The sequence below is a fragment of the Pelecanus crispus genome, chromosome 3 (genome assembly GCF_030463565.1).
Source record: "Pelecanus crispus isolate bPelCri1 chromosome 3, bPelCri1.pri, whole genome shotgun sequence".
NCBI lineage: Eukaryota > Metazoa > Chordata > Aves > Pelecaniformes > Pelecanidae > Pelecanus > Pelecanus crispus.
Window position 1 is genome coordinate 88,602,343 of NC_134645.1, and position 288,358 is coordinate 88,890,700.

The window sequence follows — 288,358 nt, forward strand, 5'->3', positions numbered from 1 at the left end:
CAGGGAAGGATTCAAACAGTGTGCCTGTGTATTATCTTTCTACAGGGCTATGTGGACCATTGCAATTACAAATCTTTTTACCTCACTATATAGAACAAGGAGCTCCAGAACAAATGATCATAGAATCATAGAATCGTTTAGGTTGGAAAAGACCTTTAAGATCGTCCAGTCCAGCCATTAACCTAACATTGCCAAGTCCACCACTAAAGCGGTTAAGGGTAGAGTAACATTTTCATGTTTCCTGACTTGGTGGCTGGATTATTTATAATGAAAGTAAAAACAAGAACTCATAAAGATTGGAAAGGATCTCTAAGATCATCAGTCCAATCATCAACCCAACACCACCATGCCCACTAAACTGTGTCCCAAAGTGCCACGTCTACCTGTTCTTTGAATGCTTCCAGGGATGGTGACTCCACCGCCTCTCTGGGCAGCCTGTTCCAATGCTTGACTACCCTTTCCATGAAGAAATTTTTCCTAATATCCAACCTAAACCTCCCCTGGCGCAGCTTGAGCCCATTTCCTATCATCCTATCACTTGTTGCTTGGGAGAAGAGACCAACACCCACCTCACTACAACCTCCTTTCAGGCAGTTGTAGAGAGCAATAAGGTCTCCCCTCAGCCTCCTCTTCTCCACACTAAACAATCCCAGTTCCCTCAGCTGCTCCTCATAAGGCCTGTGCTCCAGACTCTTCACCAGCTTTGTTGCCCTTCTCTGAACACGCTCCAGCAATTGAATGTCTTTCTTGTACTGAGGGACCCAAAACTGGACACAATATTCCAGGTGCGGCCTCACCAGCGCCGAGTACAGGGGGACAATCACCTCCCTGCTCCTGCTGGCCACACTATTCCTGATACAAGCCAGGATGCTGTTGGCCTTCTTGGCCACCTGGACACACTGCTGGCTCATGTTAAGCCGGCTGTCTACCAGCACCCCCAGGTCCTTTTCAGCCAGGCAGCTTTCCAGCCACTCTTCCCTTAGCCTGTAGCATTGCATGGGGTTGTTGTGACCGAAGTGCAGGACCCGGCACTTGGCCTTGTTCAACCTCATACAGTTGGCCTCGGCCCATCTGTCCAGCCTGTCCAGGTCCCTCTGCAGGGCCATCCTACCCTCGAGCAATCAACACTCCCACCCAGTTTTGTGTCATCTGCAAATTTACTGAGGACACACTCAACCCCCTCATCCAGATCATTGATAAAGATATTAAACCAGACTGGCCCCAAAACTGAGCCCTGGGGAACACCGCTCATGACCGGTTGCCAACTGGACTTAATTCCATTTACCACAACTCTCTGGGCTCGGCCACCCAACCAGTTTTTTACCCAGTGAAGACTACGCCCGTCCAAGCCATGAGCTGCCAGCTTCCCAAGGAGAATATTGTGGGAGACCATGTCAAAGGCTTTGCTAAAGTCCAGGTAAATGATGTCCACAGCCTTTCCATCATCTACCAGGCGGGTCACCTGGTCATAGAAGGAGATGAGGTTGGTCAAGCACACTGGCCTTTCATGAACCCATGCTGGCTGGACCTGGTCCCCTGGTTGACCTGCACATGCCTGTTGAGCATACTCAAGATGAACTGCTCCATAATCTTTCCCAGCACCAAGGTCAGGCTGACAGGCCTGTAGTTCCCTGGGTCCTCCTTCCGGACCTTCTTGTAGATGGGCATCACATTGGCAAGTCTCCAGTCATCAGGGACCTCCCCTGTTAACCAGGACTGCTGATAGATGATGGAGAGTGGCTTGGCGAGCTCCTCTGCCAGCTCCCTCAGTATTCTCGGGTAGATCCCATCTGGCCCCATAGACCTGTGAGCATCCAGGTGGTGTAGCAAGTCATTAACTGCTTCCTCGTATGTCCTTCTATGAGGACTCAATTCTGCTCCCCGTCCATGTCTTCCAGCTCAGGGGGCTGAGTACCCTGGGGATAAGTGGTCTGGCTATTAAAGACAGAGGCAAAGAAGGCATTAGGAACCTCAGCCTTTTCCTCATCCTTAGTGACAGTGTTCCCCCCCACATGCAGCAAAGGATGGAGATTCTTGTTGGGTCTCCTTTTATTGTTGGTGTACTTATAAAAACATTTCTTATTATCTTTTACAACAGTAGCTGGGCTTTTGCCTTTCTAATTTCCTCCCTGCAGGACCTAACAAGATCCCTGTACTCTTCCTGAGTTGCCTGCCCCTTCTTCCAAAGGTGGCAGACTCTCCTTTTTTCCCTGAGGCCCAGCAAAATCTCCCTGTTCAGCCAGGCCTGTCATCTTCCCCACCAGTTGGTCTTAGGGCACATGGGGACAGCCCGCTCCTGCGCCCTTAAGACTTCCTTCTTGAAGAAGGCCCAGACTTCCTGGACCCCTTTGCCCTTCAGAACTGCCTTCCAAGGGACTTCCCCAACCAGCATCCTGAACAGGCCAAAGTCTGCCCTCCAGAAGTCCATCGTAACAGTTTTGCTGCCCCTCCTCTTTACATCACCAAGAATCGAGAACTCTATCATATCATGGTCGCTAAGCCCAAGATGGCCTCCGACCACGACATCTCCCACGAGTCCTTCTCTGTTTGTAAACATCAGGTAGGCTCGCTTACTAGCTGCATCAGAAAGTTATCCTCCACACACTCTAGGAACTTTTGAGACTGTTGCCTCTCTGCTGTGTTGTATTTCCAGCAGATGTCTGGCAAGTTGACGTCCCCCACGAGAACAAGGGCTAGTGATTGTGAGATTTGTGCCAGCCGCTTGTAGAACTTTTCATCTACCTCTTCATCCTGGTTGGGTGGTCTATAGCAGACTCTCAACAGGACATCTGCCTTGTTGGCCTTCCCCCTCATCCTTACCTATAAGCACTCAACCTTATCATCACCACTGTTGAGCTCTGTACAATCAAAACCCTCCCTAACATACAGAGCCACCCCACCGTTTCTCCTTCCTTGCCTATCCCTTCTGAAGAGCTTATAGCCGTCCAGTGCAGCACTCCAGTCGAGAGTCATCCCACCGTGTTTCTGTGATGGTGACTAAGTCGTAGCTATCTTGCTGCACAAGAGCTTCCAGCTCCAACTGTTTGTTGCCCATGCTGTGTGCATTGGTGTAGATGCACTTGAGATGGGATATCAATTTTGCCCCCATGTTGCCATGCCTCCCCTGGGCTCCTCACTAGTGATCCTGTTTATTTCCCCTTCCCCCTTCAAACCTAGTTTAAAGCCCTCTCAATGAGTCCTGCCAACTCATGGGTGAGAACCCTTTTCCCCTTTGGAGACAGCTGATCTCCATCTGTCACCAGCAAGCCTAGTGCCATGTAAACCTCCCCATGATCAAAAAAACCAAAATTCCACTGGTGGCACCAGCCTCTGAGACACCTGTTAATCAGGTGAGTTTTCCCATTCCTTTCAGCATTTTTTCCTGCCATTGACGGGATTGAGGAAAACACTACCTGTGCTACCAATCCTGCAACCAAATGCCCCAGTGCCCTGAAGTCCGTTTTGACTGCTTTAGGACTTCTCTCAGCAATCTCATCACTGCCAACCTGTACAACCAGCAACGGGTAATAGTCATGTGGTCTATTGCAATGAAAAATAATGGATGTAAGCTCACTTCTTTTATCTTGCATCTGTTTTGAACACTATTCCACTAATACCGAAAATTATCTCATATGTTTTTAGCTGTCTACCAATTAGTTATCTATTGTTAGTCAATTGTTCGGATCCCTTTCTAGTCAACAAAGGAAAATATATTCTCAGAGGACCTTCCCTTTCTCATTGTCTTTTTCTCTTTCTCTCTTTCCCTCCTCCCCTCTTTACTGTTTTTCTCTCTTTCTTTTCTTTCTTCCTTTCTACCTTTCTCTCTGTCTTATTTGGGACAGCTTTCTGCAAACATTGTGTATTGAACTGGCTCCAGAGGGATCTGATGAACGCTATAGCTAGGTGCCATTGCTGAGTGAGAAGTGAAGAAAAATGGGTATGTATGTGTCAGTGGTGTGGAGCTGTCAAGATTCCACTGATAGGTACCCAACAGAAACTAATGATATCACTGTCTAAGTAAAAGCTACCGTTTTTATCCTTAAATACTTACTGAATACTTCCCCAAAACACAACATACCCCACCATGGTCTCTCCTCATTAACCAGGAAAGCCCATTCATTGTTTTTCTCTAATAGTTTCATTATGTTTTGTCTTTTTTTTTCCATGCTGTCCTCTGCATATAACATTCTCCCTAGACTGGAAACTTGCTATCATAGACAGTTCACTAGGTGGCACATGGGAAAGTCTTGCACACATAATTATATGTTTTAATTAGTACTAAAGGGATTTATATGTATAAATACCACTTACTTTTGGAAGTCAGTTTAATGCAAAGCTGGAAGGTTACTGAACTTCTCCTCTATTAAAACAAATTAACTATTTCAAGAACAAAAGGAAGAAATGTTTTCCTTTAATGCTAACAATTTTTACCTCTTGGTTACATTCCCTAATCCAATAATCTGTACTAAAGTAATGATTCTATGAGGAAGAAAGGGACTCAGCTTCTCTCAAGAACAGGTTATATTTTTGCATTTCTTACCAATGATGAATGATTTCTTTATATCCATTTAAAAAAAGCTGTGGAAAAGTCTTATTTACTAAGCGAATAAACATGTACTTGGAAAATCCTCATGCTCCCTTAGAATTGTTATGACTTATTTATTGCAATCAGAAACATAATTTATTGCTTATACTATTTAGAGCTCATGATATGGTAGAAGGAGACAAAAGCAAGTTCACAGAAACATCAATGTATTCCGAATACAATGGCAGTCTTGTGTACCATAGACTAACAGAAAAGATTGATTAGTTATAGGATACCGTTTGAAATCTTGTTTGCTCTGCATGGAAAAGCAAAATAATAATAGAAAGAAAAATATAATTGTAAGCAACATATGTGATGACTGATAGGGAGCAATTTAGTTCTTCAGTGATATGTGATCACTCATTTGGAGGGAATGTTAAAATTCCCAAAGGAAAAAGAATTCTCGTATCTTTTATGGTTGTTTTTTTAAAGTTAAAAATTGAATATTAATTAGAAACATAAGTATGTTTAGTAACTGGTAAATTTAGATGCTTAACAGCATTTTTATGAGCAATCTGAATAGAGGAAAATATTTATATGATTTAGGAATAAAACTTACAAACCTCCTCTTACAAGTTTCTGAAAGAAAACAAGTCCTTTCATGACTGATTATACCTTGAGATCTCTTAATGAGCAGCTACTGAAAGCAATTTATTTTACAAGCTAACCTTTTTGTATGTATCCCATAATCTACAAAAGGAAATGCTTGGATATATCACAAAAAGATCCAATCTACCAAACTGTAGAAGAATTGTTAACTTTAATCACTGTACTCACATACACAAACATTTGCAAGATCAACACTCAATTTAGTATTTAAAACTACAAGGACTGAAGCTATATGATTTTCAAACACTAATTACTTTTCTATTTACAACTGTGGAATCCACATGCAATATTTTCTCAATTAATGTGGATAGCTTATTACACTGGAAAAAAAAAAAAAAAAAGAAATTTATTTGAAATGTCTTTCTCTTCTTAAAAGAAATATGAAGGAATTCAGCCCTGGAATTTCACTGAGCTTAATAGATAAGTGACATGGTTAAATCACACCTGTCATTTTATAGATGAAAGGATTTGCCAGGATGTGAATTGCAACTATAAATCTTATATATATGAATAGGATACTAGACAGTCTCAGGTTCATTTTTCTAAGCCATGATTTGTTGACAGTAATGGCCCTGGTAATTAGCAGCAAGTTTTTATAATATTTAAGCGGCAAACTTCGAGGGTCACTGCTTTTAAATCAAACCTCAGGGTTATTTGAGTTACCTTGTGTTGAGGAATCAGAAGGCCGGCACCTCATAAATGCCTTTGTATTCTTAACTGGTATTGACAGGACTCTGTTGCAGCATTACATGACTTCTGATTTATTTTCTATGGGAAATGTAGTACTCACTGTGGAAATATTGCAATACTGGAAATTCTCAGAGGGTGGCTTTATTGTATTAATAGAGCAATACAAATAGAATTTAAATTGTCTATTGTTCCATAACCTATAAAAGAGGAGCCTGAAAGGGTATGAAATGTTTCTTTATACCAAATGCAGAAGAAAGCTTATTTTTATGACTACAATCTGACACCTAGATCCTGCATTATGAAAGCTACCTTTATAGCAGATCAGCACCAAGTCAGGCAATAAGAACTTTTTTCCTTCAATGTTCCATATGCCAGGAACTGCTTCCTCCTACGCAGTCTTCTCATAGGGGCCTAGGTTCATCCACCTTAGCCTCAGAGAGAAAACAGCCATTTCCAGGATGAAATAAATCACTCTTTGAAGGTGCCTCTCCCCACACTGGCTATAAAGGGAGCCTGGACTTATTTTATAAAAGGGTAAAGTAGGGTGAGAGGACTTTAAGCAAGAATAGAAAGACTGCCAGGCTTAGACTGAATCTTTATCTAACTGACATTGCTGTTCCCAACACTACATGCCAATAAGACCTATAAAATCTTTGGAGTAACTATGTTCCAGATTACCACCAAAGAGGTGAATCTTGCTGAACTTCTGCTGCCCTACCCTTACCTACATGTGTAGGTGGCAGAGACCCTCTTGCCATATGGAAGAATGGAGTCATTGGAGACCTCCTGGACCACAGTCAGAGGGTATGCGTGGGCCCATACTGCCTGATGTCTGACACACAGCATTCCCCATCCTCTGCTCCAGAAAATGAGGGACACCTTGAATCCCTCGATTCCTTCCTTCCTCAGGCAAGCCTTGCAGGAGGGTGGCCTTCAGGCACACATGACTCTTGGCTACGCTGGTCCCCTTATTGGCTTTCTGCCCTTCCAGACAGCACGAGCACACCACAGCCCCACATGAGCAGGTCTCATGATGTGTAGCTGCTCTGTCACTGTCTCAGTGCTGTGAAAACACTTCGTCATACACGTAATCTTTTCACTCTGTTTCCTTGCTTTTGTGTCCCATCTAGGCACTAATTAATAGGCTCTTTAACTATCAAGAGGGTAAGATATGCCTGTGGGGCAGCATGTTGCACATTTCACGGTGAATGAATGGAAAATTGTCCACATGTGGATGTGTTCATGGACATGGAGCAGCTCTTGACATACCCTGCATTTCCTGCAGCGAGAGGGACACCATGGCGCGAATGTGTACCACGTACACCAGCTGCAGTCCCTCTTCCACCTCCTCAAGAACCCTTATTGAAGTTACCTTTTTCTTCTTTTCCTTTTATTTATACCTGTGAGGCTTGAGGCCCTGTCATGCCCCAGCACCTCCTCATCACCTTCCTGCTGGCCCTGGCCATTCCTGGCACCAGGAAAAGGAAGTTGCACAGGGAAAGGGGACAACTGCAGACTCTATTTTCTGTTGTTTTGTCCTGTCACATCTCCATGCATTGCATCAGTGGGCAGTGCCCATCTGCTCCTTGGATGATACTTCCAAGGAGCAATGAGTGCTTTTGGGGGACTCTGCTTGGTGTCTCCTGCTGTTTCCCTGCCCTTATGTTTGTGATCTTTTAATTTTCTATTTATTATTTACACTACACTCATTTTGCTCACTCTAGGATTTTTTTTCTCTGTCTTGCCTTTGGGAACAGGATGTCTAGGCATGAACCTGTCCATAAGAAAAAGAACCAATAGGAGCACCAGCTGCTAATTTATGTTAAGGGAAGAACATAAGAATAAGGTATACATAATCTTTCTTCTGGTGCTTTTTTCCTCTTTTCTTCCCACATTGCCTCTTCTACCTGCTAGCTGGATTCTGGCAGTTATCAGTTAGGGATTTTCAGATTTAACATTTATGTTAACAGGTTTAAAACTCTCAGGTGACCTCTTCATCATTAATTTGTTTTAACCCCATTTTGACCAACCCTACACTTCACTTCTACAAATATATATAGCAAAAAGTAATACAGTGTAATAATACTTTGTGTGAAAAACAATCAGTCTTCCTTTTCTTTGCTTTATACTTGCTATTTGCTCATTTCATTGGATTGTCCCTAACTGCTGCATTGTGAGACATGGTGAATAATAGTTCCTGATTTACTTTTGCTATACAGTGTATGATTTTATAGTCCTCCTTTACATATCTTTCGTTATATACCATCCTTGGCTCCCATAATTTGTCTTCCAAATGAGCAGTTTAAAAGTATTTAGTTTATTGCATGTGGTACTGATAGCTTGGATGGCACATTTCTTTTTCTTTTTTTTTTTTCCCAGATGGGATAATGCTATAAATGAATGTGGTATTCATTTTGGAGTCTCATTAATTTTTGCAATATTTGATGTTTCTTGTTTTTTTTCTTCCCTTCTCTGAATAATTAGCCCCTTCTCATTCTAGCCTTCTCCCGAATCATCTCAATCACTGTTAATTCCTTGATTAATGAGAAGAGAGATGACCTTTGCATATAATCACTGTCCTATTAGTAGTGGTGGGCTAACTCTCTTATGTAATTGTGGTAAAATTATAAACAAAAGAATTCTGTGCCACTGATATATACTTATTTGCCTTTCAAGGCATTACCAAAAATCTTTTTTACTATCTTGTTGGTATTTTCTCTTCTTCCATTCACTCCTTTATAGTCTTGTTTCATATGTTATCTTAGTTGCCTCTATTTACTTATGGCCATATTTTGCACATTTGCGCATAGTGAGTACTTGTACTGAGTAAAATGTAACTTCTCAGTCCTACTAATTTACTTCATTGGAGCATACATGACAACATTCAAATAATGATATGATTTGGTCCCTATATTGTAAGTTGATGGACTCAAGGAAAATATCTTACTCTATTTTTGTTAAGTATTATATCAGTTTTCAGAACTGTAAAGACATAATAAACAGTACATTTTTTAAAAAATGCATCATTTTATAAATAGAAATAAAGGCCAATAGAATCATTAGTCCTTATCCTGACAGTCTGAAGAAAACTGCTTAAAACAAAACAGTGATTTCTTTCTCTCACAAGCCAAAAATTCATGAAGCAGTATGCTGCATCTCCTGAAAGAGTTTAGGAACGGTTGCTTTCCTCTGGGGCATTGCAACTTCATACCACTTTCTTCCTCTGAGCTGTGCCTAAGTGGAATAATTGAACCCATCATTTGCAGTTACACTAGCGGGAATATAATTATAAAGATTCTCACTCCTAAAACACGTCTTTTTTTCATTTGATTTAGGCACTTAGGAGTCTAATTCCTATTGACTTTCAAATGTGATTTAGCCTCTTGTGCCAGATTTGTAAAGGTATTTAGGTTCCTAATTCCTGTAATCAATGGAAGATAGTAGCCTTTAAAAATCTGGCCCTGAGGTGCATAATTTCTATTGACTTTCCTAAGTGTCTAAGCCACTTTCAAACTTCTGAGTCATGCAGGTGTTTTTGAAAAGTCACTAGTAGTGCCTACCAGAACATTGTCTCCAGTCACTGGGAGGGTAGTAACTGCAGTTACATTGTGAATACTCGTAGCCTTTTATGGAGGGAGCTGACACTGCCTGCAGTTGGAGAAATGGCACAGAAATAAGTGATTCATTGATTGGATGAAATTGCTATATAAGGCACAACTCCCACAGACTTATCTCGCTCACATACCATGATCACCATTATTGCTATTGCAGCTAATGGCATTCATGTAAGCAGCAACTTTTACCCTTGTCTATACAGGAAACAGAAGTGGACTTTTAAGGCATCAGTCATATTTCGCTCTGGTAAATTTAGTTCTTTGTCAGCAGTTTATTCTATGCAAAGTGTTAGTTATTATTCTCTCTGAATGCTCAGTTAAAACACAACTAAATCTTTCTGAGTAGAGATCCAGATTAAAACAAAGAATATAAAAAGGCATTTGCTAATTAAATTTATTCCATTTTGCAGCTGATGGAAGTATAAAGCATAGGCCCTGAGTGTGTGTATGTGTGTCTCTTTAGAAAAGTGTGGGCAGAACACTTGTTTTCCATGAACTGCGGACCATATGCTAGTTTTAGTGTATGTACTTCCACTGATGTCAAATGGATTTTCTGATTCATATCTGAAGATGTCTGTGGGTCTCTATATGCAAATAAGAATAGACATTGTCCATTTTTTATATAAATTATGCCCAGATTGAGTCAGCATGTTTTGAAGCCATGTGTCTCTTCAGGCATTGATGTATAGCAATATAGCATATTAACATATATAGCATTGTATTCCATAACAATATGTGGGAAGGGTCTATACAGAGAGGCAGTGTGGATAGAAGGTCAGGCTATAAGGCATAGTAGGCTTAAACTGATTCTGTGTTAAACATTCTATAATAAATGTGGCTCTGAAAACTGAACAAAAATTTTGTGATTCAGACACATATTTCTCTTTTCTCAAATGAATAAAAAACAACCAAACAAACAAAATTCCATGCACACATGCACCAGAAAACAGCTGTGATTTTTATAATGAAATTTTGCAGGCAATTAGTCTGGAATATAGAATAATCAGTTTAAGTAATTTAAATTGGGCAAGATGCTGTGGTTTTAAAGCAACTACTGCACATTCTCAGAAGTTACTTGCCATTGGGATGTTTACTTTGAATTGAGTACTGCAGGTTCATAATATGCAATCTGTACTATTATTACAACACAGGGTGTCCATGTTCAAAGGAGCCATTACCTTAATGCTGCAAAGTGAAAAGTAGTGATTGCTTTTCATACATATAAAACACAAAAGATACTGATGTTGGATAAGTGTTCAGTGAGCTTGCTTTGTAACTGCAGTAGGAGCTGCAGATCCCCTATAGCTATTTTAAATTATTGTGGATACACATTCACACTAGATGTAATAATGACCCTTGGGAAGAGCATGAAAAAATATAACTCCATATTATAGAAAATAGCAACATTGAAGAAGCCTGCAAATCCAATGCCTTGTAACAGAACATCCTTATGTCTATTTTTAATTTCTGTGATAAAAGCGATAAAATAAACAATAAATAATTACTCTAAAATCACATTGTCAGGTATGCTACATTTCCAACACAAGACAGAGAATACAAAATACACAATTTATTTTAATGGGCTGTTTTCATAGTTAACTTTTCTGATTGTAATAGGGCTGCCATATGTCCAGGTTTTTCCTGACATGTCCTCTTTTTCCTCCAGGAAATGGTGTCCAGGTGGAATTCAAGTATCTTGGACATTTTTTTGAGAATTCCAGATGCTTGGCAGCTCAGTTGGAGAAGCAGCACAGACATATCGGCTACATATGGGCAGGTCAATGCATCCGATTCTATGCACACATGCAGGCCATCTGTATAGCTCAGGTGCAGCAAGCCCAGCGCTTTCTGGTTGTATTTCTTCTGGGAAATCCTGCAGAGAAAGAAGGTAAACCTATAAATTACTCAGGCTGAAAGTGTACCTCTATTTATACTAAGTTAGAGAACTTCAGAATGAAGGACTCAGTCCCATGCAATGCTCTGGACTATTGCCATACTATGGAGCTCTTCACCAAATAAAGATGAAATCATCATCTCCTGCAGTGTTGTCTCTGCAGCCCTGTTGAGGTGCTTACGAAAAGATGAAGAGTGTAGTGCAGGGCCAAAAAAGTTGACCTGTGTGAAGCAATGGATGGCCTTTTAAAGCCATCACATCACAAAGACACAGCTCAGATAGCACCGTATATCAGACACAGCTGAAGGCATACCCTTAACTGGTAATTCACTGTTCAGCTGCTTCACTGTACGAAGGTATTATGGCAAAGACCGAATACAATATACTACTGTTCAAGACCACTTCAGTACTCGTCACAACAATGTGAGACAATTCTTTATAAAATATAGCATCTTCTGCCCCAAAGAGATCTAAATCAGGTTATATATAAAGTTAAGAATCTATTCACCACTGACACCCTGTCCCAAATCTAGTCTGAACTTTAACATTCCTGACTGTAGTGGGTTAACACCAGCTTAACACAACTTTTTTAACTTAGTGATTTAATAATGCATGGGGTCTTCAGCTCCAAAATTAGTAACAGATGGTGAGGCGGGATTCATTCCCAGTCCCGAGGAGCACTTTGTTATACTTACTTTGCTCCAAAAGTGTTTGAGAATGCAGCCCAGAAATATAGGTATGCAGATTGTTTCTCATGGGGAAAGCCTGGTTTGTGCAGAATCCCTTTAAAAGTTGCTGTGCCTCAGTGTTTTCTAATATGTAAATCTAAGCTCAATAAAGTTACGGATGAAAATTAAAGAGAGGTATTCAAGAAATGTTATATACTCCAATATTTCTAGCTACTTCCGTGTCAGTAGCATACATTCTCAGTGTAACCACAGCACTCCAAGAAATGTTTTAGCACATTGCTGTGAATAAATCTTTTTCTTAAGAATTACCTGGCTGTGTGTTATATATAAATGAGTGGGAAGTAAAAGCTAGCATTTTTATTTTTTTTCCTCTTTTTGTAGAATTTCTCCAAAAATACCTCATGGTACCATACAAAAAAATTGTTACAACCCAAGAGAATATTTTAAGGTAATCTGTGTTTGAAGAACAAAATAAACATATATACATAATTTTGAACCAGTATCTGTACAGAATATAATTTGATAAAATACAGGATGACTTCCTACCTACCCTTATTTCCACTATCCTGTCTCAGAAGCAGCCCCTTTCTTCTCTTTACCTTTTGAATCATAGGTACCCTCCAATCCCATAAACCTATCATTCATTTTTATTCCTTCCTGTTATCCACAAGCTCTCAATTCCATTTTGATTTTCTCCTAATGGCATAAGTATTAATCTTTCCACTAAAAAAAAAAGTCGATCTCACTTTCTTCTGCTTTTGAGTTAATTGATCACTGTTTATAAAACCTTTCTTATTTTTTCCCTCTAACCTAAACTCTCTATTTTCCAGCTTTTCCTCTTATGTACAGTGAAACAATTCTTACCACATTTCTAATTACTCTTTTTTGCCAGACCCTGTTCTATCTTAATCTGTCAGCTGTGTTTGATATTACTGACCTTTCCTAAAATCTGGTCTCACTTAGCTTCTGTGATGCTTTCCTGGATGCTCTCCTGCTTCTAATGACTGTCCTTTCAGTACATTCATCAAACAACAAACCTCAGTGTGGTGGATCTACACACTGTGTTCTAGATTACCTTCTCTCTCTTTTTCATTCTCTCTCTACAGGTAATTTTATCTTCAGATGAAAACTGATTTTATTCTTTCTCTGCTATGACAAATCACAGTTCCACTTTGGGCAAACCTGTCTTCTCCTGTATAAATCAAAATACTGTTTCATCTCTCACACATTCTTGAAGATATCCAGTCATCAGCTCAGATTCCAAATGGCTAAAATAGGATCTTGTTCTTCCTCCTAAAGACTTCCTCCATTTTTTCCTTTCTGTTGAAAAATCAACCAAAGACCTATCTGTCAATCAGAACTATCACCTAGCCATCACAGACACCAGTATGAACAATTAAAGCTGAGAAGTCATTTAGACTTCCTTAATGATTAATGAAGATTAATAGAAACTTTTAGGCCAATTTAGACTTTTCTCTAGATCTTCATTTCCAGACTGTGTCTAAATCTTTTGAAGTATCTCTTGGTTGCAGCCTTTTCTATCCTTTCTATTTCAGCCGGTTCCTGTCATCTGGCCTTTCAGTTGGCATAACATCCTTCTCCCAGGACCTAAGACAGGTAATCTTTCTCTTTCAATACATTCAAAGTGGTTCTGTAAAGGTCTTTTTGATAGCTTGGCACTTTGACTAACCTAACCCATCCCTTTGTGTCTTTCTCTTGGCTTTTCCTTCTTTCTTGCACTGAACTCTGGCTACCTGCTTTCACATTCAAGGAAGGGCCTTTCATGGCTTATCTTAGCCATTTTCATTCTGCTAAATGCAGTTGTTTAGTTTTTCTATCAGGTCCTTAATGTTTTTTTCTCTTTTTTTTTTTTTTTTTACTCACATTTGGAAAGGTATCCTTGTGAACATCTGCAATCCTAATTCACTATCTTGCTTTAAATCTTAAAACTCTCCTTTTCCCTGATGCTTTCCAAACACTTCCCAACTCTCCAGCTGCTAGTGCTGAGCCAACTGCCTACAATGCTGACCAATATGCCTTATTGTTTCCTTATTTTCCTATTGTAAAAATCTGAGCTTGAACATTTTTCCTAATGGTGAGTTCAGTTGTTCAAAGTGGTCAAAAGTTCATAAAACAGTATACTCACTGTTTGAGGAAAGTGGTATGAAAGTGGGGGATAATTTATTCAAATGACAAGGAATTTTGATAAAGCTCAGCACCTATGTGAAGATTGGGCTTATTAAATACAAAAAAAATATGAGACTGAAAAATCAATGAACCAAAACTAATATTACAACAAAGGTCTAAATATTGAATGAAATAGTCTGGGATAGTATACTCCATCTGTAACCTCACTTCTCAAAGGTTTGAAAAGAAAATCTTTTCCTGTCAAAGGGACTCAGTAGTGAGTCTGGAAAAAAAAAAGATACTATTACTGTTGTTGTTGTTATTTTTATTATTATCGTAATTGTCATCAAGATCCTTCCACTAAGCACTCATGATCAGCAGGATGTCGACACCAAGCACACCTGACCAGTGGTCCACACGGTAACAAGCACAGGAAGAGAGATATTAATCCTCTTCCATTCCTTCAGCATATTTCTGTTTTCCTCAGATTCTTCTTATTGCTGTCCTTCCTTTTCTCACAGTCCACACTTTTCAATCCTGAGAGCAATCACAATGGCAGCAGAGGTGGAACAGCCCAAATGTTTCAGCCTGGCCTCAGCAAGAACAATGAAGGAGATAGACCTGGCCAGATTGGTCACACGACATCCCACATTAGCTAATGAGAGTCTAGAGCAGAAACTGTGATATTAGAACTGACCGACACTCTTGAAAACATCTTGTGAAGACAGACCTCTGACAGATCTATTACACCCCACTTTTACCATCCCATCTCTATTTTCCTTTGTGTCTTTTTAAAACAGGAAATAGGAATTATTACACTGATTAATTAAAAATTCACTAGCAGAGGTAGTACTATGTTTTCCACCATGAGAGAACGAGGTTACATTTAATTTGCTGAAGGTATTCACCCCAGAGAGCAATTTCTGACCTGCAAGCCAAGTCATACAGGGTTCCTCACATCCACCCAGCTCAAAGCTAGCTTCCTCTAGAGTAGACTAGTCTTGATCACATGGTGTAACATTTAGCCTGAATTTCCTGTGGGTCCTATTTGGTCTACCTCAGAATGAACAGTGGAAAAGGCCATTACTTTCTTCTTCTTTTTTTGGTGTGTGGTTGGGTTATTTTTTGTTGTTTGGAGTTTTTCATTTTGGTTTTTTTTCTGGCTCAAAGAGCTTTAAATAATATAAAGGTCTTATTGCCCTGGTGATTTTTGTAATATAAATCAAAACTGTGTTAGGTCTTTCCTGAACATTAACTGTTTGTTAGTGACTGGATTATGTTAACATACTTGATTTTCTGAGCCCATTCATTCCTTTAAAATGAAAACAATTACTCCAGTGCGTAGTATTTGCTGTTCTTTGGTTCTAGACTAAAGACCATATAGGTCTTTGAGGCACAGACTTTCACTTATGATCATGCAGTAACTTACCGTGGAGGTCCTGCTCCACAATAATAATAATTGTTACAAATAGCGGTTAATGCTAGTATCTGGGCTTGTTTATTCTGCTGCAGGATTAATGTTACTGGCATTGTAGGAACAACTTTCAATTACAATCAGAGCCTGTGTGTTCTGTTCTTTACAAACAGCCTCAAACCTCACCACAGAGAGCCAACGCCTTCTTCCCTGATGGAAAGGTCCCTCCATCTCTCCCCAACAGGCAGAGACATATATACAAAGCCAAGGCTACAAAGAAACTAGCTGAAATAACTCTCTTGAGCTAAGCAGCCCCAGGTTAAGGAACAGGTGTTTCCAGGAATTAAGAATTGGGGAATGGAGAAAGAGGTAAGTTCATTCCCATGAAGAGATCTTGCCCCAGGCAGTCCTGTAACTCACTGTTGAAGGCTTTCTCAGGGACTAGCCATCTGTCTACGGTTGACCTATACACTGAGTAAGTCAGTCTGCCACAGAGCCATGTCTGTAGCCATTGAGGGCTCGCTGTACAACCCAAAATATATTGCTGCATCTGACTCTTCTGATTTCTTTTCCATAGAAAAAGTGAAATTTTAGTTTCCAGATCACTTTGAGGCCAAATAATAGAAAAGACCATCGTTATTTTATACATTGCCATCGGCAGATAAATCTATTAAGCAACTCTTGAACACATGATTATGTTGTTATGTTTATTATGTAACCTTATTTTATAGCATTGGGGATAATGTCAGATAGTTTGTATAGTTAATTTAGTGACAGTACAATCAAATTTCAGAGACAAATTAACACTTACTTTGTCCTAGAAGCACAAATATTTCTTTTAGGGCACTTGGTAGTGTTTTCGTCTTAGTGTATTCATTGTCCTAGGAGAATGTAAGTTCTCCACTCACTTAAAGCTGTGTTTTTCTATGGCTTCTTTTTTTTTTTTTTTAAATTGTTGCCCACTGTATAAATAATTAGCTAATAATTAGCTAATCACTAGGCCACAGAGAAAAAATGAAAGTAAGTCTAGGACCTGCTAGAAGATGAGACACCCCAGCAGGGATTCATATCACCCAACCTTGGCCTACTTCCATAAAGACTAGTTTTAGGTAATAATCTAAACTTCCTTTACCATCAGCAGAGAAAGTTTCATAGCTCAAACAAATCCTCAGGTCTTAAGACTGCTTTTCTGACCTGACATTGACTACAAAAGGATCCTAGAAGAAGGTTTAAGCAAAATGACTACTGTTTAGCTGTCTAAAACTAAGCTCCATAAAACTTGCTTTAACATTTTAGCTTGTGCGTTGATGATAATTTCAGTGCTATAGACAAAACAGAAAAGCTGTAATGTGGGAGACTGAGGAAGAGCAATGGATTGCCAATATCCACAGAGTTTGTGTTTCTGCTTCAATTCAAAGAGATAATACATCAAAACCTTGGCCTCCCAGGTCCCAGAGAGGGCTTCAGCAGTAGGGTTACCAGAAGCAAGTATCACCACTTCTGCCATAAGGGGACTTTTGATTATCTAAATGGTGCTCACACCAAAAAATATTTGTGTCAGGAATGCTGAACTGAACTATTACAGTGTCCCTTTTTTCTTTTTTTTTTTTTTTTTTTTTTCTTTTTGCTTCAGCAAAAACTATTTGTTAAACTTAATCCATGTTAAAATGTTCTCCAATGCCCTAAGGTTTTACTTTTTGTTAGAAAAATGAAACACTATTTTCCACTTTCACCTAGCTCTGAAAATAAGTGTGCCAAATATAGCTGAAAGAGGACCAAAAATACGTTCTGTCTTGGAGACTTTCTACTGTCCAAGTGAAGATGTGGAGATAATATCTAAGATTGTATCTCTCTTCCCCTTCCCTTAGCAAAAATTATTTCCCCTTAGTCTGATGCAAACTGGTGGCATTTTGGCAGTTTGTATTCTTTCTTACCTTTTGAACCATAGGAGCTCTTAAACCCCTTTGATTCCCTTGTCTCTTGTCCATGAAAGAGCTTTAATTATTCCCTATGACTTCTTCCTTGGGCAAAAGACTTACTGGTGGCATACCTGATAGATGGACTAAAATTCTGGACAGTGCTAATAGAAAACTTAATCTGAACACAAGTCAGTTTAATCATCCTCAGGAGAAGCAGACCATGCTTTGAGCCCTGCTCAGTGACCATTAGCTCAGCAATCCCAAATTTGGAATATCTTCTAAACAGTAGGCCTCCATCTTAATGTTCTCATGATCCTGCCATAATCCATCACAGCTAATTATATTAACTTTCTCAATTTCATGCCATATGCTTCACTATTTCTGTAAGAGAAGTCAAGATTTCCAAAGGACAGCCTCTTATTTAAGGTTGAGTGTACTCAAATTATTTTTTTTTTATTTTATGATTGTATCCCACTTAGCTTGTCCATTTAATGATATAGTCACATTACCATCAACAGGTAACAAGAAAACTATTTTTGTCTGGCTTTTTCTTTGTCCTCCTGTTGTAAAACTCAGTTAAACAGTGTTTTCCCTTTCATAGCGGAGAAACCTGCCCAATGACACGGCTGAAGTTAAAACTAGTTGAAAGGCAGTGCAAGTTTTTGTTGGGATCTGGCTGGAAATCATTGCTTAGTGGAAGGCAAAAGTGTTCCTACTTTTTCCACAAACACTTTACAAGGCAAGGAACTTTAAAGAGGAATGACAGCAAAAACTATTGGAAGATTAATGAGGATCCCTGCAGCCTGGTCTTTTATGGATCACCAGCTTTTCTTTCATCAGCTATATTTACTCAGCAAGTAAATCTACTGCTAAAAAATATGAAAAGCTCTTCCACAAGCCTGCTTAAAGGTAAGAGACCCTAAACAAAAGAGTTAACAGCATTCTACCAACAAAGAAAGTCCTGAGGGCGGGGAGGGGAGGAAATACCCTTAGGGAAACCTTCATTTTGCCTGTCAATTAGTCATTTTGCTATTCACTGCCATGCAGCTCCTGAACTATCTTTTCTCACAAATGAAAAGAAAGCAACACAGGGTGGTTAATCATATTACTGCATTGATCTTTTATTAAGTAATATGCTGAACCTCTTGGATTGTTATTAAAACTAAAATGCATTTATGGCATACAGAATGTATATCTAGCCTTTTGGATGAAAGTGTCTCCTGGCACTGTCACATACTAATGAGGGGAGTTGAACCTAGCAAACTTTACATTTATCAGGGGAAACAAAATTGTGTGTATTACACATTTTTAATGACTTGTCTCAGTCCTGATGTTAACTCACAATAAATTACATTTGTAACTTATTACAGCAAATGCAATTTGTAATGATACAAAATAATCCATGGAAATAGCATTCTACTGACAGAATTTTCTCATGCGTTTTTGCTATATTCTTGATGACATGGTGGTGATTCACACCCTATTAAAAATGATCATTCAAAACAGACCACTCCTATTTCAGGCCAAAAGCTGTTTCCTGTGCTCTGCTCATCAGCAGTGAGGCTCCCCAACATGAGGAATCCTCTCTAACCACTGAGGATCAAGACCAGCAGGTAAATGAAGCTCCTACCAAAATTTTAGCAGAAAGCTAGTCCCTTTGCTACGTCTTTTCTAAGAAACTAAACAGGTCCAGGGCATGGCTTTAAGCAGGGAGCTGTGATCATCTATACTCTGTCCCATATCCACACCCGTAATTGCCAGTGAGGGGTCTGAGACGGGGCTGCACTAGCTCAGGCTATGCTGGGGCTCAGTCTGGGTGACAAAGTGGTCAGGACTGTTTGCAGGAGTCAGTAAGGACACCTTCTAGGAGGGAGGAGATGCAAACCATGTTGTGCCACTTGATTTCAGGAGTAAAGAATAGGCCATGGCCTGTTTTATTTATTAGTGTGGATGTTGCTTTTGTTTGTTTTCTGCCATACCTAGAAGTTACATATATATTTGGTGATGTTGCCTCACTTTTTAAATCACCTTTATACCTATTTAGCCATTCTTTTCGCAGTATTTTCCCCATAATAATGCTCAATATATAATTAGAGTTGGTTAGGTTTTTTTTTTAAATAAATCTTCTTTATAAAAATTAATAAATAAGCAAATAAACAGTTTCCACCTAAGGTATTTCTCTGGAAAAAAATCTGATTTTATTTTTCTCATTTCTCTTGGAAAGAAAATAAAATCACACCACCATCAAAACACTTCAGTATATAAAAGTATTTTCATTTTTACTTTTGAGTTTTCCTACAGAAAATATGAGAAAACCAAAAATGTGGAAATTTCAGCACAAAGTAAAGCTTTGTCTTTATGCACAACCATCAGCCAGCTGCCTTAGGAAACAGAAAATCCTGCAGAGTACCAGCTTCCCTACAAATATACCACCATAAGATAGGGAAGCTATGTTTGTGTTTAGGTCCCATGGTCTCTTTCAGAGATATGTTACTATGATACTAGCAGAAAATCAGACAATGTGAGGTAATCGACCCAGCAGATTTATACCGTAACATTTTCAGTTACATTGTGTGGCTGGTGAGACGCATGGGAAAGCTGTGGTGATTTAAACATTTTTTGTTGTTCAAAACGTGCAACAACCAGAGAATCTTCTGTATTTTCTTCAAAGGCACAGCAGAGCTTCTCTCTCTCTCTCTTTTATTTTTTTTTTTTTAAACTGTCTTCAGCCTGTACTGTGCAGCACTGTATCCATACATATGCACAAGTGTGCATACAGGAGAAGAGTGGCAAATCAGGCACAGCCTGCTGTGCATCAAAGTCAGCTGAAACCATACATTCTCACAAGTTGGTACCATGCTTTCCTATCATCCCCTTCCTAACATACCGTATAGGGCTGTTTCCATTCCAGTTATGCTCCTAACTTTAGTCCTATTCATAGGCAAGAAATCCTTTAACAAAGGTTCATCGATGCTTTCAGTTTGAGGCAGTGAGCCTGAGAAATAATGCAGGCAAAGGTTCAAACAAACACAACTCAGCAGCTACTCCTACAACCCGGCTGGGGGCAACACAGTCAAATGTGGTCAAGTCTGCTGAAACTCCAGGGTCTTGTAATTTTCTCTGTATGTCTCTAAGAAAGAAGCAATTTCTCCATCAATATTTTGGGTGGGCTTATGTTTCCATCCCCAAAGACTTACTCTCACAGACACCAGGTACTGGGCCAGCCCTGACAACTTGCATGTTACTACTGTGTAATATACAGCTTCAGTCAAGCTAGGCTAATCAAAAAAGAGTAATTCAAATGCAATATATTCAAATGAACTCTGCAGTGAAAGAATGAGCCAAATGACCTTTTTGATAACATTTGTGTGTGAGTCATGAAGTGACTGCAATGCTTAGGAGGAACGTTGCTCAGTAATTCCTCTTCATTTCCGCTCATTAGACTATTGGTTAACAATACTCCACAAATATTTAGGTATGTTTTGACTAACGAATCACTGACTGCTTTTGTTAAAGTATGGATGGGTCAATAATTTTCAGGCCAGAAGTGACGCATGTGAACCTCACCTGTGTTATGAAGTTAGTTCTATTAGTCAATATTGTCAGTAAGTGGCTGGTCACCTAAGTCCCACAGTATTGTTTCGAGTCCATGACAGACACAGTTGAAATAACAGAATAAAAGGAAATAATCCTCTTTTTATGAATACTTAAATGTGTTAAAATATATGTAACTTTTGAAATCAGTAAAGATCTGCACAAATAACCTTTATGTTTTTTACATATTGCATCTTCCAGTCTCAGAAATCACCAGCAATCACAAGTTAGCGTACATTTACCTGTGAATGAAAATTTATTGGTTGACCACTCTACTTCTGGTTACCCCCCAAAACACAGAAGAGACCCACTGCATACTGCAGACAGGCCTGTAATCCAATTCTAACTTTTACAGATGCTCAGTAAGTTTATTTTCTTAATAAGATACCACTATTTAAATGCCTGGAAAATAAAAGAATACTTGCTAAAGAAAATTCTATTAAATGCTTATGGGTCTCTTCACTTAACCCATTTCCCCTTATTACCATTTTATTTGCTTTCACCCCTTTTCAATTTAGTTTCTGTATTCTCAGATGATAACATCATATTTTAGTTTCTACTGTCCTCAGCATGGCCAATGTTGTATAAAGACAATCAAACAGCAAATGAGAAAAAATTAAAACAACATAACTACTCTCCACCTGCAGAGAAACTGACATATTAAGTAACTTACTCCTGAACAAAACAGAAAGTTTTATTTTCTATTTCATTACAATACCTTAATCCTCAGCTGTCCAAATGAACCAAGTTATCAGCTTAGTCTTTAGCTCTCACAAATACTGTTTCCTAAATAAAGTAAAACACATCATACATTTTGTTCTTCTGAAGAACAAAACCAAGCAAGTTTGTAATTTTCAGCACAACAATAATAATGCCATCAATAATTATGTCATTGTATTTTTAATATCTTCCTTCAGTGAGCATTCTTTTTTTTTTTTTTTTTTTTTTTTTTTAACTACCTATTCAAATCTAGTTTCTTGGTAATTCAGCTTGAATTTTGGCTCTAGGATTCCTGTTTCTTATCAGCCAGCCAAGTTTGCCATGCAAGAGGAAGTGAGGGGTGTCTTTATAGAATCATAGAATCATTTAGGTTGGAAAAGACCTTTAAGATCATCCAGTCCAACCATTAACCTACACTACCAAGTCTACTCTAAGCCAATCAAGGGTAGTGGAACTTTAGTGGAAGCATGTGCCATATTGTCGCATACACAAATCACATGGGCCAGCCTCTTATTCAGTCACTGAAAGGACTGTCAGTACTGACTTGCAGTAGTTGGTAGGTTCATTTGCTAGGTTGCAGGCAGTGATCTTTAGTGTGTGCCTATTCCAAGGCTATTACTATGAAAAGAACACTATTTTTCAGCAGTAGTGGATGAAAGACTATATTATTCTTCTCTTATGAAAGCACACCCAGGACAGCCAGAGGAATACTGTAGCTCTCCTGAAACAGTGTCTTTACCTGCTAATATAGCAGGAATTTGTTAAGATATATGATGTGCAGATATCAGCCTATGTCTATGCACTGGTCATTCAAGGCTACCAGCTTTACAGGTAACAAGAACTTTGTCAGCTTGAAGGTCTGGCCCTCTGAAGCTGGATTCTCCCATTTGCTACTGGCAAACTTCACCTTGATTGCAGATTTCAGTTCAGTCCAAACACAACTCTAGCTGTCTTGTCAGTTTGAATGGCCTCAAAGTCTGTATCTGTATTAGTAAATAAAACAGCATTAGGGAATGTTGTCAAACACTGATTATTTGTGCTGTTGGAGAAGAAACTAGTCAGGCCAGCTAACACTTTTTTAAACAATTCCTGGGCATGGACAGCTGCAATTGCCCATGGGCAACCTGGATGTGGCTGCCTGATCTGGTGGTTCAGCCAGCTGAGGAGTGGAATACACAATCTCCTCTACCAGATGACCAGTGCCAGACAACAGTCAAAGATGGGACTTACCAAGAGATACTTGGCCAAAGTGGCTAAAAAACACTGCCAGATCCCAGAAAACTGGAATCTCCTTATTGTGTTCTCCATATGTTGTGGGTAGTCCTGTCTCACAGGTAGGGAACAGTAGCAAAGGACTACTGCATCACCTCTAGCATCCTTGACTAATGAGTATGTATGTACTCAGGGGTCTCACAACATAGTTCTGATCGTCCTCAAAATGCCCTTAAGGAATTCTCACCATCTCTGTCAGAGGCTTCAAAAGCCTAACAGGACATCTACCTTCCTGAGCTATAATACTGAGGAACCACAGCACTTCTGAGCTTTATGCTTGTTGGACTTTGTAGCAATACTTATTTTTCACCCTATGGAATAGCTTCAACTTTCAAAAGGAGCACAGATGAAAAAGGTTAATTTAATCAAACCGTCAAGAACTACTAACTTTAGCTCAGATCATCAGTTCTGCAGAAATTATAGAGACTCTGCTTCAAAGTCCTATGTGATCCTGGTGACAGAACATATTCTGGGCTAGCATAAATTTGGGTGAGCTGGAAAGCAGGTGTTAAATCCCTGATTAGTAATAAAATTGGAAGAAGTAACCCAAAGGAGTTAGAAGGCTGAGGGAAGAATTTAAACAGCCCTGTCACAAGCTGAACTTACACTAAAATGGGTGGTCCTTTCAGGGACAAAAGAAAAAAAACCAAAAGCAAATTAGACCCTTTATGCCATTGAATCATAGTTCTCCTGATCTATTAAATTGTGTCCTCTTTTAAAGTTACACAAACAAACAAATAAGTCATCCCAAACATCCCACTTCTGGGCCCTTTGCAGCCTTCCAACCCAAAAAGGTGAAACAGATTTTCTTAAAGTTTTGTGAGGAAAATGCGATCCTATAGTGAACAGTGTGAACACCAAATTTCATCCAGACTTAATTTTTATACCCCATTTATAAATCTTTGAAATATAGGTTTGTAATGGAAATACTGACAGACCTTTAGCAATAGTGCTGCTATAATAAGATTTGTCATTTATGATTAATTGAGGACAGCCTTAAAACATCTTTTCTAAAAGCATCTTCTTTCCATCTGCTTGATTTCCCATAGAGCTATATCATAAAAATAAGCTCCATAATTTTGTCAAGTGCCAGAGACATTCTGCTTATTTACCCTTAATGATAATCCAAGCTTCTGACATGTAATAATTTCCTGTGTGTCACTTCAATCAAACTGATTTTACTGAAAACCTACAAAAGCAGGATCTAGGAATCTGCAGTGTTTTTAATAATGTATTTTAAATTGCTATATTGTTTTTAGATCTGTAAAATACAAATGGATTTAAAATAGATGGGTGCCCAATTACATGATTGAACACAAGGAACACAAAATGAAAAATATTGGTTAGCTGAAGACTATTTAAAAAAAATGTTTCATTCTAAATGTTTCACTTAGTGTATTAATAGCACTTTGTGAATGTATTTTGTTTACTCTAGTGTAATTGAATTTGCTTGTTAATCTGTTTCCAAAAGGTGTTTAGAGATACAGCTGTACAAGCAAACGGAATCTTACAAAAATGAATATTGATGAAGATCCAGATTTCCTTATTCCCAAAGGAATGTTAAAATTTTACTCTAAATCTTTAAAAAGATTTTTTTTATCTTGCTTCTTGCATATATTAGTGATGTGGGCTGCTTATTAATCAATGTTTAACAATGTAATTACAGCTGGTTTTAGTCTTACCAGATAACACAGATTAATAAATGAACTGCAACTAGTGAAGTGTGTAGAAGGGGTAATGAATTCCTTCCATCGGCACATTTATTTATTAGTAATAAACAAAGAGTATGATGAATTAGAAGAATTTATAGACATTCTGAATATTGCAATGAAATTTCCAGATGAAAGCATTTAATCATGAAGTTTTCATTCATTTATTTCACTTTGCGTGCTGTACTGTGCTGGGATTTGCTTTTCTGAGCTGCATTAAGCAGTCCACTGAAAGCTAGATTTCCAGAGTTTTATATCAGTTTATATTGACTCAGCTCATATTGCTACACACCAATTTTACCTGTCACTGAAGGTGGTGTAACTTTGATGTGAACTAATTAAATTCTTTCCATATAGCAAAACAACTTAATGCAGCTGAGCAAAGCACTGCCGAATTAGCCCTGTCTCTACACTGGCCGTAACTCTGTGGAATTCCTTTGGAGAAAAATATGCAGTTACAGGTAGAAAGAAGCAGTTATAGAAGTAGCCCGATTAATGTGACCTAACAGTTAAGTGGGTTTATCGCACATATCTGCATGCTAGAGAGACATAACAGTTAAAATCATAAGCAAATGTGATTTTAAAATAATTTTGTTATTTTAGCCTCCTTATGAACTCTTCTGGCTTCCCATCATTTGGATACAGACAGACACCTTTTGAAATCAAAGTTACACCTTTCTGAGTGTATCGGGTTTGTGTGACAAGGTTTTGGTAGTGGAGGGGCTACAGGGGTGGCTTCTGTGAGAAGCTGCTAGAAGATTCCCCTATGTCTGACAGAACTAATTCCAGCTGACTCCAAGACAGACCCACCTCTGGCCAAGGCCTAGCCCATCAGTGACTGTGGTAGTGCCTCTGGGATAACATATTTAAGAAGGGGGGAAAAAAACGCAGCGGGTGGATGTGTCTGAAGGAGGCTGTGACCCTGTGGGAAGCCCACATTGGAGCAGGCTCCTGGCAGGACCTGTGGACCCATGGAGAGAGAGGAGCCCACGCTGGAGCAGGTTTGCTGGCAGGACTTGTGACCCCGTGGGGGACCCACGCTGGAGCAGTCTGCTCCTGAAGGGCTGCACCCCATGGACAGGACCTATGCTGGAGCAGTTTGTGAAGAACTGCAGCCCATGGGAAGGACCCACAGTGGAGAAGTTCATGGAGGACTGTCTCCCGTGGGAGGGACCCCACGCTGGAGCAGGGGAAGAGTGTGAGGAGTGTTTCCCCTGAGGAGGAAGGAGAGGCAGAGATGACGTGATGAACTGACCACAACCCCCATTCCCCGTCCCTCTGTGCCACTCGGGGGGAGGAGGTAGAGAAAAATCAGGAGTGAAGTTGAGCCCGGAAAGAAGGGAGGGGTGGCAGGAAGGTGGTTTAAGATTTGGTTTTATGTCTCATTACTCTAGTCAGTTTTGATTGGTAATAAATTAAACTGATTTTCCCCAAATTGAGTCTGTTTTGCCCATGACGGTAATTGCTGAGTGATCTCCCTGTCCTCCTCTTGACCCATGAGCTTTTTCATTATATTTTCTCTCCCCTGTCCAGTTGAGAAGAGGAGTGATAGAGCGGCTTTGGTGGGCACTTGGCATCCAGCCAGGGTCAACCCACCACACTGAGAACTGAATAATTCCCTATGAATAGCAAAACTGAAGGTGAGAAAAGAAGATGAGGCATAGATAACACACCATAGTTGATGGTATCATCAGAAACTACACCAAACAGTAACAAAAGTATTAGGTGACTATCACAGTCTACTGTCCTGGTTTGGGCTGGGATAGAGTTAATTTTCTTCCTAGTAGCAGGCATAGTGCTGTGGTTTGGACTTAGTAGGAGAAGAATGTTGATAACACTCTGAGGTTTTAGTTGTTGCTGAGTACTGCTTCTGCTAGTCAAGGACTTTTCAGCTTCCCATGCTCTGCCAGGTGCACAAGAAACTGGGAGGGGGCACAGCCGGAATAGTTGATCCAAACTGGCCAAGGGGCTATTCCATACCATATGACATCATGCTCAGTATATAAACTGGGGGGGGGGGGGGGGGGGGGGGGGGGCGGGGGTTGGCCGGGGAGCAGCGATCACTGCTCGGGAACTGTCTGGGTATCGGTCGGCGGGTGGTGAGCAATTGCATTGTGCATCACTTGCTTTGTATATTATTATTATTATTATTATTATTATTATTATTATTTTACCATTACTATTTTACTTTATTTCAATTATTAAACTGCTCTTATCTCAATCCAGGAGTGTTTTTTTTTACTCTTACTCCTCTGATTCTCTCTCCCATCCCATCGGGGCAGGGGGAGTGAGCGAGTGGCTGCGTGGTGCTTAGTTGCTGGCTGGGGCTAAACGACGACAATCCACAGTGATAACTTGGTACATCCCTCTGCACAGCTGTTGTAATATAATAATAATAATAATAATAATAATAATAATAATAATAATAATAATAGTATACAAAGCAAGTGATGCACAATGCAATTGCTCACCACCCACTGACCGATACCCAGACAGTCCCTGAGCAGTGATCGCTGTTCCCCGGCCAACCCCCCCCAGTTTATATACTGACCATGACATCATATGGTATGGAATAGCCCTTTGGTCAGTTTGGGTCAGCTGTCCTGGCTGTGCCCCCTCGCAGTTTCTTGTGCACCTGGCAGAGCCTGGGAAGCTGAAAAGTCCTTGACTAAGCATAAGCAGTACTTAGCAACAACTAAAACCTCAGAGTGTTATCAACATTGTACTCCTACTAAATCCAAAACACAGCACTATGCTAGCTGCTAGGAAGAAAATTAACTCTATCCCAGCTGAAACCAGGACAACAGCACAGCAGCCTCCCCTTTTTGTGGCTTTACTCCTCTTACTCCCCGTCCTTGAGCTGTCCCTCTCCTCAGTTCAGCAGGAAAGAGGTGGAGACAAGCTGTACTCTGCATCTTCCCTCACTCCTCTTGTTTCTCCAGCACAGTCTTGAAACAGAGCCAGAACAGTGAGCAAATGGAGTCATGTAGACCTGCCATGCCCTTAGGTGAGAGAGGGTGCTTCCTGGGGACAGGCGGGTACTATATCTCAATGAGGATGTGCAGAGGAAAGCAGTTCTAACATCTGGAATCCCACTGTAGGTTACTGTCTCAACGGCATGCCAGATTTCCTCAGCAACAAGTCCCAGCCTCCTAGTAAAATTGGAGTGGTGGGAAGCTAATGGGAGAAGAGGTGGAGAGAGCACTCTCCATTGCCACAAAACCCTGCAGAATTCTTGTTCAAAATAAAATCTAATATTATCCAGATACTTGATATTGTAGGGTTTTTTTTTAATACCTATATAAACACAATTTGAAAGATTTAAATGGTATAACTCATGGTAGAGTAGAAATCTTAACAAGTGCATAAAGACATTAACTCCAGGGGCTCACATCAGGTAAGTCTCAGGCTCAGAGTGCTTAGTAATCAGAAGCATGTGCAGAGGACTACTAGAAGAGCTAAGAATCTACCGTGCTTTGACCAACATCCAGCCCTGTTACCCATGTGCATCTAAATCCTGCACTGACTTCTATGAGAACTGCATAGATGGAAGAATTGCAGCAGTGACTCTCAAAGTGACACAGTGACAGGAGCATATCCAGGGGGAATCTGAGGGCATGTCTAAAGGGAATTTGCAAGCAGAAATCACTGGGACTGTACAAGCTATGCTTAAAAATATTCATAGATTTCAGTAGGTTAGAATATGCTGTAATGAATTATGTAACTGGGATGAATTCTTGCCAAAAAGCCCCAACTAGCATAATGTTGTTGCAATTATGTCAATTCACAAGAGATAAGGGACTGGCCCTCTGTACACAGTATTGCATGCATGAAACTATATTATCTCTACATTCCATTTATCTATGACTATTGAATTTATGAGGAAACTACGTATGTAGACACGTACATACGCATATTTGACAAATAAATGTACTGAAAAGTCTCAGTCTGAACAGATACAGTACAGTACTTGTTTTGAAAGAAAAGTACCTTAAATTAATCTCCTAGTGAATCTGAATTCAGATGAAGCTCTTGCCAGCTGACAGCAGTTACTCACAGGTACAGTAGAGGCAGTGCGGACTTAAAGCTATGTACTGATTTCAGCTGGAAGGAATGTGACAGACTATGTTATTTTGCTGAGCCTGGTGAAGCACCTAAAATCTAGCTTAATTATGCTACAGCTGGTTATATGCAAGGCACATTATATGGCAGGACAAAGGGACTGGAATAGCATTAAAGTCCTACAGTCACTCTTTCTCTCTGAGAGAGGAAAGCCTTTGCATAGGCGTTCTAGAAGACAGCCTTCAAAGCACCATCTTGCAAATGACAGCAAGGGGCAAAGCTAGGGGCAAGCTGGGGGAAGGAAGAGTGGGTTGGGACAGGCCTCCAGAAGGCAGAGACTGAAACTGGTCCTGCAGTGCACCAGGCAGCCTTAGGAGCGTGCCATAATTTTACAGGCCCCCAGAGCACTTTTGGATACACTGAGGACATTTTCAGGTTACCAAATCAGAAGGACACGAAGGTAACTTAATGCTCTCTCAGCCTGCCATGCCCCTTGACTGTAAATTGTAAGAGGCTCGTTATGGTTTTGTTGGGATTTTTGTGTAGCAACATTAATTGAGAACTTTGTGCCCATTTGGGGGAAAAATAAACTCCCACTACCCATATGGGATGACTAGGAAGATATATGTTAACACTGAAGAAGGAAAAAGTAGCATAGAGTTTTTCTCCTAGAATTCAGGAAGCTGGTTTCCACTGAAATGTCCTTGGCAGATGCCCTGATCTGGAAGACTACCTTTTTTTTTTTTTTTTTTCCTAACACTGGAAGCTCAATTAGGTAAGTTGTTTTCTTACTGTGGGGCTTACTACTGTAATAGAGCAATTACAGAAATTTGCCCAGTAGTTTGTGTACTAACAAAATATGTGAAAAAAATACAAAATCATATTACCTCACAGACAGCATAGATCTGGGTTTTTTGTTCTTAAGGTTCAGTCTGCCAGCTATACTAATTCATGCAATGTTATTTGAATATTTGCTTATATTTGAAAATGGGATAAAGAACAAAATTAAAAGGGAAATAGAAGATGCTGTTGAATCATGTATTACAGTTGCCTTTTATTTTAAAGTTTTGGATCATGTTACTAAAAAGGGAAAAAATAAAATTTCAAATAAAATGATAGAAGATAGTCTGTTGAGTCTCCCCAAAGATGACTGTTAAGAGCTAAATAATTACAGAGTGCGAGGTAGACATCTGTCAAGAATTACAGTCTGTCTATGAGATGGAAAATAAAGTGCATTAACAAATAAATGGTTGATTTCATCATAAAAACAAGCAAATTACAGGATGCTTCAAGATATGTACTATGAATAGCACAGTTTAATATATTTATTACCTATTGTAGAAGTTGTAGACAGTGATGTGGCAAAAATTTATTCAGGTTAGCCAGGATTAGGAAAGTTATGCAGTGGATTAGAAACCCTACCTCTAAGCAACTGGGTGATGCAATGACAGATGAATTACTGTAGACAGCTGCCATGTTATTCACTAGAAAGAAGAAGAGAAGAAAAAAAAAAAAGAACTATTCAATCACATTGATGGGCTTTAAATTTATTGCAGTCATTTAAGAGAAAGACCTAGACATCACTGGCAACACTACAGCTCAGTGATAACTATTTATTGTGCCGTCATGGGGAAGAAAACCCAAACAAACAAAATCAAAAAAACCAACCTCAGACAAAAAACAAACAAAACCCCTCAAAACCCCTACAACAACAAAAAATCTGAAAAAAACCAAAGTGATTGTCTTGAAAAAAATTGATGTACAAAAACTCACCCCCCACTGCAGCAGTTAAATCTGCTTATTGCTTACAGTTCAAATCACCTCCTCAAGAAAACCATGTACAAAAGGACAAATAAAGGATTTCCTGAAATGAAGTGTTTTCCATCTGAAGGAGCTTTAAAGATACTTAGTGTTTACCTAAGAGTGTCACTCTCATTCAGCTTGAGTAGCACCTAACTCTCACCTAGATCAATGGAACAGCTTACAAGAGGAAAACATTATCTGAACAGAGGCTTTAGACAGGAGACAACTAAGAAATTACTTGGTAAATGTATGTGAAATAATAATAATAATTGAAAGAAAAGAACCCGCTCAGTGGTGACCAGGGTGAAATTATCCATTTTGTGGTGCACATTATCATGGGGACAGAGATAGCTAATCTGGTTGCATGAGGGACAGGGGGTCCAGAGGCAGTGTTGTAATACTGTGGTTTATTTCTCACTCTGTATTTACTGAACCAGGCAGGCGTTAGCTTGCCCTTTAGGGTCAAATATAGCAAAACCTTTTTTCTTCATTATACAGTCTTGTAGCTTAATTTTACAGAGGATTTGCATCATCCCTGCATTTGTATTACAAGATTTTTACTCTAGATAAACCAGTTGACTATATAAAGGCAGTTTGTTAGGTACTTCTATTAACCTTTGTCACACTACAGTAAATACTAAAGAAATCACATCCTGAAACTACAGTTGGCAAATTCAAGCCAAAAGTAAATGTGTTCTCAATAAAGCATTACTTACCTGTGAAACTCACTGTCACATGAACTTCCACATTTGAAGGAGATAAAATAAAGTATATAAGGTCTTGTGATTTAATATGGCTGCTAAGCATCAACTATCTCAGGATAAACAAAACCTCCACAAACTGGTACATGTATTACTTGTCAGAAATCTGGTTTACCTGCAGTGGATAATAAGAGATCAGTTTTGGAGGGAGGTACATCTGCAGGCCAAGATAGAAGTGGCAATATATGTACATGGAAACTTGACAGAGTATGAGAATATGTGAAAGATGGCAAAGAGGGAAATCTGCAGAGGGTTGTACTGCTGAGGGATGGAATTCTTAAATTATTCTACTTCAAGGAACACCTTCTCCCATACACCTTGGCAGCTTTCCTGTCAGTAGTCATGCTCCACATCACTACGCTTCCTGGATCTAGAGGTGAAAGCACTGGAACTCCTGCCATTGCAATCTGTAGTTTATCTTTCAGAACTAAATAAAGGTTATTGCATCTGTTCTTTTATCCTCCCCCCTCCTATCTCCTAACACAGAAGGGAGATTAAGAGATTTTTAAACTTTTTTCCCCCTTCCGTGCTCTTTCACAGAACCATAAGGAAATTGAGAGATTGAGACTGACTGTAAGAGGAGGTAATATATGGAAACAGGAAATCTACTGAGTCTGATTTTTCACCTCAGCTGGGCTGAAAGAAGAATCTAGGACTGTCACAGATGGAAGTGACCAGATGTCACTTGTACTGAGGAAGAACAGGAAGATACTAACCTTACTGGAGCATATTGCTAGTTTGTCTACTGCTTACAACTAATTAACTAAAGTAAGAATTAACTAAAATAAGAATTAACTACCTTTATGATCAGAATCTTCTGTGCACAATTTTTAGTATGACAAACATCCTAGGAAAATTGAAAATTTGAATCTTATAGAATATTGAAGTCAACAATGTGCTTATGCACGTGGTTACTTCTTGTTGCACCTGGGCACAAAGGCATTCCTTTAATTCATAGGTAAGCAATCAAAATTATCTCCTTTCAGAATCTCTCCAGATACTGTTACAGGATGATGGTACTGGCTTGCCCTGCTTGGGCTTCCCAGAGGAAGTTCCACAGCACAATGAGATACACTAACAGACTCTGAAGAGTGATCAATACAGACACAGTATATTCTCCAAAGGCTCTTGTTCCTCAGTAAAACAGTTTTCAAATTCAGATTTATCAGTGGAAGCAGTCTTACAGGACCCAGATGCAGCATAATTTTGGACCCCATACAACTCTTTGCTACTGTTCCTTGGGAAAGGCAGAGGCATTTCATGTTCACACATGTATTTAACATGAATTTAATTTGTGTTTTTCTATAGAATGTATTTAATATCCATTAAATGGTAAAATGATACACAGTCTTATCTCTATTTCTGGAAAGTGCTTTTCAAGTGTATTGAAAAATCAGAGATTTGAAAAACAGAATCTAAGTATCTGTTTAGCACAGTATATAACTTAAGTCCCCCAAGAGGAAATTTGACAGTGAATTATTACCATTCTGGTGTATGTGAAGACTTTAAAGTGTGAGTTTTATAGCACTATTTTTGATTTGTGCTAACTAAAATAGTTAAGCAAACAAACAAACTGAAATTTCAATTACGGAAAGGAGTTTTTATATGAGCATGCTTTTCAAACAAGCCAGTCCCAACCCTGTACAATTTCATAATGAATCAGTAATATTTATTTAATGTATTGCCTTCTTTACTATAATAGAGCTACTCTGACTTATAAATCCACCAGAAGGTCTGAAATTGACACCGTGTGGAAAATTCATCTCTAGTCTAGGTTTGGAATGTAAGTGCCATTACATCTGGAAGACTAAATGCAAAGTCTCATATAGTGATTTATTACACACATATTACTTAAAAGTCAAATGTTATGAACCCACTGCATTTTTATATTAAAAATTCTACAAAAATTTGACAAAAATGTGTACCACATATTTCATAGAAAATCTTGTGCACAAGTAAAGGATTGCTTAGGGATTGCTTAGATTATGACCACAAATGACCAAATTTAGGGTTTAAAACATCTTCTTCTATTACTTAAGCCTAATTTCTATTTCTACTACTGTAAAACACAGTTCAAATGTTTTTGGTCAAAAGCAGTTTTAAGAATCATTCTTGAGTGGACAGAAACAACACTCAGTACCATTTTCATAAACTATGTCTGAGGCTAACCTTCAACACCTTTTTGAAGCTATTGAAATTTTGCTTCAACCCTGCACAGAGTAGCCAAGAAAGAATGTTTGAATCCTGCAGAAAGGGAATTTGTGAAAACAGAAGTTTATAACTTTTTCAAACCATGCTCATTTCCTTATGTATGCTTGTATAGCATTAGAATTCATCCCATATTTCTTGTATCACAATTTCAGATTGAGTTACGTGGTGGGGATAGAGTTAGCCAATTTCAAGGAGAAAATTCTTTAAATATTTCTCCAAAGTCTGCTTAGACGATTGCAATTCAATATAGGGAAGCTCAGCTAGTATCAGTATAGGGAAGCTTGGTAATATCAATATCATATCTAACTACGCACAAGTTTAAATAAAAGGCAGAATCTGGCCTACAGATTTTGAGTAAGAAAAAAGGACAAAACAGAATAAAGCAGAAAAACATTAATCTCTTTGATTACATTGTTCTGTTCCAGTTAAGCATTTACTTTGATGGTGTCTGAATTGTAACACATTGAGTGAATGAAGTTCCTAGTTGCTTTTTTTTTCCTTGCCTTTTTTTTTTTTTCCTTCTCTCAGAGATTTTGATACTAAACCTGAGAGTTGTGATGCATTTAGCTTGAGTATTTGGTGCAGTTGTAATATTTCTCTTCTCTGCTTTTGTTCGCAGAAGATCCAGTGCTCAGCTGGATGAGATGCAACACAGGCTGTGCATCCTACAGAATACAATGAAGTATTAGAAAACACCACAAAGAAGCAGAGGAAAAGGAAAAAAAATCAAATTCATTATAAAGGATTTCAAATTCTGAATCCATTTCACAAAGATTTAATGTGTAAGAAGCACAATTAAAAAAAAAAAAAAAAAACAAACCAAAACCAAACCACTACACTGTAATATATCTTCTCAATGCATATGGATTGTTTTGGTGTAACTGTGTAACATGCATGACTGTTTCAAGGAAGCAGTACATATAATATGTCATCTTTAGCTCAATTTACAATTATCAGGAAGACAGGACATTTGAAATGAGTTGATCAGGAAGATTTTTAAATTTCTTGTTTAATTTCTTTGTACACAGTCATGTGCCCATATATCCTTTGCACGGTTAATATATTTACATAATTTTAAGTATCCTTATATGTGTACAGATGCAATACACATATTATACACATACAATATTAGATCGTACAATATAGTACAATATAGCCTGTATAAATGCAGGTGATAATGAAAATAAGTGTCTGGCCTAATACTGTATGTAGGACATGGATATGTCTCATTACCACTTGAGCCTTTCTCCTGTCAATTTGTTAATTTGGTAAGTTCCTGCGTTTTTATGAACATAGTAATTCAAAGTCTCAATACAAATCACTTTGTTTTTTAAAATACATTCCGTAGGTTAAAAATTGCCTTTTTGGGTTGATGGTGTTGTAGTGAAATTCCTGCACTTTATGCTAGGAAATCATAGAGGACTAACTACATTAAGGACTTCCTACATCTGCTTTAATCACTGTTACAACATATGCCACACGAAAACTAACTTCACCTATGAAAGCTTGCAAGGAAGTTACAAAATATCTGCATGCAAGTATTTAAAACAAAATAGTCTTTTTAAAGGAAGATAAGCAAACTCACTGTTTGGTACAGCTCCTCGTTCTGAGTACGCACGTATGAGGATGGGAATGACAGATGAGAGAGGACGAAAGAATCAAGAGCGCGTACTTTGCCTACACTCATCATGGTATCGAGAGTATCAAAGGAGCATTCTGCATGAAATGCAAAAAGTGTCATATTCTAAGCCAGGAGTATTAATTATTCAGCAAGTGAAAGGAATACAGTGCATTTTTGAGGCTACCTCCACACTGTTCTCAGAAGTAACGAGGAGACCCCGGGGAAAGTGCTTAAAGCAAGGAGCGTGGTGTCTGTTTATCTGACAAGGCTGGGCGTATCACTATTATTATTTTTTACTTCTAATTTTGCTTTATCTACCTAAAGATCACATACACAACGTCCCGTCCGTCCCCCCCAATTTAAATTTCCGTTTATGGCGTAACATTTTCTGTATCAGCGTCCCCATTTGCGCAAGGATTGTTTCAGATCCTGGCATAATCTTGCCACCGGGTTGCAATGACACCCCCGGCGCTTCGCTGCCTTCACCTGCTTCCAAGACAATAATCACTTTATGCCGTTTACATCGCGTTTCTGCCCCGCGGAAGGACGCGGGGACGCGCTTTCAACAGGAGCTGTACAAACCCCGCTCCGCGCCGCGCACCACCAGCGCGGGGAGGATGCGCAGGGCAGGCTTAGAGGCCGGGGCCGGGCGGGGGCTCCGCGGGGGGCGCGGAGCGGGGAGCGCAGCCGGGGCCGCCGCCTCCCGCCGCGGGGGCTGCGCGGCGCCGGTGCCGGTGCGGGCCCCGCCGCGGCCGGGGAGAGGAGCGCTGCCCCCGAGGCCGCCGCAGACGCGGCGCCCGTCGCCCCCAGCCTGCGCTCGGCAGCCTCGCTCAGGGGAGGGTGAGTTTTTGCGGCGCGCTGTTGTTTCGCTCCTGGAAGGAGCAAGGGCGGGTTTGGGGAAGGGAAAACGGCAGGGTGGGGGGCATCATGGATCCCCGGGAAAAGCACTCCCGGCCCGCAGGGTGAGCGCTGCCAAGAGAGATTCGGCAAGTTCCTCTCTCCCTCGGGTTTTTCTTTTTTTTTTTTTTTTCCCTCCCCCTCCTATTTAAATTGTCTCCTTGTTAGCGGATTACTCTCGCTTCAGGTTACCCCCGACGGGGAGGGGGGAAGCAACCGTCCCTTCCCCCCCCAAAAATAAGATCTAGATTGTCGTTAACCTGTTCTTCCTACTTGGGGAACATCGGAGAGGCAGGACGGAAAACCCAAATAAAACAAAGGGAAGGGAGCCCAAGTGATGTCAGCCCTGAGGAACTTGACTTTTGGCAGAGGAGCGTCTGGGGGCACCATCCCGCAGCTCCTGCCCAAGTTTCCCTTTCGGTGGCAGCAGCCCAGGTGCGCGCTCAACCTCCCCGGAGGCAGCGCCGGGACCCGCTGGCGGCGGCGGCTCGGGCCGGGGCTGGGGCTGGGGCCGGGCCCCGGCCGGGACGCCCCCCGCTCCCTAGCGCGGCAGCCGCGGCACAGGGCGAGCACACGGAGCCCCGGGGGCGGGCGGGCCGACCGCCCCGCTCGCTCGGAGGACAAGCGACCGGCGGCCTCCAGGCGTGCGGGGCAGCCCCCCGGTGCCGGCCGGGCCCGGCGCCCCGCTGCCGGCTCGGCCCCTCCGTCCCGCCGCCCTCACCCCGCGCACAGCCCGCGGCTCCCCGGCACCGGCGGCAACCCGACACCGCCGCACGCTCATTGGGCGGCAACGCCGACCCCGCCCCCTCGGCCGTGACGACTCAGGCGCCGGCTCGGCCCGCCGGGCGCCGAGAATCGCTGCTGTTTGGCCGACGGCGGCTGTCAGTCAGATTGAGGGACGGGCCGCCCTGCGCTGCGGTCCCGCCCCCTCGCCCTGATTGATATTATCGGAGCGCGGAGCGGGCGGCCGGGCTGCAGTCGGGGCTGGCGGGCGGCCGGCCCGGTGCGGGAGCCGGGCAGCGGCGCGGAGGAGGAGGAGGAGGAGGTGGAGAAGGAGGAGGAGGAGGAGGAGGAGGAGGAGGAGGAGGAGAAGAAGAAAGAGAAAGCGGAGAAAGGCAGCCAGGAGGGAGGGAGCGCCGAGCCAGAGACTAGCAGAGCAAATTCTCCACCGTCCTCTAGCACCCACCAAGCGGCGGCAGCGGCAGTGTCTAGAAATATATAGCTAGAAATATAAAATCACCCCGCTCCTGCACCATGGTTTTCCAAAGTAGGCTCCCTTCTTGGATTATCTTGTGCTCCGTCTGGCTGTTCCGGTTTGCACACACGGGGGAGGCACAGGCTGCAAAAGAAGGTAAGGTGATGCGGCAAACAAAAGTTTGGGCTTATTTATTGCTTTTGTACACCAAGTCTGTGTAGTGGCTTAGCGGAGGACCTGCCTGCCCCTGCGAGCTGCTTGTCAGCCCCCCCTTAAAACAAGAACAACAAAAAAGACATTTTTTTTTTTTTTTAGTTGAGGTGGGAGGGAGGAAAAAGCAAGCCATTCACTGGGGGTGTCCGTGTGTATGTGTGAGAGACCGGGACAACTGCCTTTGCTCTCAGGAATGAGGTTTGCGAGGCATTTGCACGTGATGAAAAGGCACGGGGCTGGGGAGGCAGCCCCCGGCCCGGGGGTCCGTGCAGCGGAGCCTCACCCTCCTGGGGCCGCCGTAATCCTGCCGGCGATGCGCGGGGAGGGCGGGCTACCTCGCCGCTCCCCGGGCGAGGGCTGCAGGGGCTGGGGGCCCAGTTTCAGGGCTCGGGACGTTTCGGGGGACGGCTTGGGGCTGAGGCTGCGGGGCAGCTCCGCGCCTCTGCCCATCGGGGGCCTGCAGCGCTCCGGCCCCGCGGGGCTGTGCACAGACCGTGGGAAGGAGCATCGGGGTGCAGTTTTGCGCCTCCCGGCCGTGTAGGTTGGGCATGCATTTAGAGGGTTCGTACAGCCTGGCGTCGCGTCTCTGCAACGTGTGTGCACTCCCCCGGCATCGCTGGAGAGAGGCAGAGGCTTAGGGATGGATGTTTTACACCATCTGCGTATCACAACGGGGCTTTCCGATTCCAATCAATCCAACACCGGTATCTGTGTAAGGCGAATCCCGGACATTTGTTTCCCCCGCACACAAGGAGAAAACAGGCAGTTTTATATCAGAGACTGATGGAGGTGTATAAAATCAATTCACAAAGTCCATCTGGGATTCTGTTTCCTCGCGCTGAGAAAATCCGAAATGATTTAAAGGAGCGCCCTGCTCCCGTTTGACAACCAAAGGCGAAGGTCCGTCTCCATCTCCGAGGGTGGGGGACGACAGGGAAGGGGGAGTCAGGGGCTTTTTCGGTGTCTCCGCATATGTATGCGTTTGGGGGCTTCCCCCCCCCCCCCCCCAGCTGGATACGTCCATATTTTTCATCAAACCGTTGGCATGCAGTAAAATACCATTTCGAGCCTGTAACTGGAGCTTAAAAAAAAAAATCCCTCAATGAAAATGTCCTCTGCCCTTAATAGAAGGCGGCGGTGGCGAGGTTAGAGAGGGAAAGAGGAGAGAGCCTGCCTTTAGCAGCATTTCGAAAGTTTATTCGGAGGGGCTGTAAAGCACCGAGAACCCCCCACAGCGGGAGTACTAACGCGTGGCCGTGGGGTGGAGGGCGGAGAAGGGCCGGGCAGGCAGGGAGGGTGCGGGCTGCCTGCCCCGCTCTGCCCCGCGGATCGCGCCGCGATCGGGGCTGCGCCGGTGCCTCCCGGCTGTAGTCTGCCTCGTGTTTGTGCGTGTAATACGTGTATGGGTGTGTATATATATGCATCTATACATCTAAGTGTGTGTGTATAATGTGTGTATGCTCGGGGAAAATTAACCAAGCCAAAGGAGGGTCAGGAGGGGGCGAGCGGCAGACGGGGATTGATAGCGGCTACCTGCTGCAAGCGCAGAAAACTCCCGCGGAAGAAAGAGCGAGGGGGGAAGGAAGGGGGGAAGAAAAAAAAAAAAAAAAAAAAAAAGTAACTTTGCAGCTTCACTCCCGGCCTCGCCGAAGGGCCGGTGGCGGCAGCAGCCCCGCGTGGTTTCCCACCGCTCCCCGCAGGGTACGGAAGAGGAATGGGGAGCGAGAGGCGGAAAAGTTTTCCGAGTTTCCTTTCAATAGCTAAATAAAAGCCGCGGTGAGACGCTGGAGGGTCCGCCTGGCCCTCCAAGCGAGGGGTGACCGCGTTACCTGCGGAGCCCTCTGCCAGCGCCGCGGCCCCGACCCTCGGGGCGGGCGCAGACGCGGGGGCGCCGCGGACGGTCGCCCCGGAGGGGAGGTCCTATCCCCCATCCCCGTAGCTACGAGACCTCGGGGCTCCATTCCGGGGCTGCCGTCCCGGGCGCTCCCTCCCAAAACCGGCGGCTGCCGGACTCGGGGGGGGGGGGGGGGGGGTGTGGCGGGGGCGCCGGCGGTACCGGTGCTCCGCAGCTGCACGGCCGCCGAGCCCCGCTCCTCAGCGCGGAGGCGCTGCCGCCTGCGCGCAGCCCCGCGCAGCGCCCGGGGGGGGGGGGGGTGCGCGGGGGCGAGAGGCCGCGGAGCCCCGCGGAGCCCCTTCCCCGCGCCTCGCCCGCCGCTGCTGCGCCTCCTTGCGCTCTGTGTCCCGCCGCGCCGCGGAGAGGGGCTCCATCGCACCCCCCCCCCCCTGCGCGGAGCGCGGCCCGCTGCGCCCCCGCGGAGGGACGGCGGCCGGGGTCTCGGTGTGCTCCGCGCACGGGAGGCTGCGCATCCCCGGGAGGCTCCCGGCGGGATGCGGGGAGCGCGGCGCCGTCCTCCCGCATCCCTTCCCAGCCCTGTACAACGAGCCCTGACGGCCACAGAGCTCCCGGGCTGGGAGCAGCGCGCCAGCCGCCGGCCCGGAAAGCTCTTCCCCCCAGGAACTTTCGGTGCCACACGGAAACGCCACCTTGTCTTTGCAAGGGGTGTTTGCAGAGCAGGGCTTTATGTTTGTTTATTTGCTTGTTGCCTTTTCTTTCTGGGATGTGCCCACCCGTCGCTATGTGATGGAGAATCACCTCCAAATAAAACGCATAATGACTTGCAGCCATGGGACGTTGTGCTGATAGTGAAATGGTTAAATTTTTCGTGGCACCTTTTTTTCCAGGCCCATTATAAATGTTCTTGTTTAACAAACCACTGCATACACAACCTGCTTTTCTATAGAATGTGTTACAAAGTAAAGCCCCTTGAATCCAAGCTTAATGAAATAAGCAGATAATCTTTCTAGAGAGAGACTATCAAACTTCCGTAACAAGTAGCTCCACTTTATTACTGAAATATAGGGTCGGAAGCTACTGTTATGCGTTCAGCTAATGTTCCAGATATTACCGTATGAACCTTTAAATAACTTTTTTAGTCATCTCATCTTTCTAGTAATTCACTGAAATTTTGTGTTAAATTCTACTAGGAGAAAGGGCCAGAGCCAAAATTACAACGATTTCAAAAGGCCTGACAAAAGTTGCTTCAAGTTACAGCCTTAAATCATGCATTGAAATATCAGTACTTAAATGCTGTGTATAAAGTTACAAATAGCTTTATAGCTAAAAATATACTGGATAGATTTAAATTAGAAATGTTACTTTTTATTTAATCAAATAGAAGTACGAAGTTAAACGTGCAGCTCTGAAGATGGAATCTTCAAAGTCTACCAAACTTAGACATACGGTTGATCGTTTTACAACTTTGGCTGTTTAAAAGAAGATATTACAGCAAATAATTTCACTTTTTTTTTGTGTTTGTTTTTGGACATCATAGATTAACATACATACCATTTGAAAGTCTTATAGACACTTACAATAATAGGCTAAGAAAGAAGCTTATAGCTATAATTGAAATGTAAGACATATCTAGAAATGTACTTTTGGAGGTAACAGAATATCAGTAATATAACCTCCAATATGTACTGTAAAATATGTAAGAGTTGGTTTATTAGGCTGTGATTAACCACTTTTGGAGACAGGGTTACAATTAGCTGAAAATAATTGCAGTGCTACTAGAACTGATGTCTTTTTGTATAGAAGTGTCACTGGAGTATAATGACATGAAGATTTTAGTAAGTCATTACCATAAAGTGAATTGGTCTGAATTTGTGTATGTAGTATTTTGTATTTGCAAAGTGTGAGGTAATTGCAGAGTCTTTTATTTTCTGTATTCCTGGTTTTCATTTGTTTATAGAATTACTGCTTTATCACCTAAGGGACATATTTTTTTCTTTCAAACTCAGAAAGACCATTGCTTTTGCAGTGCAACTCCTGGTAAGGTGTAGACTAGTCCTGTCTAAATCAGTCTGGAAAAAATGTTGAAATGTTGGTAGGTATTTGTTTGTTTTAAGCTCATTGTAACAACCAGCATATGGGAAATGTCTTTCTTATGACAAAGGAGGTAAAGGGAGCGTGCATCTTAATGACTGATTAGTAACAACTTAAAGTACTAAAAAAAAAAAAAATACACTTTGATTTAAGCAATAGAATTGTTAAGATTAATGTATATCTGCGTATATGTAGATCGTATATAATCATTTAATCATCTATGTACAAGTAAATGCATAGTTGTGGTAGCAGATTTTTTTTTGTAGTAATATGACAAAAATATTAATTTGTACAAAAAAATTATTCTTTTTATCACTTTTTTAATTCAGACTTTGTTCTTTGGTTTTATATTCCCACTTAAGATATTTAACAAACAGTGAAATTTCTTCTTTTTATTTTTTCTTTTTAAGTAATATTGCTGGACTCTAAAGCACAACAGACAGAGTTGGAATGGATTTCCTCTCCTCCCAATGGGGTAAGTACTCCAGGCAAAAATTAAGACAAGTAGTTATTTTACCAAAGCAATAGAAAGACTTGTTTTAAACTAGCTCCTCCTCATATTTCTCTCAGTAATTGTACCAAGTGTTTACGGCTTTTTCATTTTTAGAATGGAAAGAAGTGTACTTCAGGTTACAGCGTACAACTGTACAAGCTAATTAAGAGTCTCTTTAGAAACTCACCTAAATGTTCTCAGTAGCTTTATGTTTTGTAGTGTAATCCTTTGTGCTGTACCAGCAAGCTCTGTATATTTATAACATGATATTTTAAATCACTTTTTATTCTTCCTTTAGAAACAGCAGACTTACTTCTGTGTGGAAACTTTCTAAAAATATGTTTTTCATTTTCTGTATAATGGGTGATCATAAATTTGTTTACAATGTTTTCTTTGTAATTGAATAGAACAGATTGAAGTGCTCTAGAATAAAAACATTTATACTGCAGATGTGTTTGAAATGACATTCCAAACTTGAAACATCCCCAAGTCTTGAGGAGTTTGATATCTGGAACTAGGCATGAATTATGTGGTTAAGGCCACCTCCAGCTTGCTTACAAATTCATCTCATGGTGCTCCATGAAATGTACCATTGTAAAGTACATCATTATAAAAAATGAGAAGTTTAGAAACATTGGTGTTATTGTCTTATTTATTATATATGCAAAGTTGAGAAATGCTGCTTTCAGTCTGAATTAGGAGTGGTATAAAACCCCTTCTTCCTCAAGCCTTGAGGAAGAGCATTTTCAGAAAGATATAATGGTATATTGTCCTATCTTAGCTCAGTGCTACCTTAACTCAGTCTGACAAATTGTAAATTATATAGACAGTTCTTACTCATGGAAGCAGTCTTGCTGAATCCATTGCAACTCCTTGCATGAACAAGGACTTGGGGGATCAGGCTCTTAATCTTCAGCGCATTAAGAAATCTGGAGCCAGAAAAGCGTGAAGTGTGAGTGGGGATATAAAAGTGTAACAAATCCTTTAAATAAGAAGAATGAAAATCTGAAAGTGTCTTTCTTTAAAAGCAAGATTGTAAAATCAATACAAGCATAAACTGGAAACGAATCTTAAGGACTTCAGAAAGAATGTAACACGAGCTCAACGCGTATGATGGCTAATAACCTCGGCATTAGTATTTTGCACTGATTCAAGCCTTTACCAGAGGTGTTTGAAAGATTAGCTTGGTGGCAATTGTATTAGGATAACCTGTAGATAATGAAAGACATGTCAACACATGTTACATGTCAGCATACTTCAAGATGAAAGTAGAGTGAAATTGAACCATTAGTAAAAGGCGACTTTTAGAGATAGAAGCCAATTTCAATCAGGAATTAAAAGTGAATCAAAACTAATGACCGGATTCGTATGCATGAGAATGTTCAGAAATAGTTGCCTGTATGCTATCATGAAAGTACCGTTTTAATAATGTAATTCTGAAAATAAATATTCTTCTATTTTTAATTACTGAATTTTCTACTATGCAATAAAGACTTCATGGGAATAAACACAGAAAATCTTCTACTACTGCATCATCACAGTGCAGAATATATCAGCCAGACACTCATTAAATGCCTCATTCAACTGCAAATGTTACATCTAACAGTGATCTCAAACATTGTTAAGATAACTAAGAAGTTAAAATACCATATATTGAAACCAACAGAACAGGACACATTCAAATAGAATTGCATGTGTATCACCATATGTTGCAGCAGGACAAAGAAAAGTTGAATTTTCTTGCTGTAAAAGCTATCACGGAACTGATCACTTGAGAAAGACTTTAATGAAACTTGACCTCGGATGGCATAGGTGAAAACATACCCTGACGTACTGATTTTTTTTTTTTTTTTTTTTTTCCCCCTGCAGAGAAGTAGGTACACCTCCATTGGACTACTTGAAATAATAGCTCTGTGATTACAGAATTGAATCACATGTCATATTTCCTTAATTTTTTAGGAAACCATATCCCATGGCTTTGGGAAAATATGGAAAGCTAGACTTCAGTGTTTAATGCTAGGGCTAACGTAAAGTAGGACGACTTCTTATCTTAATTTAGTGTTTTGCATTGTATTCCTTGACTGTAGCATAAGACTCTCTCTAATACTAGCTAGGCTCATGTAGTGGGCTTTGGACTCCAAGAAGGTTCGTTTCTGTTGTATTACAAAACCCAGTTAGATTTAAATGCATTCTGTTTGTACGTTGTTTTTTTGTTTTGCCCTTTTTTTGGGGGGGAGGGATGTGTTTTGATGGAGCAATCGACATCAAAACCCAAAGAGTTAGAGTCTATTTTGTGTTGCATTAGAGTTACTTTCACTTCAGAGCTATGATATGTTGTCTAGCTGGAATATCTCATTGCAGAATCTGGCTTGGTGTTTTGAGGGAGGACTGCTTATACAAGATAAAAAATAAACCAAACAAAAACCCCAAACCAACCCAAAATAAAAAAAACCCCAACACTACTTCATGTGAAATGGAGAATATAATAATCAGTAAAATTTTAGGCTTCCTGCCTTTTTTGTTATCTTTGTGTTTTTTTGGGGGTGGGTTGTGTTTTCTTTTTTTTGTTCATTTTGCCTTTTTTGTTTGCTTGTTTTTCAATGTGGCAGAGCCAAAAGCCTCAGTTCAGGGCCCTTTTTTTTTCTTTCCTTGTTAACACTAGTTCTTATAGAGGGGAAAAAAAAAATCTTACTCATTCAGGTCTAATAAATCTATTATGAGGATAGACTTTCTTCTGTTCTGAGATTAATACAGTTCCAGATATGCAATCAGTTCAGTTAAGTAGATGAGCATTTAATAATATATTTCAACAGTTTAATACCATATGCATATATAATACCATACATACCACATCTATATTAACTGTAGGTCTTTGAAATGCGCTTTGATATTTGCAAATTCTGTGCATTTCAGCGTCTGCAGCTGTGATATATTTTGTGGTGATAACTTCCAGCATCAGTTCAGCCACATCTGCTTTTTCTTGGAGCAGTAGACCAACATTAAAATGATCTCATTTGCTGTCAAATAGGCTTGCAAAGTACCGTATACTGCATGGCTCCTAGTCTGGGAAACCAATGCCTTCCACGCTTGGTTACCGGTATAAGGAATGTCAGTGGGTGCTCCATCCTGCAGAGGTGCTGAGTATGCTAGTCCCACAAAGCACTTAAGCACATGCTTACCATTAAGCTCATAAGTACTGTCATTGATCTTAAGCGTGAGCTTAAGTGCATTATTGACACAGGGCCAGAGGGCTAAGTGCCATACGGAGAAGTCATGGTTGCCTGTATCATTGGGTGAGGAGAGCTCAACAAAAATACCTAATTTATTACAGCTGCGGTTTCTGCAGTGAAATAAATGTTACAAGATGTGAAAAAAGGTGAGAGACAGATATTGTTTGGGTTCCACCTGGGCAGATCCGCCTGGTTGATTTCAGTGGAAGGTTTGTCATTGCTGGAGGTGCAAATTCCCACGCCACCAAAGGCGATTAAAGACTATGGGGCTGTTACAGGCTTACCAGTGTGTTACATAGTTGCTAGCCTAAAGAGGGAACAACAACAAAACCCAGGCTTTGAACCAGTGAACTTTCAGTCATGTGGGTTGTTCTTAATTATGTATGTAATCTCATGGTTCATTTGAACTCCCAACTAAATGCAGTTTGCTCCTTTTATCATGGATGCAGGCACTGAACAAAATATGAGGTGAGGAGCTCCTGCTTACCTTCTTTGGTTTGTAAGTAGAGCAGAAGGTGCACTGAATAAAAAGTGGACAACCAAAATGTTTTCTTGTTTTCAGATTTTTAATTCTGTCCATTTTCTCTTGCCCTCTCTCTCTATGCCACTTTCATCATATAGGACTGAAAATTGTACAACTCACAAGTTTCCCATGCTTTCTGTACAACTGAAACTTTAGCTGGAAGTTTTATGTACACAAGTTTTATGTACTGTAACACTAGGCAATTTCAGTTTCTAAGACTTTACTGATTTTAGGTTGCTCTGGAAGGGAAGCTGCCTCCCTCCTTTTAGTCGTTGCTTACCCAAAACTGTCATGACCTTAATGAAATGTGGGAGAGCCCAGTGTGTAATCAGAACTTGGTTGAACAGCCTTCTCTGAAGCTTCCCCTTTACAACTGTGCCAATGATATGACAATGATTTTTAGACGTTATTTATGTGTGGAAAAGATGTGGAGGGTGAGCAAGCCTGCAGCTGCATTAATATGTATTTTCTTCATTTGGGTGCTTAGGAGTATTTTAACAATAACGTACTTTTTATGAAGCCATACTGTAGAAAAGGAGGAAACTTGAGTTGCGTGAAGCCTTTTAAAACACACAATAGTTGCATCTGGCAGTGTACTTGTTTTGTATTACTAACTGTTTGTTATTGTTTTAGTGGGAAGAAATTAGTGGACTGGATGAAAACTACACTCCTATACGAACATACCAGGTATGCCAGGTGATGGAATCAAACCAAAACAACTGGCTTCGGACTAACTGGATTGCAAAAAGCAATGCACAAAGGATTTTTGTAGAACTCAAATTCACTCTGAGGGATTGTAACAGTCTTCCTGGAGTTCTGGGGACTTGTAAAGAAACTTTTAACTTGTATTATTATGAAACAGACTACGACACTGGCAGGAATATCCGAGAAAACCAGTATGTAAAAATAGACACTATTGCAGCAGATGAAAGTTTTACCCAGGGTGACCTTGGGGAGAGAAAAATGAAACTTAACACAGAGGTGAGAGAAATTGGACCTTTGTCCAAAAAAGGATTCTATCTTGCATTTCAGGATGTAGGGGCCTGTATTGCTTTGGTCTCTGTCAAAGTCTACTACAAGAAGTGCTGGTCCATCATTGAGAACTTAGCTATTTTTCCTGACACAGTGACTGGCTCAGAGTTTTCCTCTTTAGTTGAAGTACGAGGAACTTGCGTCAGCAGTGCAGAGGAGGAGGCGGAGAACTCACCGAAGATGCACTGCAGCGCAGAGGGAGAATGGTTAGTGCCTATTGGAAAATGTATCTGCAAAGCAGGATACCAGCAAAAAGGAGACACGTGTGAGCGTAAGTAAACATGCAACTTGTTGTAATATGTACATTATAGGTCATGTTCTACCAACTTTTTTTTTTTTTTTTCCCAAGAGAAAGATGTCATCAGTCTGTTTTTAAAGTTTTTGGATCCTCAATCTGTGAACTTCACACTGGCTAATCCAAAAGCAATCAGTGCTTCTGGATAAGGAAATCAGCAGTTGCATACTGCATTTCAAAAATTAAACAAGGAAATTTAAAGTTGTATGAAGTATAAATATAGATTCAGGATTAACATCTTAAACTGGATAAGGTTATGTTCCTTGTACCTCTTGCTGAGCAGGTCATACCTATTACAGAACATTGTGTTAATAATCTCAGATATGAGAAGTTAAACAATTTGTTCTTTCACATGGTCTGTGACAGAATTATAAGGAAACAAAAACCGAGGAAGAATGAGGTGTGGTTAGTAATGGGAGGAATACACATGCAATAAAAACTTCCTTAGAGGTTTGTCATAAGTGCATACAAATTCAGACAAAAGAGTATCATTTGAGATCTTTCAAACAGAATATCAAGTTTTCAGAATACAGTATGTTTTTCCTTCTACAATATCTTTTTGCATAAAACTAACTCTAAACTTTTGGCTTACGGGGGTATCATGGTGATTAGTTTAAAAAACTAGCAAATCAGAAACTACTTAGTTGTACTTTCTAATTCAGACTCATTCATTTACCCATATTCTTAGAATACTACTTACTCTTAGCATTGCTGTCACTGGGGCTACATGTGTAAGACACTTCTGCTTAGCGTGAGAAAGGATATTTCATTGTCTTTGCTTACAGTAAAATCAAGAGAATAGGCAGTTTGTTTGAAGACAGGTATTTTCATGGACATTTAACACAAGGTCTATCGTTTTTGTCATCAGATGACACAAGGAGTTATATATTACTATATTTTTACTGTAAGATAGGCAGACATTTGTTGGTGAGAAATGTTGTAAGTAAAAAACTGGAAAAAAAACCCACAAATCTGTGAAGAGGAGAAACGTACAGAATCTCAAAACCACAGCTGGCAGCAGTCACTGAGTCTGAGATGTCTGTGTGAGGACTTCAAAATCCTCTACAGAGGATTATGAGTGCCATGAAAGAAAAATAAGTTTATCTGATTATTAATAATTTGTTCTTAGGAAAAAAAACCCAAACCCCGGATTGTGTTCTTGACGAGTTTTTATGAGGAAATTTGGTACAAGGTGAAGTGAGTGGAATTGATCTGATGCCTTGCACAAATCTTTCATTGTTCTGCTGGGGAGGGATGAGGGCTCATCCGCTGTGGAGGGTGATCTCATTAGGAGTAATCGTAATATGAAAAACTGTCCCTACGAAACCATTCAGTAGACTGTATTAAAGTTCTGTTAAAAGTATTAAGTGCTGTGTCCTATAGAAGCCTGTTTTGAGGTTTCTGAATGTTTTTTTGGAGTGACAGACTTTTTTCCATTTCTTAGTTAACTTGCTCTTGATTACAGACCTAGTCACGGTTGATTGGTTAATATACTAATTTTTTTTGACTTTCAATAAAGGAGAGAAAGTATTCAAAAAAGAAAGTAGTGTATGTTGGGATGTGGGTGGGGAACAGGAGCTGAGTGAGCGTGGTGGGGGATGAATAGAGAAGAAAATGGTGTTTGGTAACTGGAATTCAATAACCTGTTTATTAAACAGGCTTCTTAATTTCTAACCATGCTGATGTTGACAAAAGAATTAAAAGATAACTTGTACTTGAGTATAGTAGTGTGCTCATTTGCAAGAACACTTCCCATTTTTGGCTTGCTTCCAAAGCAATCGCTAAGAGAATATGCTACTCTGGAAACAGTCCAGAGGATCATTTATGGTATTTTTCCTCTTTTCTTTCAGTAATCCTGTTAAGAGTTTCAAAACAAACTCTGGCTCCATATTGAGGCAAGTTAATGTATTTGAGAGGGAAAAGGTGGGAGGCAGGCACTCGCCGAACGCGCGCCGTTGGCAGCTCGGAGTCAGAGCGATCTGGGTGACTGTGGCGCACAATAGTAATCGCCGTCTGTGGTACTTGTTAGCCGTGTCTGCGCTTGAGGATGTTATTAAGTATGATCAACTATGTAGTGACCGATAATACAGCTGGCACACTGATACTGTGTCTGGTTTTTGTGACAGATATTGAGGGAAACTTATCTGAACATTGACACTAATGCAACTGGCTATCTGTTACTGTCAAGCTGCGTAACAGATCAAGCAGAAGCAAGCTCGTGTGTGCTTCCTTAACCCAGAGCTTTTATAGCCCTGTCTGAGGGCTCACTTCTGCAAATACTTTGTACCTGGCAGGCTGTGCGACTTCTTTGGGACTACTCATGGCAGAAAGCATTGTGCTCTGTCAGGATGGGCAGAAGTCTGTGATTCCTCTGTCACACTTGCTAAAGCTCAGCTGTATTAACACAATAGGAAGGTCTTTTAAAGATACAGAATAATACCTGATCTGGCTGTGTTGTAGCAAAGGTAGGAGTAGATGGCCACATTGTAGTTCCAAATTCGGCCTGTAACTCAGTGGGGATTTTCATTTGTGTTACGCTAGCTTGGTTGGCCAGTTCTGATTGAAGAATGTGTTCCTTTTGCATACAGCTTCTCTCCTGTGTGTGAAATTTATTGAGTTCAGATACTAAAACAATTGAACTTTGATTTATACACAACTCTGCACTGGATGTGTTGCCAGAAGATTTTTTTTTGTTGCATGAATGTAGGTAACTGGTAATGCTGGGAGGGATAAGGAAGAAAACAATCATGAGCAGTGAAACACATAACCTGGAAAATGAGCTCCCATGTGTTCCATCTTCAGTGCTTGATCTTTCAAACCGAATTAATCTTTTTTTTTTTTTTTTTTTTGGATGTACACTGATTACTTCTCACTATAGGTGTGCCAAGGAGTCCATGCCACATCAGTGATCTATCATGATAACACACACACATAAGAAAGCCAAATTCCAGAGAGCTCACAATTGTCATTTAAATCAAAATCTTAAACCTGGGTGAAATAAACATGAGAAAACTAGATGAGCCTCTGAACAGTGAATTGCAGATTCTTCTGCTTAAGTGCAAGGACACTACCTCCTCAGTGTTGATCTTATGTCTGCTGGTGTATAGCACTAGGCTTAGGTGTGGAAGTTGTACATTTTAAAGGATTGTCTTGAAAGCTGCCTAGCAAAGGTACCAGAAAGGTACTTAGAAATATTCAGTTCTTCCAACTTCATGTATTGCATCTGTTCTGGAAAAAAAAAAAAAACAAACCAAAACAAAAAAAACCCAACCAAAAACCAACCACAAAACCCTAATAAAATTCTCACTAACTGTAGTGGACTCCCAATAGGTCTAACTTACATTTTTTTTCTCACAGTGGAGTCCAGTCGATATGTTGTGCGTGCAAGGACCACACTGCAATCAGTGATTGGTACTTGAAGGAGAAAATAATTCTTTTAGAACTTCAAGTGTAATGTATTTTCCATCTGTTTTGTGTTAGCTGGGGGTGGGGAGGGAGAGAATTAAATTTATTCAATCGGAGCAGTAGAGTGTTGTTTCAGAAGGTAGGAAGCATCTCTTAATATGACTGAACTGAGAAATTGCATAGATGATTTGGCATCAAGTCAAAAAATTCAGAATTCTAGGGTGCACTTTACTGTTAAACATTTTATAATACCATATGCATTAACAGTTGTTTTATTGGCCCGAGAATGAGGAGGGAATTATAGTTATTTGTACATTTTGTCTTGGTGAGGTAAAAAGGGAGCTACAGGCTTTTCTTTCTAAACTTTTTCATGTGATGTACATGTGCCAGACTGCAAGCTCTATCTGTTCCTTCCTTCTTTCTTCTTGGGACAAACTTTTATCGCTTGACTCTGTGAAACATTACTTGATAACAGATCCAGAAACCAAATTTTCCTTATGCTTGGCAGATCTGTGGTAAAGTATGTGTGGCTGTGGTTTTTTGTTTCATCTTTTGGTTTTGTTTTTTAATATTACTCCACTTAGCAGCTGATGTGCTACAAGTTTACTGGTAGAGGGCAATGAATTAAGGGGGAAATGTGAATAAGTTGTCATTAAAAAAATGTTACCATGTTTCTAAAAAGCCCAAGTTGTGCATATTGTGAATTGGGTGTAGAGTTTAGCCCAGGCAGTGTGTCCCAAAAACTGTGGGTGACCTGCAGCTTGAGTAACCTATGTTGACGTTCTTGCATTTTTCAACTTGAAAATGTTTTGCTTTGTGGAGAAGCGGCAAAATGGTAGAAAACTTTCTCAATGGCATTTATATCATCAGGAGTCTAAATGTTTCCTTTTTGAAGAAGAGTTACCTTTCTTCCATTTGCCCCAAAAATTACTCTACGGAAGAGAAAGTAAGTATTCTCAGTAAATTGAACCAGATCAGGGAATGAGGATATCTCTGAGTCTTGTAATTTTCTCTGAAGTCAGTGGAAGTTCAACAGGAAAGTATCTACCTCCTTCCGTTTTTATCCCCTAACATATTAAATAATTTTTCTCTCCCTTTTTAAAGAAAGGTCAGTGTGATCTGATATCAGGTCCTAGATACAACTGCATAGGTACTATTGGATTTAAAAAAAAAAAAAATCATTTAAGTATCCTTCCAAAGGATCCTAACAGGGCTCAGAAAAATATACCAGATACTTTTAAGGTGAAAGTAAAACCTTCTAGCTAGGTGGGCAAGAATACTGAAGGTGTTTCTACTATGAAATGCAGAGCTGTGATTTCTGCTTCCAGCCTCCGTTGGAGTTTCTAGAAAGTTGAATGTCTTGGCTTTCTTTCACCCTGGAGTGTTCTGACTGCCCTTCTTGTCAGAGAGATGTGGTAGAAAAATACATTTTCTGCTATATCTTTATTTCAGAACAGTCTAGTGTTCATAAAGAGGATGATTTTCATAAATTTGTCAGTCTCCCAAAGTCATTCGGATTTCTTTGACCTACTTTGTTCATGTCCTTCAGCCTTTTAGATGTGTCAACACAGAGAAGAGAAGGCAAGAGGAGCTGTCTACGGTTAAACACATCCTTTTTGAAAAGTGGTTTCCAAATTAAATCATACAAAATGGTTTGTGTTTTTGGTGGTCAGGGCTAGCCATCACCTGAAGGAACTCGTGCCTTCATGCTTCGTAGCATTTGTTTGTGGGTTGCCTTTTGGCCCTAAGATACAAATTTTTTTTGGCATTGTTCCTTTCCCTGAAGTTTCTGAATTAGTTTGACTAGTATGATTATAGGCCATCATAGTTTTGGTGATACAGCATCCTCTCTCAAGTGTGCAATGAAGATACGTGAGAAGTAAGGTGATGTTAAGTTGAAATGATCAAGTGGCGGGGGCAGTTGAAACTGCCTAGTTCTCATCCATAATGCCATCAGAGTGATTCCTAAAATGAATTAACTGCAGAGCTACTGATGGGTTTAGTTTCCAATGAACTAGTTGTTTTGCTTCAGAAGAGCTGACAGGAGTGAAATAGCACATGCAGGTGGGAAATCAGGAACCCCGATCCTAGAAGTGAAACTGTTGGATAATGCAGTTGAATGTACAGCTCTTTCCCTTCTCCAACCTCTCTTCTTCACCCTCCACATCCATCCCCGCACCCCCTCCCCCGCCCCACTCTGTTCCTCTTCCCAGATACTGTTGTCTCCAGGAATTAATTTTATTTTTGCATTTTGCTAGAACTTTGCTGAATATCAGTTCCTTAAACTAAATTTGTTGTGTTTTGCTTTTTTTTTTTTTTTTGTCAGATTCACTGCTGTGCACAGATTTTGAAAACCAAACAAAGCCAGCAATGAAATCTAACAGAATCTTACTAATTTCTCCTTTAGTTACAGAGGAAACACTAAAGCTGTCTTTTTTACGGGTCTGGGATGCCACTGCTGAATTAGCTATAGTTGCTCAACAGCTGGGCTGTTAACTCCTTAGCCATAAAGTCTATCTTCTGTTTGTTCTAAATGAAGCTTTAGTTGGTATTTAGAAATGGAATCGCATCATGTCAAGTCTGTTGCCCAAAACCATACATCTTGCTTCTGAAACAAACTTTTCTGCCCAGAAATCTTTTGTGAAAGGTGCAATAGGCATGTAATAGTTTTGTTACAATTATCTAAGTATAAAAGATTTTCCTAGATGAAAAAGCAACTGACTTGCTTAGAAATTCTGAGGGTTTTTTTGTCCAGGGTTTCTGTTAACCTCTGAGAGTTAAGCCACTAAAATATATTTAAATAGTCTTTCATTTCTGAGTACAAATGGGAGAAATGACACATATAATCCTTGTTAGGGGAATCTCAAGTGTACATGCATTCCATTAAATATGACTGTTAAGTTTTTCTGAAAAAAAACAAACAAACAAACCAACCCCAACCCCCCTACCAGAAAACAAGGTTCCAGGAACTGAAAAAAGAAGAGTTAGTAGGTTACGGAGAAACTTAAAATAGTGATCATTTAATGGAAGAACTGATCATAGAAAAGAGAGGAACATTTAATAAATGTTAACTAATCTACTTTATGTATCTGTAAGACATCTATTATATGGATGGTGAAATGCTGTTCAAAGTTGTTCAAGCAAACTGTGCAGTTCAAGGTAGAAATTGTTCTCTGAAAACAAATAACCTTAAGCAAAGGAGTGAAGTGGAGGTTCTCATTTGAGAAGTGGGACAAATATAGAGAGATATCCATGTTTGTTACTTAAGTTGAAAGAAAATAAATGTTATGTGAACAAAATGTTTGCTTAACTAGATTAGCTTTTGAATTTTGCTGCATCCCAGGCTTCCTTTGTTATCATGAAAATATTTGCCCCCCGCACCCTAGCAGTTCATATAAGTTCATTAAGCAATATTAAATCTTTAAGAATATCTGTCTCTTTTTACTTGGGAAACTGCCGAGGTGGTTTTCTTTTCTCTTTAGGTGGGTTTTCAGTTATTATCATGCTTATTACCACTTGAACTACAGTGTAAAAATTACCTGTTCCTTCTTGACTTCTTAGTATCAAATCTCGGTGTTTTTCCTGTACTGTGCAAACTCTGTCTGCAATGCTAATTTAGTTATTAAAAACAATAAGCTGTACACAGCTTGTGAATTAACACTTTTTAAATTGGAAACAAGTAAAACATTTTTAATTAATACCTATAAAAGCAAAATAGATCTTTCGAAGTGTACTCAATATGTATACTTTGTTTACATCACGATTGTGTTGGGTTTTTTTCCCTCCATAGAAATACTACAAATACTACTTTGTTAATAAAAACTTAAGGCTGGAACCAAATTAAGAATAAAACAAGTTGTAAGGGGTTTCCTTAAAAGAATTAGAAAAGTATGTTCAGGGAGCTTATTAAAAGCCAAATATGGTTCACATGACAGGGAAAATATGCAAATATTTTCTACTGTAAGCCTTCACAGAATGTTGTGGCATAAAGCAGGAAAAGAAAACAAAAAAAAAAGAAAAAATAAGCAAGTTCACTGTTTAATTCAGCATTACCCATCTTTAATTTAATAAAAAGTAACCTCTCTTTACAGGATGATGTATCTAATTTCTTGTATAACCTTGCAGTATTGAGAAAACAGCAGCAATAGCAAATATATTTAAGACATTTTTATGAACCGCCTTCAACTTAGAGAAGCTTTTATCCCTGCGCACTTCCTAATCTTTCTGTTGCATGTATCTGTCACAGTGAGTTCTCTTGTCCCTCATATTAATGAAAAATATGTAATATGTGAAAGTGAATAGTATCCTATTTAACAGTTCACAGAAGAAACTTTTTCTGCGGGAATCTCATATTTAATTTCCCGTGCTCAGACATATCAGCAGTAGTCCAGTGTTTTCACCAGAGTGTCACTGTTGAAGGATTATTCTTGTGTACTTTTCCGTTAATGGCTGTTTCTGACTTCATCAAGTCTCCCTAATAAATACAACATGACAATGTATCAGAGAGTGTCTGTTCAGTATTTAATGCTTTTTTTCCTCACCTCTATTTTTCTCCATTAAGAAGAGATTTTCCTTTTAGGAAAAATTATCTTTTAGAAGTTATATGTATTTTAGGGAATTTGGCTTAACAAATTTATAACTATAATTCAGAGTAGCAAAGGGGACCAAGGATAAAATTTGTGTGAGATAAGAATTAGTCTCAATTATTATACTTCTAGAGTCCTGATCCTGTCAATGCATGTACCTATATATGCATGTACCTGTAGAGCTTTATTTAGCTGGGTGGCCCCACTGCCTGTCCTAAGGAGGGTAAAGTTGTTCACATCTGTAAGAAACATCAGGGTTTTTTTACCCAAGGTAAATCGATACTTTAACTTCTTAATTTTTATGGTTTGGATTAGTTGCATGTAACCCTTGGCAAGACATGGCTCTCCTGCAATAATAATATCAAACATTTTTCTAATAAAAGTCTAATTAACTGTAATTATTAGTATTTTCTGACACCTGACATACCTCAAAAGTGTGTGACTGATGGATAAAAAGGAAATACAGATTAAGAAATATAATTACTGCTATTATTTCACAATGTATTTAATATACATAAATGCAAAGATTATTTCATGCTGTAACTGTGAAATAAGTTAAGGGTCCAATTTTGAGAAGCTGGTGCAAGTCTAGAGCCCTGGCTTGCAGGTTGGCTACTGATTTTTTTTGTTTTGAGCAAAAAAATTTCTGATAGTATGTATTACCATAAATAAAGATGCTGTAGAAAGTGTAAAAATGGGGCTCCTACTTTTCAGTAAAGGAGTTTGTGACTATTTTAATAATGCGGAAAACTGTCTGTAGGACTGCAGGCTGAGGCATCATCCCTAGAACTTAATGGCAAGAATCCCATTAAGTAGATGACAGTAACATCATGTATTAATATTTTCCTACTGAGGAATGTGTTAAAGTTTTAAGTAACTATAAGCATATACATAAACCTAAAGCTTTTACGTTGATGAAACATATTTAAATGCATGTTTGATTAGGTATGCTTTTCTGAATTGTAGGTATTGTGTTGAATAAATGTGTACAGAGAAGCGAATATAAATGGGACTCAGAAATTCCACTGATGGTACATGAGATATATATAATCCCTAGCATGATTAATGGATATAAATTGTTATTATTCTTTCCTCATGTTTAGTGTATGTGAAATATCACCCAGCCTAGATGACTGGTGTTCATTTTTCCAGTAGATTGAACACAACGGATTGAACTAGGGTGGCCTTTGAAAGTGATACCTGGAGTTCTTCTGGCAGGTGACTAATGCGGGGGGCCTCAAGTAGCCATATGCATGTGACCTGCTGTATGTTGCCTTCACCTTACTGGATATGTCCTCATGATGTGACTAAATTACAAGTGCCCCCTGATGCTTGATAGAGCTTATTTTTCTCAAATGACCATGTATATGCCTTTGTTCTAGTCTTATGAAATAGTGTACATGTGCATATTTCTGTATAGAAGTCTAAATCCCTGTGTAGGAGAGGGGCAGGATGTCAGAGTTCTCCATCCACTTCTGATGGACCATCAAGGAAAAACTCAGGAGTTGTCTGGAGCTTGGATTAATGACCTCAAAAGTTGGCACTGCCTGTGGCCTCCAACCCTCCAAATCCTTCAGTTTCTCAGCTTATTAGCCAGTCTTAATTTATGAGTAGTAAGCATAGTATTCTTCAAACTTCCTGAACGTACCATCTTTTTCTACATAAACTATTGTATGGGTAGATTTTGAGAACAAATGATACATTTAATGAATGTCTATGTGGTATTTATTTGACTCAATCCATTTGTGTCCACAGAGGGACGTAGTTGGTGTCAAGAATCTCATTAAATCTCTAATTTAAAATCTTGGAGCCCTTGCTTAGCTACCATGAGAATGCTTGAAGAATATTGACAACTGAGATTCCATAAGTAAAATTTATTGTATTCCTAAAAGTTTGGCAGATTGTATGCCAAACAGCTCAGCCCTGTTGGTGCTGGAACAAATTACGTGTTCAACAATTTGTCTGTGGGACATGGTCTGAGTGGGCAACGTGTGGTTGTGATCACTGATCATATTTACATGATCTAATTCAATTCAAGTTTTCCAGACTTAGGTCTATTATTTTTGTTGCTGAGGAGAATTTGAACTCAGATCTCTTGCTTCAAATAGGGCATGCCCATTAACCAACATGCAGTCACTGTTAGAAGGTTTTATTAGCCCCTGCTGAAACTTGCTCTTCCCATAGTCTAGCAGTTAGAACCATTGATACAGAATGATGGGTTCCAGTCTCTTAGGTTCTGAACTTTCTTCTATATATGTATTTATTTAATATATAAAACATGCACACACGTGTGCACACACACATATACATATAAAAAATATAAAACATTTAATCTTGGATGTTTGAGCTCTCGTGTTTCAAAATGTTTTTCATAGTTTTCATATTTCACATTCAAAATGTTTAAAATTTTTGTCTTAATTTATTTGCGTTATATATACTGTATATATTTCTGAGGTGAATGATAGAACTGGAGAAAATGTTCTACTGATTTTTCATTTGTTTATAAGGATGATTTGTTTATATGTCAAAGCAAATGAAGACATATTGATCTTTTTTCTTTCTTCTTTTAAACTGTATAGTTTTGTTTGAAGCCTTAAATATCAAATAAGAGAATGTAATTAGAAAGAAAAAGATTGCATGAAACAGATTTTTAAATTTTTTTTTATGATTGTCTTTGGCATTTCTTTTTTAATGGCTGAATAGAGATAATTTTGGAATGTAATTGGAATCCTGTTGAAGAGAGGGTATTTTTACTTGATTTTGTTGTCTTGGATCAGGCCCACGATACAATCTTTTAGCTAAAATCAGACATTGAACCTTGGATGTTTGATTTTTTCACGTTTCATAATGACAACATATTTTTCCTTGATCAATTTATTTGCACAGTAAATAAATTAGATAACTCTCAATTTTTATTTTTGTCCAATTTATTGAAAAGTTTTGTTCTGTACCAGTAGCTCTTCAGTAAAAATTAACATTCATTATTTTCTTTCTTGAGTATAGTATAATGGTGACATTGGTTTGTGCTGGTTGTGTAAGGACAACATGTTTATACAGACAAGTGGACAACTTTCAAAATGTGGGCAGTTTTATTGGCACTAACTAGAAAAAGAAGCACTGATAAAGTCCCCACAAATAATGCCTAAAGGAAATGTACATTTTTTTAACTGTTAGCAAATACCAAGGCTCCACATTGTCACCTAATTATCTCACCTATGGAAGTCTCAGCCAGGTTTAATCTGCAGCCTGCTGCTGGGAAGTGTGAAAGTATCATGTGCTTAAAATCATAAGCAGGGTTGAAAATCATGTCCACCAGTGCAGATTAAAGGGAATAGTCGATCTGTGACAGTCTCTGCTGTTCATTTTCACTTATTAGTTGCATATCACTTAATTTTCTGATTAAAAGGGGGAATTCTTTAACTTTATGATGTGTATGCTTGTCTGTCTGCTTTAGTTTGTCAATTGAAATAAACCTCTATTTGACTTATTATTAAAAAAGTCTTGTCAGTGGAATTGCTAGTGAATAATGCCAGTAAACAAGGGAGAGAAATACCATCTTTTTAAAACACACTTTTTCTTTTTCCTGAGTGAGTGCAACAGAGGAGGAGACGACGACATGCCTACTTTTGATCTTTTATCTTAAAGATTTTCTGTCATGTGTAGAGCTACACAGTCACTGTATTGTGTATTACCCTTGTAAAAATCATGTATCTAGGAGTATAAGATTCAAAATTGCATGACACAAGAAGAGATGAATGTTTTTCAGAAAATAAAATGCATGTTGATAGTACAAAAGATGTGCAATCTTTAGGTGGAGAATTTTCTCTCTCCTTAATACAAGGACTAAATGAAAATACAATCCCTGTTCTCACAGAATGAGCCCCATTTTTTAAATTCTACTATTTAAAGATATTTTGTGTATTTAAGCAGTGACAAGGGCATTCATTATTAATTAACATTCAGGAGATAACTGACTGTCAGTTGCCAGTCAAAGTGGAGCTTGGAAGAACGTTGACATTGATTGATGGACGTGTTCTGGGACTATGCAGAAACAGGCTGCTCAGGTCATCTGAACACATAAAAACATTACAGATCGGCTCTATGTACACAAAAAGGTCTTTTGCTTGGGCTGTCCTTCTTTCTAAAGGGAGGATATCCTTCCATGTATCCCAGATTCACTTGATTTGTAAGTTAAACCTTAGCTTTCTAGCACCATGGTCATCAGTTACGAAGAGTCTAGTTTGGTCTAGTAAATATGGATAGCGTGCAATCGTGCTGTTTCTAGCTATGAGTGGCTGAGGTGCTTAAGCATTCAGATTGAAACAATATTATTGGATGTTGCTTTATAAAGTGCTATATGTACTTGCCTAATGGGTATATACTAATGTAATTTCTTCTTTAGGAAAATCCCCAAACCCTAATTTATATTACACTGAAATGCAGAGATGAAAGAGGCTTTTCAATCTTGCAGTCCCTACAATCTCTTCAGAAGTGAGTTTTAGATATCTGCAGTCATACTAGTTGTCTCAATTTCCCTGAGTCCGTAGTGCATTTATATTCAGTGAAATGAAGATCCAGCTCGTGGCACCCTCACACCTCCTTTTCAAGGAGGATGTAACAAGCCCTTTGTGTGTCACATACAAATTACACTTTCCCTAGGCTGGGTAGCCTATGATCCATGGGAACAGTGGCTCAGCTCCTCCTGCTTCTTGTGGTGGGCACCTGATCATACAACAGTGGTAGTAGTTAGCTAAAGAAACACAGTATGGTGGTTTATGGACAGTATAGCCCATACAGAGAGATGATACTTTCCTGTATACATAAATAACCTGGTCACCTTCACTGCATGATGAGCACCTGCTTCACAGGTACTTATTTCTTATAATTTTTCTTCATTTTCATTTTCAGAATATGCTTCCAAATAGATCATGGTTGACTTGGGTTTGTTAACTAAAAGAGACGGAGGGCTGTTCATTAAGGTGGTAGAAAAGGAGAATATCTTCTGACTGGAGCCTTTTTCCTGTGATTATCCATGGGGGAAAACTCCTGTGCTGTATTACACATCTCTGTAGGTTAACAAATGGATCCGTCTTGTCCTCTTTAAAATTCCCATAGCTATCTCTTTTGGGAGACACTAGAGTTCCACCCAGTCCAGATGGAAGTAGCGTGCTGCTGGGGATCCTTTGCCAATCTTCATCCCTGATAGCGGTTTCTGAAACATATTGGGGAAATCTGTTGAGAGCTGTCATCATTTCATGCTTACGTGCCAGTTCTCCCTCTCTCTGTTCCTTCCAAGTACCTGCAACTGGAGTTCCTTAACGCTTCCTTCGGGGCTGGCAGGGTGCGCTGAAGAGGCAGAGCTCTCTGCTTTTACCCAGTGGAAGAGGGGACCACAAACATTTTTGTTGCAACACTGCTTATTTTCCCTTGGGTAAAATCTTGCTTGCTTTATTCATAAAAAAAAAAAAAAAGAAAGAAAAATAATTAGTCCCTTGGGACTACTTGTGAGAGTAAGAAAAACAGGAACTGGCCCCATGTCATAACCATCTGTTATTAACACAAAGAGCAAGGGCCCAGTCTTGCAGCCCTTGCTAAAAGCAGTTTGTTTAATAGGAGTTACTACAAATATGAAAAATGTGTGTTTTCCTCATTACTGTGGCAATATTCCCTACAAGTAGTTTAAAAAAAAAAGAAAAAAAAAGTAGTCATCATGAGTCTTGGTGTACAATGGCACAATTGCGTTATTTTATATTGTGGTAAGCTGTATGCAATAAACATGTCATTCCAAGAAATATATGTATTGCTGTATTTTCAAAAAATCACTTCAGCTACTTTCACGCATATTTTTCCATAGTACATCTTTTCATTTTATGGCTGAATTATGACGGAGTTTTCTTTTCTACTGTTTTTATGACTGAGGTAAAATTCCTTTTTGATCACAACTAGTTTGAAAATGGTGTCATTTTTCCCTCCCCCCCAGCAGAAAATGTTTGCCTTTTTACTTGATGACCCCCAACTTCCCCAACCCCCCATGGCACAGAGGTAGTTTTGGTGGCTGATATTTCCATTCACCTTTATAGGCTGGACTGCCAGGTTGGATTACATTTTTTTTTTTCTCCCACTTTTCTGACCTCCCCTGTATTTGGCATTTCTACCATAATATTTGAGAGAATTACTCCGTAATATTTACCACAAAACCCATATCTCTGTAAAAAATCAGTTTTGGTGCTCCCCCCACCCCCCCACACCCCCCATTTTTTTTTTTTTTTGTCAGCTTTTATATGAGTGGGTTTTAGATCATCTTTAGTTCTGAGAATTGTGCCAGCCCCTGCTAGATAACTTGAGCCATGGGTTTTAATAGGGGTGTTTAATCCGTGTTCTTTTGCTTCTGGCTATAAACCTATGTTAGGCATAGCAAGGATTGTTACAATCCTGTTGATTGCACCTCAGTGGGAGACCAGTCCTTTGGCTAGCTATACTGAGTTTAAGGGTGGCTTTGCACAATCAGTCTGGCACAGAGCACATGCAGCGCAGCCCAGAATCTGGGAAAATATATAAATTATGATAGGAGGCTGGGTGTTTCCATGGTGTATGCAGAAAGACAGGAATTGCTGTATTGGATCAAACAAGTGGCTTGTCACATCCATTACTCTTTTGCCAGCAATGTCCAGTAGCAGATGTTTAAAAAAAAAAAAAAAAAAAGAGACAATCAGTTTTGCTTTTCTTCAACCCCAAAGCATTCTATACAGCTCTCTTACATTTCCTTTATATCCTTTCTCTAGTCATTCTGTGATTCAAATGTTAAAAGATGTCTGATTGTTTTCTTTCCTTGTAATAGATATGTTCTAATCTGTTTAAGCTCCTAATGTATTTTTTGTGATTTTTATTAAGTTTGTGGCCTCGGATTTAAATAGAATAGAAATTCTACAGAAGTTTACATTATTAGCTACTCAAGCCTTATTAATTATAAAATGCGTACTTTGAACTTGGCTGAAAATCCCCTTGAGAATCTACCGTAGAACTGTACACAATAACAACACTAAATGATTTCTGTGCATTTAGAAGTGTTTATTTCAAATAGTTTGACTGGGAAAATGAATTCATTGTTTGTGAAGCATGTGTAGGATAAATGTACTGGCATTTTATTACAGCAGTGTTACAGCAACTTCTTTTTCTGCATTTATAGACACCTCGAGCCATCGAAGGGTTAAACTCCCCCAGGCAAGCAGCATATCACTTTCCTTAAAATGCCATTGGGAAACTGAGATAAATGGTGAAGCGTTTTCTGTGTTGACATGATGTTCGCCTGTCCGATTGCATCCTTCCTAACAGACAGCAGAGAAGCAATTACAAAAAAAGACATCTGTGCCAAGGTTTGGCTAGCCAGCGAGGGCAAGCTCTTGTGTTTAAGAGGTAGAGAATCCAATCGATGAAAATGTCTGGGCCTGTTAGCACCAATAAAGCTGAAGGCCACTGGGAAGCTCAGAGAGGGTCTTTTGTAGCAGAGATAGAAAAGAGGCCGAAGTTGTGACACTTGGGGAGGAATAGGGTCAGCTAGTGCGATCATCCATCTTCCTCAATGGCAGCTTTCTGTCAGTTTTTAACCCTGCTCAGCAGAGGAGCTAAACCTCTATTGTTGGCACCAGCCAATTCTCAGCCAAGTGTAAATGAAGTTAATATTCACTGACCTTATGCATAGCCAATGAAGGCCCTTGATGTCATCCTGGAAATAATGTTATCTGACACTTCAAAAAGCAGATGTTGGCAGGTTGGTTGTGTTTTTTTGCTGAGCCAGTATGCAAAGACGCATTGTTTAGCCACCTTGCATTTGAACTGATTTCCATAATAACCACAAATAGGCCTTTTTGACCTTAAATTGACATAGTTATGGTTTTAGTTTGCATATCATTATATGCTGCTCACAAAGCCTGGCTAACCTGCACTAAATGATCTGGGAGAAGTAGCTCGGTTCACTTAGATAAGAAATATATGGGTCAGTGAGCAAATTTTATTCATGCTGCTAAAACAGTGAGTAATTAAAATAGTTTAAATAGTTTAAAGCAGACATTTTTAGAACACAGTGAAGAACAGCATTTATTTTGCAACATACCTTCATGAAAGGAAATATATCACAGAAGTAGAAAAAAATATTGTTTTCATGGGTATGGTTTTTATTTTGAAAGGCCAATTACAAGCACTGGTTGAGGTCTTCCTTTGTTTCCAGTAATATTTTATCATGGTGAAACATGATTATTCTACTATTGTTTTAATTACAGAAAGTTAAACAGTTTAAACCTATGAAGGTTCCATTTTGCCAGAAGTTTATCTAACGCAGAAGCGTACTGATGATAACTACATATTTATATAGGGCATTTCATCCAGATAGATCCCGAAACCTTCCACAGACTTTTATGAACAGAACACATCTGCACTCCTCTTGTGTAAAAGCCAATGTCAAACATCTGTTGTAACTCTGGGGTGACACACTATGGCTCTATTTAAGACACAGTGGTGTTTCTCAGCAGCCCGTGGTTCTGATTTGAGGAAGCACATAAGTCTGTACCACGCATGGGAGGTGAAAAGTAGTTTGATTTGGGTTTTTTTCTTGTAAATTAGCTGTAATTCTGGCTCACGTGTGCTTACCTTATGCGAGATGAACATAATGTCTTATGGCAATAAAGTGCAGATGCAGGATGAGTAGTCATTATTAATCAAAATTTTCAGTTGTATCCAGCAATGAACTTCACACAACCATATTTTTCCCCGCTGTGTACAGAACACAGCAGCAGGTAATAGAAAACTAGAAAACTCTCTATTATGACACAGTATTGGTTTAAAAAATACGTTTGAATGATGATTGTGGTATAGTTAGCACCTTTCAGGCTGCAATCCATACCTGTCCTTTTGAAAAAAGAACTCAAAGTGCTTTTTTTTTGTTGTTGTCAAAGAATGAGTTAATGGCTGAACTGAGAAAGCCTGATCACCAGAGTTGCTTGGGAGGCAATTATCTGACAAGCTGGCAAAGATGAGAAATACCAGAACAGATCTGCTTCTAATTTAAATCACTCAGATCTGTTCTTAAGATAAACAGTCCTAGGATTTTTGGAAACTATTTTATTGATTGTGTTCTTCCCATCAGTTGTGTTTGTTTGTACCTGTTAAAGATGTGAACATGTTTCCTGTAGTAACTGATTTACTTAGCAACTCATCAGCTAGAGATTTCTCTGTTGCCTTTGCCTGATATTAACTCACATCAGATGGGATTCAAAAAAAAAAAAAAAAGAGAGAGAAATAAATTCACTAGGTTTCTGGATGAAATTTTAAGAAATAAGTGATTGATTTTGTTTGAAGTACAGCACCACATTTCATTAGCTTATGATTATTTGTGTGCTGGCTGTGACATATGACGGCTCAGTCATATAGCTCAGAAGATTAAAAGGCTACTTTTAGTTTGGACTGATTTTAATGGGGTGTCTGATAGGACTAATTTGTCCAGATACATTAACTCAGATTTCTGTCGTCCCCCCCCCCTCAATCCCATATTCAGTCCATTCTACAACGATTCTGAAATTACCTGAAGTTAGAAGAAAATTTCTGGAATAACAGAATTACAGCCAGCTACTGAACAGTGTGAAAAGAGCGATGAGCCAGAGAGCATTGAAAGCAATGAGGCACCTTAGTGGGCCCTTAACAAGCCCTAAGTCTGCTAAGCAGGCAAATTAATTTGTTTAAGACTTTACAAAGACCCATTTCTTCTGTAAGTTATATTGAGTAATAACCAAATTGAGTCACATTTTAATTTTACTACACTGCTTTAAATCAATTCATTTTCGGCTCAGTTTTGATAGTCTGGCCCTTTGTCAGGCTTTTTCCTATGAAAAATGTAGAAGGCCAAAAACCCCCACCAAACTGACCCAATTCTGCCCTCTCCTCCAGAAGAAATGGATACCAAAGTACAGAAGTTTATTTCCCATTTCTGGGATGAGACTGTGAAAGAGAAATTTGCCTTTGTGAATTAAGCCATGGGCAGATTGATTCATTTCATCCTGTCAGTATTGAATATTGTTCCTGTTTTAGTTGAAAGTTTGCAAAATGCTAGCTTTCCATGGGTAGGCCGCTGAGGAAGTGATCCAAAAATAATGTAAATTGAAAGTGTTTGGTTTAATGTACTTCCCTGTTTGTTTGTGGGTTGTTTTTTGGGTTTTTGGGGTTTTTTTTTTCCTTTAAACAAAACAGAACAAACCAAAAGATGCTTTGGACTAAATGTCAGCAGAAGATTCATTAGGGAGGTAGTGACACAGCTAGCTGCGAGTTGTGGGGCGGTGGGGAGGCGGCTGATGGTGTCCCTCTTGCTGTCTGAAGGCAGGAATAAGCCTGGCAGTACCAACAGCTGGTTTGCTGGCGACATTGTCACTGCGTCTGGCTGCTCTCGTGGAGGAAACCTGACAGGCGCTGGGAATCTGATGGTCTTGCTTGGAGTTAGGTTGATTTTGCTCCTGATGAATCTCATCTGTAAGGGGTGAGGTTTTCAACAGCAGATTTTTTTGGCCAGTTCTGTTGTTTAGAATAATAGATAATTTTCAGCTCTGGACTCTGGGCCTCTGCAGAAATAATCTGAATGGATCCGAGTTCGTTCTGTATTGCTTTGTCAGCATAGCTGTGATTTTCTTTGACCGTTACATCAGTGGGAATTAGGTATGAAAAATTGCTTTGTTCTCTGGAGTTTCTAGAAAAGGTCTTTGAAGCTGTAGTGTGAAATCTCTAGCACATCTGCAGAAGATTTATACTAATAAAGACTAAAGAGCAAAACTGTGTTGGAGAAAATAGTGTTGGAAGAAAAAATCACAAAAAATCAATTGTATGAGGAGACAGGATATTTAGTACTGAGTCATCTTCCCTAATCAGTAGAAAAATGAATTATATGACTAATAAAGAATCACCTCAAAGAGAACAGTTAAACCATGTACCATTTTGTTGGACAGATCGGAAATACTGTAAATAACCTACGAGTAGTGAAATATGTGATTTTACAACAAACAAAATTTGCCATATGGGGAAAAAAAGTCTCAATTAAATGTACCACTTTATTCTTTTGTACACTAACAAGGCTATCCATTTGGCTTTTTTTTTTTTTTTTTTTTTAAAGACAGTAATATAATTTACTCCACCCACACAAAGCATTGAACTGCTTAAAGCACCTGCTGTCAAACTGAAGCCTGGGGATATATTCTTGAGGAGAGGAAAGGGTATGCTGATGAGGAGGGACTGTGGACAGGTGAGAAGATGCAATATGGGGGCACGATTTTGGGCAGGGGCTGAGCTTGGGAATGGAGATGTTTCTTAGCCTATACCCTGTGCTTCAGAGTGCCAGGCAGTAGATGTGTCAACAGGAGAACACAAGTATAAAGCAGGAGTTTTCATCACTGTGGTAGGCATATCATTTAATGGTTTGCATGCGACAGCAAAGTGGTGTCTGAATGCTGTGCAAATAGCCAGTGTCTCAGCCAGCGTGTGGTGCGTGGCTGGGAGCTGCCATCGCTAATGACACAGGATCATGCAGGCATCCTTGGTTTGCACGAGTTCTTTACTTAGGGCTTTGCCTTTGTTTCATAAAGTCAATAATGCAAATGAACAAGAATAAAGGTGAGGCCTGACCTTGTCCCCTTGAAGTGACCGGGAGATGGCTTTGTCTTTCATAAGAGCTAAGGCCTACTTCCTCCTTTTGTTTTATTTTTTTCATAACAGTTTTCAAAGTGCCTTTCACACACACACACACATGCCCCCTCCACCCCCCTCCCCATTTTAATAGATTAAATTTCAGTGATAAATGTTGTGGAAATACCTTTCATAAATAATAAAGAGAGAAGGGCTCATTTGTAACTGTGGCCATATTCTTATTTAGTGGAGAAGAATAAGGTGTGTTCTTCCTCTTCACTGCTGTGTGCTGCTCCTCTTTCTTCTTGAATGGCAGCAGGTGTGACAAAGGTTAGGTTTTTGCATTACCCATACAAAAAGCTTTACTCTGTTTTTTCCACATAGCAAGAGAGGCAGGAACTGTGTAATATCACTGTAGGGAAAAAAAAAAGTTAACAATTTAAATTTGTGATGTGGACTTAAGGTGACTGAGCTCTGTGCTTCTTGTTAAGCAAGTCGGAATGTCTCTTTTCTCTCTCCACCATCCTTATGCAAAACTATTGCATCCCCATGCAAAACTGGAAATTAAAAGATGAGTTCAGTAGAAGAAGGGTTCTGAATCTGAGCATTTACTGCCTCTTTTTTTTATCTTTTTAACCTTGAGACAGGCTTGCATAGCTCATGTAGCTGAAATTAATTGGGTCCCCACTTTTTACAAGGGCATGTAGTGATAGGACAAGGGATAATGACTTTAAACTGAAGGAGGGTAGATTTAGGTGAGATATAAGGAAGAAATCCTTCACTATGAGGGTGGTGAGGCACTGGAACTGGTTGCCCAGAGAAGCTGTGGATGCCCCATCCCAGGAAGCATTCAAGGCCAGGCTGGATGGGGCTTTGAGCAACCTGGTCTAGTGGAAGGTGTCCCTGCCCATGGCAGGGGGGTTGGAACTACATGAGCTTTAAGGTCCCTTCCAACCCAAACCATTCTGTGATTCCGTAAAAATTAACACTCTCTGAAATCATCGTTATTCTTTAATGTCTGTGTATGCATCTGTTCAGTCTCTGAAATGTAGTTGGGTCATCTTTTCAACCTATTTTCCACAACTGCAAGGACTAGAAGCCATTTTTTTTCTCAAGCTGGAGTTTAGGTGGTTGTTCGGAAACAACAATAACAACAAAACCATGTGATTCTTGGAACTGGAATTTAAAATAGATTATTAACTTTAGGATTAAGAATTAAAAAGTAATTAAGAATTGGCAACTTTATATGCTCAAACATATTTGATTCTGAAGTCCACATGTAAAACCTGCAGTTAAAACAACTGCAAAGTTCTTTTTTCATGTTTGGTCAGACCAGTTTGGGATTCTTTTGCTGTTTTTTTAAAATATGCTTTTAGTCCTGTTGAATCAATGTATCTTGAAAGGGTAAACCAAGGATCCTAGTTCATCTCATACACCAGTGACAGGACTGCTTAGGAAGCTGTGATACCATAATCATGACTTTGAGTAGTTTTTACCTGTATAAAACCATCATAGGCAAAGGGTCTCAAAGTATAGGAGAATGCGTATTTGTTGCATAGGTGTAATTGGGGACATAATTTAACTTGAGGGAACACTGTTACCACTGATGAGGAATGGGGAGGAGAGAAGCCTGCTGGGACTTTGAAAGTCCATAAGTAAAGACTGAATTTGTGTGGCTGATGAATAGCAAAAACATCCTGTTTCTTGCAAACTAAGTATATTTGCTGCAGAATTTACCGAGCAGACCATAAGCATGGACTGCTGTCTCTCTCTTATGTGACTGTTTCTAGAGGCCCTTTTGGAATGAAATCTTGCTACAACCTGTGTGTGGAAAATACCCGCAATGGCCAGACTGCAGAGGACTTTGAGCACAAGGCCTGGCTCTTTCACAGCTCCTTGCGTGCAGCGCATCAGGGAGCACAGGTCTTGCATTCCAATGTCTGTGTAATTGGAGTCTCCCTGTGGGCAAAATTTAGGTTAAGAGCAAGGAAATACCCTTCTACGCTGAGCAGCAGCAGGTTTCTAGTCAGGGCACACCTGTTCTTCCATGCTGAAGAGTGCAGGATAAAACAGGAATTGTTGGTGGAGAACAAGCATGTCAAGGGGAATCTAGGCTTAAAAGCGATTTAAACTAAACAGGAGCAAGTCTTATTCTGTTTGCATGGATTTAATCGGGAACAACTGTGTATGAAGACTGCAGTGATCCTCAGCTTGCAAATCAGATGTTTAGCTATGAGCTGCCACGTCTGGTCTCTTTACCACTGACTGCTAAATGGGAATAAATTGTTGGATATGCAATACCAATCTCATTATTTCAGAACTATATTCTACTGCATTTTCTACTTTGCATGTAATTTTTTACTTCCACTTAAGTAATGCACAGTGCTCTCAGTATACAGCCCTGGAATTTTACAGCCTTGCTGCTGCTGCTTATTTGTGTTGTGACATCTAACCTTCCTGGAATGATGAACTCCTGCTCTGCTGTATTAACTAAAATGCTCTATCCTGGTGTTATTCCATCATTCACCGAATTCCTTTGCAACACTGGGGGGAAATAGAGAGGGTAACTTTTAATTCTGTGCTAAAAAATAAAGTGCAGGGATTCACTAAAGTTATGTTGGACAATAAAATAAGTCTGAATTTGCCTTATTGTGCGAAGTGCCTCTTGCCAGCTCTTGTGTTATCACGAGCTTTATGCCTACTTGCTGCTGTACAGTATCAGCTCCTGCAGAAATGCATTTCAGTTTCCTTTTCTTGAATTTTTTAAAGGGTAGGCTGTCAAACACTTCTGGTGTTTGACAAATGCTGTGTAGTGAAGGATACTTAAATAAGATAATAAGTGATAAGGCATAATCAAAAAAGGAAAATGGAAATGATCATATTTTAAAGTCTCCAGTGCAAATAAGTAGATTGACTTCCTGTTGTTAACCTTTCTGTATGCTTGTTGTTCATTAGGCAGGGAGTTTAAAGTTTTTTGTTGACATGTGTTTTTCAGATGTGGGCAATTTGTCTGGGGCTGTGTGAGAGTCCAAAGTGATTTGCTTGCTCCAGAGGAAGAAAGTAATGTGTTCTAGGGAGTATTTTAGGACTAAGAGAATGTCTTTCTATTTTTGTCACAAAGCTATCACCTACAGTGCACTTCAGTCCTGAAGGGGATCATCTCGATGGAGGAAAAAATGGTTGTTCTTTTATTAATAAAACACAGTGTATTATGTTTGTGTCTGTCCTTGCTGCTGCACAGAGGCATCCCATTTAAAGTCATTAAAATCTCATTGTTACATTTATTCTCACCACAATGCACTAATAGCATTCAAAGCCATTAGTAGCTGGCTATTGTGCATTTGCAAAAAGTTGCAGTGCTAGGTCAGCACACATGCTACTTTTCTGTGATAAATGAGCAATATTAACATATCAGGCCAGAAACAGATTGAAAATATTTATAGCGTCAGCTTTCTGTCTTACATTTCACTTATGTTTTTTTTTCTTGCTACAATTCTGAGGTAGGTGCTAATTAGTGTATCATATGGGTATAGTAATTTTACATTATTATTTTCAATTTGAAATCATGATTAAACATAGTTTCACAAACTTGCAAAATGAAGCAATGTAGTAAAAGATAACACTCTAACATGATCAAAAGTTTCATACGTCTCCTTGCTGCCTCAGTAAGCACAAAGAGTTAATATATCTCACATCACATTGCTATACATTCAGGACAAAACACAACGATGTGTAAGTCAGGGACAAACAAAATAATTTTCTGCCAATTTGTAGAATGATCCATTTTAATTTGGCCACTGGGACAATGAATAAGTTCCTGAAATCATAAGCTTTGTGTGGAAAACATCCCTTTCTACAAAATATTCCAATGTATGCATGTTTTTCTGCCCCCACAGCTTATTTGCATGAGATAGGTTCATCCCTGTTTCCATGAAAATGAATGCCAAACCTCCTGCTGAATTTATTTGTCAAATGTTGCATAAAAACTGGATGCCATGTTCTGTTCAACTATTCCCACTGGGTTTTCATTGGCGGAAGTTAAAAGGTGAAATTTTGGCCTTGCTGAGGTGAATGGCATGAATCTTAGTTTAATTGGACCAGGATCTGACCCAAAGTATTCTGCTTATTATCTTGTATTCATTTCCATGACAGCTAATTGTGATGTCACAAAGCAGAAGCACCATGGGTAAGACAGACATAAAGAGTAGGTACTTTTCTAAGCAACACAGATAATGATTTTTTTCAAACATATCCTGTAATAAAAGGAAATAAACGGTGGAAAATCAATGATGTTTAAAGGTATTTCACTACTTGCTATTAGAAAGAGTTGGTATTTTTATTAGGTAGTGGTGAAAATGAAAAGGAAGATTATAAATTCCGTCATGATTTTTAGCATAATTGTAATGAATATCTACATGCACCACTTTGCTATTCTAAATTTTGACCTGAACAATGTGCAGGACACTGACCGATACAGGATCAAGGTGTCTCTATTTTGAATCCAAAAATTTTGATTCCAGTGTTATCCACTGTCACAGGAGAAGTGAACTTAATCAGACGTGACTTGACTTTACATCTGTGCAGGAGGTTATCTCTTGTAAAAGGGTAGACTTGTGAATGAAACCTTTGTCTTCAGCTTCCTTGTAATCCTGCAGTACAGTTGAGCATGTTAGCTCAGTTGGAATAATGTGCTGATTTTCTAAAGATGAAACAGAATTTTAACCCCTTTCCTCTTTTTAAGTTCTCAATTCTGTACTTCCTTAGATTTCACACTACCTGCCTTGGTTTTAGCATCTCTGATTTCAGTCTGTCACCTTCTCTGGCTAAATATAAAAAATGATACCCTCCTCTCCTTGAAGGAGAATATTCAAGAAATGCAATCCTGGAGAGTGCTGTTTTGTAGCAGCAGGGATTCTTTTTTCCTGTCATTTTCTTAATTCAGTCTCTGTTTCAAATCTTTATCAGCACCTGTCCTTTTAAGGAAACAGATTAAAATGTCTGCGGGTAAATGGAGGATTGATTTGGTGTGAACGTACAGCTTCTGTGCTTTTACAATACATGCAGTTATGAATAGGGATACCACATGCTTTAACGTTCTTATTGACTCTAACTGCTTTGCTTCCTTGCCTTTGTGCATGCTGATTTTAGTTCTCCTTGCACCATATTAGGCATATATTAAATGTCTATTTGAAAAGAAATTACGTATTCGTTTTTAGAAAAGGGAGCATGCGAGGCTGTTGTATAAAATGTTGGAACATCCAGTCAGTGCTGGAGAGGGGTTATCTGTTAGGAAACTATGGAGCTATACAAGGAGTAAATACTAAAGATATTTGGTTTAATAAAATGATAACAATATTCTGAAATATTACAGAATATATTGCTGTAGCTCAAATATATTGATGACTGTCTGACTAGGTTAGAGATAAAAGCAGTAGACATGCATTTGCTGTGTTTGCTCTCATTTAATTTCATCACAGTGAGTCACATAGGCATCAAGATTTATATGCGTCTGATAAGTAGTCGGGATAGAGAGTGCTAATGATGGTTGTAATGCTTTTTAGAATTCTATTTCTTCTGACTTTGGTTGACATTGTGACTCTAAATACTGCAGACTCTGTAAATTAGAAAGTGGAAGACAGAGGAGGGGAGAAACTGCTTCAGAATTCATACCATATTCATCGATATTTAGTCATCCATAGGTTGATTTTTTTTTTTTGCCTGTGTGTCTGGACAGGCAGAATGCATGGTGCTCCTCAGGGAATATTTATCAGATTGGAGTGTGCATTTATCAGGAGAAATTCAGGGAAAGAAAGACATGAAACAAGCTGAGGTTTTTTTGTACATACAAGGAACTTATAGCATTTATCCTTCAATTCAAAGAAAATTCTTTTTGTCAGTGATCAGTGCAGAATGGAGAGAATTGGCTGAGTCTTACTGATTCACATGGGACAACTGTCTCTAGCACAATCTGTTTATGCTGATGGCCCTAGTACTGACACGACAGATGCTTGGAAAGCTGCTGTCTCTACTGCCTCTTTCTTAAAGGAAAGTTGCAATGAGTCTTACTCTGGTTGAAAAAAAGACCCACAGTAAAAACAAGGCAGTCTTTTACAGCCTGATCCTATGGGATCTCTCTTGCCATCATGTGCATGGTCTTAACTATAGGTATTGTGGCTTGAAGGTCTTCAGATCTTTAAGTGACTGTGGTGTTGATTAATAGGAGAATTTGGAATATTGTGAAGTGTTTACACATCTCTTACCATCTTCATTTATATGACTTGGGTGTCTGCTGCTGTTGTAGCAGTGGTCCTTAGAGGAACTGCTTTTCCAGGACATGAACAAAGACAGGAGTGACAATATTGCAGCCAGAAAAAACATGGCAAAAATAGCTATGGGCAATTTCCACAGCTCTTAATAAGTAGCAAGAGCAAGTATAGCACACAAAATCAATAAAAGTCCCTTTTCTGTCCACCCTCTTACCTCCACAACCCTCTCCTGAAATCCACAAGAAAAAAGATGCGGGAATAAAGTGTTTATCTTCAATGTGCCCGTCTGTTAGGTATATCCTATGGCTGACAGCAAGGCTCTTTTCCACTTTATCATTTCATGCTTGTTTTTGTGGAGGTGAAGAAAAGAGAGTCAGTTCTTCCATTTAATTCTATCGGCTGTTAGAAGTATTCTCTGTCCTAGTGATATTTTCCTTTGAGCAGTTTAAATTCTTCTGAAATTGCACAGATTTTACTGAAACCTGTCGTTGCTGTTTAGTGTATTAATGCCTACGTGTTTCAACCAGACTCGAGAATAGGAATCAGTTGATTCTGAGCTGCTGCTGTCTGTACACTGAATGGGAATCTATGCCCCTTTGCTCCTATTGTTCATTATTTAACCAGAGAAGATAGAGAAAACAAGAGAAATGAAGTGAGTTGGCTATGGTCACAAAGCTGTTAAGTGCCAACGTAGGGAATGGATCCCAAACACCAATTTTGACTTAGTACCCTTGTTACTGAGCAATGTTACTTCTTAATAATTTTCTTCTATGAAGAAGACTGCCTAGCCTGCAAAAGTGGCCAAATACCTATTGTAGTTAACGGAGTAGTAGAATGAAATCTCAAAATGAAATAAAATCAGGTGTGGATTTGGTCCTCTTCCACTTCTACTTTACACATCTGCTTAGAACAGAACACAGGCCATAAAACCTAAATTTTCAGGCTGTACCATACCTCATCATGACTAATGAAAATTGAAACAGAGTAGGGTATCCATGTTTCTGCAGCTCTTCCTATGAAATCTACTTCTAGTTTGATGGTTACCATTGCAAAGAGAAGGATAAAAAAATGGACTTTAGGCTAACAGACATTTGAATACATTAATTTTGAAGAAAAGTTAGTATTTTGAGTTTTGCTCCTATTTAAACACATGCAACCAGCTGAAACAATTTATGAAAAGGGCGACTAAGCTTCTCTTTTTAAATACTTTTCATAATCTGACATAACGACATATATTGTTGTTGACTCAGTCTCTTCAGAGTAAGGGCCTATGATGAAGACAGACCCAGTGAAAAACTATGTTATGTTCCCTAGTGAGGGAATAGTCATTTAAAATTGGTAGACAGGTTCAGTGTACTCAGTGCCAGGAAGTCAGGCTGAAGAAGACAGGGCAGTAAGATGCTGGAAAGCCTGGAAGAACCATATACTGATATAAAAATGAGAAGCTAGAAGAGATAAGATGAATTATCATGATGATGAGTTACTGTGGTCATCTTCTTTCAAGGAATAGGTACTTCAATGGAAAATTTACCCAAGTTCATTGAAAATGTAAAATAATTTTATTTAAAGAAATAGAGAATAAAGAAGGTGACTGCAGTTTTAATCTGGTTTTGATGCAAAGAGAAAATTAAGGAAGTAATGAAGATGTATTTGTTGCCAAATGTTATGTTAGTCTTTTATGCAGAAAATTTGCCTTTTCTATCCCACTGAAGTATTTAAGCATGGCTACAGCCTTAATAAAGTAAACCTAAAACCACAGAATTAAGGTAAATCTCCAGAACTTTAGGAACTAAAAGCAGCAGAAGTTTGCATCACCTGTTTGACCTTCGTGAGAACAGCAGTGCAATCAATCTTCTAAGTTTAACAGAACTGGTATAAAACTTGAGTAGGAGACATAAATTTTGCTGCATATGCAAAGAGCTGCATGTAAATGGACTATATACCTGTCTAATCTTTAGCTGAACAATATAGACTGAGATAATACCAAAAGTCAATCCCTTCCTCAAGTTTTGTGTTACTGGATTTGATTTATTAGTAAAACCACATAAACCCTACCTAATCTTCTTGCATTCTGAGTCTGTCTGAGGTTTTTCTTCGTCCCCTGTTCTCTTCTGGTTTTCTCATCTAAAAGAGGTGCTTCACTTTTTTATATTGGTAGGAACTAGTCATCTACCAGCATGACTTGGCATCTGTTGTCTTCATTCTTAAGGCTGTGAGATTTTTTGGGGGGGTTGGGGTTATTTTGTTTTGTTTTTTTTAAGCAGGGCAGAACACATGAATGCTTATTTCTACGCAAAACTTAAGTCTGCCAACGTGTTACAGAGTGTTACAAAGAGTATTTTATTTTCATATGTCAGTGGATGTAAATAAAAATGCTGTGTGCTTAAGCACTGTCAGGAACAATTTATATTAACTTTTAGGACAATTACTACACGATTGATTAGACTATGGGCTTTGCTGCCAAAGGATGTTGTATAAACATCATCATGGAAAAGGTCAAGAATCTGTATTTCTAAATTGTACAGCAGTAGCCCTTAATTCTGCAAACCAGCTATGTCTGACAAAAAATTTTATAGCAGCTTCACTGCAAATAAAAAGCAGAGGCTGTAAGTGAATTCAATATTTAAAAAAAAAAAAAAAAGAAAAAAAAGGAAAAAAAAAACAATCAGTACAGTGAGCCTAGCATTACCTATTTTCACATTAAATTCCATTTCTTTTTCCAGTAGCTCCCATTTTCAGACTTTGATGAAACAGTTTTTTTGATTGATAAACCACAATACATACTATGCTCAGGACTGAAGGAGGATGAGTGAAAATCCAACATTAAGTATGGTCTGAACCTCTGGAACTACTGGAAAAGCTTAAGTGCAGAGGACAGATGGGAGCATATATTGGGTTAAATCCATCCAGAGGTACTTGTTGGAAACCTTACTGGTTGAAAACCAGTATGCCTGCAGTGATGATATACATTTGGGCTCATTCTTGCAAATATGTATAATAAAGTCATCCTGTGTGATACTGATGTCAAATATGTGGGTACACATAGTCAAAACATCTCCCTGCATTTGAGGAAGATTCCAATGAGCTTTGCATTCCTTTTACATCTTAGAGCTCCTTGCTCTGAACAGCACTTTGTTTTATTTTGACAAAATTATGAGCAATTATCAAATATCTTAAAAGCTGCAGGTTAAATGCAGAATAGAGTTTCAACCACCTATGGGCCTTATAGGACAAGGAAACAAAAAGGGCACAAAAATGCACAAAAGTGCCTTATTAATTCAACATGAGAATTAGTGGCTGGGAAAAGATGGGTTGGCACCCTTTGTAGTGCAGGAAGTAGAATGTTAATTAGGGATTCCCAGATTCTCCAGAAGAGTGCATAATTAATGCTTGCTGTAGCTTCATGCATATAGTGGCAAAAAGCCCAATATATGGCTTTTGCATCTGCTATTTTCGTGATGTCATATGTTAGTTTGTTTTAAAGTTTGAAGAAAGATGAGATACAGAAAAAGGGTTTTTTTTTCTTCTTTTAAAAATCAATGTGTACTCGATAAAGTCTTTAATAATTCAGCCTTCTGCAGTCACTAATGACTAAAAATGTTTACTTGTTTCTTGCCTTCACCCAAACTATTTGCTACTCCTACCATTCATTTCTGGACACATACTAAGCCAGTAGAGAGGGTTTTATCATTGAAATTTGAATGCTTGTGAAGCGTGAACATATGTACACACATGCTCACAAACATAGACATGCTCACCTTGTTTGTGTAGAATTAAGATTCTTCAAATGTGTGTTCTATCTATACTGTTGCTGTAATGCAGTAAATTGGCAGCTAACATTTGCATTTGTACCAAATTACTTTTCATCATCTTCCACATAAATGTCATAATAGCCTAACATAACCATAAACAACTTAACTTCATCACTATTTTATTTTGAATTTAGATAACTAGTTACAGTACACCAGTTCTCCACTGTAAGGCTCAGATATGCCAGCCTCAGCTTGATATCTCATTCCATGTAGGCATATATTACTCAGTTCAGTCACTGAGACTTGGTGTGACAAGCTATAAAAAGCTCTACAACGCTATGTGTATGGATCTATTTGGTACTTGATAGAGGCAGATCTGATAGAGAATTGTGGATAATCTACTGTTCTCATTTCTCATCACTACCCACCCATCATAGGATGCTAGCTAAACTGCTTGCATATGAAAACAGGAGATATTTTATGAGGCTATGGGTGCCATTTGAGGATTACTGGTAATTCTTACGACTGGATGCTTTATATGCTGGCATGCCAGAACAAGTAACTGAAAACAGGATTTATTTTGAAGCTGTCACCTAGAGAGCCATTCCACTGACCATTTGCAAGAGGCTGGGGTTGGGTTCATAAACATTGTTTGTCTGGTCTTGTTTGAGGTGGAGTATAGTATACAAGACATTTGTATGGGCTGGTAGATGTGACACAGGGGTCACAGAAGACCTATACACTTTTGGACCATTAGCTGAGGACCTGGCAGGGTAGCCTTTCTCAGACTGGACTAGGTAATTGAATTTAGGCAGCTCAGAATTGAGCCCTGGGTCTCCATAGGCTCCAATGAGAACACATTGCACATGTAAGCACTAACATATTGACACTGAAATGTCGGTGGTGTAGTCTTGGGAGAAATCACATCCTGAATATTTAATCTGTGGCCTGTTGTCAGGTAGGCAGTGGAGATCAAGGGATTAATTTGGACAACTTCTTCTCTAAAAATATTCCCTCTCTGTGTCACATTGCTGCAGTTTCTGTTGATATTTCCCTCCCAACAACCCCTTTATTCCTGCTGAAGTCCTCAAGACAGACTCAGGATGCCCAGGTCCCAATCTGACTTTGTATTTAAATCCAGTGTCAGAGCTGGCCAACCTTTTTCCTTTGTGTAGCTTTCCTGTTACTGTCTCAGAGGAGACCCATTTGAGATCAGTCGGTCTGCTGGACTACTGTGCTTGCTGGTGATAAGGAGCTGGGTTGTGTAATGGAAATTTGTCTGGCTGAGCAATTAGAAAAAGTTGGGAAGAGAAGGGGAGGAACTGCGCCCTGAGTGAGGACTACATGCCTGTTTTGTTCACTGTTGCTCAGCCCCATTCCTTGAGTCCTAGTGGACCTCCAGAGCCACTCTAATCTCTGAATTTGTTCCATCTTTGTTTTTGTTATAAAATTAACTTCAATTAAAGTTTAATTATGTTTATGTTTTTATAATTCAGAAAAAAAAGTTAACATTTAATGCAGAAAATTGCAAGAATGGGGAAGACGGACAGTTGTACTAAAGGACCAGTATGATTTTGTGAATGTTGCAAAACTGAAGACTGAAATGTATTAGAGGCAAGGAAGATATCAGAGAATACTTTCTATCAGTGACAGTATCTGCTGTCCCCTGGGCCATTGCCATGACTTTCACTCCTTCTTGAGATAAGTTTTATTTCTTCCTTGGTAGTCCATTCTTTTGAGAATGAATGAATGATTTTTGAATAGAGCTGCCTAGTTGAAAGCCTTAAATTCTACCCTAAGTGGAAAACTGAATTCTGCCGTGGGCTGTGGGGGCACTTCTCTAACATGGACAGTATTTATTCTGGGAGCTGAATACACGTTATGCAAGGACAAACGGGGCTCTGTTGCCTGTTACTGAACTTTATATAAATTTGCTTTTTCTCCCCCCACTTCTGGAAATCAGCTTCTATTTTCATTGTTTTCCTTTTTTTCTGTTTTCTTTTTTTTTTTTTTTTTTGTGACTATAATAACTTGCTTCCTTCATTGTTTCTCTTTCAGTATCTTGCTCTTTTTCAAAGAATTGTGCAGTTTCTTGAGCACCAAGGAACCAACATCTATAAATTTGTCTTTCTAACAAGCTACACAGAGCTGTTTGAAGAATTACTTGCACAGAAAAAAATTCATTTGAGTTACAAATTGTTCACAATTAGGACGCCAAGTCAGTTCTACATCTGTTAGATAATTTATGTAGTGATTCGTCAATCAAAGCCAACAATTAAAGCTTTTCCAGATAAAGAATTCATGTTTTCACCTCATGATGGTGTCACTAGCAAGGAGCAAGGAACAATAGGAGTGAGTCTGTAAAGCAAACCAGTTAGTCCTGAAGACTTGATGTCCACACTAAATAAATTTCTGGGGGGTTTATTTGAGGTAGGTCTAGTCTGATCCAGTTGTGGTTGGAGTGCATTAGTTTCACTCTTGGAGCACATCTTCTGGTTATTTTCTTCTGAAAGCAAACCAATTCCCGTGATCTGAGATTACTCTGAAGTGAACCAAAACATGGTGCACAGGGATGACTGGGAAACCACTTCAAAAGTGCACTCTGGAGCCAAAAAAAAGTACTAATGTGGATGCATTCATGTTATATTAGCATTCATTCTAGGCCCTTTCAGTCTTTAAAAGTTGAAACCCAAGACACATATAAATAATGGTAATAAAAACCACAAATAGGAATTCTAAGTTTTCATACCATCTAACTTTTGTAAATGCATTGGAATATCAGTATTCTTGGAAATACACCTGACAGCTGGTGAGATGCAATGGAGATTGTTCATGTGTCTATACTGCAGTCTGTGCTATGGCATACCTGAGCTGTAATGGTTGGTGTTTATAACATGCTATTTACTCAGCTTCTTGGGCTTTTGAAAGCCACACAGTGTTGTCTGCTCCTGTGGCTTTACTGTCAGCATTACCCAGATTCAGTGTTGGTGTGGCTGTATCTGTGCAAGCTACAGCTATGTAAGGAATTGCGTGGAAACATGCACTATGTATACTTTCTTATAAGAAATAAAACATACTTGAACATTCAGGTAAATAGTCACTTGGATGAACTCTGGTAGTTTATGAAAATAATTTGGTAAATTCAGGAAAGAAAAGTTTGTCAGGGGATACTAAGCAAAGAGATGGAGATGGCTGATAGCTCACGATTGCTGGCTCCAGGTTGTTGGATTCAGGTCCCCTCTGCCTCTGCCCTGCTCCTTCTTTCCTTTTGTAAGCATCTGGCATAGGTCATGGCCAGAAACAAGCCAGTAGTCTAGGTGGACCTTTGATCTTCCTCATTTGCCTTGTCTTTATTGCATCATTCAGGTCATCCATTGTCCAAGACACACATTACTTCAGTGGGTTTGAATCAAGCCCTCAGGGCTGTGATTGCTCAGCTGAGTAATGCCACTAAGTTTTCAGAAATTTGCAGAGATCTATGATTGCACACAGTTCCAGTTAACCTGGGCACTGTATGTGCACAGAGCTCTTCTCTTAGGGGGTTTAAAGGATTAAATGTAATAGTAATGTACACTGAAACAGAAAGTGTGATAATCTTAGTTAAAGAGCTTGATTAGGTGGCAGAAGCAGCACGGAAGTTCACAGCGTTTTCAATGAAAAAAATCTTTTGTATGGTTAGGTGAATATCCTCTTGTCTTCTGTAACAAAAAGAAAGTTCATGTTTTAAGACTACTCCATGCTGGCTCCATAAAGCTTCCTCGGGTGTCTAGCTCCTTTGTTTTGCAGTGCCATTTAATCACTTGAAGAAAATGCTGGTTGTATCATACACTCTTCAACCATGCACATTATCCCTTAATTATATACAACTAAGCCCCTCTTGACTATAAGACATGTTGTTTGCTCAAACTCACTTACAAATCCATTTTCTTATCAGTTCTTTGCTGAACATTTACACAACGGGGTACTGTTTAAATATGAAAATAGACCTTTTTAAAAAAAATATTTGACCCACCCACCTGGCCTCCATCTGTGATTGTTCTGTCTCTGCAATCTGTTGTCTGCTTTTCCTCAGTGTGTTCTTTATCTTTTTGGATGGCTGCTATCTTTGAGCGGCTTTATTGTCCCTCCCTATTTTCTCTGTGCTTAGTAGAAAGTGACATTTCCAAATCATAAGGATCAGCCAGGCAGATTTGATACACTCTCTGCTATAAGACATGCTTCTGCTCAGAGTATGCAATTAGTAAAGACAACTTCATTTCACAGTATCACAACTCATGCTGTACTATTTGGAATTAAAACATTGTGTGAATCTGGGAAATTTTCTCTTAAAAACTTGTAGCAGATAAATCTGTCAGAGTTAGCGATGTTTTTTCTTACCAAAGACTTACTGAAGCAAACCCAGAAAAAGTTTCTCTATGTTTTATTCCAGTTCAATTTCATATCAGTGAATTACTATGGTAATGCTTTTCCTTTTTATTTTTTATTTTTATATTAAAAGGGAGCTGTGTGTTTGTAATCTCTTAATAAACTGATACTCTAATCTTTAGATAAAGAGGTTAAATCTGCTTTTATTTTGAAAGATTGTAGTTAAATACTTAGACAGTTTAAGTGTACTGATAAAATTTTTGTTGTCTTCAGTGAACCTGGAAGTGAATCCCTTCATAAAGAAATTAGTGTATTTTTTGTTTCCTTTCTGGAAATATTTCTATTTCTTCCCATTCCAAGCCAAATGTAACTGTGAAGAACTGTTGCTTTTTTGCATTAAAGTTCCTCCAAAAGCACTGCAATGGATTGATAGGCATGAGCATATTTTTCTGAGTAAGTAGGACAATCAACATTAAACATAAGAATATCTGAGACCAGGATATGCAACTAAAATTATTTTTAGATTCTGTAGCACTGTTATGCAGAAGTGGAGTCATTTTGCTCTTGTGGTTTCTTAGAAGCTAGTCTTTTATTTGGATGGATTTGCCTGTATAATGATGGCCTTGAGGAATTTGTTGCAGAAACCTGTGAAAAATTTCTTCTGGATTGAGGCCTGGACTGGTAATGGTAGGTCATTGTGCAAAGGAAACAAAAACATGTTATTAAGTTATTTTAATTTCATTTCAGTTGGAAACCTTATAGAGATGCCTGCTTCTGTTCTATTTTATGAGTAAGACCTCCAGATTTATTTCTTGCCAGCCAATTGTTAAACACTATTACAGTTAAATAAAATTAAGCATTCACATCAGGTTGATTGTCTCAAAGCTTCAGGAAGTCTGCACCAACAGATCTATTTGCACCACTTCCTTTACAGAGAACTTTGTCCTTGAACCACATGATCTAAGACTCCCCCAGACGACCTCCATTATTTCACAGGGGACGAAACAATTTCATGAAAGGATTTTGGATTATCTGAGGCCTTCATAGGAAACTCTCCCATTATATTTGTATCTGGACAGTTGTCATAAGGAAGGATTTTGGGGCATCAGGAGGAAGCCATCTGTGTGAAGAGGGAATCTATGGCATAAAGATAGACAGAATGAGTAAACCTAGTACTGTTCTCTCCACGGAAGTACAAGAAGCTACTCAGCTTATATTTTCATTAACTTTACATTTTATTAATGCATCAGTTAAGCATTGCTGCTGAAAGGAGTGGTTCCATCATTTCTCAGCCCCCTGCTCCTGTACTGTGTCTTCACAGACATTTAGTGGCTGTAGAGTGAATGGGATTGAGGAACCAATAAAACTAACAGCACAAAGTTAGTTTTCCAGTAGTATGTCAAAAGGTTTTGTAAATAAGGCTTTAGTGACATGTGAATGATCGTGCCTGTATAATAAAACATTTCTTATGTCTTGCAGAAGTAGATTGCTGTTGGGGAACACCTTTGTCAGCATAGGCGTATCTGCATTGTATTTTGGACATCAGTGTTGAGCCTTTGAACAAAACCAGACTGGCTAAGTGTCCAGGCTTTTAGAGTCAAGTGTTAGGTGAACTTCATGGCATCCTGGGAAGGAAAACTTGGCCTGGTATCCTCCAGCTGGCCCGAGCCAACACTGTCCCACCCATGCTTGTCCATGGTTGGGGTCAGGCAGGCAGGTCAATGTATGGACTCTCCTGGAAAGTCTCAGAGGGACAGATCCAGTCTGTAGGCAGCCTGAGAAGTGCCTAGCTGCAGGCACCTGCTCTTCCTGGGGCAATGTAAGCTGCCTGTCCCCCACAGCCATAGGACTTGTCCATTGACGAATGGCTCTGAAAGATGAAAGGCAAGTTGGAAACTTCAATCTGCATACCTAGTTCTCTTTGGCTGGCAGATCTGGCTGACGTGTCTATGATAGACCAAAACTTACCCCTATTTCCACCTTTCCTCTGATCATAATTTAGAAGCAACTCCATGAGAAAAGCTATCACTAGTCTTCCCTTCACCAGTTCATGTTTCTTCTCCTGGAAGTTTCTTGGTGTTGCTCCCAGGAAGGGACAAAAGAGGCAGCCAGGGAGTGAGAGGGGTTTTGCAGATATTTGGAAACTGTTTTTGTTGGGTTTGGTGAAAAACACAGTAACTTCCTGATCAAAGGACTGTGACAGCCAGACTGGCAAGACTATGCCATTCATTTGGCAAGGGAGATGAGAGCCTTTGGTGTACTTAAGAGGCATTAGAGATGCTCATGTCAGGGGACACATCCACTGCTCCGTATAAAAGGTTGTCGTCTCATAGTTGTGTTGCAGCAGTGCTGTGTAGTGAGGTTGCTATTCAGAGTGAAAGTCTTATTTGTTTGATTTGAGGTAATGAAGATTCTAAAATAATGCAGTTTCTTAAAAATATCAGTAAAAGAGGAAAAAATAACAGGTCCTACCTAGTGACTAGTACTTTCAGATTCCACTGTACATTTCTACCTCTAGTATCACAGAATCATAGAATCATTTAGATTGGACCTTTAAGATCATTGAGTCCAACTGTAAACCTAACACTGCCAAGTCCATGACTAAACCATGTCCCTAAGCACCACATCTACACATCTTTTAAATGCCTCCAGGGATGCTGACTCAACCATTTCCCTGGGCAGCCTGTTCCAATGCTTGACAACCCTTTATGTGAAGAAATTTTTCCTAATATCCAATCTAAACCTCCCCTGATGCAACTTAAGCCCATTTCCTCTCATCCTTACCTGGGAGAAGAGACCAACACCCACCTCACTACAACCTCCTTTCAGGTAGTTGTAGAGAGAAGGTCTCCCCTCAGCCTCCTCCTCTGCAGGCTAAACAACCCCAGTTCCCTCAGCTGCTCCTCATAAGACCTGTACTCTAGACCCTTCACCAGCTTCGTTGCCCTTCTTTGGACATGCTCCAGCACCTCAATGTCCTTCTTGTAGTGAGATGCCCAAAACTGAACACAGTATTCAAAGTCAAAGGGTTTTTTTTCATTAAATCCAAAGGCCTTTGCTACATTGGAATGTCAGGTAAGAAGACCATGGGAATCTTGTTGTTTTTAAATTAAAAGGTATTTTTTCAAATTATTTTTATATTTTCTAAATGATTTATCAATGACAAGATTTTACTGTATTTTTATTTAGAAAACAAGCAAACCCAAGCCCCCACCCCCCACCCCCCCAATGTTATTTTCATTGCTGCTTGGAATTTTTTGCTGTATTTTGTTCTTTGTAGAAAACAATAGGAAACGTTCCCTAAGACATGTTGGCAATCACAAAGCCCGAATATGCCTCAAACACCTCAAAGGGTTCATTTGTGTATGGATGGATATGGTATGGCTGTACAGGACATCTATGATGTCAGAGGATTTGAGTCATGGCATTGCCACTGTCAAAGTCCCTACTAAACTCAGCAAGCTGAATTTATTATTGAAGTGGCAGCACTGTCTAAGGCAAGCTAGCTACATTATAGACTATAAGGAATTTTTTGGTGCTTCATTGTTTGAGCTATGCCCCAAGAATAGGGAAGAAAATAGTTAAAGAAAAAGTTCATGAAAACAGTCTATTGTATTAACTTCATCACCAATATTTTTTTCCTTTTCTTACAGCTGTTAGAGTTGCATTTTGTACACGTTTTTTAAAAAAAAAAAGGCAAAGACATTAATACAAGAATGTGACAAATTTAGCATAAATTTTTCATACATCTGTTTAGAAAAAAAAGCACCACTTATACACTGTAGTTTGCATAGCCAATTTCATTGCAGCAATGTCTGTTGTCTGCTGATGCATCTAAGGGATGTGTTATTTTGTTCAGTTAGACAATCATACAACTTTCCTATCAGAACATCATAACTTCCATAACATAAGTTAGTTGGTGGTCTTAGATTTGATGAATTCTTAGTCACTGTAGTTTTAACAGATTTTTTAGTAAAAATTAAAAGAAGTTCATAATTAAATACTACTAAGTCGGTAGAAGAGGAAAAAACAAAAACCAAACCCCAACGATGCAGGAGCTATGAGCAAATCAAGTGTATTTTTCCATTAATTCTCCAACCGGTTCAGAATCTTCTGAGGAAGACAGACAAAATTTCTACTGCTGACAAAATGTCAGGCGTGGATTCATTTTTTTGTGATGAACCTACACTATGTCCTGCAAAGTGTGGAGCATTTGCTCCCAATCTGGCTAATCAGTTGAGCTGTCACTCAACTCTGCACAGAACTGATTCGAGCACCTTGCAAACCTAATCTTGAGGGAAGGGTATGGTGGAAGAAAAGGGAAAAAAAAAAGGGAAAAAAAAGGAAAAGAATGAACAGGAAAGTCAGAATATCTTTTCTCTTTTCATTTCTCTAACCCGTCTTTCACTTTTGAACTCTCTTCAGTAATAGAGTTGCATCTGTCTGCCTTTTTGTGTCTTTGTATCTCACATGTTAATTTCCCCCAAATTTTCATGGTGGCTTTACATTTGTGGTTCCCAAGAAAGTTAATGAGAGACACATGCCCAAGTCCTCGCAAACTCTGAAAATGTAGAGAAACTTTATATCATAGCCTCAATGCACAACTTTTAACTTACCCAGTTAATTAATTCTGCTCAGACTATGCTAGAGTTTCTTTAATTGCCATTTAAATGCAGTCTTTTATGTACTTATTCAGAATCATTAGATTCAAAGTAATTTTGCTGTTACAGTATAGTGGGATATGTTCTTCAACCTGATTACCTCGTCCTTGTGTATAAATTAGCCAGGAAAACACCAGAGTATTTCTTTGTGCCTGTGTTTCTTTGCAACTAGGTAAGTTAAAAAGGCACACATGATGACATACTCAGGGGAGACTTTTTAAGCGTATTTGTAGAGAGGGAAAGGTTTCACTTCATTCGGTGGAAGAATCGGAATAAGTTACTATTACTTAGCAAGCATTCTATTTCTGAATCTTATTTGTGTGAACAGCAGTATGTGAATATCTCTCAAAAGACATTAGCAGGACTTTGGACAACAAGGGCATATGAGGCTTGGGAAATGAATACGAGGTCTGAGAGTTTCCTGACAGGCAACAGCAAACATTCGGTGGATGATGGTATGCAGCCACGGGACAGCCCTATTTAGATATGTCATTCACACTGTAGCTGAGGCACCATTAAGGGTCTTGAGTTTACTCTGGCTAAACCATACAACATAATTCCTTGGCTGAAACATGAATAATCTTTAGATGCTATTGCAGTTTAAAAATCAAGCTAAAATAAACATCTTTTTCAGCTAGACATTTATCATTGCATAGTAGTTAGACAAATAAAATACTACAGTCTAAGCTCCTTATAAAACAATATATATTAGGTGCCAGAGAAGGCATAACAGATGCCATCTCTCACTATAAAAGTAATTTACAGTTTCAAACATAGTCATGACTTGAACGTACACAAATTATTGCAAAAGGGGATCAGAGGTTATAAAGTCTCCTTTTGTTACTGGATTTCTTATGTCTAATATTTCACATTGAAATCCACATTTGGGAATTATTTTATAATGGTCTGCTTTCAGTTTATCTAAACTCTTCAGATATGTTGGCTAAAAAGTGCCTGTGGCTGATGTTGTCTTCTACTAGCCAAGTACCTTCTAAGAGAACAATGCCCCCAGAATTTTTTCAAAATTTTATTTTTGATACTGTGGAAGATTAAACGTTTTGTATTTCTGGTGTCTCCCATGCCAAATTTTCATATGTTTGTAGCAGGTTAATACAGAAGGGGGTTGACAAATCTTGCTATAATCACTACCCCATGTTGTTTTCATCCTCCTTGTCTGCTGCTCATTTTTGTTGTGAAAAACCCTAATATATCAGTGACAGGAGGTCTGGATTTGTGGCTGACTGTTATAATTACTCCCACTGAGGCACTGTCAATAGGATTAAAATAAAGATCCTGGACCTGTCCATCGTAGATGAGGTCAGAAACACTAGCTGTGGGAGTACTGTGTCTGCAAGCTGTGCTTTCAGTCCTGAGTTATGGAACCATAGACATTAATATGAAGCAAATATTTGAAAGCTCCAGTGGAGAAAGACCAACCTTTTTCTGCATTAGCTAAAATATCCATCTGTAATAAATACTCTAACAGCATTCATCTATGTCCTGACCATACATATACGTATGTTAATTTTCAAATGTATCAGAGCCCCAGAGAGTTTCAATTACAGAACAATCCATGTTGCATTTTATAATTAATGAAGTCTTTGCAGTTGCATAACTTAATCCAGGAAACATCTGCACAAACTCCTTGTGTATACATAATTTCTGTGAAAAGGGGGTCAGCTGAATTGTCTTTAATATTCACAGGCTTGGGGAGGGTAGAAAGGTAGGGAGTTGATTAAGATACGCAAAACAAATCACAAGAATGGAGGCTTATGTCCACACAGTTATAAAACAAGTTCTAGCCACTGCCTGTAGAAAAAAATATAATGTATAGGATCACTTTAACATGCAGTCAGCTTGCTTTATTCAAGTGAAGAGGAGGGAGGAACCCAGGGGAAAACCTGAGCTCTCCCAAGGTGGGCAGTCATTTTGCCATGGTTCTCAGTGGGACCAGGCTGTTACCCCAAGTTCGTAAGTACTATGCCGTTGTTGAAACTCTGTGATTACTCCTTTGCCATCCTTTGACACTGACTTTGAAAAAATATTTTTTTTTTAAACATTAGCTTAATCCTTTTCAGTGTGCATGAAACTATACATGTATGGCACTAAAACCTACTCACGGCAGCAAACAGGGAATGGTGAGCAAAGCAGAAAAGACAGACAAGCTCTCCTGCTCTGCTAGCACAGTATGTCATCTTTATTTTTCTCCCCTCACACCAGTCTACTTTTTATAATGGGATCAAACAGTAATTAGTGCAGTCATCTCCTTGCAACTCATTATGCTTCATTATTTTCATATAAACTCAAAAATTATTATCAAAAGCCATGTTCAATCAAGTGTCTAACGTGCTGAAACAATTGTATGCCCTTTCAGTCTTAAGCTGATGTGACACCTGGAAGCTTTGCACTTCTACAAACGGAGATTTCTTTTTATAATTCATTTTTATTATTGTAGTAGCAAATAATTTTCTTGATTAATATGCCACTGTCCTACAACTGTTTACTCTTTCTCCTTTGGTTACATAAACATTGGTTGTTACACATGTCACTCATAACCCTTACCGTATTTCCATCATCCCTTCCAGTTTGTTTCCTAGCTCTCCTGAAGCAAAGTGAATCTCCATAGTGTTTATAGTGAAAAGGTTACATAAAAATTAACAGTACTTAACACATCCTTTTTTTCCTTTTTCCTGTCCCACAAGCGGGACTCCAGACTGCTGTTTGCTGTTTTCTACATCTGCTTTCATTCCCCTTCCCGAGTTTCTTGGAATTTTTTTTTTTATAAATATGAAAAGAAAAGTATACATTATTTGATCTCTACCAGGCCACTAAGGCATGTGATGAGCTCACAGCAGAGAAGCTGCTATTTTTCTACATAAGCCGCAGTCAGCACCTCTAGTTATGACAGCTAATGCCTCGTTGTGCCACATATGTGGCATCATAGTTCTTAGGAGTGTGTGTTAATTCCTCGGTATTTACTTGTGGCTTTGCAATATTCCATTATTTACAGTATTTGTATAGGCCCTTAAATAATACCAAACACAATGGCTCAAAAAGTTTGCAATTGCACTGACTGCAGTGCTAAACATGTATTCGAGCGAGTACCGTGCGCTGACGCTGCAATGTTGCCCAACCGTGTACCAGACCCTACTGTCACGATACGGCCTTGTTATGGCTGAGTGCTACTGGATGTACAAGAAGAAAGCAACTTAGTCCAAGCCAAGAAAGACTGCTAGTGTCATCTTCAGCAGGGTCTTTCATCATATGCAGACAGAATAGTGTACCTCTTTATCTAGGGCTTCAAGGCAAGGAAGTTTAAATATGAAACGACAGTGCCCTGCTCAGTTTCAAACCACAGCTCCACGGCGTGAGGAGGCTCTCTCCTCCAAGGGCCGTTCACATCGTCTTTGTACTTCACAGTGGAACTCTGCCAGCTTCCCAAAGGAAACCTCTTTGCTTCGCAGAGGAGGTGGGAAGATTTTCTCTGAGGAGCAGCCACGGCTATAGCAGACAAGTAAGCAAATCCAAGGTGCTGGGTAGCCCAGCGGCGGGGTCACTGGATGCCAGTACCTAACAGAGGCTAAGTTACTAAGCAAAGATTGTGCCTTTGCTGAAGCATAGCTTTCTTCTATATTTATTGTTGATTTTGTACTATGTGGGGAAAGAATTAGTAACTAATTTTTGCATTATCTAGATTAGGCTGGTAGGTGTTGTTCTGTGTCTTTGTGCTGTCAGTAAAGTTGACTGCTCTTGGTTTGAAACCTTTTTCTGGAACGTATAAGACTTTGGAGCAGCTGTTTGAACAAAATGTGAACTTCATCTGGGAAGAGCTGTTCTATTAAATTAGCAGCTGTAAATGACACACCACAGTGAATGGAAGTAAATCTATTTTGTGCTGGCTTTCTTCCCTTTCCCCTTCACCCCCCCATCTTTCCCAGTACCCCAGAAGCCCTTCAGTAACAAAAATACTCCTGGATCTTAACATACTTCAGGAAGATCAAATGAGTTCACATTCTACTTAAATCAACAATCATGAGGACTGTGGCTACAACATCAGAGTGCTGCCTCGCTAGTTATACCCCCTCTGCATATCTCCTGTTGCTTGAGTTCTGTACCTTGATTTACAATGTAGGCTCCCTTTATAGGGAAGCAGTGCTGCTGCTGAGGTCTCCTGCACTAATGAATTGAAATATTAACATGGATGTGATCAAATGCAATGTGAGTTGCCTCAAGCTTTGCCATGAGACACTTTTGTGGAACAGTAGCTGTATTTATCACCTTTAGATTTACCTGTACAGAGCTCCGAGTAATGTTTGGCTAATGTATTTTCTTTTTTTTACAATTAACATCTTTTAATGTTGCTTAAGGAGGTAGTGGCAGTGGGGATTTTATACCACCTGTCCCTGTGATCTTAAAAATATTACATAAATAACTAAATTGGATCAAAATAGGTGGATTTAAAATAGTGTAGAACAAAACAATGTATTTAAATTACTTGTAATATAAAGAAATTCACTATGGCAATTGGGCAAGATAGGACAAAAGCGGGGGGAAAAGGGAGTCAAAAAAGTATTTTTGAATGGTTCTTTCCCATCTGTGATCTGCAATCGCTCACTGGCAAGTTATCACACCCTCATAAGTGGTCCATGCAACCCCCTGTCTTGGTAGTTTTCAGCTGTAAGTTTCTTGGCAAGGACAACAATAATATGTTAAAAACAGGTAAAGATTCATAACTCCCCAATTTTTGAGCAGTAAAAGTATTCCACTGCTAGGCTGAAAAAACCAAATTTTTGTGACAAATTTAAATTTATGAAGAAAATTGGGAAAATAATTTAGTTGTATTCCTCCAATGAGTACTTTTAATTATGATGTGTACCGCTGTGTACCCTCCTTTCTAAAGAACTATAAAGTTTTTAAAAATCCTTTTTAAAAGCACTCTTTTCATACTGTTAAAAATTTCAATTCTGGAATATTCTGCCCCTTATGTTTATGGAGTGTGTAAGTTGAAGGGATGGTTACTAAATGTCGTCACAGGCCTCTTATTGGGAAAAAAGCTAATGGAATTGTAGCATGGTACGAATGCCTGAACCTGCTGCCTTTGGAATGCTGTGCAGGAGAATAAATGGCTTTCAGTCATGTAAACTAGTCACAGACATTCAGATCCTTTGAACTCTAATAAGAAATGCACACTTACTTTAAATAGTAAGTAACCAAGCATATAAATGTCTTGATCAAGTCATCAGAAAAAAAAAGAAAAGGGGTTTTATGTTTACATTTTGTTATTTCTGTCTGAAATCTCTATTTTACCCTCTGCGTCTTTGCTTTGTAATGTTCCCTGCTGAGAAGGACAGACTGGAGACACAGTAGGGATCTTTGCCTTTTAAGTTGCTCTTTGCTTTGCAGAGGACTGCATGCTGGAAGACCTGGTTTATTTGTCCAATGTTTCGCTTGGTATGAGAGGAACATGACTATTTAAGAAAAGCAGGAAACTATTATTTGGTAATTTTAGCTACATTTCCATTGCAACTACTGAAGGAGCAGACACAAGTTTAAATATGTCTTAAGGTACACGCTTACAAATGAGTTCAGCTTTTGTGCTCTTTGTCTTTGGTCAGGAAATTCCGAAACAATCTTGAACGAACGTGTAAAAGGATAATTCTGAGTTAAATTTGCCACAACTATGAATTCATGGGTCATGTTTATCCAAAGGGTTTCTCCAAAATGCTTCCTGTCTTCTTTTGTAAATAGCATATATAACAGCTACTGTGGTAGAACCAAACTACAGCATGTTTTACAAGCATGGCTAGATTTTCTTCTAATGCAAACTCATGCCCCTTTGTCAAAGTCAAAGGATACATGCTTTGCATGCTAATTTTCTTTGCCAGGTAATTTAGCTTCCATCCACTGGTTTTTTTCATCATGACAAATTCTAAATGTTATGGTGTTTTTTGTCCTTTAGGCATGTTTTTCTTTAGAAAGTTAGTATATTGATACAGAGTAACAGAGGGGCAGAATTTCCCATTATTTTATACTGGTATGATCCACTGTTGTTTTACCTAATTCATCAACTTTAATCTACTGTTACCTTAAGTATTACCACCATTTTTTTCTCTCAGTTGCATAAAATTAATCAGATTAATAAGAATCATGTCGCTGTAGCTACACTGTGAGTCCAGTCCAAAGGCTATTAAAGTCAGACACTCATTGACTTCAGTGAGATTTGGATAAAGCTCATTGTTTTCATGCTCTTTCCATGACTGAAGTACCAGACAACTGAAATAACTGTTCTAAATATCAGTGTCTTTGGATACTTTGCATTTCTGTTCTGAGAAAATATCCAAGCAAATATGAATATAACCAAAGTAAATTCTCTCTCTCTGAATTCAGAATGACTATTTAACTAGCTTTAATATTTTGATACCCAATACTACGTTTCACCCGCTGTCCCTTTTCTTTGCATATGGGTGATGGCTTAAGAAGGTTAGACTGTCTGGTTGGAAAAAAAAAGAATAAAATAGTGTGGTTGAAAAAACCTCTGCTTTATTAGAAAGTTCTGGAGGACTTCTGTGTTCTGTTTTTCATGTTGACAGTATTTGTAAGTTTGCCCATAACCTCAGTGCTGAAATGGAGTCTTAATCTGTTTCCAGTTTTAGCGTTGTCTGATCCCCACTTCCTTCTTCCTCCTCCCTTACAGATCTCATAGTTTATCCATTCTTAAGCTGGCTGTCTAGGTTGCAGTTCTCTGCTTTTAAGAGTCATTATAGGTGTGTTTTATGGGTGTTTTTGCTCTGGGAACTGTGGCAATAGCTGATAAAAGAATTTCTAAACATCAGTTTTGGAACACAGCGCGTTTTTTACTTCCATGGGTTCACAGTGGGCAAACCAAAGCATGAAATGATCTTATATGCTTATTTCCAGCTATCTAACTTTTAACTGTCCCCTGAAAGTTTTAGTAAATTCTTTTTTTTCCCTAGTTGTCTGTCCCTGTGAAACTGGAAAAACCAATTGTGCAGCTTACGCTGTCTGCCCTCCTCCTCTTTCTGCTTGTTCCTACCAGCGTCATCTGTCCAACAAGTGTTCACGCCTCATTCTTTCCTGAGGATCAGGGTTCACCAGTGGGTTACAGCTTCTCTGGGTTTCTCTGATCAGGGAAGAGTAGCCTTTGCTCCATTAATTCCAAATCAACTATTTCAGATACCAGAAACACTTCAGTGGCCTTCAAGCAGAGCTTCTCCAGACTGTTTTTCCCTTGTTTAGGCCTGTTGCAGGCATCCAGCTGTTTCCCACCATTATTGTACTCTTCTTTGGTGAAAAACAGATGCTTGTTACATTTCTGTGTCCCTCTGTGTTAAAATATTGTGCTGCCAACTGCTGAGGTATTTGTGGTGTATGCTTGTACTCATAAAAATGCCACAAAATCATTAACAGCACCAACTGCAGAAAAAGAAATTATGATTTCTTTTGGCTTGTGCCAACATAACAGAATGGATGGTTTAGACATTAACAGGAATGTGTACCTCATGTGACAGGGACAGAAAAAAGATCAGAATAGTCCATGTAAATCTAAACCTTAATTTGTTTTGTTCTGCTTTAGCTTGTGGCCGTGGGTTCTACAAATCCTCCTCACAAGATCTGCAGTGCTCCCGCTGCCCTACTCACAGCTTCTCTGACAAGGAAGGATCTTCAAGATGCGATTGTGAAGATAGCTATTATAGAGCACCTTCTGATCCACCATATGTCGCATGCACAAGTGAGTCAGTCATGAATTTAATAGTAAAGGCTGTTGCTTAACCAACCAGGTGCAGCCACTTGTAGCTAGTAGTTTTGGTTGGCTTTTCCTATATTTGAAAAGTACATTTACAACAGTAAATGAAATTGAAAGGCAGAGGGGAAAAAATTTGACAGTGAATATAGAATCAGCATAATATAATTTTCATGTTTGCTTGATATAACATTGGAAGAAGTTGCATGTGTGGTAGGCGTGTAACATTATAATATATAGAATACAGGCATAGTTCTCCCGTGGCCGTAGAACTGTTGTAGATAATGTGCTTTATGTGATATAATACCAAAATGAGTAACATGAAAAATGAAAAGAAACCTGTGTGGATCTGAGCTTTGACTGAACTGTAAATGGATCTGGCTTAACCTTCTAACTGCAAATATCCACAGTTTGGTGGTTCAAATAGTGGAAGTCTCCTAAATCCAAAGCAGCACCAAATATCTCTGTAAATCATATCAGAGCTGATAACAAAGGACTAGATGCAGTTGGTGCGGTAAGTTTAGAAGAGAAGAACAAATCCTAGTTTAGAAGAGAAGAACAAATCCCATACTTGGGAAAACTATAAAAGACAACCTTTAAGGTACATTAACCAATCCTTTTAATTGTGCAGAACAGAAATGGCTAAAGTCAGTTGCAGTAAATATACAGACAATTGTTATTCTGATGCCTTAATGGAAAATAAATAAAGATCTTGTCAAGTGAGTTCAAGGAAGCTTTTATGCAGCTTGTAGTAAAAATAATGAAATGTTTATGTGAAGAGAAATGATTCAACTATTTTCTGTCTCAGTAATTAAAATGCTAGCTACATGTCCCACCATGGTTCTGTGCAATTACCCTGGACTTTTTTGTGTGTTACATAGGACCTCCATCTGCACCACAGAACCTCATTTTCAATATCAACCAGACTACCGTGAGTTTGGAGTGGAGTCCTCCTGCTGACAATGGGGGAAGAAATGATGTAACCTACCGCATTTTGTGCAAGAGGTGCAGCTGGGAGCAGGGCGAATGTGTTCCCTGTGGGAGTAACATTGGATATATGCCCCAGCAAACTGGATTAGTAGATAACTATGTCACTGTCATGGACCTGCTAGCTCATGCTAACTACACGTTTGAAGTTGAAGCTGTGAATGGGGTTTCTGACTTGAGTCGTTCCCAGAGGCTTTTTGCAGCTGTCAGTATTACCACCGGTCAAGCAGGTAAGTTTTCATCACTTATGAATCTCAGCATTGTGAGACTGAGAGAAATTGGGAACATGCAAACTACAGATGCAGTAAATCAGGAGCACGTTTGGTGTGTTCTGGCTCATTAATCTTTTCACCTTGCCAACTAGCTAATTTGAGTTTATACTATTTCATGATAACCTGTCCTGTTTCTTGCCCTGAGGACTGCTTTCAGAAAGCATTCATGAAAGACTTAAAGAAGATATACTGTTTTATTATTAAATAGATTTTCTTAACTCTGCAGCTTATTTTCTTCTTCTTATGCCATTGTAGGTCATTCCCTAGTATTTGAAGAAAAAAAAGTAGATGTGACAGTGCTGTTGCAGGCTTCCTTTCTGAATTTTTTAAAGCCATATGGGAGTCCTAGGTCACTGGAAGATGATTTGGATATCTCATGGTGTTTTCAGAGTTCATGTTTTCCCTCAGGATAATGTTTCTAATTTATCTTATATTTCCAGATATTTGATTATGAGATTCAGTGACAATGTGATGATTATTCTTTGTTTCTTCTGCTTATCATAATCTGACAGGTGAAATGTCAGGAAAAATAAAATCAAACTAGCATATCACCCCAGGGAAAAAAAAGGGCTTTAGTTGTCTGCATGCTGAGTGAAAAAAAAAGAATTCTCAGATTTAGGTTTCTGAAATGACGAGTTGCTTGATAAAAATTATAGGCCTTTGAATGTACAATAGTACACTGTGGGCTTTAAGAGAGGATAGTAAAACTAACCTTCTATACATTGAAAAAAAGATCTTAAACTGAACATTAATTGCAAGATCTGGCTTCTGAAAAAATGCCTTAAAAGAAAATATGAAGTGAATAACTGATGCTTGCCGTTAAGAACAGCTAGCCAATGTTTTGAAGGATACTTCATACTTACATCGTGGAGGAAATCTTAATGACTGTGATCAGGCTATTCTTTTTTAGTGCAGCAGAAATGGTCCCCTACAGTAATGCTTTGAACTGAGGACAAACTCACTGTACAGGGACAATGAAAAAATAGGAAATACTGTAGTTATTTTGCACTTTAAAGATGGTCATCTCACAAAAAAAAAGGACAAGAAATTTACTTCAAAACCTTCCCTCCCTCCCCCCAAACCTAGGATGGTTTATATAGTTGTTAAAGTTAGGCTGGAATATTTATGGGATATTTAATTTCCCCATAGTGCTTTTCTGGATACCAAATGCACATTTTAAAATATTTTGGAACCATCCCTGTGACTGAAAGGATTGGTCTCTGTGCTCGTTCAGTTCTTGGAGTGTATGACGAGCTTCTGAGCATAGAGGACTTACCCTGAAACTAATTTTGTACCACAGATTGTATTATTTTGGCACCTTGATTTTTCAGCTTTAAAATAATTCTCTATAATTATTCAAATGTGCACAGGTGGACACTGTTCTGCTCTCTGTAGATGTCCGTGCAGAACTACCATATGAAGAAGAGGGTTTGGACTTTTTCCTATTCAGCTAAATCAAATTGGCTTTACTTTATGTGCTTTGATGGTTCAGTGGCATGCAGGGTAAAGGAAGACAGTGCAATTTGGTAGCTAGTATCACATCTCAGGAAGATGAAAAAGCCTTAATCAGAAGTTTGTTGTGTTACCCCAAGATAATTCTTTATAGTTAATTCTCTTGTGTTCTCATAGTCATAGATTTATAGGGTTTTTCAGGCCAGAATACATAATATGGTTATCCTGTGTTATAAGTAATACAAGCTATATGATTTTATGAAATGATCCTCACCTCAAGCCCAGAGATGTTAGTGAAACTATAGCTTGCATATATATTAGAGACAACATCTAGACCTAGTGATTTCAAGTAATGGAAAAACCTTCATCCTCCTAGATGAGTTTTGTAAAAACATGCAGCAGGAAGCAGGAGACCTGACTCTGTTCCTTCCCCGCTCTCCAGTTTGCTGTGGGATTATGCACAGGCGAGCATTTCCCAGTGCTACAGAATCTGACACTGTCACTGTTGAGAGAAAGGGTACTCATACAACCGAGGCTTTGTCTGTTTAGTACTTCTGAATATCAGGATTTAAAGGCCTCCAGTTGGGCATCTAAAAGGAATATACATATGAAATAGATTTTGGAGGAAAAAAAAAAAAAGGCTTTAAACTCTCTCTTGCAGTTTTCTCTGTCTGTAACATGAAGGTAACCCTTACCTTTCCTTACCAAGCTCTTCAAGATTTTCTGATTAAAAATGCCATATAAATGCATTTTTTCACCTGAATTGCAAAATTCATGTTAAACAAAGTACAGTCTTTCAGAACAAATGGATTCACCAAAAGGGAAGACCTCTTTTACATTATTTTTGCAACAGCATGTTTTGGAACATAATACTGATTTCTTTGGTTTCTCAAGGAGGAAAATATTTTAGGTGGAACAGATTGATGACTATAATTGAACAGAAAGAGACTGGTTGCTCAAAGGAAACTGTTATGCTTCTGTGCTCCTATTTTATTTTACCATGGAGAGAAAGAAAATGTTGGATTTATTTATAGCCAAGTAAACTAGGATTCATGCAGCTCTCATTTGTTACTGTGTGACTGTTCTATACTTTTGGCAAAAATGACTTTTTCTATGCCCATGTTGCTTTTTATGTGTGTAAATGTGTCTAACTAAACCTTCTTCACATGTTGTTATGCTAGCACAATAGGTGGCTGTATGTAATTACTGGGTTCACCAGTTGCACAGAGGCTTGCAGTGAGATTTTCCCTTTGTAGTTCTGGTTTAATTGAATTGGTCCTTTGTGGCCATATTCACAAAATTCAAATCAGTGTGTAATGATAACAGGAAATTATTGATAAAAGAATGGGGTTATGGAATATATTCAGTGTTTCTTCACCCACATATAACAAGCTTCTGATGAGACAAAGAGAGCATGTCACAGAAAAGAACTAGGTGGTTGATAAAAAACTATTTATATTTGTGGAAATAATACAATAAAATGACTGCAAGTGGGTAGGTAGCATTTCACATTGCTCACATATATACATGTGACACATCGCTATTCATTCCTTGTGTTAAAAAGACTTTGTAACTAGGCTATCAGTTGTCATATGGCATACTTTTATGCTGCAGCCAAGAACCATGAGGCTTTTTGTTTTGCTTTGTTTTGTTTTTTGACAAAAGCATGAAAGAACTGAGCTGGAATCAGAGGTAAAAGATTAAGTGCACTAAGTCCCTCAGGAGTAAACGATCTTGTTTCATATCTTGCCTATGCAGCATCATATAAAGAATACAGGATGTCATTCCAATATTGCAAGCTGATCTATGTGAACCTCTGCATCCTTGTAGAATTCAGATTTAAATGTGACTAAGCCCCAGTTACAATAGGTGAATGTACTGAAGAGCTGCAGCTGGCAAACAGCTGACAAACACTACCCTTGCAAGCTTATTGAATGGTTGTTTACCAAAGATAAAATTTACCACTTCCTGTCATGGTTTAACACCAGCCAGCAACTAAGCACCACACAGCCACTTGCTCACTCCCCGCCCTGGTGGGATGGGGGAGAGAATCAGAAAAGTAAAAGTTAGAAAACTCATGGTTTGAGATAAAGACTGTTTAATAAATAAAGTAAAAACCCCACATGCAAGCAAAGCAAAACAAGGAATTCATTCATTACTTCCCATCGGCAGGCAGGTGTTCAGCCATCTTCAAGAAAACAGGGCTCCATCAACGCCTAACGGTTACTTGGGAAGACAAAACACCATCACTCTGAACAGCCCCTGCTTCCTTCTTCTTCCCCCATGTTTATATGCTGAGCATGATGTCATATGGTATGGAATATCCCTTTAGTCTGTTGGGGTCAGCTGTCCCTGCTGTGTCCCTTCCCAACTTCTTGTGCAGGCCCAGCCTGCTCGCTGGTGGGGTGGGGTGAGAAGCAGAAAAGGCCTTGACTCTGTGTAAGCACTGCTCAGCAATAATAAAAGCATCCCTGTGTTATCAACACTGTTTTCAGCACCAATCGAAAACATAGCCCCATATTAGCTACTATGAAGAAAATTAACTCTATCCCAGCCAAAACCAGCCCACTTCCCTAGTAAGATACTCACCTTTCAGTAGTACTTGTACTTCCTTTTGATCCATCAAATTCCTTTCAAAATTTTACATTTTTTCTATACAACACTCAAAAGGCTAACGGAATTGGGTAGGTTTCACGGCAGATGAATATTTCTCAGATTTTGGCATTTATGCACTCTCAAACATTTGAAAAAACATGTGTTTCAGTAAAAATTGTATAATTTTTCTACTCACACTTTTGCAAAGGTAGTGTGTTTTTAAAATGATCTTTCTACATCCCCTCCTCTGAAATTTATCTGAATGGACAATGGACTGGTCTCTGATAAAGGGTGATATTCACCCAGCATAGCCTGACTTTGAGAAAACTTAAGATAAGTTGGATGAATCCCAACATTTATCAGGGTTTGAGAAAATTTAAGTATCTGTCCTGAGCCAGTTTGAGTTGTCTTTATAGTTATTGGAAAGAAAAAGTCATATCCAAGGGGACACGCATCATATCTTATTACCATAACCAAATGTGACAAACAAAAGTTAAAATGTAATGCCAATACTTATTCCTAAATGTAGTCTCTGTTCTTATGCAGGGAGTACTTGCTAATGCTTGCTGCTTTTTCACAGCAAGAGAAAGGTGCCCCACAGCACTCTTAGGTCATGCTGTGCCTTCAGATGTGCTTAATGCTGACAACTTGAAGTGGTTAAGAAACCCTGATTCAGTTCCATAATCAAGGCTTACTCTTGAAAAATGTTTTTTAGTAACAATTTATTTTGTATATGTTGATTTGCTTTTCCTTTTTTTTTACATCTTAGAGTTCAATTTTCAGACCTTTTCCTAAAAAAACCAAAATCGCAAAATGCAGTTTAAAAAGAAAAAAGGGAACTGAATTTTTCAAAGTTGTATTATCCCATCAACTTGAACAGAAAAAACATTACATGCTATAAAATCATGACTATTAGCAGCAGCACCGTTGATTTACACGACAAGAAGAAGTGATTGAATGTATAAAGGAAACAAGCCATCCCTTCTGTCGAGCTGTGTGATGGGTTCTGTGTTTCTTAGGTATTTCTGAAGTCTTTCTAAACAGGGGAGACGCTTTGCATTCTACCCTACTCTACATTCTCCTTTTGTTGTTGCTCATCATTCTTCTCTTTGCATTTTCCCCAGCTCTCAATTATCTCTACTCATTTTTTAAAGTCTCCTCTTTCATACTCTCTGCACTATTGACCATCTATTTGTTTCCTGTTCCCTGTCAGTCTCACTTAAGCCTGACTTTCCTTCAGCAATGAGCTGTCCCCCAGCAGAAGCGCAATCAAGAAGATTTATGTCTGTGGCTTTCCCAGTCATTTTGACCTCACCATTCTAGTCCTATTCTCACTTCTCTCCTTTTCCCAGACCATTTTGGTGTCTTCCCGTTCTCCTGCCAAATTGCTTTAATCTACCTTCATCTACGCCTTGCATCTAATGTTCACTTCTGGTGATACATGACAGCTTATTACAAATAGCTTCAGTGTTCAACTTAGCATTGCTTCTATGTTTTCCCATTTCAATGGACTTCCTTTAGCTTCAGGTTTCATTTGATATTTCCTGCTCGTGACTCTGCTTTTTGAGCTATGCTTCATCTTTTAGCCTTCAACTGTAAATCAGCTTTCCCACATTGATATGGCTACATCTGTTTTTTTTTTTTTTCTTTTTACCAAACGTGTTCCACCTGTTGAGCTGGGAGAATTATTTTATATAAAAAGTCACTTTTCAAAACTAATATACCCTAACCGCTTTCATTAAGTTGTGGTTTTTAGAAACATATATGATATGATTGTACTTCGGGTTACCATTTTGCTTAGTTTATGTAATGGAAGATACAAAGATGTTAGTGCTTATTCTTAAAAATATTTAAGATGTATTTTAATCTGTTTTAACTTTTTTCTAGACCAGTAGGCAGACAGCATAGTTCTGTAAGTGTTCTGCACTACATGGCCACCAACTGAAAAGGGTAAAACTAGAATAGAAATTAATTACATGTGATAGTTACTATTCTTCTAGATTTTATATGTCTTTTCAGTAGATTCAAAAAATGGATTGGGTTATTTCTGTAGAATTAAGACTCCCTATTGTTCTGCAATCACATTACCCTGGACTAATATCACAGATCTTTTGACAGGAGGTGGTAGCTGAATTTATGCCTGAATTAAACTGATGGATAAAAAGTTGATAAGAATTCCAGTCTCTGTATAGCAAATACAATCAGATCAGGGAAAGCAGTTTGTTCATTCACTGATTGTATCAGGTCATATTTAATGTAGCAAAATCCACAAGGTTATAGGGATACTGTAGAATTGCTAGGTTGGGGCATTATTGTAAGATTGCTAAATGTTAATTTTTTTTTAGGATTTTCACAAAGAAGGAATCATCTATATAGGATATAATATGGTATGGCATATATGATATTTGACAGTTTTGACAATATTTTATATAAATATACAGAATATATATATAAAAATTTGAAATGACGAACAATATGTTTTATAAAACTTACCACAGAATAGCCAATGGATAGTAATTCATTTTTTCTAATACTTAGTTCTAATTTGTTCTAATATTTTTCACTGAAAGATAAGAGAGAAAGCAAGAAAGCAGATGTTAGCTGTGTTGCTTAGGGTCTGATCCTGCACCGCTGAAGTCAATGGAAGTTTTGTCATTGACTTCAATAGGAGCAGGATTTGAACCTTATGCTCTATCAGAACACACAGGAACCAAAGCAATGGGCACTCTGTCATCCTGAAAGGAAACTCTAACTTCTTATCACATTTGTTTGTAGCAGGTTTTTGCACATCAGTTTGTGGCTGAATGACATTTGATTTTTTTTTTTTTTTTTTAGTATACTGAAAATATGGGGTTTTTTTACAAGTGGTTATCAACTCTTGCCTGTCCAGCTTTACCATAAAAGCTTTTTAGAAATAGATGTAATCGTTTTTGCTAAGAAGCTAAGTTTTTCTAGTAGAAACTATGTGAATTTTACAATATTTAGAAATAAAAATAGTGGGAAGCTGCACTCTGGTGTAGCTACACAAAGACAAAGTAAAGCTTCAGCTTCACAGAACCAAAGCTCTGAATTAGAAATGGTCAGATTAAGCTTCTCTGTATGTTAAATGTTTGGTAGCAACCTGCTAAGAGAAACATGACAGCTGCAGGGCTGTTAACTTGCCTATGCACTGAGCTATTGAAATAGCAGGTTATGTCACCACAGTCAAATGTACACTACTAAAGCATAATTTCACCAGCTATGCAACAAATAACTATGTACTTGAGGAAGAAAATGAGCGATATAAACTACAGTTTAGCCAAAGAAAGGAGAGATTGGTTTGCTGATGTGACACAAAAGACTAGGAGCCACTTTTTCTTCTAATGTTTCAAACATGGGCCAGACATCTCCTCGATGTTTATGAGTTACACCAACTGTCTTCTTAAAAGTAGTTATGAAAATTTAATCCTGGCCTTGAAAGGAAAATATGTGTGCTAACATCATGTTTCCTATGACCTGTTCCAGAAAGGTTTGTAAATTAAAAGAGCTCTACTTGTGACACCTGCTGGGTGGGTTTTTAGCCCCTCATAAATATGCTTGGCTTCTTCTTTCACTTCATCCATACTTAGATTATTTCTCATGGCCATAAGTCCTTTTGACCAGAGTAGAAACTAAATAGTACTCTTTGAGCTTTATATGGTATAGTCCCCTTTGGGGACTCTTGTACATACCTCTGTGATGACCTGGCCAACCTCAAAGACTTTCAAGGTACCTGAAGTACAAAGACAAGAAATTACTTGATATATTTATATATGGTGATATACAGTCTAGTGTAGCTAATTAACTCATTGGCAAAGAAAGAACAATTCCATAGGCCTTTGATTTTGGCAGCAGGACTGTATCTTGTCATGGTTTAGCCCCAGCCAGCAACTAAGCACCACACAGCTGCTCGCTCACTCCCCCTATCCCGATGGGATGGGGGAGAGAATCGGAGGAGTAAGAATGAGAAACACTCCTGGGTTGAGATAAGAGCAGTTCAGTAATTGAAAGAAAGTAAAATAGTAATGATAATAATAACAATATAATAATGATAATAATAATAATAATAGAAAAGCAAGTGATGCACAATGCAATTGCTCACCACCTGCCGACCGATAGCCAGACAATTCCTGAGCAGTGATCACTGCTCCCCAGCCAACCCCCCCCAGTTTATATACTGAGCATGATGCCATATGGTATGGAATAGCCCTTTGGTCAGTTTGGATCAGCTATTCTGGCTGTGCTCCCTCCCAGTTTCTTTTGTACCTGGCAGAGCATGGGAAGCTGAAAAGTCCTTGACTAGCATAAGCAGTAATTAGCAACAACTTCTCCTACTAAATCCAAAACACAGCACTATGCCTGCTACTAGGAAGAAAATTAACTCTATTCCAGCTGAAACCAGGACAATCTCCAGATCTTCTTTCTGCTTCCTGTGAGCTGTAATATGGTAGCTGGATGCAGGATCTAGATAAGTGCTGAACACTATCTGTAGGATCTCATGAACTCAATGTTATTTGTTTGGTATATTGGCCATGTATCATTCTCTTTCCAAAATAATGTCATGATGATGATTATGAAATGTAGGCAAATATTTGTCTGGAAACTTTAGAATTGCCGTAGGAAATTGTTTTAGGTGAAACACTGTCATGGCTATATTGAGACCTAAGAGTAAAAGAGAAACAGAGTGGGGAAACTGGCAAAAAGGAAGGCCTGTTCTGATTCTGTCATAAAATTTCTCAATGATATCTTTCATTTGTTCAGCTGAGCTTCCTGTTTCTTATTTGTAGCTAATAACAACACATAGCTGGCCTCATAAAAGCACAAGGAAGATTTGGGTTTCAGTGTTTACAAAACAGGTTTGCACTCTTCAGTGAACAAATCTGTGAAATATTGGTATCGGTAGGACAGAATAATGCATAGTGTTTGAACTAACCTAGCCAAAACCCACTGTGCTCATGAGTTCTGAGATCTTACTTCAGTACAAAGTAATTTATTAAGAAATTTCTTTTGTGTTTCATTTCTTTGTTATTTTGCCTAGAAAGATCAAAATTTAAAAAAAAGAGTATGATCATATTTGTAATAAGATTAGAAGTTTTGTCCCTGAATTTCCTAATAATTGATGGTTTGTTTCAGTCGTTTTGAAGAATTAAGTACTGTTATCATTGGAACAACCAAAACCCTCTAAGTGCACCATGCTTTTTCGTTGAGAAACGAGCATCACTACTGAAAGGTGTTATTTCAAGTGCATAAGTGCCACCAAATGTGAAATCCTTATTGAGGTTGTATGCAGTAAATTTCAAAATTATTTAACTGTAACATCTCTATAGAGTGAAGCATTTGATGACAGCATGGCGTGGAGCCAGCCTACTGCAATGACTCCTGTGGAAATCTTTAAAAGAGAAAAGATAGCTTATACAGGGAGAGCTAAAAAAGTTTCTCCATTAAGCTTAAATGATAGACTAGCTAAATGTGCAACTTCTAGATCGAGAGATTGCTCACACTAGTTCTTATTTAATAGCTGGGAGACCTTCATGGTGAGTCCATCACAGCTAGTGTAGTTAGCATGCCAAAAATGCACTGCAGGAAGGGTTGAAGAATGTTTTGAATCAAGAGCTTTCTTAAAGCAAGTTTCAAGTCCACCACTTAGGGATGAAGTTCAATCTCATAATTAACAAAGACGTGCCATGTAGATTTCTCCAGCATTTTAAGACAGTATATTTCTAGTTTGCTTTATTATATGTATTCTCATTAGAAATAGTCAGAGATTCTGCTGCTGGTTTTTTGGAACAGATCATATTTTATTCAGTTACTTATTTTTTATTTGCTGCATGTGCCAGCAAGCCTGCTTTTTTAGTAGGAAAAATGGAGTTTTTGCTAAATGGGCCCTCAGGTGAAAAATACAATTCTTCCTTCTGGCCTATGGCCTTCCGGAAGTTTGGGGAGTATTAATGACCCAAGAATGAATGGTTCACTTCTGGCAGGTAAGGCAAAGATAACTGAGATGTGTTGGAAAGTCAGGGCAAAACAAAGGTCTGTGAAGAGCTGGGCTTGATCTTTCTGATGCTACTGGGGTAATAAGAAGGGGAGACATCTTGCCTAATAGCAGTAGCCATTGTTAACTTACCCCCTATGACAGCTCCATGGGTGGCAGCAGATTTTTCAGGTGCTGGAAAAGTCTGGGTAATTAGTAAGTCTGGACAATTTTTGCCATCTCTGGCACATTGCTACCCTATGTAGTTTCTTCTGCTTTGCATGTGATAGAACCAGCCCTGACTCCATAGGGCATATTCCTAACTGAACAGTTATATCTACTACTCTTTAGTGTATGAATTGTTTTGTACAGTTTGTCATTTCTGTAGTCTGTCTCCATTATAGTCAAAATATATCATTGGATCTATTTCTAGATGAAATTCTCAGGGCAATTTACTGAGGAAGCCATGGTTGAAGGCTGCAAATTGACAACAATAAAAGTGTTATCCCAAGCTCAATAGTTAATGTTAAGATAGGAGATGCTGATTATCTTTTTCTTTGCTTCGTTAGTGATGAATGGAAGCAAATTTGATGCAGACAGCAATCTGGTGGAATGATGCAGAGCTATCTATGAAAACATCTGTACTAATCCACCAATGCAGTAAATTATAGCTACAAGCAAAAGACATTGATCCAAGAGGATCATTAACAGCTTTAACCAACTGATCCAAGTAATAGGGTGAATGAGAGAACATTATCAAGATCTGATTTTTACAGCTGTCAACTACAATTGCTAAAACATGGTTACCACTTTCTCTCAATTTCAGCCATTTTATGACTTAAGTTTAGTATATCCTATTGTGGGCAGCCAAAAGGATCAATTAAGTGGTAAAATACACAGGAAAAAATTGCCCGGCTATCATGCACTCCATTTACCAGGAGGTCAGTCACAAAGGGAGAGATAATTGCTGCAAGCCAGCAAAATTAATCAGGGATGAGCCAGAAAGGATGATGTATGTTCTGTGACAAAGTATGTGACAGAGATGTACGCATAAACCTGTAGCTGCTTGCCTTGTTGAGGACACAAGGACAAGAGAAGGAGACCTGTGAAAAACAATTAGCATGGCTTCAGAGTGAGCAATTCTTAATTATCCATAACGTGTCGACATCAGATAATTACTGTCCCAATTTTTACAATATTTGGTCATTAACTACAGTAGAAAAGGGAAGATCAAGAACAGAGCCATTTGTCTGAGCTGTTACATAATGGTGTCTGCATGCGAACATAAGTCAACTAAATCATGCTCATGATAATGACACAGAAATCTTCTTATTGTAGGTCCAATATAAATGTCCTAAATTCAAGCTTATAACAAGCTGCATTTTATGTTTCCGTAAGGTAGGTTGTTTGTGATAGCAACCCACAAAATAACCAGGCTTTAATGGCAGCTGTAGTTTAAACTTGCTGCTTTTTCGTCTGTACTTTTAAATCCTTTAGGATAAGCTACACAGCAAGCAACATAGGTCATGTGACTCAGGCCATCTTAGTATTAATGCTAATTAACAAAAGTTTATTTTTACTTCATTTTTCTAAACATACAAGGCTATGTGAGTGTGCTAAATGTGTATCTCCTTAACCAATTTTCTTCCAGCTCTTTTGTCCTCTGTCAAGTTTTTGACTAGTTTTAACTATGTTTGAAAGAGAGTTAGAAATCTTAAACTCCTACATGAAGTCAACAGGCCAATGAAAAGCTGTACCTTACTGAAAGAGCTAAATCATATATCAGACACAAGAGAACACACATGTGCAGAAACACAGAAAACTGTAAGAAAAAATATTCACAGAACTGCTGGTATTTTTCTAACCTTAATGAAAGAAATCTTAGAAGTGCAGAATGGGATGTTTCATATCTTTCTTCCATCTGGTTTCTGCTATATACAGGCCCAGAGAAAGGAAAAGAGGGAGAGATGTGCACACGCATGCACGCACACACACACATGCATACATGTAGCTTAATCTCTTTCTAATCTTGCTTTCTTCTAGCCTGTTAGTGTAATTTTCAGCATTTTTAAGCCATATCTCACTTCCTCTGAAGTGAGCTTAAGATTCTAGGGACAAGGTCCTGTCACTGTGATTCTTAGCTTTTCTTTTTAAAGATGATCCTCCTAAACTTTTACCTGCATTTCAACAGCTTGTTGTACACAGTTATCCATTGAATCCAGGGTTACCTCTTCACATCTATGCGTTTACAGCAACAGACCCTTCAGTTTCTGTATCTCCCATCTCATACGTGCTGATGGATCTATTTAACATCTCTCCTTTTGACCTTTTCTGTCTGTCTGTCATGTAAGGATTTCTCTTTTCCGAGTACCCCATTTCCTAATGCATGATGGAGCACTCTTTTTTTTCTGTAGCACGCAAGCTCCTTTCAGGCAGTAGTGGCTGAGTCAGCATGGCAGATTCAGAGCTAGTAAACTCTGATGCTTATGTGGAGAAATGCCATTTACTTTGCTAAGGAGTCTATTTAAGTTCATAGAGCATCTCTAATCATGGCTGTGAAATGAGGAATTGGATGTTAATATTTCAGAGCCAATACTCTAAATGATCTGTCTCTGTGGACCTCCTGTGGAATTATTCCAAATATTCCCTTGTGTAGCTGAGATCAAAATTTCACCCTTAGTTCTAATTTTTTTTGTCTTGCAGCTTAACTGGTAATGAAGTGGGAAAAGTGTCATTGCTCTTTATATTGTGTAGAGTTAATCACATGAAGCATTTTAGGGCTAAACGTTCTACTCTGATGTTGGCATTAAACATTAGCATTTAAGTCTTTGGTGGATATTTATGTTGTTGTAGTCAGTGGAGATTGATAGATTTCTTTAGGGAGTGATTTGGAACAGGAGCCAAATTTAGGAATTGTGCATTGATTCGTCCTTAATTATGGAGGAAGCTTTAGATTACCTCCTTATTTAGCCACTTAAATTAACTGCCAGAAGTTGATGACATGGATGTCCTCTTCCTCTCACCCCCATATATGCAAATGTTAATTTCTGCCACAATGTTAACATTAAATATTTACATGCTTCTATTTATTTTCAAGAAAATACTAAACAACCAAGCAAATTTAAAAACAATTTCTTGTCTTCAGGATTTTAAAACTCTGGAGAAATAATTTGCTAGTCCTATTAGTAATTCATGTTATTAAGACTCTTTGAAGCCTTTTACCACTGACTGAATTAACTAAGGTGCTTATTGAGGATATGCACATACAGGTGTGTCTTAAAAATAGGGATATTTCACTTGATTGCAGTTTACGTCATTAAAGTTAAAAATGTTTTAAAAATGTAAAATATTTATTGTATGCTTTCTTTTTATTTTAATGCTAGTTAAGAGTCTCCATTAGGAGGGCTGCAGGTGCCTTATAGTTTATCTTGCCTACAACAATGCAGTGATGACCAGTCATCAGTGTTATATACTTTTGTGTAAACAATAAATTAACTCAGCCATGCAGCAGCACAGAACAATTCCAAACAGATAACCTTCAATGAGCAATAAATAGAGCAAGTGAACTCCTTCACCACCCTCCTGAGAGCCATTTCTCAACCTTTGCCCTAGCAGGCACCCCAGGCTCTCAGAATATTATCACATTCATGATGCTTTGGAGAGTAATTTCTAGATGCTGAAGAGGAAACTACCCTTCACACCTCTGCTGACTACAGCAGGGGTAAAGGATGGTGTTGATCTCTCAGGCAGACAAGTCTCATCCCATTTAGCAATCTATAGATCTAAATCAATAGCTCAAACTCCACTTGGATACTAGCGGACAGGCGGTAGGACTCTAAAGCGAATGTGTGTTCCCTGTTTAGCAAAGCTATGCCTACCCGAAAGGTATCAGGGTCCAGCCTCTGTTCCTGGCATGTCAGGGCTCACACTTGCAAAGTTAAACTTCTTTATATCCCAAAATAGTATGCCCACACTGAGACTACCACAACTATGCCCAGCTGTCTAACCATGGTAATGAATTAATGGTATGGGCAAGCATGTGTTCATACTCCATCCTCAACTCTACCACAGTTTACTGTACTAGATTAAGTATATTAATTTTTCTGAGCTATATTTATAGATTAGAAGTTCTGTAAAACTTGACTTTTTTTGAAATATTTTAATAGGCTAATCTCAGACTGATAAAACTATGCACAAAACCAGCACAACTCCTTTTCTGGGAGAAATGCCACAGTTGCCAACTGCAGTGAAGTTCGTAAACTAGTATCATGCCTCTTTTTGTCACACAATCATATAAATTTATGTGAATATAGAATACTCCCCTGGACTGGGAACAGTCATGGCCGGTGTCATAAATTCTGTTTTGAAAAAGGGTTATGCTTTCCATTGGGCACACAGAAAGGGCTTCAGTTTGTAGTTCATATTTTTGAAGTTTACATCACTTTTCAGTGCTCACTTAAATTTTCATTTCCTGTAGTCACTATGAAGCCTAGGGAAGGGAAAAACATTCAGAAGATGCAGAAAACAGTTTTGAAGTTTTTTATAAAACATGCAGAACTGTTGTTTCAAAATGTGGGAAAACCTTAAGTATATTTTTGGGAGAAGAAATTAAGTAAAGGATTTAAAAAAAAAAAAAATCTGCTTGCCTGTTTGTGCTCTGATTCAAAGTCAGTGATAAGTTTTCCTTTAACCCTGGTAGGTATCTAAACCCTTAAAAATGGCTATTTACTAAAGCGTGGCACAAAGTTGCTTTCCATTTAACTTGCATTGAATAGTCAGAATTATCCTAATATCACAACTTAGAGAGTTAACACACATAAAAAGAAACCTTGAGAGAAGGTGGCAATTATTAAACTATCCATTTGCATACATTTTAATAATCAGATGTTATATCCAAAATAAGGTCGTTTTGAAATTTCTTGTAGAAAACTGGGATCTGGGAAATGTTTATCCATGTAAATAGCTCAATTTTTTTCAAGTAGGGAATAAATACTTAGGAATTTGCATAAGCTAGCTGTAAAAAATGTCTCGATCCTGGGGTTTTTTTCTGTGTTCAGAAATGCATTTAGTCGAATGTTTTGAACTTTATCAGTACATTTCAAGGGGAGCTTTGGTGTAAAAGGAGTGTAGTTTGACCCCTGTAGGTGTAGAAAGTAAGAGTCAGTGATCTCCATTAGACTTCATATCCCACTGGGTAGTATCAGTTGCCCTTTTGTTATTGTAAGCCCATTTCTCTTACTTTTACTGTTTAAATAAATATATTGAAGCTAAAGAGTTAATGACAAATTCAGGAAGTCTTGCCTTAACTGTGATGAAGTGAGACGCATTTTGTGCCATTCAATGTACACAATTTATAACCCCGTTTGATTACCGCAGCATGTCCTCCGCCTATAAGGATTGCACCCGGGGGACTAGTCAACTTATTAATTCATCACTTGCTGCCTTTCACGGTTGCAATACCCCTTTATGGCATACAAGCGGAGAGATCTAGTAGTCTGAAGGCTGCCAGTGGACTGGTTCCACTCTAGCTGACCCTTTGTCTGCAGGCACAATGCTGATAACTTTTCTCCATGTTCCTCTTTCTGGGAGGCTGTTACCCTCCTGCCTTTTGTCTTATGGTAGGAACAAGCAGCCACAGTTACCGCGAGTTCCAGGGAGGAACGGCCTTCCACAAGTTAACCGGTAGCTTTTTTAAGTGCCTTTTGATTTATCTGTCACCTGATCCATCAGCAATGAATAATTTTCATGGAAGGTGCACTTTAATTACCTTCCCATTTGACTAGCATTATCATGCCCTATCTAGGTAATTAATCTCACGAAGTATCCAATTTCAGTCTTTATTGCTGGCAGGCAGGCCTTCTGAATTATATGTGCTTGAATGGGCATTGGGTCTGTTGTTAAACCAAATAGGCCATGAAACAAATTTTGGGTCCCTCTTTTTTTTTTTTTTTTTTTTTTTTTTTTTTGGTAACGTGTCTGTAAAGTTATTGTGGTCTACTTGCTTTGGTTGACATAGTTGAGATTTGTACAACGCAAAGCAGGAAAGGGCAATGGTAGAAAATAGTGGCTGATACAAAAATAATTAAAATAGCACAGATAAAAGTCAATCTGTCTCTGAAGAAATAGTTACGAAGTTGTGAAACTAGGTACTGAAAATAATATTTTTTTGCTCTTGAATAATGTATAGATTTTAGAGTAGGAACTCTGTATACCGAAGAGTTACTTTGTAGAGCTGGTGCATTCAGAGGATAAATTACAAGTCCTCCTCTCCATATCAGATTAGGGCTTTGCAGTTGTGTTAAGTTTTGTGTTTCATTGCTCTGTGGGTGAAAGATAGACCTTTAAATATGTACTGTTGAACCAGCAGATTAAATAACATGGTAATAAATTTGTAGGAGAGGTTATTCTTTTTTCTTATGACTGTCGTTAAAAATGGTGAAGAGTTAAGGTATTTAGAAAGCTGAACAAAAATGCTGTCTCAGTGGGTAAAAATAAATAATAGCATAGTGCGAATCTTTCATTCAGTTGCCTGCACTTTTAGACACACTATGTCTATTTTGGAAATTCCTTTGTAATTTTTCTGAAAGTGTTTTTTCTTTTCTGTTTCCTCTCAATTCCTTTCTCATTCCCCCCAAAAAAATTCTAACAGGTTAAATTTTACAAAGGTTTTGACAGAAACATCTTACCTCAGATGTAGCTGAGAATTCTTTAAGAATTTTCACAAGTCCATTTCCTGGAAATAAATTTACTCACTTTATCACGGAAGCTGATAAGAATGTGTGTGTTAGTTAAGTTTAATGTTTTGAGGACAGAACAGATTTGTTAGATTAGAAAAAAATTTTTTAAAAGGAATTAAGAAAGTATGAAGATTTGTGAAGGAAATGATGAAATTTTAAGATCATAGGATTTTTCTTTGTTGTCATAATTTTTAAGTTAGCCAAAGCAGGCTGTTTGATACTCTTAACTAAACATGCTTGAAATAAGCAGACAGTTTTACAAAGACACAATTGGACTTGTAACACTGTTTTTTCTTAACTTTTTGCAGGACTTCTTTAATATAACAATTTGGTTATCTGCTAGAAAATTATTTTCTTATTTAATGGAGGTACATTTTTTTTTTAATCAGAAGTTCTCCATACACAAAAAAAAAATGGTATAATTGTGGTTTATGCTTAGAATAATTTTAAGGGAAAAAATCTGAAAATATTTAACTGGATGAAAAGTGGAAGCAACTATATTTAACCATTTAACTCTCACTTCTACCACTTTGAACTTCAGAAAATGGAAACAATGAGCAGCATGGAGATTGATCCTGGAATGCAGAATCTTTCACCTTCAGGTCACCAATTCAAATTCAGTCAACCCAACCAGTGACCAAAAATTGTTACCATATGAAAGTTGTTTGTGAACTGTGTGGAATTTAAATGATGATCTCAGTTCATTTTCTTTTTCATAATCATCATCATAAGCAGTGCTTCTGGCAGTCGTCCAAAAGAGAAGGTAAGATTAAAGGAGCGTGACCTAGTAAACTTTTCACTCCTGCCCATGATCCCTTCAGGTGAACATAGTGGCTGGAGAATTTTAGGTTGCTGATGTGAATTGTACTTATTCTCTGGATAAAGAGAACTACTTTAGTAGTTTCTTCTTTAAATATCATACTTTAATTAATTTGAGTCTTTAGAGGCAGATACTGACCCAGTGTGCTAGACTGCCAGTCTCATGGGTGCTCCTGCGGCTTGAAATGCATTCAAACCGAAACCATTCATTGAATATAAAAAGAAAACAATTGACTTCCTTTTATTTTTAAGCAGCTTTACCAAATGATAAACTGATCTCTTCAGTTTTGATTGCAGTTTGCCAGGAAAGAACATATTTTGGTACTTACCGAATGGCTCCTGCCATATATTCAGACATATATTGCTAGTATAGTAGCTGTTTTCAGTCACAGGAATATAAAAAGCCTTGAACAAAACCTGTAAAGGACTTTATTAAAGTATGGTCATTTTCAGAGCATGAAGGATCTTTGCCAGCTGCCAAGCTGCTGAGCTTATCTTTGCTGCTGACTTTGAAGAGAAATGTAATATTTGGTCTGAAAAGTATTTGTGTTCCCAAGTTTCACAGCTGATATTGAGACAAGATACAGGGTGCTTAATTAAGCTTTCTCAAACTCTGTTGCTTTAAGAACTTTCTTTAGAATGGTGGTAGAGAAAAAAAACATGTAAAAACCAGCCATTTTGAAAGGTCATTTAAGGTACTGTACAGCAGCTCTTGTCTGTTAAGAAGAGAATGGTCTACTGATTCAGGCACTGAACGGGGGCTCTGGAGATTCATGATAAATTACATAGTCATTCCCATAGGCATCTTGTGTTACTTTGGATAAATGACTTAATCTCTCCATGACACTGTTCTTCATGAGAAGAATGAGGATAATAGGACTTCTTTGCATCAAAGGAGCATTGTGAAGAAAAATCCATTAGTGACTGTGAGGCATTTAGATACTGTTTGCTAGTGGCTATATAAGTACTAAGATAGTTAAAGTTATCTATCTTCCTGTTTTGTTTTGGGTGTTGTTTTTTTTTTTCCTTTTCTTGTTAAAATGTATAATAGAATTAAGCCCTTGTTTTCATGTTAATCTAGAGCTGTTGGTTGTCTTTGTTCAGTAATGGCCAAATTCTTCTTGAGCAGAATTCCTGTAAACCTCCCTTAACAGACATTTTTATCCCTCTATATTTTCTCAGAGAACTGTAATGCCAGAGAGATTGTAAACAGGACTAGTCCAGTATATCACCAGCTTTTTAAGAAAGCTTGGGTCTCCTGCAGCTCTGCTGGATGCACTGGGTAACTGCCAGTGTTGCATATAAAAGAGAAACAAATCTCACCAGGAATCTCCAAGCTCTCAGCCAGTGAGCAGGTAGCAGGGTTAGCCCTTAAGGATGTTTTAATAATATATTTGGTTATTAAAAAAAATCCTGAGATTGTGACCTTTTTGAAATAGTTTGTTCTTGCTGGAACTTTGCTTTTAATCACTAATCATTGTGACATTTTTTGGCAACCTAGCCCTGTGGATCTTTCTGCAGTGTTCTAGGTAAGTCTCTCATGGGACAAAGCAGGTCTTTAATACAGCAGTTTTTAAACTGTAACACTGATGCATTCCTCCATTCCCTAATTGCACCTGGGAAGATCTGGTTCTTGTTTCAGTTAATAAGGTGTTCACCCAGTACTCTGAAATAACAAGATTGGTCACATTAAAATGCGTTTTCATGGCTCATGTTTTTTCTCACCCCACCACTCCAAATGAGAGGAATAATTTTATGGAGACCAGCACCATTACTCTTTATCTTTTGTGTGGAATGATCTTAGGCTTGTTTTATATTGGAAGTATTCTAAAACTTAGGTGTCACCTTTCTGCCACATTACAACATCATTAAAGCTCAAGAGGTTGTTCAGACATATGGGCATAAGTTTTTTTAGCTTCTGTTCTAATGGCTCCAGGGCAGGTAATTTTAAATCTGATGGTCTTACAAGATCACACAAAAGTAGGTGTAAAGAACAACAGAGGATACTAAACTTTGGGGACTAATTTTGTTATTTTTATTTTGATTTGAAATATAGTTTAAGTCATTTATAGTCCAGACATAAAACCGCAGACCTTCAGCAAGTTCAGACCATTAATAAGGAGGTAATCACAGAATCAGTTTTAGGTACAAATACTAAGGACAATTTCCCACAGCTCCAGATGATGGTGAGCAAAGGCAGAACGACCAGGCCTTGGCCTCCTGGTTCCTCTTTGACACTTTCTCAAAGCCACCACCCTTCCTCATACATTTGCAGTGTGATGCTGTGATTGCTTTGCTGCCTTCTTGTTCCACATTACATTCTGTTGACCCAGCCATAAAGGAAGAGACAAGCTCAAATGCTCGGCTGAAGCTTTGAGCATAACCCTTTTGGGTCCTGTGATGAAAGGAATCCCACACAGTGTTATATTCCCCTGTTCTGGCCAAGCACTACCATTTTGCTTTTCTTCATGATCAAGTAACTTAAATGATTCTCACTAGGGGAAAACAAGGATCTTCAGAATGCCATTTCTTTATTTATCTTGATTTTGAAAACTTTGGGTAAAAGACTGAAGGGAAGGTAAAATGTGTACTACTGAAGAAAAAAGTCAACTGATAAACTATTTTAAAAGCATCTTATAGATTCCTGTTGAGGTGAAGGAAATTTCACACATTTGGACAATGGGCTAATAACATCTATGATTGTCATGGTTTAACCCTGGCCAGCAATGAAGCACCACACAGCTGCTCACTCACTCCTCCCCTGCCCCAGTGGGATGGGGGAGAGAATCAGAAGAGTAAAAGTGAGAAAACTCATGGGTTGAGATAAGAACAGTTTAATAATTGAAATAAAATAAAATAGTAGTAATAGTAATAATACTAAAAGAAGTAGTAGTAGTAGTAGTAGTAGTAGTAATAATAATAATAATAATAATAATAATAATAATAATAATAATAATATACAAAGCAAGAGATGCATGATGCAATTGCTCACCACCTGCCAAACGATGCCCAGCCAGTCCCCAAGCAGCGGTCTCTGCCTGCCCTGGCCAAGTCCCCCTAGCTTATATGCTGAGCATGACGTCATATGGTATGGAGTGTCCCTTTGGTCAGTTTGGGTCAGCTGTCCTGGCTATGCTCTCTCCCAGCTTCTTGTGCACCTGGCAGAGCATGGGAAGCCAAAATGTCCTTGACTAGCGTAAGCAGTACTTAGCAACAACTAAAACATCAGTGTTAAATCATGCTAAATCCAAAACACAGTACTATACCAGCTACTAGGAAGAAAATTAACTCTATCCCAGCCAAAACCAGGACAATGATATAGCTGGGTTTGTAATGGTACAACCCCAAATGTGTTTTAAGAATAGATGAAGCTCTTAAATGAATACCTTGTCTACATTCCAGGGGTTTGTAGACAACTTTGCACCGTCCTGTCACCATGGGAATAAGGAGTCCTTGCACATGTATGTCCTAACCTGAAGTTTCACTGGTGTTTTTTTAGTCCTCTTTCCTTTCCCTTCTCAAGCCTCTCTTCTTACCCCTTCTCTTTGCCTTCTTTCTTGTCTCAGTGACAGTGTTGTTCTGTGAAATAAGAGTGCATTACCAGTGTTGCTGGAATTTTACAGTTACTTAAGTTATTAATATTACTCAGAAATTGAAACATCGCAGTCCAGTTGCAGGTCAAATTCCAAAGGTTTTCAAAATTATTGCAGTTATAAATGAGGGTTTTAGCTGACACCTCTATCAATTAATATAGTTCATGTTCTTGTAAAGCAGTTAAGAGTTGTAGGAAATAAGGAGTTATATCTTCCCCATGGTTTTTGAAACACAGAGAATATAACTTACCAGTCCAGTAAGTACCACATTTTCTAAAATTTTTACTACTGTAGTGAGAAAAGCCATTATTTTTTAAAAAGAAAACAGGAATTGTGCCCTCTTTGTCTTTTCCTCTTGAGCACAAAAATGTATTCAGTTGAATGGAATGCCATAATGCACTCCTAAACTGTCAGATTTCTAAATATGAGACATACATCATGACAGTGCAGAACAATGTATTTTGTACCAAAGTAGTTCTATTAGAGCAGGTGAAAATATGTTAATCCTACCTCGATCATCAGGGACCCATATGAATTTGCATTACTCTTTTAACCTTGAAGTGAGTAGGTGATATAATTTTTGAATTTTTTAAGAAAAATCTGTTCAACTACAAACAATATTTTTTGTTTGACAATATTATTAATGACTTCATAGACATCAGTAATTATTATCTGCACATATGCAAAATATTAAAAATCTCAGAGAATCTTTTGTTATACCTTTTTTTCTTTTTCCCCAAGGGATTTCTCTGAGGGTTTTCATTTTTTGCATATAATTTGTACCCATTTTGAGTTACAATGCTAATTGTTTTATTGTAGTCTATAAAGTCGGGACATAAAATTGCTCACGGTATCTGTTGCCCACAGATTGCACTGAAATGCAGGCTAGTGCTGGAAAATCTGGCCACAGATCTGTTATACAGATTTATAGATTAATGTATTGAGTTGTCTCAAATGTAATTTCATAGTAGGAACACCTGAAACTAGCATTCTAAAATTTATTTTAACCTTTCAGGAAATTATGCTGTTAGGTGACCAGTGCTAATTGTATTATTAAATCCATTTGGGGGGAGGTGTATGAAGAAAAAAAAAAAAAAAAAAAAGTAGTAAGGTAAGGTTATTACAAGTGTTACAGTGGATAAAATACTTAATTTTTTGTTGGAGTTTGTAAATTTAAAGCACTATCAGAGACATCTCTTACTGCAAAATATGAAAGTAGTTAGATTTTGGTAACTGGTTGTGAATGAAATGAAAACCACTCTTATGTCCTCATCACATGAAACATCTTGGGGAATTTTGATTTGGTGTTTTTGTTTGTTTTTGTCATGAACATACATATAACAGTAAAGCTCAAGATAAATATGGCTGTGGTACAGACTTAATACAGTGTAATATCTGCAGAGATTAACTGTGATAAAAAATTAAACAGAAGAGGCTCGGACTCCTATAAGAGTTGAAAGCAAATTCTTCACTTTTGTGGCATGAGATGCTGTATTGTTTTATCACTTTGTTGTCTTCAACTATCTTAAAAAAATAAAGCAGTTTGAAACTAGAAGATTGGTAATAGCCGTATGCTTAATAACAATGAACTGCAGATCAGCTTTTAAAAATAGGCATGAAACCACTTATACTTTAGATTTAGTTTCAAAAAATTAAGTTTGGTTTCTTATTATGAGTAATTTATATTTTAGAGTTTAACAAAATTATTTGCTTCTGAAAAGTCCAAGAGTGGCCACTTGGAAAATAAAACTTATTCTTCAGTATGAGTAAAATAGTCTTTAGTATGAGTACAATGTGGATTCCATCAAAGATGACCCTCATTGTATTGCTTCAGCACCATGATCACATGTAAGCCTGGAGAAACCTCAAACAGGTAGTTTAATTCTACATTAAAAAGTGCTAGTTAGCTCCATTATACAGATGAAAAAGAAAAGATACAAAGTCCTTGAAAGGACCTGAGTGCTGGGTCCTGCATTCATAGTCCAGACACCAGTGTTAAGAAAGCAAGAGAACAGTTTCCTCTTATTCTCAACTGTGGTTCCACAGATCTCATGTAAAGGAAATGATGGGATAGTGTGGTTTATAGCACAGAGGAGAACAGGAATATTTTATCAGTACCCCATTATTAGGAGGGATCAAGAATAGTACAAAATTTCACCCTCTGCTTGCAGAAAGTCAGGTGCTTCAGGAGAAGGGTTCAGGAGAAACGTGCTGGAAGAAAAGCTCTTGGACCTGGTTAGCTGAAAACATAGCTCCTTCCCTTCTGCCTTTAATTTGTCACTGGAGTGTATATGGGATTGAGAGCCAGAAAACCTGGAAGGAGGTGAGTGTGACAGTATACATGGTTTTTTTTTTGAGAAAAGAAGAGGCTCAGACTTCTGTTAAAATGGGGTGCTATGGATCAGAAATGCTGCTCTGCCGTTATGCTGTAGCCTGTGAAATGGGAGAATCAGGTTCAGTTCCCTTACTTAACTGATGAGTTTGACTGTGCTTCTTCCATATCTATAGGAATATCCTAATTTTTATGGCACAGAGTCATGTTTATGTGTAGTGCCTAATTTTCTTCCTCGCCTATTGCCTTTCTTTTACATGACAGAGATGCAACAGGAATGACAGAGAGACACTCCTTACTGCTGCAAATTTCACCAGTATTCAGACATACACTGGGAGGCAATGTGGGGAAAAAAATCACAAATTAAATGCCAGCTTAATGGAATGACTAGTACTGATGTGAAAACAAATGGCTGCTTTTGTAACATGACTGGAAATTATAAGTTTTCTAGCCATCAGACTAGTGAGATTCTGGAGCAGCCTTTTGATGAGAGTAGTGGGAGGCATAATCTGATTTTAAGACGGAGCTTGGTCATTCCTTTGGAAGGAATGACATCACGTGGTTGCCTGAGATGGCAGGTGACTGGATACACTAATCCCAAAGTACCCTTCCATTCCTACCTTCTTAATTAGGAAAATATATTTTCTTATGTTCTCTGGTTTCTCAGAAATATTTCACCTGTAATTTGATGGTGGTATTTTTTATTGCTTAAGAGAGGTTGAACATAGAAAAGAAAAATCTTTGTTGAGATTGCAGAAGTCTGGTAATTGATATGTGAACTGGAGATGATGAAATAGCTGCATGTAGGGTAAGAAACAAGGAGGACACTGTTCACATTGAAACGGCTGGAAGGGATGTATAAACAATATGGCAGTTTGTATAGCTGTTTTAATACTGATGTCAAGTCTGATAAAGCATAGACTAAGTGTTGTTTCATTGGATAGCGTAAATTTAGAAGGCGAGCAAAGACTTATCCCCAGTTTGTTTACTTTTAAATGAATGTTCCATTTGTTAACCTTTTAGGATCTGTAAATTATGTATCATTGATACTAAAAATACATTTGACTGTATTCTGATTTCACCATTTTTTAATCAAAACACTTTTTTTGTATTTGTGGGAGGACAAATCATGTTGTTATGTTTTAGTCAGTAAAAGGAGTACTCCAAAATATTGCTTTACATTGGTACTACAGTTAAATGAGTTCAAATCAGATATTTTTTTTTTAAATCATGCCATTAGTGGTTCAAACCCAGAAGACAAATTTATGATCCTTAATAGTAACTGATTCTTATGATGTATTTTAAACAAGTTTTGCTGTACTTTGTGTTGCACGAAAACTAGATGCTAAAAGGCTTTTCTGCTACAAATAATAACAGTATAATCTTATGTAGTAAGTTGAAGAGACTCTTTGGAAGATTGTGCATATCCTAGCTTTGTTAATGGTACATATCTAATATCTGAAAAGCTTCTGCTTTCATATGTTGTGCTGCTAATGACTCAGCACCTTACTGGCAGTGAAACAAAAAGCGTGTCATTCATAATCAAGGTGCTAAAATGAGGTTTTGAATCCCATTATAAGGAGATACTTTGCAACGGGTCATTAACTTGCTTTATGGCATGAAACCCCTGGAGGAGGGTCTGTGAGGTTACAGATTATAAGTAATGACATAATTGCCTGATGGTGTAGAAATACGACCAAGGTTTTAAAATGCAGTTTCTCTGAATGCTTCAGGTGCTGGATGCCCACTGACTAATGCCCGTGGCCTGATTTTCAGTAGTGATTACTGTGTGGAACTGTTCCTTTCAAAGGCTTAGGAAGGAAGATGTGGTGATAGGACACCAGTTCACCTTGCACTGAGTTGCTCAGTCAGGCTTCAGGGACACAACAAAACAGACACCTGCCAGACTCCTTGGCAGGAGTATTTACTGCGTAACTGAAGTGCTACTGGACTTGTAGGCAATTAGCATCTCTGAAAACCATTATTTGAGTTACAAAAACAAAGGAACTGAAAAGTAGAGGCTACTTCTGAAAAATTTGGGCATTGGTATGAACTGCTTATCTAATTTTTTTTTTTTTAATTATATATCATTATTTGAAGCTTAGATAGGAAAGAAAATGGATTTCTCCATAGCTGATCATGGTTAATTTATCAAAAAAGGTAGAGCTCTGAAAGGAATTGCTTTTTAAAACATTGTGGGTTTTCAAACCATTTGTCTTCCTTTAACAGATTGATCTGTCATTCTTGAAAGATCAGCAAAATCCCACAAAGACATAGTAGGTTTTGTACAGCTTTTGAACACCATAAAATTGATTCTTTTATGTGTGTGAGAGTGTGTACCTTTATATGGGTTTTAATAACCTGCATTCATCTAGTTACCACTCTTGTTTAACCTTAAAGTAACAACCTAGACATTTTCCAGGACGTATTCTCCGTTGTTTAGTTCACTGTGTGTTGTTATTTAGTTTGTTAGTTAGTTGGCAAGGTTAAATTACATGAATATTTGACTCATGGTCACTGTAGCTATACCTTTTTAAGCTGTTTCTCTTCACCTATCAGACTGAGTAGGGTTATACTGGAAAGTATTATTACTTGAATGGGTTATCTGCAGTGAGAATGCAGATGTTGAAAGAAGTGCTAAGGATGATCAGAAGACAGTTCTTTCTCACCGTATTATGCCAAACTCATTGTCCCTTGTGGGAAAAAGAATTTTGCAATTGGATTTGTTGCTTTTCAAATGATATAAAAAAACCCGAAGTCCTGTCAGCTGTAGCCTTGGCACAATTTGCAAGAGGAGAGGTGTTAACCTTAGTGTCCTGAGCAAATTCCAGTTTGAGTAATTATGTCTCACATCCCTGTCATTCCCCCTGTAGCTTAGTTGGATTAGCTATTCATTTCCTGTCCCAAACCTTTGTGTAGCGTTTCCATGTGCTCTATAACAGTTTCCACATTTCACCCTAGAGCTAACTGTAATCATCTTTCTTTGTCTGTCCCCACATACAGACACAGAATAATTGTGAAACTCTTTGCAGGCTCATAGAGAAGCTAGCCAAAGGCCAACTGCATTAACTAAATTAAGATAAAATTCTAGATCCAGCACAATCTGAATTTAAACCAGGGCATGAAATGGCTTTAGTGGCACGTGTAATAGGTAATCTGCTCCTGTCAGTGGAGAGAGGACAGACATCTATTCTCATCACTTTAGACATATCTGAATCATTTAACACGGTTGATCATGAGATAGTACTTTCTTGCTTGAGAGAGGTAGCAGTACCCAAAGTAATACACTAAAATGGTTGGCATTCTTCCCAGACAAACACAGCCAATAAGTAGTCAGGGCAGACCGCCTTTCTGTTCTTCATTCTAGTGTCCTTCAAGAATCAGTTTTATTGCTAGCTCTTTTTGGCATCTATACTCAGCTACTGTGTGAACAGGTTGGATGGTATGCTCAAGAAATATGCAGATCATATACATTTCTTTTTGTACTTTGAGACCTGTAACCATTCCAGTTCCACTGTAGTGGCAACTGATTGCAAGAAAACAACATAGTGATGAAGAATAGTTGGTTGAAACTGAACCCAGGTGAGGCAGAGACTGTACTAGCAAGAAGAAAATGACAGGTCAGTGAGATTCCAGGCCCAGTATAGTAGCTTCTGGTGAAAGTTATACATCATTTTCTGATCAGTGCATTCCATAATGTAGGAGTAGTTCTGTATTCTGTGTTGACACTAAAGCTGCCACAGAGTGACATCTGGTAAATAAAACTGTCCATCTTTCCTCTTTGCATAAGAGAGTCTACCTCATCCTGCTGGATGTTGAATTGGCTGCAGTTATTCATGCATTTACTGCTTCTCTCTTGGATGATAGCAACATAGTATACCTGAGCGTAAAGCTCTTACTGGGTAGAGAAAGTTATCTAATCAAAAGGTTGCACCAAGTCAGACTACCATGAGCACATCAGACTGCCTTACATTGGCTTTTCAGAGAATTAGGCTTAACTTCATTCTCCACTCTTATCTTCAAGACTCTCTGGCCTGGGCCCAGATATCTAAAAGGCTATCTCAAGCCCCAGTGCTTGATAGCTTCGCTGCTGGAAGTTCTCCAGTAGATTTCTTCACAGTAAATATAAGGCTTATCTGTAGGAGAGAGCATACAGCAGTACAGTTTGCATCAAAGCCTCTGAGTTAATTCCCAAGGAATCTGATGACTATCGAAATATTGCCTTATTTCTCTGTGTGATGCAAATTTCTTGGACTTGCCTCTATCTTGATACAGTTACACAGAAACAGTCGTGGTAAAACAAAAAGGCACTTACCAGCTTACATGTTCAGTTACTCTTTCTTCTACTCCTTGAGAATGGATGAAGAAATATATTTATATGCTTCTGTGTTTGTAAAGATCCCTGGCTTTATAAACTAGTACAGCTCAAAGGACTACAATGAAAATATGCCAAATTATAACAGATTAATATATAGATGGGAAATCATTATTACGAGGACTTGCTGGATTATATGGCTCATCAGCTTTTCTTCTAAAGCAGCTGCTAGACTACTTTTTGTTCTGTTGTAAATCACAGACATAGATAACTGCAACATCTACGCTGAAGCTAAATACTAAAATAATGAAATAAATGTTATGACATACAGGGTTCTTTTTTAGTATTATTACTTCCTGTTAGCCAGTAGACAGAGATGCTGGCTGCTGAACAATAGAAACCCCAATTTATTTGTGTACAATTCTGGATATTGACCTTATTTTTAAAATTCTTCATAATTTTCTTTATTTTACAAAAACATCCTCCACACTGTTATATTTCAGAATACAGAAGATAGTAAAGTGGGTTACGTACATGTGCCTCTGCACATAACTTCATAATATTTAGCTTATTTCTGGAACTCATGTCTCGCAATTTGGTTTATTATTGAGATTCTTTGTAATGTTCCTTGAGTCAAAAATGTGAAGGGAAAGAAAGACAGATATTTATTTTTCACAGTTTAATTTTGTTTTGTTAGATACAACAGCACTAAGTATTAGATTGCAATGTGTTCATTAGTAAAAACTGTTAAGTAATAAATTTATTCAATATAATATAATACATTTTTCTAGCCCAAACTCCTTTTCTACTGATACATTTTTATTCATGCAGAGAGACAAGGCATTGCTGAGTGAACCAGAAAGGATAAAATGTACAAACTTAAATCTTAATGGAGAATTTAGATACCTTTCTCATGACTGTTTTGTGTTATTTAATTTCAGCAGTTGGAAAAACTTTCTGGGTTTCTTATGTACTAGACTTTGGTTGTAAGAATAAACTCAGAAGGAAATAATGAGAAAGTTGTATCAGAAAGGCTCAGAAGTCTCTGATGTGGAGTCTAAACTGTTAATGGCTTGCCACATCTACTTAAAGCACATTCCTGGGTGACATTTTTTTAGTTCGAATAAATTATTAGATATAGCAAGATTTTCTCTTCATTTTTATAAGGAACATATGTAACAGAAAAGAAGAAGATGTAATACCCAAAATACAATTTAACTTTCTAAAATAGAAATGTATTCAGTTGTCAAAGAGTACTTCGGAGCTAAATGGGTCTGATGTCTCTTTAGTATGAAAATTTTGGCATTACTCCATTCAATTTAATAAAATTACTCTTGGCTTTCATTAACATAAGTTACAGAAGCATCACACTTTTTCATCTCTCTTGAGTTTCCATTAAGATGTCTTTGAATTTTAAACCATGGTATATAGTCTATACATTATTTTACTGTTTTCTTTCTTCTTATGTCACTGCAACTGTTTAGAAGACCTAACTGGAGTGGGGAGTTGTTTGCTTTTTGCTTTTAAGATAACACTGTACAAAACAAATGCCAGTCTGAATCAGCTGGTCTTTCAAGTTAAATGGATTTGTATCCATTATTTTCAAATTGTTGTTTATGGAGGTGTAAGATTATCTCAAGACTCTGGCATGTGCAGTCAAGGGCTCTCAGAAGGAGCAATTTACAGGCCTTCAGCAGGTATAGCTGGAAAAAAAAATACTTGAGCTTCTTCTGGCTAGGACTAGCCATCTTCTGCTCAGCCATTGTGCTATCCCTGTTCCACAACAGCTGCTCAGGCTTGCACGGTGACCGAATCGGGGCTGCCCCACACCTTCTGTCAGGTTCCCAGCAGGGGAGTGGAAAGTGAAAAGCACTTGCTTAGTGCAATTTAAACCTTGAGCCTTGTTCAGACTTGGTATATTAGGGTTATTGCCCTAGCACAGTGGCAGGTACTCTTCCTAGTGCCCTCTCATTACCACACCGAACTTTCTATCATGATTTTGACAGTTTAAGCAAGAGCCACGTTCAGTGTTGCTTTGCCTTTTCCTGAGGACTTTTATTTCTTTGCTTAAGAAGATCTGAATGTTCAAATGCAAAAAGAGGAGATTACCAGTAGTGGGCTAGACCTCTATCTGACACAAAGGCATGTACACAGCTGTCACTTCAGAGTGTGTTGTACCTGTGGAAGTCAATTCAGACTGGTAGTACATCTAGGACTCCGACAGAATGTTGGCTTCTCTGCTCCTACAGGTATCTCTGCTCACAAAAAGGGGCATCTTTTGTTTTCTTAAAAGGCTCTGAAATACTGCAGCTATCATACCAGTTTACTGAAGTACCAATGTCAACTCTGGGTTTGCAGCTGCAGTGCTTTGGGAGCAGGCTGACAAACACACCAGCCTTGCCTGCCTCCGGGGTGGGGCAGAGGGACCGGGAGCTATTTACAGCTGCTGCTGCACATCGGTCAGGTCGCACAGTCACGTAGGCATTTGTAGGGGCTCTGCAAGAGTCAAAGTGAGGGTTTATCAGCTCTGGATTTCTGTTTTATTTTTCTGTTCTTTTTGCACCAAATTCCTTCCATTGGATTTTGTGGGTTTGAGGCAGACTATAAATAGGTAGTTTTGTTTCTTCTAAATATATTCATCAGAGGAACAGAAAAGTGAAGGGCCACCTGGAGTTAAGATTTTAATATTTCAGTTGTTACAAACCAACTCTAAAAACAATATTTTTTTTTCCCTGGCAGATTTGGTGTGAAAATGTTTAGTTGAGCAGATGGAGCCACAGCTGGTAGTGTACATGTTTATCGGGATAGTTGGCATTTAGCTGCATCCAAAACTGTTGTCAGGCTCAAAGATGCTAAAAAGCAAGAATGACTGCAAGCTGAGATGGTACTTCATCAGATCAGCTAGAAGCAAATTTCTTTACGTTTTGGTAGTTTGGCCTCATACGAATAATTTTAATCCAGCAGGAAGTTAAACTTTTAAAACTAAAATTAAAAAATATGTCAAAATAGGTAAACATTTGGTATTACTATGCTTTAATAAATAGCCTGAGGAGTGCAGAACATAACCCAGAATGTATTGATGTTTAAGGCCTAGTTAGCAAATAACACACATCTGCTGATGTTTAATTATCATGTATGCTTTGCTGGCAGATTTCAGAATCTGTATAGTTCATATTTACCAGCATAGTCTCTTGTTTCACACATGAGAACATTCAGCTGGAAGTTTGAGAGAGGAGAGGGCACATGAATAGTAGTGAGGAACCAAAGAAACAAAACAGATATGTGAGGCTGATAATGATTTTACTGTTGTGTCTAATGCACACAATGAGGTTCGACGTCCCATTGTGCTAGGCACTGTACAAACAGTGGGAGAGAGTCCCTTTGCCAGGGAGTCTAAAGGAAGAAGTCAGATTCAGATACTGAAAACTTCATTTCAAACAAGGATTTCAGCTTAAAGCTCCTTAGGACAATCTTAATATGAGCAAGTGACAGAAGTGTACTCTTTCCGTGGCCCAGGCCATGCAGCAGTCTTATGACAATGTAGGATATTACTCTGTTTAGGTTAGTAAGATTGCATACATTTAGATCAGGGTTGAATTTGGACCCTGGTTTTCAACTGTGTTTCTGGGAGTAGTTTTTTAAAAGGATGAACAGTTTCATAATTATTTTTTTCTTCCCCATATGATTATTTTTCCCAGTACAATTGTTGCCCCTGTGCAACTGTTTCTCAAATATCATAGATGCATCTTAGACTCTGAAGAAAAACGGAATGTGTTTCTCTCATCTCCATAATACACAGCATTCGATAGCACTGGCGCAGTAGAGATCTGTTCCAGTGGCATTCCAATACAGATGGGGTAACATACAGGAAGTGAGATTTATTTAAGTATATGTCTATCCTGTAGGCAGCAAAGAATTTTTGCCTCATTTTTGGCATGTGATGTTCTGAAGCAGACTCCTTTGTTTGTTGTCATTGCACAGGTAGCAGAGAAAAGTATCTCTCCGGGCACATAAAATGGCTGCATTATAAATGACAGTCTAAAGGGAACAAAACTACTTTACTAGATGACCAGTGATGCCTGTCACCTCTTTGCCGGTGGGTTGTGAATACACAGTGTACTAAAATGTAACGGTGTCTTCAATAGCAAAATAACAGCATGCGGCATTGTGCAAACTCTGAGCAATTCCGCTTACCTTAGGGCATCCTTGGAGTCTGCTATAATACAGAAAGTCCCCCTCAGCTATCATATCCTGGAGCCCTTTCCAATTTCCATCATAATCCAGCCTCGGAAACATGAAAAAGTGCCAGAAAGGCATCCTGATCCTACATTTTAGTTAAACAGAATTTGAGTGCCATGTTTCTTCCTTGTTGGAAAGTTGCATAATAAAATAATTATGTAGCAGCATTTAAAGATGTTTCAATCATAGACTGTACCTGAAAAAAAAACTAATCGAGCATTCAAATTGACGTCCCATTTTAAAGCACAGTGATGTCCATTTTTAACACACATATGCACTCATGCACTCCAGTGCACTCACCCAATGTCAGGGCAATAGCATAAAATGAAGTTATAATTATGTAATCTTAATGATGATGAAATAATAGTACTTTATGAGATAAACAGCCATGGTGTTTTATAAGGCAATGGGCTTGTTACACATATTTGGCTCTTGCTAATTTCACAGGATGGAAAATACAGTTTCTGTAATATAGCGTGTGGAGGCATGTGGAACCCCTTACAAATGGGATTATCTCCTAGCTATATCCAGATACTTTTGGGGACAGACATATGAGTCAGTAAGATTATTCTTATCTCAACTTTTAGCTTTTCATCATAGAATCATAGAATCATAGAATGGTTTGGGTTGGAAGGGACCTTAAAGCTCGTGTAGTTCCAACCCCCCTGCCATGGGCAGGGACACCTTCCACTAGACCAGGTTGCTCAAAGCCCCATCCAACCTGGCCTTGAATGCTTCCTGGGATGGGGCATCCACAGCTTCTCTGGGCAACCAGTTCCAGTGTTTCACCACCCTCATAGTGAAGAATTTCTTCCTTATGTCTAATCTAAATCTATCCTCTTTCAATTTAAAGCCATTACCCCTTGTCCTATCATTACAAGCCCTTGTAAAAAGTCCCTCTCCATCTTTCTTGTAGGGCCCCCTTAGGTACTGGAAGGCTGCTATAAGGTGTCCCTGGAGCCTTCTCTTCTCCAGGCTGAACAATCCCAACTCTCTCAGACTGTCTTCATAAAAGAGGCGCTCCAGCCATCTGACCATCTTCATTGCCCTCCTCTGGACCAGCTCCAACAGCTCCATGTCCTTCTTATGTTGGGGGCCCCAGAGCTGAACACAGTACTCCAGGTGGAGTCTCACAAGAGTGGAGCAGAGTGGGAGAATTACCTCCCTCAACCTGCTGGCCATACTTCTTTTGATGCAGCCCAGGATACGGTTGGCTTTCTAGGCTGCAAGCCCACATTGCCGGGTCATGTTGAGGTTCTCATCAACCAACACCCCCTGGTCCTTCTCCTCAGGGCTGCTCTCAATGCATTCTCCACTCAGCCTGTATTTGTGCTTGGGATTGCCCTGACCCACGTGCAGGACCTTGCAATTGGCCTTGTTGAACTTCATGAGGTTCACACGGGCCCACCTCTCAAGTCTGTCAAGGTCCCTCTGGATGGCATCCTGTCCCTCCAGCATGTTAACTGTGCCACACAGCTTGGTGTCATCAACAAACTTGATGAAGGTGCATTCAATCCCACTGTCCATGTTGCCAACAAAGATGTTAAACAGCACTGGTCCCAATACTGACACCTGAGGAACATCACTTGTCACTGGTCTCCACTTGGACATGGAGCCATTCACCACAACTCTTTGAGTGCCACCATCCAGCCAATTCCTTATCCACTGAGTGGTCCATCTGTCAAATCCATGACTCCCCAATTTAGAGACAAGGATGTCATATGGGACAGTGTCAAATGCTTTGCACACGTCCAGGTAGATGCTGTCCCAGGGCTTTACTAATCTTGTTGGACCACACTGGCTCCAGAGCACTAAGCATTACAAGAAGTATGCAAACTTTGGTCAAAAAATATTTTTAGACTTGCATTTATGCAGCTTACTATATTATAGATAAATCTGATAACCAGAAAGGATATCCCACTTTTTTCTTTCCATTATTTTTCAGTTTCAGCTTTATGTTGATTTTTCAAGAATATATAACCATCGTAGCACCTAATTATGAAAATTATATTAGATGAGCTCTAATTATAATGAAAATTTAGGGGATGTGTTCTTACCTTGTGTAATGAACTTGACAAAAACCCTTTGTACACTGGTGGCTGCACTCTTTGAAAAAGCTAATATAATTGGTCTTCATCCCTGGGGTATAGCATAGAAATATAAAGCTCATCTTTTGGAACCCCTTTTTCAATGGGGAAAATGATAACATACATACATTTTTACTAAAATTAATATATACTTTTACTAAAATTTCACTATACTAAAAACATACTTGCTCTTAATTTCTAGTGAAATCCAGCATTTAATAAGCCAGTATTTTTTAAGGGCAGGTGTGAAAAAAAAGGAATTTTATAGTTTCACCTGCATCTCTTTAATTTATTTTCATGGCAGCTCATGGCATACATCAAACTGAAATTTAGCAGCTGGACTTTGCACTAAATCGAGATGCAGTTTTCACTAACAACTGGTGGTGAATATTAAAGTATAAATAGATATGAAAATAGATATCTGAGATTTAGGACCATATCTTTCTTCATGCAAGTTTTTGTATACAGTATGCCAGCAGGATTTAACATTTTCAGTAAGGTATTAAAACCAGAAATGTATTCCAAAATAGTGGATAACAGAGACAATAAGAATTACATAAATTAGGCAAATGGTCATGTTACACTTGGGTTCTATAGATAGGTGGAAATATTGGACTGCTAGTGAGAAAAACAGACTAGAGTGGTGGAAGATTCAGTTGTTATAAACAGAGAAACAATAAAAGTCATTGCATAATCTGTCTGTTATGTTTAGGAGCTGAAAATTAAAATTTAAAGTAGCAATGCATAAATAAATGAGTATGAATGTGTTCTGAGGAAGAAAATGCTTTACATAAAAAATATTATTGCAAGGGATGGTGTAGTCCTAGTGAAGACATAGCAATTTATTTTACTTTTATAAATGTATACTGACATACTTGACTTACCATTGCTATGGGGACATTAATGATACAACAATAGGCTATACCTGGAAAAAAACAGTGAAAGTCAGTGGATAAAGAAAACCACTCTGCTAATTAAAAGTCTTAATGTGTATCTGAACATGTTGCCAATAAAATAGAGACTGCATATTTTTCTCCTGTTGCTTGAACCTTGAGACACTGTTTTTTCCATATTATCTGCTTTCTTCAAAACAACCAGAATTTCAGTGTACTTCTTTTGAATGCAGGAGATACAGGCAAGTGTAAATTAAGTTACTGAGAATGGCTGCCTTCACATTTTCACTGGCTTATAAAGGCAAGAGTGTGGCTGGTTTGCAGTGTGTTTGCTTGTGTTTTGGGAAGCCAAAGTCATAGATAGTTTTAGTAAATTTCATCTTTCATATTATGGTTTCATTTGTTTATTAGAGGTTTTTTTAATTCTTCATCACTTCTCTCTGTTTACCAAATCAAAACAACTTGTTTATGTCCTTTTATATATTGCGAAGAATAGACATCAATAACATAAAAATGGAAATCTTTGCTGTGTTTATTTTTGTTGTACAGAAAGATTAAGTTGTTTTAAAGATATTTGAAATTAGTGTTCCTATGTCTTTTTTCTTCATTCCTGGTTCTGGTCATTCATTTTAGACTAATGAATGTTGATGTTCTCATAGTAAGTTTATTGGACTGGATTTCAAACACAGTATCTCTTACTGTTGATGAACATGTCAGCACAGTCAGTTGTAACGTAAAGTATATCCGTCTACATAAAATGGAAGGTTAATTGTTGTTTGAGTAAGTTGAGACAAAATTGAAGTAAGCTGCTTCTGCACCCTGGTTAGTATAGTTTGCTTTGCTTTGATAAACAAAGATTTTTATAATAGTAAACAGCCTTTTCACAACCTACCAATCGTGGCATGATGGATTCATTCATTTGCAGTTTCTGGAGGCAGCTGCTCCTATCTAATGCTGCTGCAATTAGAAAATCAGTCTCTTAAAATATAATGAATTTAATAAATCTCATGCTTTCAGATTTATGTATTTATTATCTACTAGTCATGATAGAACCTGTAGCTAATATAGTTTTTTTGAAAGCTAAATAATAATAAATAAATCAGAAGGATGTCTTGTATTACAAAGCAGGTCTTTTTCATGGTTGTCTTCTCTAGGAGAAGAAAAATTGCTGGTGAGTGTAGAGAAGCAAGGATAATCTCACTGCCTCACACACTGCTGCTAAATACAAATAGCAGTAATAATCTTATCTTTGCAGAAATGTTCTTATTAAATAGACAGAGTTGGGTCAGTGAATGACCTTTTTGTTTCATGCAATAATTACATTATGTTTTCACAGAGATATGCCTTGTAGGGTTCATGTCCTAAGTATAGGAAAATCCCTAGGAAAATATGATGTACTAATTATTTTCTAATCTTCATATGCATCATAAACAAAGGTAAGAATTATTATCCAATGTTGCAGTAGAAATTTCTGATGGAGAGATATCAAGTGTTACTGAAGAATTGAAAGGAAATCATTGTTAGAGTGTAGAAAAGAATCCAAACAACTGAACTCCAAGTTCTGTTCCTTATTCATTTAATCATACTGATTACTTAACATGACCTTTGTGGCTAATTTGTTATGTAATTACTTTTTCTTATGGCATTGTCTGGTTAAACTACACACATAGACTGCATTCACCTAAACTGTTAGAAACAGGAAGGCAGCCTGGCTGATATATGGTTCATATTTTGGGTAGACACCTGGAAATGCTGTACACTTCCTTTCAGCAAAAATCCCTTCATCTCTATTGTTATTTTCCTTTCTTAATTTTATTCTCTATCTATTTTCTCACCAGTTCTGAATAGTCTATCTATTTTATCCTTCAAATAGTGGATCAAGAGCTACCCGGCAGCCAAGACCAGGCCAAGATCAGGAAGAAAAAAGTTACGTGCACAGCCAAAGCAGCATTATCCCCTCTATCACTGCATTGATGTTGGCAGATGTTTGTTCTACACATAGGGCAGACTCTCCAAGGGAAACTCTTAGAGCTTGAACAGACTTCAGGAGCATCCTGGTCACTTCAGCTCTGCAGCTGCCATGCTGTGCAGAAAAAAGGAACTATAATTTGCTTGGATATATTCCACCTCTCTGCACCACTGGAAAAGCCTGTGTTGCAATAACCCAAGGCAGTAAGAAGAGGAAAGGAGTGAGACTGCTTTCACTTCTTTGGGATGTGTTACTTTAAACTTGCCTTCAGCAGAACTATGTCTATCAGTGGGTTGTCCAGAAAGCAGCTTTGTAAGAATACTTCTGTTTGGGCTATATCACATATCACAGGGGTTTGGGTCTTGTAAAGAAGATAGAGTTCAGATTTTGCATTATACTGCTTCCTTTACTTCCTTCCCCTCCCGTTGTCACTTCTACCTCCTACCCCTTCACCACAGCACTTTTATTGTCAGGCTTCCCACTCAACATTTCTTTCCTACCTAAAAGATTGTTTATTGACTCCTCCCTAAACATTTTAAGGATGTTAGCTATATGCATTTTGCCTCACCTAGGTGAGGAGAAATGAAAATACCTAGCTTCTTTAGCAAGAGAAAGGCAGATAGGAAATGCTCATAAATTAACAATACATGCGTCTCATTCTAGAAACAATCTTCCAGTCAAAGAAGCAGCAAACACTCTGATATTTTGCATCTTGATATCCTGACCGCATAATGTTATCTACAATGTAGTTAACAGATCATTAAGCTTTATGACCCAGAGATCTCATTCCAGTCATAGAAGTACGATGACTTGTCAGGTAACATTTATTTACTGACTCCTATAATTTCCAAAAATTCAACAACATATTACCAAACAGAGGAAGGACAGAAAGGACCTAGGAAGTATATCAGGAAAACAGACATGTCTCCAGATTGTCTTTGCCTGTTCCATTAGAGATGGAGAACTTCCCAAATCAGAATATGTAAATCAAGCTGTGACTCTACATGGAAGTGGCATTTCTTAAAATGTTTATCCATTGTGATCAGAAACACCAATATTGCCTGGATTTTAAAGGACATAAAAAAAAAGTAGGGTAAAATAAATCTATTTTTAATTCAGTTGTGTAGCATTTCAAAGGAAATAGTTTATGATAAAGAACTAACCAAAGATCAATAAGCATGTTATTGGTCAGGCTATGTGAACATGATAGCAAGAAAAGCAAATTCATGCCTTCCGCCAAAAAGAATATAAAATGCTCACTGTTGAAACTATATGGTTGCAATAGAAGCTTCTGAGGCTTCTTTTTGAACAATTCCTGATCTAAAGGAAGGTTTCTCAAGAAATAAAAGAGAGGGTGGAGAAACTCAGAGTCCTGGTGTGTTAAAGTCTTGTATCAGCAGCAATCAGGAGATAATATAGTTTTGGTTGTTTTGAAGCAGTATCTGGTTCACCATCTTTTGAGCAGTCATTTTAGCTTCTCAGGAGTTCCATCCTCTATAAGAAATTTAACTTGGATATCCAATGTTTCCTTTGTTTTTTTGATGCACTGTTTCAGCCCTTGCACTTGAGCTTTGTCCCATAAGTAACCACAGTTGCAGTTGTCATCTTCTGTCCATGTTCATTTTGGCTGAGTATACAAGTGTTGCTACTCTTTTAGGGCTCTGAGGTATGATCTCAGCTACTCCTCAGTCTAAGTTCTCCAGCTAAAATACTTGCTCCTTCCAAAGTGGCAGACAAGTTCCTTTCCAGAGATGGAAAACGAGCATTTGATATGAGCTTCCTCATTCTTTCTTCCTCTATCCCTGTTTAGTTTTAGGATGGAGAAAGAATCTCGTGTCAGTTTAAGAGAGAAGACGGCTAAAGAAAGGCAAAACCAAATTAATAATAATAATGAGAAATAAACACAACCCCGGAATGAGTGTCAGATAGTTTGCAAGAGATAGTTACCAGATAGTTTACAAGAGAATAAGAAAGGGAATCTGAGCAGAATGGACAGTCCTTAGCTGGCAGAGGAAACCAGGGCTTGCCAGGGGAAATAGATTCACAGAGGGAAGGTAGTACATATGCCTCAAGGGTCATTTTCACATAGATTTAAACTTCAGATAACACCATCAATTTACATTTGGTATGACGTAATAAAAAAAGACAAGTTTAAGGAATACCTCTGTTAAAGGATTCTATTTCCTCTAAACCCAAACTAAAATAAACTCAATATATCTGTATTCTTATAAGGAGGATCTTAAATGTTCCTTGGTTTTTGTCCCCCTTTCCAGCATCAGAGTAGTATATTTAATAGTCTTTTTCTGTGTTCTCAAATTCTTTTCTTCATTTAAAGTGTATTTACTCCCTAGATAATTTTTATTGGCCATCACAGCAAAATAACTTTATTCCCAACAATATCCCAAGAACATTATGCTCAAATATCAGAGGGCTCCAGTCACAATAAGGAAGCTTTTTCTGATGTGCAACCACCCATCCTTCCTATACAAATGTAGCAATTTAAGGGTTGAAACAACATGATTGCTTCTTCAAATGTTTGCATTATGTGCAGCTTTTTGAAATAATAGTGCATAAATTTTTAACAATTTTGGTTTTGGTGTAGTATCTGTACCTACATTATGAGAAGAGAGACTGAGTGGTCCTCATTTGTAGAAGAGCTTGGTGGAGGAAGACAAGGAATGTGCACTTTCTGCTGCAAATGAGTTATGCATTTCATGGAGTGCCACAGAGAGCTTACATACGGCTGTCACTTTATGCAATTATCTGGACTTTTTAAATGTCTCTGTGGTTCTTCTTTGTTCCATTCACATTTCTTGTAATGAAAAAAAAACTTGTTTGGGATGTTGCAGCTATGACCAATCCATGTTTCCTGAGGCTAAAGAGGGAATGATAGTCAAAGTCAAGAGAAGTTTAACAAATTTTTATCTCATTCCTCATAACATTCTGGGGACATTGAGGAGGAGGGGTGAAGAACAGTTAATTAGAAGTGAATAATCAGATCTGTGTAAGTGTTTAGTTAGTTCAGCTTGTGACTCATGTCTTCTGTGTGCAAACAACTGAAGGCTCATCTTGCGAGAGGTGACCTGGTATTTTAATAGTTGAGCTTTTTCCTGGGAGAAGCACAGAACAAAGGATTTTGACAATTGAATTCCTTCTTGAATATCTTCTATTCCCCTCAAGAAGAAAGATGAGAGAATTTAAAGATTGGTCTGAATCTTTAAATGAACTCAGTCAAGCAGTTCTCAGGGGTGGTAGCCCTGTTATTTCTAGACAGGGTCTTCTTACATGCCATGTATACTGAATTAATAAAACCATAGTCTGCTACTTCAGGAATGTTCCTGTGTCTGTACTTATTCCCTTCTGAGTCTGAATGTCAGTTCTGACTTTTGGTTTCTTCAGGTTACTCAGAATAAAAACCGACAAAACAATGACTGCAGAAGGGTAATTTCACATTATAAAAGTTCACACTGTTGATTTAATAAAACTAGCTGGGTACAATATTTTAACTATTGAATTAAACCTGAAACATTACTGACACTGACAGTAACAATCATGGGCCTTATTATGATATCAGGACTTTGTTGCATACCTTGTCAGGGACAAAACATGTCATGCTGCCAGAATCTATTGGCTACACCATGGCACAGAGGTCAGCTGCTGCAGTTTTGATTAGAGTTTAAAAAAAAGCTAAACCCCTCAAAATTACCAGTCATATCCTCTGGGAGGTTTTCATAAGAACTTACACAACACATTCCACATTTTCTTAAAGGATATTTTCAAATTATATTTAAAGTATTGTTCTTGATGCAATTTCACATCTAAAAAATCTGCATAGTTAAGGAAAAGGAAATGAAGAAGAGAATTAATTTGATCACACATTTGTGGAGTGTAAACCCAGAAATCCCAAAGGTATGCTTAAGATACAAGACTAACCCATAAGATTTTCATGGCATGGATCTGTCCTTATAACTGATACTTATGTTGATGAGCATTTATATATCTGTATACATCCCCTTGTGGCTATTATAAAAGAAGCTTTCTTAGTGTAACTTCAACTGAACGGAATGAAAATAGGTTTGATTTAAACCAAGACAATTCTTTATAAGCCTCAGTGGTTTAAGACCAGTTTTGGTTTTGGAGTTGTTTTTTCTTTGGTGGTGGTGGTTTTGTGTCTTTAAATATATTGAGGCACCTTGAGAACATGTAGAGATGAAGTTTTCAAAATAATTAAAAAGCTGACTGTGAGAGGAGGAACAGTCCACTATTCTGATATACATAATTTGAAGCATCTAGGACCTCATACAGACAGATATTAAGACCTGAAATGGATAAATATGCATCTTGTCTATGAATCATTGATAATATATAAGGTTCTTGTAGAATTGACTGTGTCTACAGAATAGATCTTGCCAAAAGAACAGTTGTATGCCCAGGTTATATAGGAAATTACACAGAATCTCTCATTTCTTAGGCAGGATTTATAAATGTGACATTATTTAATGAAAAGTTAATAGTCATCTTAGTAGGATTTTTGGTTTGGCCTAATCCTTTCTTCCCAATAATTGTATGGAAAAACGCCTCCAAGACTCCACTCTTCTTCCTTCCAAGGCCCGAGGCTTGAAAGGGAGAGCTAAGGAAAGCCAAACCACATGAAAGTTCACCTTGAAGTTAATATGGTAACAGGTGTGTTCATTTCTAGATGGATTCATTCCATACTATTCCCTCTGCAGCGTGTATGAGACTGATGAGACATGAAGCAAACTGCAAGAAATGGACTCTGAAAGGAAGAATGCAGCAGAGCCCAGAAATGCCAGGCAGAGGTCTTTCCACCAAGAGCTCTGACATCCATGTATAAACCCCGAGTAACTTAACTGAGAATTTGCCTGAGCACAGTTTGCCTAATGTTTATTACACATAGTTAAAATACAGCTTTTAATCCTTTGCCTGCAAAGGATACAAATATAAAGGACAAACATATCTGCTTTGTGTTCATTCATCTTAAATGTAGTGAGAGTATGGGAATGTAGTGGAACAGATTTAAAGCAGGCAGTTGACTATGGGGGAGTTATTTAGTTTGGACCTAATCCCACAAAATACCCATTTTTAACAAAACAGGTAAGCAGAAGTCATCATATTCTTAAATCTCATTGACTTTAATTGGCTGAACATTTAAGCACAGGCTTTCAGAATTTACAGAACTGAAGCTTGTGAAGGTATTCACTGACAGATGGGCTGGTTAAAAATATGTTTACCTTTCCTGCCTATTTCTTTCATCAGATTAAACAATTTCAGAATTAGAAAATGAAAACACGTGTTTAGAATTGGATAACTTCTAAATATGTGATTTATTTTCTATCAGTGCTATCCTTCAGGAAGAAAATGGCAAAAAAGAAAAAAACATCAAAAGCAGAAAACTCTTTTTCTGGCTTTTCTTTTCTGGCTGTGTGACTCCGTTCAGGTAAATGATTGATTCACGGTAACTCAGAATCAAATCTAGTTTAACCCAGAGTTGTGTTAGGGTGAATTTGGCTATAAAGTATCACTCATTCCTGGAAACAGGAGTAGCAAAGCAGTGATTCAACATACAATCTCTGTGGTAATTTGTATTAGAATTAGCATTTCAGCAAAGTAACAAGGTTTATGGAGAAAAAGGGTGGTTAGGTGTTTGTTTATTTATTTATTTGTCCATTTATTTTTTGCCCACACTAATCTGGGAGAGGCGGTAAGTGTAAATCATCCTTCTCTTTGTGTATTCACTCTCAATTCTTTTGTTGAAATACAGAGCTAAAGCTGCTTTTTGGAGCAGCCCGTACTTTAGCATATTGAAGACTTTCAGAAATTAAAGCTTTTCAAAATGTAATCTCTTCCAGGAGGCAGGGAGGGAAAGAATCTTGCCAGACGTTCATCTTGTTAAAGAATGACTGAATGATTTATAAAGTAACATTCAAACTCATTTCATTGTTGAGGCTGGAGCAGATCACATCCTGATTTTATTGTAGATTGGGTGAGATTAATCTGCAGGCCAGCATTTCCCAGCTACGAGCTTTGCTGATTCCACCTCTCTCTTCTTTCATCTCTCTTCCCCCTCTTCCATTGCCCCTTTCCCCTTCCCCTTCCTCCTTCCCTTCCCGCCCATATATATATATTTTTTTTTTTTCTATTCAGCTTCAAAACAAACTGGATTAATTTTCATTTAGTTTGAAGGGGTAATGGAAGTCACATTTTTCTTTCTAAAGCTTCCTGCTAATAAAGGGCAGTTCTTGGATAGGTCTTTCTTTGGGTTTATTCAAAGCTCTCACACTTGCCAGAGCAGGTGATGAAGAGTGTATGTGAGTTCGGTTCAGTGAGCCATTGAGAAATAGGTTGTAGTTTTCAGGAGCAATAAAGGTTTGGTGTGGGTAGACCCTGAGATGGAGCTTTGAGTTCTCATATGGCACATCACTCATTAGTGATTAAGCCTCAAAGGCTTCAGAACAGTGACTATTTCATGGAAGATAAAGAATATATTGTATACTTGCACCCCTTCAACTTTTTTTATGCCTTCAATCCTGTTTTCTTGTCTCTCTCTTAAAACAATGTCTTTAGAAAGCTTCTCTCCCACTTTGTCTGTTTTTGCTGTCTGAAGTGAGATCCTACACCCCCCAAAAAATCCTCTTCAACTTTCATGAGTAAAAATGCTGAAATTTAAGAGCTACCAAAAGGTTTTAAATATTTTCATATGAATACGAAGAATCGTTATCCTCTTAAAAAAAAAAAAAAGCGTTCTACTTCCCATCTGTCAAAGTGCATAAACCTGCTTTCCAGAAAGCATATCCCTGATGGTAGACACCAGAAAACTAGTAAGAAACTAAGTATATCTTTTTATAGCAGTAATTGTACAATGTTTGCTAGAGTTGACTAGCATGACATCTCATTTGCACTTATAACCTGGATGTGCCTAGCAAAACTTAATAAAGTTTACATATTTAATGTTACTGCAGATATTTTAATTTTGATACCTTGACACATACAGATTTCCTTCTCTTTTAAGTCTTGCTTGTAAAATTGGAAGTTCAGAGAAATCCTGAAATTTATCATATTTGAAGCGTCTAAGTAAAGTGAGGATGCAATAATGCATTTGTATTTGCATTTGTATTGTAAAAGACTTGGTCTTGTTTTCCCAATGTTGTGCTGTACCCTAGATGTCATCCTGAGGTAAGGAGTAGGAGTGATCATTTAATCCTCTTCGTGTTCCCATGCAAACAACTGTATTCTGGTCTAAGAGGACACATACCTTTGATAAGTGTATTACCAGAAGAAGGCTGGAAACAGGAGCATGGTCCACTTGGCAGCTTAGGATCTGGGGCTCCTCTTCCTGTCCCTTGTTTGCACGTGGAGACAGGCAGATCACTGAACTGCAGCACGCTCAAAAGGCTGATTAAGCATTCCTGTTCTTCATTGTGCTCCTCTTTTCCACTTGTCTATGCTATGGAGTCAAAACAAAGCATTTGTGCAGAAGTTTTGGCAGATGTAAAAATCCAAATCTTTCACCCCAGCCTCAAAGCCTGGAAGGAGAGAGGGAGATGATGATCCACAGAGAGGTGTCGGAGCCGCAGTGCTTCTGAAGAGGACTGCTGGGGCATTTCCAGATTTCTTTTTGTTTAAAACTGTGCCGACACTTGAAATCTAGCAAATGTGAAGAGAATTCGTAAACCGATAGCACGCAGCGCTTCCCTTGTTAGTGGTTAATTATTATGCATCTTTCCTTGCACCATATGGTGGACTTTTGTTTGCTTTAAAATACCTCTCCTTTCAACAACTCTGCAGATCAGAAAGTAAAGCTCATTAGCTAATGAACGCTATCATTTTTGCTTGTGATTTATATTGTTTTATATAATTTTACATACAGTTGACTCATTGTCAAGTATAACCAGATCCGGTTAGTGAAAATTAGGGTTTATTTTTAATATTTCTCTAAAAAAAAAAAAAATGTGTTTTGTTTTTTTTTTTTTCTTTTTCTATACTCTCTGTACTAACGAGAAAGGTTTTGTTTCTGTACCTAACTGCTGTATTTACTTTTATGTATGAGCATGGACTTATATACTCCTCAAATGACAATAGCTTAAATCACTTGTTGCTGCAGGATCAATGCCAAGCAGCTCCAAGTAAAACTGGTTTTATGAAGCCAAAGCTGCCTTAAATGCATTTAGTTTCATGATAATCCTAGCCTAGATGTGGGTACAGATAGAACCAAAATTAAGTAAAGTCAATTAGACTTATAGTTGCTTAAGCATTTCTATTCCAGCTCTTAAATTTTGGCTGAAATTTTTCAGACTAATGAAACTTCTCCTTTTTTGCTTATTAGTTTGTGGAAGAAGAAAACTGGACTTCTGAAATAAAATATTAATCTTTTGTATTAAGTGAATAGTGAAAGGGTGGAATGTTTTTTTATGACATATATATATATGCATATGTATTTGAACCACACCAGCAGCAAAATAACCAAGAATAGTGAGTTGAAATTTTGGCAAAGAAATAGCTATTATTGATTTTTTTTTTTAAATATTGTGATGAAATTCAGTTTTGATCTGGCATAAGCACAAGTCTTTGGACAGTACACATTTTGCATGCACCTTTTATGGAGGTATGACTTATTGAGTTTTATGTAGATGTTCATGAACATTCATGTTGATGAATTCTGGCAAACACAGGATAATGGAAATTTTTAAATATTGCACATATGTTACCATGCCCTTTATATTGTTTATATAATATTAAACACACTTGAGGAGCTACTGGAAACAATCATTACTGTAAAATTAAAATATTTATTCCATTGCTATTGCCATTACCATGTACTACTAGTAATATCGCTGTCCGGATATACCACTGGCATTATTGATTATTAAAGGTAGAATAAGAAGGGAATTCTGCCAGTCCATTATAAATATTCAGAGAAATGGAATATGAATTCTCGTAGCGTACTTGTGGTATACAGTTTTGGAAAGCATGCTTTTATTGGAACTAGCTTTAAATTATTTTTTTATCCCATTTGCTGCTCCATTTTTATATTTTTCTAGATATTTTTATACTTTTTCTGCTTGTGATGCATCTTTTCCTGGCTTATTGTTCAAAGAATTTTTAGTCCAAAATCTGTGATAAGACCTGTTACACTGAACATTATTTGTGATGTCACAAATCAACTTTATGATTTTTCTGCAGGACTGAGTCCTGCTAACCAAGATGGAAATAGATGTAGCCTATCTTGATTCATACAGCTATTTCTGATAAAGGAAGAGAATGGCAAGGAGTGATGTATAAAGCAAGGAAAAGTAGACATAATTCTGTTATTTTTCTGCTATGAATGTGCCTTATTAAATCTGTGGAATCACTGGATTTTTCAGTTTATTTTTGGAAGTATACTTAAAATTATCCCTCATCTGCAGAGCCATATAAAACTTTGCTACCAAACTAGCTGAAAGACAGTGTCATTATCAGGGTTTTTTTTTGCATACTGTTTTTTCTTTTCTTTTCTTTGAGAATAGTGTTGAAAGGCTCCCATCAGACTTCAGACTGACTACATTAGTCATTAGATACACATATAAAAATGCGTTCTCTAACCCAAAAAGCTTTTACTCTGAGTAACAATGGCATGCTTTGCCAAGGACAAGGTGAAATGCTAATGTCCTGTTTACCACTCATTCCAACGTACTGCATGGTGAAGTAGACAAATGGCCTTACTCTGAAGGACAGCTTTATGATTCTAATTTCTGGAACTTCCTGAGTAATTAGGACATGCTCATTTATTATGCCAATTTACAATGATTCTGTCTGGAAAACAATACGGATTCTTCAAATTTCTTTCCACCATTTTAGATGAAAATCTTTATCTGCTGGTTCAACACAGATTTCCCATGTCTTCTTTCCTAAATCTCTGCCATAGACAATTTTTTTATTAGGCATGACAGAGAAAACATTACACAGCTGTTGAACTTTAGATTAGGAAAAGCAGTCAAAAGTTAGTTGAGTGTCTGCAGGTTTATTTGAGGTGGATTTGATGTATGTCTTATGTGAAATTTCTGTGACTTGGAAAAGTTTAATCCAGCACATTTTTGTCATCTAGAGTTGTTAAAATATCACTTCTCTGGAAGAGTGATGAAGTACACATTTAACCAGACTTCAGGTTAAAAACCTTACAGTAAAACCCAGCCAAATATATTTGTGCTTTCAAAACAAGCCATTATGCTAGTCATTTTTGTTTGTTGTGTTTTTTTAAAGAAAAAGTTGGGATATTAGAAATAATTCTAATATCAAAATAGTAGAAATAATTACCAGGGGAATATTCTTATGACAATGAGAACTTTGTTGAAAACAGATATATTGCAAAGGATTGAATGGTATTCTTGCTTTTTTTTTTTTTTTTTTTTGGGGGGGGGGCAGGCAGGCAGACACAGGAGCTAAACGCAAATAAATAAGTAAGTAAATAAAACAAAGAAATAAAGAAATTATTAATAGAGATTTTTGTCAATGTATTTGTAACTAGGTTATTCATTATAGTATTTTAAAGATATATTATTCATTACATATATTATATATGCATTATATATTCCAAGTTATAGAGACAATAATATAATATACATTAGAATAAATATTCATTGCTATATGATTATCTTCTATAGTGCTGATTTTTCAATCTTAGTATTATAAATAATTTGACTTATATTAGTGCAGAATTTTCTTTTCAAAGAATACCCTAGTGTTTCAATTTATACATATGTAACAGGTGTGTGCCTTATTAACCAGACACGCTGAGTTACTTCTAAAGAGGTTAAAGTTATATTACTGTGGGTTTTTAAAATTTTTATTCATATTGTAATGAAGAAAAACAAATCTTACGTGTAGCATCAGGACATGTGAACTTAAATTCTAGTCTGAATTAGTCATTCAAGTCAGTTGTATAACAGGGGGCTTAATTTTGTTCACTGTGCAGAAAAGCAAAACAATTTACAGATTTAATACATAAATAGAAATTAAGTTCTAGCATTCTCTGGCACCCTACTGATTCGTGCTAGCTATAAAACTAACCTTATATCCCCATGGCAAAGGTCTATATTAAAAAAAAAAAAAGAGCAGAAATAGTATCCCTTAAGTTGTCACTTTTAAACTAAAATGATGGTAGCCACTTTTTATTCTGCCTCGGAAAGTTTTTTCTGTATCAGGTGGCCAGATCTCAAGAGCAAGATTCATTTTTGGTAATACAGAGAGTTGTAATGACTGTAACTAAGGGGAGGTATTTCATACCCAGCTGTGATATGGAAGTGTCAGGGCATCTCACCCACCCACTCGCTGACTCCTGAGGTACTCCAGCTCCTCAGGCTCAGTGTCCACTCGCCCTTTCCTTTGCAGAGCAATTCTCATAGGCAGTGCTAGTAGTTGCTAAAACATGTCGTAAGTTTTCTCCGCAATGCAGGACTTGTAGTGATTTTGCTATGAGTTGGCTTTAACCTGCAAAAGGAAGTAGGAAGACTACATGGGTGTAATTAACAAGTAAAAACCGGGCACTTAATATTCAGCATTGTGGAAGCTAAAATCATACAAGCAGAAAATGTCAGAACGACATTTCCGAGACAGCTTCCTTTGAGTGGCAGAAGCATTTTCTCCTCGAGCTGTGGCCAAGCGCTAGATATACAGAGGAGAAACCTATTTGGAAGAGAGATACAGCAAGCTCACTATCTTGTGTTCCTGCATTTTGTTAGCATATATCGCTAGAATGATGTTTACACTTGAACAGCCCGGGCTTTTAGCAGGAACAGCACTGTGAATTGAGTGCCCTGAATTCTCCTCTCAGCTTGTTTTAGAAAGGGATGCCACCATTTCCACACTTAAGAATGAAGGACTAAGGAAATAAAAAAAATTGAGAAGGTAAACGCTGTTAATTCCAGTCTGAAATATTTTTTTGTTAGGCTGTTGTGGAGTGTTTTGTTTTGCTTTGTTTTATCCCATGTGCTAGCTTTGCTGACATTTGTGGCAAGCTTTGGCCAACTGAGATTGGAATTGCACAGTAGATCATATTTTGATTAAAAACCTGCTTTTCTGGACTCCCCTGGGACAATATATCTGTATAAGTTCAGTCACATACACTTTCTAGATAAGGACTCAGGCCTAGTTTTAATCCTTTTCAGTTTAACACTGAACCAGAAGTCTGTATGCTAGTGATAAAGTTTAGGTTTTTTTTTTTAAACTCTCCTAAATCCAACAGCAAGACATAGGCATGTTAGATCAGAATGTGTCTTTACTCTAAGGAGTCTTGTAGAATGTATTTTTAACTTTGGTGTGCCACTTAGTGCCTAAAATTGCATGATGATGAACCTGGGTCTTCTGTCACTGTTAGAGAATGAGGCACCCAGACACCTTCCACTCACTGGTGCAGATGCTGGTGCTTAAGGTACTTCAGTTCCTCAGCTCCATTTTAGATGGAAATCTATAACATAACCTGTATTGCAAAACTCAGGCTTGCCTTTACATGGGCATACTACTTTTTTTTTTTTTTTTTTTTTTTTGTCACGGAAACATAACGTAGTGATTCATTTTATTATCAGCATCACTTTGATGGATTTTGTATGTTTGTTTGTTTCCTGATATTTATTTTTTTGGTGGGTTTGGGGATGACAATTATCCCAGCAAATTCAGTTCACTATTTCTCATGAATAAAAGAATGTTAAAATGAAAACTTACAGTATTTTCCCAAGAATATCTCTATGTATAATCAGAGATCTGTATCTAGCTCAAGAAAGAATAATATTCTCTCAGGATACAAAGATTCATTAATTGGCAAAAATCAATGTCCTGGCAATATAAAAGTCCAACAGCATTTATAAACATGCTGCCATTGCCTCAATAAAGATGTGATAATTAGAGGGTCATCAGTTTAATACTTTTTTGTTTTGTTTATGTCATTAATGCACAAGTCATTTGTAGTATTGATTGTTTCTGGTGAGCATAATTATTTAACTGGTGAGCAGTTAAAACAAAGCAGGTGTATTAGCTTCTATTCACGGCTGATGTTGCAATGAATCAGATAGGCCAGAAAATAAATAAAGCAACCAAACAAAAAAGTGCTAGGTGATATGTCTTGAATGAAAGCCCATAGCCCAGCCTTCATTGTGCAGAGAGTTTGAGTTAAAAAGCCATATTGTGATAGATACATAGGTGAGGTTGTTGTTTACCTCAGGGCTGTGAAAGAATGCAAACAGTACAATAAACTTAGAAAGTTAAAAAGAAAGATGGAAACACCAAGTCAGTAAATAAAAGTATATGTCTAAGAGAGAAATAGTTTTACAGAGTGCATTAAATAAACCATTGTTAAGGCCAGCAATTTCCAAAGAACTAATGGGAAAAAAAAATCTTTTGAGAATTTGGAAAAAAGTGAAAAAAGACACATAAGTTTTATTTAGAAGAAAACCGTGTTTGAATACTATGACAAAAAGTCATGAAGAAAAAGAATGAGGACAAAAATTAATTTCATTAAGATCTCTGTTTTATTCTAGTAATTTAATTTTCTTTTCTTCTATTAAAAAAAAAAAATCTGTGATTTAACACAAGGCTTGATGATTCCAGTGATTAAAAGACATGATTTGTTTTTCTAGCCCTTGGCAGCATTCTGCTCTTGGGGCCTCTCTCTCAAGTGGTACACACCATCTACCTTCCAGTCCCTTGGGGGATACAGGCTAGTAGTATAGATGTTATCTACTGGCTAGATTTAGGTCATTGTGCAAAAAATGAGAGGGATGGAGAGTCATACTGTGTCCTATTTATTATTTTAACTTGAATTCACCATTTACAATTAAAAGGATGAAAGATGATCATAGGATGTAAAAAAGCCCAATTTGGACAATCTCTATTCAAACATAGTTGTCTCTTAAATGAGACACTCAACACCAGTACATCCCTGTTTTACTTACGTAACTTTTAATCCTTTTCTTCATCTGCCATGGGCAAAGATGACAGAAAAGTCTTCTGTAGTAAGATTTTCTGTACTAAAAACTTAGTTAGGTAAGTTTCAGTTAAGTTACAGTTAAGTAAAAGTTTTCTGTAGTAATATTAGAGGAGACCTAGAAGTATAATTTCCTGAGATTGCTCTAAATTCTGTGTAAATTTGGGTCACCTCTCATACCCATCCTTCAAGTGGCTTGGTATAGCCTTCCTTACAATGACTCTATTTTGCTATATTTAAGAAGTTTGTCTTTTCCATGCTCTTTGATTCTTCTACAGTAGTGTCCTTGTTTCAGCTGGGATAGAGTTAATTTTCTTCCTAGTAACAGGCACAGTGCTGTGTTTTGGATTTAGTAGGAGAATAATGTTGATAACACACTGATGGTTTAGTTGCTGCTAGGTAGTACTGACACTAGTCAAGGACTTTTCAGCTTCCCATGCTCTGCCAGGTGCACAAGAAACTGGGAGGGGGCACAGCCAGAATAGTTGATCCAAACCGACCAAAGGGCTATTCCATACCATATGGCATCATGCTCAGTATATAAACTGGGGGGGGTTGGCTGGGGAGCAGTGATCACTGCTCGGGAACTGTCTGGGTATTGGTCGGAGAGTGGTGAGCAATTGCATTGTGCATCACTTGCTTTGTATATTATCATTATTATTATTATATTGTTATTATTATTATCATTACTATTTTACTTTATTTCAATTATTAAACTGTTCTTACCTCAACCCAGGAGTGTTTCTCACTCTTACTCCTCCGATTCTCTCCCCCATCCCACCGGGCCAGAGTGAGCGAGCGGCTGCGTGGTGCTTAGTTGCTGGCTGGGGCTAAACCACAACAAGTAGAGACACAGAAAATCTTTGTCCTCATTTCATATTGCAAATTCTGTGAAATTTGGGCTTCATTAAGCTCTACCATTTTGTTATTCAATCTCCACAACTTTATTTTAAATCTTTGAGTGCATTTAAGTGCATGAAACATAATATAAATGATAGGTGAGTTAATACTAGAAACACTTTGTCATTATTTTTACTTTTTAATTTAGACAAAACAAGAGAAGGTGAAATGAAGACAGGAAGACTATAGAGAAGAAAATTCAGATCAGTTGTCTTATCGGTAAATAATAGGAAAGAGATAGTAGGATAACAGATACATAAGAGGAAGGCTGACCTTTCTTCTTCTCATCTGCATTACTTTGGAAAGAAAAAGAGAGGCTTTCCTGTTTCAGCAATTTCCATTCAGAAAAGACTGTGCCTCTATCCAGGAAAAGTTGATGCAGGCCAGTGGATCTGAATCTACCTCATAAATTTGCTTCTCAAATGAAATTATTCTCTTCCAAAGTCCTGATTCCTGGCAAAGGGAATTTGCTGTGGAGACAAAGGAAAGAAGGGAGACTTACTCTCAGTCCCAGAATGACTGGGGCAAAGGATGCTGTTTAAGCAAAAATAGCATTCCTGCAAATCTGCCACTGTCTGGATAACCAGTGACAATCTGGAAATCTATATCTAGAGCAAATGGTAACACTGTTGATCCATCTTTCACTCTGCTGATTAATAGCCGAATTAAGAGAATAGTGTATTCCATTTGTTATAACCTGAGTGTTGCAGTGCCATGTTACAAAGTGCCAGTGGTTAGACTATTCTTCATTTCAGCTTAAAAATAATACCACTGGATTTTTAAAAACATTAAGTGCTCCTGTCACCATTTTATTTTTATTTGTATTTTCTGCCTTTGAGCTTTATTCTTTTAGGTGTACCATTAAAAATTAGTCACCTGTTAAAGTGCTGAAGGCTTTAGGTACCTAGATGATTCTTTGAAAAGAACCAAAGAACACCTGCAATGTCTTAAGGTAATAACCGTCAAACTGTCAGAGACAAAAGTAACAAGCAAAAATATTTGCAACAAAAGAAAGAAGACAGCCGTTGGAAAGGGAAGCAAAATATAAAGCAGGTTGTAAAAGCAGTTAATGCTAAACATGTGACGTTTATGCCAATAAAATGAGTCGGATAGATATGCTTCAAGTGAAATACTGTATTTTGAGCTGCCTAATGTCACCAGCGCCTGCAGGGACAGTTTGCTAACTCTCCATGAACACACAGCCAGCTCTTCAAAGTAATTTTCATTATGCAACAGTGGAGCTTTAAAGACATCCTCCCTTATTGATCTTGGTTTTGCATGATTCAACTTGTTAAGAACAAGATAAAGTTCCTCTGATAATCATTGATATTCTATAGGTAAGGAGAATTTCTTTAGTCTAACATTTTTATTGTCATTGTTTGTATCTATGCAGACAGCTTAACCTGCTGTGAGACTCTGGTAAGTCGTTAAAATGGCTTTTTTTTTTTTTTTTTTAACAGTTAAGCTTCCTTTAAACTCTAGCCAACTGCTTGCATTCCTGACCTTCTGGAAGTACTGAGCCAATACTCAAGAACAGTCATGGCACTTCACTTGCTGTTATACAGTCAGGCCCAGGACGGAATTTTTGCAGATTTTGCTTTCTTCATGTTAAAGTCAATGAGGCAGATGCAGGCATCTGATTTCTCAGAAAGAAAGCACTGATTGAAAATCCCCACACCCTTCCCTTCCCTTCCCTTCCCTTCCCTTCCCTTCCCTTCCCTTCCCTTCCCTTCCCTTCCCTTCCCTTCCCTTCCCTTCCCTTCCCTTCCCTTCCCTTCCCTTCCCTTCCCTTCCCTTCCCTTCCCTTCCCTTCCCTTCCCTTCCCTTCCCTTCCCTTCCCTTCCCTTCCCTTCCCTTCCCTTCCCTTCCCTTCCCTTCCCTTCCCTTCCCTTCCCCCCCTTTTTGTGCCATATTCCCTGAGCTATGGACTAGTATGAAAACTAAAGGAAAGGAGCAAATAGTTTAAGTTCACACTAATTGAATCCATCTCATGCAAAAATTCTGCATATTTTGATTTTCTTTCTTGGTTTGTGTTTTTTTAGGGGGGTGGGAGCGTTGAGACCTAGCTTGTTATTAAATGTATATACATATAGAAATGTATTCTAAGTATTTTAAAATGCCATTTTGATGATGTCTTTTATTTTTTAAAATTCTTTTGCCAGCAGCTTACCACAGAGTTGAAAAGGGGAGGAGAAGTAGATACTTGACACTAGAGTATGTAATCTGGATAGACTGGCTGTACAGTAAAATGTAGGGTTTAAGCACAATTTTGGGTCATCCTGTAACTTCAGTCCAAGCTTGGTCACTTAAGACACATATGTGGCTGTTGTGCTGTAGGTCACTTGGCTAGCTGTTTGCATGTTATACCTCACAAACCTGCATTAGCCACAATCCTAATTTATCATGTATATCTACGTATCTTTTATGTAAGTGTGTTTGATAAAATACAATCTTGTGGAAATTAATTGCAGAAACTCAAAAGTCTGTTTGTATCTTGAGGGTGAGAGTGGTTTCTAGGGATCCTGGAGAAAAGTTAATGACTGCAGCAGAAAGGTGGGTGGGTGGTATCGACACAAATTTTAAGCTCCGAGTAAGCCAGACCCCTTAAAGGACATGCTTTGTTTACCTCTTGAAGAGTGGCAGATGCTTCCAAGGTCTCTCAGAAGGAAGTCCTGCCTCCCTATCTGGGTGCCTGAGCTGCACCATATAGGATGTCTCTCTGGAGGCCTCTTAGCGCAGCCCTTTTCCTTGATGAGATTTCTTCTTGGGAGAGTTTTTCATTAGGCATCTACTGCGTAGACTCAAGAGTTTAAATTAGGGAGGCTAGTTCCCAGCTATGGGTAATAAATTGATAGAAATACCAGAAATTACCATCTCGGTATTTCTATCACAGAAAACAACATAATAATGATAATAAAATAATTTAAAAATCCCCAAACCCTACAAAAGATGTAGCATGAAAAAAACAGTCCTACCAGTCAAGTAATGTAGGTTCCATCTCAGGACACACCTAGAGCAACAAAATCTAACTTAAAGGCCCACCTAAGGCTTGCTTACCATAAGATCTAAATGACCAGCAGGATCTCTTTCTCCACTAACCGAAAGGCTCTTAAGGAGGCTAGACTTGTATTTTAATATCTCAGGTGCAAAATTAGATGGGATCAGTCCAGGCAGGTATTGCACACTTGGGGAAAAGGTGAAATTTGTCTTCAGGTAAGGAGAATTGTATTTATTGATAAATTGTACGCTACCTTAAACATTGCAACATATGCAGCCGGTATGTAGTAAATGTTCTTTTAATAAAGATAAGCCTGTTGGGTGCTCCACTCCTAAAATCAGTTTGAAATCATGTTCGTTTGAACGTATCTATCCTATTTAATCTTCACACATACTGCATGTATGAAGAAGCTCTGATTGGTTCCTGTGGGTTACAAATGTTATAAAAAAAGTGCCATGAGTCTTTACATTATCTGACTTTATATATGTCTTTCATAAACCTTTACCTTAGTTTGGATTAGAGAAATTACAAGGTTAAAAAAAGAAAACCCCTTCAAGTAGAGATTTAAAGTAAGATATGCCCTTATCATTGCCAGGTTGGCTAATCAGAACAAAGGGGGATTTTTTTTTTCTTTTTTTTATTATCCCTTTTTTTTATTATCCCTGAGCATGTGTTCAGTACAGCTTTGGTTAAGTAACCTCTCTACTCTTCCACCTTTTTCTGTGGGGCTCATGTAAAGAGCTACAGAAACTCATGTATAGGTAAAGAGGAGATTGAGTATTTTCATCATTGAATGGTCACGAGAGGAGTTTCTAAGTGTTTTAGCATAGCTATTTTCTAAGGCAGGATTTTTACATGCACATTTAAGGGAAAGTAATGAACATTCAGTGTATTTATTATCATGGGAAATTCCAGTACCAATAATTTATTTTTTTCATTTCATAGAGTATGCAGTGCTGAGACCATATATATTAAGGAAACAAGCTATAGATGTTCATGATTCTGATGTATATCCATCTTAGTATGTGTATTATAATATATTCATGAGTATAAATAATTACACTGGAGCTTTTTCAAATTAATAAGGCAATAGACTGACATTCAGAGGATATAGTCCTATTTCTGTTTCTGTTTACATACTCTGCAACCTTGCACATTCTGGTATTCAGTACACTATTGGTCTAAATGATGTCATATTGTTTGGCTAATCTAAATATGAACAATATTGTACACTGTGCTCGCTCATGTAAATTGAGTTGCTCGTCTGGTGATGTGCTTTGGAATCACTAGATTTAAGTCTTTTGATGGTGGTGGTGAATACAACTTTTGCACTATGTACACATGTAGGTAGCAATAATTTCTACTGTAGACTTGGAGTCTCTCATAGAAAAATAGTAATCTGAAAAATGGTCTATACATTCTGTGTAGGAAAACAGTAATTTTCTTTAAAACACAGGATAGTGTTGTGGTTATGACTCAAGTTTAATTTCTTTCGTGACATTCCAGTTTTACTGTGTTTTTGCTGTATCCTTTACAACCTGGAAGGACTCGTAAGATGTATAGACACCATTTTTTCCACACTTTTATGTAACAGGACAGCATGTGTTCCATGCAGTCTGAAAGAGAGATCAACCTTGCACTCTCCCAGTACCTTCATTATGAGTGAGAGAATGGAGAATCAGATCTAAAGTTTATTATTTAGGATAAACAGAACCATAATGAACTATTCAAGGGTGCTTGTGCAATTTTGCTTATTTTTCCAATATATTGAGTAATTCTGCAGTAAAACAGAACCAGCTTTGTATCTTGTTTTTTAAGTTTAACCTTTCTGGCTAAACATTGCATGGTTTTCTGTTACTGCAAAGAGCTCCATTTTCATCTCCTTCATCCTGGATAGCGATTAAAATTCAACATCCAGGATGAAAGAGTCGGTGCAGTCAGTACTTATTCACAACATTAAAAATTGACAGAGAATCAGTCTCAGAAGCTGTTGTTCTGGTTTCGTTGTTTGGTGGGGTTTTTTTTCTTATAAAAATGTTAGTTCACACTTCAATTCTACTTAGGAATATTTTCAGCATTAAATTGATTCCCTACAATTGTGAAGTTAGAGTCATGTAAGTGGCTACAGTATTTAGCTAGCAGCTTGCTAAAATACCTCTAAGCTCATCAAGAATTAGACTTATACTATTATATGTAGAAACCTGGATTCTACAAGATTTGCATGAGAGGTAAGTCAGAGCAGACTCCACACTAATTACCTTAAGGTGCTTTAAAGATCAAGGAATACACCTCCTTAAATTCATAGGGAAAATTTAGGAGATTGGAAGAAATCTAGATAGTGTCTGAGGAAAATGGGGTCTACCTCACCTAAAAAGTATGTAAAGGTTACGTGTCAGGTTTATTTGGTGCACCAGGTCATCTGTTTCTCCTAAAATCAGTGCCTAAATGCACTATGTAGTCAGTGGAGAAAGTTTTTCAAAGGCCTTAAAATGAAGATGTTTTCAAATTTATGGGTCTCAGTTTAAACAGGCAGGATCTCTTTCTGGATCTTTCCAATGCACTTACCTCTCTATCACAGGGAGCAAAACTATTTGGGGGAACTTAAGCACTTAATTTAGGAGAGCTGTATGCACCCAGGTACCTAAGTTAGGTTGTCTGTATCCCTTCCAGAACTATTTCTGAAATAAAAAAGTAAAAACCTACCTCTGTGAAATTGGCAAAGCAATTTTAATCTTTTTGTTTTAAAAAAAAATATAACTAATTAATGATGTAGCTACGTTGCATGATCAGCTGTGGTAATTACATTTTTAATTACTTTACCCTTAGGACCTGATTCTGATCTTATTTCCATTGGTATAAAGCAAGGATAACTTAGATAAAATCAGTGCAGCTAAACTAAAATATAATTGATGAGAGGTCAGAATTGGGCCCTAAATGATATGCTAAAAGTGGAGCTAATCAGAAAGCTAAATGGGTTTATAATTTGTGCAATTGACATTTTAGTAATCTAAATCTCCAAAAAGTTAACCTTTGGATACAGAACTTGGGTTTCCCTTAGAGCCTCATAGCATTCAGGGAAGTGAAGTCACTAGAAAGTCTGTAAAAAGATGATGATTCTGTACAGCTTTTAAAACCATGTAGTAAATTCTTTCATTAAGTGATGGATGTATTTCTAGTTTAATATGTTTCTGCATCAGACAAGTCTTTGTGCAAGGTTTTCTGGTGAGCTGGCGCTGGAGAAGCATTGAACCATAGCACAGTCTCAAATAACAAAAAAATCCCCCCAAATCTAAGGTTATTTTAAGCAATAGAGAGATTTAGGAACCGATGTCTACTCAAAGTCAAGAATATTTAAGGTCTTTTGGAAATTATGTTTAGAGTTTACTGTTTGTGTAATAGATGGTAAGGATACATTTTTTAAAAGTCATGCCAATATACCCTATATAGTTGCATAAGTCCTAGAAATGTGTTATTCGTGTTACAAATTTTAATATTATTGGTTGCAAAAACCAGAACATGTAAACAAACTGAAGATATTTTCATACAAATCTTGTGTATTTTATTATTAAGAAAAATATGTGCATTATCTCTAATTATTGCTGTTTAATAGGCAGGTGTTAATTTATGTTGTATATTCAAATCAATCAACTAGATTCACTTTATAAAATATGTTCCCCCTAAGATAATGGGTTTTCTTTTTGTTTTTGCATGACAGTATTTTTTAGCAGCTCATGCATACTCCCGAAATTATTTAATTTGGGACAATCAGCATTGTATCAAATGGATTTTTTCTCAGTTATTGGAATGTACATGGGGTTTTTTTATACTTCAAGGGAAATTTTGAATAATGTGTTTGTGTCAATGGCAGTTCTCCATAGCAGTGACCTCACTCTGGTCAGCAAAACTGCTTCTTCCACAAGCCCTGACCGAGAGAGTCATAGGCTGACTGCTGTGCCTGACCTTCCTCTCATGGCCATGACTTTCACTCCTGTGCATAGCCACTAACTTCAGGCTTGTTACTTCTGATATTTATCACTGTAGCAGAGATTCCCAGACAGATAGATAAATATCTCCTTAAATTCTGGAGATTTAATGCTCTTTGGGAGAAGTAGTACAGGCTCATAACATGAAAAAGAAATGCGAGCTATTTTTGCAAGGAATTCTTCCTGCGTTCCCTGGGAATACCACCCATGCTGCTTTCAGAAATATGCCCATCATTAGCAGTGCCATTATAATGCATTTCACAGGAATTTGGAAGGCTGGAACAGAAGTTGTACACATTTTAGGAATGTTAGTAGAGTAATATTTTTTCCCCACTGAACAATTATGTCTTTGAAAGCGTCAGTTTGATCAAACCTCTGGCACAGTGATAATTATTGTTTTGTGCTGACATCTTTATAGAATATTTATATGCTTTTCTGCTAATATTTGATCAACTGTTTTTATTTTTTTGGCATGGCACTTTGCTTCCACATTTTTGTTGGCTATATCTGAAACAAAATGCTTTGTTATGGGGTTGGAATTCATTCAATTGTGTCTTGGACATCCTACACTAAATAAACATAATTGTACTAGTCCGTAGGCCTCCAAAGCCACAGTTCTAATCACCTCATATCCTCCAGCAAAAGCAACTTTTGCTTTTAGACGAGTCAAACTAGGGTGGCAATATTAGCTATACAGTAGCAATGAGAATGTATTAAGGGTTTTTTTGGTTTGTTTTGTGGTTTGTTTTTTTTTTTTTTCCCCATGAGTAGCATCCTTGAAGCTGATTTTTTTTTGTGACTGAATAGATGACAGCATGAAATTCAATTACAGCAAACAGTCTCAGTCATTACACCTGTCTGCTTCCAGAGGAAAGTATTTGTAAATTGTGCTTTATCCTTCCGTTCCCTAAAACCTGTGTCTGTAATTGACACTTGCCAGCAGAGATGACATGAGACAAAAGGAAAACATAATGTGTCTGAGTAGCCCACCAGGGAAAAGAGTATCCTCATATTTGGGAGTTTTGTGGTGGTTTGTTTTCTTTAATGAAAAATAATACCTGTGTGCCAAGGATTTACTGCAAGGCTGGTGGCAGATGTTTCTGCTAAAAATAAAAAAAAGTTATGAAAGATGAATCACAAAAGAAGGCAGGACAAAAGAAAAATCTAATTAACATAGAAACATTTCTTCTGCAAAGGAAAACAAATGCTTCAGGAGAACAACCCCCCCTCTCTGTTATATGTAAGGCTGGTTTGTTGCTCTAACACATTTGTAAGAATCAGGTTTGTGCCTAACATGTCAAAACTTATTCACAAAGCAAGAGTTGTGGATACCTTGGGAGTCGATGCTGTCACTTGTTACGCAACTCAGCATCGGTTCAGCACTGATTGATGCCCAAGTCGCTAGTTTTGGAAGAAATGGGATACAGACATGACAATTATATTTGTACCAAATGTCAGGCAGGAGAAACAGGGGACTTCATAGTATGGGTCTAGATGTAGACTCTGACCAGAAAAAAACGCAAAACATGTGTCCTGGTTTCGGCGGCTAAACCACGACAACATGATAGACAAACTGTCTTTCTAAACTGTTTCATTTCTTTCTGGTAAGTTCTTTTTCTTTCTTTTTAATGGTTTCCTTCCCCAGAATTTTGCCAGAATAGGCAGCATATAAAACTGATCCAGCTGGTGAGTTTTGAGCTTGTTGAAGGAATTACTAAACTATTAACTATTTTACATGCATCAGATATATAAAAGATATGGAAATTAGTAAATCTCTACATATTTTTGTAAGAATGCTATCTGAGCATAAGCTTTCTTAGAACTCCCCTAATAATAATAGGGGAGATCAGAATGTATTTATTGTTTTTCCTCAATGTTTTACCTACTTACATTTATTAATTGATTCACAAAAATACTCAGGTAATTACTGCTTCTGTTCCGCTCTGTAAATCAGCAGGTATTTTGAGAGTTTCTCAAGCACAAAAGCAATGGCAAAAAATGTAATGGAATAATGCAGTTAAGTATTACTTGTCTACATTGCCTGTTACCATATACTCAGGACATCCCCAAGTGGCCCAAAGAGCTATGTGTGCCTCTGCTCATGGCTTGCAGAGCATTGTAAGCATACTGTGTTATATTTATGAGCCGGAAAGTAAAGTGTGTCAGAGAGGAAGTTAAAATGGCTTCTCTGTAGGATATTGTTAGTGTAAAATATCTGATTTATTTGGGTCTCTTTTTGAATGCTGCAGCTTGTAAACACAGTGGGGAATTTCTCTGTCATTGATCTAAAGCAATGGGTACTAATGGCATAATACAGTGGTACTCAATAACCTTTTATCATGGGCTGCTTTGTCATGTGGAGACTTAACTGAGGGGAGAGAAATACACTGTAACAAAAAAGAAAGTCTTATGAATTTCCCTCTATCCATTTAATAATGTTCAGTTTAAGAGATATCATATTATTTTCTGGGTTTGTTTTGGTTTTGGTTTTTTTTTTTCATGAACTATCATACAAAATAATATGAAAATTATTGTACATATTAGGGTAAACATGAAGAGAAATGTAGACACTTTTTACCAAGAATTCAAAGGACAAGCTGTGACAGATCTCTATCATGGCTTGAGTAGCACTGTCATATTATGGTGCTCTAAATTCTCACCGCCCTCCCCCCCAAAGCCTTTGTATATTTATGGGAAACAGAATAAACAAATAAGGGAAATATCTACACAGTAAAGTCTTGAAATTCGCCCAGTGCCTGCAAACCCTTGTCAAGGTACTTGCTTCAGACCAGCATAAAAGCCACTGTGGTGCCACATACTGACCCCAGGTCCCTGACAGCAGTAGCTGCAATTCCTCAAGGTATATAGTCCGTTTGCCTACCACTCTTACTTAGTAATTTTGGAAATTTTGATGCCTGTTTCCCTTCAGAGCAAACCAGAGCATGGTGAAAGGCCAGGTTATGACTTCATTTACACGCGTGCTCTTGGGAGCACATTAGTACTCAAGCCAGTGTGGAAGGGTGCCATTTGGGTAATCTTGGTGCAGGTTTGTTAATAGAGTATAGGGAGTCTTGTATTGTCTTCCTGAACAACCATTTAAGAGCTAACAACAGTATAATCTTCTGCTACTATTTTTATATATATATATATAAAAATATAAATATATATATATATATATATAAACACACAAGTTCATTTTGCATTTGTTTTTGGTAAGACGCCAGATTCCAGTCTCAATTAAAATAGATGTAGAGTCAAAGCAACTCTGTTATCTAAAGATATCTGCCAAGAAAGGAGACAGCGAAGACAATTTAAAAAGAAATAATAAAGTAGGTTATAACTGTTGGGATTCCGATTTCTCAGTTTTTCCATGGTTTGCATCTGTTAGCAATGCCCCCTTCAGACTGAATACTCGAAACACCCCCCAACTGCTGTAGAACATTGTTGCAGAAAAATGGTGTTAATGCTTCATGTAATGTAAAATTTACGTTGGGCCCTAAGATACAGTTTTACAAGGATGTAAAAATTGATCTTTTTGCTGCTGTATGAAAAGCCGGTGGTTTTGAGTGATTGCTGCATGTATTCGCAACATGAAAAGGAAACAGGCCAAAAGCTAAGAGTTTTTGTCCTTCAGGAAGTGCTGTAAGGGTCCCATGCTATGAAAGTGAGAGTGTTACTGTTGATTTCAGTAAGTACAACTCAAAGCTCGGATTGTCTTAAGCACATTATTGCTACTATAAAATAAAGAAATGTAAAAAATAGTTAAGGAAGGCTGATAGCCCATTCATTCATTACTCTTTGTATAGCAAATAGTGAAACTGGGGTTGCAAACATAGATTTGGCAGCATTTATTGATATGGAGTTGGTCCTGCTCTGGGAGCATTTACTCATGTTCATTTGTGAAACTTTCTGCATAAAGTGGGACTGCAGGAGTGAAACCCTTATTTCTGAGGATTTTTAATAGTTTGTTTTATACATAAGAACTACTAAACACCCAGAATGCTGTTTCTAGAGATACTTTTTAAAAGTATCAAATTAAAGGTCTCCATGACTGACGCTGTTGATGGAGTTGAGACACATTCAAGATGCAGAATTTTAAGAAATCTCAGAGAAATGGCTAGGTATGTTTCTTTTGCTGAGTTACCTTTTTTCAATAAAAAAGTGTTACAGTTGATTTTGTGCTAGCAATTGTTGCATTATGCCTAGTTCCTCCTACATGTGAAATCCAGCTTCACATGTTTTCATTTTTCAGTTTTTATTGTTTTGTTTTAGTATTTTATACTTTTTTGTTTTGTTTTTTCCTGATACAAAGTGCAAAAGATTTAATTTTGCATCTGTCTTTGTCTTTTGGAAAGTACACTGTGGATCAAGGGAAATGTTAGGGATGAGAACCAGAGAATAGCTAAGCATAGAGATTAAATGCATGAGCAAGATTATAATATTTTCAGAGGACTCTGCACTAAAAGCAATGCCTTCCAAAACAATCAGTACAGTTTTCTGTACATAGGTATTTGCACATATTAATAATATGCCATATGTTTGGCCTAGCAGTATAGATATAACACATCAGTCTACCAGATGAAATATTCTCTCTGAAGCAGAATATTTCCTTGGAATATCCTGCTCTTTTTGACACCTCAGATTTAACTTTTTCTATAACTTGATCTGAAAATGATGAGCAGCTTGAAATCTATATAACTTGAAGGCTTTATCAGTAAAGCCCAGCAGAGTTATATTTCTCTGTGGCTGTGATGTTGAAACCTGGTGAAAAATCAATTTTTCCTTTTGCTGAATGGTATATTTGAAGCATTTAAAAATGGTGAATGAGTGTGCTGAGGGCCTGTCATTCTTGAAGTAGTTTCTTATGCAGCATGTGTAGGTACATCTGCCTGTTAGTCCTGAGAGGCTGTGTGTGTTTGATGCATGGGACGTTGTGTCAGCAGGAAGGAGAAAAAGAAGAGATGAGGTATATCAGAAAGGAAGTTGATAGCAAATAGTGTTTTGAACACCCTGTATCCCCCAGTGTAATATATTATGGAAATAATGATTCTGACAAGTGATGCTTCTTTGTAACCTGAAGTGATACAGTAGGGATTACGTATGCTCAAGTCACTCAGGATTGGGTACTTAGTTGTCTAGAAATGCTGTAAGAAGTGTCTTCATCATGAACAATTTTGTTATAGATGCAGTGGCAAAAGTGAGATTACTAAAAGAAAAAAATACCTGAAAAAGATTTTTTTATTATTATTATTGTCATTGTTACTATTATTATTATTAATTTAGGTACCAATGGGAAAAAAATGATCTTTTGATTTCTGTTTTTATAGAGTTATCTTTATCTTTTTGGTGATTCAATACCATATTTTGTCTTGTATTTAGGGATGAATTTTATGCTTTAGCTTATTTTCGACCTTGCTCACAGTTGTTTCAAAACCATAAAGAGCTCTTTAATTAATAACAAGGGTAGGCAATGAGAAATGGGCTAAAGGTTTAAAATGAGGTGTCAGGAAGCCAGAACAAATAAAAAATGAACACAAAACAGTCTGTAGGAAAGGCACAGTGATAATACGGAGGAAATTATTATACTAGAATAAAGAACAAAATGCTTCTGACCTGTACACACTCTCATTAAGCACAGATCAAGAAATGCAACCCGAAAGGCAAGACAAAGATGACATATATATCTAGCCTCTAACGTCAATAGATTGGCTTATATGGTTGCTCTAGTTTACAGAGATTTCCTTGCAGTAACAACAGACTGGCGTACCTTGCCAGAGGAGGATACACTGGCTTCAACAGATCTGATGATTCCCTTCTTCCCCCGACAAACATGGGAACACAAAATAAGCTTAAGTAACTTACTGCATTTTGGGAATATCACGTGGTATGGGAATTATATGCAACAATTGTATTCAGAGCTGTGAATGTATACAGTCTGTGGGGTTGGACTTCCTCTTCTTTCTCATGTGGTTCTTCTACCAATGAAAAGTAGCACAATGTTTTTAGTTAGGGGGGAAAAAAGTCAAAACACAACCAAAGAAAACCAAACCCAAAACCAGCTTTTAATCTGACCATTCTTGAATGAGAAGAATATTAATGGACAGGAAATATATTTAAGAGTGCGTTTATTTAAAAGTTTTGAATGCTGTCTTGCATTGTTGATAAATCACTGCGATTTTGTTTTGAATGGAAATTCTTGAAGAATAGAATAAGCCTGTTTGTGGTGTACTTTGTAAAGATGTTAAGTAAGAATCTCACATAGTATATTTCACTTCCACAATTAAACTCTTCCCCCTTCTCTGTTCCTCCTTCTCTGCATTGCCGTTCCTTCCCCAGAGTTAACTAATAGCAGAGGAAGCGAGTTCATTTTGCTTCACTGCTTAAAAAAAATGAATGCTATGACCAATGGAATGAAAAAAATTTGATCAGCTAAAACAAAAGACAGCAAATGTTGCGAACAAACTCGAGTGACCTGGGTAATATAAAATTGTTTCATGATAAGTATGGACATTAACAATTTTGGACATCTAAACACATAAAATTAGCAATTTGAAAACATTTATCTGGATGATATAGAACATTATACAGGAAACATAATGACCTCTCTGAAATTCAGCCAGGATGCTGCAGTACTCATTTAGACAAGGAAGACAACTAGTTAATCACAGCAAAGAAAACTACACAGAGTAAATTAGTTTGCTGCATTCCAGACACTTAGCTACGAAAAAGAATATATTTCACTAATTAGAGAGTGCAAATTCTCTAAGCTTTTAGAAAGAGAATGCAAGAAGGGCAAAAGAGAGAGATCCTGGCTTTGGAATGGAGTGTCAACCCATGGTGTTTGCATGATACAATTTTGTGATTTTTATCAGTTAGGCAGCCTATATTAAGGGGTCTTCAACTTTCATTATATTGATTATATACAACTTAATAGTTCGTAATAAAAATTTTCATGCATGGCTTCAATCCTTAATTTTCATGGACTCTTGGAGCCTCTAATGAAATGTAAATAAATTTAATTTAAAAACCTACATGAATATAATGTTATGACAAAAAAGGCTAGAAGCTTCACAATTAAAATAAGTTAACAATCAGATTTTAAGTTTTTTAGAGGATTATTGTCTGATTGTGCTGTAGGTCTTTTTACTTTATCATAATATTTTTATCCTTAATGCTACAGGACTGAGAATTCTGTATGTTTTATTTCTATGTTCTTTAAATTAATTAAAGGAAAGTGTGTGTGCTAAAGAATATTAAAATAGGAATTATTCTAATTAGACTCAAGGTGAATAGTAAAAGAGAAAGTGAAGTTCACCTGCTTGTTGCATGGGACAAGAATCCTGTTTTATCTGAAGACTGTACATCATTTTACATAGTGAAGGTTTTATATACACTTCTGAAAAAAGGTTGTTCTTTTTTTTACCTAGAAAAATATTTAAAATTTTCAGAATTTTTGTTCAAACAAAATTCAAGTATAGAATCAGTACTAGATTCTATACTTGAAAAGATATAAATAAATTAATCTCTAATTTTCATTTTCTTTCCTGTGCCTGAATCTGCTCTCTAAATATGACCAAGTTCCTGTACACCTACATGTCATTTTGCTTTTAACTGCAAGTCCTCTCTATCTGTGTTTTGCATGAGCAGTATTACACTTTGAATTATTTCCATTGAGTTGAAAGAGAACAAGATCAAGTTCTGCATGCAAAAATTCCAATGCCATTGTTGTTTTTTAAAGAGCTATGGTTTTACAGGACTTTGGTGCTACATTCATATAGGCAGTACGTATGTTTGAGGAAAAGTGTGATGTTGGACCTCCTTTGGAACTACACATCAGCAGAAAATCTGTCATCTTTCTTTTTTGATAAACATGAGATAAGCTGATAAAGGAAGTTACTTTTCAGTGTCTCACATTTTATTACATTATCTCTTAAAAAGAGTCAGTGGCTCTATAAAACTTGTATATTGTTGGGTTTTTTTAATTTCAAAAGGTGCTTGTGTGTGGCTGATGTTTATTAGGAAACTCCATGTGTATGTGTGCAGAGGTGCAAGTGTGCATGTAAGTATATCTGTAGAGTGAGGTGGAAGAAGACAGTGTCCCCTTTATTTCATAAGATCTACTTCTTAAATTTTCTCACACTTTCAAAAAATGCCAAGGCCAAATATAGAAACTTCAGCTCTAAAGAGAGGATGCCCTGGAAAGATTTGAACTAATGAAAAAGAGCGGGTATAGTCTTTTAACAAAGTTGTTTTCATTAGCAAGTCATGAGGTAATCAGATAGTGCAATAGATTGTTTTTTAAGCAGAATTGGAATCAGTTATCTGAGATCAGCCTAAAATGTAATTTTGTTTCTAAAACACTATTTTTCTTTTTATGCGCATTTCAGAAACATATGCAATAAATATTTAGACTCTTAATTTACTACATATCAATATAAAAATCTGCCTTGCTATCTTAATCAGAATTAATTTGCTTAATTGTTAGTCCTAACCCATCAATCTCAGTTTTGCACTAACTTGAACAATGCCACTTTTTGCTGTTTGCACTTTAAATTGATTTCCATTCTAGGTTTATGAACAGTAATACGGTCCTGCTTGAATATTCATTAGCTTTGAATTGTGAGCTATGAAAAGGTGCTTTCTTTTACCTTAATGAAAGTGGCTCAGCATGGGGTGTATCAGTAATGACATTTGATTTTAGGCATCCAAAAAATTCGCTTTTTATTTATTGACACATCTTGTCCAAACAGCTCCCTCGCAAGTTAGTGGAGTAATGAAAGAGAGAGTGCTGCAGAGGAGCGTGGAGCTTTCCTGGCAGGAACCAGAACATCCCAATGGAGTCATTACTGAATATGAAATCAAGTATTATGAGAAAGTAAGTGCTAAGATTATCTATAATGTACAACAATGTGCTGTTTGCTTCATGTTGGCCTGCTGTGTTGTGGAACAATGTTAAAGCCATCAGCTATCAACTATCCTGCCTCTTCAAAGTCACAGTGATTCTGCTCATTTTTAGTAACTAGCTAATCCCTGAAATTATTATTGCTATTATACATCCCATATATTGTATTTTGGTATCCTAAAAATGAAATATCCATTTGAAATCTGCCTCTTTTTCCACTTTTTTTTTTTATTGTTCAGTTGGACTTGGATATTTTACCATGATATTTGTCATTTTCCTGTCTCTTCTACATTGTATATAAAGCTTGTTTCATTTCCTTCTGTGTCACTGTAACTCCAGTCTTGAGACGATATATCAAATACAACTCTTGACTGCATTTGGTAGTTCCTTATGAGCTGGGCCACTTCAACTTGATGTCTGAAAACTTCCAAAACACTTCCTACAGTTTCAGCTGATAAATATTCCTTATTTGTCCCTTTAAAAAGTCCCAGCATTGTGAGATTTATTTTTCACTTGTTCTCTCAACACAATAAGGAATTGGGGCTGCTTTTCAATAGTAGATGAAGTGATCTCTGTTTCTGGTAGAGTGAAATTGCAATGTTATTGAAGTCAGTCGAGTTTTGCCATTCATTTCAGTGTGTCTAGGGCTTCATTCATGATACCTTTGAAGTACTCCAGAATAAAAAACATTCTGACTAGCATATAAGTAGAGCCACATGCAACCATAAGCTGGATGAAAGCAGAGTGAAGGCAGGTCGTGCAGCTACATGTTTGTCATGGGACCCAGACTAAGTGTTGCTCCTCCAGATTGCCTAGGAAATTTACCGTAGCACATAACATATTCCTAATTTTTGTAAAACATTCTGGGAGAAAAAAGAAAGAATTAAAATGCAAAGAAATGAACAAAGGAGCTCCTTTGTGATCACTTGTGAAGACATTTCATCTCTGCAAACAAGGTAATAGTACCTCTATATCAAAAAGAGCATGTCAGCTTACTACGTAACATGGAATTAGGTAAATTCAGACCAGATTGGATCTAATATCAAGTGTCACATCTAATTTTCAGTGTTGCATTACACAAATATACTTATCAAAAGATCTTTATATGATTGGGGAAGGGAATAAAATGTTTATTTGTTGATGTTAACTCCCAGTTTAAGTTGTTCACTTTAATGCCTCTTATAACAAAATTTACCAGATATGTACAGACAGTAAAACTCCTTTTTAAAAATTGTTTAGCTAATTTTAGCAGGTAATTTTTCTTCCTCAAATGTGTGTGCACATACAGACACAAATAATGTCCATACATTAAAAAAAAAAAAAAAAGTTTACATATTTACCAATGGCAAAACTGTTCTCCACACAAAAATACCCTCAGAAACACAAACTACAAACCAAAACACTTGTTTCTTTTTATATGCAGAGTAGTTTCTAATCTGTTAAAATGAAATAAGTAATTTAAATAGTCAGTGGAAAATGACAGAAAAATGCTCAAGATACTAGCCTTTTCATAAAATTATAACTTTTAGAATGTACCTTTTATTATTTTTCTATGTATTCATGTTTCTTTAAATAAGCAGCAGAATTTCATTGCCAGTTTCCTATGTTTGCAAAGACAAGAACTGATGTTAAACTTATTTTGTAATGGAAAGAAACCTACCAGTATTATACTTACTACAGTGAAATCAATAAAAGAGAATAAGAAACTTATCCTATGAATAGTCACAGATAAACTGAACTATATACTTTTAATTCAGTGAGACAATTTTAACACAAATACTTAAATGCATGCCTTCCTTCCTAAATAAAGCAGTTCAGCTTGAAGACTACTTCACAAGCTTCTTGTTCAGAATGAAAGAGGCAGCTTGAGTTTTGTTCCATTAGTTGGGAAAAAAAAAAAAATCTGAAATTTCAGCTCCTTTTAGAGCCAAATTAAATCAAACATTTTTGTGGTTCTGAAATATTCTGATAAGTGTTTTTTCCACGTCTCACTTCTGGCTAGGGCTAGAATGGAAACTGCCTGAAATCTCCCAGGTCAGCCTGTCCTGTGAGATTTCTAGCACAGGTTATATTTGTTTCTTTGTTATTTTGAATGCAAGAACTGTTGGCAATTCAAATAAGCCTCATTTATGCATCAAAACTCAAACTCTGAAATTCCACTGTGGCTTACAGTCCCAAACCTGACTGTTCACTGTTTCCTTACACTTGTTTCTCATCTCTCAAGCATTCCTGTTCTTTCCCCATACCAACGTATATTCCACCATGGTCCTCACTTACAGATGATTTAAACCCTCTTGGAGAAGATATGAAAAATTGTTGCTAGCCGAGCCAGCGGGCGTGCTCAAATGACAGACTGGGCAAGACCCAGGAGAAGCCGTTACTGAATCTCAGAAAAGAAATCATATATGTTGTATTTAACCCTGTATTTCAGCAAAAGCCTTTGCTGCTTTACTGACTGTGAAGGGGAAGGTTCTCCATCATTTTTAGCTGGCGAAGTGCTACTGAAATGAGTTACAGATTTATTCCTTCCCTCTGTATTGGTCTCATTAGTACTGCCTCGTATGGCTCATGCTTCTCTGGTCATGTGGTGAATTCAGATGGTTGGTTAATTCATCTCTCTGCCCTTCAAATCAGGGTTGCATCTGCCACCGAAAATCAACAGGGCTGCATATATCTATGCTGAAAGATAATCTGGATCAGTAAATGTGACGAATAAGTAGAGCTTTTTGAATACTGTAATGATCTGTGATACAGCTTTTGTAGTATTTGAAAGTGAGTTATTACTTGTAGGGTTTGTAATCTTACAGTTTCAAATTTGGGGGGTGTCAAACTGAGCTTCTTTCCCTGGGTTTTTCTTGATGCCATAGTGTCAAAACCTGAGAAAAGACTAAAAGCCAGAGAAAAAAAAAAATGTGAAAACTAAGTTAAGGACCTCAAAATTTGTTGCAAAATCCAGACAGTTATACATTGGCAGTACTGTATTTTTTTAAAGGTATTAGAAGGTAAGAAGGGAAGGTGTTCTGACCATGAAGAACACATTTTCCTGTCCTTGAACTGTTTAGACCCTGCAGATCCCCCTGGAAAGATGTGGTAAAACTATTTTCTCATCAAAATTTCACAAAATGTAATCAGAACCAAAGAAGCAAACGTTTTATGCCTGGATGTTTTATGAGTAACAACATGAGCATCCCATTTGAATTTTATGTTACACTTAGAGCTCCTCATTGCATTGACAGTGTTTTGTAATACTCCACAGAGTACGCTTTATTTTTTATGTTGGGAAAAAAAGTATTCAACAAATTGAAATAAACTAGTCAGGCTAGCTGTCAGTTGCTGATGTGCAACCATGATAAAATCTGACCTGTAAATGTCATTTAATCTTTTTTCTTATTGTTTCCAGGATCAAAGGGAGAGGACCTATTCAACAGTGAAAACCAAGTCCACTTCAGCTTCTATTAACAACCTAAAGCCAGGAACAGTGTATGTTTTCCAGATTCGTGCTTTTACTGCTGCTGGTTATGGCAATTACAGCCCCAGACTGGATGTTGCCACGCTAGAAGAAGCCACAGGTACACATTAGATTTACAGGAAGTTAACACTTTCAGTAAAAGTAGTAAGTAAAGCAAGAAAGGAAAGAGTCATAAGCAATATTATTAAAACTAAAAAGAATTAAGTTCTACATGAAGGTGGATTTTTGCCACTGTAATTTGAAGGATGAGCTTCAATTAGTTGTTTTACCATAGAACTACAAATTACACTCTTATAATTAGCTGGAGAAGATTTGTAGCATACCAGGTTCTTCCTCTCTGATGTCCTTCTAACACAAAGAAAAATCCTTCTAACACAAAGAAAAATCTTTCCCCCCACAAGAGAAGTGAGTAGTGGTGAGCTGAATAACTCTACTAGATTATTCTGTAACGGGAGAAGAAGGAAGAGGAGATTTCAGTCCAGAGAGGCTTCTCCAGGTCATTTTTTCCCATTTGATTTTCTGAAAAACCTCCATAGTTTTGTTTATGTGTGCATCTTGTTTAAGCTGTATGTCCATCCTTAGTGTCTCTTGAGTTCATTGGGTAGTTTCAATTTGGTTAAGTAAAGAGACAGAGGTCTCAAAGATGCTAGGTTTCTTTAAGGCTTATGTAATAAGTTATAAGCTGTGTAAAGAAAAAACAACCTCTCAAAAACCCTCACAATGGCAAGTATGAAGCTGAAGTACAAACTCTCTCTGTACAGTACACCAGAGGATCTGGCTGTGACATCTCTGCAGAGGGATAATATTTTGGGAGAGCTTGCTCTTTCCTTGATGCTGAAACCAATCTTGTGCCCTTATTTGTCTAAAAATCACACTGATACCTTTTTTCCTCACCAATGTAGATATGTGGATACATGCTTAGAGAGAATCTCCCACATTTTGGGTCTTGGGAAAGAAACTCTTGCATCACTGAGACCTGGCAGCCATGAGCCCTCTCATGGGAACTGCCTGTGTCCATGACAGTTTCACTGCTCTGTGGCAGACCCAAATTTGGTTACCTTGTTTTGGCTCATTTGCTTCAGATCAATTTGCCTGACAGCAAGTCAGCCAGATTTGGAGCTGAGGATACATAGCCTACAAGTTCAAAAGGTATGGATGCCAACTCTGCTCTCTGCGCTTTGTGCGGCATATCTAAGGTGCAGACACACACTATTGCATCTTATTAATTGCAGCCAGATGTCGCCTGAACAACTTGTGGGTTATTCTTAAAACACAGTAGTTCGGTCTTGATTCCACCTTGATTCCACACAGAATATGAAAACTATCAATAATGAATAATAGCACATGTCTAATAGACATAATTGAAATAGTAATTATGATAATAGCAGCAATAAACTGTTATTACTAATATTATTAGCTCTGTGTCTGATAGCATACTTTCCATCCATAGAGTTCTGCTTTAGAAAGAGTCAGTAGCAGAATCCCCATTTTGCAGAATGGGAACCTGACGTACAGCCAGAAGTAATTTCTTATTTTGAGTAGATTTCTGGAAAACAAATTAAAAGTCTGTCATAATCTGCCATAAGTTTCTGCTAATTAACTAATTTATTGTCCATAGTGGTTTAAAATTAGTAGACCAAAATACTTCCCCAACGTTTCCTTAATTACTTGAGTAATTTTTATATACTGGATGTAAGCATACTGGTAGCTGCTAAGATTAGCAAAGATAGTTTCAGAGGTAAGCAGTCTTGGCTGGGCTTTGGTCGACACGTGGAAGATTAGGAAATCCTAGAATAAATGCAACACTGACCATGCTCATGTACCCTTTTTCTAACTCAGGTGATGAAAAACAGCATATAAACCAGCCACATACTTGGCCAGTATGCACAACAGATTTTTCGTTTGTCAGAGGCTAGCTTTGTGTTTTGACATGCTATGTAAAATGTTCTGTGGTTTCATTAAAAAAAAATCTTAAAAGTGACATATTTTCCATTATCTTGAGAGGACATTAGAATATAATTCCCATCAAGAGTAAACATCCACAATTTTCCATATAAGGTTTTCAGAAATAATTAAAATGTTGGTAAAATGATAGAAAATTCCATTAAAATCTTCTACAACTGTTTTACATAAAAATATTTGTTTCTCATATATTGTTCATAGTTTTATCAGAACTCGCAGGCTAATCAAATTAGTCTTTTGTTAACATTTTAAAGGAAGACCTTTATTGGATCATTTTTAGGAAATATACCTCACATGAAGTGCTGTACAGGTGAGCAGTAAACCAGTGTTATGCTACAGTTAAGAGGCATTTGCTTCTCATTATTCCAGTGGATTTCTGAATGCAACTTTTAAATATGTCAAAGTATTTTAAGAATATATATATAGTGAGAGTATATAATATATTTAGTGAGAGTATATACAGACACACACACACACAAATATCTATGTGTAAGAATACATATAGTGACCATCACAGTCAGCTAGTCATGTTGCCTACCTGAATTTCTCCTGGCACTTCAAACTGTTTGGCACCTGTTGCTTGGTGCTGTTGATTAAGTAGATTTTTGTATTATGCTCTGGTTTCTGAATTATAATAGAAACTGCATGGCCATTTTTCAATATCTGAGGAACTATGTCCATTATATTAATATTATCTGATACATAAAATATGCATATTTTATAACTGTATTTGCACATATTGTACAAATTGGGCATTGCATACAAATTTATGTAAAAATGCTTTATAAAGGCAGGATATTTCTATTCTATGCTGTGTTTACCACAGATCAAAGTACTTTAATCATTGTATTTTTTGTTGAAATCATAGCTGGTTGTTAGAGACAGAAGTCCCTCAGGGAGAAAACATAAATGCATAGATTTATTTTTTATTTATATTAGCGCTTAAGTGGTAATTTTATCTTTTGATTCAGTGAAGTATTTAAAAGTTACGTTAAATGACTTGTAGCCAGTGGATCTAAAGATGATCCTGTGCTTTTTGTAATTGAAGAGGTTTGCCACTTGTTAGGGCTCTCACTGTTAAAGTATAAGGACTCAGCACAACCTGGTATGAAGAAGACTTTGCTTTTTCCTTTTGCCATGAATCAGTTTAAATTGAGCAAGGTTGAAGTAATATGCAGATGTAAAATTTATTCCTTATGTCAGAAATAACACTACTACAATTTTCTTATAAAAGACATAAAGAATAATATTTAAGAAAGTGATATTTGGCCTACATGAATCCAATTTGTCATTAAAGGTTTCATAGAATCATAGAATCATAGAATCATTTAGGTTGGAAAAGACCTTTAAGATCATCCAGTCCAACCATTAACCTAACATTACCAAGTCCATCACTAAACCAATTAAGGGTAGACTAGACTAGACCATGTCCAAAAGTGCCACGTCTACCCGTTCTTTGAACGCTTCCAGGGATGGTGACTCCACCACCTCTCTGGGCAGCCTGTTCCAATGCTTGACTATCCTTTCCGTGAAGAAATTTTCCTAATATCCAATCTAAACCTCCCCTGGCGCAGTTTGAGACCATTTCCTCTCATCCTATCACTTGCTGCTTGGGAGAAGAGACCAACACCCACCTCACTACAACCTCCTTTCAGGCAGTTGTAGAGAGCAATAAGGTCTCCCCTCAGCCTCCTCTTCTCCAGCCTAAACAACCCCAGTTCCCTCAGCTGTTCCTCATAAGACCTGTGCTCCAGACCCTTCACCAGCCTTGTTGCCCTTCTCTGGACACACTCCAGCACCTCAATGTCTTTCTTGTAGTGAGGGGCCCAAAACTGGACACAGTATTCCAGGTGTGGCCTCACCAGTGCCAAGTACAGAGGGACAATCATTTCCCTGCTCTTGCTGGCCGCACCGTTCATGTGACAAGCCAGGATGCTGTTGGCCTTCTTGGCCACCTGGGCACACTGCTGGCTCATGTTAAGCCGGCTGTCTACCAGCACCCCCAGGTCCTTTTCAGCCAGGCAGCTTTCCAGCCACTTTCCCCCAAGCCTGTAGTGTTGCATGGGATTGTTGTGACCCAAGTGCAGGACCCGGCACTTGGCCTTGTTAAACCTCATACAGTTCGCCTCAGCCCATCTGTCCAGCCTGTCCAGGTCCCTCTGCAGGGCCATCCTACCCTCCAGCAGATCGACACTCCCACTCAGTTTGGTGTCGTCTGCAAATTTACTGAGGACACACTCAACCCCCTCATCCAGATCATTGATAAAGATATTAAACCAGACTGGCCCCAAAACTGAGCCCTGGGGAACACCGCTCATGACCGGTTGCCAACTGGACTTAACTCCATTTACCACTACTCTCTGGGCTTGGCCACCCAACCAGTTTTTTACCCAGTGAAGACTACGCCCGTCCAAGCCATGAGCTGCCAGCTTCCCAAGGAGAATATTATGGGAGACGCTGTCAAAGGCTTTGCTAAAGTCCAGGTAAATGATGTCCACAGCCTTTCCATCATCCACCAGGTGGGTCACCAGGTCATAGAAGGAGATCAGGTTGGTCAAGCAGGACCTGCCTTTCATGAACCCATGCTGGCTGGGCCCAATCCCCCAGTTGATCTGCACATGCCTGTTGTGTTCACTCAATATGAACCTCTCCATAAGCTTTCCCGGCACCAAGGTCAGGCTGACAGGCCTGTAGTTCCCTGGGTCCTCCTTCCGGCCCTTCTTGTGGATGGGCGTCACATTGGCAAGCCTCCAGTCATCAGGGACCTCCCCTGTTAACCAGGACTGCTGATAGATGATGGAAAGTGGCTTGGCAAGCTCCTCTGCCAGCTGCCTCAATACTCTCAGGTGGATCCCATCTGTCCCTATAGACTTGTGAGCATCCAGGTGGCATAGCAGGTCATTAACTGCTTCCTCCTGGACTATGAGGACTCCATTCTGCTCCCCATCCTTGTCTTCCAGCTCAGGGGGCTGAGTACCCTGGGGATAACTGGTCTGGCTGTTAAAGACAGAGGCAAAGAAGGCGTTAAGTACCTCAGCCTTTTCTTTGTCCTCGGTTACAATATTCCCCCCCACATCCAGCAAAGGATGGAGATTCTCCTTGGCTCTCCTTTTATTGTTGGTGTACTTATAAAAACATTTTTTATTACCTTTTACAACAGTGGCCAGATTGAGTTCTAGCTGGGCTTTTGCCTTTTAATTTCCTCCCTGCATGCCCTAACAAGATGCCCATACTCTTCTTGAGTTGCCCGCCCCTTCTTCCAATGGCAGTAGACTCTCCTTTTTTCCCTGATTCCCAGCAAAAGCTCCCTGTTCAGCCAGGCAGGTCATCTTCCCATCTTCCCGTGTTCATGGTGGACTTCATCAAGAATTCTTTTCTGTAAATCATACATTTCAGGGTGCTTGCATGAGAAAATGTTGCTGGAGGTGCAGCACAGCTTTTACAGCTGATCTCGTTTTTTAAATCCTCCAGGGTGTTTAGATATCCATTCCCCATCCCTCCAACCATGTACTTAAAAGGTGGTTTTCACTCCTTTAAATTAAGCATTGCCTCATTCATTTGCATATGTAAATATCATAACATCAACTTAGGTATCTCCTGTAGCTGATTGCCCAAGTACCAGGTCCCTGTCTTGTTATAAGTCTGAACACAGCTTCAGCAGAGGTAAGGGCAGACTTCCCTGTCTTGCTGTTGGTTCCTTGTCATCATGATTGTGGCAGTACCGGTGACAGGTAACCATGCCATGCACAGCCTGAAAGGATCATCTGCACCCTAAAATCATTCCTCCAAGGACACTCTATCATCTTTATTTCTGCCAAACTATAATGATCATTCCAGAAGCTGGGTTCTGATTCACCCTTACCCTAACGGACTGAGTTCATCACACGCAGAGTACGTGAACAGAGGCAAATGTCTTAGACTGTTGTCACTGAATTCATACCAGACCATGCCCACAATCAGATGTTTTTTTTTAAAAAAGATGGAAAAATGCATCATACATTGCATCCCACCTATCTTACCCGTTGGCCACTGTACCATGTCCCCAACATTTTCCAGAGCCCCAATAACATCCTTGGCTTGCTTCCAGACTGTGCCAGTACCCATAATCTGTGAGGCAGTTATACAGAGCAATCAACTCACATATGTCAACCTCTATGCACTCAACTTTGGCTTCTAGATTAGGTGACAAGCTGGGGTCGGTATTTTTCCAAACTCTGTTAGATGGATGCAGCCTTGCACACTGGCCATTGTGACAGGATGCTGCCTCTTCTTGACTTCCAAGTGAGGTTTACACTGAAGTTCAAAGAAGGAAGGGATCGCTTTTAGGAAATGCTGTATTTTACCTAAATTTGACATTCCCATATTTGGGATTGTCTGCTTTGGTGATCGGGTGATGTTACAGGAATTGCGTTATATTACTTATGTCCCTACACTCTTGCACAAGATAGTGATCACTGATTTCCTAAAAGTTCCACAAGTGGGATATATGCAGGCCTGTGGTAGCATCCTACTGACCTGGGCATCTCAGAAAGTTATAGCTACTCAAAAATAAGCATTTGTCCTTCTCATTTAAAGACCAATATGGATAATGAGATCTTCCTTACCTGTAGAACATAGTAAAATTACAAAGTTTCTTTAGGAAACGAAACTGAGGGGGAGAGGAAATTTCCCCTCAATGCATACTATTCTATATCTGTGTAGAATAACAAAGGATTTGTTATTTTTTGGGGGGGGAAGCAGCTGGTACAGGTCAGTGTCAGTGACAAATAAATCATGTTGATTGGCTCACTTCTCCAAAGACAGAGCAAAGAAAAGACTGGTTTGTTTGTTTCTATGGGAACCTCTGAAGTCTGCAACAGGAACCTGGTTCTATTGAGTTCATAAAATCCTCATGCAGACATTCCTGTTCAGTTACCACTACCAGTAGTTAACCATATTAACATACCATCTACAGTTTAGTTAATCAGCTATCAGTTGAATTTCCTTTTTTTTTTTCCTCTTTCATCTCTCTGCTGCTCCCAGATGACTCACACTTTCACAGTCCCTTGCTCAGCATCACTGCCTGATGTCTCCTCCTTTATTCTCAAGTCTCTTGGGCTAGATCCTCACTGTTATGAACCAGCATAGCTCCACAGAGTTCAGTAGAGCTGTACTCATTTAATGTGACTGAGTATATGGCCACCCTCATTAGATGTTGGGCAAGCAATATATTTAACAAACCTTGAGGTTTCTCAGGTTAAGTATTTACATCCTCAGTTTACATTAATATGACATGCATACATTTGCATATATTAATAACATTGGCATATCTGAATAAAAAGAGCGATAATGTGTGGAAATTTTAGCACATAAATTCTCTGAAGCATGGAGCATTCCATTTTGCATTTGTGGAAGCACCTTTTTATTGCTAACAGAAACAAATGATAAGTAATAATAGCGATTTACAATGATTAATAGCAGTAAGAGATAGAAATATGCTAACTAGGAAATCTGTGTTAATAGCTAGTGCTTAGTCTCAAACATTCTTCTTATAGTTAAGATGCTATTTCCCTAAGTACCATCAAAGTCATATCAACCAGTTTTAGGGGTGAGGCTAGGAGCAGAGCTCTTCAGGGATTATTCTCCTACTGTCCCCACTTACAGGGATATCCAGGTCTTCCCTTTTAGGAAGGAGTAAACCACTGAGCAAAACAGAAGGCAGTGCAGCAGTAGGAGGGAGTGGAAGTGGCTGGTGTAGGCTTTCGGCTAATGGCTCTACCACTTTGCCCAAGTCAGTTCCAGCATAGCTCCTTTTTATTCCCTGTAGGCAATCATTAACTCATCCAGCATTTGGATGAATTTACAATGGAGGCCCTTCTTTAGACTAACTTTATCAACTTTATAGATTCAGGCAACTGAAAATGTAAACTAACAGTCTGCAATTCATGAAGGTTGACTTAATTTTTTGCAGTTCCTTTGTAGGGAATAATTTTAAACTAATCTCTGCTCTGTGCTCTGTTTGTAGCCACGGCTGTTTCCAGTGAACAGAATCCTGTTATTATCATAGCTGTGGTTGCTGTGGCAGGAACAATCATTCTGGTCTTCATGGTGTTTGGATTCATCATCGGGCGAAGGTATTGTACCTTGCATAGGCAAAAGCACATCTGATCCCACTCTTGTGAGCTCCTGAGACATAGTCTAATTTGGGATGGTAATTTGCAAAACTGAAACAGAAGTAATTTTTAGTAAGGACAATTTTCATTTAAATCCTGTTATCAATTATCCTTTTACTTTGGCAAGACACACTTAAATCGAGATGTTCTTTTTGTCCTATGTAAATGTGCTATAAAAGGAACCCCCAGCAGATTCTTTACCTGTATTCCTCAAAGTCCCTCTTTCTGTTCAGTTTTCTCACGTGGAGAAGTCTGACACTTTATCTGATCAGCCTTTAAATGACTTTATATTCAAGAAAAAGAGGCACAGCAGTAAATTTAAGAATACCCTCATGTAAAACTGTGTTCTCCTTTCAAGTTCTTTAATCCTCTGTTTTATCCATAGAAGCTTTTCACCAGAACTAGAATTTTCTCTTTAGGACCTGTCCCAACTGGTATTTGATACAAAAGCCTTTTGATTGCAACAGTTCATGATTTATTTAAAAGTCTGCTGTCAAGAGAATTATAGCTGAAACTTTCAAAGACCCTACAGGAGTTAGGTGCTCAGTGCCTGAAAATCCCAGCCTGCAGAACTGATGTCGTCAGGACTTCAGATGTGAGGAAGTAAATCATTATTTACCAGTAAAACTGGTGTCTTTCTTCTCAGGCATTGTGGCTATAGCAAAGCTGATCAAGAAGGGGATGAAGAACTTTACTTTCATTGTAAGTGTTTTGCTTTTTTTTCCCCTTTCAAAAACTCCCAACTGCAATAGTGTAGACAATACTAAAACAGCACTCCATGAAAGACAAAGCCATAAGAAATTCAAAAATGCTGTGTAAATAGCAAGTGGGAAGTTAAACACTGTAAAAATGTGACCTACACAAAAAGAATGCAGATTAAACTCAACATTGCTCACGCAGACAGTTTTATTTCTATAGATGTGTATGATATGCTGTTGTTTTCATTCTGCATTTTTTTTCTTTTGGTTGCTTTGAATACACGTTTCACACCATCTTAACAATCCCTCTGAGGTGCAGTATTTGAGAGACCTTTGGCTAAATGACTATATGATCTTTACCTCAGGCAAACTTCAGATTAAGAAAGTGTGGGTCACTGCATCACCCTAACAACAACACTGTTCTGCTCAAAAGCTGTTTTCTGCTACTATGAATACTGTAGCATCAATATTTACAAAGCATAATGTCCTTAAAAATAGAATATTTAATATGAAAAGAAAGGTCAGCTACTTCTTTACTATTCTCTGTTCTAGAATCACTTGCCTAGCTAAGAGTAACACCTAAAACATCTTTTGTTAAAATCACAGCTACCATCTGAATTTATGCTAGAACCCTGTCAAAATTTAATAAAATACATCTTTCTTGGGTTAATGACAACTAAAAATTTAAGGGGAGAGGAAGACTTATGCAGGAATAGTTTCATTTTTATCAAAATATTGTTTAAAAACCTTTCTTATTTTAGCCCTTTCTCATTTCAGTTGTAATATCATATTCAGTTGTAATACCATATTGACACAAGAAATTAAAAATGTTTTAATTTCTTTTAGAATCAGTAATTAACTCAGGAAGTATGGTAAAACTAAGTAGCAAATTGATTTCGAGCATCCAAAATTGCAAAATTACATAGTACAATTAAATTGAATGTAAGTTCTGAGATAAAACAATGCCTGGGTTTCCAGTCATCTCCCATACCTGGTAACTCTCACATCAATAGAACTTGCCATTTAGTCATGCTGTGTTGTATGTAGCCTTTGTTGTCTACCAGTAATTGCAGCTGTAGCTTAAATCCATCAGATTTTTTCTTTTTTTTTTAATGAAAGTAATATGGTTTATCTTATTTTACATAAACTCATGAGCTGTTCTCAGAATGTAATGTCACATGGAGAATGAAGTAGCCACTAGTCACAAATTTGTAGCATCTTCTGAATGCATGGCTCTTTAAAAAGGTAGTTCTAACCAAAGCTCCACTCAAAATCAGATCAAGGTTTCTGTTTCACCTTTCTGCCCTGAAAAAATCAGATCAGCTGGTATTTGTTCATGCTCTCTGAGTTTGGGTGTGTTGCTACCTAAATAATTTTGTTTAAATGCAGTGAGTATTAAACTAAGAAGTGACATCATTGCAGCTTTAGTCAATCAATTCATAATCTGTGCAAGAAAGGTGGAAAATAATAATGGGATAAAAATTATTTATTATACACTTTGCAGTGCAGCTGATTTTAAAGAATTCATCAAAAATCTTACTTGAATGTTACTATTCTGGGAGTGATGGATTTGAAATTTGCCTCCCATAGATGCATTATGAGCTTTTCACTTCTTCAGAAGAGCTACTGCTTTCACTTTTAAAATCCCCATTATGTCCTTGAAGGAAAAGATCAACTATGTATTCTTGTATTTCAGTATATAAACAAATGCAATATGCTAGCTAAATAATTCCTTTCCTTGTCTGCATTATCTGTGACATATTTTGTTTCAGTGAAAGTGTAAATGAATTAATATGAAAACTTCTACTTAATGATTAATAGTTGATCCAGAAAAGGTGAGACTTTATAAGCGCTCATTTCTCTCTTTTTACTGTCAAAAAATCTGGTTATCCAGCAAATCAGTCAGAACAGTTAGCATAGACAGTCTTTTTAATTGCATAGCACCAAATATAAGTCAGTGTTTGCCAAGCTAGTTTTTCATCGCTTGTTAATTGAAGGTTTAGTTTAATTTTATTTGGTAACCATGTACAGAATGAGACAGAACCCAGTGTTGTGGTCACCAGCTTGGTCACAGAGCTGTGAACACCAGTTTGGTGTCCTTTTGCTCCATAATATCTAGAAAACCTTTTTCTGTGCTGAGGCACCAGATGGGATTTTCAAAAACATAACTTAGAACAAACTCTTACTTAACACAAAAACTTACAAGTAACTATTTTTTAAAACAGGTTTTAAAGCACTGTATTTAATAGAGTAGCATACATTTCATTTCAGTCCCCCTCAACTCTCTGTGACCTCAAATGCTACACTTAGAGATACAAGTACAATGGAGGAGTTTAGTCAAGCAATTCAGATTTATATTTGGTTTCCTCCTACCATTTTCTTCTAACAATGTCTTCAAATCCAGGCCAGCACTATTTCACATTGGTATGCCAGGATAGCCTTGGCCTGTCAAAATGTTTTATGACAGCTTGAATAAGGAACCATCAGAGGCCCATTTGAGATTCACAAGGTTACCTCCAATCCAGGCCCCTTATCACAAACACAAGGGGATGGGTCCTTCTCCATCTCCTTGCCTGAAAACACTATTATAGGAGATTAACCTATTGCTTTCTTCTCATTGCCCTGGTCCTTTTTGGTTTTAAGAAATAAATATTTACAATTTTAAAAATTTGTAGCCTTATCAATAAAATTGGAAGAACATCTATTTAAATACAGAATGTGGCAGATAATAACATCTGGGCAAAATTTCAGGCAATTTCTCTGGATGTAAATTCATTACATTCCTCAAACAATTTCTCTAGCTTTTTCTTTTTAATGAGGGTTTGGGGTTTTTTTGGTCAGTAAAACCATCTGAAATATAAATACAGATTATTAATAAGCTATTTTTCAAAATACTTTCAAATTTTAAATATTTTATGTTCAACTAAAGGATTACATAGCAACCATAAATTATTTATGTTTTGTATTGACTTTTGACCCTATTCCTGTATATCAGTATATCAATTAGCAGAGGAACATTCTTGCATTTTCATATTGAGTTTTAATTCACTGATTTAATTAAAGCTCAGGACTGTAATCTTTGTAAGCCAAATTTATTTCATAAAAATTGTTTGGTTAATAGATTTCCAGGGTTTCTCTACTTTCACCAGAAGTTTCTACTTTCACCAGAAGGGCAAATAATAATTTTCCTGAATCATCGGCAAACTAAGGCAAAAAACTACATGCTGACCAGAGTGCTACACTGCCTGAGTTGCACTAAGCACTATACTGGAGAAAGAGGGAACAGAAACCAAGTTGCTGCATATTATTCACTTAGGTGCTTGAGAAAGGGAAGAATTGTGCCACACAGCCCACTTTCCCTTCTTGTGCCTTTACAAGCTCCCTATGTTTCTCATGTTCATGTTCTAGTGCAAGAAACATACCTAAGGATATAAATTCTAAATGCTGTGAATAGTTCAGCTTGGCTATTGCCACAGCCTGTAAATAATAGTATATTCAATACTTTAAGCAAATTGAAGTAAGTGGAGTTGCCTTTCAAATCCCCTTACAAGATGGAGATAACATAAAGAAGTGCTGTTTACACAACGTGGGAAAAGAGGATAAGCTGTCCTTACACAGAAAAGAAAGATTCACCTCCTCTGCTGCTCTTGTACCCCTTCCCCTGTTTATTTCTGCTCCCACTCAACCCTTGCATTTTATTCCATTGAGCACTATTTAATATTTATTACTTCTTTCATTTCAAGGTGGAGATGCAGGTGCTAATGTTAGTCATTTTTAGAGACTGGATTGTGTACTTGTGTCAGCATGCTTGCAGACGATGCCTAAAACTAAGGTTGCCTCTCAGAGCAGCTCTGATTCAGGCAGCGTGGAAGCAGGTTCACTCTTCCAAGGAGCACTCTGCATAATGAAATTCCTGGGCTGACTGCACAATAAGTGCTTTTGCTTCATCACAGTCATGCTTTCTTACATCATTACAGTTAAATTTCCAGGCACCAAAACCTACATTGACCCTGAAACCTACGAGGACCCAAATAGAGCTGTCCATCAATTCGCCAAGGAGCTAGATGCCTCTTGTATTAAAATTGAGCGTGTGATTGGTGCAGGTAAGGCTGCCGTGGCTTCCTGATTCAACTGTTCCATTTAGCCAGGATCGAAACTCATACATCATAATGACAGGCAAATAATTATACCTCAAGTATAGAAGAACTTTTTGCATTTGCCAGAGTGGTTAAGAGTAATGAAGCTGCACTCGCTTCTAAAATGTAAAAACAAACAGAGGGGGGAAAAAAACAACAAAAAACAAATAAATAAGTAAATGAAGAGTCTTGCTTGACATTGAAAGCTTGTGGGTTTCTAATTCTGCATCTGCTGTTAAAAATGTAATCGGGGGGAGGGGGGCAGTTTTGCTGCCTATTACTGTCAGAGTAAAGGCGTTAGGCATGAGTGCAAATTCTTCTCGCTTTCTTTTTGCAAGAGGGCTTTTTGACCTCTGAATTTTTGTTCATGTGAGTAAGGAAAACTGGCTGCAGCGCAAAATCTTAAACAGACTAGGAAGGTCTTGTTTCTGTATAACAAAATCTTCCCTAAGGCTGTTTTTTGTTCTACCATTTTTCTTTTTGATATTTTATGAATACAAAAAGTTATTGTTTAACTTCTCATGACTGATTGTAATTGCACCAGCATTACATTGCTCTTGAACTGTCTACCACCTACTTAAGCCATGGTGTTCATGCTCTAAAAAGGCAGTTTCATTTGTTTGCATTAATAAGATATGTGACATTTTTATTGCACTACTCCATGTAGTGAAATTAAGTTTCCGTGGGTAAGAAAAATATCAAATACTTTGGATTCCTGGAGGAAATGTTCTTTTGCTTTCCTGGTGTTTTATAAAAGTATTAGTAGAATACTTTTAAAATCACCCTGTAGTTTGGCATGCACTGTAAATTACATAGAGTGGTATTATTTAAAAAGAGAAGAATTATCTCTAAAATAAGCTAGTTTACCTGTAAAAAAATCTTTACACTTTGAATTCACAATGCCTCTTTAAAGTAACCTCACTCATGTTGAATGATGTCTTAATCAAGGAGTACTACCGTAGAAATTAACAACACTGCTGAGCAAATTATTCCTTCAGATGAGTAAGAGCAGAAGAATCCAGCCCTTGCTAACTAGTAATTTTTGTGATGCTAGAATGGCAGCATCTCTTCTAATAAATACACAATATACAAGATTAAAATTCAAGATTAGCATAGAAAAATTACTGAGCTTTATCTTTTGCTTTGAGTTAAAAAACAGCATAGCAACAGTTCAGAGCATAAAGGCTTATTCAGTTGGACTTTGCCAATGCTTTCTGAGCAAAATGCTGAAAACACTTTAGTTGCAAAGAATATATGAAGTAGTTTCACTGTTATGACAAAGTAATTGCAAAATGTTAATTTTGTTGTCTGCAGATGAATTTATTCTTGATTTTAATAAGTATAACTGATAGCAAAAAGCCTAACATGTGTTAGTAGTCACTCTGAAGAAAGTTAATTAGAAGTGCTATGGTAAAGGCATATTGTGATTTAGCTATGGCTTTAACCTGTTGATGTAGATAGCAAATAGGAGTGAAATGAAATGCAGTCCAGGAACAACTGAATGTTAAAGACCAAAAGAAGCAGCTGAAACCCATACATCAAAGAAGAATATAGAATTTCTACTAGTGACAGCACCAGAAAAACCACTTAGCAGTCTCAATATGCATCGACAATGCTGGCCACGTCAACTATTGAGTAGAGCCATGTCTCTCTCAGACAAACAGGGTGCAAGTATGCTTGTGCTCAGTTTGCATGAGGGATATGTGCTTTCCTTGCCAACGTTTTCATTACCATCCCGCTGTGGCCACCTGGCAGATACAGAATATGGTGTCCACTATGTTGAGTCCTTGTTCGTACCACACATCCTTTGTTTTAGCCTCTTCCTTGTTGACATGCTGAGCTAGTGGCTGTGCGGCTGTGCAGTATTCCCACTCTTATTGTCATATTTTCTGGATCCTTTCTGGGCATCATTTCAGCTGAATATACTATTTTCTTGGGAATAAAAGTATCTCATTGGCTAGCATCCTGGCCTGAAATGCATAACATGCAAGTTCAAGTTTACGGTTTGCCTGGGTGTGAGTGATCTGCTTTTGGAAATAAATCAAAATCAGATCATAGAGAGCTGGAAAGGAGTTAAGCCTTAGTGTGTCCCATGCCAAGTATCCTAATTACCTGGCTCTGAAGTATCACACACAGACACTTATACTCACATCTTGTTTTCAGTGTGGAACAAAAACAATCTTGGAAGGTGCTGCTAAAGAAAATTGTTACCCTTTAGTAAGTTCTTGTGGCTAGGAGCTGTGAGTGAGGTGAGTGCTGAATTCATTAATAGACATCCATATTACTAATGAAGTACAGGGGGGAGGTTAAGGCACCAAGATAAGGGCATGAGCAGCTAGTTGTTAGGTATGTAACAGCTACACCTCATGGTGTTCATAGCTACGAGATGGATATTCAGACCACAACTCCAGTGCCCAATGAAGGTTGAGGCTAATACCTCACCTGTGCAGGCAGGAACAGTTGTACTCCATCTGGCCAATTAGCTCCGGTACAGCACAGTGTTAACAGAGGTATATGGAGTTGTTTGCAGCTAACCTTAATTCAGCTAGGGTAGAACTGAAGGGAGAGGCATTGGATTCTGTATGCAGTCATCTCCTATGGGATTCATAAAACCAGCCATGCTGAGGGGAGATTTGCCCAAGCAAGTCAGTAGAAAATACTAAGTTCTACCCTTCGGGCTGGAGAACTGTGAAGCTGAGGCCCAGGGACTGCCTTTTTCCTTCTCTAAGCTCTGCTTGTTGGGGGTGACAGGAGAACAGTAGTATTGGAATAGTGATGGTGTCCTAAACAAGATTTCTCAGAACTCATCCAATAGGGCGTTTCAACTCTTCAGGCATTCAGCTCCATTTCCAGGCATACCTCTCTCTCCACCGCCAGCCAGATGTCTTGCCAGTGTGTATGGGCACTTAAGTCCTGATTCCACCGGGTTCCTCAGGACCTCAGCCTTTGTCCCAAAGGGACTGTCTAATCAAACCCTCTGTGTTAGTCTTTCCTAATTCAATCATTTTTTTCAGCACTCACCTTAAAACCTGTCTTGGATGTAGGTGTGTCTGAATGTTTGTGTATACTCAATAGCTTAATGTTAAGACACTCCACAGGTATGCAGGAGAGAAATTTCAGACTTGATTTGATTTGGAGGAGGGACTTGGATCTATATCTCCCATACTCCAGATAAATTTGCAAAGTACCACATTATTAAATACTTTTGCAATGAATCTTTCTCTTTTTAAAGAGATGTTCCCCTTTATTCAGTATAAGATATGTTACTACCCTTTTCTCCTATATATCCCAACAGATTTTTCTTCCTGGTTACAGAATAGGGAGGGGGTGTCTCTTCCTCTCTCTGTTGAGACTGCTGTGAGGCAAGGGACAATCCTTAAATCTTTCACAATGTCAATAATAGTGAGGTAGATGTTTTGCCATTCAGCTCCACATCTCGCATGTTTCCATACTCTTTCCTGTCCAATGGAGTCCAATTACTTCTCTCCCAAATTATGGTTGTTGAGGCTTTGGTTTGGTATTCTTGCTTGCTCTTTGGCCATTTTTTTCACATACTTCTTCAAGTTCCAGTTGTCTGTTAGTTTAGAATCCTTTCACAAACTTCCAGCATTTGCTTGCGTTTGTTTAATGTAACAAAATTATTATAAGTCACATCTTTCATTTCATAATCTGCAAAGTAAATTATCCTGCTTGAAGGTAATAATGTAGTGCTTCATTTAACACCATAACAATGTTAAATTAAAAGCAGGTCTGAAAGAGCTGACTTTTGAAAGAAAAAAAACCCATAGAATCTAAAGACAACAAGGAAACCATGTAGAACAGAATGACATTTTCACTTAGAAATGGTATTACTATTTCTGTAATAGCGTTTTCTTATGAAATCTACTTCATTTTTATTTCCTATTTTTTTAAAAATGTAACAAATTGCTAACAAGTCTTTTAAAGTTTCACATAACAGTCCTGCAGATTGGCTTAACATGAAGTGTTTACTCCATAAGGTACTTAGTCAGCAATTCATTTAAAGCATGTGCTTGTTTTTGTGTTCCTAAGTAATCCATTTCAAATATGAACATTCACATGTTAAATTTAAACACACATTTAGGCGGCTAGTTGAATCAAGGCCTAAAAAGAATATTGATATTACAGTTGGAGTAATTCAGCATTGATCTATTTCATTTTAGGAGAGTTTGGTGAAGTGTGCAGTGGGCGTTTAAAGCTTCCTGGCAAGAGAGATGTTGCAGTGGCCATAAAAACTCTAAAAGTTGGCTACACTGAAAAGCAAAGGAGGGACTTCCTATGTGAAGCAAGCATCATGGGACAGTTTGACCACCCCAACGTTGTTCATTTAGAAGGGGTCGTTACCAGAGGTAAGCAGCGGCTCGATATGTCAATCAAAGAAAAACATAATGGCAGAAATTACTTTAGCTTATTCATGGTCAAAGATTCAAATTATAAACAGGCTGCACACTCCTAATGGATTTTCTCCTGATGCGTAGCTAACTAAAACAATACTTACTTTATGCTACAACCTGAGGAAAAAAATTAAGATGCACGCATGATTAAAACATGAAGTACTTTGAAATATATTATTTTTCTAGTTTCATTTAGCCTCAAAGACCATGCAGAGAGATAAGGTTTCTTATGTCCTTTCCTATTATCTGAAGTGTCATTATTCCAGAGTCCTGTTCACACAGCAGGAGTTAGGAGAACACACTGACGTTTTGATTTGTATGGTTTAATTTTATGAATCATGATCACGTTCTATGCAGACATTTAAGAACTTATTAGAGCTCAGTAACAGTGCTGGAGGCCTCAGAAATATTCATTGTCTCAATGATTCAGTCCTTCAAAGGAATAACATGTGTTTTATCAAAAAAAGGCACTCCATTTTTGTTACAGTTTCTCAAACAAAATATTTTCTTTCAGGGAAACCAGTCATGATTGTAATAGAATACATGGAGAACGGGGCCTTAGATGCATTTCTTAGGGTGAGTACCAAAATGAAAACGTACATAAACATACTTTAAGTGACATGTATATTATATTATATATTGTCACTTTTAAAAATGTGGTTTTAAATATGTGTGTATATACATGCAAGATATTCATTTAATTAAAATGGTTCTCAGGCTGAAATGGAGCTTGACAAATACTAGCAGTTCTCTACATTATTTCAGCAAAACTAGATCAGAAATGAGAGGATCAGACAGGATCACATGGGAACATTCTAGGAATTTAAGTGATTTAATGTGGCATAGACATGGTGGGTTTTATTATTGCCACCAGCTGAAGTTAAAACCGCTGATACCTGAAGCCCAATCTTCTGCCTTTTGGGAGCAGAATTTTATTGTGTCAGCATGGTGGAAATCAGCATACAAGAATCCCTAAATGAACTATGGTCATGTTTAAGAGAACAAAAGAAAAAGAAATACAAGTTCACAACAATTTAACATTTGTGGAGTGTGTGTTCTGAACTGGCCAGTTCTGACTCCTTACCAGGTGTACAAGACATTGTGAAATGATGTATAAACACTCTATAGAGAAGAAAAAGATTATGTTTGTTTGATAAACTCCAAACTATGAATAGAACTGTCAGTAGCTAGGGTTCCAAAATGAGATAGTTCTTATTTTCTTGACACAAATAATTATGCTGAGAGATGAAGAGCATAGAGGCAAACTATAAAGAACGGTGCATCAGGTAATCTCTCTTAGAAGAGACTTGCCATGACTTAGCCAGAAATTTATAGTGATTAGCAAGTTTTGTTACTTCCAGTACATTAACTACCCACACATATCTTAACTGGATGTACTGCTTTATCTCTGAAGAAAATAAAACTTGTGTTTGAAGTGAGTTTCTTTGCCCCAGGATGAATTGCCACAGAAGTAGTAAATAAGTAGAAAGCTAAAGTTGTAAAACTAATTCTTATTTCTCTTCTCAGCTATACTAACAAGAATTGCTGCTCCTTTCTTCCCTCCAGAAACATGATGGGCAATTTACAGTCATTCAGCTAGTGGGAATGTTGAGAGGAATTGCTGCTGGAATGAGATATTTGGCCGATATGGGATATGTACACAGGGATCTTGCAGCACGCAATATTCTTGTCAACAGCAACCTTGTTTGTAAAGTGTCAGACTTTGGCCTTTCCAGAGTTATAGAGGATGATCCAGAGGCTGTCTACACTACTACCGTAAGAGAAATCGATGGGTTTTAGTAGTTTTGAGATGTGATATTTAAGAAGAAGCATATCTTTCAGAGAGTATAGATAAGAGAAATACATTAATTGCTTGAGAAATGTTAACCAGTCAAAAGGGAAAGAGTCTCTGCAGAAATCTGGCTCTAATTAGAGATTGTTATTTTTCTAAGAGCATACATTTTTGCTTGGTAAAGTTCTAAAAGTTTTGCACAGTATCTTCATTATTCCCTTCCTCATAATTTTCTATTTGAACAAATATGGAAGTCTTACCCATAAAAATTTTAATTATCCCATTTACTATGAGTCAATTAAAATATTTGTAGGCTATTACTATTTTTCAGACTAGATTTTATCTCACAAAAAGTTGACTAGCTTGAGGCTAGACTGTGACAAAGCTCAACTCCTGTATTTTCCTTGCTTTTGGGTGGGACACTTTTCTTAAATAAGCATTCATCGGGCACACTATGTTCTTTATTCTTTTGTTGAGCCAGCTCCACTTTCCCACTCATGGGGCCTCTCTGTACCTATTTTCTCATGCTGAGGGAAGGAGGGGCCCCTGGAATCTGCTCCAACAGGCGCAGGGATCTGGGAAACCGCGCCAGTGTTCACAGCTGTCACTTCTGCCGCTGGGCTCTAAGTGGGATCCTCGTTTAAAAATGTCAGACTGAGATTTCAGAGGAGGCATATGACAAGTCAATGGGATTTATACGCACAGGATGAGATTCCCCTCACCTAGCTTCAGCCAGCTAGGAGTTAAATGACTAGTGTAAATCTAAGCAGTCCCTTAAAATCAATGGAGAGATAAGCACTTGCAGAGAAATGCATCCAACTTAGCCTAAACAGGTGTCTATGCTTCTATGGTCCAAGTGTTTTAAGGGCCTAAACTTTCTCAGAGTCCTTTGAAAACTCTGCAATTGTCAAATATAGTAGATAAGTGCTGCATTTGATGTTGATGGAAATAATCATAAATGCAATCTACAGAAAATGATATGGAAATTTTATGGAGGAAAAAGAAAACTTTCCTCTTTATTTTTCATAGGGTGGAAAAATTCCAGTAAGATGGACAGCTCCAGAGGCCATCCAGTACCGCAAATTCACATCAGCCAGTGATGTGTGGAGCTATGGAATTGTTATGTGGGAAGTAATGTCTTATGGAGAACGGCCTTACTGGGACATGTCAAATCAAGATGTAGGTTATATTTTGTCTGTTTGTGAGAGTGAGTGTGTGTGTGTTAGAAAAAGAAAAATTACATATTGTAAAAACATACATATGTGTTTCACTACACATACATAAAATATTGGTTTAGAAATAAGATTTATCAAAATACTGTAGGGTTCTCACAAAATGAAAAAGTTACAGAGCTTTCACTTTTTACCTAAATCCCTAAATTGTTCTTCTGCCATGTGTATGTTGTAGGTTTCTGTCCTGAGTATCAAGTAAAATTAGAACATCAAAAATAGCAATATGTGATCTTCACTTTATTATACTTAAGCATAGAAGGAATTAATTTTTTTTTCCAATAAAAAATAATTCTGAGGTTTCTGACCTCAGAGCAATGATTAATCAGTTGAAAAAAGTTGTTAAAAATCTGAGTGGCAGTTAATGACCTACTTTGCCTTTTTCAAGTTAATTATGCTGATTTAACAATACCCTTGTTTGCATAAAATATGACCCAGAGCAACAGGTCAGCAGTAATAGAACAGATGGGTGTTAATCTTGATTTCTGACAAGAGTGTCTATTAATATAGAAAGTACATAGGCAAAAGCCATGCAGGTGAGAAAGATGTCAGAAAGAGTCTCATTTAAAGTTCTTCAGGTCAGGGGCTTGAGTGTTTTTTTTATTATTATTTTATTTTTTGATTGAATGATCGACATCAAAGTTGAAAAAAAAGATAAAAGTGTAAATGATGAGTCAGTTTGGCACAGTGCAAAGTTGTTAATATTTGACAGGTCTCAGTGTCAAAGATTTCATGGACTGTCAAAATATGGGCAAACAAGTCCTTGGGGCAGAGAAAAAGAAATATTTACATTCCCTAGACACCCAGTAGAGTTTCATTTCTTTTGACACCTTCCTTCTGTACTAGATTCAAACATAAAAGAAATCTGACAGGAATATAAGATGCCTCAAAGGCAAACCTTACCTATCTTTCAGGGAACAATAAGGAAAAACTTTTAAACAGGGGAGAAATTTTTGTGTCTTCATGCTTCTTGTTGGATTTTGAAAGGTATTCCCTCTATTGAAAAGTGCAAGTAAAGTGCATGAATGAACCTTTTTCATAAAACAGCTAATTACCACTTCTTGCAGTTTCACCTCTTTTTAACATCTTATATAGTAATCCTCAATAACACATGGTTAAAAGATGCATCAATTGCTTGGTAAAATAATTTCAAATATTCTTGTATGCTGTGATCTTCAAGCGTGTCCTGAAACATACCTCCGAAAACATACACGTTCTACCAGTCCCGTAGATAAATCTATGATGCAAAAGTTTAGAATCATCTTATGTTTAGTTATTTATCCTCCTTTACAGTTACCAATGGGCGTATTTAACTGGAATAAAAAAATGCTAAATGTGTCTCTTCTAATTTTGCACATACACTCAGGCATTTTCTACATCTTAAGTGTATCATTTTGCCTACAAGTGGATGGAGGGTGTAGTCATAGATGAGATCTCCTAAAAAATAAGTCTCCCTGACTTTGGGTCTTTAGATGGCATTTCTTTAAATCTGCCCCTCTTCCTTTAAGTCATTATTTTAGATTGATGGAGGACACAAATTTGTGTTGTGATCTCTTTTTAAGCAAAAGTCCTCCTTTTAGCAGCGACCTGGAGCTAGTGTGCACCAGAAGAACCCTCATCCTACAAGGCCCCTGCAGAGGCACAGCAAGCTAGGCACAGATGGTACAACTTCTCTGAGCCGTGGGCTCCCCTCGGCTTAATCCTTGCCGGTAACAGTAGCCCTCAAACCTCTGCACTTTACCCTGCTCCCATATTAGACGGCTGGTGTTTGCTAGTTCTTGCTATACATTCGGTTACTGACCCTAGTGCAGATTAGTTCTTCAGAGAAAGGCAAGAGCTTAGGCTTACTTATTTTTTCTTTGCTGTATTCCTGGATTTATTACGATTATTGTGATTATTAATTTGTATTATTTTTATATACCTAGAAGCAGAGTGATAGCATTACATTGTCCAGTTACCCGTATTTAATACTTCTTTGTTGGCAACCCGTACATACAGTGAACAGACCCGTCCCTCTTCTAATCTACTTCACATCCTCAGATAGCCTGATTATGATAAAAGCATACTTGAGTCTTAACAGTATTCCCTTTTCCTCTTTTTGCAGCAAAAGCAAAATTTGAAAAAACTAATTGTGGAAAGTGTAAATAACATAAATCAATTCTATTAGTAAGAACTCCAGCTGTGTTTCACTGTAGCTTTGCTTATTTAAAAGAAAAATAAAAATCCTGCGTCTATTTCATTATCTGATTTTTGGAACCCCACCCCCACCTTTCTTAGCAGAGTAGACACTTGTAGTACCCTTCAAAGTGCCCGAGTTTTGTATAAACTTTTTCTTTTTTTTTTAAAAAGAAACTTTACTTACCAATATTTTAGAATGTTTTTTCAATGTTTTGGATATTCCCAGCAATTCCATCCATCTCTAGCTAACTCATTATTTTATATTTCCCAGTTTCATCCTTCTTGCTCAGAATACCCATCAAAGAAGCTGATTCTGCAGTATCCCCAAAGCCTTTCAAAAATAATATCATCACCTTGATTCCCACCTCTCTTCAGGTTTCTCTGCAGATCGTAGTGAATGTGGAAAAGTCCTTTTCATGATCCTTTCATTCATGTTTTCGCTATCCCTTACACTCTTGGATATAGTCTTATCTGGATGGTTTGCCAGTTCTAAGAGTCTTAGACATTTTGGTGGTTTGTGTTGCTGTTGGTGTTATCTGCTTTTTCATTCCTCATTGATTGTCTCTGCGTTCTGACCTCTTAAGCAACTGCTTTGTTTGTAGTAAATCATACGTAGTATGCACAAAGGGTTTAATACCTTTTACCTTTTAGAAGGTCAGAAAGTTCTGCACTACTTTTTGTAACACACCAGTGTCCTACCCACACCGTAGCTTATTTTTCACTTTTATTCCACTGCTACTTCTAAGCGTGAGGAGGTATTCTTTTGGTTTTCCTGTTAATACTGATCTAAAATATCTTAAATTTTACTTTCAATGTTTTCTTTCCTATATAGTGTTTTTCTTCCAATTTCCCTGTTCTTCTGCAGAAATTCTCTCTCCCCACCCTGTCTGACAGATAACTTCACTGTCTCTAAAAGGTCACTGTACTCATTCTTCAAGGTGTGGATGTTGCTGCAGGAATTGACTATTTCTCAGTCATTTTTGAGTTGTAGGACAGTACTGTCATTCTAAGTCTGCAGATAGAAAGCTGAGGCCCAGGGAGATGAGGCAACTTCCCTGAGGTCGGAAGGACATTCTGTGACACAAATCTGCAGTAAGTGCTCTACCATTGGACTATGCCTCCTCTTTTCACAGAACTTCTTTTCTGCAAAAGGTTTTGATACAATCATGGATTTCAGCCAGAGTTTTGAAGGTCATTTTGTATTCTTTGCAGTTCTGTCTACTTTGCAGTCCACTGCTTTTGCAATTTCTCGCACAACCTATGGAATATTTTCTAACTGAGGTTATTATTTTCACTAAACCCTGGATATTCACCAACTTTATTTATCATACCAGATCTACTTCCTAGGGCTACATCCAGAAAAGCTTCTGATCTTGGTTTCTGTACAAACCGAGGAAGAAGTCACTCCTATGCACTACCCTTCAGGAACAAGCACCCTTCCTTAGCAATTCTAATACTGCTATGTCAGTCAATGTCAATATAGTTGAGATACCCCATGAACGGTGTTTTAGCCCTTTTTCACAAGCCTTTCTTATCTGCCTTGCTTCCTGGCATGCTTTCTTATCCTGCCCTCAAGCTTTACAGAAGTTTCCTGTGATTTTAACTTTTTTTTTTTTTTTTTTTTTTTACTTAAATCCAAATGGACTTGGCTAAGGAATTCAACGGGTGGGTGTAATTCTTGGTTCAGACATTTATGCTCTCCTTTGGTCATATCATCATCTAGCAGCATCTCTTATTAAATCTAACTTTCTCTTTAGCTTATATATTAAAATACTATTCAGCCACATCTTCCTCTCTCACATGGCACATTTCTGCTACTTTATCATTAATGTAAAATGTAACACAGCTAGACATAGAATACAACTTTTTTCTCTAACAATTTCTGTCTGCTAAACATTTTTCTTGGATCCTTTTATAATCTCTTCAGGCTTTTTGTATTTTATATGTGCATGCACAGATCCCTATCCATTTTCAAGTCAGTTGCTTCTACCACACACTCTTTCATAAAAGCCTTGGGGCAAGTAATAATGCTTCCTGAAATAACTCCATTTATCAATCTATCTGTTACTCCCTTGGTGAATTTAATTGTTGTTCCCTGCTGCTCACTTGACTAGGTAATATAGCTATGTTCTGCACATATAGAACAATATGCTTAATAAGCCCAAAGATAAAGTTGGGGAAATTATTTGAAAACATGAAGGCTAGTGTCAAAACAACAGACTCATATTTTTGCAACACTGATGGCAAATTTTAGTTTATTGATTCTTATTTCTTCTTCTTTTATTTCTTGAACTGTGTAGCAATATATATTTCTTAAATATCCCTTGATGAAAAATGATTATGTTGGCTACTAGGTTATAAAAGCAATCGAAGAAGGCTATCGTTTGCCAGCACCCATGGATTGCCCCGCAGGACTACACCAGCTGATGTTAGATTGTTGGCAGAAGGAACGTGGTGAAAGGCCGAAGTTTGAGCAGATAGTTGGCATTCTGGACAAAATGATTAGAAACCCAAACAGCTTGAAAACCCCACTGGGAACCTGTAGCAGGTAAGAAAATCTTTAGCGTGCGTTCATATGACGGTGCGCGTGGCTGGGTTTTGGGTGTTCTGCTTGGTGGCTGGTTCCAGTTCACACTTACTCCATGTGTGTCTCAGTTCCTCCTGTTCCCTGTTCTTCCCTTCCCTCATCTGCCCTTCTTTCTTACCATGCTGAACAAAGCCAAAAAGGTCTTTCTTAAAAAAATAACTAAAATAAAGAAAGTAAATATCATGGTACTAACACACTTCTCAGTAAACTACTGCCTGCTCGTCACTCTTTCCACACTCTCACCACTAGCAGTCTTTGTTTTCCTTGTTTCTTAAAATTATGATGTCTGGAGGGCAAGGATCATCATCTACTGTAGTTTTATATGATGCATCCCTTGCCTTAGGAACTGCTACGGTAGAAATAGTAATTAATAATACTCATGCTTGGCCAATGTACTTTGACATTGCTACACTCTAGATTTTTATCTTTCATTTTCTGGCTTTAACTCCTTTCAGTGATTGCATCTCATTGTGTTTCATGATGTAGCTGTTAATGGCTTCTTCATAAATTTCAGGTGAATTATTTAATCGTGGTAATCTTTTCATCTGCTAGCTAGATCACTGCGCTAGGGAATCAACTGGCCTGTGTTCTGCTCCTGGTTCTTCTACTGACTGATTTGCTGTGTGACCTCAAGAAACTTACTTTGTGTCTCTGCTCTTTCTTGTCTTTGTTTTGTCCCATCCAATTGAATAATGGGAATAGCTACTACTGTATTTTCTCAGATGCTTAAAAGAGTAGCATCTTTATTTTACTCAGCAACTTTAGTTGCAGCTGCTGTCATGCTAGGTAATAAGGTTGATTTTCTGTTGGTAATAGTCCATTAGGCTGATTTTGCTCACTCTGACCTTTCATCTTTTACATGAATAAGCTTAGGAAATACATATTGTGAGCTACGGAGTAGTCAAGAGCTATTCACAGAATAATCTAAGCTGTGTATAAAGGCCTATTACTTTCTACTCTTGACATTTTTAATACCCCAAACTTATTTGACTCTCACCTTGATAAATACTCCCTGATGTTTTACTCTCTTTGGAAACAACTTACTTTCCTTTTTCCTTCTCCGTAGACCAATTAGCCCTCTTCTGGACCAGAACACTCCCGATTTTACCACTTTCTGCTCCGTAGGCGAATGGTTACAAGCTATTAAGATGGAAAGATATAAGGATAATTTCACAGCAGCAGGCTACAACTCTCTTGAATCAGTTGCCAGGATGACTATTGAGTAAGTTAGTAATGGGCATGTTTAACTTGCATTTAGGGAATTTCTAGGTAAAATAATACACAATGTTCAACTCCAAAACTTTACCCTGAGTACAGACATGGTACTTGGGGTTAAGCCATCTGGTTTAGCAGCTGATGATGTTGTAGTAGAGCATCCCATGAAAGGGGATCCCTGCTACCTATGTGTGGCATCACTTTTTTCTCTGCTTTTGAGACCAATTGGAATAACATCAAGGGGCTAGAATTTGAGGGAGAATGTGGCCCATTTCAAAATATGTGTGTACAAGAAAAGAACCACTTTGCCTCCACTACATAATTGGTACCTTTTTCCAGACATGTACTAGGAAGATGTGGAATTTTCTCCTAATTGGCTGGGGGCTGTCTGTGTCCTGCAAGAAATGACTTTGCATCAGATAAAAGCCTATAGAAGCAAAACAATTTTCTGAAGGCATGCATGGCCTGTATTGGTGCTGCCATCTTAAACAGGTCTTCTTGGCACCCTGCAAACAGCGTTCTTGTCCTGGTGGTTGCCAAACACATGTAATTCCTCTTACAGAGAGCAATATTTTTCTAAACCAGTTTCTAAACAATATTCTCAAGTTTGCAACCCTACTCTTATCTGCCTGGTATCACTAGGAGTCTCAGCCTATAGCTTGGGAACTGTCATCAGAGCCCCCAAGCTTCTACTAGGTCAGTAGCGCTAGTAGCAGTGGAACTGAAACAGCAGCTCCTCTTTCATTTGCATGGTGGATATGGGTCAATATGCAAAGGGTTTCTCTAGGCATCTCTTTAGGAAGCTGAATGAGATCCCCAAAATCTTGTATTTATACATAACTCTGTCCTGAAAGCCACCCAAAGTATTTTACAAGATAATCATCTCTTTCTTCGGGTGTCCTTAAAAGCCACAATAAAAGATTATTGTAGTGCAAAACATACTGGCCTCATTCTCAGATGTGGAGACACATGCAGTGTAATTACATGACACTTGCCATGTAATTGCACTCCTCGCTGAGAAGTTGAACAGCACCTCTACGAACTTCGCAGTACTGAGCTGAGGTTCTAGTGTAGCTTCAATGTTAGAAACCTGTAGGGCAGACCACTACATAGCTTTGACTCACAGTTGAATACCATACAATAGCAGTCTAAGTTGAAAAATTAACAATGTACGCATTTATCTTCCCCAGGGATGTGATGAGTTTAGGGATCACGTTGGTTGGTCATCAAAAGAAAATCATGAGCAGCATTCAGACTATGAGAGCACAAATGCTACATTTACACGGCACTGGCATCCAAGTGTGATAGACATTTCTCCCTTATGAGGGAGGTGACAGACTGAGAGAACAGCACTGGCCTTCAGTATATATGAAGTGCTGCTAGAAGACACTTGATTTCCTGGGTCCTTCCTGCAGTGAATAGAAGAGCTACAAGAAGCACCTACAGACTTGAACTCCTAAGTGCCACCAGAATTTATGAAAAGGGAATTAGGATCCACCAGTGGTGGCAAGGAAAACAGCAGTGACAATAAACAAAGTACTACCTGAATAAACATACAAACACCTTGAGCTCTCTAACCTCCTTTTTATCTAATAGACTTTTTAAATGTACATACAAATTTAAAAAAGAATATATTTGTCAGATAAAATCATGATATTATTGTTGAATTCAACAAAATATTTTCCTTAAATCTGTGATTTCTGAATCTTTTTTTAATAATTTGTGTTTATTCTTCATAAAGACTTTCTTTTAGTATGATGTTTATATCTTTGGACATTTTTAGTGCTAATTCTATGACACATTACTACACTGGGTACCTCTGAAGGATTATTTGAGTTCCTAGAGATTTAAGAAGCATGACCAAGCAATGTATATCTGTCCGAACTTTGGTATCCTTCTGTGCCATTTACTTTTGTTGAATCAGCACCGTATTGACATGGCTAGCTAATTGGCAGGGAGTCAGGAAAATGCAAGTTGCCAAGAGCTCTGATATTTTTTAAAGAATTTTTTAAGGTTACACATATACTATCTTTTAAAAGAAAATAAAAGAGAAAAAAAAAAGAAAAAAAAAAAAAAAAGAAAAGCAATAATGACCCCTAAGTAGTTCTAGGCACTTTTAGCAAATTGTTTGCAAGATGATTTTAATGGACTAGAGTGAAAGTGAGATATATTCTAAGATGTAGATCTACAACTGTAAACCTGCTGAGACACTGCATTGAATGGACAAGTGATTGTAGGAGTGTCTCAGAACATGGGTGCAGTTCTCCAGTGTTACCTAAACCATTTAATCTGAGCACGTCACATTTTTTTTCAATACTCTGCTTTAGCAAATCTGAGAGAAATAACTGGCATATATTTTATATGAGTTTAAGCTGAATGCAGTCCAGCTGTCAGAATAAGGACATAGATTTTATATGAGAATTGTAGAGCACGAGGCAAGGGGCAGTTCAAAATTTTCAAGTTTTTTACAAGCATATGCTGCTCTGAACAGACATGCATGTGTGTGCTCACACAGACACAACAGTCATTCAGGAACACAGATGCAAGAGTAGTTTCTCAAGTGAATATCTTTTTACACCATTTACTTATTATGAATTTTGTTTGATTAAAATATTTAACTACCATGAGCAATAATGAACGGTGTCTTTACAAATATTGCAGGAATGTAGATGAACTAGAGAGAAATGCTTTAAAAAAAATCTGAAAATTGTGAACTACCCCAGCAGTGAAATACTGTACTTCCAAAGAGAATCGGGCTGCTTCTATTGATTTTGATAGAGAAAGATCCCAGGGATCAGTCATGAATTGGTCTTGTTTGATAATGTGGGCATCCACACAAAAAAAATAAAAACAAAAGAAAAACCCTGTAAATGTTCCTTTGTAAAACTTGTAAATTTTATTTATACTGTCTTGTTTTGTACACACATGTATGTGTAGTGAGCTCTGAATACATTGAAAATGCACTATATTTTTCTATTTTACTTGCAGAGCATCACAAACAAACGCGTATATTCAGTGCTACATAATGTGTTTTCCCACATTTAGGACCAAAGATAGTTATCAAAAAGTTAAATGCATCATTTTCCCCCTCTTTTTTTCTCCCCCTTTTTAGATCACTGTACAGTGTTATATTTGTCATTTTATTTATTTGTTTCATTAGAAAAATCAGTTTGGTTATACTAATTTTTGTCCCCCCTGCCTTTGTTGAAGAAAATCTGTAAAAAGCTTTTAACTAGCATAATCCCGTTACATAGACACTTCCATTTGTAATCTTTGTAATAGACTGTAAATATATTTTTGGAACTATAATGCAATGTGCATAAGGTTTATTTTTCAGTGTCCATATATGATTGTTTATACAATTCACAGCACTTTACAGTCATGCTGAGAAGCCTAATTTATTGCCTGGATTTGGGCAGAGTAAGAAAAAAAGGTGAATATTCTTATTTCATATTAGATTGTCATTCAGTAGAAATGGAGTTATTTTCATGTATGCAGCTCAAGATGGTTTTTTAACTATTAAAATTAACTTTCTAGAAATGCTGTAGAAGTAAGACACAGAGTAGACTGCATGCCCAATATTGAAATTAGTGCACACAAGCACTCAGCCAAGGCACTTTGTGTAGCTGTTGGAGCACTCTTAATTAATAAACATCCATTTTATGTTATGACAAATGCTAAGTGCCTCACCACTGGGGTGAGCATCAGTGGGCAACTGCACAGGGTGCTTGTCAGTTTTGCTGCTGCTTTAGGCACCCACCTATGAATTTAGGAGTCTTAAGTTCAGACACCTGCTTCCTTATAAATCTTGGCTATTGTTTCTAAGGGCTTGGTGATTAAAGGTACGAAGCAGCAATGCTGGTATTGTTGAGAACCCACAAACCCGAAATGCAAGAGAGTTGAGGCCAGGCTTCACCTTTAGGACTTGTTCAATATTCTGAAGCACAGAGGCCTCGAAGCATGTGTGGTGACCTGGGCTCACACATGCAAAAGTGAGGGCCCTAATGGTATTTCTTCCTTATTTTTCCCTGTTTGATTTAAGCCATCTACTTTGAATAGTAAATATATTTTAGCATTCATCTATATACCTTGACTGCCTTAACGTTGCCACAGATTTTTACACATTTGAAAGTGGTAGAGTAGACCCAGAGAGCACAATCGCTGTTAATATTCCTATCGTACCTATCTATTCAGAACATTATTGCAATTTAGAGCACATGCATGTAAATGGATTTGTAACTGGTAGAACAGCAACATATTGATGTTGGTTGCAGTTCCCCAGGTTCCAGGAAAACATAGTCCAGTGTAAGAAAAATAAAGTGCCAGAGAAAGTTGATGTTCATGGGAAGAACTGAAGAAAAAGTTGGGTCGGAGGGACAATTAAAGGCTGAATGATGAAACGAAGAAATTATCTCAGTTCTGGCTTAATTTGATTGAATTTGAAAATTGTGCATTGCTAAAGACAGATTATCAGGCTGTCAGTGAGGCTGATCTTTCTTGACTTTATCCATCTACAAGCATCTAAAAGAAAGATGCCTAAGACAAGCAGGATGAATCTCCCTCTGGGAATGCTTATCTCCATTACCTGAAGAGGGAACCCAGATGATTAGCTTAAATTAGGTGTCTAATGTCTAGATAGTTAAAGTTAGGTGGGGTGATTACTACCCTGTATGTCCTTGGCTGTTACGGTTTCCCCAGCAAGCTGAGTGTCATAGAAAGGCAGCTCCTCCACTACTAATATGTTCCAGAATATATTAAAACTGGGCTTTATTAGAGAGGTGATTTTTTTTTTTTTTTTATTCAGAGATTTGTAACGGATCATCTAAATGCTTTTTGTATATGGATATTAATTCTTGAAAAAAATTGTGATTGTTCTGAGGAAGACCTGCCTAGTAAATTACAGTTATTCAGTATTTTAAATAATCAGAAATATTTGCTGACATACTGCTTCAGTCCAGAGGTTATGTAATCAGATATGATAGTTGCTGTTTGCAAAACCGTGTTTATCTAAAACCTTGTCATGTAAAAATCTCCAGGAGGCAAAGATGCTTAAATGTATCTCAAATTGAATGTTGCCCTTAATGTCTCAATAATTGAGCTCTGTCTGTATTATTCTCCATTTAAAATGAGGTTTTTATATTTGTTTAAGCTGGAGTTATCTGGCATCCACTGAGGGAGTTTGAAAAAATGATTTTAAATTAAATTTGCTTCTCTCCACTAATAGTAATACAGAGTAAATAGTTTCCACTGTTTTGAATGTTACAAAAACTATTGCTTTAATGTGGGGGATGAAAGGGTTTATTTTTGTTTTGTTGTTGGTATTTTTTTACATTTATTCGTTAGTAGTTGAAATAAAAAAAAAATTTGTCCTTAACTTTCTAAGTAATTCATATATAGCTATTCTGAGAATGATTCAAATTCCGCAACTTTTGGGTTACTACTGAGATGGTGGTTACATCACTACAGCCTTAATACCAAGTGATGCTGAGACACCCTGCCGCAGGGGCATATTCAGCCAGCATTCGGTGGCCCAGTAATGGCATGAAGCAGTCCACTGGCTGTGTGTGAGGAGTGAAGGCCAACTCAGCCAAAAAAGGGTCATTTCACCTTTTAAAAATATATGTGACATGTTAGAGCTAACACAGCCATAATTCGTGCTTCCCTGCATGTAGTCAGAAGCTGATATGCTTATCAAATGCATTTGGGTTTTTGGTGTTTTTTCTTGGTTGGTTAGTTGGTTTGTTTGTTCCATTTTAAACAAGTGACATTTGGGGTGCTTGTGGAGAGAACAGCTCCCAGACAGAATGACAAGACCCGTTTAAGAAAAGTACAATATGAATCCTTGCCTAACTAATTCTGGCAGCAGGTGCTGCAGGCTTATTCAGGCTGTTGGTGCTATGATTTGCTGAGCAACTAGCACAGCAGGGTTTCTTCATATTCAGGACCTGTTAGGATTGTACTTTGATGAATTAACTGATAAGTAGAAGCAGGTGAATTTTTTCCCCCACTAACTTGGAATGGACTTGCAGATGGTCGATACGGGATTCACAAGACTACTCAAAAGTCTTAGCCTCAAACTAATTTCTAATAAAACAATAAATTCTGGGCAGCAGCCTACATTTTCTCTACTGTTCCCTTAAAGATTGTCAAACCTAGCCAACAATTACTTTTAAACAGACATCTTTGTTGTTTGCATAGTGCAGCCTTCTATTTGCCTGGGAATAGGCACTTCTGTAATTAAATTTCCTGCAAAAAGGATTGGGGAGGGCTGGGGGGGGGGTGGGGGGAACACAAAAGTTTGGAAAAAAAAACGTGAAAATGAAGAAAGAAAAGCCCAATCCAACAAATGACCTGTGAAACCCAAGGTATGACTGGGCTCACCGTTTTTGTAACATATTCCATATAGGAATTTGAAAAATATAAGTGATTAAACCATAGGCATAAAATCTGCAATAACCTAACAAAAGAGTAGTGGAAGAATGCAAACTACATTTGTGGGAGTTTTTTTCCTCTCTGGATTTGGTTTTGTGAGATCTTTAATTTAGGATAATTAACACACGTATTTAGAGTAAAGTCTTTTGGGACACGCTAAGGGACAAAACCGGTGTGTCGATAATATCTGTGAAATGCTCAGTGCACTTTCAGGGTGGGTAAGGGTCAGGCAGAAAGTGAAAGTGACAGGAATCATGTGGAGTTTATATGCTGTACAGACCATGTAGGTTATGTCCAGTGAGATTATGAAAGGTTAAAGGTTAAAGAGGAAAACTCTCACTTTTGTACCTGGTGAAAAGTCAGAAGATGGGAGTGAATGGAAAGAGAGCGGTGTGAAGCCATTCAGAATGTGTGAGTTTAAGTCGTAGGGCTCTGCAAGACATTGCTGGCAGGGGAGTTAAGCAGTGCCACAATTTTTTGTTGAAGTAAAGAGACACTGTTGATAAAATATACCTAATAATCTAGTGTGGAGTGGTTTCAGTACTCTGATTTTTCTTCAGGCCAGATTGGAATTTGTCAAAGAGACTAAATTGAGACAGATGGGAAAGCAACTGGTAATACACAGCTCATTCAAGCAGACTTGAAAGAGACATGAAAGGAGAATTTTACATTAAAAGCCTGAAAATAAATCATGAACTCTGATGATATTTACTCTCAGAAGGTTTTAGAGTAGTTTTCTTTAAGTCTAGGGTAATGACACCAGATTTTAGCACTGAGACTATACAAACTGGGTGAAATTAATGTCTAATTAGAGTGACCAAAAAAGAACCACAAGTCAAAAAATAGATGATATCTTGATAGGCTTCGAAAAATATGTGATACAGCCATGTGAAAATTCTGTAGCCAGCGAAATGAATCTTGGACAAAACAAGACATAATGTCTAGTGCCAGAAGAGCTAAATCAGGAACAGAAAATCTATTCATCCGTGGACCAAGGCTTCTCTATTTGATTGAACCAAATAATCAATTGTAGAACTGTGCTGCTAATAATAATTAATACTAATAATGAAAAACTACAACTTAGAGGCCATCTGATGAATCATAATATGGCTAACACTAAAAAACATACTCAATGCTTAAGCCATAGCTATACCCAAAGACTTATGTGTGCTACTAGTATTAGAGTTCCATGACTCTGAGTATTTCAAGTCATTTATAAACAGACATTATAGCCCCAAGTCCATAACTAAAGCCTTTCTCTTTTGTGCCAAAAAAAAAAAAAAAAAAAAAAAAGGAAGGAATGTTGAGGAGTCTGTAAAATCTATCAGGTGCAATAGAAATTATCTTCTGATTTTTTCCTTACAATTACCAAAACCACAAGTTTATCTCTTACATTAAGAAACAAACTTCCTGCTCCAAAGATGCCATCTCACTGAGGAGAAAAATCATCTGTTAGTTTTACTAGGACATCCAAATCTGGCTTGAAAGAGGCTAGACTGAAGAATGATAGATAGAATGTATCCACGTTGATCCCTCACATTTCATATCTATAGGAAAATTACTCAGGCAATTTCTTGACTATCATTCAACCTGTCTTACTATGCTAGCTTCCACTGGCTTCCTGAAGGGCTGCATGTCCGTTTTTAGGATGTCTGCTGAAATACATGTTCAAATTTCCTTTCCTCAGGGATCAACCAGCCTATGCCAAGAGTGTATGTGTAGCTTGAGAGTAAGAAGGTGCAGGAATCTTAGACTAGTTTTTTGCAGGGTATTCTTTTAAGTCATAGTTGTAAATTAAATGTGTTCTGCCACTGAGGTTGCACATACTAAATTGCATGAGAAATCTGATTTGCCTGGAATAAACTTATTAAAATCATCCAGATACCTCCTGAAGGCCACTCAGAAATGGCAGGTTTTAAGTGGTGGTTAGGATATTGTTCAGAGAGTGAAAGAGGGTGGTCTATGGGAAGTCTGTGTGTGCAGCTTTCATACCCTGTAAAACACTCTACTTACCAAAGTATGGAGTTTTCTGGGTGGCAGATATCTTCTGTCACTCTCACTGAAACTAGACCACAAATGCAAAATGTATGAGTCCATAAGAATAAACAAATAACAAATTAATTCTGTAACAGAATTAGACCAAGGCTTCACCATTTATTCTGTTTGGTCTTGGCAGCGCTGGTGCTTCTATGTGGGGTCAGTGGAAGGGTAAGATGGGTCCAGACAGTAGAAGAGAATGGGATTGGGTGGAGTGAGGGGACTCTCTGGGTGGGAAAGGGGAGGCTGAGAGGAGGTGGTGGACCTGTGGGTGACTTTTAGGCAATCTTTGTATTTCTCTTTCAGGATTTTTGCAGTGCAGAGCCCTTGCCTTCAGCCCATTTCATCCTAGATCTCTCTCCTGACTCTTACTCCAGTAGTTCCTCAAGCCCTCCCTTATATTACTCTATAGAAAATAGCAGTGCCTTCTTCCCCAGTAGCCAGTGTTTGTACCTGCATGCTGGAGAAGAATACAGGTTAGAATCAAATCCAGGCCAATATGCCTACAGGAAGAAACTGGGCCAGCAAGGCACTGGGAGGGATTCCTAATGAGGATTTTCCTTTAATATTACTGGGCCTCAGTACTATAGATTGCAATTGTGGAGAGAAAGGCTGCACCTTACTATATAACTGCCCTACACACTCTAGTTCATCTACTGCCAAAACCAGGATGGGAGACAGGGAAGAGGAAAAAAAAAAAAAAAAAAGCTTTCAGGCATTTCTTTGTAGTGCTCTTTTCAAGAGAAAAAATTGTCTCAATGCCTATATTACTTAAACTTGAGAGAGAAAAATCCTCTCTGACGCTTCCTACTTGCTGCCAAAAGCATCCCAGATAGACTGTGTGCTGTCTGTTGCAAATCTCAGTCATAAGCTGCCTTGTCTCCCATGAAACTGCTTGCCTAACAGGGAGTGTGCATTCCAGTCCTCCAGACAGTATCTTTCCTGTGGTAGTTACTTGAGTATCACAACACCCAAGTCCCTCTGCAGGTGTCCATGTTTGTTTCCTTCTGCAGAGGTGCCTCTGGCTTTTGAGGGATATTTCCCCAGCCATGAGGAGGGAAACTATTATTTGCACTATGCTCTACCTCCATTTCTCCCCATCTAGCACTAGTCATTAATACTTACCTAGCAGCACCCATGCTTTGCTGGGAGGTAAGTAGAAGATGACAGTGAGGAAGGAACATTTAGTACCCCAGCAACAACAAATGTAACTCTCTATGACCAGCAAACTATGGGTCAGGGAGATCACTCCAAGTGATCTGCATTTGAAGTGCAGAAGTCATTAGTGTTGGTCAGAACAAAATAAAACAAAACAAAACAAAAAAAGTGTGTGTGTATGGGGTGGGGGGTGGTGTTGAATACAGAAGAGCTGAATCAGCCAGGCTTACATGTGAACTGCCTAGTAACACCAATGATACAAGCTAATGGAGTATGTTAAAAGTAATATCCAAATCTTTCTATTGGCAGTACAATCTAAGAGGGAGCTGAATGGCAGAAATCAAAACACCTGATGAGGGCACTATTTCAGGGCAGTGGGAGGAAACAGGTACCTTCTGTGACTTTATACTCCCCACAATGAAAGGGGGAAAAGTCTCTTCTCATTCTTTTATAATATTATAAACCTAATTCTTATGGATTTTATTAAATGAATATAGCTGGATTAATGAAAGTTACATGGAAACTAATGCTTTAGCTGTGTTATCTGCTTCTGAATTATTTGCTGAAAAAGAAAGAAGATATTCCTTAGAAATATTACCTGCTTTCAGTATAGCAAAGTGTCTCAATAATTGTGGAAAAGGAAAAAGAAATCCCTATAAAGTAAGCCTTCAAAGCTGCTAATACAATTTTTACACTTGTATTTTGAAATACAATTGTGTAAAGCTGAATTTATCTTTTTTTTAACATCAGACGCTATCAAGTTATTTAAATTTAAAATCCTAGAGGAATGGATATTATATATTTCATAATGCTTTTACAAGTGATTGCATGATATTTAAGGTTGAATTTTCAGGTCTAAATTAACAGTGCTTCACTTCAGATACCAGAGAAACAGAAACCATATATCTTAGCATACAGTTTTGCATCTGCATGTCTGTCATTGAGCCATTGCAGCATACTTTTGCAAACCAGAATATTGTATTTGGCAATGCTTAGACCATAAGTTCTATTGTGTTGTTACTACTGGTTTTGTATTTAAGGCCTTTTGGTGATGTAAACCCTTGTTCGCTAAGGTCAGTGAGCATTACTAAGCAGATTAATATGATGTAGTGGCAGAAGCCATTTGCTGAAAGTACGGACATATCTCACAGAGGTGATGTCCAGCTGTTACTGAACTCTCTCTCCTTGTCTAACATAAATGCCAGAGCAACCCAACAGACTGACTCCATGCTTATTGACAGCTGAATTGTGGCTACCCATAGTTCAGGATACATAGCCGATGGAAATGTAACATCTATCTGACATCCTTTCACCTCCATTTCCAGGAAGGTTCACCTTATTTTTTGTGATTACATGAATGGCTTATTTCTTTTCTGAGAACACATGGAAATTTTACATATCTCTTGGATGAGAAAGGCATAAAAAGAGTAAGACTGACTGCAGCTTTGTGGCTGTGGGAAGGTAGTACAAGAAGGCCAACATGATACTTTCAATCTGTGTGTGGGAAGGGAGAGACACTGTAGGTATTCATATATTGGCGAACACTTTGAGCTGCAGCTGCTTGCCTGCGAAAAGGTTGGTTAGACTAAGCCTAATCTGAAATTACCTCTGAAATTCCTTCCTGCACTGTACAATCTCTTCCATTCCTGAAACACCTTTCCCCTCTAGAAATCCCCTCCCCTTTACTCTGAAATTGGTGTTTAGACCACTTCTCTGGGAAGGAGAAGACTGTTGTTCTGGTCTGCAGGCACCACACTTTCCCATATCATTCTGCCATTGCTCAACTATTAGATAGAATGCATATGATCTCTTTGATCCTTCTTTTACATGTGTTTCCTGTTGAAAAGATGAATTTAGGCACCTACTTTCAGAGAAGATTTAGGGCTGTGAATCCCTGAAAATAGTTTTCTCAGGACACATTCAGATTTCCTGCTTGGATACATGATGGCATACCCAGGACCCTCTGAGAACTAGTTCTCATTGGGTTTCTTTTCTGTGGAAGTTATGGTGTGGGTGGTAACTTCTGCATGTGCTAGTTTTGTCCCATTATTAACTACAGGTATAGCCTTGGCACGCATCAGAGACTGGGTAAATGAGTACTAAATCCAACCATACAGATATCCCAAACAAGAAATGAAGCCCTATCCTCACTTCAGGAGGGCTTGTCAGCTGGTTTATCCACTGTCTTTGACTGGCCTTCAGTTTCTCCAAACCATTTTAGGTTTCTATCTCTTCCCAGGGAGATAGAGTATCTAATTCAGGCCTAGAATGACATTGGACAGCAGGGCAGCTAGAAATGAAGCATTATGATAATGAATAGCTAGGTCATACAGATGCAAGCAAATTACCAAATTGATTTGCCATGTGTCACACAGGGATCCTCCTCTCCCATTTGCTGTTGTTTCATACTTGTTAGCTTGCACCTGGTCTCTGCTCTGGTGAAACCAGTACTTGGCAGTAAGAACCAGGTGCAGCCCAGACTAAAGCCATGCCACAGTTCAGGGTATACATACACTATCTCATGAATCTTTTGATCCAGAGACCTTCATCCTAGTGCTGACCAAAAAAATGTCAGTAGGGACAGAGCCAATATAAACGTAACCTGAGGTTTTAAATACCTATGCATCTAAGTGCTATTTGTGACTACCATTTGCCTTTAGCTTTGAATAAATTCACATGTCAATCATTTTTTACTAATTCAAAGACTTATTTGCCTTCAAAATAGGAAAAAGAAACTACCAGAGTCAAAAAAGTCTTCCTTTTGGAGAGGATTTCTCCTCAGAGTTCCTTTTGCTGCATTTTTTTCTCATGCATTCCTTGCATTACTAGGGTTTCAAAGGGCAGGTGCAAAAAAACGTAATAGAAGCAACATTTAACTTAGCTAATACCTTCCCTTCATGTAAAGTTAGTCCCTAGGACACTGCACTAGAGACAGAAAAAACATTCTATCCCTCCATCAGATTGTTTCCTCTAGCTTTTCTTTTTTTTTTACTAAGCCTCAGACATTATGGCTATTAATATTGTCAGATCCTCTTCTCAGCTAATCATAAAACATCTGCTCCCATTTTGTCCAGTTTGGTGACAGAGATGTATGGCATGCTACAATGTATTAATAATGCTCTTCTCTTGAATGAGTATCTTGCCTTGATTCACACAAATAATCTAATCCATGTGCTGGAATGACAGATACTACTTTGGAATCAACTGTAAGAATATTGGTTGGTATAGCAGGGGGACATTCCTCTGCTGGTTTATTTTTCTTTAGTATTAGTGTTACATTGGCTTGTCTCAACGTCTGTAATGAATTGCTTTTCTCTCAGGAATTTTCAAATAATTTAGTTAAGAGATTGCTAACCATATGTAAAATAATTTCTATTCAGTCTTGGCCTACATCCATTAGTCTTAAAACTATATTGTTTCAAAGATTTAATATGGCTAGCCTGTCACTAAATGTACAGTAGAATCCACATTTTTTTCTTTCCTTTTCTTTTTTTAAGCTCTGGAGGGGTTTTTTTGGCAACATAAGTAACATAAATATTGTCTTGGGGTGCCTAATATCATGTAATGACTGAGACAAGTCAGTTAAAATGTTTTATAAGATTCTTCAGCAATATTGAGAGGTTCTGATAATATCAGTTAGGCTAAAGGAGAGTATACTTTATTAGTTTACATGCTAGAATCTAACTACAATGTGTATGCTTTTTTAATTAAGCAGAGTTTAAATTGAACACACCCATTCCACCCTTTTCCTGCTTCTCTGTTCTAAAGAGTTATCTACATCTTCCCCCAGTCCTTAATTTTATACCCAAACACCCATCCAAAAAACTGCGCCTCATTCATTTATTTCCTTTATTTCCAATACTGAAATTGTCAAGTATAACCCTGTGGCTCATTGAGATCCAACGTGAAACACAACTACATGTCCTTCATGTTAGAGGTGTTTGTTTGGGAATCTTTGAGTTTATTGATGTTTAGCTAGCTAGTCTATGAGAATTTTTGTCAAGTAGTGGTGTATACATGGCAATGACAATGATAGTGTAATTTGCCTCTATTACTTCCTGATATCAGGATTCTGCTGCACTGCCAATTTCATATCTGTTGTTATTATTTGTTTGACAGAATCAAAAACATGCCAGGTGCTTTGCAAAACAGAGAACAAGAAAAATCCTTTTCCAGAAGAGATGACAGCCTGAATAGAAATGACATAATGGCAGGAGACAAAGGAAGCAGAAAGGGGAAGCAAAACAAGAGTTATAACCATAAGATCATGAGATTGGTTTGGAGGCACAGTGAACGCTATGAGGCATTTTTTTAAAGCGCATAAGGACTGTAGTTGGGATTAGAGAATGGAAATGTAGAAAAGAAGCATGGACAGGAATGGAGAAGAAGGGAGGAACAGACTGGCAACAGGAGGAAGAGTAAACAGAGGTGTGTGGCAGAGGCCAGAACACACACCTGACAAACTGAGGATTATGACTAATGCCAAGAACGAAAGACTACATCTGAAGAGCATGATGATTACAGGAGGATGGCGAAGCAGGACATGGCGATGCTGCTAGGGAGAGAAGAGCCAGCAAAGCTGCCCTGGAAGCCTGCCCTGGAAGTTCCTCACACTAATATAACCCTGCTTCCCCATCTTCTTTCTAGCTCCCCTCTTATACACAAAATATGTATATAGAAGAGCAAAGGAGAAGGAGAAGCAGCTAAATCAAACATTTCCAAAGATCCTGCTGGGGAAGAAATTTAAGCTGGGATGATACAGATTTACTCCTACTGATGCTGCTGCCTGGTAGCAAGCGGCAGAGAGCATCTTGCCAGCCTTTCTCATGCAGACAAATCAATGGGAGTCTTTGCCACTACTTACAAATAGGCCTTGCTGAGAAATACTCAGCAAAATTATAAACTCCAGCCAATCCAGGACATTTTAAAATGTCCTTTCATTCTAGATCATAAAGAAGCAGAAATTATAACAGTCACAGTGAAATGGAAACAAGGAAGAAAAATATTTGAGCAGTTTCTTTTAAAGCTGAACATAATCATTTCAGTATTACAGAAAAAGATAAGGGGATTTTGCTCATTAAAAAAATACATTTTATAACTTTTCATGAAAATTTCTGATAAAATTGGGAATTTTTTAAATTATGTTGTATTGGCTTTTTCTTCTAGAAAATTGGTGTTGCTTTTAGAAAGAAACTGGAAAATTGCCATTTTCAGTCTGTCAGACATTTTAAACTACCCTGATTTCCAAGGTAAGAATTCTTCAAGAGTAAGAAAGCTGCACAGTGGCCAGTCTAATCTCTTCCTCACTTCCTTCTCCCCTGCTTCAGTGATCAGACATGTCTAATGATTAGGCTCAAAGAACAAAACCAGTTTCTATGGCTCCCTGAGAAAAGGCACTTTGCCAAGTTCTTTAAGAATCATTAACTAGATCTGCTTATAGGAAGTCACTTTTTTGCTGCAGACTATGTCTCCATTTAAAACCTCTTCACAGCTCTTCCATTTTGCTTGGGAAAGTTCATCAGAAAGCACACTGGAAAGGCTCAGATCTTTCTGTCTCCAGTGAAACTGGTTTTAGACATAGTTATAGCTTGGCAGATGTACCAGTATGACCATTGAGAGACCACTGCTCGTAATGGAGTATTCTATTGCTTTGGCATATATAGACACTTTTTGCTTGGTACTTCTGACCACAAAGTATTGATGTTTGGGGTACTACAGGTACTTACCCATTGCATTTTTTCTTACAAGTTTTAGAGGACAGCACTGGATAAATTTTTCTTCTCCTTCAGGGTAACACATCTTTGCATGAGTCATTCATCTTGGATGTACACCAGAGTGATATCAAGTTGGTTGTTGTGACAACTTATCAATATGATGCCCATTTTAAGTCTCTTCTATCAGTGGAATGATTTAAGTATTGTCTAGTGGAGACAATGGCCTCATTTAAGAATATCTTCGTGACTGGATAGGATTCAAATAATTTATCTAGGTGAGGAGGAGACAGTTGAAAGTCATAGCTGAAATATTACCAAAATCCTGAACTGGTTGGTTTTGTCCATCATTTGGTTGAAGATTTTTGTAAATGGTGGCCTACTGGCTTCTCAAATGGCAGCAATGGCCAAGTACATTTTTTTTTATTGTCTTCAATTTGAACTTTGCTTAAGTTAATTAAACTCTTGTCACCTCAGGGTACCATTTTAGCAATGAGGTTTGCAGGACCTGCTCTGTCAATGTAGAAACTTCAGCTACTAAAGAACACACAAGGTATAGAGAGTTAACACTATGCTCAGCAGTGCTTGAAGAATCAGGACCACCTCAGTAATTTCTCTCCACTGTTATTGAAATAATACTGGATTTAAATCATATAGCCATGGTGTCAATGTACAAAATCTACCCTGCTTGAAATCCTCTTACAGTCACATGTAGCTCAAAGTTTTATAACAGTCCACATATCATTAAAAAAAGAGATTGCAAAGCAGTGTCATAGTCTCTCCCCATAATACAGAATTTTTTGCATATCATTTTTACATATCTGAAAGAACCCCATTAACACAGTTGCATACAACTTTTTTGCAATAATAGACTCAGCATAAAGCAATATCAAAACATAGTTAATATTTCTACTAGTTATATTTAGCCAAGATCCAGATTTGTATAATTTTGACCCTGCTTCTGGCATGATAGCAGATATGGAAGATGAGTGTACCTGTCTTTTGGCCCTGAGAGAGGATTCCACTGTGTGGCACCCTCCCACCTTCTGCTACCCACAATACAAAAAAAGGAAAATTAAATTGGGAAAGGTGGCATAACCTCTGAAAACTGCAGTTTGACCTACCTTCTGAGTTCAGACACTGAACTTGATGCATGATTTGGGAAGGGATTTAATACCAGCTACCTCAGTAGCCACGTGGTGTTAAAGGAAAAAGGCTGAAAAAAAAAAAATATATTATAATGTATCCTGAGAGTAAAGAACAGCATGGTTATTTTGGCTATATATTTTTTTTTTTTTTAACCTTGCCTATGTTTTTCCTGCCAGTCCTTTCCTACTGTTATCTATCAGCTTTTCCAAGAAGTCACTTGGTTGTGCATAAAGTAAGAAAAGCTGCACTGATTCAAACCACAAGTCCACGTAGCCCTGTGTACCTGGCAGGTGTCTTGCCTTGGTAGGGGTACTGTCCTGTTATAAGGCCTCCACTGTCCCTTACAGATTAGGGACACCTTCAGCTCTTGACTTCCAGACATCTTCAGGGCTCTGTATCCAATATGTACAGTTCAAATGCTTCCTAAATCAGGGGGTGCACTATGTTTAATAGTCTGAATTTGTCCTAGATGCTGTGAATTTACTCCTCCTTCTGTCTCTCTTACTCTCTCTGTCTTGCCCTTCTTTCTTCTAAAATAGAATGACCAGGGCTGCATGAATTATTCAACATAAGAGTGTATGATGTATTTATACAGTGATATAGCGATACAGTGTATTTATACAGTGATATATATATATATATGTTTTCTATTTTGTTTACAGTTTCTTTCTTAATCATCCAAATATCCTGTTTCACATTTTTACTTGATACTGAGTGCTTGACTGGATGTTTTCAGAGAGCTGTCTAATATTAATTCATTATTTTTTTCTTCTCAAGCAATACTTAATTTGTAGTCCCTGCCTGTGTATGTATAGTTAGACTTATTTTTCCCTTGTGCATTTCTTCCTGCTTTATCAAATTTTATCACCACTTTATTGACAACAGCATTCAAAATTGTGAAATCATTTTGCAGTTCCTTACAGGCAGCTTCTGATTTAACTTTTAAAAATCATTTTGTATCAAACTTTCTCATGTGACAGTTCTTAGATATCACGTTTCCCTTTACTACTAATAAAAGTACTTTTGCTTAAATGCTTTGTTTTAATTAATGCCTCAGTCCAGAAATCTTTGCACACACTTAAGTGCCCAGTTGTTATAATTCACTTCTGCATTTTTCAGGATGGGGGAGGGAGGCCTTCAAGCCTTTATGTTTTATTAATTGGAAACCTTAAAAGTAGAATTTAGACCTTATTGCCTACTGGTTCTGACAGAGTGGTTATACAACCTTCAGAGTGAAAAATTACTAAGGACTAGATCCATAAAGTGCATTTAGGAATAGTCTTCAGCCTCTTAGATGTCCTGTCTACTCGCAGAAGCTATAAACCCAGATTAGGTACATCCCTGTACACTGAAAGAGGGCATCCAGTTGTTTAGCAACAGCCTCCACCAACTCTGGCATACAGAGCAGGGAACAGTCTGGGTGAACTGGAGAAACAGTCAGATGGGAGAAATAAAACAAGTGAATGGTATACTGATATTGGTATATTTTTCAACACTGCCTTAACTCATAGGACTACAGGGTTTTGCAAGGTGAGACTTTCAGCATCTCTCCTACAGTAGCTGTTCCTCTTGTTTATCCCACTATTCCCTGCAGTGAGCTCTAACATCAAACTACAACCCTGAGGTGCCAATCCTTCTCTCTCTCTGTATCCAAGTAAATATTGAACTTTCAGCATTAGCCAACAACTGAGTAGACTTTGGGGGACTACCCTGTCAGTGTGAGCACCCAAAGATGCACTTAGCCACTTCTGTTTCATTGCAGGTCTAAGCTGGGGTGTGTGTTACAATACCAGTGCAAGCAGTGAGAATAATTTGAACCCTGACTTAGCAAACCTGTTAAATTTTCTTGTGTAAAAAGGAATCACTTCTGCTTGTCCCATATCTTAACTTCACTGAAATGGCATTTTAGTAATTCTCCAAAACCTATTCTCTGCCTACATGAGGATTATGCCATGACCCATGTTACCTTAAGTGAATACTGAGAATATGTAATAGTAGACAGGTGAGTAGACCCTAAGAGTTAGTATTCATAACATAACAGAAATCTCACATAGCGGGGGAAGTGAGTGGGAAATATAAGTGGGCCATGACTGACATTTAGTGTTTCTTAAGCTGAGTTGCATCTTGGAGATTTGAGAGGAGGAATGAAGAGCTTATTTATTTATTTGTTTGTTTTTCAGAAACATCTCCACTTGCCTATATTAAAAAAAAAAAAACAAAACCACAGAAATAAGTAGTACTGTGTTTATTTTTCTGTAGTTATAAAAGTAATTCTTTCAAAAGCTATAGCTATACTCAGCTGGCCAGTGACAAAAAAGAACTAGCTGTCAGAGGAGATTTGTGATGTTCCTAGAAAAAGTGTTATGAATTTCCATCTGTTCCACTACAGTGTAGATGCCTGTAAACGTTTCTCTGAATCAGTAGAACTTTGGGAACTAATAAGCCAAAAATTAAGAGACTCCACAAACTATCAAATCAAACCACCATGCAATGTTTTAAAAATTAATAAGCCCTAAATGACTGCTATCTCTACTTGTATCGTCTGTATCTAAGTATCTATATTGATATAGGCTTCTTCTTGTTCCCACATTTATAATTAATTTCTTACTTTCTCACTTTATTACACATATATGTTCTCCCAGTCTCTCCACTGCTTCAGCATTTTTTTGTATTGCTGATGTTAAATTTAATGGGTTCTGTTTTTTAATTGACAGATATTAATTGAGTAATAATGGTAGGCAGCAATAAAACAAAAGACAGTGATCAGAAATCTGGAATTGGTGGAAAATTCATAACAAATCCCAGGTCAGCCAGTCTTTCCTGGTATGTACTGGACAGGTACAGTTCTTTTTGTATACAATGCCAAAAAGGGAAAGAAAGTGGATTTTTTGGGCACTGATGCCAAATAACAGTAAACCTATTTCTAGGAGATCTAATATACTCAGTGACACAAAGGAAGGAACTGGTAGAAAGGCCGTGGCTTTCAACTTGGTCAAAAAATTCTAAGTAATAACTTCAAGATGACGAAGTTTTTTGCCGGTTCTGCCATTGTGTGTTCACACCAGGTCCTTTATGAATGCTCACTCCTTCTTCATAGCCCATCTCAACAGCCCTTTCTAGCTCTTTTCTTTCTGTGTAGACTGGGATCAAAGACTGGATGTCCAAAACCTTTTTCAGTACAGTCTCTAGCCCTTCTTTTGTCTTCACTTGAACTTGTTCTTGCATCACTTCATTGGTTCTTGGCCTTATGTTTATTTAAGATTTTTCTGTCTTTTTAGTTGTGTTTTGAATGTAAACTATACTTACATTATTGAAAAATGGATTTCATTCAATCTGTTGTTCTAATCCAAACCCCCATAATTTAGGGAGTGAGAAATGATTGATTCTTTAGAGGGGGAAAAAAAAAAAGAAAAAAAAAAAAAATCATCTTCTCCAGTTCTGTAAAAGCAAAATATTTCCTGTAACATAACTTTGCACTAAGGTTTCCAAAAGTTTGGGAAATCAAATTGAAACCATTTATGGGAATCTAACTTTTTTTTCAGTACTGATTTCCAAACATCTGAAATACAGGAATTCTCAGTTTACTACAAACTGGAGAAATATAAAAAAGATGTCTTTAAAATAAAAGGAACAGCCTAAGTTAGTGACTTTTCTTTGACATTTAAGGCCTTGATTTATTTTATACTCAAGCTCTCTCTCCCTTATAAATGCACACACATATGACTGCCCTTTCATAGAAGAGTATCATAGAATTGTAGAATCATTTAGGTTGGCAAAGGCCTTTAAGATCATTGAGTCCAACCATGAACCTAGCACTGCAAAGTCCACCACTAAACCATGTCCCTAAGCATCACATCTATACATCTTTTAAATATCTCCAGGGATGGGGACTCAACCACTTCCCTGGGCAGCCTGTTCCAATGCTTGAGAACCCTTTCCATGAAGAAATTTTTCCTAATATCCAATCTAAACCTCCTCTGGCACAACTTGAGGCTGTTTCCTCTTGTCCTATCATTTGTTACTTGGGAGAAGAGACCAACACCCACCTTGCTGCAACTTCCTTTCAGGTAGTTGTAGAGAGCAGTAAGGTCTCTGAACACCCTCCAGCACCTCAATGTCCTTCTTGTACTGAAGGGCCCAAAACTGGACACAATATTCAAGTTGTGGCCTCACTAATGTCGAGTACAGGGGGAAGAACGTTTCCCTAGTCCTGCTGGCCACACCATTCCTGATACAAGCCAGGATGCTGTTGGCCTTCTTGGCCACCTGGGCACACTGCTGGCTCATATTCAGCCAGCTGTTGACCAACACCCCCATGTCCTTTTTGGCCGGGCAACTTTCCAGCCACTCTTCCCCAAGCCTGTAGCGTTGCATGGTGTTGTTGTGACTGAAGTGCAGGACCCGGCACTTGGCCTTGTGTAACCTCATACAGTTCGCCTCAGCCCATCTGTCCAGCCTGTCCAGATCCCTCTGCAGGGCCTTCCTACCCTCCAGCAGATCGACACTCCCACCCAGTTTGGTGTCGTCTGCAAACTTGTTGAGGGTGCACTCAATCCCCTCATCCAGATCATTGATAAAGATACCAAGCAAGACTGGCCCCAAAACAGAGCCCTGGGGAGCACTACTTGTGACTGGCCCCCAATTGGATTTAGCTCCATTCACCACCAGCCTTTGGGCCTGCCCATCCAGCCAGTTTTTTACCCAGAAAGAAGTACACCTGTCCAAGCCGTAAGCAGCCAATTTCTCTAGGAGTATACTGTGGGAAATGGTGTCTAAGGCTTTAGTAAGGTCAAGGTAGACCACATCCACAGCCTTTCCCTCATCCACTAAGCAGGTCATCTTGTCAAAGAAGGACATGAGGTTAGTCAAGCATGACCTGCCTTTCATAAACCCATACTGATTGGGCCTGATCACGTGCTTGTTCTGTATGTGACATGTGATGGCACTCAAGATGATATGCTCCATAACCTTCCCCAGCACCAAGGTCAGACTGACAGGCCTGTAGTCCCCCGGATACTCCTTCCAACCCTTCTTGAATATGGGTGTCACATTTGCTAACCTCCAGTCAACTGGGACCTCCATGTTTAGCCAGGACTGCCGATAAAGGATTGAAAGTGACTTGGTGAGCACTTCTGCCAGCCCCCTCAATAGCCCCGGCTGGACCCCATCTGGCCCCTTGGACCTGTGAGTGTCTAAGTGGTGTATCAGGTTGCTAACCATTTCCCCTGGGATTATGGGGGCTTCACTCTGGTCCCCATCCCTGTCTTCCAGCTCAGGGGGCTGGGTACCCCAAGAACAACTGGTCTTGTTATTAAAGACTGAGGCAAAGAAGACATTAAGTACCTCAGCCTTTTCCTCATCCTTTGTTGCCATGTTTTCCCCCACATCTAATAAAGGATGGAGATTCTCCTTAGCCTTTCCTTTGTTGCTGATGTATTTATAGAAACATTTTTTATTGTCTTTTACAGCAGTCACCAGATTATGTTCTAGCTGGACTTTGGCCCTTCTAATTTTCTCCCTGCATAACCTCACGACATCTTTGTAGTCCTCCTGAGTTGCCTGCCCTTTATTCCAAAGGTCATAAACTCTCTTTTTTATCCTGCATTCCAGCCAAAGCTCTCTGCCTAGCCAGGCCAGTCTTCTTCCCAGCTGGCTCGTCTTTCAGCACATGGGGACAGCCTGCTCCTGTGCCTTTAAGATTTCCTTCTTGAAGAATGTCCAACCTCCCTGGTCTCCTTTGCCTTTCAGGACTGCCTCCCAAGGGACTCTGCCAACCAGGCCCCTAAACAGTCTGCCCTCCGGAAGTCCAAGATAGCAGTTTTGCTGACCCCCCTTCTTACTTCTCCAAGAATCGAAAACTCTATCATTTTGTGATTGCTACACCCAAGATGGCCTCCAACCATCACATCACCCACAAGTCCTTCTCTGTTCACAAACAACAGGTCCAGAAGGGCACCTTCCCTAGTTGGCTCACTCACCAACTGTGTCAGGAAGTTATCTTCCACACACTCCAGGAACCTCCTAGGCTGTTTCCTCTCTGCTGTATTGTTTTTCTGGCAGACATCTGGTAAGTTGAAGTCCCTCACAAGAACAAGGGCTAGTGATTGTGAGACTTCTCCCAACTGCTTATAGAATATTTTGTCTGCCTCTTCATCCTGGTTGGGTGGTCTATAACAGACTCCCACTATGATATCTGCCTTGTTGGCCTTCCCCCTTATCCTTCCCCATAAACACTCAACCCTATCATCACCATGGTTAAGCTCTAGACAGTCAAAACACTCCTTAACATACAGGGATACCCTACCACCTCTCCTTCCTCACCTATCCCTTCTGAAGAGTTTATAGCCATCCATTGCAGGACTCCAGTTGTGCAAGTCATCCCACCATTTTTCCGTGCTGGCAACTATATCATAGTTTTCCTACTGCACAATGGCTTCCCGTTCCTCTTGTTTGTTGCCCAGTGCTGAGTGCATTGGTGCAGATGAGTAGCCAGGGAAGTCTCTCCACTTTAATATTACAAATGAACTTTTAACCAGTGGACAGAAATTCTTATCAAAACTGATTTATCAAGGAAAACAAATTGAGAAGGTCAGTTTGGAGGCAGGTTTTCTAATAAATACAAAGAGTTGGTTATATGCTCCATTAAATATTTCAGCTAAGTGAAAGAAGATGCACTGTTGTCAACAATAATTAATACTAATTTGGACAAGAATATTTCAAACCCTGCTGTAGTCCACTGTTGAAATAACTATCTCCAGAACAATAACACCATTTCAAAATTGTATATCAATAACTAGAGCCAGCAGAAATTTCTTTAGGCAATTTCAGATCTACAAATTTATTACTGTAAAGTATGTATATTGTCAAGAATTTGCCAATTAATCTGTAAAAATATATGGAGGGCATTCTCAAAAGTTCACGCTGTAGTGTTTTGTAATGTCTGTTGAAAACACAGTTTAAGTATAACTTATAGAAACAATAGACAAGGCTCAAAGCAAAATTAAAGGGCAGACTTTTGAAGATGGATCAAATTAAGTCTAAAGCTAGTACAACATATTAATATTATCCCTCTCTGCCAAATAAAAATGTAGGAATTTTCACACTAGTCCATTCAATATAATATTTTATCTGTACAGTGATCAAGAACTGTACATCCATTTTGGTGGCTGAAGAGAAAAAAGAAAATGAAGGATTTAGATATGTGTGTCATCATATCCTAATTATCACCAAAGCTGTACATAAATCTTCAGGTAGACCTAGACCAAATTCTTGGGCAAAAGCTTGCTCCAAGTTTACCAGAAATTTTCTCAACCTTCCCATGTGCACACACAGATATTCAAGCACACATGCACAAATAGACGTACAGAAGCCAGTCTATTGTTTATTTACTCAGGAAAAAGAGGCATGTTCAGAATTAAACACATTTTTAAGGAAAACTTTGCATGATATATGAATTAAAATTGCACAGAAGCCATGTGTATAAAGACGTAATTTTCTGAAATCTAACAAAAACAAGGACTCAGAGATGTAATCTGCATTCTTGCTTGCCTATATGTGTGTCCATCTTTTGTTTTTATTTTGACATATTTATTTTCCACCCCCTCACTCCCATGCTTTTGGAGAAAATTAACAGAATCACTGACTAACTGCATTCTCCCAAGGGACAGAAAAAAACGTCAAAATTACATAATAGGTACTTTAAAGTAATGAAATTTTCCCTCTGTCACCCTTGAAAATAGGAGGCACTACTTTCCCCAATTACTTCCCTCCAGGCTGCAGAGGTATTTCCAAGGGAGAAAACAGTGCAGAAGTTCTAAAACTCATATTTTTACTTTTTTATTATTTTTTTCTTTTTAATCATGATTGCCAGTGGGAGTGGATTTGGTAAGGAGAATGTAACCAGGATTAAAAGTATCAGGTGCTATTAGGTGACATTAAATGTAATGAAATCTCAAGGTCAACTTAATTTCTTGCCTCTCCTTATCTCTGACACATAGTACTGTATCTCAGTAGCTGCCACCAACAGCTACCATCAGAATGCTTGGCTAATTAGTAATCAGTCATGTCACTTGGTGTGATCTCATCCAGTCTGACTACTGAACCTGAGTACAACAACAAAAAAGGAAATTGGAAACTCTTAGCAACTATGTGTTTAGTCCACTTATTTTCAGCAGCATTATGTGCCTGCAGTTCAAGCTTTCATTATGCTACACTAATAGGCATGTTTGGATTTGATGGCTTTGGTAGTTATTCATTTAGGAATAGTCTGTAACACTAAGAAGCACGACATTTAACTTCCAGCCAAATAACCCCATCAAATGTTAAAAGATAAGATTTCTTAGCAGTTCAACAGCATTAAGATAGGGAAAAAGCTTTTTAATAAAATTCCTAATCATAATCCTTTCTCATCAGTAACCATTTTGGCATAGGAAGTATCCATCATAGCTGAATGAAACCAGAGAGCATCTTTTTCTCGAGGTCTGATCCAGCAAAATGCCTAAGCACACCTAGAATATAAGTACAAGAATATCCCATCAAAGTTACTATGATCACCCACATGATTAAAATTACACAGAAATGTGGTGCTTTTCTGGATTAGGTTCTAAGGAACAAGGCATTTAAGATCAGCCTTTCAGGTAGCAAAAATATTTACAAATCTTTTAAGAGATGACATATAAATAAAAATTACTATCCTGCCTTTTGACTGCTAGACTCAGGACAGCTTCATATGTGAAAATCCTGCACATTAAATGATCACTTTATTCCCAAACTAAGCAGTTGTCTGAAATGGCAATAGTAAAGTGCTAATCTCTACTACTGATAAATAAAAGTAAATCACCGCAGAAAAGTCGTTCATGTGCAGTAATCTCCAGAGGATTAGCATTTCAAGGGATCAGATTTCCTAAAACTCCTCTTTCCTGATAGCAGCCTCTACTGTGAGGTGACACACCAATAGGCATAAATTATCTAAAGCTGCAGATAACCAGAAACCATTTGGGGGTTCAGAGTGCAATATAAATAGATGCAAAACAGTAGGGGAACTGGTGCTCATCACAAACCTCAAAAGGATTAGCAGTTCAAGCTCTGATTTCCTTGCTGTTGTTAGCTGTGATTTATCATCAGGCAGTGACTGAGAGTCTGTCTTATCTGTGATAATTTAATGGCTTAATGGCGGTCTCTTTATCTGGGGGTCACAATTAAGCTTGTTTGATCTGTTTCCTAACAAGCACCTCGCCTGTATTTTTAGCTATGCCTATTTTTTCTCTGAGTGTAGGAGCATTTTTGCTAATTAGTATTAACAATATTATTGTTAACAATTACTGGTAACGATAACAATCTCGTAAAAGGTTAGAATTTATCTGGAGGAAAAATGCAAGCCAAAAAAAGATGCAAGACTTCGAATTTAAATACATTTACGGGAGATTTTAGCTGCAGTGTCTCAGCAACTCTTTGGTTTGTCAGCTTCAAATCTAACTCAAATACATAACTGAAAATGAAAAACCACTGCATAAAATAACTTTCAACTGAATAATTTTCTCTGGTATGAAATTAATATCAATTTGAAAGTAAAAATGACTGCTTATCTTACAGTGCATTTACTGTCCCTCTCTATCATCTTATTAATGAGCTGTTTCTTCCACTGTCATGGGAAGTTTCTCAACAAAAGATGAACTTTAAGACCTTATTACAGCTGTTTCAAAACACAGGTTTTATCAAAATAAATCTAGTGACACTTTATCTGTTAACATCACTACAAAAAGAAGCAAATAAGTTTTTAAAAAAGATACTGAATATTAGATATTTGAAAGGAAAAAAAAAATTTTAATACAATACAGTGACAAGCAAACACACAACTACATGAAATGTGAGGTGTTTGGGGTTTTTTTTAAGGAAGACCAAATAAAAAAGGAAATAAATTCAGATCGACCACGTTATTTTCTTAATCATTGATGTAATTTTCTTAATGAAATACCTAGGAGGCCACAAGGAGAGGTGAATAGGTTATGTACTGATATTTAGGGAAACAGAATGACTGGCTATAGAAAGACATCTAAAAAAACTGATCACACATATATAGACATATGAGGTATGGGTGTAATATGTGTGTGTGTATGTATGTGTATAAATCTATGTATATCATAGAATCATATCATAGAACCATAGAATGCTTTGGGTTGGAAGGGAGCTTTAGAGGTCATCTAGCCCAACCCCCCTGCAGTGAGCAGGGACAGCTTTAACCAGATCAGGTTGCTCAGAGCCCCGTCCAACCTGACCTTCAATGTTGCCAGGGATGGGGCCTCCACTACCTCTCTGGGCAACAAATTTATGTGTATTTGCACATCTGTGTAGGTGTTTATGTATTGTGTATTTTATGTTTACGTATACTTTTAATCATATACATAATTTATGCATTCACAGATTTATTGAAGTTTGTCTTTAGAATAGGTCTTATTTCTCTTTTGAAGAAAAAAAATAATCTATGTGTCTAGCCTAAATTAATTATTTAGGTACTGTAATTAATACAGAAAGACAAGGTTCATTAGAGGGTGAGTCATTCCACTTACCTGAGTTGCTTGGTTTAGAATTGAACACATTGCTTTTGTTTCTCATGGCTATAGATAAACCCCAGGTGATGTGGCTAAGCTTGTAGATGGCTGAAGGTTAGATGAGATGAATTCCACCCACATGAATGAATGAAACAGTAAATTTAAGAATGATAATTCCCAATAATTTCTTACAAACAAAGTTACCTCCCTGTCCTTTGCAAACGGAAGGACTGTCACAGAAGGAGTATTATACACGTGTCTGTATATAAATATATTTCCTGCCTAGTGTAGAACAAGGTTCACCTGAGACCCTTGAGCATACCAACCTTTCCCTCTGGATATTATCAAATAACCTATAGTAATAAGGAGTTGATTAAATAGACAAAGACTTGCAGGCAAGAGCAAAGAAAAACAAAACCAAAAAACAACACATCTGTTCATTCTCCTACCCTAGTAATGTAACGTTACTGACTTTTGCTGAGTTTTGCAGGTGGATCAGAAATGGCTTGTGTTCAGCTGTTTCCATCCGGCAAGCAGGAATTTGATTTTAAGCTTGCTATCTGACCAAGAGTATGGTAGAGGAATTTACTGGGAGTATTCCAGAGACAGTCTCGAATGAGCTTTGTTCCACACAAAAACCTTGATCCAGATCTTGATGAAATCAATGAGAAACTTTTCACTGACTGTGGTGGGATCAGGGTGAAGGTGCCAGCCATATTGCAGCAGCAGCTGGCAGTTGCCTGGGAAGCTGAAATTTTACTGAGACATGAAACACGCAAAATGTGTGAGAGAGAGAAATGACAAGGTGTAAGGGCGACTGCAATATAACACACTGAAATCCTTACCCAGTATCTGCAGCTAAGGCCATTGACACTTGGGTGCTGAGCTGACTCTGGGAGGCCTTGATGAGATAAGCCCACACAATCACCAAGACATCTGCTTTACACGCCTAACTTCTCAGATAACTTTCCAAAACTAACAGGACAGAAATATTTCTTGATGAATATTATTTTTGTTGTTGTCAGTGTGTGACAAGTCTAGTAGATTTTTTTCCACCACTATAACAAATTGTTAAGGATAGGTAAAATAAGAATCTTTGCCCAGCTCACAGTGAGAACAGAGACAGCACCATGCAGTCACCACTGTGCTATGTTGTTAGTTGTTCACCAGCTAGTGCCAGATATAATATAGCCAAATAAATCTCCAAGAACAAAAACATCATGAACCTTGTGAAATGCTGAAACCTTTGTTTTAAGTTCACCAAAGCTTTCAGTGGATCTTGCTGTCATCAGTATAGAAAACAATAAATATCCTCAATATATCTCATTGTTTTAATTTTGGCCATTACTTGTCATTACTTGCAGAACTAATGCTCTTTCTAAAAAGAAATCATAGCTATTATGAACAACTGCTCACATAATCTGAAAACTGAAATAAGCTTTCAGTTGAAATAATGCAGCTTATCGGTTTCTGTCTCTGGGTTCATGGTCAGGATTACAGCTGGATTAAATTTGCCATTTTGATTTTGTGTAGTTTTGCATGAAAATTGTCATTGTCAGGTAACATATTCTGTCCCATTGTTCTTCCTGTATTTGTAGCTTTAACAACATGATTTTATTTGCTATATGTATATACAAATATATTGTTATACACATACATAGATACAGATATATAAACACATAAATTCTCACTTGTTTTTTGATGTACAAATAATTTTCAAGAGTCTGTTTTCACCCACAAACAGTCATGTTATTACTGGAAAACAGTCCCAAATATGATTTGAATACTTCCATTACAAAGATAAATTTTGTTCCCACTAGCATATAAATGTTGTTTTCACTAGATTGGATCCAATTACATCTCTATAACAAACAATCTCCTTGATATTTAAGACATTTTTTATTTCATCATGAAAATTTTGCATAATATGGTCTTCTCATCCAAACTCTTGAATTCTATTTTCAGCTCTTCCACTGATTTACTATTTTGTTATAGAGAAACCCTTTAATCTCTTTGAACTTCAGTTTACTCATTTGAAGTAGATGAGGACACAAGTGTGATTTAATTGGTGTTTATAAAGCACTTTGAGACCTAGAATGAAAAATAAGACAGAAGTGATAAATATTCTTAAAGGTACAGTCTTTTTCTTTGCTCCAGTTTTTGCCAATAATCTATATATTATTGCTAAATTTAGGATTACCTGTTCAACTCATACTCTTTGCACAGTCAGAATTGTTCAAAATATTACAGCATGATGTTTTTTCATACTCAAATCACCATGTTCACAAAAATATAAAATAATGTGAGCATGGTATGGTTCTTAAAAAGTGAGCCTTTTTCATGAAATATTTCCTGTCATTTCATGATGCTTTTATTAAATTCCCAAATTTGCAATTCACTATGCATTGGCAGACTGCTGTATGCATATGGAATCCCAGTAGTACATGACTCAAAGTGTTCAGCAGAGAAATCTATTGAAAATTCAGTTGTGGGGCAGGCATTGCAGTAAGAATGAGCCTGATGATAACATAAACCAGCATCCTATGATCTGTATACATGAGTAAACATTTATATATAAAACCCAATATATATAACAAGGTGTATCTATATATATGTGCAACAAAGGGGTTTTTTTTCTTCAAAAAAGTAATAATCACATTGCAATGTTCAAATGTGTTTACATCTACTTATGAAGAATAATTATTCAGTGTCATAAGGTATTTGGTAATGAACTAACAATACAAATTCAAACTCTCCTTTGGATTTGGTGGTCTCCAGAAAAGCAGGTCAGGCAGTGACATATTTGCAGTTTTGATCTTACCATTGCAGATGGACAGGAAGTGTTGGGTCTATTCTGGGACTATTTCATATTTTGGAACAGAGTTTCTCTCATGGTGACCTAGTTGCATAGTTGCAGGATACCACAGCCATTGGTGCTGAGGACCAATATGTAATACTGGAACTTAAGAATGGACAGATTAATGAGGCAGATCAAAACCTGATCTCTTATTCTTATAAATGGTCCACAAAGCCTGCTTCCTTGGGGAAAAATATGTAGAGTTTTCTTCTATAATAGCTCTTCAGACTCAATGAGGGTCCTAACAATGTGGGGGGGAGGGCATATAAATTCATTTTATGGTCAGAGGTTTTTCTTAGATTGCAAGCAATAACTTGTTGTTAAGGTACACCACAGAAAAGATAATACCATCCACAACTGTATTGTTATTTCCTTACAATTTCTACTGTGTTGATGGGGGAAGCAATATCTCTCTCAGGGATTGAGGGAGATGACAAGTTGGAGAGGGTTATTAATTACTAGTTACTATTCATGGGTTTTCTGTTTAAATGGGCAGGAATATGAGATTGAGATGTGAAATCAAGCTCATATCTCCCAGGCAGCTGTGCAGAGCAGTATCACTGGACATACATAATTTAGAGCACTTCTAACTTCAAGCTCTTGCATGTCATTTTAATGGCTCATTTGACAAAATGATGCAGAGGGAAGAACAAAAATATTAACTCCTCCCAGATGAGAATAAAAAGAGAGATCATTCCTCTCTTCATAAAGTTGTGCAGGGATACTGTTCTGAAAAAAATGGAGAGTACAAGTTGTAGGTATTAAGTAAAAAATAGGTCACTATAGCTACCTTGGTAAGTGTCAGCTACTCGGTGTAGCACATAAACCCATGTTGACCTTTAAGCTCCTGAGCAGACTAGGGAAGGTCAGCAGCAGTTACTCACGTGTTTACAAATCTGAACCTACCACTGGCAAAGACAATCTCTCTATAAGATTTCTGTGACAAGTGAAATATTTTTCATGTCTTCAGCACTGCAATTTCAATAGGTGGCAAACTGTTTTCATATTGCAGATCTTGACATTTTGCTTAGAAAATGTCCTGCCAGGGACAACGTGTGAAGCATTATAACTTATATTTTGAAAAAAGCCAGATCCTCAGGGAGAAGTGATGAAACTTCGCGCTCATCAAGATTCTCTCCCAAACACAAGAAAACTGATGCACTGCTCTGAAGAACCGTGGTTATAAGTTAAAAGCAGGCCACCACAAAGGGTCAAAAAACCAATGTGCAGAGGCCAAATGTTTGCTGTTCTTGAAAGTAGTTAAGACTTTATCAAACCTTGGTACAAGGTATCAGTAGAACTGGCATAAAAATAAAAGATTCCTCATGTTGTGAAAAGATAATATAGATTAGCCTTTACTGAGAAGCTTCGCTGTGTAGTACTGGGGAAAAACCCAAACAAGTCTTGAATAATACAGTTTTACTTATCTCATTGACCCTTTTTTTATTGGTGTTATGTCAGTGAGTTTACCTTTTTCTAATTTGACAAATACCTCTATCTTACTACTGTTATTAATTAGTGACAATAGCTTCAGAATGCTCCGCTAGACCTCCTCTTCATCTCCTTTGAATTATTATTGTTTCTTGCAAGCAGATAAGTCACTGCTAGTGGCATAGCATGTTCATTTTGGTCTAAATCTGCCCTTTTCCATGGCCAAAATAACTTACAAGGAACATCAGAATTCTTATACACATACGGTTTCTCTTGCATTCATTGACTGAAAAGCATAATTACCTCTTCTTTCTGTGCAAAGTCAGATGATGACAATTTTTTTCACAAAACCTATAGGTCTTCTGAAAAAAAACAAAATACTTATTGCTTGGCCATGTTGGTTCATTGCCTTTACTACAGGTGTGTAAGGTTGGACATGTGTTTTCAGAGGCTTTTTCTCACATTCCTAACCGAGTGGAAAAAGATCTAAAGTTATTGAAGGCTGGTGACAACTGGTGATGGTTTGTGTTTTGGTGTAAAGGGGAAATACTGAGGTTTACAAGCTCCTTTCATTCTCTTTGAGCTCAGATTTTTAATCCAATGTAGACAAGTAGTTCATCCCTACAGAATCAGGACAAAACCTTATCTTATTGACAGCACTTTCTTCTCCTGTGCAAGAAAGGAATGATTCATACCAAATGGTAGTACAGGCATGAGTGCCTGTGAAGTTCTCTGCAATTGTTTCTTGTTCAGTGTACTCCAGTGGCAATTTTATCTGCATAGAGACCATAGTATCATACATAAGAGAACAAGCCTTCTGGTGAGTTTTTAAAGTTAATATTTTTGCATACATTGCTGTTAAAATGTACACTTTTACACTGTTTTTTTCCATGCTTGCATTACCAGTATGTGATAGCACAACTAAAAATAGAACAAACACGGTCTGTACTAAAAATGTTTTATAATCTAAAGAGCTTCCAGAGTGGTTAAAGGAGAATTTGCTTGTAGTCTACTGAGGACTGGTTGATCCAAGTTGTCTTCCATGTTCTATTGCAATTAATTAGAGATTTTTCATTTAATTTGACTGGAATCATACTTCCTCTTGTTGTTAGATGTTGTGACAATAAAGAAAGCTCAAAACAAATCAGAAACATTTGTCAATACTGTTTTCACTTTTAGATATCTGTGTAGCAATCCCAGTACTACTATTGGTGGACAATTAGAGGAAGGGAAGTGAGTTAATCCAGAAATTATAAGAGGTAGAGACATTCTCAAAGCAATCTTTCTATCAAACAGGAGAGATAATTTCAAAAATTCATTAAATGCTCTGCAATTTTCTTTCAGTTGTCTGTTCAGCTATAGGAAGTAATGATTTATAGTTGATCTTTCAGTTGACCTTTCAGCAGTTGTCTTTCTTGTTGAGAAATAGTTTTAGAGAAAGGGAAAGGAAAGGAAAGGAAAGGAAAGGAAAGGAAAGGAAAGGAAAGGAAAGGAAAGGAAAGGAAAGGAAAGGAAAGGAAAGGAAAGGAAAGGAAAGGAAAGGAAAGGAAAAGGAAAGGAAAGGAAAGGAAAGGAAAGGAAAGGAAAGGAAAGGAAAGGAAAGGAAAGGAAAGGAAAGGAAAGGAAAGGAAAGGAAAGGAAAGGAAAGGAAAGGAAAGGAAAGGAAAGGAAAGGAAAGGAAAGGAAAGGAAAGGAAAGGAAAGGAAAGGAAAGGAAAGGAAAGGAAAGGAAAGGAAAGGAAAGGGAATAGTGATACTTTGAGCATTTACAATATCATAACAGAATCAAATAGCACCAAAATAGACACAGATGACTTGTAGAATGGCCCATTTTTTGTAATTACATGATTAGATTCATTCAGTGCCACTGATCTCTTCAAATACTTGTGTAGGTCTATTGATCACAAATCTGCCTCACTGTTATACTAACAGATGCACAGTTATTAATCTTGGAAAGAATCCACATCCCCTTTTCAGAAAGATCAGAGAAGCCAATTAAGGATGACATGGCATCTTCTGCGGAGGAACTGCTCTGCCCTTCTTATAAATGGGCAAAAATTATGCCAGAACCTGTGAAAAAATGCCAAGAAAAAAATAATTATGCCATAAATCATAATCTTTTCATTCTTCTCTGCCATTTTAAGCCAATATCTTTCTCAGATTACATGTTCAGTGTAGCAAGTGCAGCTCTGCAAATGCATGACACCTGCTAACTGTTCTCCTTCCCTTCTCAAACTTGTCATTTACCAACCTTTGTTAAGTGCTCCAGTGGGTTGACACAGCAAAATAAATGCCAAAAAATGTTCTCTACAAGAGCACTAATAGCTCAACAGTATGAGCCAGGTTTATTAAACCACATCCTAAGCGGTGTCTGGGCTATTTGGAAATATAAATAAATAATGAGGAAAATACAGGAAATCTGTGCTCAGAAGAGATTAGTATTCAGATTGTTGGGGTTTGGTTAGTGCCAGGAGCTATATGATGTACAAAACATACTATTTGTATATTCATTTTGCAAGATAAAATCTTAGATCTATTAGTAGAATTGCCTTGGTGAAGAATACTGAAATGGCACACTTTATAAATAAACCACATCAAAGATCATATCACATTTCTTGTCTGCTTTTGAGATTTTGGCCTATCCTAGTCAGGGTTTTGGTTTTTTTTTTATCATACTTACACCAGTTAAAGCTGTTCTCATATATGGTTCATGTACTTCCTTGGAGATTACTCCTTCAGACACTTAAATAGCAAGACAAGTCATTGGCAACAAAATGACTAGATTTGCACTGAGTGAACAACAAAATCCCCTATGAAAGGAACATAGGGGTAGTTTTTACAACCATTTTGGTCATTTAAATGTTGGTAACATTCACATTTTTTTCTTTCCCTTTTTCTCTGATAACTAGGACAAACCTTAAGAATATGGAGGTAAGTGTTTTCTTGGACTTCCAAAGATCCGGGGATGCTCTTCCCATGAATGTCCTCTTTCTCTGTACGATATCTGAAGGAGCTTACTCCTCCTTCCTGAAAGGGTAAGGATTTCAAATTATCTAGCATGTGCAACAAGGTCAAAGAGACATTATACAAATTATTCTCATGACGTAACTGCTGTAGTAATATTTTTAGAATTACAGCAGTGCCTTACGTTGTTTTTTCAATGACTGAACTTATGAAATTCCTGGGAGGACTCAATGACATTTGTTGGGTAGAGACTTTAAGACATCTGGATACATGGTTAGGGAGGTAAGTAGATGAAGTGTAGTGCCTACAAGGTTGGAATCCTGAACTGGGGAGGTAAAAAGTACAATAGGACAGCAAAGGTATAATCACAATATTGGAGATCAGGATTGTAAAATTAGTTCTCAGAAAGAACAACAGAGGAATTGCAGACATTACAGGATAAATTAGGGCTTGGCTTCTCAATTTTACTTGAAGTCTTCATTTGCCTATGGCTGATAATGTTAAACTTAAGTCGCAATAACCTAAAAAAATGAGAGAGGAATGAGGGACTGTGGCTATAGTGGAATACCAGCTTGGGTGCAGGTGCTGTCTCTGAAGTGTTTGTTTCAACACTCAACCCTGAAGAGGATGGTAAGTGATTTTGCCCATAGAATCCACATTTAGGAATTAGGACTTTAATCTGTTTTACTTAGCTCAAAAGATTATAAATTCTCACAGCAGTTTGTTTTGTTTTGCTGGGAATTAGAAGGAAAAGAGAAGGAAGTAAAGGGAGGAGGGGAGCATGTAAGGCAAGATTGATTTTGGAGTCTGTAATGGCAGGTTTATTGATTCTGACTCATGAAGTATGAAGTTATAGATTTCTGTGATGTTACAAAGCCAGCTAAAACAGCTACATAATGTCACATATTACCCAAGTATTGGTCAATTAGATTCTTGCTTTATATCTTTTGGCTGTTTATGATACACTGTAGACATGATTTAACAGCTGGATCAACCATCCAGCTTTTCTTTTTTAGTAGCAAATGATATTGTGTACTCTACAAAAATAGGGGCAAAAGAGCTGTATGATTCTCCTAAAGGTAAGATTTTAACATCAAAATTAAGAGAGATGTCAGTGGCATTTACACTTTTTAAAACATTTTTTGTTAAATGCAAATCATTCTGTATTGAATAAAATTTTTGCTTTACTATAAATAAAAAAATAAATGTACTGTTATTTCTTGTGCATGCCAGTGATTTGCCTGGGAAGATTGAATCTCAGGAACTGGGCATTTGTCAGGATGCCAGCTAATATGTGTCATGCCATAACCAGATTATTAAGAAATAAGTTCAAACAAAACTCAAAAAGGCCTTATGCAGGAAGAAAAGTTGTCATAGGTGGTATTTCATCTTCCAGAGGTGTTTCAGTCAAACATCATGATGACAGATTTCCGGGAAAAAAGTTTTCAGCTTGTGTCGTGGTTTAACCCCAGTCAGCAGCTAAGCACCACACAGTTGTTCACTCACTCCCCCTGCCCTGGTGGGATGGGGGAGAGAATCGGAAGAGTAGGAGTGAGAAAAACTCCTCGGTTGAGATAAGAACAGTTTAATAATTAAAATAAAGTAGTAGTAGTAATAATAACAATATAATAATAATAATAATAATAATAATAATAATAATAATAATATACAAAGCAAGTGATGCACCATGCAATTGCTCTCCTCCTGCTGACCGATACCCAGACAGTTCCCGAGCAGCAATCGCTACTCCCCAACCAACTCCCCGCATCTTATATACTGAGCATGACGTCATATGGTATGGAATAGCCCCTTGGCCAGTTTGGATCAACTATTCTGGCTGTGCCCCCTCCCAGTTTCTTGTGCACCTGGCAGAGCATGGGAAGCTGAAAAGTCCTTGACTAGCATAAGCAGTACTCAGAAACAACTAAAACATCAGTGTGCTATCAGCATTCTTCCCCTACTAAATCCAAAACACAGCACTATGCCTGCTCCTAGGAAGAAAATTAACTCTATCCTAGCCAAAACCAGGACAGCTTGGCTTATCTACTGACTCTGTAGTCATTGGAGAGAACAAGAGTGATATTTAAGTTAGACTCCCAAAGTAAGCTGTTCACTGGTTGCTTAATTTAGGTTTTGAATGTTTTTCATTTTACTAACAGTAGAACTGGCCAGGTATGCAAATATTAGGCAAGATGATCCAAAATTCTCATTCTTAATTTGACTTGGGGTGCAAAAGTATCTGTAATGCTTATATCTGACACCTCTAGAAGGTGGTATGAATACAGTTATTTACCATTTTTGTAACTGTGATGGCTATACGGAGAGTTGTTTTCAAAGACAAACAAGATAATAAACAGATACAGTATCTTTTTCTACTATTTTTGTCTAAAGCAAAGACAGTGCCATTAGAAGAGTATATATGGTTCCACAAAGATGTAGGGATGAATCTTTACAAGGCCTTTAAGAAATCTATATGCATGATTGAGCATCACTGCACAAGTCTGTGCCATGTTCAGTTTGCTAACATGGATTTAGCTGATGTGGCCAGAGTAGCAACAGTCAGTACTTAAGCACTTTTTACAATGGGACAAAAAGATACTAGTAAATATTTGTATCTATTTCTATTTCTAAAAATGTGTGCTGCAGCACTGTTGTCCTAGCCCTATGCATGCACATGTACACACACACACACACACATGCACACACTTCTCTGGATACAAAAACCTTAAAGTAACAGTTTAAGTACAAAGAAACCATAAAACTGAGAGAAAGCTATTACTGCTATTCCTATTTCTGGATTGAACTTGGAGACATGAAGAGTTTACAATTACTTCATTGGTGTTTCACAGCAAATTGGAACAATTAGAACTAACTATTCCGTGTTCCTTTCACGTGGATTTGAGATTTTCATTAATCTCCAAATTACAGGAACAATCATGGAATCTTTCCCGATGGATCAGGCTGGCTGTGTCCGTGAGGACCTGCTTAGAATATACCAAGGCCTTGTATATCCAGGTTTCTTTCTTTCAACAGCCAGGATATAGAAAGCAGGTATGTGACATGGCCAGAACATGCACCGTGAGCTCAGATGCACTTGTGGGTCCCCCAGTTCAGTCATGCTCCAGAAATCACACTTCCTGGGTGCTGCATCTGTTCAGTTCATGGTCTAGCATAATAAAAATTATATTTCAGGGAAATGAAACTCCAGAAGTAGCAATCAGTATAATCAAATTCAAACTACTACTTGACATTCAGGTGATAAGAAAATTGTTTTTGTTTACAAATACATTCCAGAAATATTTCATTTAGCTGTGTGAACTCCATAGCTCTCAATGAGAAAATATATATGAAAATTGTTCTCGATTCCAACAGATTTATATGAAGATTCATACCCATATATATTGATTTCCTTGCTGAGTGCAATCCCCTTTTGCAGGGTAAAACTAATAAGAAGTACTTCCCAGTAGAGTTTTCCTACAATAATAAAATGAATAAATGCTAAGATTTTGTAGAGATATCATGTGGACTTGTTGACTAATATAGAACAACAGATTTTCTAGTTGTCTTAATTCAAATACAGCAGAGTAAGTGGAACACACAAAGAAGACCCAGAATCTTCAAAAATATTTTTTTTTAAATGAGGTCTGGCCAGATACCTGTCTAATTTTCATCAGTTTGTCTCAAGAATGTATGGATTAGAATTAATGAACTCCTGTCTCTGCATCTTATGGTTGCTCCATTAAGCTTCACTGCTCCTGACCTAGAAGTATCTGCTTCTTTAAGTGTTCCTTTTAAATGGATCCAAAAAACAGTAAGTACTTTCCCAGTAAACTTTATACATTCAGTTCATGGATTTGGGGTCCTTCCTGCGTTTCACTACCATCTGATGAACAAATGTACATGCTCCTCAGTGCAATTTAATAAAGGAATTATTGCCATGTAACTTGTATGCAGAAGCAAAGCAAGAACAATATGTACATGTCGTTCCACAAAATAAAGTTTGCTCACACCAGCTGTTGAACTTGTCTCTAGCTGTTAGCTACAACAACATAGACTAATGTAGAGAAAGAGATGCTCCAAAGTGGGGTGGGGGGAAGAAAGAAAAAATAAAATTAGGAAATGTTTGGATGACAAACATTTTATTAAAAGTCATTTTTGATAATGAATATATCCTGCTGGAGGTGGGTTAAGTAAGTGAGGTAAAAATACATGTATCTAATGAAGAATTTATTCATTTTCCAGAAACCAAAATGTGATTTTTTTTGCTACTTCTGTAATCCACCTAACTAATATGGATCTTCCTGTTTCTTCCATTAAATTATGATAACTAACTGTATCCTGGGCTGCATCAAAAGAAGTATGGCCAGCAGGTCAAGGGAGGTAATTCTCCCCCTCTACTCTGCTCTCATGAGACCCCATCCGGAGTACTGCGTCCAGCTCTGGGGCCCCCAACATAAGAAGGACATGGAGTTGTTGGAGCTGGTCCAGAGGAGGGTAATGAAGATGGTCAGATGGCTGGAGCGCCTCTTCTATGAAGACAGTCTGAGAGAGTTGGGATTGTTCAGCCTGGAGAAGAGAAGGCTCCAGGGACACCTTATAGCAGCCTTCCAGTACCTGAAGCTACATTCCTACAAGAAAGCTGGAGAGGGACTTTTTACATGGGCTTGTAGTGAAGGGACAAGGGGTAATGGCTTTAAACTGAAAGAGGGTAGATTTAGATGAGATATGAGGAAGATATTCTTCACTATGAGGGTGGTAAGGCACTGGAACAGTTTGCCCCGAGAAGTTGCGGATGCCCCATCCCTGGAAGTATTCAAGGCCAGGTTGGATGAGGCTTTGAGCAAGCTGGTGGTAACAGGTGTCCCTGCCCATGGCAGCGGGGTTAGAACTACATGAGCTTTAAGGTCCTTTCCAACCCAAACCATTCTATGATTCTATGATACGATTCTGCGAAAGTCAGAATAATTATGAAAGCAAATTTGGGAATGGAATTAAAATTCTAGGAAACTTGACCTTAATTTGCTATTTCCCTCCAAAATCTCTATGATAATGATCCTTCAATTTCAGTAGAATTTGAAGACAACAAGAAAACCCAGAGAAGCGGAAGAACAGTCAGGATCAAATTCTCTTTTTCCAGCTGATTTTTATACACCATTCCTGGTCCTGGTCCTCAACTAGTGATATATGGTGAGAGCATAGCGAAGTAGAGGAAATTACGATGCCTTACTTATTTATTTACTGCTGCTGCAGTTCCAAAGCATATAGATTGGATTTGCTCTTTCCTGCTGGACCAGATAGGCCTTGTATGAGGCCAGGTTGCTTTATGTGAAATGGAAGAATAATCACAGCAGTGGTTCACTTCCCCTTTTCCCTAGCCAAAATAACTGAGCCAACTCACAGTGGGAACATAGGTATTTGCTGTTGAGCCTCACCAGTAATAAGTTATTAACTCCTAGGATGTAAAAGGAAACAGGGGAGGAATTGGGGCTGTGAGCTACAATGCCTCCTGTGGTTGTGGTGGGAGTGGCCATGCTCTTCGCTTGGAGTCATGCCTAAAGTCAAACTCCAGCCCTTTGTAGTTTTGTATGGCTCTCATCAGTTTAATATTGCTTACCATGAACCACAGCTATAATTTTACTTTGAAGGAGAAAAAGAAAAAGGTTGCATTGAAATAAAGTTCTCTCTCTTTTTTTTTATTTTTTTTATTTTTTGACATCTGAATAAGTTAAATGTCATGGATCAGACCCACAGGTTGTGTAAATCAGCTCCACTCCACTGATTTCAGTTCAGCTGAGAATCTGGCCCAGTAATTTTTAAGTCAAACAACATAATCTGATTTGCATGAAATGTTACATGCAAGAATGAACTGGGAAACATGATGTGGGATCCTTATATTCAGCATTTTAATTACTTTTCCATAATTCTACAAGGCAGAGATTATTACATTCAGAGGACAATGTTTGATCCCCTTTGGTCAATTTAAATCTCATTTAAAATTCCTTTGGGAGGGTTTTGGATCAGAATGTCTGACACCACAACTGTGTTTACACCAAGAGCAGTAAAAATATTCAAGACATATAAGACAAAATAAACAAATCTTGCTTAAAAATCAAAATACTTTTCAACATCAAGTTACACACATATATTTAGTAATTTTCCTCATACAACTCTTATGAGGCAAATAAATACTTATCTCCAAATTACACATGGGAAAACTCAGAGAAGTAAAGTGAATTGCCCATTGCTACAGCAAAGTCATTTTTGGATGCAGGTTTGGAACTCGGGAGCTTTTGGCTATTAGGTGTTGTGCCTCTCTTCTAATTAACTAGGCATTGGGGTTTTTTCAGTTAGCAAAAGAGAAGAAAGAAAAAATCCCCCCATTCTTTCACTTTCTCAGTATTTCTACATTACTCTCTCTACATATCATTCTTTATCTGTATCTCTGTTTCTGGTAGATTCCTCTTCCTCACCTGTACATATTCTCCCTCTTCTACTGCACACAAAAGATGATTGCTTATGATCTGTTTTCAAAAGTAAATGAGATTATTTCCTTCCTATTTACACATACACAACAATAAAGATAAGACTTTATATGTGTGAAGACTAATAGGATGATTAGGATATATTTAAAAATGTTTAAGTCTTCTTTAGATAGTCAGTGTCTTTCTATCACACATGACTTTATTTAAAATTATTTTTTAGAAGGAATTTATATACTGGAGTAGGAGCATGGGCACCTCGGAATGAATTTTTTTGTTCTGTGGTATGTGCAGACATATTCCTAACTGCTTAACTTTTGTCAGACCTCCAAACTCTCCCATTTATTGCACTTCACATCCACTTTAGCCTATTTATCTTTTGATGTAGTTCCTTTGCTTACAAACTTTTATGTGCCGATTACCTTTTTTTTTAATGTTGGAGGATGGCTAGGAGAGTCCTTTATAATATATGACATGAGTGAATAGTACAGGACTTACCAGTTCTGGCAGCTGCATCCTCCCAAATAGTTTTAGATATATAGTCTTATAATGAGCCAAAGATTACCATCATGTTCAGGCATGTCTTGAGAAGAATCATGAGAAGCCAGACTTCTATAAAATATTGTCTGAATAGTTGAAGCCTATAGGTACTTTGAAAGCAGCCTCAATAGACAAGTCAAAGCTCAGAAGAGCTGACAAAATAACCATGGAAAAAAAGAAGAAAATAGAACCTCTGGAAATATTTTTGATACCTGTAAGAATTTTATAAGAATATGATAGTATTTTTGCAAGCAGCTTGACTCTTACTAAAGGTTGCTACAGCTGATAATTTTCCACAAAGAATAATCATAATAATAAAAAAAAAAAAAAAAAAAATACATTGAGCAGATAAGCTATCATGGCTGGTGCCCAGGAACCCATTGCAAGATCCTTTGACTTCATGCATGTCCTGGTGTTCAATCAACCAAGAAAAGATTCACACAGGGAAGCCACAAACTATATTACCTAGCAGATTTGGAGACAACACAAAAATATTAGACAGTCAGCTAAACAGAAGATGGTGTGCAGGACAGCTCTGCCAGCAACCAGCAGAAAAAAAGCTGCATAGGGGAGCTCTATTAATAACACTTAATCTTTTCTCATGATTCAACAACAAAGATGAGACAAACAATCTGTATCTGTGTGCATATCTCTATACTGGCTATCCAATGCCATCTAAATGACGAAATAATGAAACTTTGGGTGGGTTTCAGTTTAAGACTAAGACACCTAAATCTAGGTGTCTATCTTATGGTTTCTATATCATCTGTAGAATGCAAGATTATGGAATCATAGAATCATAGAATAATTTAGATTGGAAAAGACCTTTAAGATCATCCAGTCCAACCATTAACCTACCACTACCAAGTCCACCACTAAACCAGTTAAGGATAGAGTAACAACTAATTTCATGTTTGCTGGCTTGGTGGCTGGATTATTTTTTAATGAAAGTAAATTAGGAATCATTAAGGTTGGAAAGGATCTCTAAGATCGTCAGTCCAATCATCAACACAATACCACCATGCCTAGTAAACCATGTCCCAAGGTGCCACATCTACCCATTTTTTTTTTGAACACTTCCAGGGATGGTGACTCCACTGCCTCTCTGGGCAGCCTGTTCCAATGTTTGACTACCCTTTCCACGAAGAAATTTTTCCTAATTTCCAATCTAAACCTCTCCTGATGCAGCTTGAGACCATTTCCTCTTGTCTTATTGCTAGCTACTTGGGAGAAGAGCCCAACACCCATCTCACTACAACCTCCTTTCAGGTAGTTGTAGAGAGCGATAAGGTCTCCCCTCAGCCTCCTCTTCTCTAGGCTAAACAATCTCAGTTCTCTCAGCCGCTCCTCAGCAGACTTGTTCTCCAAACCCTTCATCAACTTTGTTGCCCTTCTCTGGACATGCTCCAGCAATTGAATGTCTTTCTTGTACTGAGGGACCCAAAACTGGACACAGTATTCAAGATGCAGCCTCACCAGTGCTGAGTACAGAGGGACAATCTCCTCCCTAGTCCTCCTGGCCACCCTATTCCTGATACAAGCCAGGATGCTGTTGGCCTTCTTGGCCACCTGGGCACACTGCTGGCTCATATTCAGCCAGCTGTCAACCAACATCCCCATGTCCTTTTTGGCCAGGCAGCTTTCCAGCCACTCTTCCCCAAGCCTGTAGCGTTGCATGGGGTTGTTGCGACTCAAGTGCAGGACCTGGCACTTGGCCTTGCTGAATCTCATACAGTTGGCCTCAGCCCATCGGTCCAGCCTGTCCAGATTCCTCTCTAGAACCTTCCTACCCTCCAGCAGATCAACACTCCCACCCAACTTGGTGTCATCTGCAGACTTACTAAGGGTGAACTCAATCCCCTCACCTAGACCGTTGATAAAGAGATTAAACAAGACTGGCTCCAAAACTGAGCCCTGTGGAGCACTGCTTGTGACTGGCCGCCAGCTGGACTTAACTCCATTCACCACTACTCTCTGGGCTCAGCCACCCAGTCAGTTTTTTACCCAGCAAAGAGTATGCCTGTCCAAGCCATGAGCCACCAGCTTCCCTAGGAGAATGCTATGGGAGACTGTGTCAAAGGCTTTGCTGAAGTCCAGGTAGACCACATCTACAGCCTTTCCCTCATCCACTAGCTGGGTTACCAGGTCATAGAAGGAGATGAGGTTAGTCAAGCAGGACCTGCTTTTCATGAACCCATGCTGGCTGGGCCTGATCCCCTGGTTGACCTGCACATGCCTGTTGAGCGTACTCAAGATGAACTGCTCCATAATCTTCCCTGGCACCGAGGTCAGGCTGACAGGCCTGTAATTCCCTGGGACCTCCTTGAGCCCTTCTTGCAAATAGGTATCACATTGGCAAGCCTCCAGTCATCAAGGATCTTCCCTGTTAACCAGGAATCCTAATAGATGATGGAAAGTGACTTGGTGAGCTCCTCTGCCAGCTCCCTCAGTAGTCTTGGGTGGATCCCATCCAGCCCCATAGACTTGTGAGCATCCAGGTGGCATAGCAAGTCATGAACTGCTTCTGGCTGGATTATGGGGGTTTCATTCTGCTCCCTGTCCGTGTCTTCCAGCTCAGGGGGCTGAATACCCTGGAGATAACTGGTCTGGCTATTAAAGACTGAGGCAAAGAAGTCATTAAGTACCCCAACCTTTTCCTCATCCTTGGTGGCAATTCCCACCCCCCCCCCCCGCCCCATTCAGCAAAGGATGGAGATTCTTCTTCGTACTCTTGCTCTTGTCAATGTATTTGTAGAAACATTTCTTATTATCTCTTACAACAGTGGCCAGATTGAGGTCTAGCTGGGCTTTTGCCTTCCTAATTTCCTCCCTGCATGACCTGACCAGATCCCTGTACTCTTCTTGAGTTGCCTGCCCATTCTTCCAAAGGTGGTAAACTCTCCTTTTTTCCCTGAGTCCCAGCAAAAGCTCCCTCTTCATCCAGGCTGGTCATCTTCCCCACTGGTTGGTCTTATGGCACATGGGGACAGCCTGATCCGGCACCTTTAAGACTTCATTCTTGAAGACCACCCATCCTTCCTGGACCCCTTTGCCCTTCAGGACTGCCTCCCAAGGGACTTTCCCAACCAGTGTCCTGAACAGGCCAAAGTCTGCTCTCCGGAAGTCCATGGCAGTGGTTTTGCTGGCCCTCATCCTTACTTCACCAAGAATCCAAAACTCTATCGTATCATGGTTGCTAAACCCAAGCCAGCCTCTGACCACAACATCTCACATGAGTTCTTCTCTGTAAAGAGCAGGTCAAGCAAGGTGCCGCCCCTGGTAGGTTCACTTACCTGCTGCATCAAGTAGTTATCTTCCACAGTCTAGGAACCTCCGAGACTGTTTCCTCTCTGCTGTGTTGTATTTCCAGCAGATGTGCGGCAAGTTGAAGTCCCCAACGAGAACAAGGGTTAGCGATTGTGAGACTTCTGCCAGCTGCTTACAGAATACTTCATCTACCTCTTCATCCTGGTTGGGTGTCTGTAACAGACTCCCAACAGGACATCTGCCTTGTTGGCCTTCCCCCTCATCCTTACCCATAAGCACTCGACCTTATCATCACCACTATCGAGCTCTAGACAGTCAAAACTCTCCCTAACATACAGAGCCACCCCACCGCCTCTCCTTCCCTGCCTATCCCTTCTGAAGAGCTTATAGCCATCCAGTGCAGCACTCCAGTCATGAAAGTCATCCCACCATGTTTCTGTGATGGCGACTAAGTTGTAGCTACCCTGCTGCACAAGAGCTTCCAGCTCCAACTGTTTGTTGCCCATGCTGTGTGCATTGGTGTAGATGCACTTGAGCTGGGCTATTGATTTCACCCCCAATGTTGCCATGCCACCCTTGGGCTCCTCTCTAGTAAGCCTGGTTATATCCCTTTCCCGCTTCAAACCTAGTTTAAAGCCCTCTTAATGAGTCCTGCCAACTCATGAGTGAGAATCCTTTCCCCCTTGGAGACAGCTGAACTCCACCTGTTGCCAGCAGGCCCAGAGCCATGTAAACCTCCTCATGATCGAAAAAAACAAAATTCCACCGATGGCACCAGCCTCTGAGCCACCTGTTAAACAGGTGAGTTTTCCTGTTCCTTTCAGTATTCTTCCCTGCCACTGACAGGATTGAGAAAAACACTACATGTGCTCCTGATCCTGTGACCAATCGCCCCAGTGCCCTGAAGTCCCTTTTGATCGCTTTTGGACTTCTCTCAGCAACCTCATCACTGCCAACCTGCATAACCAACAGGGGGTAATAATCAGAGGGCTGTACCAGACCAGGGAGTTTCTTAGTAATGTCTCTAACCCAGGCCCTGGGGAGGCAGCAGACTTCCCTGTGGGATGGGTCTAGACAGCATATTGGGCCCTCTATTCCCCACAGAGATTGTATTACTTAATGGAAGTCTTGTTAGTACACTTAGCGGAGCTGAATGATTCTGCTAAGTTTAGATTAGATTCTTAGGTATTGCTAAAATACAGGTGTCTGGAGACACTTTAAGAGCACTGGAATATGTAGTATCCATCCAGGAAGATGACAATCCATAGGTCTCATATCATATCTGCCAGTCCATACAAATGCATTGGGCATGTAGTACACTATTACTCTCTTACAGCAGAGACATTTACATGTGCTGGCAGATCTAACACAGGATCCATGGCAGACACATGGTTTCCTGCAGCAGTGGATGGAAGCCAGGTAGGAGCAAAAATATGGCTTCTCAAATGGTTCTGGATGCATGTCTGCAGGAAAGTACCGTGGACTCTTTCAGTTGGCTGTTGTCGTATTTGCCCATTTTGCAGCTGTCGTCATGCACAGTGGCATTCCCACCTATGATGGCAGGAGTGCAGGGCAGGAGGAGCAATGGCAATGTGTGTCATTATTCTGAGGAACAGCTCCATGATTTTGTCCTTCTTTGTTTCCACCTCAATGCCTTCCCTGAATATGCATTCCCTTTTTGAGGTATGTCGTCCTTCCCAGTCCATTAAAAATGTATCAGAAAACCCTTCTTCTATAGGTCTACCTTCCAGTCTCTGCTAAGATAGATAATTGACTCATTAATAAATCTTTCACATTTTTTTTTTAAACCAGAAATTCATCAGACTCTTTACGACTAGGAATAATTAGATGACACTCAACAATTTTATAGAGCTTTACAACCATCAGCTAACTAATCTTCCTGACAACCCTGTGCAGATATAATTAAAAAGTCTACAACCTACGTACAAAAGTATTTTTTATTCTAAATATAAACAACACCTTCTAGTTACTGCAAGTAATTTTTTTTTTGGACTATTTCTGTGTTTTATTTCATTATTCCTGTTTTTAAAGGTGAAGACAGACAAGGAGACAAGAAAGGATATAAAACTGGTTTCTATGTTAGTGGGAACACATCTGTCGTGGTTTAGCCCCAGCCAGCAGCTAAGCACCACGCAGCCGCTCGCTCACTCCCCCTACCCTGATGGGATGGGGAGAGAATCGGAGGAGTAAGAGTGAGAAACACTCCTGGCTTGAGATAAGAACAGTTTAATAATTGAAATAAAGTAAAATAGTAATGCTAATAGTAACAGTATAATAATGATAATTATAATAACAGTATACAAAGCAAGTGATGCACAATGCAATTGGTCTCCACCTGCCGACCAATACCCAGACAGTTCCCGAGCAGCGATCGCTGCTCCCCGGCCAACCCCCCACCGTTTATATACTGAGCATGACGTCATATGGTATGGAATAGCCTTTTGGTCAGTTTGGGTCAGCTGTCCTGGCTGTGCCCCCTCCCAGTTTCTTGTGCACCTGGCAGAGCATGGGAAGCTGAAAAGTCCTTGACTAGCATAAGCAGTACTTAGCAACAACTAAAACATCAGTGTGTTATCAACATTGTTCTCCTACTAAATCCAAACCACAGCACTATGCCTGCTACTAGGAAGAAAATTAACTCTATCCCAGTCAAAACCAGGACAACATCATTCAAGTCAAGGGTTTTTCTTTTTTTTTTTTTTCTTCTTTTTTTTTTTGGTGTTCAGTGATTACCCTGTCACTGATTTACTGGAAGCTCAGCATGTCTGAAAAATAACTTAGATTTCATGAGAGACATTGAAACATTGAAGAACCTAAATTTGAAGACTGTTGTTAATGTGTTTCTTTTAGTATTTTTCCCCCTAGTACAAATCTGGCTAACTGAAAATATATTAAAAAAAAAAAAAAAAAAAAGAGCCTAGCTCCAGTCAAAAACATATAATCACATGGTAAAAAAATGTGACATCTAAATAAAGCTTTTTCCTTTAGGATCACATAAGATAACTCTAGTCTTAATATTGGAATTTATTTTACTTCTTCTTTTATTCAAATATGAAAAAAAGATAATTAAAATGAAAATTAGGCAATAAATACTGAGTAAAGAATGAAAAACACAGTAAAATTACCTATTTAGACTTAAATGGAGCACAATTTTACCTTTTCACTCAGCAAAGGATAACAAAAACACATAAGTGAAAGAAGAGCATATTAAGAATGAAAACAATTTTTCTACCTAAAATTAGCAGCTAGAGAGTTAAAACTTGTCTTGGTATTAGCAAATTGTTTATTGGTCTTAACACTAGTTATAGTCCCAGAGCATCAACTGTAATCAGAGATCTGTTTGCAAAGGTAATTCATTCAATTTATTCTTTTCTTCCCCTTCTCATAAAAAATAAAATCTTTCTCTATCACCACTCTTAAGTCTTACTCTTATAAAAATGTGACTGGGGGCGGGGGGGGGGGGGGAAGAAAAGAAGAACATAGACTTTTAGACTGGTTAAATGTCATTAAAAAACCTCACAGCTGACAATGATTTCCAAGTCTGAAGGGACTTAAGGATATTATTCCATTATAAATTCACCTTAAAATTATTTGGAAAGAACATGTAAAAAGCAATTTCATAACACCAAAATGAGCAGGTAGCATTGTGGGAGTGAGTGTTCCCATGTTCTCTCCTCATTCTCTGCCCTTATCACACTTTTAACTTCTTGTATAGTCAGGGATTCCTAAGCTCAACATTAAAATCCACTGCAAGAGCTAGCATGCCATCAGAAGACACTATCTGAAAATATCTGTCCAACAGGCAGGAAGGGAAAAGAAAGTTGACAGCAGGGACCTGGGTTAAGGCCAATAGTACAAATAAAGAAAAACATACAGGTGTCAAGCAACACCACATACAGGTGTCAAGCAACTTTTATCTTCTCAAGCGAGCTGTGAAGGCATGCTTACAAATGTGTGCAACACACTTATTTAAGATCCAAAGTGCATAGATGCATCATGGCTTGCAGCGCAATAAGAAACCACAGACCCCACAGACTTCCCCACATTTGACTGCTTCCAGGCTGGAAAGCAGAAGCTGTATATCTAGCACTTCCCTTACCCCCAGCCTGTAGTAAAAAAGCTAGCAAAGCCAAGGGCAGAAGGATGGCACATGAGTTTATGAGGGAGGCATGCCTAGGAAGCTGCAGACCAGTGCCTATATAGTGTCTGCTGACTGATTTGCTTGAAACATTGGCTTCAACATCACCTCACCTGGTTGACAGCAAAGACCAAGTTTTATCTGAGATCAGAGTACCAGCCCAGTGCCTTAGTGTGCTTTTAGTTCATGTGTTTGGTCAATCTGTTCCCTCTGTCCCTTTGTATTTGCACAAAAAAAAATCTTCAAGAAATCACATAGTGCTATTGGAGTTCGCCAAAATCTAGCTCAGTAGCTAAAGTGAGGCAGGCAGGGGGGCAGTTCAATGTGATACCTGACACAACTTCCATATATATACACACACACACACACACACAAATACACACACATAATATATATGTAACCTTCAAGGTAGGGGTGCAGATTTCTGTTATTTTTCAGATCCATTTCTGCATTCTATGTCCAAGGCAAGTCTGTCAGATGAAAGGAAGAATAATTCACAGCCTTTTAGCTGGTCTTACAGGGGATTTCTTTCTTCCATTTGAATGTCTAGTGATTGGTGAACAAGCCTCTGCAGCTCAGCAGAGAATCCTCGAGTGGCTTCTGGTGTTATTTTGATGGTATTAAGACAATGGTGCATTATAGCATGATATGTCCGGCTTTTTCTCTGAGCTCTTCCTTTCCTTCTGAAGGAATGCTCATATTTTCTAAATTGGAATAAGTCTTTTAACTTAGAATAGACCCTGTTGAAAGGAATGTCTCTCATTTTTTCAGCTTTGAAACTAAGTGCATTAAATGGAATTGTAGTAATTTTCAGTGATTGCAGATCTGGGATTATGCATTTTTCTTTCAGAGAAAGCAAACCACTTTTCATCAAAGACATTTGTATAGTAGTATACTAAACACTAAATTGGACTATTGTTTCAAGTAATTTAACTATTTTCAGATTTGACTTCATAATAATGTTCAATAATAAAGCTGGAGATGGTCAGCAATATCTTCTTGTAAATAAATACATAAGAAGACATGTTATTTATCTAAGATAGAAACATTATATGACTTGAACAAAAAGGGTAAATGTGTTTAATTAATTAAAAGAAAGGGTTTAAAATTCAAACTATAGAATCACTTTAATTGACATTCCTAATACTACAGTGATATAAATGTCAGGGAAAATATATATTATTTCCTTACACCTGTGGACAGCATTTTCACCAGGTAAGACATGAAAAAGGATATAAAGTAGGAATGGGGTGTCTCGGTCCAAATTTATGATCCTGAAAACCCACATTCACCTGATACCTGACTGTCGGACTGCCAGAGCATATAGACATGTTAGCACTTGAAATGAACATTCCTCAGGTGCCTCTGCATTCCCAGCATAGGTTCTGTTTTTATGGGCCAGAGCAGCTTTACATCTTAAACCCAATCAAAACCTAGAAAGCAAATATTTTTCTCCACTTGAGTCCACTCCTATATTAGGAAACCTGCACTACAGAGAATACAGAAGTGGCTGCCATTTTCTTTTAAAACCCAGCTGCAGGAGGACAAAACCAAGGACGTAATTCTTTTACAAGAACTTTCTTCTGCACAGTAGCCAAGGCATAAATCAGAACGTGACTGAAAACATTAGAAAGACCACTTTAGTGGGGTAAGGATGGAAAGTAGTCATTTAACTTTTAACATCTATTTAAGGAATGGTTCTTTTCTTACATTACAGACTCATTCTTTAAAATACACAAATGTTCTTTGGAAATGGATTGGAGTCCAGGTGTTCCTAGCCTGGAGCAAGTGCCTTAAGGATTAGGGTACCAGCCACACTCTTTGTCTTGCTCTCTGAATTCTAATTCTAATTTTTGCAGTCTTTCCCCTGGAGTAGCTCAGGTTCAACAGGGAGATGTAGATCAAGCTGGTCCTGCCTAGCCTGTTATTTGGTACTTAAGTCCCTCTCCTGGTTGCAGGAACTGTAGCTCTGACACCCCCCACAGTGCTGAAGCTCTAGTATCTACATTCATATCTTTCTGGATAAGCATTTGAATTATGAGAATTAATTGCAGTAAGATTCTTCATCTGGCTGTAGCTTTTAATTAAAACTCTAGGCTGTCTGAGTGTATTGTCTTGCTAAGATCTTATCTTACATATTGGGAATTCCAAATGAGTAGTTGCTTCCCAGCCCATCTGTGAATCATAAAAGGGGTTAGGCGGGGACCAGGTGCTACCTTCAAACATATGTTAGAGCTTAGATTTAAACACATTACGAACGTTATCTTCCAAACCAAAGGTGTCCAGATTTTCACGCCACCATCTCAGGTGGAATGGATCAGTCTTAGACATACATGCTTTAAATTCTATCTGAGTATCAGGCTAGAGGGAATTAGGCAGTCTGAGTGTCAGCCTGCATGATAAAGGACATTGTTTAAGCTTTAAATTTCACCACACAAGAAAAATATTTTTCCTTTTGAACCACTTTCAGATTTCTTTTTTTTTTTAATTCTGCATCAGCCAGCAACTAAAATAACAAATAAATAAAGAAGTACTTCCTTACTGATCCATTCCTAAATCAATTAAATATTTCTCTAATTAACTGCACATTTAATGAAAGAGGTAAGAATGATACTAAGGTTAGACAGTGGAGAAAAATCTGCAATCTTCTTCACCTGTAAACTTGTAAAACTCTGCAAATCTGTAAAACTCTTTCCCCCTATGTGAGAGAAAAAGAAAAAGATAGTGAAGAAGAATCTATGTTAATTTGTGAATGACCACACATATCCCACTCATGAGTGAGTGTTGGTTAAGTCTAGAAAGAGCATCAACTTAGCCTTGAGCCAGCCCCATGCTTATGAAGCTACTTTCAGGTGTATTACTCTGCTTTTTTGTGTTTAACACTGGCTTTATGGAAGGCTTAATACATCCTTTCTTCTAAAAAAGATTAACCTTCTTTGTTAGAAGTGACACAATTCACACTTATTGGCAATACTTTAACTGTAGAATTATGATATTTATATGACTGGGTTGCATACCAAGGAGGTATAATACAATTTAAATAAATGACCAGAGAATGTTTCTTTTCTATAGTAGGCTGCAGCTCACTTTCATAACAGAGCAAATGAATATACAGATGAAGGTTTTGTCTCTGTTTCACAGTGACTATACAATAAATATTTTCCTGGAAATGTTAAGTGTCAACAGGCATGCATTTTCTATCAAATTATTATTACATTTTTATGGAAGAGTGTCTCCTCTAAGTTTTTATAAAAATGGTCAGAGTGTGCTTTCTTTCTTTCATGTTGCTTTCCTTTTATATTTTTTGTATAGAACTACATTTGGGAAAGATGCAAGTGATGAGATATTAATAAAAGATTATGAGACTTCACTCTATCTGTGTAAGTTTAGAGCAAGTTCTTTCTCTCTCTTCATCCCTAGACACATACCACACACATACATGTATACACAAAGATAGAGGCATTATAAGAAACAGATAAAAGCTAGATAAAGGCCATATAAACAGTGCCTTGGTGACAATTCCTAGAACCAATGGTTGTATCTGTATGGATATGCCATAAAGTTATGAACCAGCTTTCAGGTTTCAAGTGCACTAAATTTATGTCCACACTATATATCTTACTGTTGAAAGGCTAGATGTTTTTCTATTGATCACAATAATTTTGTGTCTAGTTAAAATGTGATACACCTAACCTATTAAGTCAACTTTGTCTCCTCTGTGAAGTGGCAAAAAAATTCCCGAGCCTATTAAATTTTATTACCTTTTCTAACCCCCTCAGGAAGAAGACAACAACTTTTTAACTAAGGTCACACAAGGTACAACATTTCCTCCTCTTTGTTGTAATACTCACTATTTTTATATTATATTCTTGGATATGATTGGTAATATCTAGAGATGGGAAAGTATGCTGTCTTCCTAGAAGACACTTGGAAAGTTTATGAGGACAGGAAGCTCTGGTTTTCCCTGGCCACTGTCAGCAGAGGTACTTGCCAATGAACAAGAATGAATAATGAGTTGCTATTACATGTCAGAGGTTTGGAGATGTGTCCAAAGAGAGAAGTTTTAGGAAAGGGATAGTTTTAGCGTTGTTAAGACTGAGCAAAGTCGGTGGGGATAAATGGCAAAACAATTTGTTTATTAAAATTTGGCTTCTAAAAATGAGTGTTGTGCAACCACATAATTGACTGGGAGATACTTCTGGTCTGGTCTGACTCTTGGCAACTTTTTACCTGCATATGGTATGATTAGCAAATAAGGACTGTCTGCCAGTATTCTTGGAGAGTTCAAAGTGAGCTTGAGGCTTTTGTGTTTGGACACAGATCCTATACAGGTCTTTAGGATAGGTCAAGTTGTCTCCAGGCAACCTGCTGAAATGGATAGAGACAATCAGGAACTCATTACATGGGTTTACCAATAACAGTAATAGGAAATACCTTGCAAACCAGATTCCTTTCTTCTCCCCCCTGCCTCTCCCAATCTTCATTCATTCAGTTTCTAGTCTCAAAGTCTACCAGCAAGATTTTATTCAACCTGCTCTCATTTTTTTATTCAGACTTTATTATGCTTGGCCCCATCTTGTTCTTAAAAGACCAATGATGTTATCCAAAACACAAGCAATAAAAATACATTCACTGTTAAATGCAAATGTTATTCTACTAACATCATACATGCATCCATATTTTTGGATGTTTCTTTAGGAAATGCACAGTGCTCCTTATTCAAGAAAGTAGGGAAGTCATAACATTCTCCAGTAAGCCTGAAAGCATTGATGTCATATTTCAAAATGCTTTGATGAAATTGAACATACATGATTATTTAATCATGACTGAAAAGCAGGCACATATGTGTTAGAAGTAACTACTTGTTTTAGGTTGGCAACAGCAGAGAATGAAGTATAATGTATAACTAAATTTTCAGATGAGTGGATTTACATTTATCTCCAACCTTTTTTTCTTTTTTTTTTTTTTTTTTTGGTTAAGATATTTCTTAATATACGATACTCTTTTTCTAATGAGATTCAGAAACAGAAAAGATGTTCATGGCCTTGGAACATTAGGAACCAGTTCAAAACCTACTAACTTCTGTAAGTTTTGGACCAGAGCTACCAATGAATCAATGGCAAAAGACTGATGAATAAAGCTCATTCAGAGTGAGGTGAGGAAATTCTGTTTTGACAATGAAATATATTTTTCATGCTAAGATCTCTCACTCTTCCACATATATGTTTGCAACCAGAAGAAGAATAAAAGACGTTGATATGCATTGCCAAGTATTGTCTATCTATTAAACACCATTGAAACGCAGGAATTTTAACAATGCTTTTACAGATGAAAACCTAGGAATGGTATACTACAACACAGAAATGTTAATCTGAAGCTGTTTTCAAGATACCAGCCTATGGGTCTGATATAGGATCAGGCCCACAAGGGAAATAAACACTTGAAAAACAGGTTACAAGTATTACCACTATTCTACAAGAAAAAATAAAAATGTAATATTTTATAACTGTCTGCATGCCCTGTCTTTGAACAACCACAGTATATATACACTCAGCATATGGCTAGTATGAGGTTCAAGATGGCCAAGTGCCGGGTCCTGCACTTGGGTCACAACAACCCCATGCAATGCTACAGGCTTGGGGAAGAGTGGCTGGAAAGCTGCCCAATGGAAAAGGACCTGGGGGTGTTGGTCGACAGCCAGCTGAATATGAGCCAGCAGTGTGCCCAGGTGGCCAAGAAGGCCAACAACATCCTGGCTTGTATCAGGAATAGTGTGGCCAGCAGGAGCAGGGAGGTGATTGTTCCCCTGTACTCGGCGCTGGTGAGGCTGCACCTGGAATACTGTGTCTAGTTTTGGGTCCCTCAATACAAGAAAGACATTGAGGTGCTGGAGCGTGTTCAGAGGCGGGCAACAAGGCTGGTGAAGGGTCTAGAGCACAGGTCTTATGAGGAGCAGTTGAGGGAACTGGGGTTGTTTAACCCGGAGAAGAGGAGGCTGATTGGGAGACCTTATCACTCTCTACAACTACCTGAAAGGAGGTTGTAGTGAGGTGGGTATTGGGCTCTTCTCCCAAGTAACAAGTGATAGGACAAGAGGAAATGGGCTCAAGCTGTGCCAGGGGAGGTTTAGGTTGGATATTAGGAAAAATTTCTTCGTGGAAAGGGTAGTCAAGCATTGGAAGAGGCTGCCCAGAGAGGTGGTGGTGTCACCATCCCTGGAAGTGTTCAAAAAATGGGTAGACGTAGCACTTTGGGACATGGTGACATGGTTTAGTGGGCATGGTGGTATTGTGTTGATGATTGGACTGACGATCTTAGAGATCCTTTCCAATCTTAATGATTCCTAGTTTTTACTTTCATTAAAAAATATCCAGCCATCAAGCCAGGAAACATGAAATTATTATTCTACCCTTAGCTGGTTTAGCAGTGGACTTGGTAGTGTTAGGTTAATGTTTGGACTGGATGATCTTAAAGGTGTTTTCCAACCTAAACGTTTCTATGATTCTATGATCACTGTGTGATGCTTTACTTCTAGGCATAGCAAGCTGGAATGTTAGAAACTAGAATTTTCAATGCAGTCACATCAGCAGCAGAGTTACTTTTTCTTATTAACAATATGTGTTCAGAGGAGTAATTTAACAAAGACCTGTGCAGGAAATGTTAACACATTTAGTGATATTTGAACCGCAAAAAGATGAATTGTGTGACTATTTTCTGAGATCAAGACCTAGTAAGTCCTAATCTGATGAGCAGTTTGAAGGAAAAGAAATTTTTAAAAGGCCTACCTAGTAGCTGATGAAAATCTTTTTTACAAGAGCAGAAAACTGACACAGTACTTTGATTTTTTTCTGTAAGAGTAGTTCTTTTGTGAATTGTCTGTATTTTTCATTATCTAAATAAAGATGTATAACCAAATTATTTTTTAAAAAAAGTTGTGAAGTTTTAACATATGTGTATATTTGGGTTGTTATCAGCACATTGTATTTCTTCCTAATTTGACATGTCAGTGGCTTATGCAGTTATACAGCCAAACAAGTTATCACAAATATTTATCATCCTGGAGATCCTAATGCTTTCATGAAGTCTTTGTTTCCTTCACAGCTTTAAACAGATCCTAAAAGAATGAATCATTCTTCTCATTGGTAAATTATTGTATTTGTAAATACAATGACCATGAAGCCAATGCATTACAAGTTGTGAACCTGAAAATTAAATGATTCTGCCCAAGATGCTGAATAGATTAATATTAAATTATTTCAATACTCTATGATGGAATACCATTTCAAGTAAGGCATAGCTCCAGACAAAACAAAACAAAACAAAAACAACAACAACAACAACAAAAAGAAAAAATAAGGAAATCCTATTTCCATAAGTACAACATAATAAAAAAAAAGCAGAACTAGTTTCTGCTGTCTTCATATATATTTGGTAAAACCTGAATTTGGCAGAGATACCACTAATTTTAATGATCTCTGGTGGAAAGAAAGTCTTCTCAAAGTGTATCAAAATCATTAGATGTTATTAGAAATTGTGATTTTGTTCCTGCAAATACCTTTAAATAAGCACATAATGGTGAATATTATTTAGCTAATCAGAGTCCTTTATCATTTGTTTGGTGTTCTATTGTTCCACAGACTTTATGTACGAGGATTATTTGTTATGAGTACCAGATAGCCTTGTGCAGATTCAATTGGGGTTGGCCGTATGCACAGAAGCGCATGTGTTTGCATAAGGGCTGGACCAGCTTACATTCCGCTGTTTTGAATGAGGATATGTGAGAACACTGCTTTTTCATTTTCTACAAAGATATTAAGATAAAGTTTCCTTATTCAGCAATATTAAAATTGAATGTCATGTTATACTCATGGACATCAAGTATTCTGGTAAACAGCTGGCATAATCCTGGATTGCACATCTGGTAGGTGTGGATGGAATTCATTAGAATAAGTCTTCCATAAATAATGTGCCAAAGCTTTGATATAACAAGTGCTTATGCCTGATGGCAGCCATTTACTGTTTGCCAGTTCAAATGTGCTTCCAGTGTTGGAATTCATCCACACTGGCACTTGAAATATTGAGAATGAGCTCACTACATTTTGGAGGTGAAAGTTGAAGTAAGGGATCCATATACTCAGCTGCTATGAAATGCAGCAGCTCTGGGGAAATGAGCAGAAGCACCTTACTTTGCAGCTGAAATTTTGGCCTGTATACTTCCACTTTTAGCCAGCTTAGTACTATTTTAGGGCGATTAATCATGGGGCATATCATTATAGAGAAGTGATCTTGAATAGAGACGTCCCCTTAGAGAAAAGCCTAAAACAACAACAGAGGAAGGACTTATGTGTTATGATAGAATAATAGAAGATACATCTGGAAAGAACCTTGAGGAGTCACCTACACTATCTTTCTGCTCCAAATGTATTTACCCCATTCCCGATGGATGCTTGACTAATCTGTTCATTAATCATTTATCATTAATCCCAGCCCAACATCATCAGCAGAAAGTAGTATACATAGCTCCCCTGTGTCCCTTACCCCAGATGCAGGGAAACGTCTGACATTTTTTCTCTTGATAGGACATGTAAGCAAATGATTATCATCTTTGCTGTTTACAGATGTAACAGAAGTATTCAGCTGAAGTGCTGACAAGAGGCTGGAATATTTAAATCTGACCATGAGGCTAATGAAAGAGGACCACAGCATAACAATTCAGACATTTTTATTTGTGATTCAGAGGACAGCTTAATCTAAAAACTGATCAAAAGGAAGCATCATTCCCTCCAGACATTTCATTATAATGTATTCTTATTATTTGTATTTTATTTTAAACATGTTGCCTTTTCTGTAAAAAATCTGTTCTTTTATGCTGCCACACATATAAAAATTGTTTCCAAGTACTATTAAATCTCTCTTATATTTGCCCTGGCAATAACAAAAGGCTTATAGAATTCAGTACTTGGCTCTCAGTATGGGCATATTAAAGAAAAAGAAGCTGAACTGAAATGCGTAACAAATACAGAAAAGGCACTTACTTAATATCCCTGGGTAATATTTTTAGAGGCACATAGGTTGTTTAGTAACATAAACCAAGAGATTTAGGCTTGTAGGTCATTTGGGCACTTCTAAAAAATTAATTTCACTGAAAAATCTTGGGAGAATAATTTTTCCCCTCAAATGAAATACTTAAATTAGATTTTAGCTGAATTATAATCAATGATCAAGGCCTTACCCAACTGATTTCTCTTCCTAAATAGATTGCACATTATCTATTTCTCTGCAGAGTAATTTCTTTTTATGCCCTATTGAGCCACAGCTGATCAGAACATCTTTACCTGTGTAAGTGAACTGTAAAGCATTAAAATGTCACCCTTCATTACACCTTAAAAATAGAAACAAGTAGGTCAATTTTTTTTCTTGTTGTATTTCTATTGTTGTTGATAAGGATTCTGTATATATTTTATTCTTAAATTTCTCACTTTCGTATCATAACCTTTATCAGAATTACCTGGGACCAGAACTGACATAAAAGGCACACCTTCATTTAACAAGATGAGAGCAACAAAAAGCATGTTCATGAACATAGAACAATTTTTACTCATTGGCAATAATTGCTTCTTATTAAAGTTGGCAAGAATGATGAACCCAATGCTCCAAGAATTTTCTGTGACATCAGAAAATTAATACAGGAGCACAGAAAAAAATGCCTGGCCTAGAAAATAGGTGAAAGCCAGAGCTGTGTGGGATAGTAAGCACCTAGTGAGTTTTCTATAACCCAAAGTTGGGAGGAACAGGAAAATGTTTATCTCTTGACTTCTATCATCAGTTATTAACTGTCTTTAAAAGCATTTGGATTTCTTGTCATGGCGACAAGCTTCCATGTTATTATCTCTCCTGCTGACTGCTTAGGGGAACAATAGAGAGGAGAGAAAAATGTAAGGTGTTTTTGAATTACCAGTGCTAACTTCTCAGTCTCCCTGCACTTAAAACTCAGGGGAAAAGGAGACACTGTTCTGGTGCTTACAGTAATAGTGGTTTCAGTCTCAGAGAGGCAGTGTGGAATTACAGGTTTACATTTGTGCTTGCCATCATATCACTACTCTCTGGTTCCTTTCAATTCAATAAATGTTCTAATTTACAGTTAGTCACAGTTTCCCTCTAATACATTATTGTAGTTTAATACTATACAGTTCAAAAATAAGAAAGATGCTGCAGAACTGCTGCTTAAGATTATTAAAAGCATTTGACGTCAGCCTGAAGATACTGCCTATCATAGCAATAGCACAACCTCAACAGATTTCAAATGAACCACGGTTAGGCCAATGCCATAATGTACTTTAGAAAATCCCAGCCAACATGCTTTGTCTCCATCTTTTTGAATCCTCTGCACAGTGACTATGCTTACAAACACAGTGGAGGTTTAGCAAACCTAATGATGTGTCAAGTCATCTGTAGCTCAAACTGTGATCTGATGTTGAATGTACATCTACACTGGAAGACTAATACAATAATGAGGAAAGCAAGCATCTAACATTTCACAAAATAAAATAAACCCACCAACCTTGCTTGTATTATGACTGTCTTTATTGTTACAGTCAATAATTGTCTGTAGATTGCCAATAGAAAGACATTATTTATCAACAAAGGGTTGTAGGATTTTCTGAATTCATTTTTGGTTTGGGGAAATCAGAACTTAGTTTTGTTCTATTACATCTACTGAAATAAAGTGCATATACATATTAAAAAAAAAGAAAAATATGTTCATCTAGTTCAAGAAGATGCTTGTAATAAAATAAAAAATAGAATGATTTCTAGATACATATCTTGAACTTTTTTCTTTTTTTTTTCTGGAACACATACATAAGAGAATAAGAGATTAATAAAAATTAGCCCACAGGGAATGCTGGATCGTCTAGTCTTACTCATTTATTATAGATGTTAAATTTCACCCTTTACCCCTGTACTGAAGCCAACAGTCCTTGTTTGACTAAAACATGCTTTGTATTCAGTAAAAGCATAGCTTCCAAAAAGGCATCCTCTCTTGATTTGAAGATGTTGAGAGACAGAGAATTCGTTTCTCTGCTGGGTTGTTCCATTCATTAATCACGGCCACTTGTTTTTCAAAAATGTTTTACTCATAATTTGAATTTTTCTGGCTGCTTCTTGCAGCCATAAATCTTGTTATGGCTTTCTTTACTAGATTTTAAAATCCTCAGTATCCTATATTTTCCATCTATGATGATACCTGTAAGTTAAATAAGCCATTTAAAAAAAAAAAGTCAACATGTAAACCTCTTTACCTCTCTTACTCTAAGACTTTTTCTCTAGACTGCAAATAAATTTCTATGGATTTAGTTACATCATTTCCAAGTCTTAACTTCCTTTCAAAGTTGTGAATACTAGAATTGCACACACAGTTTTCTAATATCAGCCTTACCAATATTGTATGTGGCTATAAACCCTTAGAGAGCTGCATTTTCTATTTCCTTTCTTTTTCTATATCAGTAAAAAAAAAAAAAAACAAACAAACCTAAAAAGTATTAGTTCATTCACCCGTTTAGTGTTTAGGCATTATACAACATAAACTTGAATGCCTAAGAAACATTCCTAAGCAGATAGGTGGAAAACATCAAAATAGTCACAAAAGCATGCCTTATTAGTTGCCAGAAATCTGTTTAGAAGCATAAGTTAATTCCTACAGATTTTGTGGGGCAGTGCAAGTCCTTTAAGGAGAAGCTAGGCTCACAACTACACAGTTGCCACAGCTGCATTGTTCAGATACGCCTGCCCTGAGCTTGCATTAGCTACCAGAAGAATGCACAGAGAGAAATCATTCAGGTTAAGTTTCCTACTTTTGTCTAATACGTAGCTTCCTTGTCATGCAGATGAGGTCGAAGGCAAAAAAAAGGGAACTCTGACTGGAGTTGAGTATATATTTCTCTTGGAATAATTTAAGCAACACAGTCATATTTTAGATGCTTTTCAGTGTATGTAAAATGTGAGAATAGGGTGGATAACCCAACAGCTTTCATCATTGAAGGTGTTAGGTCAGAACATTGGCATTTATTCCTAGGTCAGAGGAAACATTTTCCTTAAAAGCTCTGAGAGAGATGCTGAAACCTGCCTGAAAGGACAATTTCAGGGAATTAGCAGTAGGCTGTATTTTAAAAAATTATTAAATTCTTCTCAGCGCCACTATTGCTGCAATTAAGGTAGATAGCTGCACCTCTGTAGCAAATAGTTTGGGCTTCTACCAGCCTTGACCAGATTTTATCAGGTGGCAAGGACAGAAGCCCTTTTACTTGTTTTAAAATTCTTTAATGACTGAGTCCATTTAATGAAATGGAGGGGAAAAAGCAATCCACAACCTCCTCTCTCCCTCTCAAGTCCTGTTACAAGTCACATTTCTGTAGTGAGGCACTAATGACATCATTCACAGCCATGAGCCTGCTGCAAAGAAACAGACACGTAATTTCAGTGTGGCAAAGTGTAGCATCTCTCTTCTTATTAACATCAGCTCTGTTTCTTGTTTCATCACAGGAAAAAAAAATCTCCCTTGTCAAAGAACTGCTGTAAGACTTGCAAATAACTGACTTCAAACTGAGAGAAGCTTAGCACAGCTATTAGTGGAAGGCTTCCTTTTGACTCACTTGGTAAACCTGCTTTCTCTACACCCCCAGGGTTCTGGTTCAAGGACTGGCTGAGTGCACACACAGCAAGTTCAGTTACGAGATTTAATCTGTCAGATGCAAACAGCTGTCATATCCATCTGTGGGACATGCTGAAAGGGTTGGGAGATCAAAACCCAAGATTCCCTGTGAGTTTCCAGGATTAACAGTCCCTGAAGTACCAGAGATCTAAATGAACAAATCTAAGTGAGCACAGGGTGAATCCAGGTAATTTGGCAGGTCTGAGACAGGCATATGGCAGGAAATATTGTAGGGCAAGAATAACATTTATGCTTTTCTTTCAAAAGTGATTGTGAAAAATATTCATTTTCCCCTTGTGCTTTCTGTTCACTTTTAGCAACTGGCCAGGCAGTTGTCTCAATGTTGCTGCTGTTGTGCTGCACCATCCCTAGGAATGTTCCTTGGCAGCATTCCTTTGACCATCTCTGACATTTTTGTCATAAAGAATACCCAGTCCTTCCCTTCTGTTTCTAGGCTAATTCATGCAGCAGAGTTAAGACTGAGATTTATCCTCTGCCTCATTTCCCTCATATCTGAATGCTGAGCTTTCAGCCTGTCTTGTCAATATCTCAACTTGACTGCATGACTGACTTGCTACCTTACAATTTGTACTGTGGGGAAGAAGGTATACATTGACATTCATTCAGAATTTGTATTCAGATGGACAGATATTTGTTTAATTTTCATGATTTCAGATATGGCTGATTTAGTGCAGAATGTTTAAAAAGATGAGTCATAGAGCATATTTTTTAAATTTCTTTTAAGTTGTTGAAGACCTCAAGTCTACAATGAAGTAATAATATGCATATAGAGAGAGTTCCCAGTAACTAAAGAGACAATTGTAGTTACATTTATGTTTGGAGAGAGGGACCAACACAGTGTGTTTGTCTTGCTAAGTTGCAGTTTCTTTGCAACTACTGAAGATATTTCAAATACAGTCAATGCAAAAAAGGGGAAAAAATACATGTAGCCTGTCCTGTTTGAGGTAATTGCCATATAACCTTATGCAAAGGAAAACAAAATTGGAAGAATTTATTTCATATTTGAAAACAAATTATTTTAAAGAGGTAACAGAGATTGCATTTTGAAAAGTAACCTTTCTTTAATAGGCACATCTACTAGACATCACACTATGAATACAATCCTAACCATATCAGTCTTTGCAAAGGCATGAAACATGCATGAATTTAACTGCAGGCCAACAAGTGAAAAAAAAAAGAAAAAAGCCTCTAAGCAAGGTCAAATGCTTCAGCTGAGAAACTTCTAATAAATCAAAGCCATAATGTTTTAATCTTGAAGTGTGCTCTGTTAGTTATTTGCAATCTTAATCAGTCCTTCTTTTAAAAAACTTTTGAAAGTTTTGAACAATGACACAAAATTAGGGCTGTGATGAGCAGTTCCCCAGAGTTTTGAGTTTTGTTCAGAAAGTCCTTCAAAACTTGCAATCTAATTAGAGCTCCTAAGGAAGCAGCATTCTTCTGTGGATAGTAATTGGAATATCAGTCACAAAAGCAAGGGTAATATGTTATAAGCATAATCAAGTTAGCTTTAAACAGGGTAGCGCAGGCACCTCTAATAGTTTAACCACAGCAATAAAGAAGCTATTGTGGGATTACAGCCAGGATTTATTGGCAGTTTTGAAGCCCACAGACATTTTTGCGTTGATGTGGCTTCTAATGATTTAACCAGTTTTAAACTAGTCAGTGAATATGGACTTGATCCTACTCTGGCTAACACTTCAGACTTAGTCTTGAATTGCTCTCTTAGGTCTATCATTTGGACTTGAGAAATAATTGCTTTTCTCTGTGCCTCAGTTTTGCCATTTGTAGACTAGGAACAATAATATCCCTTGTAAAAGTGCTTGAAAGACTATGGGTATAAGCTATGATAAAATATTCTCAGAATGACTGAGGGGAAAATAAGATTTTGTAACATGAGGAGCAAAAAAAATTGAGTCTGGCCTATGTTCTGTGTATAAATTTCAACCAGTCACTGGTTAGTATCCTATCTACTCTGCCTTCTTGCTTTAATTAGGCCTTGTTGAGAATAACTTAAAGTGCTCTGTAAGTGTTCAAGGAATTTTAGCCAGTTTAATTTCTCCAGTGTATAGCAGGCTCCTGATGCATAAAGCAATCCCATCTAAGCCAAAAGATATTAACTGTGATTATGAAAACTGGTATGACTAAAATGAGATCTGAATCAGTCCTGTAAAACCACACGTTAACAAAACATTAGGTCATACATACCCTGTGCTTTGTGTACATATATGTTACAGATTTGAAAACGAGTCACAAAAGGAAAATACAGCACTTGTCAAGCAAGAATCTTACTCATTTTCATTGGCTTGATATCCAGGATTTCCTTCTCTTCTCTCATCTACCCTCAACTAACATCAACAAAAGGACAGACTAATATTTATGTTTCTCAGCCGCTCAAACAGACCAAACAAAACCCCGCAACCACCCTTGTGCAGACATTTTATAGAGCACAGCAGATGTCCAAAACAGCTGACAAGACAGGAAAATGTTAACGCTAACACCGTAACAAGTCGAGTAGAATTTTGCTGGTCACAGGCCGCTCAGCAAGCAAGTTCAAAGAGTTAACAGCAAAACTGCTGCATATATTTAAACTTTGGGCTGCGGGTCATGTAAACATTCCTTTCATGGAAACTGTGTTGGGAATGTAGAAACTCTCTGACCCTGCTGTGTCTTCCCTGTAAGGTTTATCATAATGCTGTGACATAACTACATACTGTATCTGTCAAAAAGATGGCATCTTGCTGTTTAAGAAAACCAAGCTTGTGTTTATCAGTAGAATCTGGAGAAAAGCAATAATGCAGTCCTGTGCCATTGGAAACATTTCCATTGATCTTGACATTTTTTAAAACAAATGGTCATGTGAAAGTGAACGTAAGCTATAAGACTGTAATGGTCCTTTTCTAATGGTAATAAAAGCAGGTATGAAATTGTATAGGCACACATGGTTTTGAGGACTTTAAATCTCAAACTTCTCAGATGGAGTACTAGTGCTTCTGCAGATAATCAGGAAAAGAAACGGTAACATTTAACTGTATGTATCATTTCTTTGACTTTTTCTTATTTTTCAGAGGCAGGGAAGTTAGAGATTATACTACAGCATTCTAGTAATTTCACTGTAGTCCTAAAGCAATATGTCATTGTCAGACACTTTATCTGTCACTTGCACTCTTGCCCGTAGACAGCAGTAGCCTTCTGGGAGATTTCATGGTGCTTTTTTTTTTTTTTTTTCCAGGCTGCAGCAGGTGTGAAGTCACCACAACTCTATTAGCTCCACTGTGGCAATGAAAGCACATTATTATAATAGAATTGGATGTCTACTCATTACTAGGGAAGCGACTTGCTCCAGGACTTGCCCTTTTTCTGTGTAAGGCCACACTTTCCTGCCAGCTTTTTCAGAAGAGGCCTCAAAAATGAAGACATCAAACACTCAGCTGGAATCCAACTGCATTCCACCCTGCCATCCTCACAGACTGGACCTGAAAAGCTCGTCTTCTCTTATTTCAGTCTTGACAAAAGCAGGACAATGGGTGGCTATTGGTAAAGTCTTTTTTTTGCAGTTAAGAGCCATAAGCATTATCCCAGGAATCTCCATTCACATGAAGATAATGCACAGTCACTCTCTCCTTGTTTAGACTACAGCTCAACCTATCTCAGACCACCTCTTATTTTCTTTCTTGCTTTTTAATCCTTGGCTTTACCTACTGAGCTATCCAACAACTGAACAAACTAAATAGGAAAATAATTGTGGTAAGTTTAAGTGCATCGAAACCTTAGACAAAGATGCCTTGCCTTTTCCCCCTCAGCTCCTAAGCTGTATTGGTGGGAAGGAACTTCCAAACAGACATGTTTAAGACTGCTGAATGAGCTTCTGGAGCCTAGAAGGGGTCAATGTATTCTGTGGAGAATCATCTATCCTTCAGGGGTAAATGGAGTCAATCACAAATCTTCTTAGTACTCAGATTCTTAATGGGCTTTTTACACACTAGTCTGCATTTACACATGAGGTTATTACTATAAAAAAAAAAATATATCCTTGTGTGTTGTTTAAGAATTTCAGCTCCTGGGGCTTTGTTTTGTTTTGTTTTGTTTTTTTTTTAATATGGGTGAAGAATATATTAGGAGGTTCAGAAGCAAACTTTTCTGTTGCTGAGGCTCTAAGAGGGTGACAGAGAAGGCATGGTTATGTCTAAGGAAAGATTGCTTGAAGAAAAGCTTTTTTCTTTAGCGAAGATATAAACTACCTGAAGTGTATATGAGAGAATTCTTTTTTAGATATATCTTCACATCTTTAAATTAAACAAATAACTCAGCTAGTAATGTTTTCCTTTACTGATTCTTCTGCTCCTTCAGCATCTAATCCTGTCACCAATAACAGCAATAAACAAGTACTGAAAGGCTTGAAGGTTCATTTCCTATAACAGTTTAGATCATATTCCAAGGAATAAACCCTGCAGAGGTTTATTTCCTTCCTCTGCTCTATTCTCTGTGTTTCTATGCCTTTGACAGGCTTCTGTCACTGCTTTGACAGGCTTCTGTTTGCCTGTCACCTGGATTTGACTAAGTCACATCCTCTTATTCACACCTGAAATGAACCTAGGACCTACCAACTGTCCAAAGGCATCCACAGGATTCAGAAGTTGTTGAAACAATTAACTTTCTTAAAGGTGACCCAACATCCTCTGTGATCCTAACTCCACCAATTTGCCAGTCTCATCCAGGGAGCTATTCTTATACATCCTTACACATGGCTATATACAACTACTTTTACCAGATACACTTGGTTCAGATCACTGTTCAGTGCAGATAAATCATTAGAGCTGTTGTATCCTACTTAGGCAGTTACACAGACTTAGTACAATATCTGACAAACTTCCATAAGTACACTAAGTTAGAAATCACCTTTGTATCACCATCTGTCTCTCAAAAACATTTTTCCCATTTATTAAGTATATTATCACTACGCATATTTATGTTAAGATAGATAAGGTTGAAGTGAGTTTTCTTTCCCAGGGGAAGTTGTTCTAGTAAACTCCTTTTGAAGAATAATTACAGTAATTAACATGATCAGCTCTCTTAAAGTTATGTCTCTCCAGGAGAGGAGAGTTTTCTCTTTGGAGATTTTTGTCTGGACATGAGGATTAGAGTTGTCAGCAGTGATGTGCCTCTTGAAGAACAGCTATCCTGGATACAGACCATTTAACATTTTAAAGGTATGAATTGAGGGCAAGATCCAAAACAAGATTTAGATCTCTAAGTCTGTGAAACCAACACTTATCCTGTTCAAGGAACATATTTTCACCTCACAAGTTGCATAGGCACTTAAGATTCTGTTACAAATCAGGGCCCAAAGCATGTACTTCTTATCTGATGTGAGTATCTAGGTGCTCACCAGCTGCTTAAGCTGCCTTGGATCTACAAGCTCTTCAGCCTTACGCCCAGCATGCTCCCTGGGCTACCTGGACTAATGCAGTCCAGCAATACAAAATGCAGCAGCCATGGTCAAATTCACACAAAGAAGAAATGCAGAGGAGGAAGCTTGATGTTATTGTAGGAGCTCTGTGTATCTGTCTGGCAGCTGGCACGCTCCTCTGGGAAGGAGAAATAGATCAGTTCCCTTCTTGGCACATGGGGTTATAAATTCTCAACTTTCATTTTCAAAACAGTGCAAATATGTCATTAAAAATAGTTACCAATATCCAATTTTATAGACATTCCAAGCCCAGTTGCTGTTTGACAGTTGTTGCACTTAAAATATAGCCTAGTCCAGATATGCTCCCCATCAGGGCCCCACAGGAGCTGGGGTGTCCCCAGGAGATACCAGCCAGGGCCTCTCCTACTGCCCCAGCCAGGAGCAGGGCAGCTGGGGGCACTGGAGCAGCTACAGCCATGGCCACCATGCACCTCCTTGGGGTGGGGATGGGCTGGGACGTGAGCCTGCAAATGGACCCGGCTTGACAGGGCCCATGGCCTGGAAGGGCAGGGCTGCGGGGAGCTGGAGATGGGCCCTGCTGCAGCATTGCTGGGGCAGGGGCTGACGGTCCAGGGTGGCTGAAATCATAGAATCATAGAATGCTTTGGGTTGGAAGGGGCCTTTAGAGGTCATCTAGCTCAACCCCCCTACAGTGAGCAAGGACAGCTTTAACTACATCAGGTTGCTCAGAGCCCCATCCAACCTGACCTTGAATGTTGCCAGGGATGGGGCCTCTACCACCTCTCTGGGAAACCTGTTCCAGTGCTTGACCACCCTCAGTGTAAAAAATTTCTTTCTTATGTCTAGTCTAAATCTATTCTTCTTTAGTTTAAATCCGTTATTCCTTGTCCTGTCGATAAATGGGGTCCTGGGCCATCGACAGGGTGGGAGGCATCCTTGAGAAGGGCTGGGTAGGGACACTCAGTCCCATTAGTGCCCTTGCCTTGTGATATCTGCAGCTTAATGCATGCACGGGTAAGACATGGATTTTTAGGCTCAGGTTTCTTTGGTGAAGGAGCATTTCTGACAAATCTGAGAGGTCTTCCATTTCTGATGTGAAAGTCCTGACTAGGGGGATGTAGAGCTATGTCATTCTTGCTCTCTCCTGTGACCCTTTATGCCTTAGCTAGAGAGCTTTAGCAGGCAATGCACGGGATATGGTGAGCTAGGTAACGTATACTAACTCATCCTTCTGCAGCTGGTCACACATCCTTGGGCCAAGTATCGTGTAATATTTGAACTCCCTGCTCTCACAACAGGTTTTCTCTATACTGACCTATCAGGCAGTTGTTGTCACTCAGTCACTCCCTTCTTTTCTCATACTATTTTTCCATAAGAAGTAAGTGTTGGTCAACTCTGCTCAGTGGCATGATTTAAGTGTCTAAGCTGAGAAGAGATCTGCATTTCTGAAGGGATTTTCAGTTTCCCATGTGTGTCTTACTGAAGGCTACAGCTACAGAAGAGTCCAGCAAAGACAGAATTATAGATATGGCCTCATTGTCTCATCTGGTCATTTTCTGCTTGATGTATCATCAGCTGTATGTTTCATCCATAGGTATCCAGCAACAATCCTACAATATATAGGCAGCTTGAGAGCCTCTCTCGGTGCTAAGAATTTGATACATCTGTCTGGTGTCATGACTCTCAGCACTGTCCAAGTATCTTTTTAAGCTGTCAATATTCAGACCTGACAACAGATTGGATGTGTTTTGCTGTTTGCATATCTGTTCTTCCATTTTTTATTATAATCATATACTTACTGTTGACAGACAATAACAAAAGAAAATGCATGATGTTACTTGCTTAGAATAGGCAAATTAGATTTATATTCCAAATTAGTCTGGAATAAGTAAAATCCTCTCAAATTTAAAAAATAGAGAGAAAGGAAAAGAATTTCTCTGATATCACTGTGGAACACCAATAGTCTGTGCATATGTCATTAGGAACAATAAAAAAATAGAGAGAGGAAACATAATTGAATATACAGCACTCAAAACTGTTGTTCTAGCTTCCATTCTAAGTGTCCGTGAAATGTTTTATCATCTTAATGTCCTAACTCTACAATAGCTGTGGCTTATGTCACTAACCCAAATGTTCATCAGATTAACATTTTACAGCAGTTTTAGTGCTGTCTTTAGAAAAAAAAAAAAAAACCACCAAACCCCTGTAGCCCTAGTTGAATACTGTAAGACATTTTTCATTGATGTTTGAATATCTGCAATTGCTCCCTTTCATTTGGTACTTTTTCTTCTTTGCAGTGTGTTAGCCATGGTAATTAGTAGACTCTTTAGCTTATCTGATTTTATCAGATTTATATCAAACGTCAGAAACATGACATACAAGCAATGTAGTCAGCAAAAATGTAAGCTATCATATAAGTCCAATTGAGTTAATTTGTGCTGGTTCAAGATGATGAATGTTTTAAATGTCGGTAATCTGTAAAATAAGTTTTAAAATGTGAGAGAGAAAACAAATGAGAAAATCTTAACTTTCTCATGACCTTCTATCTCTTCTCTTTCTTCAGATATACAAAAGATGAGAATTCTTTGAGAGATTTGAAACAGAAAGTCAAGTTTGAATTAACTGCAACTGATATTAGACTTTTGTGAATAATGGAAATAATCTATGAAACATTTTGTTTAATTTATGAAATTTAGCATAAGGAATATCTGATAAGCAAAGTTATGAAGGATTTATGACTGAATAACTTCATAAAGGATGTGTGTTGCTTACTAAAAGGCATTCATGATTCTACTCTGTCTCTCAGCAGAGTCACAAGGAAATGAATCTAAGATCTCCATCAATAAAGATATGCCAGAGACATTGTGAGCAAAGACATTGTTCCTTTCCACTTCAGTTTCTTGATCTGGAATGACCTGGGATTTTTTTTCATCTGGTGGCATGAACTAGATAGGTAGAGAAGGGTGAAAAACCCTCTACTTCTTGCAACATCCCTGAACAGTAGAAAGGTATCTTTGAAGAAATATTTGAAGAAATAAAAATGCTCTTCCTCCTTCAACATAATCTGGAAGTGGTGGAATGTTTTATAGCATTGTATCACCTTCATAGAGAAGGCAATCATCTGTTTCAGCAATGCATACTGAAACCTTAACAGCAGCTGGAATTAAAGACCTGCATAATACAATAGTCTCTTGTACAATATTTCTATAAAATTAAATATTCAGGAATGTTCCTGTCCCTGTATTTTTTCATCCTTACTGTTATTCATTTATCTACTTTTCTTTTCGGTTTATAGCTCTTCCCTCTTTCCTTCTTTTTCTTTTTTTTTTTTTTTTTTTTTCCCTGGTATTAGTTCTTAGATTATTTTCCCTGGGTTTAGGGCACAAGAGGCATTTGCAAAAGTCATATTAATATTTACTGTTATAAAAGGACATAAATACTGAAAATGTGGAAAGCAAAATTTCAAAACAATGAAGTAGTAGAAGTGTTTTAATTTTTCCAATAAAAGACAAGCTGTTGTTTTTTAATACAGCCTATTAGTTTGGATACCAGTACATCAAAAAGTAAGGTAATTTTCATTTCAGTGAAATTGCATGAACATTACAAAATGTTGACTTTAACATCTTTGTAACTTTTAATACTTTTAATGATCTTTTCACTTCACCTGAATAATGACTGACATCTGGATCTCAAAGGCATCAAGCATAATAATCCAGCAAATGTATCAGGCAAGAAACTGAAAGCTTCATTAAAGAGCCTGCTTAATTAACCTGCATGTCTACAGAAGTGCTATGGCCATTTTCAGAAGACTCCAATGGATACAATTCTGTCATAGGCAAAGAACCATTCACAGCATTCAGGTAGGTCTGAGACACCTTTTGCAATTTCCAGCTTGCCCTCCTTCAGATCAGTGGCTGCTAGGGTATGCATAATTATCTATTTAATTCAGTGAAGTCAAATAACAGTGGCAGGATGACTGAGTTACTTTCATTTGCATGTGTAAAGGAAGCAACTACATACTTTTTTTTTTACAGAAAGCTTTCTTAATAATTTGTGCTTTTAGTAGGTGTTCGCATGTCCCCACCATGTTAATCTGTGAAGACTTTATTAAAGTGACATGTCTTTAAAGAATCTCTTTGTTTGAAAGTAATTGTTTCTTTGTAGTTGTGGCTATTAAAATTAAAGTTATACCTATATCTACAGGTAAAATAAAACACACTGTAGAAAAAATTATAGTTTTTGAATAAAGAATCTTAGGAAAAAATACAATATTGCCAGCCACAAATTACATTAATAACAGAATATTAATAACAATCCATTTGAAAAGTTTACTTTTAATTTGTTTGCAATGGATTAGAAATCCATTTTCTCATAGTCTTTTTTTTTTTTTAATGAAAAACCTGGCTTAATTTAAGAAATGGAATGAATTTTAACAACATTAACACTCAGAGTCTTAAAGTACCCATGAGAAATACAAACTTGTTTAAGCAGTCAGAATTAAAATTGCGTGAAAAATTAAAAGTAGCCCTTCTTCTATTCATTGCCATCCCTCTTGGAAATGCAAATGCAATATTTTCCTCACCAGAAGATCTTTTTCAAATCCACATTATTGCATATTGTTAATGTTTGTATAGGAATTTTTAAAAAAGGTAAAAGTAACACCCTTCAAATCATTCCTTGAATGTCACACTGGGAAGAATATAGTCTACTTCAGCATGGTACATCTTTTGCAAATAATTTCTGTAGTGCACTTTAGATGTAGTTTTTCACTGTTTAATTAATCACAAAAATATGTGCTGCAATTTGCAGAAATTTGCCATTTTTATAACATTTCTTGAAGCTCAACCATCCTGTGATAGTAAAGCTGTCATAAAGCCAGAGGTGGCTGCAGCTCACTGTTGCGACAATTATTTGTGTAACACACAGAAATCAAATGAATATGCAGAATTATCTGCTTCATATAAATTTAAATAAAAATTTACATTTAAATTTATATTTTCACCATTAGACATCTCCCTTTGCAACAACAAAGACAATGAGGTACAACCATATTTCTCCACCAGTATTTGCCATCTGAATATTTGTGGAAGCTCAGGTCTTAAATGTTAAATGACATATTTAGGGTTTTTTTTGAGAGAGAACACAGGTAAAATACTTCCCAAGGTTATTGTGGTGTCTTCCAAAATAATTCTGCCATTATGAATAGAATAATCTGTTTGAAATTCTGTTTTAACAGTGAACAAACAACAATAAAGCCTTTCAGATGGTGCCTCCTCATGTAGCATATCTCTTATCCAAGACACATTTATCTACCTCTACTACTCATTTTCCTTACTTTGATTTATAAATAAAAAGAAACACAAAACCTAGAAGGATGAGTATTCCTAACCTGAACTCCATTCCTCACCTTATAATTCCCAGTAACATGGAAATGAAACCAAGTACTAACTGAAAGTCCTTTCCACCCTTTCATCAGCTAGTATCATCAGGCATATCTAATACTTTTTCCCAATGTTACCTAAGGGTCATCAAGGTCTCACTGCCTGCGTCTGCATTCCTTGTTGTTCTAAACTGACAATATCAGACATTCCGAATTAGTTAATATCACACAAATGTTTTTTTATGTTAATTCTACATGCATCCACACACACATAGATAATAGCTAGGCAGCCGGTTTGCTCGTATGCATCACTGCTTATCATGCTGATTATAATCATCTCATTGCTACCTTATTCTTCCTCCATCTGTTTGTTACATCCATCTGTTGTCTATCGCCTTATAATGAGATTGCGAGTTCTTTGTGGTGGGGAGAATTTCCTTGTTATTTGTTTGCATGCAGTTAGGAAGAATGGTTCGATGCTATTCAAGGTGTTATTGTGATTTAGATGATGGTAATAAGAATGATCTAGATAACATTTTTTTTCCTCTCAGAACAGTTTGTAGGAAAGATTCATAGGCAGTCATTTTAATGTATCGGTGTGGTAACATGGCTAATGGTGAAAGACTTTTTTAAAAATGGATCTCAAAATAATTTTCCCATCTTTTCAAGTTCATGGACTTTCTAGGAAAAAGGAAAATTTAACATGCGAATAAAACCTTTGGAATTCTTTGACTTCAGAGGCTGTGCAACCGATGTCTACTCAGATGATGCAAAGAGACTGCATTTTTTTTTTCTATTGTGATAGCTGTGTTAAAGGAAAAATAAAAAAAACCAGTTATTGTGTTGGTTAAACCCAATTTTTCCAGTTAGGATGACCTTTTTTGTTATTATTATATTATCCCTTCAAGCTGGTCTGTAATAAAAAAGTGGATTTTGACGTAAGGACATCTTAGAGTAAAAAAAAATACAGTTTCCTTAGAAATTTTTATGTCTTCATTTATTTGCTTTCAACTCTTATGTTTTTAACTGGAAATGTGGAAGTTGCTGCAAGGAAGTGAAACTCTCATGAACTGGACTGTTACTCTCTGTCACTTCCCAAATTCTCTGTCCTTACCCTGCCTCAAGCGCAAAATGTAGTCAGTGAGAATCAAGCCAGACAGAATTATATATTGCCCTGAAAACACCTCTGAAGCATGGAGGGGGCAGGTAACTTACAATTTCCATGCAAATGATTGCATTGGCCTGGACATAATTCCCACCTGCTCCGCTGTCAGTCTCAAACTAACATATAGGTTATTCCCCCTTTAAAATATCTTTTCCCACTCCTAGTGTTATATGAGGATTAAAAACCCAACAATATGTAAATGCCAGCAAGACTGCATCTTAATAACATACAAGAGCACACAGCAAATTTAAACCTTGTAGGTTATCAAGTGACAAGGACTTTTAAACTTTTAAACATCATTGTGAATAAGCTGTTATAGACTTCACAAACTTTGCATTTTATTTTGGGATTAATTGTTCACTGGGAAAAGGCCATTTTTCTCATGTTAAAGCAGCTGCCTACTGCTGATACTGATGAATTTTATAAGGAATTTCAAAAGCCTGTATAATTAGTTGATAAGAACCTATTAACTGCCATTCACATCATATTCATTAGCCCATGAAATAAAAAGTGACTTTTTACTTCTTATCTGTTATGATTTATTTAACAGATCATGAGTTCAGCTTAAAAAATAACTGAAATATAGCAAAAACCATCCCTTTAAGTCAAAATTACAGACATTATACCAGATCTTTTGTTCTTCAGAAACTGAAATTTGTCTTGCAGAAGTGGATAGATAGATAGATAGATAGATGATAGATAGATAGATAGATAGATAGGGTAGATATGGATTTTCCAGACTTCTTTGCTATTACATAGATCTGAAACTGTCTGTAATATACTGATCTCTGAAAATCCCCACTATGTTATATGTTGTTATCTTACCACAGAAACCAGGAGTAATTGGAAAATGTGTGCAATATGACAAATCCTTCATGGATATAATGTCTATACTGGGGACCAAATTCTTACAAGAGAATGGGCTTTGATATAGCCTTTTCACATAGCTGTTACATCGACCCGGAGGAGTGTGTAATAGAGTGGGACGGTGTGTGTACGTGTGTGTACATGTCTACGTGTGTGTGTGCAAATTGCACGAGTGATACAGCTCCTGAGAGGGAGGAAGACAGGAGGTGGTGGGGGGCAAGAGAGCCATTCTTAGCTGTCCCCTCGGGAATAATTCATGATTTTGCTGACCAAAAAAACCTGCTTCAGCAAAGCCTTAATGTTGACAACAAGCCTGCCATCTGCAGATCACAAGGGAGGGAGCTCCCTGCCCCTTAGTACTGGGCAAGTGTAGGGAGAGGTCAGCCAAGCTGTCCCCATCTGCATGAGTGACAACAATGCAACAAGTGACACTTGTTATGGGAAATACTGGCCTGTTCTAAGTTAAAGGGAGATTATCACATAAGAAAGAGTGACCAAACTGCCCTTCTCCTTTAACAAAAGCTCCTTTTGGCTAAATTCAAGGTTTTTCCTTCTGTATTGGTGTTTATAATACAAAATAACAATACAGCAGGAGCTCTAGAGGACTGAGGGTGGTCAGTGGTGGTGGAGGAGGCTACGGGTAGGTGGGAGCAGCAGGCAGCCATCAGAGGAGGTGTAAACTCTGTGAAGTTAGTCACCTTTCAGGCAGGTTTGCAAGGAGAGCTGAAGAGAGCCTGGTGGTTTCGTCAGAGCGGGAGTGAATTTTCAGGGGGCTGCAGTAGCCTCAAATGGATACAATGAATGTGCTTTTCCCTCTTCTCAGCTCTCTAGCCTACTTAATTCTTGTCTTATTTTTTGAAAATTAATGACCATTTTCCAGAAAGTTGTTCTTATGCTAAAAAAGACTGAAAGTTTACTTGAATATACCTGATATTTGTTTGTTTGTTTTTTCTAAGTGAGGTTTGAGTACCTGGTGCATTTTAACCCTTATACTTACAGCTTGCCTTTAGTCCACCAGAAAAGCTACTTTTATTTTGTAATTATATTTAATTAAAGTCAACTGGATTAAAATATGCACACCTATGTGTGAATGGGTACGTCATTCCGGCATCAATCTTATGTCTGTAGTTTCTGTCTCTTTCATGTAGGAATAACAGAGCAAGTTTAGAAAGCAAAATTTGAAAGATTCATAAATGCATTCTGTACATAGGCAAATACAATCAATATTTAGTTCTCCTAGTAATGTTGATTACTCCTGGAAGAAAATCACACTGCATTTCTGAGAGGAAATGCACTGTAGCTTTTGCCTTTGTGTGTATGTTCAAATACACATTCACTTCCCCCTGATGTTTGCTACTAACCCTAAAATGGTATATATCCTATGTTTCATAAGTATATTATTATATTTCATAAAAGTGGAGATAATAGTGGCCATAAAATTTGACTATCTGTTAATTCATCCAGCCATGGTCACATCAAAAGACCAAAGTTTATTTTCACTTTCAAATCAAAAATATCACTTGACCAGAGTGAGAAAAGTCTACACAAGTTTGCATCTTACAGTTGAGAATCATAGAACCTACTCTTTAATCTGTGTGTTGACTAATATTACTAAATTGGCTGGGTTTTAAGCACTAAAAAATGAGTGCATACAATCTGACATTTAACAGGGTATTCAGGCAGGAGAACTGAAAATTGAAACAAAAATTGTTTTCAGACACTTAAATGCAGGAAACTCCTTGCAGAAACATGTTAGAACTCTACCACTAAGATCCCTTAACTGTATATATAATTGCTTTATATTTTTATTGCTGTTGTCAAGGGGTGATTGGGAATGAAAAGAGAAAATTGTTCTGCAATTTATCACTAAGGTAGCTGATAAACAAGAACTTAATTTCCACTGAAAGGGAACATTTCTAATTTGTAAAATCATAATCATTATTTGTTTGATACTTATGAATATTGAGTTTAATCACACATTTTGTTCAACAATGTATATTATTCATGAGAAGTTGAGAACTGTATGAAACAAAAAGTTGTATAAATTAATAGAGTTGTAAAATCTCAAGCACTTTTTTTGTCTGTTTTCAGTCACTAAAAGCGAAAGTTCTACTGGAAAAAAATGTGCGACTAATAACAGAAAGCCTTGACTTTCACTCGCATTTTGATGTGTATTTTCACATGACCTCTTTAGGGTAGAACTACAGCCTAAGGAGTTTTGCAAACAAGGTAGGCTAAAGAGAGGTGTGCAAGAATAAAGCAGAAGTATAAACAAGGGTGCAAATGAGAGCAAGACATTTGAATCCGAATGGCCAGTTAATGATTCAATTAGTTTTTCACTTTGTTAAACTATGATAATCCTTCTCTACTAGCTCTCCATATTGAAACTTGTTGAAAGAAAGAATGCAAAGTATCTTAAGAACATTCTAAGAAAAAAAGTAAAGTCTTTTGTAAACTATTGCTGTTTCCCAACAAAATCTGCTTATGAACAATAATGTGGTTGCAAGGCAGATATTTTACTGAGTCTAAGATTCTGAACAGGCTTGGTTTGAATAAAAGCTATCAGTCTGAAGTGATTCCTTCAGTTATGCCAGCTGATTGAAGTGCAAGTCTGGCTTCAGGATTGGTGAGAACCTAGTAAGTCATACATACTGTGACATCTCTTTATCCTTTCTTATTCTCATCACTTCATATTTATCTTTCCACCCTACACTTTTTTTTCTCTTTTCCACTCTTTCTTCCCTCCCCAACTTGGAAGCTTCCTTAATACAGGTTAGATACCTTCTCCATTTCTCCATAGTGCAAGAGATATTGAAATAGAGCTTTCAGAAATGCAGGTACATAAACAAATGTCTGTATGTATGGACACATATATATGGGTGTATTACCATATGAAGGCTCTGTGAAGACAGCATTCTGATTTGCGGTTTCTAAAAGATGGCTGTGCAGATAGGTGACTGAGCTTGTTTATTATGACTGGTGTTAGCATGTAAAAGGTATTGATTAAAATATATAATGACTGACATTTGGCACTGAGGCAAAAGAGCACTCCCCACCCTTTTAAGTGTTGTGCTGAAATGAAGCAATGGTTACATGGAGTCAAATAACTGTTAAGTAATGGCTTACATTAATGGATTACTTAAAAATCCTGAGAAGTTATCTGATTACTTCACAGGCCAACAAATAACGCTATTTACTTAACTACTTTTCTTGGCAATCCTGTCATTCCCAACCACTGCATGAATGATTATTAATGATATCATGGTAGTCATGGTATTCAGTATGGCCTCATTCTCACTACATAATTTGAATGCCTCATGCAAACGGAGTTAGACACCTGTGATCTATTGCTTCTATGAGAAAGTAATCATGAGCAGACAACTGATTACCATTTTTGGATCCCGTAATTTATCTTAACCACTTTCAGTAAGAAACAAGGTGACATCTACACATAACCTTTTTCAGCAAGGGTAGATGTTTGTATTGGTGTAGTGTAAGACTTCTGTAGGTCCCATGTGTTCCTCAAATCTATCCCAAATAAGAATTAATTGTGATAAGAGTTGGACTAAAATGAGATGATCTGCCTCAGCATTTGTATCACCATAAGTAAATGTATTTTAAACTGACTTATGTTAATTACCTGCAATGCTATTATGTAAACCAGAGATGGAAAAGAAAAGAAGGGGAAAATTTTCCTCATGTAGGGAGTGGGCTGAGCCCGCAGAGGTATGGGAGCTTCACTCCTCTCACCTCTACTGGCCTTCCTCCTGTTTGACCTTGCCCAAGAACACAGACACAGGCTCCCGTATCACGGCATTTCACCTGACACAGCCATGTCGGCTGCCTCATGGAACTATCCTCCTTCACTCCTTTCAGTTTTCCCTGGGGCTACAAAAACAAAATCTGAGTGTCTGCTGTAGACAGGAGAGTCACATAAGCCACATAAAATGCCTCTTAATGTTACCAGACCGTAATGAAAATATTTTTCACCTATTAAGTGAATTTGCCCCTGTATGTAGGGATGGAAAGGAAACTAGAACAAGAACTTTGTAAATAAAGTAGGATGAAACTAACATTGGAACAAAGCAGTACACAACCCCCTTTTTAACACTTAAAATATGTATTAAAAGATGTGTGTGGGTGTTCTGCATCAGCTTGGATTTCACATTTTAAAAATTCCAAATGTCGGTTAAAGCTATAATTATGTTTCAAAATACTTTTTTTTTGACATGATGCTTTGTAGTTTAAATGCAACGTATCAAATATTCTCAATTAACTAACAAATGTATTATGCACTTGGTATTATTATGAAAGCTGATGGTTACATTCTACTACCCTCTCTAGGCAGAAACACTTTTCTTTAAAACAATAAGCATAACTTGTCAGTTCCTTCAACTTCAGAAGTAAATGGGATCGTTTTTTTCTTAAGAAGATAAACTTCCATTTTAACCACTGAAGTGGACATTTTTATTTAATTTAACAATGCAGTAAATGCAACTCTTCACATTATTGCAACATTACTAGCATTTAAAATAAGATTCATTATGATTTTTATTTATTTTTGTTATCTGATTCATTATAATGTTCTTTAATTTTGAATTTAGCAACTTTTCTTGATTTCTTCAAATTAGAGGAAGATTTCTGACTTGAAATGACTGCAAGGTCATAAGTTGATTCTGAGGAGATGAATACACTCTTTAAATTTCCCAGTGAGGAGCAAGACCTGAGCTGTTCTCCTCCTTGTTTTGATTTGTGTATGTATGAAAGCAAGTATTAGTATATATGAGTAAAGATGTATGCACACTTATATATGCATGTATACATTTAAAGCTTTGTCTCCATATACCTGCTTAAAAGAAAAAAAAATCTAGTCATACCTTGAAGAAGAAGTTATATAAAAATAAATACATGTGTGTGAGAGATTTAAAAAAAAAAAAAAAAAAAAGAAAAGGCAAAGGAGTGTTAGGTAGGAAGGAGACAGAAAGTACAGCTGTAGCCATTCTTGCCTAGTTGCAGAGCCTCTGACTTTTGAAAGACACTAGAAATCTACCACACAAATAGCCTATTTCATACCATAATTTCTCAACAAATTTTCTTAATAATTATACAGTGCTTTGGTTGTTCAAATATTAGTCTATGGTAGCATTTTTCCTGCACACAGACCCACTATCTTCAAAAGTAAAAAAAAATATGAAAAAATTATCTCATTAGTGACAACATTTTAGAGCTAAAAACCTCTGTTCTGTGTTGATAATAAATTCAGTCAATTGCCTACCACGCTTGTGAGCTATTACACAATAAAACAACAACAGCAGCAAATAAAAGGAGTATAGGAAAATACCAGCTAGCCATTTCAGAAGGCCATCTATGGCAATGTTTCAGACTAAATTAAAAATACCCACATGAGATCACAAGAAACCAAGTATTCTTTTCTACCCTGCTCTTTCTTAATTCTTTATTTGTCTGATATTATTCACAGCAATGGTTTACATGCAAATTGCAGATTTAAAATGTCAGACAATAAAACTAAAACCTTTTTTTTAATGCCTTTTGGTGCAGTACAGCATAGATAATTTAGATTCAAGCTGCTCTAAGTGCATACAATTAGATTTGATTTAGGTCAGTCATCCTACTATAGGCCAACTAATATTTTCATTTTAAATCAAAGTGGAACTTTTCTGGTGCTAAAGCTTTCAGAATGTGTAGAATATAACCCTTATGGTTATGGTTTGAAGAGAACTTGGAGGTACAAATTCCCCTAAAACTTGTTAGAATGCAGTATTTACTGCAGAAATGCTTCTATGATTAGGATTTTTTTTTCTTTCTTTCTTTTCTCTATAATCTTTCAGTTAAATCCTCAGGATCCTTGTCATCACTAAACTGGATTAAGGTCCTGTTTCCAGATGAGATTAAAAACTAAGAAGCTTTTGAATGTAAAGGTAACCAAGAAGGTATTTTATTTTCAGAAGGCGAAGTGATGAAGCTTAAGCATGCAGAAAAATGGGACAAATAGAACTAGATAACAATTGCAGACTTGTATTATTGTATGTAAATATAAAGGAGTCACAGAGTCCCAGTAAAGGAAATAAGTCTTTCAACTAATGTCTTGGGCCATTTATGTAGAACTGTTGTATTTCTATCTTTTCCTCTTCCACAGGGAAGAATTAATGAGATTCCATGGAACTGGTAATTCAATTTATTCATTGCCATTAGTAGAAGCCAGGGAATAACTAGACTAAGGAGTCCTGACTTAATGGAAAAACAGTCTTTGATTTAACCCAGAGAACAGCTGAAAATTATGGTCCAAGGACAGTAGGAGTAAAGCCAAGACAGCTGATTGTTTTTAGGCCCCAAAAGAGGCTGCTTGGTCTACTAAGGTTTTCAGAAGGTCAGATATTTTTCCCTTCCCTCTCTTTCAGCTGTACTCCAAAATACTCAATAACTAAGTACATACAGACACCACACTAACTATACCAGATGCAGTGTTCACAGGTATTTCATTGAAAATGATTGATCATGAGCTCACACTGACAACTCATTCTAACACCTCATGGTTAAACTACTATTTCCTTTCAGCCAACATGAGGCAAACCTAAGAACAATATCTTAAATACTGTCCTATTACACTACAAAGTCATAATCAGTGGAGGGGAAAGTCCAACAAAATCAAAAGAAGAAACAATCTGTTTTTTTCTCCTTGGAACATATAATTGTTAACCTGAAGCAAACATTTATAGCATATGGTAAGTAAAAATAAATAAATAAATGAAATAAATCCATCTGAAATACTAAATACTTAATGACTGAATTTCCACTGTGTCTGAATATTTCAAATCTATTAGCGTGTAGACCCTTGCAACTCCCAATGATATAAGACCTATTTACTTAAATGGAGACAAATTGTCAAATATTGGATTTTCATACTACCATTCAACCATTGGATTACTTTAATTCCTTAATCAGAACTCTTACTACATTTTCCTGAAATGTTATACTTTAAACATAAACCAAATATTGCAGCACCTTTTAGTTGCCATGGTCAGAGGGATAACTGAGAGATGGATACATACCTTTGGACATAAAAGAATACAATTTCCAAAGCACAGTGTAATATTAAGAAAGCTAGATGCAGATGTTAGGAAGATAAACATTACAAGAGAGGCAAAAAATAACAAAAAACATCCTGAAATTGTTGCTCCATGCAAGAAAAATAGTGATGCATGGGGAAAAAGAAGCAAGAACCACCAAAGCTGTTTTCACAGAAAGTGATAAATCCTCAAATTAAAACTACAGTAAAAAGGAGAAATCTTTAATAGATTTAATTTCATAATAAATTTTGGGGGTTCACATAATAAAGCCACAGTGGTGATAGTTTTATTAGTAAACAAAATAGTGCCCAAATCTGGTTTTGTGCCCAGAAATCCAGTGGCACAGCCTGACCATATTCTCACTATTAAACTTGACAAGAGACTGTCCATGTGCACACTGCCTGTTGGCAATTGTCCCGACGCCATGATAACTTCTGAAAAGCGCCTGGAAATAGTTTGAGAGATTTGGTTGTCCCAGGACAAAAGCACACTAGGGATCACTTCAGAAAATTAATGGGTCAAATGACCTGATAATAGTATGATTCCAAATCCAGGGAATAATTCCTGGTACAATTTAATTTACTAACAAGGTTTAGCCAGGACGAAAGGAGTGAGGAAGTGATAAACTTATGATCAGGGCATATGAGGTCTCCTTCAGGTTTCTACTATGTTCTTCTGGCACCCTCTTTTCCTCTACTGTATATGATATCCATTCAGCATCTCTGTCAGTGTAATCAGTATAAATCCTCTAATGAATGGGAAATTACATAGGATTAATGTACTGCCTATTCAGCAGGCTGTAGCCTCAGTTTCTTTATGTTCTTATTTTTCCTCAGTGTGCTATTGAAAATAATAATAGTAATAAAAATGTCCTCTGGTTTATATAAGATGTCTAACATGGATTTTATCATGGATAATTTTGGTGCTTTTTAAAAAGATGAATATTCCCTCTATGTTTTAAGAGAGAATTACTGAAATGAGAAATTTTTAGCTATTTCTGGAAATTGTCTTTTACAGTGGGACAACAGAGATATGTGGATCTTTAAAGGTGGCTGTGAACATCCCATTTTTCAGCTTTTTTTTTTTTTTTTTCCAAAACATTGTCACTGTTGAGCAAATAATTCAATCCTTTTGGCCTCAGCTTTTGGTCCATAAAATGGGAATAATGAAGATTTTGCTTATCTCACTTGTAGCTGTCTTTGATTTTTCAAGCTACTAAAGGCCCATGCTGTGCTGTCTTTCCTGTTTGTAAATACCTTGCTCACTTTAGTGTATAGGCGCTGCAATTTAGAGCACTTGGAGACTATTATAAAAATACTGATATAACTGAGAAGGAAAAGAAAATTTACAGTAATAAGTAAGGAAAGAGTGGAAGGTATTATGACTTACTAAAAATATTAAAGTTAATATTTACTGTTCAATGTAATTCCTGGCCCATATAGATAATACTTTAAAATGGAAATGAATTTTATTATTCTTTTTTTGCAGGTAGGAAAAATGGGATAGAACAGTGGTTATAAAGAAGTAAATAGAGGAGGCTAGCACCATTGGATTTTGGAGTGCCCGTAAGTACTAAAGGTATGATATTGCAGTAATTTTGACAATCAGAATGTATAAGATTAGATAATTTACATACTTTAATAACTTTTAGCTTTTTGGTATCACCAGGGAAACCTGAATTGAGACAAGGTTAATTCTTCAAACTTCTGTAATGCGATGTAGCAGGGATTTAGTGTTATTAAACCAATAGATCCATAACTCAAAAGAAAAGTCACATCATCTTGGGAAACAAGTTGTAACGACAACTAAGACTGGCCTGGGGTATCTTTTGTCTTAAAATAATTTAAATACCTAATTGATAATAAAACATTATTCTATATACACCATGAAGCTACTTATAAATTATCATCTTGTATAGCTGGAATAGGGCTGAAAAGCATGAAACATCAAAAATCTTTTCGGGGTTACAGACTAAAGAGTTAAAGTCATATTTTTTTTTAAGTTAAATTATTGGATGTTGCTCTGATGGATATGAAACATGGCTTTATCACTGGAAGATACTATGTAAATGTAAATTTATGAATAAATTAAGAGACGTCCTGCAAAATTAAATGAATGGAGAATCCTACTGAACCACAGTCTGCACTTGTAACATAAATTTTCTGGCCAAGAAAATAAGATAAAAATACAAGCTCCTGGTTAAATGTGGGTTCAGTAAAACTTGAAGCCATGGCTCAGATTCAACATATAGTTTGGATCAATTTTTGCATTTAATAACTAAAGTCAAAGGAATTTTATCACATTATGGACCAAATGTGTTTGTCTGTACTTTGTTTCAGATACTAAAAATGATGGTCAGAACACTACTTTTAGGAACTGTTTCAAAAGATGAGGGAAAAAACAAAGCTTGACAAAAAGAAAGAAATAGCATGAAATAATCTGTTCCTTATTTAACCTCAAATGCTTAATTTTGTATTGTCCTGATTTACTAATACTTCATAACTCCTTACTTAAGCTCAATTCTCTTGGCACATATTAGGGAAACATTGGTACTATCACTGGTACTATTTAAGCTACTGGGACTAGTTTTATTCTCCCCTTTTGAAGTTCATTCAGGGTACAGGCTGCTCCTGTGCTGATGGTTGCAAACGTTATTAAATGGAAACTTAATATTTTTCTTTTTGAACGCTTAAAACTTTGTCATCCGATATTTACAAAACTACATCTCTTAGTAGAAAGGGAAAGAAAAATAAAGGCCAATCAAGTGATGATATATTTTGTGTACATGGAATTGTGCACACCTGAATTTCCTATTTCTTATCAAAAGGTTTCATTTACTGAGAATAGTATTTTTCTCTTGACTTACTTCCCAAGCACACACCTCCTCCCCTTCTCCCACAAGAATTGACTAGCAATTGTTTTGTAGCAAGAGTAGCCTTGCTGACTTTCCTTGTCTAAATCAGTTATTACCATGCATGTGGCAAAAATCCTTCTTTTTAATACAAAAGGGAAGTGGATTTCTGTCATCATGTTATTTGTTTTCCCTGAGTAGTATCATCCAAATTAAGAGAGTAGCAGAAAGTCAACTTAAATAACTCCGTGTACATATTTCAGTGGGTAGTGTCTCAGTCTTAAGTTCTGCATGTGTACCACTACTGGCAGAACCAATACCATAATAAACTACTGTGGGTAAGAAGATGTTTTGTCTAATGAATAAATAATTTCCACAATCAACATTAGGCTTTGTGCAAAGATTTTCAACAATGCCCTAAAAATTCATATGGCCTGTCTTCGTTTTAACACACTAATGCATTCTGATGGTAAATACTGATTTTAAATAAATATATTTCCATGTATTTCCAATATAAACATGTGTACTAATTGAAGCTGTTAAAAAGTAAATAACATTCCAAGCCAAATATGTCAAATATAAATTAAATTTCAACCTGCTATATAATAAGTTTATGGTAGTTAGTGCCTTGAAACAGGCCATTTCTTTTTATTTAGATGCCTAATATTTGGTTTTCAAGTATGAAAATTCAGTCTCCCATTTAAAGAATGTGTATATATTTACAAAGGGATAAATATTTCAATGCATTTAATAAACCACAATGGAACAGTTTTCCTTAAATAATGCATACAAAATTCAAAACAACAGCAGAAAAATTACAGGATATATGGCAAGGTAATGACCCATCAAACCCCCAGATTTCTAATTCTAAAGTTGGTTTGTGGGGAAAGATTTGTAGATTAATATGTGCATTTCTTCTTATAAACTCTTCTTGAGTTGCCTGAGTATTTATATGCCTTCATCTTCACCTCAAAATGCAGGAAAAAGGAGCAAAATTCAGAGAAGGAATGAGTGTCCTACCTTTTCTTTGTTTTAAAACTTTACATGTTACAGCACCAAATCCCTTGGATACAAACTTCATCAGCTGTACACAAAAGCTATATATTTCTGCTCAAAATTTCGCCCCAAGAGGCATGTCTACCTACACAGTGGAGAGTTGTGCAAGGGCCTCTGTACTGTCTTTGAGCAAGCTGGTGCATCCGCCCAGCAGCAAACAGTTGAGAGCTTGCCAGTGGGTGCTATGTCATCAGTACATTACCTAGTGCAGACATGCCCTGTGTTTGCTGTGTTATTCTCCTTTGGTTCATGCCTCTCTGTGCAAACACCTCCACCCACTTACACTGATTTTCAGAACAAAAGATATCAAGCTCACCATAAACCTGAATCAAAACCTGAAGTTCATCTACCCTTACAGTTTGAAAAGTCTCAGTTCAGATCCAATATTTGTGTCTGACTCAGCTTGCTCTCTTTGTGACCAAAGCAAAACCTTGGACTGGACACATGCAGATGCCATAAACATTTAGATCTGAACCTAGATCTTAATAATTTTTATGACTGGTGACACCATTCATTGAGTTCACAGGCCTAGTATAATTTGAAGTCTGGTGAGGAGTATTGAATTGGCTAAATCAGATTAAGTGACTGACTTGGATATTAAATGCTTTGCACACTGATCCTCAGTCATCAGCTTTTTCCTCAGGGAGAGACTCAGGGGAGCAGCTGAGTTGGAGTTTGTCCAGTTGGCCACACACAGGCATCCAGTGCCATTTGGGATGCCTGCAGCTACTGTTCCAGAAGGTCTCTAGTCTCCCACAGGTTTTGAGTCATAACTGTCCCTTTTGTGCAGATGTCTCAGATACCCTGAGAAATCTCAAATGACACTAGATGACTCTGTGCGGTCATCACAGACAACTGAATCATGGCCTAAGTGTCTACAATAAGCATCTGTCACACCTGTAGACATCTACAAGGATAAAATTTAATTCAAGATCAAGCCACCTACATTTAGGTGTCCACATGCAGGTACCTCAAATTACAGTAAGCAGCTATGCGTAGACAACTCAGCCAAGCCTCTGTTGCTTTTGTGTCTGTTATTTTCATGGGAAGGCTGCTCTAGACTCTCAGTGTCCTGAATGTCACAATTGGTGCTCACAGTTTTTAGCCCAGACTTGCAACAAATACAAAGATAATAACTTCTCTAATAAGTTAATCAGGCTTTTCTTCCTCTTGTGAATTAATACTCTCATTCCCACTTACTCCTTTGTTGAGATGACTGAGTATTCAGGCAGGATTTCCTCTTTCAGGAGTGTGTGAATATGTGTGTAGGTGTTTTGGAAGGAGGGGGAAGTCAGAAGAGAAGTGAAACATACCTTCATTAAGACAAAATGCCAATGAAATATGTCGTTTCACTCCATACCAATCTTAAATGCAAAGATTAAAAAAGAATCCTGTGCTAAAATAAATAGACCATAAGCTTTTAGCTAGCCCTGTGCAAGTAACTAAAATGGATAACTGATGGTTCAGATTCTGCAAAGTTTCTCACGAACTAACATTAGCTGTTTTGTTTTCTTTTTTTTCACATTTGTTACTATTGAAAATTGGATTTTACACATACAGACCCACTAAATACAGCTATCATGCAATTAAAGGCATGTACAGGACAAATATGTTATGTATTTTGATAGTGTATATTTGTGATCTCAATAAATAAAAAGAAATAAACACCTCCTCCATTTTTAAAAACGTTTATGTCATCTTTAAGCAATAGATATATGTAAAAGTGGCATCACTCAGTTGTGGGCTATATGCATTCTTTAACTAGGTGGCTTTGCTAAATTTTTTTTTTTTTTTTGGCTTTTCCTCTGTAGAAACTACTCCTCGATGAAGGTAAGGAGAGAGACCAAAGAACTTAGATGAGGTTCTTACAGAGCAGATGATGGATTTCACATGATGACAAGGTTGTGCCTCAGTAATGAGGGAAGCCAGCTTCTGACTGTATCTGCGAGGGATTACTGCAGTGATCTCCAGTTCCAGGTTTTGATCTCCTTTACGCTCTCCAGTGGAAATGTGGATCAGCCCAAGGTGAGCACACTGACCTGAAGTGTGCACTGAAGTCAGAATATATCCCCATTTGTTGAACATTTCTGTCTCAAAAGAGTTTTGAGCTGTTCATTTTCATGGTTATTCTCCATACGTTTCTTTACACATCTTTTCTAATATTTTCAATTACATCAATTACATGTAATTTTCAATTACATCAAATTTGGATGGGCGTACTCTTCACTGGGTAAAAAACTGGTTGGGTGGCCGAGCCCAGAGAGTTGTGGTGAAAGGAGTTAAGTCCAGCTGGCGGCCGGTCACGAGCACTGTTGCCCAGGGCTCTGTTTTGGGGCCAGCCTTGTTTAATATCTTTATCAGCGATCTGGATGAGGGGATTGAGTGTGCCCTCAGTAAGTTTGCAGATGACACCAAACTGGGTGGGACTGTCCATCTGCTCAAGGGCAGGATGGCCCTGCAGAGGGACCTGGACAGGCTGGATCGATGGGCCGAGGCCAGTTGTATGAGATTCAACAAGGCCAAGTGCTGGGTCCTGCACTTAGGTCACAACAACCCCATGCAACACTACAGGCTTGGGGAAGAGTGGCTGGAAAGCTGCCCAATGGAAAAGGACCTGGGGGTGTTGGTCGACAGCCAGCTGAACATGAGCCAGCAGCATGCCCAGGTGGCCAAGAAGGCCAACAGCATCCTGGCTTGTATCAGGAATAGTGTGGTCAGCAGGAGCAGGGAGGTGATTGTCCCCCTGTACTCGGCACTGGTGAGGCTGCACCTGGAATACTGTGTCCAGTTTTGGGTCCCTCAATACAAGAAAGACATTCAATTGCTGGAGCGTGTTCAGAGAAGGGCAACAAAGCTGGTGAAGGGTCTAGAGCACAGGCCTTATGAGGAGCGGCTGAGGGAACTGGGGTTGTTTAGCCTGCAGAGGAGGAGGCTGAGGGGAGACCTTATCGCTCTCTACAGCTGCCTGAAAGGAGGTTGTAGTGAGGTGGGTGTTGGTCTTTTCTCCCAAGTAGCTAGTGGGAGGAGAGGGAATGGGCTCAAGCTGCGCCAGGGGAGGTTTAGACTGGATATGAGGAAAAATTTCTTCATGGAAAGGGTAGTCAAGCATTGGAAGAGGCTGCCAGAGAGGTGGTGGAGTCCCCATCCCTGGAGGTGTTCAAAAAATGGGTAGATGTGGCAGTTTGGAACATGGTTTAGTAGGCATGGTGGTGTTGGGTTGGTGGTTGGACTGATGATCTTGGAGATCCTTTCCAATCTTAATGATTCCTAGTTTTTATTTTCATTATAAATAATCCAGCCACCAAGCCAAGAAACATGAAATTGCTATTCTACCCTTACTTGGTTTGTTGGTGGACTTGGTAGCGTTAGGCTAATGGTTGGACTGGATGATCTTAAATGTCTTTTCCAACCTAAACGATTCTATGATTCTGTGATTCCATGAAATCCTGTTGCCTGTAAAACTGGAAGACAACATGTGCAATCCACTCTATGCACTATTTAAAACTTAGTTACCCATATGATTTACCTTACCAGCTTAAAGACCAGAATGTGAGGGTCAGAAGTGCAGCTTTTTTCAAGCCTGGTTCACTTCTCAGTGGAGTTCAAGGTAATGGCCTCCTGTAGCCCTATTAATTGAAAATAAGTTACTTGGATTCCATTCACCTTGTGTCAAGAGCTGCAGCTCTCTGGGTTCAGTGGAAGAAGCTGACAGTACAATATTCCTAGTGAAAAAGCTCCTGATGTTAAATAAGGTGCCCTTCCTCACCAATTATTCCAGTCTTTGGTTTGTTATCCTTTCTCATTCACAATGGAGATCCTTTTTTCTTTACTCTGTGCCTTATTTTGAGGCAGGTGGCTGAATTTGGAAAGGGGGTGGTACTGTAGGGTTACATGCCGAAGTGATATAAGATTACAGTGAAATAGTGTGGAGAAAGAACAGGAATGAGATGTACTCTTCACCATGAATTCTGATATGGGCTACAGGCAACCCAGAGCTCTGAATGGGTACTTCTTCAAATGAATCATATCTAGAAATTATTAGAAAACATATTTTGCACTGGTGACTGGTGCATTGGCAGGTCTCCTCCAAATCTCTGTGTTGTGTTGAATGATTTAATATAAGCAGACACTGGAAGTCAGATTCTTAAGCAGTATGTTAATTGGTGTAACTGCCTTGGCTGAAGGTCTGGCCTGAAGGTTGTTACCATCTCCAGTTGGTTCTTTATGTGTTTCCAGAAGCTGCTGCTTGTCCCTAGTGAAAGTAAGCAGAGATTATCCAGAGGAGAGACAGGGAGTCTCAGCAACTGCTATACTGAGGGAAAAAAACCTCTCTGTGTGTATGTTGTGTGGAGGGAGACAACAGAGTGACAGGGAAGCTGCTCAGTTCTGAGCTCTCCTTCAGCCTTAAATACACTCCTGCTTATTAAAGGTTGGCCCATTTTGAAGGAATGATGCTAATCATACTGATAATAATCAGGTTACAGTCAACAGTCATGTAGGAAACATTGAGACAGAATGATATTGTGAACAGTTTGAACTGTGACCATCATCTTCTACCTCTGCCGTCTACCCAGACTGCTAATGAAAAGCAGTATTTACTGTCAAAACCTGCTTTCGATCACAGGTAAGTCATGATAAAACACAAGGGAATTTATTTTCATTTTTACTCTCTCCATGCTTTGGAAGTCAAAGAATAAATGCCACTGGTTTCAACCTACAGGAGGAATTTTTTCACACAGCTTTCAAAATTCTCTTGTGAACGAGGGTGGTGTTCATTGAGTGCTCTGTGAAATGTTTGGTCCTGAAGTGCTCTGAGTGTTCCTGCAAGGAAGAGACTGTATCTGGGACTGTTGGTACTAAGTACCAGGCTGGATAGCTCTCAGAAAGGTTCTCAAATAATAAACTGAGCTTACTGAGATCTGTAGGGACTTTGACAGAGGTTTCAGGTGGGCTAAGGATTTTATCTAGTGAGTCTCTGGAGTCCCAGCTATGTCAGTACTTAACTCGTAAGTCAGTTTACTCATATGGGCAACTACACAAACCATCTGGTACAAATTTATGCTTTATACTTCAGAGTATTTAAGACTGCAGGAACCCAATAAATCCTCTGTATTAATCTATGGCATGTCACAAGTTGTTAACTTTCACCCATATACTCCTCTTTGGGACCATGTGACTTGAGCTAAACCAAGCATTTCAGTCCTCAGGTGCCTGAAGTGGTAAATGTCACAAACTGGCATTAGCCAGACATCAACCAACAAAGTGGTTGATGAAAAATAGTTGAGGAATGTACAAGGTGATTTTTGTACTATGCTTCACAAAAAAAGGACCTCAACATTCTGTCATCTGGATGTGGACAAAAATTTATCCCTATTCCCAAATTTTCTGATCCTTGAAGGCAAATAACTCCTGAAGAACACTGAATGACAATAATTAAATGTTTTTAAGCAGAATTGCACAGCTGGTATATTGAGGCCACTGAAGAACATACTTTTATCTTCATAGATCATGAACCTGGGATTTACATATATTACATAGGTTCTAAAGACTGAGAAGATTACTGTGGTGGCCAAACTGATACCTGGATTACAGCAGGTTGTGTTATTTTTTTTAAAGACAGACAGATATTATTGGCCCTGGGTTATAGTTGATCTGTTGTTTTGCTGGAAGGTTGTTCCTATATGTAATGTTTTAGTTAAATTTCCTAATTTCACTTTTAAGTCTTGTCTAATTTCTTTTTGTAGTGATCCAATGTTTTTATGTCTTTATCAGCTCTCTTGATGGGTCTATAACCAGCAGGCATGATTATTCTCTTACTAAACGTTTGTGGCTCCTGCTGATATCCCATCACTAACAATACTCTTTAGACACCAATCAGCTAGTTAACATATGAGCTACTAATTCACTGTATTTTATATTCTTTAAATAATTACTATTTTAAAAACAAAACATTAAAAAAATATGGAGAAATCAGATATCCATAAATAATGTTGATTTCATCAGTCTGGCATATAATCTTCTTTCTGTGTTTTGCCTGAATTAAACCTTAATATTCTCGTATTATCTCTTGTTTTCCATAGAGCTCTACACCCAAATAAGAAGACTCAGAATGAAATAGTATTCCTGGAAAATGTCATGTATCTCTGTCCATAAATGGTATTTTATGTTAAATAAAAAATTTTGAGAGTTTGGGAGAGAAGGAAATGGAACTGATTAAAAAGTTAGCACTCCCATTTCTGAGTTACACATTAGCACTTTTTTTCTTGAGAAATGATATATAATGGGACATCAGAATCCAACAAGTATGAATTGTAGACATTAATTTACTAGGACATGCAATTCACTGGAATCCTTAGTGCTGAGTTGAAAAGCTTATTCAGGGAGTACTTAGTGACATGAAGCCCTGTGTGTTCTTCTAGAAGGTGGTACTGTAATTTGTATTCTGAAAATGACAAATAAATCAAAATAATTCGCAATTTTCCATTTCTTATCAGTTCTCCAGATCCACTCTGCTCAGGTTCCCCAACAGCAGTCTGAATGGCAGATTCAGATTCTTCATATCAGGCATGTTAACTTCTCTCTGTATCAAAAAAAAACCCCTTCTTTCTCCCACAGCCTTTAAAATTTGTTCCTTTGTTTTTATAAGGTTGGAGAAAATTAGCCATACTTTTGTTATAAACTCTGGGTTATATATGAATAGGACAATTAGGAGATAGACACACAACTTTGTGTTTAGAAAGGAATCTGAATCTCAGAGATGACATATGCATCTGAATATAACTATTATGGTGTTGCACATATATATGGTGTTGACATGCATGGTGCACGCTTAAGTCCTTTGTGGTAAATTTCATATATCATGTACCTTTGATCGCCTCATGTGTTTTAGCGCCCTACTCTGTCTTTGGTTTATTATTTTTGTGATGGATGATTGCAGCTGCTCAGTGGAGTGGAATGTTAGAAGTCTCAAGAAAGAAACATGGAGTTGCCTGAAATCTAGGGCTTGAACAGTGCATTTTAAGTAAAAGGTATAATAGTTTGTGACTGGCTAAAATAAGAGAAGTTTGATTACAATTTGAAAGCTTCTTCTACAGTGGAATAAGGTATTTCTTATTGTATGCATATTCTAAAAGACTTCTGCCTTTGACGTTCAACATTCTTATTAAAAGGAGGAAATTTTTTTATACTGTTTAGAATTTTCCCTCTCCTTTCAAAAGCTGGTAAACAGTACTCAATATACTGAAGTAGATGGCTTTTTCAGCTGTGGGAAATAATAAAACATCAACATAAAAAAAAAAAATTGCCTCTGCAAATGTCAGGAAGGTTTTTATTGATAACCGCTTCAGATAAGCTGTATTTTAAATATGTTCCTGACAAGTTGGAAAGAGCTAACCACAATCATATACAAGTGCAATTCAAAATGTGAAAAAAACACATTACAGTGAGACAAACTACCTACTTTACTTATCACAGATAAGTCCATGAGGTAATTCAGCATGTTCAACACATGTCTATAGGGAGAACAGATTCCCTTTCACATTTTATTTGATATGATTACCAGTTTTATTGTAAAGGAAAATAAAATCCTGTGGTGGGAAACTGATGAAAAGATTTGGCTTTGGTTTTGGTAGAGTTTTTTTGGTGGTGGTGGTGGTTTGGTTGCGTTTTGAAAATGATTAAGGTATAAATTTTCTTATAATGAAACTAAATAACCTTATCCAGGGATGTATGGAATACTCCATTCCTACCTTAAACAAAGAGTTGGTAACTCTTGTTTGACACATGTGAAATCTATAGCCTGAGTTAAGTGGAAGGTCATAGTAAGTGACCATAAATGCTTCCTGTTATGAAAATGCTTATATTTTGAATCCATGAGTGATGCAGATTCATCAGCAATTTGGTTATCTTAAATGTATGATAATAACATAGTTTTACTACATCATCTCATTACACATAAGGATTTTACTGTGTGTATATATAAATATATATATACATACACAGAGAGTACACATGCCACCTTATGCAAATGCAAAAATATGATACATTGTTATTATGTCAAAGCTCAGTTCTGAAAAATCTCTCTCATGGATCTTAATATAACTATCCAAATAAGATCTGCACGACATGCAAATGGTCATCAAGAATGCAGTCTAAGCCCCTCTGAAATCAGTTGGAAGCTTTTCCATTAACTTCAACAGATACTACCTATAACTTTAATTTAACTTTAAATTTGACATATACTTATCAAAGTCATCTGGTAGAATGTGAAAATGTTCTCCTGTCCTAAGTGATTAATAATAGAAATGAATGTTCCAAATTTATTTGAATCTTTTGCAGTCTATCTTTAAATATATATAGATTTTTTTTTCTTGTACTAGAATCTAAGATTCTAGAAATTCACATAAGCTATAAATTATTGTGGGGTTTTTTTTTGTTATTTTTCAAATGAGAAATAGTGTTAGAAAATGTTATCCTGGTTTATGTTCTACAATTAAAATAACAACATTCCACATGAAGAACTCTCAATTCTGTACTACAATCTTTGTCTAAGCCACTTTTAGTGATTACTCAATCTCTGATTAAGAAGGGGAGCAGGCACCTTGGTGGTCCACTTAACAGTAAGCAAGGTTATCTTTGCTATGGCATTAGCCTAAACCCACAGCAATTGTGGTGAAAGTTACTAAATCTATGTATAATTAAAGCAATTATATGGAAGGGTCTTGGTTTTGTTTTTAAATCCTGATTTGGAGCATTAGATAATTTTCTTTTTATTTAAAGCATTATGAAAACAGTTTTAAAATATATGAAATTATTTTGAGAAATTTGCATCTGAATGTAATTATGGACCATATACAAAAGCTTTCATTTGGGGAAAAAAATACAGAATCACCATAATTTAGATATTTAAGAAATAATGATGTGTTTTTCATCTTTTATATAACGTTGCAGGAGTAAATATACTGCAATATTTTGTTAACTCTGTGTGTGTTCGTGTGTAATACAGGGCAAGAAAAACAGAAAAAATAAACAAGTCAGAGAATTGTTGGGCACACTTTAGTACTGTGGTGTGTAGGCACTGCATTTTCCTTTGACAGAAGCTCTGTGCATAAGAGCTACATGTGGAGGTTTACCACAGACAGCTTCCCACTGATGGAAAATACTGTAACAACACATATTCAAAGGTATATGATTCTGTTAACAATTTATTGGTCATGAGGTGTGAGAAAACACATAATGAAAAGCTATCAATTAGAACTCCAAATAATCTCAAATAGAGGAGATGACGTGGAGTAGCAGTAATTTGCAGTAACCAAGTAGGTTAGAAAAGGATGAAAAGTTGTGGTGTATTACTCTGGAGGTTCTGTCTTAGAATCATAGAATCATAGAATCATAGAATCGTCTAGGTTGCATGTATGTTATGGACACAGATGCCCATGTATATGTTTCTTCTGCTATTGAAATCATAGAATCATAGAATCATAGAATTGTTTAGGTTGGAAAAGACCTTTAAGATCATCCAGTCCAACCATTAACCTACACTACCAAGCCCACCTAAACCAATCAAGGGTAGACTAGACTAAACCATATCCTGAAGTGCCACATCTACCAGGTTAAAAATTCAGAAGACTATAATCAGTAAAATTATTTCAACAGTCCTGTTACACTTCTGCTATATATTATGAAGTCACACACAAAAATATGTTCCCTTCCCAGAGCTATACAATCCATGGTCTTATTGCAAAAAACACAGGCTATTATAACAGATCAACAGATCAGAACAGGCAAGCAACAAGGGAATGGAACTGTGATTAAATATGTATATTCTTCATATTATATGGGTATCCACAGTTAAAGTGAAAATTGAACTAAGTAATGACTATATCCTTATGCCATTGGCTATTTCACTCATGCAGTGCTTAATACATTCATTTCTAAATAAACACTAAAATGGGCATTTCCAAAGAAGCAAAACAAAACAAGTCAAAACAAAAACTCAGTGTGGCTGGTTCACTTGTAGGTACAATTAGAAACTCATAGTTTAAAATCAAATTAATTATATTTTGATATCACAGTTGAAAGCACCTTCTTCCTGGTAACACCTGTGAAGAACAGATCACAAATCTACCTTCAACAGAGAGCTTGTGAAAGGTTATTTCTGTAAATAGTCCAGGTCATATTTATTTGCTTGTCTTAAGTCTGAGAGAATGTTTTGATGGAGGTCAGCATCCTAGTAAAATGAGCGATATATTTAAGATACCGCAGTTGCTGGGAGAATGGAGCAGTGGAATCCATGGGGAGTTGTCATCCATTTCTACCTCCTCTCTACCTTTTTCTCAGCAATGACAGTCATTATGTCATTACTATGCCCTTGGAAAACTTTTTCATAAATACCATTATTAGATTTGGGCAAAATGTCTTTCCTATTTCCCAATACTCAGTAATTATTTTTTTCCTAGTCCTAAATGAGGCCAAACATCCAAATTTTTAAGCAAATAAATGTTCAACAACTGTCCACACAAAGTAATGCCATTTGGTCTTTCAATATGTTAAAAACCTTTTTCTTTTTTTTTTTTTTTAAGTCTTTCATTTTAATATATCTGTTTAATTAGTTTACATCTTGGAAAAAAC

At 37.9% G+C, this 288,358-nt stretch overlaps 1 protein-coding gene across 6 annotated transcripts; it reads left to right on the forward strand.

Moving 5' to 3' along the window:
- The first annotated feature begins 37,442 nt into the window (after positions 1-37,442).
- Positions 37,443-206,376, forward strand: EPHA7 (EPH receptor A7). Of its 6 annotated transcripts, none has more exons than XM_075707195.1 (17): positions 37,443-37,542; positions 41,956-42,020; positions 46,425-47,094; positions 93,403-93,558; positions 94,452-94,787; positions 162,453-162,577; positions 166,005-166,173; positions 174,040-174,148; positions 174,834-174,889; positions 178,863-178,988; positions 183,203-183,388; positions 183,948-184,009; positions 185,000-185,209; positions 186,255-186,404; positions 190,987-191,180; positions 192,286-192,441; positions 193,625-193,739. In XM_075707195.1, the coding sequence occupies exons 1-17, from the start codon at positions 37,446-37,448 to the stop codon at positions 193,737-193,739; spliced, it is 2,982 nt and encodes a 993-aa protein (XP_075563310.1). In that variant the 5' UTR covers positions 37,443-37,445. The 6 variants fall into 6 exon arrangements, with proteins under 6 accessions (XP_075563310.1, XP_075563305.1, XP_075563306.1 ...); XM_075707190.1 differs by lacking the exon at positions 193,625-193,739 and adding an exon at positions 206,181-206,376 and having other exon boundaries at positions 37,446-37,542; XM_075707191.1 differs by having other exon boundaries at positions 37,446-37,542; positions 174,025-174,148.
- Positions 206,377-288,358: the final 81,982 nt, after the last annotated feature.

Excerpts from the sequence above, each read along its gene's own strand:
- EPHA7 (XM_075707190.1), top strand. The coding sequence starts at position 37,446 with ATGGTTTTCCAAAGTAGGCTCCCTTCTTGGATTATCTTGTGCTCCGTC. Across the intron at positions 183,389-183,947 it reads AGAAGGGGTCGTTACCAGAG|GGAAACCAGTCATGATTGTA; the intron begins GTAAGCAGCGGC and ends ATTTTCTTTCAG. Across the intron at positions 185,210-186,254 it reads AGGCTGTCTACACTACTACC|GGTGGAAAAATTCCAGTAAG; the intron begins GTAAGAGAAATC and ends TATTTTTCATAG.